Source organism: Pristiophorus japonicus, chromosome 12, assembly GCF_044704955.1.
Source record: "Pristiophorus japonicus isolate sPriJap1 chromosome 12, sPriJap1.hap1, whole genome shotgun sequence".
NCBI lineage: Eukaryota > Metazoa > Chordata > Chondrichthyes > Pristiophoridae > Pristiophorus > Pristiophorus japonicus.
In genome coordinates, this window is record NC_091988.1 from 182,423,863 (window position 1) to 182,712,220 (window position 288,358).

Genomic DNA, 288,358 nt, shown 5'->3' on the forward strand with positions numbered 1-288,358 from the left:
AACTCACTCAGCCCAATGTCCAATCTAATTTTGAACTTCCCTTCATGTCTTTATCTCCACTGCTTTACCTTATTCAAAACTTTTATCACACTTTGAGTAAAGATATTTAAGAATTTAAAGAAATTGTGAGTAAAGAAATGGCCTGACTTACCTTGAAGGAATATTATGGGTTCAGCACATCTATCCAGTATAATACTTTATACACCTCACTGGTGTTCTCCTTAACATTCCCTCTGGACTGTAGCTGCCTCAGATTCTCTATTCTTCATCGCTCTTCCCTTTACATTTTTGACAATTCTTGTTCATCTTCTTTGAACTCTCTCAAGCCCATGTATATCCTTTTTGGGGCATGTTGACCAGGACTAGGATATGATGCTGCAAGTAAGGTCGAACCAGTACATGATAAAGCCTCAACCTAGTCTCTGTAGATTTAAGGGGTGATTTTAACCCTGCCTGCACGGCAGAAATCAGGTGGGCGAGCAGTTAAAATGGGCTGGGGGACAGACCCGCTGACGTCCCGCTCCCTTCCTGCAATCTTCAATTTTAACCTGCAGAAATCAGCAGGGTCCTTTAATATGCAATTCGAGGCAATTCGAGCTCCGATGACATCAACAGGGCTCAATTTGTATTTAACTGGTGGCCTGAGCGGGGAAACCATTGTACATTTCCCGGGAAGAAGGGTTCGGATTAGAAGAGGCCCAACGAGGTAAGTCTTTCAACTTCTTTAACTTCCCTTGTGGGACCAAGATGCGCAGAATGCTGCTCCAGGCCTTACAAGGAAAGTTTAGGCCTCCCCTGCCCCAGGCTTCCCCTTCCTTCTCGATCACAAGACCCTCCCAAATACCCCTCCCCGTGATTTACCCTGGTGCCTGGTTCATTTGGTCCCGGCTGGTGGGCTCCTTCCATCTGATATTCCCCTCCTGCTTCCTGCTGGGCAACTGAGTGAGGGGCATGCAGGTGAGGCCCGGGAGTTAAAATGGCTCTGGGAGTTCAATTCATACTGCCGAGGTCACAGGGGTTTGTCATTTGCCTCGGCTCCCGCCCGCCTGACTGATTACCGCCCCGAGTTAAAATCGGACCGTTATACTTTATACTCTGCTGTACTGGCTATGTTTCGCAACATTCTATTTGCTTTTTAAAAAATTTGCTTCTTGACATTGAAAATGATCAGTGTGTGGAACCTAGTGAGTGTGAGAGTGGAGAGAAAGGGGTGGATTCACCTAAACCATTACAGACATTGGGCTCAGTTTTCCCTGGTCATTTGCGCCATTTTTATGGCGCGCGCCGTTTTTTTGGGCCTATTTATTTTTTTCAAAGTTTTCCCCTGTGATCTGCGCCGGCGTTACTGACTTAGTTACGATTATTCTAGGCCAGTTTTTTTTTTAAAGTCATGTCAGCGCTGGTTTTTACAATTGTTCGCCGTTTGGCCAACATTTTTTTCTCTTAGGTCGGCGTATCTGGCCACGTCCGAAAAACCTTCTGGTGAGTTAAGAAACTCAGTGCACATTCACAAATCTGCGCTGAAAGACGCCATTATTTTTAAATTGAAGGTTTTAGAGTGGGTCAAGAACACTGTCAAAATCAAAAATAAAGTTCAACTTTTGTTTACTTGTTAACGTAGAAGTGTAAATTTGTTGGATTTCAGAAATTCTCTCATTTTTTAAACTCACTCACACGCCACCAGCGAACGTCTTGAAGCAGGGCTGGAGGGTCGTAGTTTGGCCGGCAGAATCGGCCCCGCGCCTGGACACAGGGGCTCGGCTACAAAACAAGCCATAGGGGGGTGGGGAGGAGAGAGAGAGAGAGCGAGGTGCCAATCGGAAGGCTTGGAACCGGGAGGGGGGCGGGAGAGAGAGAAGTCACAAGACTCCAAATTAGTAAAGGCAGGGGGGCTGGGAGGCGGGGGAGAGGAGAGAGAGAGAGAGAGAGAGAGAGAGAGAGGGGTGCCGATCAGAAGGCTTGGAGCCCAGGGAGGGGGAGGGAGAGAGAGAAGTCACAACACTCCAATTAAGGGGGGGGTGGGAAAGAGAGGAGGAGTCACAAGACCTTTGGGTGTGCTCCATCCATACAGACCTGGAGAGATACAACTGTGAACCTGTGCTGCCTGCTTTCCTACCGTTTTGAGCTCCTTTCAAAGGTTAAATTTAAGTATGGGGGCAATACTTGTCATGTTTGTAACTACAATGTAACACCACTGTATTACTGTATACATTGAACTCAGATGCACACCTTGACTACAGGGGGTGAACTTGTGGGAGACACTCCTTACCTGATCACACAGGTATATAAAGGGAGGTTCCACGCAGGGTCATCACTTCTGGAGTCCTGTAATAAAGCGTTAAGGTCATAGAGTGGCCTTGTCCCTGGAATGTGCCTCATGTGGTTTCATGCTGTAGAGTAAGGATTTTACATTGGCGATGAGAAACGGGAATTCACGACCCACGAGAATGGCTACCGGTAGCACAGAGGAACGGTACTGTGTTGGGGAAGACTGGGACGATTTTGTCGAGAGGCTTCAGCAAAGCTTCGTTACGAAAGAATGGCTGGGGGATGCAGCGGCCGACAAGTGACGGACTCAGCTCCTGACCAGCTGCGGGCCAAAGACTTACGCGCTCATGAAGGACTTACTGGCACCCGAAAAGCCGTCGGACAAAACCTTTAAAGAGTTCAGCAAATTAATCAGGGAGCACCTCAAACCGGCGAGCAGCATACACATGGCTCGACACAGATTCTATATCCACCTACGTCGTGAAGGAGAGAGCATACCGGACTTTGTAGCGGACCTCCAGCGTTTGGCCAGCCTCTGTAAGTTCACAGACGCCTGCAGTGGGGAGATGCTAAGGGACTTCTTTATCGAGGGTATCGGTCATGCGGGAATTTTTCGCAAGTTCATTGAGACCAAGGACTTGACCTTGGAAGCGGCAGCGTTGTTAGCTCAGACTTTCATGGCGGGGGAGGAAGAGACGAAAATGATTTACGCGCGCAATTCTGCCTCTAACACAGCGATGGATCAGGGAGTCAACATCATAAATGCTACTCAGAGCCCCGCAGGCAGGCAGGGGCAGTCCGACATTTACCAAGCAGCAATAGATCCCAGATCAGGATCTCAACAGAGACAATGGCAGGCTGAATGGACGTTCACGCCATCACAGTGGACAATGCGGCCCAGGATGGGGCCATTGACACCCACTAATAGGGCACTTAAAAGCAGTCAAAGGGACAGTCAGCATGGAATTCCTGGCCATAGTCTCTTTGTCCCCAACAATGGAAACTTTAACTCATGTTGGAGGCGTGGGGGGAAACACTCAGCCAGATCTTGCAGATTCCAACATTTTGTCTGCAGGAACTGCAATCTCAGTGGCCATTTAGCTCGAATGTGTAGAAAACCTGCAACCAGACTGATATATGAGACAGAGGGACCAGAAGAGGGTTCTGTGAGGCAGGATGACTGTTGGGGCAAATCAATGGACGCCGAGGTTCAGCGGGTCCATGCGGCGAATATTCACAGTTCATACACCGAAACACCACCAATGATGATGAGGGTTTTGTTGAACAGTATCCCAGTATGCATGGAGCTGGACACTGGGGCCAGCCAGTCACTCATGAGCGTTCAGCAATTCGAGAAGCAATGGCCACTCAAAGCCAGTAGACCCAAATTAGAACGTATTGAGACACAATTACGGACTTACACCAAGGAAATCATTCCGGTGCTAGGCAGTGCAATGATGGCTGTCACACACAATGGGTCAGTGAACCGCACTGTTGGGGAGGAGCTGGTTAGCCGAGATGAACTGGAAATGGGGGATTGTTCACGCAATGTCCTCGGTGGAGCGAAGTTCGTGCTCACAAGTCCTACAAAAATTTGAGTCATTATTTCAACCGGGCATCGGGACTTTCAAAGGCACTAAAGTTGTGATACACATCACCCTGGACGCCAGGCCAGTGCACCACAAAGCCAGAGTGGTGCCATATGTGATGCGGGAAAAAATTGAGAGCGAATTGGACCGGCTGTTGCGAGAGGACATCATCTCGCCTGTTGAATTCAGCGACTAGGCGAGTCCCATCTTTCTCGTTCTAAAAGCGGATGGCTCTGTCAGGTTCTGTGGCGACTACAAGGCCACCATCAATCGGGTGTCCCTACAAGACCAATATTCGCTCCCAAGAGTGGAGGACCTCTTCACCACGCTGGCAGGCGGCAAGCTGTTCACCAAGTTGGACCTCACTTCAGCCTACATGACCCAGGAACTGGCCGACGAATCCAAACTACTGACCACCATCACCACGCACAAGGGACTGTTTGCGTATAACAGGTGCCCGTTTGGCATTCGATCAGCGGCCGCGATTTTTCAACGTAAAATGGAAAGCCTATTTAAATCCATTCTGGGAACGATCATATTCTAGGACGACATCCTCATCACGTGTCGAGATACCGAGGAACACCGCCACAACCTGGAGGAGGTGCTACGCCGACTGGACCGGGTAGGCCTGCGACTCGAAGTCTAAATGTGTGTTTTTAGCTCCTGAGGTTGAGTTTCTGCACAGGAGGGTTGCTGCAGATGGGATTCGACCCACCGAATCCAAAACAGAGGCAATTTGACGAGTACCCAGGCCCTGCAACACATCGGAGCTGCGTTCATTCCTGGGACTGTTGAACTATTTCGGTAACTTTCTGCCGCACTTAAGCACGTTGTTGGAGCCGCTACACGTGCTCCTGCGTAAGGGTTGCGATTGGTTTTGGGGGGACTGTCAGGAACGGGCTTTTGATCGGGTGCGAAACCTACTTTGTTCAAACAAATTGTTGACCCTGTACGACCCCTGTAAACGTTTAGTTCTGACATGTGATGCATCGTCCTATGGGGTTGGGTGCGTGTTGCAGCAGGGCAATGCTGAGGGTCAGCTGCAACCTGTGGCTTATGCCTCCAGGTCGCTCTCTCAAGCAGAACGGGGATATGGCATGGTCGAGAAGGAAGCGCTTGCATGTGTCTATGGTGTAAAAAAAATGCATCAGTACCTCTTCGGTAGGAAATTTGAATTAGAGACGGACCACAAGCCATTCACATTCCTGTTTTCAGACAGCAAGGCTGTCAATGCCAACGCATCAGCTCGCATACAGCGGTGGGCCCTCACGCTAGCTGCTTATGACTACTCCATCTGAAAACTGCGCTCTCGCACTCAGCAGGCTCCCACTGGCCACCACTGAGGGGGCAGCTGAGCAAAGCGCTGAGATGGTCATGGCTGTCGATGCCTTTGACACTGCAGGCTCCCCCATCACAGCCCGCCAGATCAAAATCTGGACAAACAGAGATCCCCTCCTATCCTTGATTAAGAAATGTGTCCTAATTGGCGATTGGGCGCCCGCACACGGCGCATGCCCTGAGGTCAGACCATTCCACAGGGGGATGGATGAGCTCTCCATCCAAGCCGACTCCTACTATGGGGCAGCCGGGTAGTCATGCCCTAGAAGGGCAGGGAGGCATTCATCAGGGAACTCCACAGCGAGCACCCAGGCATTGTGATGATGAAGGCCATTGCTCGGTCACATGTTTGGTGACCTGGCATCGATTCAGACCTAGAACACTGTATTCGCAGGTGCACGACCTGTGCCCAGCTGGGTAATGCCCCCAGGGAGGCCCCGCTCAACCCGTGGCCCTGACCCACCAAGCCATGGTCACGAATTCATGTTGACTACGCGGGCCCGTTCATGGGGAAGATGTTCCTCATTGTAGTAGATGCGTACTCGAAATGGATCGAGTGCATCATCCTGAATTCATGCACGTCATCCACCACCGTGGAAAGCCTACATGCGATCTTTGCAACCCATGGCTTGCCGGACATCCTAGTTAGTGACAATGGCCCGTGTTTCATGAGCCATGAATTCCGGGAGTTTATGTCGGGCAATGACATCAACCACGTCAGGGGGGACTGCGCCGTTCAAGCCGGCCTCCAATGGCCAGGCAGAACGGGCAGTCCAAATCATTTAGCAAGGTATGCTCAGGATTCAAGGACCCGCCCTACAATGCCGCCTATCGCGCCTCCTGTTGGCCTATAGATCCCGCCCGCACTCGCTCACGGGGGTCCCGTGATCGCATGAAACGGACACTCAAAACTCGGTTGTCTCTCATCCACCCAGTCCTGACCGACATAATTGAGGGCAAGCGCAAGTCACAAAACGAGTACCCTGATCATAATTCAAGGGGGAGATGTATAGAAATAAATGATCCTGTATTCGTCCTCAATCACGCCATGCGGCCCAAATGGCTTGAGGGCACTGTAATTGACAAAGAGGGGAATAGGATCATCGTGGTAAAACTCAACAATGGCTAGAAAGGCCGTAAGCATCTGGACCAAGTAAAAAAAAAAGGTTCAACAGGGACACGGAGGAACCTGAAGAAGACCATGAGATGAAGCTCACACTACCACCAGCGAACATGCAACAAGAGCAAGCGGAAGAATGCACAGTCCCTGAGGTCAGCCCAGACAGGCCGGAATCACCACAGGTGACAGATACTCACGTCAGTGTCCAACAACCAGAACCCCAACTGCGGCGCTCCACGAGGGAACGTAGACCACCTGAAAGACTGAACCTATGATCCCAGTAAGACTTTGGTGGGGGGGAGGGAAGGTGATGTCATGTTTGTAACTACAATGTAACACTCAACTCAGATGCACACCTTGACCACAGGGGGTGAACTTGTGGGAGACACTCCTTACCTGATCACATAGGTATATAAAGGGAGGTCCCACGCAGGGTCATCACTTCTGGAGTCCTGTAATAAAGAGCTAAGGTCACAGAGTGCCTTGTCCCTGGAATGTGCCTCATGTGGTTTCATGCTGTAGAGTAAGGACTTTACAATGCTGACAATGTCATACCTTGTGCTAGCCTTCTGCATCATATAGGAGACAATTAATTCGACTTCATCGCATCAGGAACATCAGAGCCCATAGGGTGCTGGGCAGGAGGCCTTATCCTCCTCGGGTATGTCAAGACAGGTGTTCGTACCTCCACCTGAGTGATGCAGACTGTGTCAGAAGGCTGCGTTTCCGCAATTAAGTTGTAAGTGAGATCTGTGAGTTGATGAAAGCAGACCTGAAACCTGGAAGCATCAGGAGGACTGCTTTGTCAGTTGAAGTGAAGGTTACAGTCGCACTTTCATTCTATACCTCCGGATCGTTTCAAGCTACAACTGGGGATGTGTGAACCATCTCTCAACATGCAACACATGTCTCCATTCGCCAGGTCACGACTGCACTGTATGTGCATAGGAATGACTTCATAAAGTTCCCCATGACAACCCAAGCAATCCATCACAGGGCTGTGGGCTTCTCCAGGATTGCTGGCTTCCCAAAGATACAGATCTGCATTGACTGTACCCACATCACCTTGCGAGCACCTTTGAAGGATTCCGAGATGTACAGGAACAGAAAAGGTTTCCACTCCATTAATGTGCAGCATGTGTGTGACAACATGCACCATGTCAGTCGATGCAAGATACCCTGGCAGCACCCATGATGTGTTCATCCTACGTGACAGTGTTATAGCTGCCATGTTTCAGCAGTAGCCAGAAGGGCAGAGCTGGCTACTGGGAGACAAAGGGTACGCCTTGCCACCTGGCTCATGACGCCCCTACGCGTAACGTGGACGGAAGCTGACCGGGAATACAACATATCGCACATTGCGATGCGCAGCATCATTGAGAGAACCATTGGCATCTTGAAATAGCATTTTTGATGCCTGGACCATTCCGGAGGCTATTGCTGTACTCCCCTGAGATTGTCGTTCAGTTCACTGTTGTGTGCTGCATGCTGCATAAATTAGTCATCATGAGGTAGCAGCAGCTGGTAGTGGAAGATCCACCTGAGGTGAGAGTGGATGAAGGATGGAGGATGGATGATGGAGGATGATGATGATGATGAGGAGGAGGATGAGGAGGACGAGGAGGAGGAGGAGGAGGAGGAGGAGGACGACGACAGACGGCAAGTTGGAGGGCCCGGCTTTGGGCTCTTCAGCGACTGGTGTGGGGATCGGAGTGGGAGTGACAGTTGATTTTGTCAATGGACGCGGGGTCTGGGCATATTCCCTTATTGCAGCAGCTAACTCCAACATGCCGTCCCTCATGTCCCCTGACAGTGTCTCAACGACCTGCAACATTCCCTCCCTCATGGTCAGTGACGTGGTTTGTACTACCTCTGACATTCCCTTCCTCATGCCCACTCTTCCCTCACTGATGGTCCCGGATAGCGTTGCCATTTCTCAGGTCATTGCTGTTACTTCGCCCGACAGTCCCGCTACCTCATCACTCACCCCACTGATGGCGTCCAGGAGTGATCGGGTAAGGTCAATGCTCTCCACACTCAATGACATCATCTGAACCACATCTGTTAGATCCTGCACCTCAGGAGAGCAGGGTTGAGCTCTCCTTCCCCTCCTCCCCACGGGTGTGGCTCACACTCCAACACTGGGACGCGCAGCGTGGGATGCTGCACCACACCACTGGGACCCGCAACCTTGGAATGTGTGAAACCATGGAATGTTCCACCAACACTCAAACCACTAGTCACGGAAGGGGCTGTCACCTGCATGAGCGGCACCTCAATATAACAGTGGGAGCTTCATCCAGCTCCATCTCCTCCCCCTCACTCCCATGTTCTTGGTCTGGGGGGTTGGATTGGAAGGTGTTCTCCTCTTCAGGCTCATCCTTGTTTGAATCTTCTGCATTGTCAGGGTTGGCCTCAAGTTCTGCACAAGATAACAGAACAGTCAAATGGTTAGCAGCAGAGGAGGGGGCAGGGTGGGTGGCATGAGTAGGCTCACACATCGCAGGCCAGGCAGCAGGCTGATTTGAAGGGCCATGATGAATTTGCAGGACTTACCCTCTCCCTCGAGTGTGGGCCCAGCTTGTGCAGTGATGGTTGCTTTTTTCCAGGCAGGACCCATCAAAGCAGTGATCCTCTCTTCCAAGGGTATCAGTGGCTGCAGATTTGCCGGGCCGCCTCCTGTTTGAGTTCTTTCCCTCTTATTATGTGCCACCTTCCTCTGCAAACATGAAAATGCAACTTTTTAGAGAGGGTGTCTTTCTGCTGGGTGGGACATATTCAGATGATCACATTTACAATTGCAATTGGAATTCCATTGAATAAATGAAAATATTACTTACACTAACTACTTGACTAAGGTCCTGCCACTTCTTTTTACACTGGCCTCCAGATCTCATGGTGGTCACCACTGCGCAGTAATTGTCTGCAAGTTGGTTCCAGCGTTTCTTCATTTCTTTGGGTGGAACTTTTATGTGACCTCTGCTGGTGTCCAGTTCCTGCCATCTGTTCTCAATCACAGTAACTAGTGCCTCCACTTCATCCTGTAAGAAATTCTTGGTCCTTGCACTGCGTTGCATCTTGTACTGCTCCAGCTGCGATTTTTCCAATGCTCTCTCACAGCACTCCTTCTCACACACACAACTGGCTCTTTAAAAATGTCCGATTGCCGAGCTGTACTGAGCATGGGCGTCCATTGGAACGACGTCAAAAAAGTAACTTTTTTTCCGGGCATGCGCAGAAGGTGCGGCTTTGTTTTTCAGCGCTAACGGCGGGCTCCACCCCCCGAGGTGATTGGACACGCTGCGCGGCGCCAAATTCGAATTATACATCGGGGAAACTTTGGCAAAATATTTCTGGTGCATTTCTGGCCTAGAAAAATGGGCTTAACTCTGGCAATACGGCGGAAAACGGGCTTGGGGAAAATTGAGTCCATTATCGATCATGCTGTGTTTAGTTTCAAATCGTACTTAGAAATTGAAGTTAATCTGAGGTATGTGAATGGAAGATTACATAGCCAATTCCACTTGTTCTATCTGAAGAAGAGAGAATACTGGGTCCAACTTGTTATTTTCTATGAAAGCCCTGAAATCTCACTATAATATGCACATTGTGAGGCCGAGAAGGCTTATTTTTCAGCAATCAGACTTGCCACTAAAAATTAACTTTTTAAGAATTCATTCTGGGGATGTGGGCATCGCTGATAAGGACAGCATTTATTGCCCCTCTCTAATTGCCCTCAACAAGGTGGTGGTGAGCCGCCTTATACAACTGAGTGGCTTGCTAGGCCATTTCAGAAGGAAGTTAAGAGTCAAATGTGGGTCTGGAGTCACATATAGACCAGACTGGGTTAGGATGGCAGATTTCCTTCCCTAAATGCCATTCGTGAACCAGATGGGGTTTTACAACAATTCGGTAGTTTCATGGTCACAATTACTGATACTAGCTTTTTAATTTCAGATTTATTTAATTTACCGAATTTAAATTCCCCCAGCTGCCGTGGTGGGATTTGAATGCACGTCTCTGGATCATCAGTCTGGGAATTACTAGTCCCGTAAAATAACCACTATACTACCGTACCCTTAACCCGTTTTAAAATAATTCTGCTCCATGTGCGAATGCTGGTTGTGAGACAAGCTATTCAAAGGAATGCATGGGAAGATCCAAATAATCTAAAGGGCTGGATATTCCCCTTTGTGCTCCGGGTGTCACCCCGGAGCGGCGTGAACGGTGGCGACGAGGCCTCCAGCACACCGCCGCGATCCTCCGATCAGGTTTTGCGGCGGCGCTGAGCTACACCGCCAGGAAGAGCTGTGCCGGGTGTGCAATGCCCCTGGTTGTAACACCTGCACGAGTTTGAGCTCCTGCCCGACCCGTCCGCCCGCAATGACCGCCAGGGAAATCAGGGCCCAGATACCCAAACCTACGTACCAAGACTCAAACTATTCACGGCTGGTAACTTTCCTGCCCCGTCTCCATTTTCGCCCCGAAAATAGTAAAGCCTAAAATCCAGCCCAAGGTCTCAGCAAATGTTGAATCAGGGTAACACCATTACAAAAAGATACTGGGTCCATTGCTGATCAACCCATTGTAAAATGCATAATTACAGAATACTGAGCCATCTCAAGTGTAATGGAGCTTTTATTTAGCCATATAATACTCAGAAATAGTACAAAGTTCCATATAAAACTTAGCCACCAAATCCTGTTGCATATACTGTTATTCTGGTGTTCCTGCTCTTCCCTGTAAAGGATTTGCTTTTTAGCTCTTTTTACTCCATTGCTTTGCAGGAGTTTCCATTATTATTCTTCATGACAGTGTCATCAGCTCCAGCCCATTTTATATGCAAGATTAACGGAATGCCCACATCTTTTTGGATTGTTTTGATCATATGTGATCGCCACATTTTCCAACATTCATACAACAAGTGATACTAGCCTACACTAATTTAAATCTTCATACAAAACATATGGGAGACAAAGTTGCTGCTTGGAGTAAATAGGTCGCATCAGTGGCGAGGTGTGCGCTGCAAAGAGATTTTGAAATGCAGTGAGATTACAAGCAGATACAATATATGTATTTTTAATCGTCCTTATCCTTGGCACCATGTTTCAGAATGCGGGTGAATTCCACATAGTTGAAATTGCTTTTCTTGTCAATTGGCGCTTCTCGGAAAAGTTCATCGACTTCCTCATCTGTGAACCTGTCTCCCATAGTGGTCAGCAGCTCACGCAGGTGGTCTTCATGGATGAAACCTACAGGAAATTGAACTTGTTTATATATTGTAGTTTTAATTTTTGTTCAGCTTTTGGATGCCACAGCCTGCTTAATTACAATGAAATAGATCGCTTGCTTCAGTTTGAAAAACTTGGTCTCAATTCAGGCTAGACTTTCGCCTTTATTTTCGGTGGTTTTCTCGGCGGTACAGCTGTTTGTTGATGAAAAACCACCCGGCGAAAGTTTCTTCTTTAATTTTTTTAAAAAGAGTTCCGCCCACATTTTGAAAAGACCGCCGGGCAGCAAACTGCCCACGTGCATCTGCGTGCACCGCCGAGAAAACCGCCAGGATCTAAGTTTTGCCTTAACGGGAACCCATACACACTGCCGAGGAAACCGCCCTCGAAAAGCTGCCGGAAACAGGGCAGTAGGTGAGTACCCTGCAAAGAAAGATAAGTTAAGGGTTTTTAAAAATTATTTTTTAAATTCTAAAACGGTGATTATGTTAAAAAGTGTCTTGAGAATGTTTTCTAACTTTTTATTTTTTGTTTAAGTGAAAAAATATTTTTTGAGTTTTCCCACTTCCCTAGGCCAGCCTTGGACTAAATTTCGGTAAGAACCGCCTGTTTCACTTAGTTTCGCCTTTAACCGCCGAGAAACCGGTGAGAATATTGGTGCAAGATCCATTTTCTCACCGGGCGATATTTTTTACCTTTATTACAGAAATTTTCACCAGCGTTAGTTGCAGAATGTTAGCGGTGTTTCTGGGCGGTAATCGGGCGGTGAGGGGCTTTAGGGAAAGTCTCGCCAAATATCTCCAAGTTCCGACATTACAACAGTGACTGCACTTCATTGGCTGTAAAACGTTTGGGATGTCTGGTGGTCATGAAAGGCGCTATATTAATGTCTTTTTTAGAGAGTGTTGTAGCATAGCACTAGATTGGCCCAGAAACTGTGGTCGGAGGCTTCCCGCGGGAGGATGCCTCCGACCTGAAAAATGTTTATGAATCTAACTGATGGTCGTGGAGGTTTGGAGATTTCTGGTCCTGGCTATCTACGCGAAGGCCTTCGTAGACGCACACGTATCCCTGGAGCGTAAGGGTTTTGTACGCATCAATGGGATCACGTGGGCCGCCCAACCTATCAGAGTAGGGGGATCCCCATTCAAAGTTATGGTGATTCTGTATATACGGAACCACCATAAGTATGAATGGGAATACCCCCAAAAACTCAGAAACACGGAAAATAACTTTTAAAAAAACCATTACATATTTCAAAATAATAAAAATAGAATTATTCATTATTTAAAACACAAATTTAATTTTTTGAAAAGTAAGTGTACATACTTTAAAGGGCCTAAAAAGAAACTTACTTATAAACAGGATTTTAAATGTTTAACTTATTTTAAAAAAAGTCTTTTTCTGTACTATAAAAGTCTTGCGCTGATAAAAGCAGGCCTTACGCCAACTCTCTGCCCACGGAGGCCCTTTAGTTTCAGATGCGTGCGATCGGTCAACAGAATTTTTGACAGATTGCAAGTGCTGGGTTTAGGCGCATGTGCTTCGCATACCGAAACCCGGAACTCTCAGGGACCCCCAAGGGCGCATGTGCACCTCGGACACGCCCATGGGGCTCGCGATTTCAGGCCCATTATGTTTACTTCCGCAGACAGCAACACTTCCTGCAATACAGGCACCTGTTAATCTTCGGGCCACACAATCAATTGAAGGTAGATTTTGAAAAAGTACAGATTCTATGACCAGAGAGAGGGAGAGAGAGATAAAAGAAAAAGAAAAGAAAGACGTGCATTTATATAGCGCATTTCACGACCACCGGACGTCACAAAGCGCTTTACAGCCAACAAGGTATTTTTGGAGTGCAATCACTGTTGTAATGTGGGAAATGCGGCAGCCAATTTGCGCACAGCAAGCTTCCACAAACAGCAATGTGATAATGACCAGATAATCTGTTTTTATTATGTTGATTGAGGAATAAATATTGGCCAAGATACCGGGGATAACTCCCCTGCTCTTCTTTGAAATAGCGCCATGGGATCTTTTACATCCACCTGAAAGTTTAACATCTCATCCAAAAGACGGCACCTCCGACAGTGCAGCACTCCTTCAGTACTGCACTGGAGTGTCAGCCTAGATTTATGTGCTCAAATTTTCAGAAGGCATTTGATAAGGTGCCAGACAAGAGGTTATTAAACAAAATTAGGGCTCATGGGATTGGGGGTAATATACTAGTATAGATTGAGGATGGGTCAATAGACAGGAAACATAGAGTAGGAATAAACGGATCATTTTCGGGTTGGGTGATTTTAACTAGTGGGGCATCGCAACGATCAGTGCTTGGGCCTCAGCTATTCACAATCTATATTAATGATTTGGATGAGGAGACCAAAAGTAATATTATCCAAGTTTGCTGATGATACAAAGCTAGGTGGGAATGTAAGTTGTAAGGAGGATGCAAAGAGGCTTCAAGGGAATATAGACAGGCTAAGTGAGATAGCAGGAACATGACAAATGGAATATAATGTGGAGAAATATGAAGTTCTCCACTTTGGTAGGAAAAATAGAAAAGCAGAGTATTTTTTTTTAAATGGTGAGGGATTAAGAAATGTTGATGTTCAGAGGGACCTGGATGTCCTTGTACATGAATCACTGAAAGTTAACATGCAGGTACAGCAAGCAATTAAGAAAGCAAATGGTATGTTGGCCTTTACTACAAGAGGATTTGAGTACAAGAGTAAAGATGTCTTGCTGCAATTATATAGAGCCCTGGTGAGACCGCGCTTGGAGTATTGTGTACAGTTTTGGTCTCCTTAACTAAGGAAGGATATACTTGCCATAGAGGGAGTGCAACGAAGGTTCACAGACTGATTTCTAGGATGGGTCCTGTGAGGAGGGATTGAGTATACTAGGCCTATGTTCTCTAGCGTTTAGAAGAATGCGAGGTGATCTCATTGAAACACACACATTTCACAGGGATTAACAGGGTAGACGCAGGGAGGATGTTTCCCTTGACTGGGGAGTCCAGAGCCAGGGGTCACAGTCTCAGAATAAGGGGTCGGCCATTTAGGACTGAGGCAAGGAGAAATTTCTTCACAGAGGGTGGTGAATCTTTGGAATTCTCTAGCTCCAGAGGGCTGTGGAGGCTCAGTCGTTGAGTATATTCAAGACGGAGACTGATGGATTTTTGGATATTAAGGGTATCAAGGGATGTGTGGATAGTGCAGAAAAGTGGAGTTGAGTTAGAAGATCAGCCATAATCATTGAATGGCAGAGCAGGCTCGAGGAGCCGAATGGCCTACTCCTGCTCCTATTTCTTATGTTCAAACCCGAGACCTTCTTGTTCTATATGAATCAGCTGTTCACTGCAAAAAGTCAGTGAACCATTGGAAGAGCAACCAATTTAACTTTTTATCCTAAGGCTAGATGGAAACTTGCCATATTGTGGATACTACTTTATCTAAATTAGCCTATCAAAGGTGTAGGATTTACTAGTAACATCCTGTAAAAAAAAAAGCTCCTTTCCTGCATTGCACACTTCAAAAAAGTACTTCATTTCTGGAAAATGCTTTGGGATGTCCTGAGGCAGTGAAAGAAGCGATATAACTTCTTCATTTCACATCGCGTGAAACATCTTTTCTATTAAAACTCCTTTCTCCTGTCACGTGATCAGCCATTATGCCTCAGCTGTATTAATAGACCACTCCCTCGTCACGCCTGACGATGTGACCATAGTTCTGAGCTGTATGAATGTACTGCTCCCTCTTCCTCCATGTGACTGTGGTTTACAGCTGTATTGATACAGAGCTCCTCCTTCCAACTGAACATTACCACAAACAGGTGATAGGAAGCAACAGCAGAACGGGATGATACATGTTTAAGTGTGCAGAAAACGGGAGGCTGTATAGCACAGCATTTGAGATCAAATGGAAGTATAAGCTGGGGATACACCACTGCAGTTTGATAATATCATCCAAACCATTACAATAATTTATTGAAAAAGTTAGAATGGTTTGGAGGATAGCAAAACTTTCACAAATTAGATTTGTTTTACGCATTTTTACTGAGCTAGTGATTTTCAAATATTGTTGATGGAGGACCCCTTGAATATGTTGACATACTCCAAGGAACTCCATTAGCATGTTACCCAATGAAAATTAATGCTATGATTTGCAGAAACCATTCCATTAGTAAATAATGAACCCAATCAATAAATACAGAGAAATATGGAAATCTGATGGATCAGATCAGTCAAAATTTGGTGGTCGGAGGGCCCGATTAGATCCTACTTATGACTCCCATAGCGTCCAGGGACCCAATTCATACATTTTTCATTCCGATAAAAAGTCTTAGAAGCAGGGTAAGCAACAGTGTAAAGTAATACAAAGTTTTTTGTACAATTCAGTCGTTACATGTAATTTGTGAATCCAGGAGCACAGTTCAGGAGATTTACGTATACAAAGGATCACAAAGGATACCAAATGGAGTTAAACATTACCGGTTCAATTCAGTGGGTTCTCAGAGAATTATCTCTCCACTGCACAGCTTTGTAAATAAGTAACTTGATTGCCAGTTCAAGGCCACAGTAATCATAGCCTCTTTTATCTAGTAAAGTAGTCTTTGAAACCAACTCCAACGGGAAATATATAGGCCCCAATATTTGCGGGGGTGCAGAGGAGGCCAAGAGTGGCTGAAGAATCCAGCAAGGTCGGAAATGCAGAGGTCCTGTCGAACTAAATGGCAGGACCTAATTATCATTTGTTGTACTGTTTCATGCCTGTCAGCTGGCCAAATTGACAGCCTGGCCAGTGGATGGACTCACCCATGGGGACAGTCCTGGCATTCGGGGGGGGCGAAGGTCAGTGATCGGGTCTGGAGGGGGAAGGTCCAAAAATGAGGCGTGGCGGGGGTGGGGTGGGGAGGGCGAGGCCGGGGTGGGGGGGGGCGGGGTGCGGAGTTCGGCAAATGGGGCTCCTGCTCCTCCTGGCCCACAAGGAGTGCTGAAAAAGGCACTTACCCTGTGGATCTGGCAGCTCCCTATCACTGTTGAGTTTGCCAAGCCCTGGGAAATCCGTGCGGCAGTAGCCAATTTTAAATTTGGACATCAATTGCACCATGGGAGCCCGATTTGAATATGCTTATAAACTGTCCTGCCTTTCCATAGCGGGATACTCGGATGCTCCGATATTCGCCGTGCACAAAAGGACGTGGATGCGTGCGCGGTGTGTTGGGGACGCTTTCCCCCTGCCCTCGACTCTGTCCCGCCTATCGTGGGGGGTTAATATCGAGGCCTTTTCCTGCAGCGACTTTCCAACATTTAGTCACCATTGCAATCATGCATTTCCGGTAAATTATACCCATATGTCTTATTCACTAGGAGTAGCAGAACTCAGGGATGAAATTAATTGGAGTATTCTCGAACTGAAGTGAAGCAGCTTTTAAAACTGTGAACAGTTATTCCTACACCTACTGGTTGTTAGAGCAGTTGCAGCTAAACAGAACCTGAGCAATTGTTGGTATCAGCTGAGCTTGAGAACTGGAGAATTTAGCGTGGGTCATAATGTAATATGAGTCAGATGTTATACAGCTGAACAGACTTAAAATACAACCTGAACATTAATCAAATTATGTGCAATCTGCTGTCGGCCCAGTGATGCTCGCTAATCCAAATCTATTAGAACTGCTGGCAGCAATGGCCTTCTTTTTCTTTATGCTTTTAGAATAGATTCTAGAGATTACTGACTCTTATTAAAAGCAGTTTACCTGTTCCTTCTTCATCAAAGCAAGCAAAGGCATTTCGAATGACATCTTCTGGATCTGTGCCATTTAGTTTCTCACCAAACATGGTCAGGAACATAGTGAAATTAATGGGGCCAGGAGCTTCATTCATCATCCCTTCGAGGTACTCATCCGTCGGGTTCTTTCCTGTTCACAAGGGTTCAAAGTTGAAAGTGAGCTGCCTGCATTGTTTCATAGAAGGTCCTGTACAGTAGAAGATAGCTGACTCTGTAGTGACGGAGAGGCTTTACAGCATTTGTGGAGGAAAATGTGCAGCTTAATGTAGCAAAACAGACTTTTATACAGGCATCATTTTCAAAAATTAAACATTTGAGGAAACAATATATTTGTATCATGTGTTTGTGTGTTACTACATTTCGTTGAGGTAGTTGTGCGTGACAGCAGAACAAACACATTTGGCCTACGCATTTGACAACTGTTTCATACCATTGAGCTTTTGATATGTGTTGTACAAACAAGCGCAAGCAGAATTTTAAACAAAATTTACGAGTTATTTTTTATGCAATTAGGAATTGGGGAACCGAAAGAACTTTAAAAAAATATTTTAAGATGAAGTAATTGACTCATAAAAATGAAGGCCACAATTCCCATGAAAGTGTTGCACATTTTAGTAGATATTTTATGGCTTTACATACCGAGGGAAGCCAGCATATCATGCAGATCTTCCTTGTCAATGAAGCCATCACGGTTTTGGTCTATCATGTTGAAAGCCTCTTTGAACTCCTGGATCTGAGACTGATCAAACATTGCGAACACATTGGAAGTCGCACGTTGAGGACGCTTCTTTGCTGTCTTTGCCTTTGCTCTTTTGCTGGACATGTTGATATCTTAGTGGCCTGGAAAATAAAGAGGCAACAAGTTAAAAGCTATACTTAAAAAAAAATGCACCACAAATAGTAGACAGGCTACAAGACACTTCAGATTCATGTTTGAGCATGTCTGGAGCCATCTGACTGGCAGAAGAGAATAGATTTGTGATTGCCAGCAAGTCACTGAACACATAAAGGAGTGAAACACGTTCATATTTTTTCCCTGGAAGGTAATTATTAAGATTAATCTCTTAATTAGGGAACTGCTCCAAAACCCACAACATGGATATTAAAGTCAGAGCATTATGAAATACCATATAGTTTTTTTTATTTCCCGCAGAAACGGAAGATTTTGCGGAAGGTAATGAGACCAGTTCACGTTCAATTTATTGTTAAGCTCTTCAGTTACCAGAGGAATGTTCACACTTTTTAAAATCACACCCCTTTTTCAGCTAAATGGGACACTGATTGTCAAGCTGAATATTTTAGAAAGTAAAATTGGAGATAAGCACAGAACCACAAAATATTTGTAGTATATTTCTTGTAATAAAAAAATATTTTTGTTGTCATCTTTGTCCCAGTTTTACTGAAGTGCAGATGTGATATTCCAAACAAAAAGCTAATTTATCTTCTGGCATTTTATGAGCATGATTACAATGTGGATGAGTAAAAGTTAACTATTATGATGACTTAAGTGACATTATTGGAACATTGCATACTGTACTTTTATAAGATAATTACATTGAAATGAGCCGTCTTTCTGCCTATTTCATTACCAGAATTTGTGTAGAGTGTTATAATAATTAGCAGTTTCTCAAATTCCATACCCGTAGGTGGGCTATTCCTCTATAATCAGCTTCCCTTAGACTTTAATACTCACAGGAGACACATTCAGTCTTGTACTTGTACTTGTGCTTCCTGGATGGCTGAGAACTAAAGTCTATGAGCCATACCCCCTGGCGAGGTTCCAGATTTGATCCCCAGGCTTTGCTTTGTTAGCTGATCTCAAAGGCCCATCAACTGGCTGCAGCACCCTTGGGTGAGGGAGGGGAAGATTCTCCAGTGCTTCCAGATAGTTGGGCTCGTACCTGCTGGCACTGCACCAGCTGAGGACAGGTTGACTCTAAAGCCTCTCCGCCACAGTCAAGTAGCTTGCCATCAAAGAGCATGTCTCAATGACTTGGGCGAGATACTGATAGGTAGGAAGTCCAGAACCAGGGGTCACAGTCTAAGGATAAGGGGTAAGCCATTTAGGACCAAGATGAGGAGAAACTTCTTCACTCAGAGAGTTGTGAGCATGTGGAATTCTCCACCACAGAAAAGTTGTTGAGGCCAGTTCGTTAGATATATTCAAAAGGAAGTTAGATGTGGCCCTTACGGCTAAAGGGATCAAGGGGTATGGAGAGAAAGCAGGAATGGGGTACTGAAGTTGCATGATCAGCCATGATCATATTGAATGGTGGTGCAGGCTTGAAGGGCCGAATGGCCTAATGCTGCACCTATTTTCTATGTTTCTATGTGATCACTGCCCATGGAATCATCATATATCACTAAAGGAGTTTAACACCTTCAGAAGAGGAAAGAAAATTAAAACATTAGAAGGGGGGGAAATAAGCAACATTTATTACAAAGGGATTAGTGTCCAATTTCCTGTCAAATTTGCAGAAATTTATGTCTAGTTAATAAAGTTCAGTCACTTTTTTTTCTCGTGGATTTGATCTGTCAAGGAAATATTTAAATAGTTTTTAAATAGCAACCCACAGGAAATAGAACAGTTCCATACACTTCACATTTTTGGCTCTGTTTTTAATTAGATGCTGTTTGAAAGCACAGGAAAGGAGCAGGACTCGTGCTGCATTAAGCCAACGTGTCCTTCACTGCCTTTGTGTTATTTGTTGCCACGCTCTTCAAACAGATTTCTAACAGCGATTATGGAGGGAAACCATTTCACTTTATGCTGATCTGCAATGTTACTGCAATCCTCCCCACTCCACTCCCCAGGCAAAGAAGGAAGAATTCTTCTCCCAGTTTTTTTTTCCCACTTCTGGTTCTGAAAATAGTGACTGGTACCGAGATGTGGTCCCATGGCTCACTTGCAATCCCTTGCACACGAGTCTGGACTGAGTGTTGGTAGACTATCCGATGAGATGCCACATCCGGCTCAGCTTGATCCTGCCCTTTATATGTACATTTCGAGTAGGAGGCAATCAAGATAGGAAGCCCTGGTCCATTTTATTTCACTCTAGATTCGGGATGGTGCGGTTGGTCTAGTGCCCCGCCACCACTGTGCCACGGACGAGGGATAGAACATGGGACTGCCTGGTCGGTGTAGGCCAGTGCAGTCAGGGAACTGACAAATATCGCTTTTAATACATCTCAAGTCAGTTATAGGTACTTTGTTGCTGTCAGATTTCTATATTCAAGTAATGGGAAAAATATTTGTGATTTTCCTTTAAGCTGTTCAAAACGTAAAAGCAGAACATTCATTTTGAATGTCAGGTTAGGCAGCAGTTCTGGAGCCTGACTGGGTATGAGGTCCATTTTTAATCATACTCAATTGCACATTTCATCAACAGTAATTTGTTTCAAATGAAATTGCCGGGATTATTTATTACAGCATTAGTTTCACTGCAATTCTACAGCTGTCTCACATTACAAGAGACTTGGAAAGAGTGGCTTATTCCTTATCATGAAGAATCAAACATCAATCAGCTATCTCTGAGCCAAAGTGAAAGAAAGAAGCTCTTGTTCTATTTTTTTTTATCTTCATCGCTCCAAATCGAAGCAATCCATTACAAATGCAAAAAAAGTGAAATAAAAATTAACTAACGTATTTAGAAGCACCCAGACTGAACAAATGGAATTTCCAAAGTCATATTAGCAATGACTTATTTAGTTCGCCAACTTAAATTGAGTATCGTTTTTTGCAACAGAAAACAATTGCTTAATTTATAGCTGGAGTGTACCGGTACTTTCTCTAAACTTGGTATAAACAGACCCTGATGCTCTCCTGATGGCTTAGTGGGCACATGCACCACATGATGTGGTAGTCAGATGTTCAACCCAGATTTAATGCCTGGTCTGCCTTGGTCTTAATGGGGATGGCATAGGAATGCTTCAATTAGCCTCAATGCCCCTTGGCTAGGGAGGAGAAAAAATAAATCCAATCAAAATTGGGCACAGTTCCTGCTCCAGATTGTGGTCCACTGAGCTCTCCTGGAAGTGTACATGTGTAGAAATCAGGTGAAGACAGAATCAGGCCTGGGTGTGATGCACCCTGTGATTGAATAACCTGCTGACTCTCATTGTCTAGTCTCACATGTGAAGTACGACCAGCTGAGCAGGTTCCAGAGGGCACTAGGCGTTCATGAAAACACACCCCAAAGGGAGTCGAGGGTTATTGGGGAGCGGGCAGGAAAGTGGAGCTGAGTCCATTATCAGATCAGCCATGATCTTATTGAATGGCGGAGCAGGCTCGAGGGGCCAAATGGCCTACTCCTGCTCCTATTTCTTATGTTCTTATGAGGCCGATTTTCAGCAGCCCTCCGATCGCTGACGCTGACTGCCGCCCACTCCTGCCAACATTCCTCCTGCAAATCCGCCCAGTGCCACTTTGGAGGTGGCCTAGAGCAGGTGGGAGGGGAGAGTCGCCGGGGACCCTCCGCTGACGTCAGCAGACGGTCGAGTGGCGCAACTGAGCTCCCGCCTGCCGAGCTCCCAGATTTCTGTGGACAGGAGTCAACGGCAGAACGGGGGTGGACCGCTGACTGCAGGCTGGTCTGTCCCCGACGGTAAGTATGAAGAACCTGAAAAAAAGGTAAGTGAACATTTAAAAAAACATATTTCAGCAGCGACTTACCTGGATGGGGCCCCCTGAAGGTCTTTGGATAGTTTTTGTATTTTTTATTTGTGATTTTTTTTTTTCCAGGTCTTCGACCCTCCGTGGGCCCAACTCAATCCTCGGCGGCACTTGGGCGGCAAGCGCCTCTGCCGCCGAGAATGCTACCTCTCGCCGGCTGCCCCTCAGATTGGCTGCGTATGTCTTCGAGGGACCTTCCAGGGACCTCGGCCATCAATATCCCACCCAAAGTACGTCTGGTACCTTGGCGGTAATCGGTGGCACTTGAGCCGGCCGACGGAGGCCTTGATGAAAATCGGCCCCTATGTTCTTAAGGTGTCAGTGCCTTGAGGGGAGAAACATTACTCTAAAAAAATGATCTGGTTATTTTGTGCACACTCTATGCAAAGTCATCGTGAGGATACGTTGGATGCATAACTCACCAGGAATGACTAGAGTTTCGCAAGCTACTAATCCTACTGCAAAATAATATACTCAAGTGGTTTGTGATTATTTCAAATAGCGGCTTACTGTGATCACAATATTCTGTACAACTGTAAGTATCCAAGCTGGAAACTACTTTGTAATTGTCCCCGAGCCAAATGTAAACATTTTTCATGAAAGATTATGTGATGTTCTTAATCTATTTCATCCTATCAGTCACAAGAGACAGCACGTGCTGTAGATGACAATGCAAATTGCGATGTTTTCAAACCAAAATCTTTTTGTTGCATGTTTCCACTTGTAATTATACATGTCTCTTTTCCTCAAACAAGTGTGAACTACAGTGTACTCTTTGTTGCCTTTATGTTTTGATATTTAAATCACAATTCTGCTAAGATCCCAATCACATGGTTAAAGGTGAAAATATTCTACTGCCCAAACTTGCTTTTTCTAAAGGTAACATTTAGGCCCAGAAATGACACTTGACATTGGAGCCAAGAAACAATGGACGAGAAATTAGAAAAAGGGCGCGCAGGGAGCCTGGCTTGCGCAACACGTGCCTGTTTTTTTTATGACGCTGGCTCATTTATGCCGGCAGCTCATTATCTCAAGTCAGGCGTGCGCTTGTTTGGTGTGTAGGGGTGGGGTGGGGGCGGGAAAACGGGCCTCTCTGACCTCTTTAAAGGCAGCCAGCACCTCATAAAGGGGAGGTGTACTGTGGCTGCAGACAGCAGGGAAACATTGCAAGGTATAAAAACAGAAAATTCTGGAAATACTCAGCAGGTCAGGCCAGGTCATGACCTTTCATCATCGACCTGAAACATTGCCTCCGTTTCTCTCTCCACAGACGCTGCCTGACCTGCTGCGTATTTCCAGCATTTTCTGCTTTTATTTCAGATTTCCTGCATCCGCAGCATTTTGCTTTTGTGTTGCAAGATCTAATTTGGTTGCAAGAGATCCAGAGAGGACACCCAAGTTCTCAGATGCAGTGTTGGAGACCCTGGTCCAAGCGATGGACAGGAAGATGGAAAGTCTTCCCGAAAGCACCTCTGGCACCAGTGGGATGGAGTGTCTGAGGAGGTCACTATGAGGAGCGTGGCTCCGAGGACATGGCTTCAATGCCAGAAAAAGTTTAATGACCTCAGCACAGTGGTCACGGTAAGAATTTTACCTCTCACCTCAAATATTTTTCTCACACCTCTACAACCTTCAGCCTCACTACTTACAACGCTCCCCTACTTTACTTCCATTCACTCTCCGACAATCACTGAACCACATATCACTCCATCGCCTTCTCCTCCAACCCTCAACTTCCTACTCTCATCACTATTGCAACTCTTACTTCTCCACACCTTAAAGAAAGAAAGATTTGGCTTTATATAGCGCCTTTGGATGTCTCAAAGCGCTTTACAGCCAACGAAGTACTTTTGTAGTGTAGTCACTGTTGTAATGTGGGAAACGCGGCAGCCAATTTGCACACAGAAAGCTCCTGCAAACAGCAATATGATAATGACCAGATAATCTGTTTTTGTTATGTTGATTGAGGGATAAATTTTGGGCAGGACACCGGGCATAACTCCTCTGCTCTTCTTCGAAACCACTAGAGAGTCCACTGGAGAGGTCCTCGGTTTCACGTCTCATCTGAAAGGTGACACCTCCAACAGTGCAGCACTCCCTCAGCACTGCACCAGCGTGTCAGCCTAGATTTTTGTGCTCAGGTCCCTGGTGTGGGACCTGAACTCACAACCTTCTGACTCAGAGGTGAGAGCGCAACCCACTGAGCCACAGCTGACACAAACCATCTGCACTATTCCACCGTGACCGGCACATTCTCAAAACAATTCACAAGACTGTCACTAGCATCACTCCCTTCTTTCTTGCAGCATTCAGGCAGGAGGCCGAACTCTCCTGTACATCCTTTCCCCAGTGGAGGAGGATGTGCTGGACGTCAGGGGAAGGGTGCGAGTCATGCCCTTGGCAAGTGGCAATGAGATTTATAATGGCGGCATGGCTCTCGTAGGTCAGCTGTGCATCTGTGCCCAGGTTCCTGACAGGAGTCGGGAGCCATGTATGGAGGGGATATTCCTTATCACAAAGTAGCCAGCCTATGGCCCGACAGCTTAGTTGGAATAAAAGCGGCACAGAAGACTGGCACAAGATGAATGAATCATGACTGCTGCGAGGAAACCAGGCATAGACTTGCATGATGCGCTGCCTGTGGTCGCAAACAGGCTGCATGTTCAGGGAGTGAAATCCCTTTTTATTGAGTAAGATGTTGGGCTGGTGAGGGGCAGCATCCAAGGCAATGTGAGCGCAATCTATGGCATCTCCTGCAATGCGGGCAAAGCCGAGTGCTCTCCTTTCCTGCTGTGCTTTGTCCATGGGAAATGTGAGATATATGTTCCTCCTGGATTAGAGAGCCTTGGCCACCTCCCTGATACCGCGGCGCACAGCAAACTGCAATATGTCACGGTGACCGTGACAACTGCAGGCAGTGCTGTCCGTGCCCTGGTTTGGGGGCTCCAGTTGTGGCTGCAGCAGGTGACATAAGTCCGAGACTGCCTCCTTGGTGAAGTGAAGATGCCTTCTACATTGTTCCTCGATGAAACCGACGTATGAGAAGTGCTCCTTGAAGACCTGCTGTGAGTATGGCCCCCTGCATTGTGCCCTCCTCCTCTTTCTCACTCCCTTCCCAGCTGATCTTGCTCTCTCCTGTCATCTTCGATGCTTCCCCCTCATCCGCCAGCTCCGAAGGCAGACATACCAGACCACCCATGAATGGAATAAAATTCTTTCCAAAGCAGACAAAAATAGCACAAAGTTGTTCCCAGGTGTCAGAATTAACTTGTGGAATGCACCAACTATCCAAAAAATGGCCCAGAAGTTAACCAGCAACCTAAGAGGGCAAAGCAGCAATTAACCTCTATGGAGTGGATGAACACTTTCATTGGCACTCATGCAGGGTCCTTGCTGACTGTTGGCACCACGATTTGCTGGGCGTGTTTCTCACGTGACGAGTCAGGCACAGGACCAATTTCGCGAAAGCTTCCGACAACTACCATGGGAACCTCATTTTAATATTATAGTGAGGCTTTCAAATACTTCCGGCATGCTCCCTCCTGAGCAGTCCGAACCAATTTGATGGGCAGCGCATTCCTGGCGCGGGATGGACGCACGACGCGGCTCGCCATACTGAACCCTGCGGAGCCCGTTTAACGGCTGTAAAGCTGGGGCAGCACAATCGAATTTCTAGGCCACTTTATTTCAGATTGTGTATTAAACATAAAGGAGTAGAAATTCGCCTTGGACGGAACGCAAAGCGAGCGGTATCAAACTGGCCCCCGTTATACTCCCCGCCCGACATTCAGTCTCGTTGTCCTCAATAGAATCAAATATCAGGCGGGGCGTATGCTGGGCGGCCCAAACGACAGCACATAGGCCCATGGATGAATTTTTACCCCAATGTTTGTCCATCTGGAATGTTGAAATTGCTGAAGCCCTTCTCGGTAGTTGTGGGAAGGAACATTTTGTCCACTGTGAGTGTCTACTGCTTGTTAGCTGTTTGCGAAGTATCAATTAGTGGGACATGTAGCTGAATTGTGTTCACTTTGTGTTTCTCTGCAAGTCAGAGTTGGGGATGCATCCATTCAGGTTGTTGAAAGAGCTGATAAGCAAAATAGCGAGTCAGCTCCAGCCATGGTTTGTTTTGCTTGAATGCTTCCGTACCAGCAGCAAAAATCAATTGAGTCGTTGACAGCTGGATTCTTTGGGTGAGCAGAATATCACCCCATCCATATACAAACATCGCATCAGGAAGTTTACTTTCTTCAAAACGTCTTCCAGATTGTCAGACTGTGCAAGTATTAGGTCCTACAGAAAATATTTTAACCCCTTGTGGATTATTTCAATCATCAGCGACACAGCAAAGTAAAAAAAATTGTAAATGTCTATGCAGTCCTTCTGGCTGGTCCCAAAAACTAATTTATGTTTTCTTAATATCTATACCATCAGTAACCTGCTGTATCTTTTTGCTTCTATGTTATTATCTGACTATTAGTTTTAGCCTGAACGTAATGATCTAACTATGGATTTCATTGCCTTTGTAGTAGGCAGGAAAACATGGAGGACATGCTACGTGGTCGACAGTGTGACATACTATAGAGAAGGGATTATTGTTAGTCTCATGGCTCCAAATCCCATTTACAGTATGCAGGTTTTGGTGCACAGGAATGAAGACTCTCTTCAGCTGCTTATGCAAATTGGCTAGCATTACGAACGGGAAATTGTGTAGTGCCCCGCGAGGTGGGACTTCCTGCGCCAGTCGCAGAAGTCCCGCCCTGCTCGCGAAATTGGGGTTAGCACCCCCAAGAGCAAAAGAACATGCTCCACTTCCTCTCTGGGACGCCAACGGGGCAAGAGCGAAGTAAGCGGGGCGCAGCGTTACTCGCTGGGCCATGTAGAGTTGCTACGTAGGAAGGTCCCCTTCATTAATGGGGAGCGCCAAGCTGCAGACTCTGTGGGGACCCAGCTGGACCACCGGGGAGCGGGGTGCCGAGCCATCAGCTCGGCAGTCAAGCAGAGCGCCAGGCTGCCAGATCACAGCACGGACCCCGCATTCAAGGAGGCAACGGGTCACGACAAGTAAGTCGGCCGATTTGTTTATTCACGCGCATGCCAACTCCCCTTTAACTAGCGTCCTGTGAGCGGCCGGCCGCCAACTACGTGCCCCCCTGAAGTTGTCGCTGGCATCACCCAGTGCAGCTTCAGGGGGCGAGACCAAATTTTTGCTCCGGGGCAAAAACATCGTCATCGCCGCTGCAGCAGAGCAGGGTGCTACCGGTTACCCGCGGAATTTAGCGGGAGCTGTTAGCGGTGCCGCGCCCAGGTGAGAAGTCGTTTGCGCCCCGTTAGCTCCTCTGGGGCACTAACGGGAGGAGCAAACGACCCCAATTTCTCCCCCTGCAATTCAGGTTTTCTCACAATATGTGTAACCTGTGTTCATTGTGAATGGGCAGTGTTCTGTGAGTATAGGACAATGTGCTTGCATAGCGTGTCTGAATCCCTAGCTGACTGTCTTCAAGCTCACTTAAGCTGACCACTGAAGTGCATATAGTGCTTTGAAAGCAGAAGGCACAGAGTCCATGAAAAATGTCTCATCTGCACTGTTTGTACACATTATAAAGATCTAATCTAGCATTGCAAGAGACTGACTACCAAGTGTTCAGAGCAGACAATTGTTCTGTCAAGAAATCCATCTAACTTGCTGATGACAACACAAATCTGAGTGGAAAACTCCTCCATACTACCCAGGCAATTTTTGTCAGAGACATATGACTGATGGGTATGTTGCTGTGATGAATTATCCTCCTGCTAAAAGTGGGCCTGACGGGGTCGGATGTCCAAAGCTGCACTGCTTAGCTCATCACCACGTGAAGCCTTTGCCCCTCAACGCAAGGCTTTTTATTTCTAACACTATTACTTCATTACCTGTGCACAGTGTATCACTTTGTGACATCTTCTCAATATCACTACCAACAGCCTCTGGGTGTGTGTGCATCTCAATATAAATGCTTGTCGGATATGATTTGGCAATAGCCTCACCAGAGGAAAGTCCCACTATAGCATTGTTATGTTCTGGCATTGCTAAGTGGAGAAAAGAACTCTTTAAAATTATGAAAGGCTTTGATAGAGTGGATACAGAGAGAATGTTTCTACTCGTGAGAAAGAGCTTAACTAGAGTCCCTCAATATAAGATAGTCGCCAAGAAATCCAATAAGGAATTCAGAAGAAACTTCTTTACCCAGAGAGTGGTGAGAATGTGGAACTCACTACCACAGGAAGTAGTTGACGCGAATAGCATAGATGCATTTAAGGGGAGGTTGATAAGCATATGAGGGAGAAGGGAATAGAGGGTTATGTTGATAGATATGTATGAGGAAAGATGAGGGGAGACTCGAGTGGAGCATAAACGCTGGAATGGACTGATTGGGCCGAATGGCCTATTTCTGTGTCGTATATTCTATGTAATCCTGTGTGAGAATGAATACATATGCATGTTTGTGTAAATGGTTGCAGCTTGTATAATGCTTGCAGTAATCACCACTGGTGCTCAGGGTATGTATGTCCTGATATGTTTCCATTTGCAGGCGTAGCTTATTATAGACTGTCCACTACTCTCCAATATAGAAAAGGTGTAATGTAGATTAAAAAAGAAAAACTTGCATTTATATAGTACCTTTCACGACCACCAGACGTCTCAAAGCGCTTTACAACCAATGAAGTACTTTTGGCGTGTAGTCACTGTTGTACTGTGGGAAACGCGGCAGCTAAATTGCGCTCAGCAAACTCCCACAAACAGCAATGTGATAATGACCAGATATTCTGTTTTTTGTTATGTTGATTGAAGGATAAATATTGGGCAGAACACTGGGGATAATTCCCCTGCTCTTCTTTGAAGTAGTGCCGTGGGATCTTTTATGTCTACCTGAGAAGGCAGATGCGGCCTCGCTTTAACGCCTCATCTGAAAGACGGCACCTCCGACAGTGCAGCACTCCCTCAGCACTGCACTGGAGTGTCAGCCTAGATTTATGTGCTCAAGTTCCAGGAGTGGGACTTGAAGCCAGGGATGACAGAATATAATTATGATGAAAGCGTTGGAAAAAATGCAACTGTATTTAGTGGAGCAGAGAAGATTAAAGAGAGATTTTGTAGATATATAGGAAATTATGAACATATTTGAGAAAGTAAATAGTGAAAGATTGTATCCACTGATCAATGAATTGGTGATAAGGGATAATATAATCAGGATTAGTACTGGAAGTATAAAGGGAGTACATTGGAAGAAATGGTTTCAGCAGTGGCCCAGTTGGTAGCACTCTTGTCTTGGAGTCAGAAGGCTGTGGGCTTAATTCCCATTCCAGAGACTTGAGCACACAGTCCGGGCTGGCACTTCAGTGCAGTACTGAGGAAGGTGGCGTCTTTCGGGTGAGATGTTAAGAACAAGGCCCCATCTGCCATCTTATGTGATTGTGAGATCAAAGATCCCATGGAACTATTTTGAAGAAGATCAGGGGAGTTCTCCCTGGTGTCCTGGGCCAATATTTATCTTTCAACCAACATCACTAAAAAACAAACTGTCTGGTCATTATCAAATTGCTGTTTGTGGGACCTTGCCATGTGCGATTTTTCTGCGACGTTTCCTACATTACAACAGTGAATACACTACAGAGTACTTTATTGGCTGTAAAGTGCTTACGGACATCTGGAGGTCATGAAAGGTGCTATATAAATGTAAGGTTTTTTATTTTTTTCATGTATATAATTTGCACAATTTCGGTTTTCTCACAACCCTTATTATGTTTGCAGCAATATGCTGTTTCCGATGGTAGACATTGCATACTATGATCAGGAACTTCTACACATGTTCGTGCTGTGAACGTTAGTATGAACCACAGGGTTAATACTTGTTGTTTCACTGAATTATTTTAGACTGGAGGTTGCATGAGCTGCTCACCATGTGATCCTACATTACAACAATGACTACACATGAAAAATGGCTCTAAAGCGCGTTGGAATGGCTTGAGGTGTGAAAGGCACTATATAAATGCAAGTCTTTCTTTTTTCATTCTTGTCCTCGCTAAAAGACAGAGAATACCAGGTCATATCGTTCAGGATAAAACCAATAATCAACTTCATATACAAGACTTACATTTACACAGAAATCAAAGCAACACAGCAGAATAGTTAGCAATATAGATGCTTAATTTTCACACTACTTCAAAGTACAGTAAACTCTCGTTTACCCGGATATGAATGTAACGGAAAGCCCGCCGTAATGGAATTTAAAATATTGCAAGATTCGGCAATTTAACTGTCACACACGTGAATATCTCGCTCACTTCAACTATCGCAAACGTGGACAGGTTGCTCAATTACACATAAATTGACGCAGGTGTGGACCTGTTGCTCCCTTTTCAACTGTCACACACATTGAAAGCAGTTCATTTCAATGCATCAGTCTGTCAAGTGTACTTGTTGAAAACACCCTGAAATCAAACAATTTAAAATGCCTTCTGACAGCACGAAAAGCAAATGCAGCATTTGGAAATGAAAAGTATTGAACATTCAGCAGAAATTAGAAATTATAAAAAAATCTGAAGCTGGCAGAAGTTGTGGCCCAATGTCATATTTGAAGACAGTGCTTCTGATGACAAAGAATTTGAAGGTTTTCACGTACGGGCTAATAAAAAACAGGCTGTAAAAGAAATCGTGGAGATTGTCAGCAGTGCACACAAAACAAACGCACTTAAATCCTTAGCAGAAGATGACATTGCTAAGTGGATAGATGTTGATATCGAAACAGATGTAAAACAAACTTATACTGACGAGGAACTTATCAGCATAGTCACCAATAAAGACAAATCTGATGAAGAGATGAGCGATTCAGACAATGGAACTGAAGAAAAACAAAAAACGACTTGGACACGTGCTAAAGAAGCAATGAAATATGTTGTTGTTTTTTTTGAGGAGAATTCTCACTTTACTTCTCACGAGGTTCTGCAAACTCATATCATCCATAACATTTTAATTAAGAAGAAAATGAATTCATTTAAACATGCAGATATAAGATCTCTATTTTAAAAAACAATCTCAAATGTCAACGCAGAAAAAGGAGCATCTGCTGACGAAGAAACATTGCCAGAAGTAGCAATTGAAGAAGAAGCAATGGCAGAATAAGCAAATTTAATAGAATAAAATAATAAAATAACATGTCCTGCACATATTTTCTATGTTTCTATGATTCTATGAACTAAATATTTTGTTTCATAAGAACATAAGAATATAAGAATTAGGAACAGGAGTAGGCCATCGAGCCCCTCGAGCCTGCTCCGCCATTCAACAAGATCATGGCTGATCTGGCCGTGAACTCAGCTCCACTTACCCGCCCGCTCCCCGTAACCCTTAATTCCCTTATTGGTTAAAAATCTATCTATCTGTGATTTGAATACATTCAATGAGCTAGCCTCAACTGCTTCCTTGAGCAGAGAATTCCACAGATTCACAACCCTCTGGGAGAAGAAATTCCTTCTCAACTCGGTTTTAAATTGGCTCCCCCGTATTTTGAGGCTGTGCCCCCTAGTTCTAGTCTCCCCGACCAGTGGAAACAACCTCTCTGCCTCGATCTTGTCTATCCCTTTCATTATTTTAAATGTTTCTATAAGATCACCCCTCATCCTTCTGAACTCCAATGAGTAAAGACCGAATCTATTATCATAAGGTAACCCTCTCATCTCCGGAATCAGCCTAGTGAATCGTCTCTGTACCCCCTCCAAAGCTAGTATATCCTTCCTTAAGTAAGGTGACCAAAACTGCATGCAGTACTCCAGGTGTGGCCTCACCAATACCTTGCAGCAGGACCTCCTGCTTTTGTACTCCATCCCTCTCGCAATGAAGGCCAAGATTCCATTCACCTTCCTGATTACCTGCTGCACCTGCAAACTAACTTTTTGGGATTCATGCACAAGGACCCCCAGGTCCCTCTGCACCGCAGCATGTTATAATTTCTCCCTATTCAAATAACATTCTCTTTTACTGTTTTTTTTTCCCAAGGTGGATGACCTCACATTTTCCGACATTGTATTCCATCTGCAAAACCTTAGCCCACTCGCTTAACCTATCTAAATCTCTTTGCAGTCTCTCTGTGTCCTCTACACAACCTGCTTTCCCACTAATCTTGGTGTCACCTGCAAATTTTGTTACACTACACTCTGTCCCCTCTTCCAGGTCATCTATGTATATTGTAAACAGTTGTGGTCCCAGCACCGATCCCTGTGGCACACCACTCACCACCGATTTCCAACCTGAAAAGGACCCATTTATCCCGACTCTCTGCTTTCTGTTAGCCAGCCAATTCTCGATCCATGCTAATACATTTCCTCTGACTCCGCGTACCTTTATCTTCTGCAGTAACCTTTTGTGTGGCACCTTATCGAATGCATTTTGGAAATATAAATACACCACATTCATCGGTACACCTCTATCCACCATGCTCGTTATATCCTCAAAGAATTCCAGTAAATTAGTTAAACATGATTTCCCCTTCATGAATCCATGTTGCGTATGCTTGATTGCACTATTCCTATCTCGATGTCCCGCTATTTCTTCCTTAATGATAGTTTCAAGCATTTTCCCCACTACAGATGTTAAACTAACCGGCCTATAGTTACCTGCCTTTTGTCTGCCCCCTTTTTTTTTTTAAACAGAGGTGTTACATTAGCTGCTTTCCAATCCACTGGTACCTCCCCAGAGTCCAGAGAATTTTGGTAGATTATAACGAATGCATCTGCTATAACTTCCGCCATCTCTTTTAATACCCTGGGATGCATTTCATCCAGACCAGGGGACTTGTCTACCTTGAGTCCCATTAGCCTGTCCAGCACTACCCCCCTAGTGATAGTGATTATCTCAAGGTCCTCCCTTCCCACATTCCCGTGACCAGCAATTTTTGGCATGGTTTTTGCGTCTTCCACTGTGAAGACCGAAGCAAATTAATTGTTTAAGGTCTCAGCCATTTCCACATTTCCCATTATTAAATCCCCCTTCTCATCTTCTAAGGGACCAACATTTACTTTAGCCACCCTTTTCCGTTTTATATATCGGTAAAAGCTTTTACTATCTGTTTTTATGTTTTGCGCAAGTTTACTTTCGTAATCTATCTTTCCTTTCTTTATTGCTTTCTTAGTCATTCTTTGCTGTCGTTTAATATTTTCCCAATCTTCTAGTTTCCCACTAACCTTGGCCACCTTATACGCATTGGTTTATAATTTGATACTCTCCTTTATTTCCTTGGTTATCCACGGCTGGTTATCCCTTCTCTTACCGCCCTTTTTCACTGGAATATATTTTTGTTGAGCACTATGAAAGGGCTCCTTAAAAGTCCTCCACTGTTCCTCAATTGTGCCACCGTTTAGTCTGTGTTTCCAGTCTACTTTAGCCAACTCTGCCCTCATCCCACTGTAGTCCCCTTTGTTTAAGCATAGTATGCTCGTTTGAGACACTACTTCCTCACCCTCAATCTGTATTACAAATTCAACCATACTGTGATCACTCATTCCGAGAGGATCTTTTACTAGGAAATCGTTTATTATTCCTGTCTCATTACACAGGACCAGATCTAAGATAGCTTGCTCACTTGTAGGTTCTGTAACATACTGTTCTAAGAAACAATCCCATATGCATTCTATGAATTCCTTCTCAAGGCTACCCCGTGCGATTTGATTTGACCAATCGATATGTAGGTTAAAATCCCCCATGATTACTGCCGTTCCTTTTTCACATGCCTCCATTATTCCCTTGATTATTGTCCGCCCCACCGTGAAGTTATTATTTGGGGGCCTATAAACTACGCCCACCAGTGACTTTTTTCCCTTACTATCTCTAATCTCCACCCACAATGATTCAACATTTTGTTCATTAGAGCCAATATCATCTCTCACAACTGCCCTGATATCATCCTTTATTAACAAAGCTACCTCACCTCCTTTCCCTTCTTGTCTATCTTTCCGAATTGTCAGATACCCCTGTATGTTTAATTCCCAGTCTTGGCCACTCTGCAACCACGTTTCTGTAATGGCCACCAAATCATACCCATTTGTAATGATTTGTGCCGTCAACTCATTTACTTTATTTCGAATGCTGCGTGCGTTTAGGTAGAGTGTTTTAATACTAGTTTTTAAACCATGATTTTTAGTTTTGACCCCTCCTGCAGCCCCTTTATATTCATACATATTATTCCTTCCTATCACCTTGTGGTTTACACTTACCCCAGTGCTACTCTGCTCTGTTGCCTCCTGCCTTTTGCATTCTTTCTTGGGATCCTGTTCATCTGAGCTCTCGCCCACTCTAACTAGCTCAGAGCCCTCTCCTGGGTTCCGAATACTCCTTGCATTGAGGCACCGAGCTTTCATGCTTGCCTTTTTATTACACTTTGACCCTTTAGAATTTTGCTGTACACTGGCCCTTTTTGTTTTTTGCCTTGGGTTTCTCTGCCCTCCACTTTTACTCATCTTTCTGTCTTTTGCTTTTGTCTCCATTTTGTTTCTCTCTGTCTCCCTGCATTGGCTCCCATCCCCCTGCCATATTAGTTTAACTCCCCCCAACAGCACTAGCAAACACTCCCCCTAGGACATTGGTTCTGGTCCTGCCCAGGTGCAGACCGTCCGGTTTGTACTGGTCCCACCTCCCCCAGAACAGGTTCCAATACCCCAGGAATTTGAATCCCTCCCTGCTGCACCACTGCTCAAGCCACGTATTCATCTGAGCTATCCTGCGATTCCTACTCTGACTAGCTCATGGCATTGGTAGCAATCCCGAGATTACTACTTTTGAGGTTCTATGTGTTAATTTAGCTCCTAGCTCCTTAAATTCGTCTCGTAGGACCTCATCCCTTTTTTTACCTATATCGTTGGTACCAATGTGCACCACAACAACTGGCTGTTCACCCTCCCTTTTCAGAATGTCCTGCATCCGCTCCGAGACATCCTTGACCCTTGCACCAGGGAGGCAATATACCATCCTGGAGTCTTGGTTGCGGCCGCAGAAACGCCTATCTATTCCCCTTACCATTGAATCCCCTATCACTATTGCTCTCCCACTCTTTTTCCTGCCCTCCTGTGCAGCAGAGCCAGCCATGGTGCCATGAACTTGGCTGCTACTGCCCTCCCCTGATGAGTCATCCCCCTCAACAGTACTCAAAGCGGTGTATCTGTTTTGCAGGGGGATGACCGCAGGGGACCCCTGCACTACCTTCCTTGCGCTGCTCTTCCTGCTGGTTTTCCACTCCCTATCTGGCTGTGGACCCTTCACCTGCGGTAAGACCAACTCGCTACACGTGCTACCCATGTTATTCTCAGCATCGTGGATGCTCCAGAGTAAATCCACCTTCAGCTCCAATTCCGCAACGCGGACCGTCAGGATCTGGAGGCGGATACACTTCCCGCACACGTAGTCGTCAGGGACACCGGAAGTGTCCCTGAGTTCCCACATGGTACAGGAGGAGCATATCACGTGACCGAGCTCTCCTGCCATGACTTAACCCTTAGATACACTTAAATTGGCAACAACAATGCTAAAGTTTACTCTTCTATAAAGTTATAGAAGAGAACAAAGAAAAACTACTCACCAGTCAATCATTTATTAAACATTTATTTTTAATTTCAAAAAATTAATGAATCAATTTTCATTTATTTTATTATGTTCATGTTCAAATAACATGAACTAAATCTTCATTTTATTTATTCGACCGTATAAATTTAGCATTTGTCAATTATTTGTTTTATATTTCGAAAAGTTATGAACCAATTTTCAATCTGAATAGCTCATTGGAAAAGTGGATCAAGATCTATACGATACGATATATAAAATATTTCGTGGGTGGTTTTATCACCTTCAAATATTAACTTTAAAATGTAAACTCATCCTGTCGGAAAATTCGTTTACCCGGAGTTGCCGAATCCCCAAACAAACCGGAGTAAACAACGAGAGTTTACTGTATTTCAAAAATAACAAAATGTCTGAAATCTTAGAACTCTTTCTGGAATGTTTTTAACTGAGCCCAGTGTTGATGATAGAGGGTTCTTCGCTCCCTAGAGCCCCATCTCACCGTTATGACATGGAAAACACACAATTGACTGCAGGGAACTACAGAATAGGGAAAGTCAGATATACTTAAAATTCTCTGTGCAGGCGTTTGACACTCCAGGCCAAAGAAGCTTGTTCAGACTAAGCATGTAAATATGCTTTTAATCAAGTTTAGTTTTCAAGCCGTTTATGTATGAACTGTCAAGTTACAGCATTTCGAAAGATCTTGTCTTTTTAGGCCTGCCTTGCATATCTCAAAGAGAGTTTCTAAAAACAACTCACAGTGATTGTACTGTATCTACAAACTTGGATTTCAACCAGCATTTCAAAGCAAAGATTACAGATGTAACTGACTTCTTGACTGACCCCTTTTCCTCAGCAGACCAACTGGTTAGACAATCCTCACAGTAATCTACATATCCTCAGATAGAGGCGTTTATTAATGGACCTCCATCACTGCCCCCACCCCACAGCCGATGCTTAACACACACACACAGAATTATTTTCAGCTAACAGAGTTTAAATTTACAATATAATGGTCTATGGAAAAGGTTTCAGGGTTATTAGCATGACCAAAGCCACTGTCTTCGGTCCCCGCCTCAAACTCCATTCCTTAGCCACTGACTCCATCCCTTTCCCTGGCAACTGCCTGAGTCACTGAGCCAGACTGTGGATGTAACTAGTAGAGTGGACAAGGGAGAACCAATGTCTGCTCTTGTTGATAAGAGGCTCCCGAGGTATGGAAAATGGTCCATGTTGTCCAGAGCCACGCCGTGGATCTTGATGACTTGGGGTGAGTGCTGTGTGGTGAGGACTGGCTGGTGGAGGATCTTTGTCTTACGGATGTTTAGTCTAAGGCCCATGCTTTCGTACGCCTCAGTAAATGCATTGACTATGACTTGGAGTTCAACCTCAGGATGTGCACAGATGCAGGCGTCGTCCGCGTACTGTAGCTCGACAACAGACGGTGTCTAGTATTGTTATGCAGACATTATCCTCTTTATTTCAAATGAGTTAGCACCTCTGCTAAAAATACCAAAGGAATGTCTGATGAATAGCTAGGGGATTTGAGTATAGGAGCAGGGAGGTCTTTCTGCAGTTGTACAGGGCCTTGGTGAGGCCTCACCTGGAATATTGTGTTCAGTTTTGTTCTCCTAATCTGAGGAAGGACATTCTTGCTATTGAGGGAATGCAGTGAAGGTTCACCAGACTGATTCCCGGGATGGCTGGACTGACACATGAGGAGAAACTGGATCAACTGGGCCTTTATACACTGGAGTTTCGAAGGATGAGAGGGGATCTCATAGAAACTTACAAGATTCTGACGGGACTGGACAGGTTAGATGCAGGAAGAATGTTCCCGATGATGGGAAAGTCCAGAACCAGGGGACATAGTCTAAGGATAAGGGGTAAGCCATTTAGGACTGAGATGAGGAGAAACTTCTTCACTCGAGAGAGTTGTTAACCTGTGGAATTCTCTACCGCAGAGAGTTGTTGATGCCAGTTCATTGGATATATTCAAGAGGGAGTTAGATGTGGCCCATACGGCTAAAGGGATCAAGGGATATGGAGAGAAAGCAGGAAAGGGGTACTGAGGGAATGATCAGCCATGATCTTATTGAATGGTGGTGCAGGCTTGAAGGGCCGAATGGCCTACTCCTGCACCTATTTTCTATGTTTCTATGTTTACAACTGGTGTTATTTTTAATCTCGAGACAAGCTTCCGATCACATATCCATGCCATCATAAAGACCATCTATTTCCACCTCAGTAACATCGCCCGATTCCGTGCTTGTCTCAGCTCATCTGCTGCTGAAATCCTTATCCATGCCTTTGTTACCTCTAGACTTGACTATTCCATGCTCTCATGGTTGGCCTCCCACATTCTACCTCCATAAACTTGAAGTCATCCAAAACTCTGCTACCCGTGTCCTCACCCATCAGCTGTGAGGTCCCCGTGAGCTTGCTGACCTACTTTGACTCCTGGTTAAGCAACTCTTTGATTTTAAAATTCTCACCCTTGTTTTTTTAAATTGCTCCATAGCCTCACCCCTCCCTAGCTCTGTAATCTCCTCCAGCCCTACAACTCTCCAAGATATCTGCGCTCTCCAAATTCTGGCCACTTGAGCATCCCTGATTTCAATCTCTTCACCGCCGTGCCTTCAGCTGTCAAAGCCCTAAGCTCTGGAATTCCCTCCCTAAACCTCTCTGCCTCTCTACCTCTCTTTCCTCCTTTAAGACGCTCCTTAAAACCTACCTCTTTCATCTGCCCTAATATCTCCTTATGTAGCTCGGTGTCAAATTTTGTTTTATAATGTTTTATAATAGTGAAGTGCGTTGGGACGTATGTTAAAGATGATATATAAATACAAATTGTTGTGTTTGTTGTTGTTGAGGGAATAACATAAACACTTGAAGAAAAAATGTGAAAAGGTCCAAGGAAAGAGCAGAGAAATGGAAAGAGAATAGCTAGTTCTATTTGTAGCGGAGCTAAAACTAGCACATTCATTATGGGCCAGATTGTCTCCTTCCCTGATTCTTAATAGCATATATCAACCATACTTACCTGCTTATTTTTGTTTCGAAAATGTATAAGCAAAACCCATTTATTTGCATGAAATATTCCATCATTCCTCATTTGAATATTTCTATTGCATTGTCTGTACCTTAAACCAAAATCAATCTAAAACCTAAGAGAATGGAAAGCAAAATATAAATGCATTCTCTTAACAAATAATCTTCACAATACAGATATTAGTCCCTCAGATTGCAGATATTTAATGGACTCCCTAGCTTACAACAGTGACTACACGCCAAAAGTACTTCATTGGTTGAGACGTCCAATGGTCGTGAAAGGCACGATGGTAATTTTTTTTTTCCCCTGTTAATTTTTGAATAAACGTCTTCAGTTCTGATCATTTGTACTGAAATAGGAAGTGCTGCATTTTGGAATTCCCATTCCGTTATGCCTAATCTACAGTTAAGTGCAAATACAGCTCAGAATCCACCTTTATGATGAGCATTGCTGAATGACAATGAACATCTCCAACAGAAGGAAGTAGCAGGAATTCAGTGGGTATTAAAAACAATAAAACCTTTCTGTGGTCATTTTAGCTGCTTGATTTATTTTCTAAATTCCCCAAGAGTTTGACCCTTACCAGACCTATGCCCAGATATAATCAATCTGTACATATAATTATTACACTGTGGGTAAGAGTTAATTAATGAAGCCCCAGAAAGCATTCCTAAAACAGTTTCTCCAATTGTAGCTTAGTTTTTAAGCTCTGGGACTGTCTGCCTGAGAAACTGCAACTGTGGCCCTTTCCAATTAAGACTGTTGTTCTAGTTAATAGAGTACAGTACTTCCATTAATATATCTAAATCTTCAAATCTAGAAAAGCAGCTCACACTAAATAAACCACAGTTTCCTATCATAAGCCGTTTCTGTTGCCCATGCCCAAGCTCGCACCAATTCCCGCTCACCCATCACCCCTGTGCTCGCTGACCTACATTGACTCCCTGTTAAGCAGCGACTCGATTTAAAAATGATCATCCTTGTTTTCAAATCCCTCTATGGCCTCGCTGTAATCTCCTCCAGCCCCAAAACCGTCCGAGACATCTAGGCTCGTCTAAATCTGGTCTCTTGAGCAATCCTGATTTTAATCGTTCCACCATTGGTGGCCGTGCCTTCTGTTGTCTAGACCCTAAACTCTGGAATTCCCTCCCTAAACCTCTCCGCCTCTCTTTCCTCCTTGAGGATGCTCCTTAAAACCTACCTCTTTGACCAACATTTTGGTCATCTGCCCTAATATCTCCTTACGTGGCTCGGTGTCAAATTCTGTTTTATAACGCTATTGGGATGTTTTATTACATTAAAGGCACTATATAAATACAAGTTGTTGTTTCCTCATATCAAATCCAGCCTCCAAGGTGCAACACAATTGGATGCAAATACCCATGTGTCATTACAATCCCCCTGTGAATTCATATTCATCTCATAAATACCTACATTACCTCCATAAACATCAACTATATTGTTAAAGATTTATTTTTACATTCAATGGGCTGGATTTTCGGATTTTGGGGTGAAAACGCAAGCGATAAGTGAAAATTAACATTTTCGTTGCGCTAACGATTTATGGCCTAACTTTAGGCCTTTGGGTCTGCTCACAAAGGGAGGCGTTGCACAAGTGTTCTCAATGTAAAAACACGATCCCCATCACCTTTAGTGCGGGGCCAGGAGCGCTGCGAGAGGGGCCTTGGGAGGGGGAAAATAAAATTCCCCAAAACATTCCAAAAGCATTTGCAAGACCATTTAACTAATCGCTGCAAAAAAATTAAAACATTAAAACTTTAACTTACCTTTTTTGCAGGTTTTCTGACTTACCGCTGCAGCAGGGCTGCACCGACAGATCAAACCTGTCGGGGTTCGGGTGCGGCCCATGGGTCGGGAGAGTGTCGAGACTCGATCGTAGACGCAGTTGGAATCATTCCACGTTGGTGCACCTCTCCCCGGCGATATTTGGAAGCGCCGCCACAAACAGGCACCCGTGGATCCCGCCCAGGCTTTGCAACCGGGTTTTCACCGCGGAGGGTCACATTGCGGCAAAAACCCGGTCGCAAACCTCTCTCAAATCCAGCCCAATCACGATGATAGCTGGTGTTTTTAGGCTGCAACAACAACTTGTATTTATATAGCGCCTCTAACATAGTAAAACATCCCAAGGTGCTTCACAGGAGTATTATAAGATTTTAAAAAAAATATTGACACCGAGCCAGATAAGAAGAAATTACAGCAGATGAAAGGCGTAAGTTTTAAGGAGCATCTTGAAGGAGGAAAGAGAGGTAGCGAGGCGGAGAGGTTTATGGAGGGAGTTCCAGAGCTTAGGGCTTAAGCAGCTGAAGGCATGGCCACCAATGGTTGAGCAGTTATAATCAGGGATTCTCAAGTCTCTGCTACCCAAATCTTTTATCACTGAAATGGGATTGCATTGTATAAATCATAGTCTTTCTCACTTATATCAAGATAATGCTGTATTAAATATCAGAAGATACACAATTTCATTAAGTTTTACCAGTATCAGCTTTAACTGTGCATGAACCTTAAAGCACTGCACGATGATCTCACCAATACAAAAGTTCAGACCTCACTGAAATCCTCGGGTTATTCAAACCAAGGGATTAATCATTTTTATCCCACACCAATTTTTTCTCCCCTGACTAACTCTTATAAGGGCATTTTCTACACAGATGTACCTCACCCAAATAGCCATTCTTCATCTGTGAACATGGACAGTGTCAGCAACCTATTTGACCACTGAAGGCATCATTGCCAAAGCTGATTCTGTCCTCACTTGATCTGTGCCCGCTTCCAGCATTTGTCAGTGGATAATGATCAGGAATGGGAATGCTAGACATTGTTCCCCTCCATAATTCAATAGCAGCACCCTTCCCGCCATCCAGGCTGAGCTGAACTAACTTGGGACTTTCATGGTCTGTATAGCTGAGTTGCTCAGTAGATAAACTAAATATGCAGACAAATTATGGAAATGAGTAAAATGAGTAAAAAACATAGAATAATAATCCTGAGGTATATCAACTACCCCGATATTAATTGGTCAGAAGAGGTAGGTAAAAGGGTTAAGGAGTTCCTACAATATGTACAAGACTCCTTTCTAATCCAATATGTAAAAAGCCTCAAAAGGGAGGATTCGCTATTGGATCTAGTAATGGGGAATGAACTAGAGCAGATAAGAAAGTAAAAGTAGGGGAACATCGAGGCAATATTGACCATAATGTAATGGCCCTGAAATTCCGATGTCCTGGGTCCGTACGAAGTTTCTACGGACCCGGGAAGGCATCGGAAAAGCTGGGTTTCAGCGCGCAATGCGCATGCGCTGAAAACCAGCATTTCCGGTCTGTCAAGTTTCTGGCTTGACAGATCTTCTGCAGATTGGGAGCGAGGACACTTGCAGGGCAAGATTTCCGTTATTTACGAATACCTTGCCCTGCAAATGTTCTTTAAAATCTTGTGCCTGAAAAGGCAGGCGTATAGCCTACTTTTACAGGTGCAAGTGTTTAAAAATACACAGAAACATTTTAAAATAAACTTATAAAAACACATTTTATTTTTAAAAACCCTCCCCACTACGGTAAGGTTATTTTAAGGCATAATTAAAAAACCTTTTTAAAAAGTCGGGAAAATATTTTTTTTTATAAGAACTTTAATTTAAATGAATGTTAAATATGTAGTTTATTTTCTATTTTTTATTGTGTTTTGGGTGTTTGGGGGGGGGGGGGGGTTCTCATTCATAGTAATAGGAGTTCCGGACTCCTATTACTATGAATGAGAATCTATACTTCACCTGATTGGCTGCTCTCTCCAGCTCCCAGCCTGCACACGTCCCCACGTGCACGCGCTGCGACACGCAGTCATGAGAGGCCTCAGGTTCGGAAGTTCCAACGGGCACAGCAGCAACAGGTAAGTGCGCATCATTTTGCTCTTTTTTTGTCATTTGCCCGCGGAAAGAGCTTGAACAGAATTTCAGGGCCAATACGTTTAAGATGATAATTGAGAAGGACATAAGTATGATGAGAACCAGGGTAATAGATTGGAGAAAATGTGATTTTGAGGGGCTGAGAATAGAACTTGGGAGAATAAAATGGGTGACCATATTGGCAAAAAACGATGTAGAACAGCAATGGTGTTCAACAGAGTGCAGGAACAATATATTCTGCTAAAAGGAAAGAACAAACTAAACACTAATGAGATTCCATGGATGAATAATGCCATAAGGGAACCATTGAGGGTAAGGAAAAAGGCATACGTTAAGTACATGGACAGCAGAGGAGTATATGATAAGGAACAATATGAAAAGATTAGGAGAGAAGTACCCCATAATAGACCGATGAACAAGATCAGAGAATGCAGAGTCAGGGGACAAGTAGCAGAATGGGTAGCCAGCTGGCTTCAATACAGAAAGCAGAGAGTAGGAGTAAAAGGTAGCTATTCAATGGCAGAAGGTGGGTAGTGGTGTTCCACAAGGATTAGTGCTGGGACCACTGTTGTTCACAATTTATATTAACGGTTCAGAATTTGGAATCAAAAACACAAGTTCTAAATCTGCGGATGACACCAAATTGGGGGTGACAGTCAATACATTTTGGTAGGAAGATTAAGGAGGTCACTTATTACTTGGAGGATGCGAGTCTAGGTGGGGAAGAGGAACAACGGGATCTCGGAGTACCAATATGCAAATCACTAAAAGTTGCGACGCAGGTTAGCAAGGCCATAAAAAAGCAAACCATGCACTAGGGTTTATTTCTAGAGATAAAGAATTGAAAAGTAGGGAAGTTATGCTAAACCTAAGTCGAACCTTAGTTAAACCAAAAGGATATAGAGCCACTGGAGAGTGTGTAGAGAAGATTGACAAGGATGATACCAGAAATGCGAGGGTATACTTATCAGGAAAGAATGAACAGAGCATCTTAATGGAGGAAGTAGAGGTAGCGGAACAGAGATGTTTAGGGAGGGAATTCCAGAGCCTAAGACCTTAGCAGCTGAAGGCACGGCCACCAATGGTGGAGCGATTAAAATCATGGATGCTCAAGAGGCCAGAATTAGAGGAACGCAGATATCGTGGGGGATGTAGGGCTAAAGGAGATTACAAAGATAGGGAGGGCTGAGGCCATTGAGCGATCAGAACTTTTTAATCCGTGTGTTTAAAGGAACACTTACACCATTATGTACTAGAAATGATTTAAAGCAACTTCATAATCAACAGCCCCCCATTTTTGTTTACATTCTGCTGCTATGAGAATAAACCTCAATTATTTTTTCACCACAGCTTCCTACCATTCTAGCTGTGTAGTTTATTAAATGAATCCATTCATACACCACAGACCATTCATACTGTATTCATCCAGATGGCTGAGTCGTTAATAAAGAAGGTAAAACCCTGCAGTCCTAAAGCTTAGAATAACGGTATCTTACCATAGATGAGTTTGTAATAGCCGTTATAACTGCCACAGATATGATGAAAGTGGTTTATTTACTATTTATTGTAAATGTTCTAATGTGTATTGTCTCTGAAGCAATCAGCTCCATCTCACGCTTTAATTAACTGTTTGTACCCAGTTCTGACATACTTCCGATTACAACATTCAACCATAGCAAGAAACATCAAGTGCCAAATGGATAATTATGGGATATGTATTATAGAGCCAATTAAAAACAATAATAAATACTTATCTTACTGATTTTAATTTTGTGTCATCACAAAATGTGGTAAATTTGAACTGATACATGAACAACAACAATAATTTGCATTTATATAATTGTGCAACCACCAATGGTGAGACAAAAGAGAGGGAGATGCATAAGAGTCCTGAGTCGGAGGAACACAGAGTTCTCAAGGGGTTATAGTGCTGGAGGAGGTTACAGAGATAGGGATAGGTGGGGCTATGAAGGGATTTGAACATATCAGAATATTAAATTGGAGGCTTTGGGAGACCAGGAGCCAATGTAGGTCAGTGAGCACTGGGTTAGGAGTTTTGTGTGAGCTGAAGTGTATAGAGGGTGGAGAATGGGAGGCCAGCAAAGAGAGCATAGAATTAGTCGGGTCTGTAGGTGACAAAGTCATGGATGAAGGTTTCAGCTGCAGACGGGCTGAGGGTGATGTTATGGAAGTGGAAGTTGGTGCTTTTTGATATAGAGAGGATATCAGGTCAGAACCTTAGCATAGGGTCAAATAGGACACCAAAGTTGCAAACAATCAGCTAAAATCTGAGACAGTGGCCTGGGAGGGGAATGGAATCATTGTCAAGGATACGAAGTTTGTAGCAGGGGCCAAATATTCAAAAAATATTTATCCAAGGGAGATTCAAGCTTAGGACAGTGGTGCTTAGAAACAGAAGTTTGAAAATTTGAATCTGTAGAATGTGTATATATAATTCATATGGATAGAGGCAATGATCACAATGAGATTCTCCAAACCAAGTCATTGTATCCTATTGTTTTTTAAATATTCTTGACTTTTAGATTTTCTTATGCCATGCACCAGTTCCTTACCATGGATTCAGACAGCACTCTTCCTCATGATTATCATGGAACTGTCTGAGGCTGAACCAGACTGTTTGCAACCTTGTATTTACCCTCAAAATGAGCTTCTGACCACATATCCACGCCATCACTAAGGCCACCTATTTCCTCCTCCGTAACATCGCCCATCTCCGCCCCTGCCTCAGTTCACCTGCTGCCGAAACCCTGATCTATGCCTTTGTTATCTCTAGACTTGATTATTCCAACGCATTGCTGGCCGACCTTCCATCTTGAACCCTCCTCAAACTTAAGGTTATCCAAAACTCTGCTGTCCGTATCCTAACTCGCACCAGGTCCCACTCACCCATCACCAATGTTCCCGTTAAGCCACGCAGTGGTCTGGAGGCCCTGCGCAGGCTGCTTGTCAACTTTTAAATGGAAAAAAAACGTGCCTGCGCAATAATTTCAATGGGTCGCGCAGACTGTTAAAGGGGCCGCTCACCCCCCAAAAATTAGCGGGAACATTGCTCATTACTCCTATGCTCGCTGTTGAACAACACCTCAATTTTAAAATTCTCCTCTTTGTTTTCAAATTCCTCCATGGCTTTGCCCCTCCCTATCTCTGTAATGTTTTCCAGCCCTACCACTCCCCGAGTTATCTGCTCTCCTCCAATTCTGGCCTCTTGTGCACCCCTGGTTTTAAATGCTCCATTATTGGTGGCCGTGCCTTCAGTTGCCTAGGCCCTAAGCTCTGGAATTCCCTCCCTAAACCTCTCCACCGCTCTTTCCTCCTTTCGGACACTCCTTAAAACTCTTTGACCAAGCCTGTCTTAATATCTCCTTATGTGGTTCGGTGTCATATTTTGTTTGACAACATTCCTGAGAAGCGCTTTGGAATGTTACTACGTTAAAGGCACTATATAAATACAAATTGTTGTTGAATACTCTATCGACTACAAGGACATACAGAGTATTCGATGGTCATTCAATGTAGAATCTACCTCCACTGGGAACAGCCTGACAATGGAGGCCTACCCAAGATAGTTCAACAGATTGTAATTTACCATGCAGGGAATTCTAAGCATGAAGCTATGTTTTACCATTCCAATGTATAGTGCACTATGCTACCAGCAGTCCTATTGAGCCATTAAATCAAAACTAAGAACTTATGGATTATTAAACCTAAACTGTGAAACTACACAAGCATGTCCACATTGGTTGGATTTAAAAGAACGTACATTTAGGTTAATTACAAAAAGAGTAACCACATCTAATTGGTTTTAAGATCTGAATGTCAGCCCAAACTAACCTCTATATCACACACACACACACACACACACATATATATATACAACCATTCCATCTATTATTTAATATACAAAATTCACCTACTTACCTTCTAACCTTCTAACCAATTAGATTAATACTTTATCATGTAAATTAGTACCTGCTTATGGCAAAATCTAATCTAATTTCAGCTGCTTTTATATTGTTTCTGTGCTGTCGGCTGCCAACATACAGGTGAACAGCTGGCAGATAAACACTCCAGATTTTTTACTGGGTCTACCTGATTGCTTGCTGCCAGTCTTCCTGGGGCCCGTGAATGCACTGTTCTGACAGCAGCTGAACAAGTCGGGTAGTAATGTCATCACATTTCTGGACTGGCTGGTTCTTTATAGTCACGTCACATAATGTCAAGATGCCATTACTTCATTCATTTGGAAGTGCCCCAACTGTTACAGCCTGTCTGTGCAAGCACAAAATACCATTGCAGCTAGTTTACAGGAAAACAAGTTGCACTATTTGGGCGTATATGTGGATGAAGAATGCACCTGTAGCCTGCAATATAAAAATAACTATAATCTGCCAAAGTACAGCTTTGATCAATGGAAATCAGTGTCTCAAAGTATTTAAATCTCTGTCTACACTCTGCATCTCTTAATTGAACTTCTTTGAACACACCAAAATCCTTTATTTTTTCTCTCCAGCTCCTCCCTCCCCCATCTCCTCAGGCCACATATCAAATTTAGCAAAGAAAACAAGCAACCAATCTCATTCCATATAGTCTGGGAAGTGAGCAAGGATAAATCGTGCATGCCTCTCCTTTTGATTCACCACCTTCCCTGTCAAGAGTCTTAAGGGCTCATTGAGATGGAGAGTGACATAGTTAATTCAGAGACTAGGGTCCTGAACTTAAGGAAAGGTAACTTCGATGGTATGAGACGTGAATTGGCTAGGATAGACTGGCAAATGATACTTAAAGGGTTGACGGTGGATAGGCAATGGCAGACATTTAAAGATCACATGGATGAACTTCAACAATTGTACATCCCTGTCTGGAGTAAAAATAAAACGGGGAAGGCAAGGTGGCTCAACCGTGGCTAACAAGGGAAATTAGGGATAGTGTTAAATCCAAGGAAGAGGCATATAAATTGGCCAGAAAAAGCAACAAACCTGAGGACTGGGAGAAATTTAGAATTCAGCAGAGGAGGACAAAGGGTTTAATTAGGAGGGGGAAAATAGAGTATGAGAGGAAGCTTGCAGGGAACATAAAAACTGACTGCAAAAGCTTCTATAGATATGTGAAGAGGGGAACAAAGAAATGGCAGACCAATTGAACAAATACTTTGGTTCTGTCTTCACTAAGGAAGACATAAGTAACCTTCTGGAAATACTAGGGGTTCGAGGGTCTAGCGAGAAGGAGGAACTGAAGGGAATCCTTATTAGTCAGGAATTGTGTTAGGGAAATTGATGGGATTGAAGGCCAATAAATCCCCAGGGTCTGATAGGCTGCATCCTAGAGTACTTAAGGAAGTTGCCCTAGAAATAGTGGATGCATTGGTGATCATTTTCCAACATTCTATTGACTCTGGATCAGTTCCTATGGACTGGAGGGTAGCTAATGTAACACCACTTTTTAAAAAAGGAGGGAGAGAGAAAACAGGGAATTATCGACCAGTTAGCCTGACATCGGTGGTGGGGAAAATGTTGGAATCAATTATTAAAGATGAAATAGCAAAGCATTTGGAAAGCAGTGACAGGATCAGTCCAAGTCAGCATGGATCTATGAAAGGGAAATCATGCTTGACAAATCTTCGAGAATTTTTTGAGGATGTAACTAGTAGAGTGGACAAGGGAGAACCGGTGGATGTGGTGTATTTGGACTTTCAAAAGACCATTGACAAGGTCCCACACAAGAGATTCGTGTGCAAAATTAAAGCACATGGTATTGGGGGTAATGTATTGACATGGATAGAGAACTGGTTGGCAGACAGGAAGCAGAGAGTCGGAATAAATGGGCCCTTTTCAGAATGGCAGACAGTGATTAGTGAGGTGCCTCAGGGCTCAGTGCTGGGACCCCAGCTATTTACAATATACATTAATGAAGGAATTGAACGTAATATCTCCACGTTTGCAGATGACACTAAGCTGGGTGGCGGTGTGAGCTGTGAAGAGGATGCTAAAAGGCTGCAGGGTGAATTGGACAGGTTAAGTGAGTGGGCAAATGCAGTATAATGTGGATAAATGTGAGGTTATCCACTTTGGTGGCAAAAACAGGAAGGCAGAATATTATCTGAATGGTGACAGATTAGGAAAAGGGGAGGTGCAACAAGACCTGGGTGTCATGGTACATCAGTCATTGAAAGTTGGCAAGCAGGTACAGCAGGCGGTGAAGAAGGCAAATGGCATGTTGGCCTTCATAGCTAGAGGATTTGAGTATAGGAGCAGGGAGGTCTTACTGCAATTGTACAGGGCCTTGGTGAGGCCACACCTGGAATATTGTGTTCAGTTTTTGTCATGTATCTCACATTACTGTATATAACTCTATCTTACCATGCTATACATGACTGTAACTGGATATGACCTGTAACAATAAGCATACCTTACCACCAGGGGTGCACTTGCAGGAGACACTCCATACCTGTCCCACTGAGGTATATAAAGAGAGGTCTCAGGCAAGTGCAGCACTGGAGAGCTGGAATTAAAGGTGTAGGTCCTGAGTGACCTTGACTTCAGCATGTGTCTCGTGTAAGTCAGTACATTAGAGTCAGGACTTAACAGTTTTGATCTCCTAATCTGAGGAAGGAGGTTCTTGCTATTGAGGGAGTGCAGCGAAGGTTGACCAGACTGATTCCCGAGATGGCAGGACTGACATATGAGGAGAGACTGGATCGACTGGACTTGTACTCACTAGAGCTTAGAAGAATGAAAGGGGATCTCATAGAAACATATAAAATTCTGATGGGATTGGACAGGTTAGAAGCAGGAAGAATGTTTCTGATGCTGGGGAAGTCCAGAACCAGGGATCACAGTCGAAGGATAAGGGGTAAGCCATTTAGGACCGAGATGAGGAGAAACCTCTTCACTTAGAGAGTTGTTGAGTGAAACAGCTTCACTCAGAACCTGTGGAATTTTCGACCGCAGAGAGTTGTTGAGGCCAGCTCGTTAGATATATTCAAAAGGGAGTTAGATATGGCCCTTACGCCTAAAGGGATCAAGGGGTATGGAGAGAAAGCAGGAAAGGGTTACCAAGATTGAATGATCAGCCGTGATCTTATTGAATGGTGGTGCAGGCTCGAAGGGCCGAATGGCCGACTCCTGCACCTAATTTCTTTGTTTCTATGTTTCTATTGGTGGCTTCCCACAGCAGCGCAGCTGAAATCTGGAACACAGTGGAATGGGGAAAAAATCAAACCTGTGCCTTTCATACCATTGCATTGCACTTTGGTTCTTGAATGCATTATGTCACCCTAAAAGCATTTTGTCCAATTCATCTTGAAGAAATAGATTTCAGCCTTTTATGGAAAAGTATGTATTTACTTGTATTGTAGGCTTAATCAGAAAATACAGCAAATGAATATAGCGCCTGGAGACGTTTCACTATGTTAAAGGCGCTATATAAATACAAGTTATTGTTATTGATGTGTTTAGTACCTGTACTAAATTTCAGGACAGTGACTTGCTGGTTTTTGCAATTCATAAATGATCATGACGCTCAATTAGCTGATTTCTTTTATAGGAAAACTGTCATAGCAAATACAGTTCCATCATCAGAGAGGATGCACTGAGTGTACAGATCTGCCCAGTATTTATTTTACAAGTAAATTCCTTCACTTTCTGGTGATTAGGTTGGAGTAATATTTAAGATTGCATAAAATGTGGTACAACAATAACTTGCATTCATATAGCCCCTTGAACATTGTAAAAAGTCACAAGGCATTTCACAGAGCGTTATCAAACAACATTTGACACTGAGCCACATAAGGAGGTATTAGAACAAATGACCAAAAAACTTGGTCAAAGAGGTAGGGTTTGAGGAGCGTCTTCAAGGAGGAGAGAGTGGCAGAGAGGCGGTGAGATTTAAGGAGGGAATTCTAGCGCTTAGGCAGCTGACGACACGGCCGGCAATGGTGGCGCGATGAAAAACGGGGATACACAAAAGGCCAGATTTGAAGGAGTGCAGAGATCTCAAATGGTTGTAGGGATGGAGGAGATTACAGAAATAGGGAGGGGCAAGACCATGGAAAGATTTGAAAACAAGGATGAGAATTTTAAATTTGAGCCGTTGCCGGACTGGGAGCCAATGTAGGTCAGCGAGCACAGGAGTGATGGGGGAATGCGACTTGGCGCGAATTAGGATAGGGGTAGCAGAGTTATGGATGTGCTCAAATTTATAGAGGGTGAAATGTGGGAGGCTGGCCAGGAGTGCATTGGAATAATCAAGTCTAGAGGTAACAAAGGCATGGATGAAGGTTTAAGCAGTAGATGAGCTGAGGCAGGGTCGGAGACAGGTGACATTACAGAGGTGGAAGTAGGCAGTCTTGGTGATAGAAAGGATACGGGTTCGTACATGTAAGGTTTTAAATCTGATTTTCCCAAAAATAAGTATCAGTGGTACAAATACAAAAAGCATCCAACACTGAAATTGATTTGAAAGCAAAAGGTTCTGACAGTTCCCCAATGGCTCAGTTGGGAAATACACCATCCAGTTTGAAACTGAACTCATACAGATCAGGTTTAAGGTTTGACCTGCGATCTATGCTGGTCAATTTTGACAGAAATTGAGGAAAGGACAAGGGAAATGAAGCCATCAGATCCAATTAAAATAAAGTGCCCTATGCTGAGAATGCACGGACATCAGGGTTGGGCTGGGCTAGGCTAAAGTGCCTCTTTTGATCAGATATCCTGCTGACACTCACTGTCTAGTCTCACAGATTGAGAACTGTTGAGTGGGTAAAGTGCTTGAATGTGGCAGGCATCTGTGAAATTGCACCTCAGCAGAAGTGAGCGCCTTCAAAGAGAAAAAGATTTGGGAGTTGGGGTGAAAAAAAAGTGTGGCACAACATCTTTTGACTTTCTATTTATATATGGAATCTTTTAAATTGCAGAACATTGCAGCTTTAATTGCGATAAGACAGTATCATATCTATACAAGTGAAGAGCAAACTCGTATGGATTATATGAACCCTGACCACTTTTGTTTATACTTAATATAAAGTTAGTATTTCCTTTTATGGCATCTTCCCTTCCTGGGCCCCATACATGCTAGCATTGTAAATGGTTCCCTCTTCTCAGGCACTTCCTTTTCAAAACCTCTGTCATCGCCCCTCTCCTCAAAAACCCCACTTTGGACTCTTGTCCTTTCTAACTACTGTCCCTTTTCTCTCCAAAGTCCTTGACTATGTTGTTTCCTCCCAGCATTTTGCCCATGTATCCTGGAATTCCTTGTTTGAATCCCTAGGCAATCTTTAGCTGACTGCTTCTTCTTCTTCTTCTTCTTAGGCAGACCCTCGGAGTCGAGGATGACTTGCTTCCTCGCTAATATGAGCTCTCAGGTGACTGATGAGTCCAATGCGAGACCTACATTCTCTGTCACAGGTGGGGGCAGACGGTGGTTGGAGGGACGGGTGGATGGGGTGTTTAGGTTGTCGTGCGCTCCTTCCGCTGTTGGCGCTTGGCTTCCGTGTGCTCCCGGCAAAGAGACTCGAGGTGTTTGGTGCCTTCCCAGCTGCTTCTCCTCCATTTTGAGCGGTCTTGGGCCAGGGATTCCCAGGCGCCGGTGGGGATGTTGCACTTTTTCAAGGAGGCTTTGAGGGTGTACTTGAAGTGTTTCTTCTGCCCAACTGGTGCTCGCTTGCCGTATCGGAGCTCTGAGTAGAGCGCTTGTTTTTGGAGTGTAGTATCAGGCATGTGGACGATGTGGCCCGTCCATCAGAGCTGATTGAGTGTGGTCAAAGCTTCGATGCTGGGGATGTTAGCCTGAGCGAGAACACTTAAGTTGGTGCACCTATCCTGCCAATAGATTTGCAGGATCTTGTGGAGGCAGTGTTAGTAGCTGAATGCTAACAATATTTAATCAAAAGTCTTATTCTGTAGAAAGCCTGCTAAAGTGTTTTTCTTATACCCTCTATGCCGATTTCCAATCCTTTCACAGCACCAAAACAGCCCCAAGCGAAGTCACAAACATTCTCTGTGACTGTGACCATCGACCTCTATGCAGCCTTCAACACAGTGGATCACACCATCCTCCTCCAACACATCCCTTCCAATGTCCATCTTGCTGGAATCCCTGCTGGTTCCACTCTTACCTATCTGATGGTAGCCAGCACATCTCTAGGAATGGCTACTGTTCCCACCTGGCATGGATACCTCAGGAGTCCCCAACAATCCATCCTCAGCCTCCTTTGTCTCAAGTACATGCAACCCTCAGACACGTGGGACAGCTTTCGCCTGTTTACCTTTGATCACCAGCTCCACCTCTCCACCACTGTTCTTGACCTACCATTTCCATTGTATTATCAATAACAAAACAATTTGTACTTATATAGCGCCTTTAACATAGTAAAACGTCCAAAGCGTTTCACAGGAGTATTATAAGACAAAAAATTTGATACCGAGCCACAGAAGGAGAAATGAAGGCAGGTCAAAGATTGGTCAAAGAGGTAGTGTTTAAGGGGCGTGTTGAAGGAGAAGAAAGAGGTGGAGAGATGGACATGTTTAGGCAGGGAGTTCCAGAGCTTGGGGCCTAGGCAACAGAAGGTACGGCCACCAATGGTTGATCGATTATAATCAGGAATGCTCAAGAGGGCAGAATTAGACGAGCACAGACATCTTGGGGGGGGGGGTTGTGGGGATGGAGGAGATTACAGAGATAGGGAGGGGCGAGGCCATGGAGGGATTTGAAAATAAGGATGAGAATTTTGAAATCGAGGCGTTGCTTAACCGGGAGCCAATGTAGGTCAGCGGGCACAGGGGTGATGGGTGAGGGGGACTTGGTGTGAGTTAGGACACGGGCAGTCGAGTTTTGGATCACCTCACGTTTACGTAGGGTAGAATGTGGGAAGCCAGCCAGGCATGCATTGAAATAGTCAAGTCTAGAGGTAACAAAGGCATGGATGAGGGTTTCAGCAGCGGATGAATTGAGGCAAGGGTGGAAACGGATGATGTTACGGAGGAGAAATAGGCAGTCTTAGTTATGCTTGTCCAACAGCCTGTTTTGATGAGCCACAATTTACTCCAGCTATTGTCTTCGGTCCATCACCACCCCGCTCCCCCAACATAATCAGCATATCCTCATCACCAACCTATCCATTCCCAGTCACTGTTTCAGGCTGAGCTCGACCGTCCGTAACCTTGGTGTCCTGTTCAACCCTGAGATGAGTTTCCAATCTTATATACTCTCCATCACCCACTTCTATCTCCTTAATATCGTCCACCTCCACCTCAGCTGATCCACTGCCAAACCCACATTCATACATTTGTCACCTCCAGACTTACTTTCATGCTCATTTGGCTGGCTTTTCATCCTCCACCTTCTGTAAACAGCACTTAATTCAAAAGCTCTGCTGCCTGCACCCTACGTCACACCATATTCAACTTTCCCTTCACTTTGTTTCCTTTCTGTTTGGACCTCAACACGTCAAAGTTTAAATCCCACCAAGGTCTTGCCCCTGTAAGCTTCTCTAGCCCTACAATCCCTCTCCAAACTCACGGTTTCTGTAACTCTAACCTCTGGTGCAACCACCTCCTCTTGCCCCGGCATTACCAGTTGTGCTTTCAGCGTGCAATTCCGTCACTAAAGCCATCTTCCTTTCCAACTCCCTCTACTCCTTTAAGACACTCCTTAAAATCCACCTCTTTGACCATGCTTTTGGTCGCCCCCTCGTAATCGATCTTTTTACTTAGTGTCCGCTTTTCCTCACACGTCTGTGAAGCACTTTGGGACTGCTTCTCTCTTAGAAGCACTATACAAATGCAAGTTGTTGTTATTATTTTGACAGGCATTTGAAACCAAATCCCTACTCCATTTTGTTGAGCTACTAGCCTCCTCTGAACCTTTGCTGAGATCACCATGTAGGAATAAAATACAATATTTTTTTATCAGATCCAGGAAAGTTTTTACATTTTTTAGCCACTTTAAAATCTAGTTTAGCCAGTTTGCAAATTGTTCCAAGACAAATTTACCCAAAAGTTCACAGATCATTTAACAAGCTAACCACTCTTTGCAATGAAGTCTTTATGCTACTCGGAAGCTCAGGAATGCAAGCAACAGTCTCTGGCTTTAAACTGAATACCAGACCAGTGCCTCAAGATAACACTACTGTAATCATTGTCAAATGTGCTGATTTCCCCCCCAAAAGAATGCAGTGATTACTCAGCACACAGAGCAGGCTCATGGAATCACACACCAAGGTTTTCCAATATTTAAACAGTAGAGGTTGACAACACGTTAAAAGCAATTAATACCCATTAGATTTTGTTTCATTATTTTAAAAAATACTTCTGCAGCCTTCAACGGGGGAAAAAAACCAATAAGCATTTTCTAAACAAAGCGTTTCCTCTGGTAATCATTTCTAGCATGATCAGAAATGGACCTCGTAAAACGCGTAAACAATTTTGCTCTTAAGGAGACCTTCCTGCTGTGCTTATGTTGTCAACATATGGAGCAGAGGAAATCTTAGCAGCTTACACAGTGAAAAGTGGATGATAACAATCAGAAGCTTTGATCTGAATGAATGTACAGTTTACATCAACTAACAATGAAATCTGGAAAGATCCTAAAACTCCTCAGTCATTTGTGTGTTTATACTTTGGGAAAACTGTTTACTGCTTTAGCCCATGCATCTGTAAAGTTTGAATCAACGATCTAACATTGTAGAAAAAGCATTTTGTATGACTAATCCCATTTTATTTCTTTATCTATATATATATATCCTTGCTGCTGTGTGCTTTCATAAGGCTGAGTTGTTCTGTCAAGTTAACTTTGGTATTGCTTCATCTAAAGAAGCATTTTTGTTAAACTGACACAAGAAAACTTTGCAGCTTCTAAAGTTAAACATTACCCCCCATTTACTATAACGACAAGAACATTCTAAGTGTTGATAATTTACAACTATATGAGTAGACACTATGTATTTAAATACTTCTTACCTGTATTCAAAAAAGATGAGAAATATAGAATTTTCTTCAAGTCTAGAGCTATGCCAGTAAGTATTTGCTCTCCCAAAGCTGATGTACAAGTCATGTGTTCACACCATCCAATGTCTAGTGACAGCTGTTTTAAGTTCCCTCCCCTCCCATTCCAGGCATTTGTCCATACAAGGCAATAAAATGCAGACTGGATTGCTGCCAAATAGCTTGTTGTACAATGGATTTTGGCATATTAGCACAAGAAAATCCACACAAACAGATAAGATGCCTTATATAGTTGAAACTATCCAGTGAAGCCAAACCAGCACTTGTAATGCAGAAATGTACCACAGAGACAGTTATGTTTCACAGACTAATATAACCAAAACACCTTGTTTGCTTTAAAAGGGTATGGTATGATTGTGTTAGTTTTATTCATTCTTGCTTGTATTTTTTTAGTAAAGCTGTGGATTGGTATGTTCTAACAAAATTATCAAAGTCATTATTTCTACCTTAATGGTTATTTAACAGTCATTTCATTTTATTAGCAAGTCACAGTTGAGTCCAGGACTCTTTTTTTTCAATTATACATTGCATTTGAGGCAAGCAATTTGTTTAAAATGACAAACAAGTGTTGAATTATTGTCAGGTTTGATGTCGCTATAATTCCAATATAAGTAGGATGACCAAGTGAAACTAAGTTATGCTGGATGATGGACATTTGTGTACCGATTCTCACATCTACTTTGAACTGAGTTGAGACTTCCCATGCTCGGTTCATTTAGAACTCTGAGGTCTATTGGAGAGAGAAAGTTTCCAGCATACCAGCTTGGGCAGAATTCAAACATTGGTCCCAACAGTGAGGGTCCAGCTCCCCTTCGCCATGATTCCACACATGTACCCAATACCTTGTTAAAAATATGAGTGGCAAAAAACATTTGTTTTTCCATTTAAAAAAAAAACCCGAAGTGAATTCAAAATATGAGATGGATTATTAGACCATCATCAGAGGCAGTCCCTCGACATCGAGGAAGACTTGCTTCCACTCTAAAAGTCAGTTCTCAGGTGACTGAACAGTCCAATACGGGAATTACAGTCTCTGTCACAGATGGGACAGACAGTGGTTGAGGGAAAGGGTGGGTGGGGAGTCTGGTTTGCCGCACGCTCCTTCCGCTGCCTGCGCTTGGTTTCTGCATGCTCTCAACGATGAGACTTGAGGTGCTCAGCGCCCTCCCGGATGCTCTTCCTCCACTTGGGGCGGTCTTTGGCCAGGGACTCCCAGGTGTCGGTGGGGATGTTGCACTTTATCAAGGAGGCTTTGAGGGAGTCCTTGAAACATTTCCTCTGCCCACCTGGGGCTCGTTTGCTGTGTAGGAGTTCCGAGTAGAGCGTTTGCTTTGGGAGTCTAGTGTCGGGCATACAAACAATGTGGCCTGCCCAACGGAGCTGATCGAGTGTGGTCAGTGCTTCGAGGCTGGGGATGTTGGCCTGATCGGGAACACTGATGTTGGTGCATCTGTCCTTCCAGAGGATTTGCAGGATCTTGCAGAGACATCGCTGATGGTATTTCTCCAGCGATTTGAGGTGTCGAAAGTATATGGTCCACGTCTCTGAGCCATACAGGAAGGCGGATGTCACTACAGCCTTATAGACAAGCTTGGTGCCAGATTTGAGGGCCTAATCTTCGAACACTCTCTTCCTCAGGTGGCTGAAGGCAGCGCTGGCACACTGGAGGCGGTGTTGAATCTTGTCGTCGATGTCTGCCCTTGCTGATAATAGGCTCCCGAGGTATGAGAAGTGGTCCACGTTGTCCAGGGCCCGCTGTGGATCTTGATGACTGGGGGGCAGTGCTGTGTGGCGGGGTCAGATTGGTGGAGGACCTTTGTCTTATGGATGTTTAGTGTAAGGCCCGTGCTTTTGTACGCCTCAGTGAAGATGTTGCTGATGACTTGGAGTTCAGCCTCTGAATGTGCGCAGACGCAAGCATCGTCCGCGTACAGTAGTTTGACGACAGAGGATGGGATGGTCTTTGGATTATTAGACACTGAACCTCTGACTGCTGGAATGTTGGACTGCGAATTTCTGGCTGAATGCTGAAAAGCCAAACTTACTTCCCTTCACCTGAAAAAAATGGAAATCTAAAACATGGCGGTGTACTTGTGAATATATTTACAATTGAAATGTCGGTCAAAACATTTAAAAAAGTTATTTGTTCTGTGTGTGAGAGATAAGTGAATTTGTTGGTGCAATGCATTAATACACTGCCCTCTCACCTCTGGACCTGTTGTGGAATTCCATCGAGAGTGAGGGATGGAAATATCCCCTCCAAGATGATGTGTGGGTGCTAAGTAAAACAAAACTGCGAGCAGCTTCAAGTAGCCATGCATCTGTTCTCCAGTTGTCACATTGTCAGTTTGCCTGTCTGCACAGTCGTTTTCTCGACATGCCTGCTTTCTTATTGGTGAGGAAATTTATAATTAAAATAAAGCAAGAAAAAGCAAGAAAAAAATGAAATTCGTAAACTCTGTAGGTCTGCTGTGTACATGGTCAAATGCAGCCAGGCAAATATGTTTTTGTCTCCCTACTTATTCATTTCTATGTTTCTATGTTTCTATGGGACTACCCTGCAATATGAATATGGCAGTTTCAGAAGTAAGACGCAGCACATTTGGATTTGAATTCATGGTATGAGAGAGGTCAATGTATGGTTGATGATAGAGATGGGAATGCAGGGTGGATTCCTCTGAGCTTGGGGTTAAGCACTGCGTTGATGCAGAATACAAGGAGTTTCTCTTTCTATGTGAATCATGTTGAATTTGACCAGTGTCAGCTTAATGGTAATATTGGGTCCAAAAAATGGGAACATGTTTAACTTCCCACCATTGACATCTATCAACTCTTAATTGTGGACATTCAGAATAATCATAGCTCACCTAAAAACTGCATGCTGTTTATATTCACTAATGGGAACACAGTCACCGGATATTTCATGGCATTTTGCCTCTCCCATTTCCCTTACAAACAGGATGAGTCCACAGATGAAAGCAAATTAAATAACCCCCAATTCAGGCAACTGAGAGTGTGTGATATTCAAAGCTTTTGTAACTTTTTTTACTTGAGATTCAAAAATGTTGGCAGTACTTGTATTGTAATTCTTAATCTTTGGACTGAAAATGAGAAGTTATGTCCAGAATTATGTCTTCAGCGTATGTTCTGATTGCGAGGGCCATCAATAAGATAATTCATTCAGCAGTGACGCTTCCATTTCTTGGTGTCAAAGCTGATCGGGTTATATATGTGCCCATATCAATCTTGACTCTTTCAGATTTAGATTGGCAGAAGAAAAAGTTTTGCAGCCAGTTTTTAACTAATCAAGAAACTTCTTTGCCCAGAGAGTGGTGAGAATGTGGAACTCACTGCCACGGGGAGTGGTTGAAGTGAATCATATTGATGCATTTAAGGAGAATCTAGGTAAGCATACATGGGAGAAGGAACAGACTCTAAGTTGATAGAGTTAGTGGAGGAACGATGGGAGGAAGCTTGAGTGGGCATGGACTGGTTGGGCTGAGTGGCCTGTTTCTGTGCTGTATATCCTATGTATATAATCAAAGGTCAATTTTGATTATGCGGATTCCATCTTGGTAGGTGTCTTTATATTTGTGTCAGTGGGCTGCTTGCGCCACTGGTTTCCAAGTTCCAGATTGAGTTGGCCATTTAGGACTGAGATGAGGAGAAACTTCCACAGAGGATGGTGAATCTTTTGGAATTCTCTACCCCAGAGGGCTGTGAATGCTCAGTCTTTGAGTATATAGACAGAGATCAATAGATTTTTGAATATTAAGGGAATCAAGGGATATGGGGATAGTGCAGGAAGGTGGAGTTGAGCTAGAAGATCAGCCATGATCTTATTGAATGGCGGAGCAGGCTCGAGGGGCCGAATGGCCTACTTCTGCTCCAAATTCTTAAGTTCTTAAGTTGACACTTGGCCGGTGTAAACTTTCTGAATTTGCTATGGCCGGCATCCAAATAGAGAAAATAATTGGGAGAGGAATGAAATAAAAATGAAATTGTGTTTACTTTTATTGTATAGGGTTAATAATACAATAGTAAAGCTAATAACTGAGGAGTTTGATTTATTATAATATATTAATTTGTTTCAAATTCACTCTTGTGAACTGAAAAGTTAAAAAAAATGCCAGTTCAGGGAACATGAATTTCCCTGAAGCTATCTTAAGTCAATGGTTTAAATTGAAAAAGTATATATAAATAAAGTGACACTGTTGGAATATGATTCCATTTAAGGTCTGGAAATAATCTGAAAAACATGACAGCAAAGTATTGGTATCAGTTTAAGTGCACCTTGAGATTTGGCCCTTTCTTGATATCAAATGATTACACATTCAAGCCTCCCTTCACTGAATAAACTGAGGTTTATATTAAAATCATCCAATTCCTCTCTCAATCTCATTACCTTGTGAAAGTCAGGCAAGGTGTTAAGAAACTGAAATATGTGCCCCTTAATATGACATTCCCAAAAGCCAGTGTAACGTTGTCTGATCTGGTTCAAGTTCGTAAGTTCATAAATGAACAGGTTCCCGGAGCCTAGAAACAGATCTGTACACACACACACACACAGTGGTAAAGTACACCTTACCGAACTGAGACCGACTTACTGAATGGATCAATTCAGGATACACAGTCTGCTATCTGCTGGAAATTCAGGGAGTTCCTGTTCAAAGATTTCCTCTGTGGGAACAACCGGCAACAACTTTGCCTCCACTGATCAGCACCGAGAACCAAATTGCCTTCTCAATCTTTTTGTTATAATCCACAATCTTTCAGTCAGCCGTAGGTTAGAGTATGATGGACTCATTTAGTACGATGAATAATTGAAAAGGAACTATGTTTCCACCCTTCCGGCAGCATCAGAGCAGAAACAGTCAGCTGCCATCTAGGTCAGCTTGCTGTCTGCTTAACTTAAAATGTAACCAGTGCATCCAGCTGCATGTGTGTTTTGATATTGCAATAATAGTGATTTAACATGTTTTTAATAAAAGCGCTCTTGGATTAGCTCATTTGCAATATCTTTGTAAAGCTGACAAACTGCAGCCAGTTTGTGTTTAGTAATGGGGAATGTGTACAGTATGTGCAATACACACTTGATATGGCAAATGAATGTGTTATTTCCACAATTAATCACATCAGATTGCTACGACCAAGATCACTTCATTTTTGAATATTTGATCAATACGTTTCAGATTAAGTTTAACGAACTATGCGGATTGTGTTATGTCTTTAGATGCTCTGATAATGACTCCACGAGGCAAAGTATTGCACTTGAGCTGTAGTGACCTTAGTCTGTTTAATATAACTCCAGAGTGAGGATGCCACATGGTAGTCTCCCTTTTATACCTGGGTACCTGTGGTGTACAGGTGACTCCTGGGCCTCCACCAGTTGCACCCTCTGGTGGTGCCAGCATAGTGTATACAGTGTGAATGGTACTTTTAGTAAACAAGTCTCCATCTTATGCAACTAAACAGTGACTACACAGAGAATATATCTATAGTATACATATATAACATCACTCTCCCCCAAGTCTTTTGTGCCAATACCTTTGCACTATGTGCTCTGGCTTAGCTCTCCCCAGACTTAAGTGCCAATAGCCCTTGCACCTTGGCTGTGCTTTGGCTTGGTTCTTTCCCTGTTAACCCCCAAGTCCTTATTGCCACAACGTTGGATGGTGTTCAGGCAGCCTGGTGGTGGTGCATTGCCCGGTGCTGGCAGTGGGAACCCGGTTGACTTGAGTTGCCCGCTCTCGGGGCCTTTGCCATTGCTCCTAGCGTCGAGCATGTTCACAGATGCCTGTGACCTCCCTGTTCTCTCCTTGCGCCCTGGGTTGCTGCTGCTCCCAGAGGAGCAGTCATCTAGCAGTGCACAGGAAACTGCTAACTCGCATGCCTGGGCATTATTTGGTTTGGGATCCTGGCTGGTCCCGGTCCCAATTGAGAGAAACGCCACGGGTGACCTCTCGCTCCTGGATGACCCCTCCCTCCTGGGCGTAGCCTTGGCAGCGATGGGGTCTGGGGGCTGCGCCTTAGCACAGTTTTCTCTTTCAGGCTCGTGGCAGTTGGTGCCATCGGGTGCCTGAGAGGTGGCAGGGTATTGATACCAGTGCCGTTGCCCTCCTGAGATCGCTTGCTCTCGTTTGTCTATTTTGGCTGCTTTTGGCCACAGTCCATGGTGCATCACCCTGGTCCCAGGGGCGCAGACTACAGCATCAGGTAGCCCGCTGGAGCTGTGTGCTTCCGATGGATGTTTGCCCGCTACATAATCAGAATACAGTTGAAATCCAGCATTGCACAACATTTCAAAAAAAGCAGCAAACCTGAGGACTGGGAGAATTTTGTAATGCAGCAGAGGAGGACAAAGGGTTTACTTAGGAGGGGGAAAATAGAGTATGAGAGGAAGCTTGCTGGGAACATAAAAACTGACTGCAAAAGCTTCTATAGATATGTGAAGAGAAAAAGATTAGTGAAAACAAATGTAGGTCCCTTGCTGTCAGATTCAGGTGAATTTATAATGGGAAACAAAGAAATGGCAGACCAGTTAAACAAATGCTTTGGTTCTGTCTTCACGAAGTAAGACACAAATAACCTTCCGGAAATACTAGGGGATCGCAGGTCGAGTGAGAAGGAGGAACTGAAGGAAATCCTTATTAGGCGGGAAATTGTGTAGGGAAATTGATGGAATTGAAGGCCGATAAATCATCGGAGCCTGATAGTCTGCATCCCAGAGTACTTAAGGAAGTAGCCCGAGAAATAGTGGATGCATTGGTGATCATTTTCCAACAGTCTTTCGACTCTGGATCGGTTCCTATAGACTGGAGGGTAGCTAATGTAACACCACTTTTTAAGAAAGGAGGGAGAGAGAAAACGGGTAATTATAGACCGGTTAGCCTGACATCAGTAGTGCGGAAAATGTTGGAATCAGTTATTAAAGATGAAATAGCAGCACTTTTGGAAAGCAGTGACGGGATCGGTCCAAGTCAGCATGGATTTATGAAAGGGAAATCCTGCTTGGCAAATCTTCTAGAATTTTTGAGGGTGTAACTGGTAAAGTTGACAAGGGAGAACCAGTGGATGTGGTGTATTTGGACTTCCAAAAGGGTTTTGACAAGGTCCCACACAAGTGATTGGTGTGCAAAATTAAAGCACATGGTATTGGGGGTAAGGTACTGACGTGGATAGAGAACTGGTTGGCAGACAGGAAGCAGAGAGTCGGGATAAACAGGTCCTTTTCAGAATGACAGGCAGTGACTAGTGAGATGCCGCAGGGCTTAGTGCTGGGACCCCAGCTCTTTACAATATACATTAATGATTTGGATGAGGGAATTGAGTGTAATATCTCCAAGTTTGCAGATGACACTAAGCTGGGTGGCGGTGTGAGCTGTGAGGAGGATGCTAAGAGGCTGCAGGGTGACTTGGACAGGTTAGGTGAATGGGCAAATGCATGGCAGATGCAGTATAATGTGGATAAATGTGAGGTTATCCACTTTGGGGGCAAAAACGCGAAGGCAGAATATTATCTGAATGGCGGCAGATTAGGAAAAGGGGAGGTGCAACGAGACCTGGGAATCATGGTTCATCAGTCATTGAAAGTTGGCATGCAGGTACAGCAGGCGGTGAAGAAGGCAAATGGTATGTTGGCCTTCATAGCTAGCGGATTCGAGTATAGGAGCAGGGAGGTCTTACTGCAGTTGTACAGGACCTTGGTAAGGCCTCACTTGGAATATTGTGTTCAGTTTTGGTCTCCTAATCTGAGGAAGGACGTTCTTGCTATTGAGGGAGTGCAGCGAAGGTTCACCAGACTGATTCCCGGGATGGCAGGACTGACATATGAAGAGAGATTGGATCGACTGGGCCTGTATTCACTGGAGTTTAGAAGGATGAGAGGGGATCTCATAGAAACGTATAAAATTCTTACGGGACTGGACAGGTTAGATGCAGGAAGAATGTTCCCAATGTTGGGGAAGTCCAGAACCAGGGATCGCAGTCTAAGGATAAGGGGTAAGCCATTTAGAACTGAGATGAGGAGAAACTTCTTCGCTCAGAGAGTTGTTAACCTGTGGAATTCCCTACCGCAGAGAGTTGTTGATGCCAGTTCTGATACGTCCTTACTATACAGTATAAATGCTCACAAGGCCCATGCTTGAGAGAAGGTCAGTCTGTGACCTGTCCTTTATTCCATAGCACTCAAGTGCAGGAAGTGGGTGGAGCTTCGCCTTTTATACCTGAAGGTCAAGGTTAGGAGTGTCTCCCACAAGTTCATCACCTAGTGGTCAGCGTTCTCACAGTGTACAATTTAGGTCAGATTATACATGGATTACAATGCTGGTTGAATACATGACATCACCTCCCCCCCCCAAAGTCTTATTGGGATCACAGGTTGAGTCTCTCTGGTGGTTTATGCTCCCTTGTAGAGCGTCTGAGTTGGGGCTCCGGTTGTTGGGCGCTGGCCTGAGTGTCTGCTGTTTGCGGTGCCTCAGGCCTGTCCGGACTGCCCACCGTGACTGGGCTCTCCTCCATTTGGTTCCTGTGTTTGGTCACCTGTGGTGGAGTGAACTCTACATCGTGTTCTTCCTCTGCTTCTTCTATGGGGTTGCTGAACCTCCTTTTTGTTTGATCCACATGTTTGCGGCAGATTTGTCCATTGTTAAGTTTAACTACCAGAATCCTATTTCCCTCTTTGGCAACCACAGTGCCTGCGAGCCATTTGGGATCTGCAGCGTACCACAAAGCCCTAGCAGTGCCGTACGTGATGGGGGAAAAGATAGAAGGCGAATTAGACCGCCTGCTGAGGGAAGGCATCATCTCGCCAGTCGAATTCAGTGACTGGGCGAGCCCGATTGTGCCGGTGCTCAAGGCGGATGGGTCGGTCAGGATATGTGGCGATTACAAGGCCACCATCAATCGGGTGTCACTCCAAGACCAGAACCCGCTACCGAGAGCGGAGGACCTCTTTGCGACACTATCCGGTGGCAAACTTTTTTCAAAATTGGACCTGACCTCAGCTTACATGACCCAGGAGCTGGCGAGTGAGTCGAAGAAGCTGACCACCATCACGACACACAAGGGGTTGCTTGAGTACAACAGATGTCCGTTCGGGATTCGCTCGGCCGCCGCGATCTTCCAACGAAATATGGAAAGCCTCCTCAAGTCGATTCCAGGCACGGTGGTTTTTCAGGACGACATCCTCATTACGGGTTACGATACTGAAGAACACCTCCACAACCTGGAGGAACTGCTACGCAGACTGGACCGGGTAGGGCTGCGACTGAAAAAGGCGAAGTGTGTCTTCCTAGCTCCAGAGGTAGAATTCCTGGGGATGAGGGTAGCAGCAGACAGGATCAGCCCTACTGCGTCCAAGAAGGAAGCGATCCAGAGAGCACCCAGACCCCGTAACACGATGGAGCTGCGTTCATTCCTGGGGCTCCTGAACTATTTTGGTAACTTTCTTCCCAAATTGAGCACGCTGCTAGAGCCGCTACACGTGCTCCTACGCAAAGGTCGCGAATGGGTCTGGGGGGACAGCCAGGAAAGGGCTTTTAATAGAGCACGCAATTTGTTATATTCCAACAATCTGTTAACGCTATATGACCCATGTAAGAAACTTGTGTTAACATGCGATGCGTCGTCCTATGGTGTCGGGTGTGTGTTGCAGCATGTCAATGCCAAGGGTCAGTTACAGCCGGTAGCTTATGCCTCCAGAAGTCTGTCCCAGGCAGAAAGGGGCTACGGGATGGTAGAAAAGGAGGCGCTCGCATGTGTATAAGCGGTAAAGAAAATGCACCAGTACCTGTTTGGCAGGAAATTTGAGCTGGAGACAGATCACAAACCCCTAACTTCCCTTTTGGCCGACAACAAGGCCATAAATGCAAATGCATCGGCCCGCATACAGAGGTGGGCACTCACGTTAGCCGCCTATGACTACACAATTCGGCACAGACCGGGCACCGAAAACTGCACCGATGCACTCAGCAGGCTCCCACTGGCCACCACTGAGGGGGCTACCGAGCATGCTGCTGAGATGGTCATGGCTGTTGAAGCTTTCGGAAGCGAAGGCTCACCCGTGACAGCCCGTCAGATTAAAGTCTGGACAAATAGAGACCCGCTATTGTCTCTAGTCAAGAAATGTGTCCTGAATGGGGACTGGGCAGCCACGTACAGGGCATGCCCTGAGAAATTTAAACCATTTCACAGGCGCAAGGATGAACTCTCGATTCAGGCCGATTGCCTACTGTGGGGAAACCGCGTAGTCATGCCCCAGATGGGCAGAGAGGTGTTCATCAGAGAACTCCACAATGAGCACCCGGGCATTGTCACGATGAAGGCAATTGCCAGGTCACACGTTTGGTGGCCAGGGATAGACGCAGATCTGGAACTTTGTGTTCGCAGGTGGGCAATGCACCCAGGGAAGCCCCCCTTAGACCCTGGCCATGGCCCGCGAAGCCTTGGTCATGCATCCATGTGGACTACGCAGGTCCTTTCATGGGAAAAATGTTTTTGGTTGTAGTAGACACCCACTCCAAATGGATCGAGTGTGACATTTTAAATTCAAGCACATCCTCTGCCACGGTAAAAAGTCTACGGGCAATGTTCGCCGCCCACGGTCTACCAGACATCTTGGTCAGCGACAATGGCCCATGCTTCACAAGCACTGAATTCCAGGACTTCATGGCAGGCAATGGAATTAACCATGTTAGAACAGCACTGTTCAAGCCAGCCTCAAACGGCCAGGCAGAACGAGCAGTGCAGATAATCAAACAGGGGATGCTCAGAATCCAAGGGGGTTCCCTACAATGCCGCTTATCACGCCTCCTGTTGGCCTACAGATCCCATCCTCGTCGCCACTGATACGTCCTTACTATACAGTATAAATACACACGAGGACCATGCTTGAGAGAAGGTCAGTCTGTGACCTGTCCTTTATTCCATAGCACTCAAGTGCAGGAAGTGGGTGGAGCTTCCCCTTTTATATCTGAAGGTCTAGGTTAGGAGTGTCTCCCACAAGTTCACCACCTAGTGGTCAGTGTTCAACTTAGGTCAGATTATACATGGGTTACAATGCTGGTTGAATACATGACAAGTTCATTGGATATATTCAAGAGGCCCTTATGGCTAAAGGGATCAAGAGGTATGGAGAGAAATCAGGGGAGGGGTACTGAGGGAATGATCAGCCATGATCTTATTGAATGGTGTTGCAGGCTCGAAGGGCCGAATGGCCTACTCCTGCACCTATTTTCTATGTTTCTATGTTTCATTGCTCATTGTAGATAAACTGTAGCTCCGATCGCAATTGCCCGACTTTTCTTTGTTTATTACATGTATAAAACTCTGATCATCAATTACAAGCTTTACATTTAGCTCACAGTTGTTATTACATTGTGTGAGAATGTGGGACTGTCCCTTTAAGTGTGGTGGGTTGCTGGTTTCCTTTAAGAGAGCCTTGCTATCTTTACCCCAATCCTCTTCTTCGCTTGGTACCACTTGTTGCTCCATCAGCGCTACACCTCGTGGTCTGGCCGCCGTCTTTCTTCCATCCATTATGTCGGCTGCTGCGATCCTCTTCTCCCTGGGTTCTGCTAGCTAAGCTGGGAAGTCGCCTTTGGGTCCGATTTTCTCCCTCTGGAGTCCTGCCACTGGAGCCCGGAAGCTACGTTCGGGTCGTCTCAACTGGATCATTTCTGCGCAGTCGTGCTGAGCGGTCTGTGCCTCGTATACTGTGCTGGTCTACTCTCTGGTGCCGGATCCAACATCAGGTGGGGGCTTGCTTTGCCTCTGAGCACGGGAGACGTCGATCGCTGGAGGGGCGAAATCTTCCCAATGTTGGGCAAGTCCAGAACCAGGGGTCACAGACTAAGGATAAGGGGTAAGCCATTTAGGACCGAGATGAGGAGAACCTTCTTCACCCAGAGAGTGGTGAACCTGTGGAATTCTCTACCACAGGAAGTTGTTGAGGCCAATTCACTAAATATATTCAAAAAGGAGTTAGATCTACTCCTTACTACTAGGGGGATCAAGGGGTATAGCGAGAAAGCAGGAGTGGGGTAATAAAGTTGCATGTTCAGCCATGAACTCATTGAGTGGTGGTGCAGGCTCGAAGGGCCGAATGACCTACTCCTGCACCTATTTTCTATGTTTCTATGTTTCTTCCATGCTCCAATGGATCTTCTCCATCCACCTTCTTCCAAGTAGCGTTGGGTCCATCACCTGCAACAATCCACAGTGGTAACTTGTGCACCATGCCATCATGGAGTACCTTAACACTTCCACCACCAACGACTGGGATGAGTTCACTGGCGTAGGATGAGCAGCTTTGCTTGAACCGGGACCAACTTGGGTCGTTCAATTTGATTGTCTCATAGCCTCTCAAAGGCTTCTTGATTCATTATTGACTGGCTAGATCCCGTGTCCACCTCCATGAAGACTGGAGCGCCGTTTATCTTGACTTCCATTCTCAACGGGGAACATTCTGTGGTGCAGGTAAACATTCCATATACCTCATCGTGGGGCTGAGCTGCCTTTCTGACCGCCTCTTCATAATCCACGCTGGATTCATGGCCCTCTGCAGACTCTTCATCAACATGGTGAGTCCTATTTCTTTTACACATTCACTGGAGGTGGCCCTTTGTGCTGCACCCTTTGCACACATAGTCCTTAAAACGGCACTGGTGAGCCCAGTGTTTTCCTCTGCAACGCCAGCATGGTGCTAACCGATTAGCTCCCCCCTCGATGGAGTCTGAGTTAAGGGACTTTGGGGCCTGTTCTCTCTCCCCTGAGGAGATTCACGTTCTACAGTCCAGCCTCTAAAAGGTGCCATTCTGTGTACAGTACTTGCCGGGTTTGAGTCCTGAGGATGAGTCATTCGTCTAGAGCCGCAGGTCGAGGTCATGAATGCCTGGCTCACGGTGATGGCCTTCTGCAGTGTGACTGTGGTATCCACAGATAGTAGCCTGTGAAGAAGCCCCTTGTGGCCGATTCCGATGAAAAAGATATCCCGCAGTGCTTTGGTGAGGTGTTCGCCGAAATCACACAGTGCCGCCAGCCTCCTGAGGTCTGCAGCATATTACGAGATTTCCGTCGGTGGGTGTAAAACCGGTGTCTGGCTGTGAGGATGCTCTCTTTGGGTTTGAGTTGTTCTTGGATCAGCATTACAAGCTCCTCGTACGTCTTGGTCGTTGTCTTCGCTGGTGCCAGCAAGTCCCTGACGAGGCCATAGACGGTGGGCCCACAACTGGTGAGCAGGATAGCTCTGCGCTTATCAGCCAGCGTGGCCGATCATCATCTGCCAGGCCGTTTGCTGTGAAGATTTGGTCGAGCCTCTCCACAAAGGCGTCCCAATCATCCCCATCGGCAAACTGCTGCGACGTACCAAAGTTAGCTATTTTTGCGTGAAAGTCCGTAATCTCGTCGCCAATTGTTATGTCTTTAGATGCTCTGATAATGACTCCACGAGGCAAAGAATTGCACTTGAACAGTAGTGACCTTAGTCCGTTTAATATAACTCTAGAGTGAGGATACCACATGGTGGACTCCCTTTTATAACTGGGTACCTGTGATGGCAATCCGAGAGGCGGGAGTTCGTGGTCGAGAGGCCTATAAAGGCCCAGAGGCATTGAGAGGTGGCGGCAGTCCGAGAGGCGGGAGTTCGTTGGTGAGGCCTATAAAGCCCCAGCGGCAGAGAGAGGTGGCAGCACTCCGACTGGCGGGAGTTCGTGGTCGAGAGGCCTATAAAGGCCCAGTGGCAGCGAGAGGCGGCGGCAGTCCGAGAGGCGGGAGTTCGTGGTCGAGAGGCCTATAAAGGCCCAGTGGCAGCGAGAGGTGGCGGCAGTCCGAGTGGCGGGAGTTCGTTGGTGAGGCCAGCTGGTGCAGCTTCAGCGGGGAGGCAAAAAAATAGAAAGAAATTGAAAGGTGACGTTTCCCTTTATCCACCCTCTTCCCCCCAGCCTCTCTCACTCTTCCCCCAGCCTCTCTCACTTGCGGCCCCAAGGCCCTCCGAATCCCCCCCCCCCCCCTGGCCGCCCACTGCCGCCCGGGACTCGTGGCTCATGGGACGCTAGCTGCCCGGTCGGAGGCTCGCAGCTCAGCAGGAGGCCCAGTCGGCTGGAGGATCAGCAACCCGCCGCCATCGGGCACAGGCCAGCCAGTTGGTTGGGGGGTGGGGGGTGGGGGGACGAGAGTCGGAGCCTGAGGCCCTGCTTCTGGCACCACGTGGGTTTGGCCGGGACGGGGGAGCGGGTGGGGGGCAGAGCTTAACAGAGGGCAGGGCTTGTCGCCTGTCGGTCAAAAAGTGCAGTGTGGACGGGGCTAGACAGACGCCTGTCTGTCAAAAAAAGTGCAGTACAAATAGTTAGTCCCATAAAAGGAAGAAATACTTGCATTTATATAGCGCCTTTCACGACCACTGAACACCTCAAAGCGCTTTACAGCCAATCATGTACTTCGGGAGTGTAGTCACTGTTGTAATGTGAGAAATGTGGCAGCCAATTTGCGCACAGCAAACTCCAACATGTAGCAATGTGATAATGACCAGATGATCTGGGTTTTTTTTGTTCTGTTGATTGAGGGATATATATTGGCCAGGACAATAAATGCAACTCTTTTGAGTTTACCTGAAAATAAACATAAACATTAAACCGTGCCACCCGCCTGGGTGACACAGCAGACATTTTCAAGGCCCCCTTTTTTTTTCCCTTTTTTTGGGTTTTTTTTGGGGCGCTAAAATCAAATTTTTTCCAGTGCCCCCTACAAAAGGGGAGGGGGACACTAAAAGCACCGGCAATTAAAACAAATTAAACTTTAAAACGTAAAATCAAATTAAAATTTGGTTGCCGGGCGTGATGATGCACTCCAGTCCCTCCGGTGCCCACCTCTCGAGGACAATAAATGCAAGTCTTACTTTTGTCTTTCATGTGCAAGCAGTTGTTTATCTAATTTACACAGTGCATTTAATTTACTTCTCCCTCTCCCCCCACTCTGCAAAGCTCTTGTTGTATTATTTAACTTGGTTGGCTCCAGCTGTAAGATGTGTCCAGGAGTGACAGAGCAGGGTGTGACGCTGAGCCAACGTGATGACGTCGCCGTGGCGCCGTTGACGCATACGCGTTGAGCTTGGTGCCGCTGACGCATGCGCGCTGATGCCGGTGTGGTGGTGCTGGAGGAATGTTATTTTGAGCTCGGTTCCCCCGCCCCCCCCCCCCCCCCCCCTTTCCCGGCGGCGGACTTTGGGCTCCTGTCGGTCGCAGGACACTCACTCACACCTTCTGTTTCCCCGGTGGCGGCCAGAAGCGCGCCGTCCAGGGAACTTTCCTCGCCGAGGTGTCGCTTGCTTGGCGGTAAGTGCGGCAACTTGGTGTCCTTGTGTTTTTTTTTACCCTCCCCAGATGTCAATAGGCACAAAGTGCAGCAACATGGAGCCGGCCAGAGTGCAGGCCTGGGGAAAGGGAGGAGGTGGAGAAGGAGGGCTTTCTGTTCTCTTGTGACCAACAATCTTCCATGGGTTCCTGGATAACCCCTGGGCACTTCATGTTGTGCCAGGTAGCTGGAGTGCTGGCTTGGTGACTTGAGTGCCAGTGGTGCCCAGGTAATGATATTGGCGCTGGTCACTTGGCTGGTCAATGTGATGATACAGATGTTTGTGGCCTGGGCGCTGATCTTGGCATTAGTGGTGGCACAAGTGGGTTGGCATGTTCAGGGAGGAAGGTTGTCGCCCAGGGACTTGGTGGCGTGATGGGCAGTCATGGTCCAGGGTCCCGGTGATCTTCTGGTTTGGTGCTTGTGGCTGTGTTTGATGCTTTTTGTTGTAATTTGTTCCTGGGATGTGGGTGAATTTGGCAATGCTGCATATGTTGCCTATCCATAGTTGCCTGGAGTTGGGTTTTCTCCTTGAACTGTTTGTCGTCCTTGTACTTCTGGTGCCCCCACAATGGTGTCAGGTAGGGAATTCCATGTAATTGACCAAGTGACAATGAAGGAACGGTGATATATGTCTGAATTGGGATAGAGTGAGACCTGGAGAGGAATTTGGAGTCACGGGTAGAAGGAGCTGTTGAAGTTCCTGCACTGCTTCCTGTAGATCATACGTACTATAATCACAGTGCACTAGTGGTGGTGAGGGTTGGTATTGAATTCAGTGTCGCAGAAACTGATCAAGAAAACTACTTTGACCTACATGGTGTTGAGCTCTGCAGTACTGTTATAGCTGCACCCATCAGTTGCGTGATGAGTCCGTCATACTCTTGACTTGACCCTTATTGATGGCGGAGAGGCTTTGAGGTGTTAGCAGTTTGTGCTACTCATTGTAGAGTACCCAGCCATTGCCCTTCTCTTGTGGCCATGGTGTTGATATATCTGGTCCAATTAAGCTTCCAGTCAATGGTGAGCCCCAAGGTGTTGATGGGGGACCTGGCAATGGTGGTGTAGTCGAAGTTTACGGGAAGATGGTTGGGTTTTCTTTTGTTCACGTTGGCACATAAGTGCTGAGTACTGACCATAAACGTTACCTGCCACTTATCAGCCCAAGCCTGGATGTTATTCAGGTCCTGCTGTAAGCTGGCATGGCCTGCTTCATGACGTGGTGATGGATAAAGTAGTAGTCTAGTGCATTTGCGTGATGATGAGGACACTTATTTCTGTGTCAGTCAGTGCATTTTCAAAGTTGCTATCTTTAAGCTGTACAGACTTTGATCCTACGTTACAGAAGGGAAAGTTGGCTGGGTTTCCTGATTTTAATTGCTATGCAGTGATCGCTACTGGGTGAAGATGAGATCAGTTTTGGTTGTGATGCCCATGCGGTCAAATAGCCTGACAACAGTCACTCTCAAGCCTTATTTGTGAATAATAGCTTCTTAAATGGGTACTGTACTTTAGTATGAATAATAATTTACATTTATATAGCACTTTTAATATGGAAAACATCCCAAGGTGCATAACAAATATAATCTTTGAAAAATTGACACTAATAAAAAGAAAGACTTGCATTTATAAAGCGCCTTTCACGACCACCGGACGTCTCAAAGCGTTTTACAGCCAATGAAGTTCTTTTGGAGGGTAGTCACTGTTGTAATGTGGGACACTGAGCCCAAGAAGGAGTTACTAGGAGGGGTGACTAAAAACTTGGTCAAAGAAGTAGATTTTAAGGAGAGTTTTGAAGAAGAGAGGTGGAGACAAAATGGGAGGGAATTCCAGAGCTTGTGGTCTAGCCGGCCGAAAACACAGCTGCCAATTGTAGGTTGTTTGTTTTTCACTCTACTTTGATTCTTAGACCTCGGAACTTATAGTGGGAAAGGACAACACATGGCACAAAATTTAGGCTTAACCAGCATCAGTTTTATTACGCAACAAAAAACGACTAGAACTACAGGACTCGACTGCTGAGAGAAATTGACTTAAGACATACAATCACCATTGCTGTCTGTAGCTATTGTAGATTGTGGTCTTTGGTTCTGTGACCGGTTGGTTCTTCTGTCCGTTCTCTGCAGTGCTGTTCCTTTCGTGTCCTTCTCTCTCTGTTTATCCTTCTTCGTTGTTCTTCCTCCTGCTTCTGTGTCTTCCTTTCCGTGCCTGCTTGTGTTTCTGTGTTCGTATATTTATATCCATAGTATGAATAAGTTTCCCGCTGGGCAGGGGTCCGATTAATGCGTCTGGATCCATGTGGTGATTTGTTTAATTGGCTGTGGTGATGAGTTTGAATGGCTACTAATTTGCACACGGAGTCGACAGTGAAAAAGATAACTCCTGAATGCCCTGTTATCCAAAAATGTGCATTTCGTTGGGTCCTTTGTAGTCCTGGTTTCTTGCAGACTTGTGGGGCCCAAGTTTTCACACGATAAAAAACGGGCGCCCCTCCGAGCTGGGCACCTGTTTTTCGCGCCTAAAACGGCGCCAGAAAAAAAACTCGCGATTCTGGAGAGCCCTGCAGCTCCTTGTCTGTTTGGTGTGGCGCCCAGGGGGGCGGAGCCTACACTCGCATCGATTTTGTAAGTGGGAGGGGGCGGGTACTATTTAAATTAGTTTTTTTCCTGCCGGCAACGCTGCGCGTGCGCGTTGGAGCGTTCGCGCAGTGTGAAGGAAACATTGGCACTCGGCCATTTTTGTAGTTCTTTGTAGCTGTTTAATTTTTGAATTTTTTTTAATAAAAGCACATTGTCATCAGCACTGAGGCTTCCTGCAGCCTTCTCACTGTCTCTCTCCACTCCCCCCCCCGCTGCGTTCGGGCGGGCGGGCCCGCACTCCCTCCCTCCCGCCGTCGGGAACGAAAGAACGAACTTGTGAGGCTGGCTGAAGCACTTTCACACAGGTAGGAAGATGGTTTATTTAATCTTTTCTTTGCTTATAAATGTTTATTCAGGTTGGATTTATTTGTTTTAATATTTGTAGAAGTATAAATAAGGATTTATTCTAGAATTTAATGACTTCCCTTCTCCCTCCCTCCCCCCCTCCCCCCCACCTCGTTCTGAACGCCTAATTTGTAACTTGCGCCTGATTTTTTAATGTGTAGACAAGGTTTTTTCAGTTCTACAAAAATCTTCACTTGCTCCATTCTAAGTTAGTTTGGAGTACGTTTTCACTGTGGAAACTTTGAAATCAGACACGCCCCCTTTTGAAGAAAAAATTCTGTTCCAAAGTGGAACTGTTCTACCTGACTAGAACTGCAGAAAAAAAAAGTGGAGAATTGCGATTTCTAAGATAGTCCGTTCTCCACCAGTTGCTCCTAAAAATCAGGCGCAAATCATGTGGAAACTTGGGCCCTTATAGTGGAAGCAAGTCTTCCTCGATTCTGAGGGATTGCCTATGATGATGATGATTAACCCTTTCCCTTTGCACAATATTAGATCTAAAATAGCCTGCTCCCTCGTTAGTTTTCTAGATCAGTATGTTGAGGAACCATTATGTATCCATTCCATGAATTCATCCTCCACATTATTTCTGCACATTTGGTTTGCCCAGTCTATATGTAGATTAAAGTCCCCCATGATTACCATGTTACCCTTGTTACATACACCTCTAATTTCCTGATTTGTACTCTGCTCTACATTACAAAAACTGTTTGGGGCCTATAAACAATTCCTACCAATGTTTTCTGCTACTTGCTGTTTCTTAGCTCCACCCAAAATTATTCCACTACTTGATTTTCAGAGCTAAGATCCTTTTTCTCTACTGTCTTTATCCCATCCTTTATTATCAGAACTATCCCTCCTCCTTTTCCAATTTGCCGATCTCATATAAAAGTTAAGTATCCTGGGATATTTAGTTCCCAAACTTGGTTACTTTGCAACCACGTCTCCTTAATGGCTGTTAGCGCAGATAGAAATAAATAGGTTTGATCTATTAAGTCATCTATTTTGTTGCAAATGCTTTAGCTTTGACTCTTTCTATTTTTCCCTGATATCACTTTTAGTCACTGATGCCCTATTCCCTTTGTTACTCGCTCTGTCTCTCCTGTTTATTTTTGTATTCAAAACCCTGCTCTAGAGCCTTGACATTTCTCTTGCTACTTTAAAATTTATTCTTTCCTGAATCCTCCCTCCCACAAAAAAGTACATACATTACTTTTTTAGGAACCATGCCAGTGATTCTTTTGGCCTAAAGAAGAGCTAAGTGGAAAAACTAAATAGCTCTTTAGATTTATTATTGCTGCTAAACACAACATTTTATAACTTAGTCTTTGGAAAGTGTAATGTCCAATTTTGGTTTTCAATTTAAAATCAGAATCATTTGATAAAAGAACGTAAATATTTTTGAGAAGTGATTCTGCAGTGTTTCTATATTTTTTGGTAAAATATTGTGATTGACTGGTTATCCTCTCCTTTCAGCCTCTATCATAAGACCATTCCTTTCCGCAGCTAATTTAAGGTTCCCTCTGTACATGTTCTCATGTGCATCTTGACTGTTGTTGACTTAAGCCCCCTACTCCCATAATCCCTTTTAGGCCATCGTGACGTCCTCTGCTCTCTTCTCCTTTTCCTTTAGCCCAGTCATGCCACCTTTGAACTCCCCTTCTCCGCTACCGTGTCTTTTCTGATCCTTCCACCCATCACTGGTCCCAGCCTATCTTATTTCCTCCTGTTGTACCAGGCTTAAATCCTTTTTGAACAAGTCCATGTCTTCCTGTGAGCATTGCTTGGCTATCTTTGGTGTGCCCACCAAGGCACCTGTATCTGGTACTCCCAGAGCAGTAATCCCAACTGCCTCACCATCTGCTCCTGGCTAACACCTTGCCCAGCTTGTTCCTTGGGGGTTAATTTTACTAATCTCCTCCCCATGACTGCTTATTTCTTTCACTTCTGTCCTCTCTAACCCCACCAGAGGATCATTGCATCTCTTCATACTGCCCAACGGAATCTTTACTTTCTCACAATCCGAGCTATTGATATTCATTACCTCATTTTTTTTTTTTTTTTTTTAAATTCATGTCCAATCGTTATCCAATCGTTACAATTCTTTGTCAAACGCCAGAGGTCACCCTGCACCAGTCAAGGATCACTCTGCGCCAATGCTCTTAGCCAAAAGGCCTAGAGCCACTGCACCGTTCCTGGAAGTACTGCAATACCAGGTTCGTGCCATGGAGGTGGATGGGTCAGGTCCCCCACACACCTCCGTGGAGGTGGATGGGTCACCAATCCCACCCACCTCCTGTTTTGCCTCATTGTGGCTGAATCTATTGACACCTGGTACTAATAAAGACACTGAAATGTCTTAATCTGGCACTCCACTATTTATCCCGCCTTAACTAATGGAGTGTCATGTCTTGGCACTTCCCCATTCTCCTTTAAGCACCTCGCCCTATTCCATTCCTTCTACCTCTTACTCAAATTCCTCATCAGTTTCTGCTTTCCGGCTACCTCACTGAGTTGGCCTTCCTTCTCTCCTCTTAGTCTCTGTGATTCTGACCTACATTAATCTCTACTAACTCTCTGCTTCTCTGTCCTCTTACCATCATTCAGTCATACCTTTGTATAAATGCCTACCTCCCTCATATCCTTTGTACCCCCCTTAACCTCATTGTCTTTTGTGACTTTTCCCCTCTGACAAGATTGGCCCAGAATTTGCGGTTAGTGGCGGAGTGACGGTGCTTGCGACTGACCTCGAAGAAAACTGCTCACAAAGATCTAACGATCTCTGTGGTGTGAATTTGAGCTGTCCTGAACTTTGTTTGAATCTGGCGCCAAATCAAACAAATCCTAACCATCTAGCAACAGTGATGTCATCAAGCTGGTTAAGCAGCCAATCACATAGAAGAATTCTCACAGGCAGCAAACCAGGAAGTAAAATGCACAGATTCTAATTTACTTTTTTATAAATTTTACAGAGCACGAAATAAAGAATCGGACATACATGCATGATTAAGATAGAAGCTGAAATATAAACAAATGTTTAAAAAAAAATTATTAAAAACTTGATTATTAATCACATTAATAAAAAATTTGATGATCCACAAATATAAAATTAATTTTTCAGGGCCAGAACGGATGTTCAGTAATCAGTATGTCATTAAAAACCCAGTTGCATCTCTTTCAACAAGGCTAAAAGTGATGTTTTTTTTTAAAATCAACGATAAATGCTGACCGTTTCATCATTATCATATGCAGAATCCGGGCCAATAATATCTCTGACCACTTACCCATGCCCCTTATCGGCCGCATCACAATTCTACTTCCTCGCTGTCCTCCTGTGGGGGGGAAAACACATTCCTCGCCTGGTAAACCACTTTGTTGCCTCTACCTTTTTAATGCCTTGTCCCACTCCTTAAATTTCCCTTCAAACAGCCCTCATCTTCGTGCTCTTAGGAGTGCAAACCTGAGCATTACTGGCCTTAGGCATACATCGTTGGAATTGGCATGGCCATAACGAGCACTATTGTGCCTTGCTATCTTCTGCATACTGTTCTTGGGAGGCAATCTGAGGCTTTTTATCCAAGACTAACCATCTGCCCAAGCACCTTTCCCACCTGCTCCACCCTCACTTCGAATACCAAGTGCTAAGAGCTCCTGTATTTCTTTCTGAATTAGAGATGCCAGTGAAGCCCAGAATCTGCCACAATTCTGTTTGCCCTGATTATATTGGCATGTGTTAGTTGGCACTGGCATGGAATCATCTAAGCTGGGGCTTATTTTAAGCGTGTACTTATTCATTGTGCACAAAATGGTCAGGGTGCTTTAGATTTTTGATATAATCTGTCCTCTAAAATGCAGTTCAGCCATAACAGTTTGTGCAATGCTCTGTGACGCAAGGTATTTTGAAAATCCCCAGCACCTGAGCCTATCGCAAAGTTTAACTAATGTATTGTGTAAAAAAAAACTTAAAGTATCTTTCTGTAATCATTTGGCACTGGCATAGAATTGCTATTATTGTGAATCATTCCATAAAAATTTGAAAAACATAGCACTCCTGCTGTTTCACCAGAGTTGCTGTTTTGTACATGATAGACTGCAGTTACACGTTCCCACCCATCTGCAACTTAACCTAATTTCCGAGGAAGAATGCGGTACGGTGACAGACACGACAGATTCAGCCGCAGGTGTGCCACACCATCTGATCCAGAGTACATGGGACCAGCTGGATTCATTCCCAAAATGAATTGTAAAGGGAAAATCTACCGAGGAATAGGAATACATTACCCGTTTCATAAAGACTGCATTAAGCATTTTAAGAAACAGACTTGAGAATCACTTCAATCCTCCAGCCAAATGCATATTCTTCATAGCTGAGCATATACAAAGGGAATATTGCAACGATCAAGGTGGACAAGACACTGCTTATTAAAGAACTTGCATTTATGCTGAGATGTCAAAGCTGCTTTTAATCATAGAAACTTATATTGGTCTTTGGCCACTAGCTACTGTTGTGTAGTTCCTGCACAAAATGAAGCCACATGGAAATAAATCGTCTAGATTTAAAAAAAAAAACTAGTGGCGAGGAAGACCTGTTCATTGCTGTGTTTTCCTCAGGCCACTGAACTGGTCTTCCTGACACTCCAGTGCAGTGTTGAGGGAGTGTTGGAGGGGCAGTACTGAGGGAGTCCTGTCTTTCAGATGAGACGTTGAACCGAGATCCCATCTCTTACGTGGATCTAAAAAGATCCCATGGCACTCTTTTGACGAAGAGCAGGGGAGTTATGCTTGGTACCCTGGCCAATATTTATCCCCCAATTAACATCGCTAAAAACACATTAACTGGTCATTATCACATTGCTGTTTGTGGGAGCTTGCTGTGTGGAAATTGGCTGCCGAGTTTCCTACATTACACCAGTGACTAAACTCCCAAAATTACTTAAGTGGCTGTAAAGCGCTTTGGGACGTCTGGTGGTCGTGAAAGACTCGAAATAAATGCAAGTCGTTTTTGCTTCAGAACTAGCTGCTCGCTTTGGTGTTGATGTCATGAAGCAGCATATCATGACTTCACTGTGCACGCCACTGTTCTCGCTAGTGATGTTGTGATGTTGTGATGATGATTATAGCATCACTGCTCCACGCATGCTCGCTGTCAAAAGTCTCATGGGCAGTCTGGACATGTGTGTGATGGTGGCTCTCCATCGCACAGCTGGTTTACCCAAGCTACACTTGGCAGCAGCACACTCTTGTGCTTCACTCTTTGCCCAGTCAGGACAGTGCTCTGTAGGTGCATGCTTGTACAGAGATGCACTCCTGGCTAGTTAACTCTTAATGTTATGTGAGAATGACTTGTAAGTCTGCTTCCTTCTAACATTATAAAGATTTAGCATGAAGGTTAAAAAGAGACAATGGCCCATAAATTGCGGCTTCTCAGGGTGCGTACGATGTGTGCATGCGCCCAAAGAGGCCCCGCAAGGTTCTAGGATTAAGTGCGTGAAGTGCATGTGCCTAAACCTGGCGCTTGAGATCTGTCAAAATTTCTTTCTTCACCTCCCCGAGAGAAGGGCCTTCGCGGGCGGAGATTTGGCCTATTCGCCCAACTCTTGCCCAACAAATGTCCTTCAAACTCTTACAGCGTAAGAGTTTAAAAAGATAGAAAAAATAAATTTTATTATTTTTATATTTTAAAAACCCTGCCCATGAAGGTAAGTTTATGTTTTAACACTATTAAAACATAAAGAAAAAAATTCCCAAAAATATATTTTTTTATAATACATTGAATTTAATTTAATTTCTATTACTTTAAAAAAAGTGGTCTTTGTATTTGTGTGTTTTTTTTTGTTTTTAGGGATATTCGCATTGATAATATGGGAGCTCGGAGCTCCCATTACTATGAATGAGAATACAACATTGTGATTGGTGGTCCATTGGTGGGATGCGTGGGCCTCTGCGCTGAGTTGCACATCCGGAGCGCAAGTGTTTGTTTCCCCGGGAGCACCAGATACCTTTGTTAAAAATTTGTCGGGATGCCTCCAACTGCAATTTTTGGCCCATTCATCATCATCATAGGCAGTCCTTCGGAATCGAGGAAGACTTGCTTCCACTCTTAAAATGAGTCCTTAGGTGGCTGAACAGACCAATATGAGAACCACAGTCCCTGTCACAGGTGGGACAGATAGTCATTGAGGGAAGAGGTGGGTGGGACTGGTTTGCCGCACGCTCTTTCCGCTGCCTGTGCTTGATTTCTGCATGCTCTCGGCAATGAGACTCGAGGTGCTCAGCGCCCTCCCGGATGCATTTCCTCCACTTGGGGCGGTCTTTGGCCAGGAACTCCCAGGTGTCAGTGGGGATGTTGCACTTTTTCCAGGGAGTATTTGAGGGTGTCCCTGTAATGTTTCCTCTGCCCACCTTTGGCTTGTTTGCCGTGAAGGAGTTCCAAGTAGAGCGCTTGCTTTGGGAGTCTCGTGTCTGGCATGCGAACGATGTGGTCTGCCCAGTGGAGCTGATCAAGTGCACAATTAAATGATTTTTCACAAAACTGTATCTAGACAAATTTATATTATAAATTGTATTGATACTTTTGCCAAAATAAATTGCAATAAAATAATACGGATCAAGTCAAGTTATGAAAAAAATCTTACTGAAAAATTGTTATAAACCTCAAACAATAGAATGCAGAGTCAAATCAAATCATAGGCAGTCCCTCGAAATCGAGGAAGACTTGCTTCCACTCTTGAGAGTGAGTTCTCGGGTGGCTGAACAGTCCAATGCGGGGATTACAGTCTCTGTGGTTGTAGGAAAGGGTGGATGGGAAGCCTAGTTTGCCGCACGCTGTCTACGTTGATTTCTGCATGCTCTCGGCGACGAGTCTTGAGATGCTCAGTGCCCTCCCGGATGCTCTGCCTCCATTTTGGGCAGTCTTGGCCCAGGGATTCCCAGGTGCCAGTGGGGATGTTGCACTTTATCAAGGAGGCTTTAAGGGTGTCCTTGAAACATTTCCTCTGCCCATCTGGAGCTCGCTTGCCATGCAGGAGTTCCGAGTAGAGCGCTAGCTTAGGGAGTCTTGTGTCAGGCATGCGGACGATGTGGCCCGCCCAAAAGAGCTGATCCAGCGTGGTCAGTGCATCGATGTTGGCCTGAGCGAGATCACTGACTTTGGTGTGTCTGTCCTCCCAATGGATTTGCAGGATCGTGCAGAGGTAGCGTTGGTGGTACTTCTCCAGCGATTTGAGGTGTCTGCTGTATATAGTCCACGTCTCTGAGCCATATAGGAGGGTGGGTATCACTACTGCTCTGTGGACCATAAGCTTGGTGCCAGATTTGACGTCCTGGTCTTCAAACACACTCTTCCTCAGGCGACTGAAGGCTGCGCTGGCACATTGGAGGCAGTGTTCGAATGCATGACCTTATCTCTCTCATCTGGACAGAGGAGCATGCCAGGAGATCTGAGGTGCCATAATTGTGACCATCTTCAAAAAAGGGGACAAGTCCGACTGCAGTAACTACAGAGGAATCTCCCGGCTATCGGCCACTGGGAAAGTCATTGCAAGAATCCTCAATTGTCTTCTCCCCGTGGCTGAAGAGCTTCTCCCAGAGTTGCAATCCGGATTTTGTCCACTTAAGGGTACAACGGACATGACCTTCACCGCGCAATAACTACGAGAAATGCAGGGAACACATCAATGCAGAGTACCTGTACTTCACCTTGCGTCAAGAAAGGAGAGGATCAGTGATGTATTTTTGTTCTGATGAATTTACCCCAGCATTGTTCTGAGCTGTTGCAGCTTGCAAGAGAACTTCAGTTATTGGCAACAGTTTTGCGGCAGGGGTTTCTATAGCATTTAGATAAGTATTGGTTGGATTTGCTGAAAGGAGTGTTACTGTCATAGCAAAGGAAAAATGCATGGGTTACAGTCCTTGAAATAATATAAAGAAACAACTGCAGATGCTGGAAATCTGAAACCCACAGAAAATGCTGGAAACTCACTGCCGTGACACCAGATTCAGATTGCATTTACATTATAACCACATCATCATAGCCAGCACAGGAGGAGGCCATTCCACTCATCATGCCTGTGCTGACTCTTTGAAAGAGCTATCCAATTAGTCACGCTCCTACACAGCGTTGGTCTGAAGCAAAACCTTTGTTTTGCATCAACTCCACAGTTGTAATGCAAATTTAAGTCTTGGTTGCAATATGAAGTCTTCAAAAGGCACTTGAGGCAAGGAAAGTCAGTTGCAGATTTTAAAGAAAGAACCAGCAAGGTGTCACAAATGGGTATGATTTATGTATATCCTTCTTACAAATGGGGCAGTTATCTTGTTATCCGGTGGAATGGAAAGTGCAGAATTGCATCTTTTACAGCTCTGCTTACTTGTAGTTGATTAGAAAGTGTTTTGATTCCCCCCACAAAGATGACTGTGGTTCTGCAGATGGCACTCTTTCATGTTTTTTCAGTTGTTAAACTTTCCTTCTAATGATGTCAAACCCATAAGTGGTAATAGTGCAGAACAGCACCATCTATTGGAAGCAGAATAAAATCAAGTATAAAGTAGTTTAAGTTGTTTAAGTATTATATTGGAACTTAAATCTAATTCATGCATTGGAATGGTTTTGACTCCCCTTTTTTTGTTCTTTGTCTGTAATGTTGCTTACCCCTGTCTGTACCTTGTCGGCAGGTACTGCTGAAATTTTAATCCGTGCATTTTCTCACCTCCAGATTTAGCTTTTATCAATGTCCTCCACATTCATCTCCCAAGCAGCACTGTGCATAAGTTCTGCTCACTTGCCACCGTTGTTGGTGTCAGCAGTGACTCAGTTGGTAGCACTCTCGCCTCTGAGTCCATGGGCCAGAAATTCGGCAGGTGTTACCGCCATGGCGGGATGGAAAGAGTGATTTTTATTTTTGGACTCATTTATTTGTACTGCCAAAATGGCCAACGTGCTCCACCCTTTGTTTCTGATTGGTCCCCTTGGAGGATAAGCCACACCCTGGAGTTTCACAGGAATGTGTCACTGGGACCGCCTATCCCAAGGTCTCACTGACTGCAAATTGTAACTCGATCCACTGTGACTTCCTGAAGTGACAGAGGACAGAGCTCCCCAGATAACAGCAAGGGCCAGCCAAACTGCCTTATCCCAGACCAAGTACATCCCTCCCCCCCCCCCCCCCCCACCCCCCCCCTCCACACCATAGATGGGGCATTGTGTACGGATTGTTAACAGGTTTATTGGATATGAAATGAATAGTAACAATGTCATGACTTCTGGATATTATCCACTCCAATGTCTCTTGTAGGGGGTTGGAAGAACGTGATTCGTTTTCCCTGAGTTCCCCCTCTTCCCTCTGATTTCCCTCCCCTCCCCTCTGATTTCCCCCCCGCCCCTCTCTCTCTCTCTCTCTCTCTGTCTCTGTCTCTCTCTCTCTTTGTTTCTATCTCTATATATCCTTCCCCCCCCCCAGCCTCACTCTCTTCTCTCTTTCCCCCCCCCCCATCCCCATCAACCTCTCTTTGCGCCGGCAGTAAAAAAAAACGTTTTCATGACGTCATTCGGCTTTGGCCTTGTGGCTGACGTCAAACTGAGACATTGCTCTCACGCAAGATGAAAGCATCATGGATGCTCCCTGGAAACTGGGCATTTACTGCCATGATGCGCTGAGTATGGTCGCAAACGATCTGTACGTTCAGGGAGTGGAATCCCTTTTGGCTTTGGTAAACCTCTGGCTCCTCTAAAGGTGCCCGCAGGCGATGTGCGTACAGTCAATGGCACACTGAACCTTGGGAAAGCCAGCAATTCATGCAAAACCCATAGCCCTCTCATTTTGTGCCTCCTTGGTCATTGGGAACTTTATAAAGTCCATCCTGTGTGCGCACAGTGCAGTAGTCACCTGGCGAATGCAGCTATGTGCAGTGAACTGCGAGATGCAGCATATGTCCGCTGCTGATGCCTGAAAGGAACCGGAGGCACAAAAGGCAAAAGTGCCGCTGTCATCTTCCCCTCGACAGGCAGTGCAGTCATGTTGTAGGTTTCAGCAGACCGGCTTTGCCAAATCAACCTCCGAAGAGACGGCATACGGAGTTCAACCCTGGGAGTGCATTGCTACACACGACTTGGACCCTAAATATATTCAAAAGGGAGTTAGATGAAGTCCTTACTACTCGGGGGATCAAGGGGTATGGCGTGAAAGCAGGAAGTGGGTACTGAAGTTTCATGTTCAGCCATGAACTCATTGAATGGCGGTGCAGGCTAGAAGGGCTGAATGGCCTGCTCCTGCACCTATTTTCTATGTTTCTATGTTTCTATGTTTCTATGACCCGCTGCCTCGTATGGGACCAAGCCTGTAAATGTGGCTTCCTCTGAGGAACTTGTGGCCGCAGCGAAAAGACGTGTTGACGGCATTGCCCCCTCCACCCCCCCTGCAACAACTTCATGATGTTGTTCCTCCTGTGGAGGATCCTCAGTGCAACCCTCATCTTCCTCCTCGACCCACACAAGATGGGCTCTGAGGTGGAGGCTTGCATAGGATGATGTACGCCTCAGGATCCTCATCTGCAAAATAGAAAACAACAGACGCGTGGTTAGCAGCAGGAGAGGGGGCAGGGTGACATGAGTAAGGTCACATAGCGCAGGCTTATTTGAAGGACCACCACTACTGCATTATATGTCGTCGAGAGACACTGCATCACATTACCTGAACCCGAGTCCAGAGACACTGCATCACATGACTCCAACCCAGCCCAGAGATTTTGCAGGACTTGCCCTCGATTCTATACATGGGCTCAGCACCCGCTCCCAGAGGCACCAATGAAGCCAGCCACTCGCTCCTCCAGGTCTGTTAAAGGATGTGTATTGGGCGGACCACCGCCTGTCTGTCACTGCTCGCGCCGGTTGTGCGACAACTTTTCCTGGAAAAATGACAATAGGAATAGTTACCAGAGGGCCCTTCAGCTCTTGTGGTACAGACAGATAGCACTTATACCATACTGTGTGTACTTATTACAGTCCTCTGTGTTTAATGGCCCTGGTAGTTGCACGTGGTTCATGGGGAAGACATCAAAGTGCAGAAACATCTTTTTAAGATTTCAAAAAGCAGATTTAATAATGTGTAATGATTATTCACGGCAAATAAGGTGCAACACTAAGCCTACCTACAGCAACATGTGTCAGATTTACAATTTAAGTAATCAAAGAGCGCATGAATAAAAATATTACTATCTCTCACGATACTGCAATGGTTATTCCACCTTTTCCTGCATTGCTGGTGGTCCCTGGGAATGTTGTTAACTGAGGAGACCTTCTCAGCAGCAGAGGTCCAAAATCTCCTTGCAACAGGGGTGGGTGGGGCGGGGGGTTTACTTCATCGACTCCTATTAAACTCCCCCTATCTACTCACAATTGCTGTGATCATTGGCATCGGAACTACATTTCCTGGCCCTCTGCCTGCTTGAATCAACCTGCTGCATCTTCTCCTGTCTGTGAAAAATGGCAGATTGAGAGCTGGGTGTACTACGCATGCACGGGCACACCCTGACCAGAATCGTGAGGAAACAAAAATCGGAAGAAAAAAATTGCCGCAAAAAAATCAATTGTGCATGCGCCGGTCCATTTTTTTTCCAGATCACTGAATTCGGCTCTGGCTCACAAATCCAGTCGTGCAAGGCTGGATTTTACCGCTATTGCTGGTCACCGTTTGGCAAATTTTGTGGCCTTCAGCCATAGCGGTATTCCGGCGCTAAAAAAAAAATCAAAATCCTCGATTATCACCCAAAAACCGGTCATAGCGCTACTTTTCGAATTTCTAGCCCCATAGGTTGTGGGTTAAGGTCCCACTCAAGAGACTTGAGCACAAACATCCCTGCTGACTCGGAGGTGCCATCTTTCGGATGAGACGTTAAACCAAGGCCCTGTCCTGGCTAATATTTATCTCGCGATCAACATCACTAAAACAGATTATCTAGTCATTATCACATTGCTGTTTGTGGGAGCTTACTGTGTCACGTTTCCTACATTACAGTAGTGACTACACTTGAGAACTTCATTGCGTGTAAAGCACTTGGGGACGTCTGGTGATCATGAAACATGCTATATCAATGCAAGTCTTTTTCTTTTTTTCTTTGAAACCCACTGGCTCCCTAATCCCCAAAACACTGATTTGCGCAATCCCGTGTGCTCTTCTGAATCTGGGCTTTATTGAAAGAATCGCAAGGCTATCAGTAACTAGATCACAAGGTAGGTTCAGGTGAAGAAAGTCCTGTGGCCCATTTGATCTCATTCCTCCACAGTACCAGTTACTCAAACGTAGTCAAAATCTAAAAGCTAAATTTTTTACATCTTTTTCCTACATTAAAACAGTGACTACACTCCAAAAGTACTTCATTAGCTGCAAAGCGCTTTGAGACATCTGGTGGTCGTAAAAGACGCTATATAAATCAAAGTCTTTTATTTGAACATAGGAAGAGGGTTTGGCAGTGATTTTCAGATAAAAGAGAAAAAAGAAAAATAACCAAATATGGAAAGGGATCTCATCCTTAGGACGTGCCAAAATACTGTAAGTGCAGTCATTCTTGTTACATGGGCAAACGCAGCAGCCAATTTGTGTACAGATTAAAAAAATATCAATTTTTAAAATTTAAATACTGATGGGATTTGTATTGAAAGAAATGCTACCTACAACAGTGACTATACTCCAAAAGTACTTTATTGGCTGTAAAGCACTTTGAGACGCCCGGTGGCGATATAAATCCAAGTCTTCTACACTAGGTATTTTTGTTTGAAAGTACCCTGCAGCTCATTCCTAATTCTGAAAATTCTCGATCGAGTCTATAGCACAGAAACAATTGGCCTGTGTTGGTGTTTATGCTCCGCACGGTCTCCTCCCACCCCTCTTCATCTAACCCTATCAGCATATGCTTCTATTCCCCCCCCTCCCCCCTTAAATGTATCTGTTATTTGCCTCAACTACCACATTCTTAACACTCTTTGGGTAAAGAAGTTTCTCCTGAATTCCCTATTGGATTCATTAGTGACTATCTTATATTTTTGACCTCTAGTTTTGGATTCCCCCCGCCACCACACTCTCATGCACGTGATCGACCCCTTCTTCATTGTTGCCTCAATCCATCTGGATTCTGTTTCTATCTTAATGTTAGTTATGTCCCTTTTTTCTACTGCCATTGCATTGTGTCTAATTAGTACAGTTACCCCACCCCCGACTTCCTTCCCTTTCCAAATACATTGGGCCGAATGTTGCGGTCAGAGGCGTATCTCCAGAGTACACTGTCCACGAAAAGAATGCCCACCTACCTGATGGCGGGTCTCCTGCGAAAGCATGCGGTCTGACACTGCGAATAGGAGGGCAGCGTAATGGCCCACAGATCCCAGGGACGCAGCCTGTGCAGAAGCATTGTTGGGATCACATGGGCCTGGACCTCCAATCAGAAAACAGATTATCTTTCATTCATTTAAATTACGACATTTCTTCATAAGAACATAAGAAATAGGAACAGGAGTAGGCCACACGGCCCCTCGAGTCTGCTCCACCATTCAATAAGACCAATGCTGATCTGATCATGGACTCGGGTCCACTTCCCTACCCACTTCCCATAACTCCTTATCGTTTAAGAAACTGTCTATTTCTGTCTTAAATTTATTCAATATCCCAGCTTCCACAGCTCTCTGAGGCAGTGAATTCCACAGATTTACAACCCTCTGAGAAGAAATTTCTCCTCATCTCTGTTTTAAATGGGCGGCCCCTTATTCTAAGATCATGCCCTCTAGTTCTAGTCTCCCCCATCAGTGGAAACATCCTCTTTGCATTCACTTTGTTAAGCCCCCTCATAATCTTACATGTTTCGATAAAATCACCTCTCATTCTTCTGAATTCCAATGAGTAAAGGCCTAACCTACTCAACCTTTCCTCATTAGTCAACCTTTCCTCATAAGTCAACCTCCTCATCCCCGGAATCAACCTAGTGAACCTTCTCTGAACTGCCTCCAAAGCAAGTATATCCTTTTGTAAATATGGAAACCAAAACTGCACGCAGTATTCCAGGTGTGACCTCACCAATACCTTATATAGCTAGCAAGACTTCCCTGCTTTTATACTTCAACCCTTTTGCAATAAAGGCCAAGATACCATTGGCCTTCCTGATCACTTGCTGTACCTGCATACTATCCTTTTGTGTTTCATGCACAAGTAACCCCAGCCTTTAAAATAAAGAGTTTTCTTCTATCGTGGGAATCCAATTTATTACTCATAATTCCCACTTGTAAACAAATACTGTCTGCTGTGCAGAAAGTTATGAAATATTTTTTTAAAACCTGCATCTTTAGCGTACACTAGCATTGTTTCTCATTAAAGCTTTTAAGTCATTTAATTAATAAAAAGCATGTTTTTCATCTCCTGGTATCCTCATAAGCTGCAGAAACAGGCTCTGTGCCTGTTTCCACCAGTCGTAGAATTTCTGTGCGTAATTGCTGGGCAGTTGTTGAGCAAATAGCCCAACTCTGCGCCGGCAATTAGGTTTCCGGATGCAGAGCAGATGGCCTGTCAATGCGTACGTTGACAGACCGCAAATCCATGCGCTTAAATCCTGAACTTGCGGTGGATTTCAAAGGCGGTGTCGTGTACTCCGAGTATGCCGTCATACCAACAACAACTTGTATTTATATAGCGCCTTTAACGTAGTGAAACGTCCCAAGGCACTTCACAGGAGTATTATAAGATAAAAAATTTGAGACCAAGCCACATATGTAGAAATTAACGCTGGTGAGGTAGGTTTTAAGGAGTGCCTTGAAGGAGGGATTAGGCAGGGAGTTCCAGAACTTTGGCCGTGGCAATAGAAGGCACTGCCACCAATGGTTGAGCGATTATAATCGGGGATCGTTAAAGAGGGCAGAATTAAAGGAGCGCAGACATCTCTGGATACCCACCGCAAAATCTAGGCCATTATATCCTGCAATATTTAATTGCTAGTTCTGTTCTTTTGTAGCCATGTTTCAGTTATCTCTACTACATCTGGCTCCTCGCTCTGTATTATTGCCTCCAGTTACCTCATTTTGTTTGAAAACTGTACAGGCAATTTAATTTCATTTAATTAATTGTTCCTCATTATTTTATAATCTGTATTTGTTTCCTGATTGTTTATCTGGCTTTCACTCCTTTCTTTGATGTGAGTAGTACTCTCATCTCCTACTTCTTCAGAGTTATGTTATTTCCACCAGATCCTCCCCCCACCCCACCCCACCCCCCATTTTACTAGTTTAAAGATCAGCTCCAGTTTCTGGTCAAGGGTTTATTATGGTAAATAGCTGCTTTTGGGGAACTTTATAGGATACTGTAATTGACCCATTGCACAATCTTTAAAATAACTAGCAAAGTTACAGCTATAAAGAGTGGGGTTTTCTTTTAAATGTATATTTTTTTAAAATCCTGAATGTGAATTGTACAGGGAAAACAAATTATGTTTGTAACTGAACCAGTTCTGACGCCTTTGCACTGTGTACAAAATAGCCGTCACTTAAAACTCATTTTAAAGCCTTTATTATCACCACTGTCTGAAAAGTGCATACTAATGCATTTTGTATTCAAAGCCAATTTTGAAACAAATGGAAAAATTCTGAGTGGACAATTGGTGAACTATTGCACAGGTCTGTACACGAATGATGCCAGTCACAGATGTTGATGGTTGTCATTTAATGGTGTATTGTAAAATACTTGGTTGTGAGTTGGAATGGACTCTCTATTGCTAACCGTGCTTAGAAAATATAGCAATATTGTACTGAGATTTAATTGCTTTAACCCTGCTGTAAAGTAGCTATTTGTGAGAAAATCCGACAATACTGTAGATGCTATATATACAGTTGTGAAATGTTGCGCTGAGCAAATCATTTTGAAAGTGAATGTGTCATTAAGCTGAAAGCATATGTGTTTAAAAGGAAGTCCATTTGGTTGGGCAGGGAAGGGAGGAGGGGGGGTCTTCCTGTGCACTGTCAGTCAGGGAAAGTTAGTTTACAATGTGTTTGGCACGTCCGATCCAGTGCAGTTTGTGGATGGTGCTGCACAGGATGTAGTAGAATGGAGCTTGTTCGGCAGATTAGTGGGTTGGTGGTAGAAATGGTCGTCGTTTTTGAGGTAGCATGACCCTTGTATCAGAAGATGCTGAATTTCCGGTTGTGATCAGTAACTGAAAGTAATGTCTGAAGAAAGAAATTATCCTGTTAAACAGTTTGTTCAACATCGATTTTCTTCAGTGACAAGAAACAATCTACTTGTGCCATTGTCGCCTTCCATTTGGGTAAGTCAACCTTTTTGATGTCTTGCAAGAAACTGAATTCATTTACTTTGGCAAATATTTTGTGTTTTCTACATTGTAAAGTAGTCCAGATCATTGTTCATCTAATTCTACAAGCTTAAAAAGCAAAATTTTAGAGTCATTTGATGTCGTTGTCACACGGCATTTAAGGAGCATTTAAAAACTATTTCTGCAAAAGAATATTTTTATTCATGGATAAAGCAGAATTCAATACTGAATGATCTGACGATTTCTTTTTGTGCAAAAGCAAAAAACTGCAGATGCTGGAAATCTGAAATAAAACCTAAAAATGCTGGAAATACTCAGCAGGTCAGACAGCATCTGTGGAGCGAGAAAGAGTTATCGTTTCAGCTCTGACCCTTTGTCAGAACTGACATGACCTGAGAATGGTGTTTGTCGTTGTTTAATGCCGAATGTTAAAGTGACCTAATATATGCACAGAGGATGTTTTAATAGTCCCTATTCTTTTATGAGATGCATTTCCTCTCTATTCTTGAAAATCCCACAGAGATTGGGTTTAAAAGGGGAGGACAAATACAGCCCAAAAGCTATTTTAATAATTTAGATCTCTAGCTTGGTGAGTTTAAAGTTGTAAACACTGCAATCTTACATTCCAGTAAAGGTAAAGGCCCTTTTTGACCTGCAGAATGAAGAATTGAAATCTGGAGTTTGCATTTGTTCTTGGAAATGTTATGATGCAACATAAATATTTTTTTAAATGTGTAATTGAAGTTCCAGTAAGTCACAGGGCCAGGAATTTAAATAATTCCTTGCAACAGTTAGTGCAAAATATTTTTGGGGCATAGTTGGAGCTTCAGAATGGCTTTGGGACTTTTGAAGCTGTTCACCGTGCCAAAATGGTCAGAGTGAATCTGCCTGAAGAATTATTGTTTCCCAGTTTATTATTGAATTAACCAAATGTAAGGGCTGTTGTTGAAATTTTCAGAGGTGTAGCATGCTGGTCTAAATTCCTGAAATGGGTATAATGCATAATTCAACATTTTAAATCCAGTCCCTCTGAATAAAATCCACAGAGCCATTCTGTAGTACATATTCAGACAGACAAAAATATATAAATAACCAAATCTTTAGACAACAGAAGGAGCTATATCAATACTCGAATGGTTAACCTATCAGGGTTTTCCTCCTTCTATTTGAATGTCCTACACATGCATCGACTTCTATCACCGTTTCCCTGGAACTCTGACCCCAAACACCTGTGCCTTTTGTAATTCTCTCTCTGCCTTTCAAAGCCGCCTTAAAACCCATCTCTTCAACAAAGCCTTTGGCTTAACAGTTACGCAAAAAAAAAAATGACGTCGATGCCTTTTTTCTGTGCATTACCTTTGGATGCTTTTAGATGTTAAACGCTATAAATGTACGTTGCTGTAGTTTTCATTGTAAAAGAAAATAAGATTCTCTCCGTTTTTCTGTAAGGGAGGTGACATTTCACTTGTGCAGTTGGCACATTTGGACTTAATGGCTTCCTTTGAATGCAAGACAGACCACTCCCATCTGCAATCTGACATTCCACAGTTATCAATAATAGCAGTGATTACTCTTCCCTCTTAACTACAGTGAACTTTGATCTTGTCAGTCAGATCTAGTTCCTTAAAATGTAAAGAGATTTTAAAATTTATCTTCTCTCCCTTTAAAAAAAATTCTCTACCCTTTCTCTTCTCTCTCATTCATTCTATTAGTTACCTGACTGAAACGCAGGAAATACTTTCAAGTCCACGGCCACTAGAAGGTGCAGGAAACTGGCTTGGATTGCGTTATCTTCCATTTTTTACCTTGCATTCCTTCCCTCTGTGTAACAGTATTTTACCATTAAATGGCCATACTGAGCAGCAGTGAATTCTGTGGAATTCAGTTATTCCATGGTGGGCCACCTCGATAAACAGAAAATAAACAGGAAAAGGAAAAACTGAGTGAAAAGGGGGAACAGAAAAACCTTAGTATTTGGTAACATTTTCCAGTTCTGATGAAAGGTCATCGACCTGAAACGTTAACTCAGTTTCTCTCCACAGATGCTGCTTGACCTGCTGAGTATTTCCAGCATTTTCTGTTTTTATCTTGGCATTTAAGGGTCTGAATTAGTTTGTAACATTATAATCAGGCTGACTTGACCTTGGTATTGAAAATAATGCATCACTTGTCAGTTGACTGTGTTGATATCTGACTGCAGTAATTCAGTTACTGCTTCACTTTCAAATGGGGAATTAGCCACTTTGTGGAAGATGATGTCGTGAATAGCAAGGACATCTGCTTCCCTGACATCCAGACGTCATTGCTAAAGACTAGGAACAGAGTGGGACCAAGCACAATTCCCCAGGGCACCCTGTGTAGATTTTAGCTTAAAATTATGAATCTGTAGGACTTTCTGGGATGGTCATTGAGGATCCTCCGTAGTTCCAGAGACACACGCAATCAGGGTGCAAGGCAAATAGGCGGCCAAAAAGATTGGAGAATATTGGGTGTAAGTGAGTTCAATACACTCAACTATCGATCCCCTCGCCTGAATACATCTCCTCCTGGACCAGAAATCTGGACTGTTCATCTGTGTTGAATCACTTGCTCACCCTAGTAGAATGTGTTTGCACTGGTACCCAGTTGAGAAAAGCCAGCTGACTCTGCTTGGGGGTGACCTGAAGGTTGGGGGTGGAAGGAGGCTGCCTGCCAAGAAAGAGCGGAGATGCACCATAGACACAAGTTGCACAACAAAGCCAGAGTCCACTTCCTCCACCTCCTCCGGAAGCTGCCCCTCTTTCCTCTTCCTCCTTTCCCCTCCCCATCTCCTCCACAACGTAGGGTAAGAAGACCGGGTCACTGTCCTGGAGCATTGAGAAATAGAGAAAGATTAAGCTTGCAATTTTGAGTGTGTGAAATAATTGAAGGAGCGACTGGTCTACATTTTTCAGAGTATTTTTGCTGATGGGTTCATGATTATCTTGTCCCACCTCAGGCACTTGAGTGTGGTGATCACAGTGGGCAAAGAAGAAAGGTAGAGCATGGTGAGTGTCTTGCCTTCCCTGTCTCAGCCAGGTCATTGATTTTTTTTCTGCACTGCTCCACCGTTCGAGGCACAATGGATGTGGCACTCTGCCTCTGCTACCTCCGTCCGTGCCTGTTTTCTGACTGCACGTGAGGGCTGGGATGTGAGCCTCAGCGTCAGTGTACAGGTCTTCGTCAGTAATATTGAAAGCCCTCTTCCTGGCAACCTTTCTGTGATTCAGTCATCCATGAGAAGGGCAAATCTTGAGATTATTGAGATTCTCTACAGAGCAATTTAAATGAATTAATTTAGAAGTCTTAAGTTTCTTTATTGGATGCAAAATGTACTGGAATAAATGGCAAAGTATCAACAAACTCCCAAGCTTGTTTTGTAGTAAATATATATTGAAGTTGTGAGATGAAAAGTGGTAAAGGCACATTAGATTAGGTCTGATGTAGTATAATGTATTTATAGGTTAAAGTATGATTGCCAAGAAGTTGGTTGAAAAATCATTCTGATTATAGAGAGCCGTATGCTGTTTTATCTTGCATCTCCCGAGCCTCTGGAAAAAAAAACACTTTTTATTCTTCTTTTATAATCATGGAAACTTACAGCCCATTCAGCCCATCGTGCTTGTGCTGTCTCATTGAAAGAGCGGCCATGCTTAGTCCCAGATCCCTGCTTTTTGTCCGTAACTCTTAAGTTCCTCATCTTCAAGTAACTGTCCAACTCCCTTTTGAAATTATTTACGGTATTAGCTTCCACCACCTTTTCAGTTAAAGCGTTTCAGATCTCGACAAATCTCTGAGCAAAAAAAAATTCTCCTCACCTCCCCTCTAGATCTTTTGCTAATGATTAAAAATTATGACCTCTGGTTATTGAGGCACTTGCCAGAGGGAATAGTTTTTTTCCATCTACTTTATCAAAATCTCTCTTGAAAAGCTCTATTTGGTCTCCTCTCAACCTTCTCTGTTCCAAGGAGAACAGTTCTAACTTTTCCAACCTCTCCTCATAACTGAAGTCCATCGTTCGTGGTAAACCCCCTCTGCACACTTTCTAAGGCTTTTACATCTTTCCTGAAATGTGGTACCCAGAATTGTCCACAATTCTCCAGCTGAGGCCTAACCAGTGATTTATAAAGTTCCAGCATAATCACTTTGCCTTTATATTCTATACTTTTTTTTATAAACCCAAGTAACCCATATGTTTTTTTAACCACTTTATCAACTTTCCCTGCCACTTTTAAGTATTTATGTATATGGACACCAAGGTGTCTCTGCTCATCTACACTTTTCAAAATTGTGCTACTTATAGTATACTGTCTTTCCATTGTAGTCCTCCCAAAAACGGTCAACATTGAGGAGGACGGCAACAAATTACAAGACATTAATAAACTTGCTGAATGGGCATATAATTGACAAATTAATTTCAACATAGATAAGTCTGAGGTGTTACATTTTAAGAAAAATAAGGAGGCCGCATGTTACTTGGCAAATAAGAATCTAAATGACAGGAGCAAAGGGATCTGCCAAAACTGCTCACTATTCCATGGTTTGGAAATGATCCTTTTTAGGAAACCAATAGGATTTCGGAAGGTTTAGGGCGCGCGAGTTTTCAGTCTGTGTGTCTACTTGTATACAGTCCATCCGATCATCCTGGTGGAGGCGCAATTACAGGCAACTCTCAATTATCCGCACACGGATGCAACGGGAAACCGTTGTAACGGCATTTAAAATTCCGTGTGTGTGATGTTACTTTGAAACTCTGATGTTCCTTTCGAATGTTGCCTGGTGAGCCTTGCTTTTGAGCGCTCTGCCTTGCCTCCGCTCCGGCTGCTGCTCACACACAGGTCCACTGCCTCTGTCGAGCCTGCACTTGCCGCACTGCTTTTAAGCGCTCTGCCTTGCCTCCGCTCCCGCTCGCACACGGGTCCACTGCCTCTCAATTCATTAAAATGCCATGAACAGTTACAGGAAGTAATCAACAAGCCAAATGGTTTTTAGATCTAGAGGATTAGAATTCAAGGATTAGAAGATACGCTACAGCTATTGGTTAGAGCACACCTGCAGTACTGTAAGCATTAACTGTAATGTCAACTCACTCTAACGGAGAAATCGTTTACCTGGCATAGCCCAATTCCCGAGGGACCCGGATAATCGAGAGTTGTCTGTAGTTAGAATGACATGTGAAGTTTAAATATAAGCAGAAGTTAAAGAGGTGGTGGACGGCCGCCTCCTCGTAGCAGATGTAATGTACAAAAATTCCCCTCTAAGGCTAATTAACGTGTATGCCTCGCCTCTCAGAAGCGAGCGGCTGGCCCTCTTCCAGCAGCTCCCACTGCTACTGGCGACGTCCAGGTCGGTTATTCTGGGCGGTGACTTCAACTGCATCATCGATGCGGCTGGACGATCCAGCAGTGCCGACAGCAAACTGGACGCCACATCCAAACTTCTGATGGACGCGGCAAAAGATGCCAAGCTGTGCGACGTTTTCAGCAACCCTGCAGACGGAGCACCGCGCAGATACACCTGGTCGAGACCAGACTGGTCCGTCCGTTCCAGAATAGACTTCCTGTTTGTGTCCCACACGCTCAAGGTCAGATCCACCGACATCTTCTCTGACCACTGCCTCCTACTGGCCGACTGTCGCCCACAGGAAAACCAGAAAGTTGGCAGAGGGATATGGAAGCTGAATGTGAAACTGTTGACTCCGGAAAACGTGGAGGAACTCTAGAGGGATTACAAAGGTTGGAGAAACCGTAAAACCCCTCTGCGATTCCCTCATGCACTGGTGGGAAACAATCAAGACAAACATCAAGAGGTTCTTCATCCTCAAAGGTGTTCAGGAGGCGAGAGGGAGACAGAGGGAATTGTCCCAACTCCAGAAGAGCATGCAAAACCTGCTCCTGTTGCAGTCGATGGGGGTCGATGTCGCGGAGGAACTCGAAGAGGTGAAGGGCCAGCAAGCCTCGCTCTTTGCCTCAGAGTCCTCCAAAATCACCTTCCGCTCCAGAGTTCGCTCCGTCGAGCAGGATGAGACATGTTTGCGCTTTTTCTTCCAAAAGGTACACAGGGGGAGCTCTGTGATCACCAGCCTAAAGGAAGAAGACGGTTCTGTGATGTTTTCGCATCCTGACACGCTGAGGATCAGCAAATCCTTCTATGCCGGGCTGTATGACGTCAAGCCCACAGACCGCGCGGCCTCCCAGTTGTTCCTGTCGTCTATCACGGAGGTCCTAAACGACAGCGAGCGGGAGACTCTGGACGAGATGACAAAGGCCGTCTGGTCCCTTGCGACGAGTAAAACTCCCGGAAGCGATGGCTTGCCGGTCGAGTTGTATTCGGCTCTGGGACTGGATGGGCCCAGACCTGCTGGAAGTGTACGAGGGTATGCTTCTGGCTGGCAGTATGTCAGAATCAATGAGGAAAGGCATCATCAACCTCATCTACAAGCAGAAGGGGGAGAGGGAGGAAATCAAAAACTGGCGGCCCATTTCGCTGCTCAACGTGGACTACAAGATCCTGTCAAAGGTCATCGCCAACAGGGTCAAGTCTGCTCTTGAGCTGGTGATCCACCCGGACCAGACCTGCGCTGTCCCCCGCAGGAAGATCTCTGATAGCCTGGCGCTACTTGGATACGATTGCCTACGTGCAGGACAGGAGGGTGGACACCTGCTTAATCAGCTTAGACCAGGAGAAGGCCTTTGACAGGATATCGCACACGTACCTGATGGACGTGCTCTCCAAAATGGGGTTTGGGGAGGGTATCCGCAATTGGATCCAGCTGCTCTACAGAGACATCAGCAGCGCAGTTCTAATCAACGGGTGGGAAACTGAAAGCTTTCCGATCAGATCTGGAGTCGGGTAAGGCTGCCCTCTCTCGTCTCTCTTGTTTAGATGTTGTATCGAGCCCTTTGCCGAGTCCATCAGGAAGGATGCGGGCATTAGAGGGGTGACGATCCCAGGCAGCGGAGGCGCTCGGGTCAAGACCTCCCTGTACGTGGACGACGTGGCCATCTTTTGCTCGGATCCGCAGTCGGTCCACAATCTGCGACCAGTTTGAACTGGCCTCGGGAGCGAAGGTCAATCGCAGAAAAAGCGAGGCCATGTTCTTCGGCAACTGGGCCAACCGATCCTTTATTCCCTTCACCGTGAAGCCAGATTACCTGAAGGTGTTGGGAATATGGTTCGGAGCGGACAGGGCGTGCGCCAAAAACTGGGAAGAGCGTATCGCCAAGGTGAAGAAAAAACTGGGATGGTGGAAGCTGCGCTTCCTCTCCATGGCAAGAAAGAATCTGGTCATCAGGAGTGAGGTGCTCTCGGGGTTGCTACACGTGGCACAGGTCTGGCCCATCCCTCGCTCCTGTGCCGTGGCAGTCACCCGGGCCGTCTTCCACTTTGTCTGGAGGTCCAAAATGGAACGTGTCCGCAGAGACACAATGCACAAATCTCTGGACAGTGGAGGAAAGGATGTTCCGAATGTGGCCCTCATCCTGATGGCCACCTTTGTGTGCAGCTGCATCAAGCTGTGCACAGACCCCCGGTATGCAAACACCAAGTGTCACTACGTGCTGAGGTTCTACCTGTCTCCGGCGTTGCGAAGGATGGGCCTGGCCACGCTGCCGCGAAACGATACCACCAGCTGGACCATGCCTGTCCACCTGTCCTTCGTGGAAAAGTTTTTCACAAAAATCCGCTTTGACCACAAGGCCATAAAACAGTGGTCAGCACGTAACGTCCTGGACGCCCTACGAAAGAAGGAGAGGGTGGACCCTGTCGGGTGGTTCCCTGAGCGGACTGTCGAACTTGTTTGGCAGAACGTCTTATCGCCAGAGCTGTCACACAAGCACCAAGACGTAGCTTGGTTGACGGTGAGGAGGGCCTTACCTGTCAGAGCGCTCATGCACAGCCGACGTCTCAGCAACACGGCACGGTGCCCCCGAGTCGGCTGTGGGGCGGATGAGACTATCACCCATCTCCTTCAGGATTGTGCCTTCGCAAGGCAGATTTGGAAAGAGATGCAGTGGTTGCTGTCGAGGTTCATCCCATGCAGCTCCGTAACACAGGTCTCTGTGCTCTATGGGCTGTTCCCAGGGACACACACCGAGATAGACATCACCTGCTGCTGGAGGGCCATCAACTCGGTCAAAGACACTCTTTGGTCTTGCCGAAATTTGCTGGTCTTCCAGAGCAAGGAGATGTCCACGTCTGCGTGTTGCAGACTGGCGCAATCCAAGATCCAGGATTACGTGCTGAGGGATGCACTTAAAATTGGTGCAGTCGCCGCAAAGGCACGGTGGGGAAGGGCCACAGTTTAAAGCCCTTCTGCCACGGTAAACCCGGGGGCAGGAATCAGTAAAAAAAAACTCCCCTCGGGCTGTACTTGCAACTTCTTTTTCGTGTACATGGAGCACCATGATCTGTCAACACCAATGTAGTGCCATGTACAATGTAAGGTCTGTTTCGTAATGCACGTTGAAAAGAAAAAAAATTAAATGTACCGTCACCCATTCCGTGTACTGTATAGTGACACATGTACTGTAATTTGTTGAATGTACTACAAGGTATCCCGTATTGTACCGAATTGTACTTGAACTGAAAAGCAAGGAAATGTATCGAACGGAACTGCCGTCAGCACCCAAATGTAGTGTATGGGATTGCTGACCGCAGCTAAACGTACTGAACGGCTTTTGAATGTACTGCACAAATTTTTATACGAATAAAGTATATTTTGAAATTAAAAAAAATAAGCAGATTTTACAATTGTACTCTATTTTGAAGCATTGCTATTCTAGGTTTGCTGAGCTTTGCCCTTTTAATCAGTACACTGTTTATGGTTTTGTTTTCCAAGACATTGTTGTTGCACCAGTTATTCAGCAGCTTATTTGACTGGATAATTGCTCTTAGAATATATTCTGCATGATATCAGGTGATGAATCATAGAAACTGAAAGATTTAACTGGTATATAATAATCCAGAATTCCCCTTCACTCTGTTACCTGACTGTATGTGAAGTAGCAATCAGTCATTTGAAGACTTGAAAGAGAATTGTTGAAGTCGTTTCTTTATTGGATGCAAAGCTTAAATATAAACGGCGCCTGAAAAAAAACACGGTATTCTCGAGCTCCTTGGAGCTCGATTTCTGCTTGGCGCGGCGCACAGGGGGCGGAGCCTATCACTCGCGCCGATTTTGTAAGTAGGAGGGGGCGGGTGCAATTTAAATGAGGCTTCTAGGTGCCGGCAACCCTGCGGGTGCGCGTTGGAGCGTTCGCGCACGCGCAGTCTGAAGTAAACATTGGCACTCGGCCATTTTTAAAAGTGCTGCAGAAAAAGTGAAGATTTGTTTCTTGGACCCCTGCAAAGGCTTGCATTTTAATTTTCTTGATATTTCTGTGTGAGGGACTGCTTTTAGCAGCACTGCTGAATAAATCACCTGCTGAAATCAGTGAGTTCAGCTTTTCACTGCTAAACTTGCAGAACCGGTGCCTGCAAATTAAGGACTGTGTTTGAAGAAATAAAAGTGCCAATTCAACTTTGCAATGGATCAACTTCCACCAAGAACAAAGAATTTCTTGCATGAGGAAGCAAACCATTGCATAATATGTGGTGCACCCATTCTGCAAATTTAAATATAAAGATGTCGCTGTGGCTGCCTCTCCCTGTCCAAATGGCCTCAGTCAGTCCCCCTCACAGCTCGAAGGCTGCTGCTGCTCCCGGCCAGCCACTGACGCCGCTGCAATCCCATGGCCGAATGGCCTCAAGTCCATCCGGGTGCTGCATCTTCGCGAGGAATGAAGGCCTGCCTCAAGCACCAAGGCTGCTTGTTGCCTGCCCCTGCCGTCGAGACCGACGCCACACCGCTGCCTCAAGTGCTGCTTGCTGCCTGCCCCCGAGACCGACGCCACACCGCTGCCTGAAAGGCCTGCCCTGAAGCACTTTCACACAGGTGGGAACATGGTTTATTTAATCTTTTCTTTGCTTATAAATTTTTATTCAGGTTGGATTTATTTGTATAATATTTGTATAAGTATAACTAAGGATTGATTGTAGAATTTAATGACTTCCCTTCCTCCCCCCTCCTCCACCCCCCCCCCCCCCCCAACTCGTTCCCGACGCCTAATTTGTAACCTGCGCCTGGTTTTTTCAAGCGTACAAAAATCTTCACTTGCTCCATTCTAAGTTAGTTTGGACTGCGTTTTCACTGGAAACTTTCAAATCAGGCGTCAGTGGCCGGACACGCCCCCTTTTGGAAAAAAAAATTCAGTTCCAAAGTGAAACTTTCTACCTGACTAGAACTGCAGAAAACTGAATGTGGAGAATTCCGATTTCTAAGATACTCCGTTCTACACCAGTTGCTCCTAAAAATCAGGTGCGAATCATGTGGAAACTTGGGCCATGATTCGCATCTGATTTTTAGGAGCAACTGGTGGAGAACGGACTATTTTAGAAATCGCAATTCTCCACATTTTTCTGCAGTTTTAGTCAGGTAGAACAGTTCTACTTTAGAACAGAATTTTTTCTTCAAAAGGGGGCGTGTCCGGTCACTGACACCTGATTTGAAAGTTTCCACAATGAAAATGTACTCCAAACTAAAGTAGAATGGAGCCAGTGAAGATTTTTGTAGAACTGAAAAAACCTGTTCTACGGATTAAAAAATCAGGTGTAGGTTACAAATTAGGCGTCCAGAACGAGGTGGTGGTGAGGGGGGGGTGGAGGGAACTCATTAAATTCGACAATAAATCCTTATTTATACTTCTACAAATATTCTACAAATAAATCCAACCTGAATAAACATTTATAAGCCAAGAAAAGATTAAATAAACCATCTTCCTACCTGTGTGAAAGTGCTTCAGCCAGGGAGAATTCTGCAGCTATTCGTGCCGCTGAGCGAGAGGGGAGGGGGGAGGGGGGGAGAAAGGGAAGAAAGCCGTTCGTGTCGCTGAGCGGGAGGGGATAGGGGGGGGGGAGAAAGCCGTTCGTGTCGCTGAGAGAGAGACAGACAGACAGACGGAGTCTGGTCGGCGGGGGGGGGGGGGGGGGGGAGAGCAGGAGCTGGCCGTGGGAGGAGCCTCATTCACGCAGCCCCAGTGAGGCCATTGGGCCAGGGCTAGGGGCTGCGTGCTTCGGGCCCCTCCCACACAGTTCGGCGCCTGGAGCTACTGCACTTGCGTGCCGACTGTAGCGCGCATGTGCAGAGGTCCCGGCACTGTTTTCAGCGCCGGGACCTGGCTCCGCCCCCCCACAGCTCGTGCTGGCTGCGCCGAGGGCCAGAGGACCTGTAAGTAGGTGGAGAATACCGAGGATTTTTTAGGCGCGAAAAACGGGCGCCCAGCTCGGAGGGGCGCCCGTTTTTTTTCTTGTGGAAACTTGGACCCAATATATTGAAGTTGCAGCAGTGCTACTCTGTAAAAAGAAAATGTGAACAGGAGCTTTCTTAAGTGAGTTGAAAAATAGTAATGGCAAGCTTAGATTAAACAATCTGTGTTTACCTTTCCTGGAGCTTGCTTGGAGAGTCACAAGAGGAATCTCCTATAGTCGTTGCTGAATTGACTGCCGGTTTTTTCCTCTTTTGTCCCCCACCAGGAGGCTGTGTTGCCCAGGGTTGGTGGACAGTGTGCGACCTTTAACAGGAGGGGGCAGGATTAAAGGTCTCGATGGTCTTTTCGTTGTTTGTTTGTAACAAATAGTCTGAATACAGTGTTTAAAAGTTTTGATTTTTTTTTTAATGCTAACTTGACAGAAAACCAACATATCCAGCATAAGCTAAATGAGTTTGGTATAGGTAATGGTAGAATCACTGATCTAGGCAAAAAGATCAAGTCCAAGCCTACACTTTTGAGAGAGGCTGATGCCTTCAACTGAAACTGTTACTAAAGGAATTAAAATATATAAAACCAATTCTATGGATCAATTTTAAAATGTTACTGTGGAATATGTAATATTTTTTTGATTTAAAAAAAAATGTTTATACCTTTATTGTGTATATTAGAAACCTCAGTTACTGAAGTAAAATGGCAGTGGAATTTTGTTTTTCCGAAAGCAAACCCGGGAGCCCTTTGCCAAATTGCATTATCTAGATAATATGCACTAACTATAAAAGCGGAGCTATTGTTTTTCACCAAGTGTGACACCTTTTGTCATTGAAAAGTGCCAAGTACAAGAGTAAAATTTATGCAGCTACTTTATTACGAGTTTTCATTGAAGCATAGTGAATTTAGTACATAATAGATAAGTAGAGACATTAAATACAGAAGCATGTGGAGACGATTTATCTGTACAAGATGTTAGTTGGAGTAGTGTGTGCAGTTTTGAACACCTCGCTTATAGAAAGGTGCAACTTAGATTTTCTTGGATAATACCAGGATGAGAGGCTTGAAAAGCGAGGTCTGTATTTACTCAAGTAAAGGAATTTAAAGGAGATATCTAAATAAAAGTGCTCAAATTTCTAAGAAAGTAAATAGTAAAAAAAAAATTTGCATTTACCTTTCACGACTATCGGACATCTCAAAATGCTTTACAACCAATGAAGTACTTTTGGAGTGTAGTCACTGTTGTATTGTGAATATTGTGTTATGTTGTGAATGATTATGTCCACTATTGGGAGTAAAACATTATGATTGGAACTAAAAGCATAAAGGGCCCAATATTCCACATTGCCTTTTTTTGGCGCTATTTAAGATTAACGGCCGATTTTTTTTCAGTCGAAGTAGCGGCAAAAAAAAATCGAAGTTTTGCCATTTTTCTCTTTGAATTTGGCAGCGTGCAGAAAGACCTTAGCTTCTGTGGGTGGAGCTAATTGATAGTGCCGAAAAACTGTGCACATGCCCAAGCATTTAGGTTTCCAGGGTAAAGTGTAATTGTACAGCTTTACTCTGTAGCTAACCTGTGCTGATTATTCCCGTTCCGACCGCTGAGAAAGCCAGCATTTTCTGCCCCTATCCCCAGCCAAAAGGAACCTTCGCTGCCGCCCCTATCCCCGGCCGAATGGCCTCGCTATTGCCCTTATCCCCGGCTGAATGGTCCCCACTGCTGCCCCTATCCCCGACCGAATGGCCCCGCTGCTGCTGAAAGAACAAAGAGCAAGGAAATAACTGCAGACAATGAAAAACAAGAAGAATGATCTGACTGCCCTGCAGAAAGTATCTTATCAAGAAAGATGGGTTAATGGTAAAAGCCAGCTTATACTTTTTTCTCATCAGAAGAGTTCAAGGTTGTTTTACAGTTCAACTTTCATTGCTTGCACCACTAGTTTGGCTATTTTATTTTGTCCCTTTCCCGAGCCAACTGGCCATACAGCCTTTCATTTGAAAATGAGTACCTGAGAGGCCCTATCCTTGGCTCGAAAGATCCCTCTGCTGCCGCCCCTCTTCCCGTCTTGGCTTCCACCTCCCCCCCCCCACACCCCCGGCTTCTTTGGAAGCCCAGCACTGAGCTCCTGTGTCCGGCCGAGGGAGATAAACAAGATGGCGTCTGTAACGGCGATTTCGATTGGACTCCGATTTGGTACAGTGAGGTTTTTCAAGGCGGTCCCCAGTGCCATTTTTGAAAAAAATCCTTATTGGCGAAACTCGCAAAAACGTGTAAAAATGGCGTTATGGGTGGGTTTGACCCTGAGTGACGTCATAAAAATCTTAACTAAAAAAATCGGCCATTATCTGTTAAGGACTATGTTATACCCTTGGCGAAACTAAGTTAGCTCCAAAAAAAACATTGTTAGAACTAAATGGTGGCGAACTATGGGCTGTTAAAGAGAGGTAAGATTTTTTTTTTGTCACACAAAGGGTTATAAAACTATAGAGTGCATTATTGCAAGTGACTGTAGAAGCAGGGCCAATCACAGCATTTAAGATGGAATTTGATAAACACTTGAAGAGAAAAAAATATTACAAGGTGCAGGGAAATGGGATGAAAGTTGATAACTGCAATGTAGAACTGATATTGGCACAAGCATGCTGGGCTGAAATGACCTCTACCTGTGTTGGAATTTCCGTGATTTTATGATTTTAAATCTGACTCATTATTGACTAATTTATGATTGGTTGATGGGAGGAATAATCCTGTCCCATTGAAGAAGGGTAATTCTCTGAAGAGATAAATGGCATTTAAACCTCGAATACAATAGTTTATCGCAAATCTGTTAAAAGGATGAAGAAAATGATAAAGCATGCTAAAGTATACAAAATTCAAAGACATTTTTAATGTTCACTTATCATGCAGGAAGGATTATGTTTTTTTTTCCCCCACAGAGTATAATTTGAATATGCAGAATTGCTGAATTGTGACCTATTTTTAATATACCATTTAATTCATTAACCAAAAAGTAGAGCGTACTGTTCAGAGAATTCTGTCATATAGGCCCCAAGTTTCCACATGATTTGCTCCTGATTTTTAGGAGCAACTGGTGTAGAACGGTGTATCTTAGAAATCGGAATTCTCCACATTTAGTTTTCTGCAGTTCTAGTCAGGTAGAACAGTTTCACTTTGGAACTGAATTTTTTTTTCAAAAGGGGGCATGTCCGGCCACTGACTCCTCATTTGAAAGTTTCCACAGTGAAAACGTACTCCAAACTAACTTAGAATGGAGCAAGTGAAGATTTTTGTATGCTTGAAAAAACCTTGTTTACACTTTAAAAAATCAGGCGCAGGTTACAAATTAGGCGTAGGGAACAAGGTGGTGGGGTGGGAGGGGGGTAAGGGAAGTCATTAAATTCTACAATCAATCCTTAGTTATACTTATACAAATATTATACAAATAAATCCAACCTGAATAAAAATTTATAAGCAAAGAAACGATTAAATAAACCGTGTTCCTACCTGTGTGAAAGTGCTTCAGGCAGGCCTTTCAGGGAGCAGTGTTTCGGCGGCAGGGGCAGGCAGCAAGCAGCCTTCGAGCTGAGCTGAGCTGCAGTGCTTGAGGCAGGCCTTCATTCCCCGCGAAGATGCAGCACCCGGATGGACTTGAGGCCATTCGGCCATGGGATTGCAGCGGCATCAGTGGCTGGTCGGGAGCAGCAGCAGCCTTCGAGCTATGAGGGGGACTGACTGAGGCCATTTGGACAGGGAGAGGCAGCCACATCGACATCTTTATATTTAAATTTGCAGAATGGGTGCACCACATATTATGCAATGGTTTGCTCCCTCATGCAGGAAATTCTTTGTTCTTGGATGTTGATCCATTGCAAAGTTGAATTGGCACTTTTATTTCTTCAAACACACAGTCCTTAATTTGCAGGCACCGGTTCTGCAAGTTTAGCAGTGAAAAGCTGAACTCACTGATTTCAGCAGGCGATTTATTCAGCAGTGCTGCTAAAAGCACTCCCTCACACACAGAAATATCAAAAAAATTAAAATACAAGCCTTTGCAGGGGTCCAAGAAACAAATCTTCACTTTTTCTGCAGCACTTTAAAAAATGGCCGAGTGCCAATGTTTACTTCAGACTGCACGTGCGCGAACGTTCCAACGCGCACGCGCAGGGTTGCCGGCACCAAAAAGCCTAATTTAAATTGTACCCGCCCCCTCCTACTTACAAAATCGGCGCGAGTGGTAGGCTCCGCCCCCTGTGCGCCGCGCCAAGCAGACATCGAGCTCAAAGGAGCTCGAGAATACCGCGGTTTTTTTCCGGCGCGAAAAACAGGCGCCCAGCTCTGAGGTGCGCCTTTTTCGCCGCGTGTGGAAACTTGGGGCCACAGTTTCTAATTTTCTTTCAATTTTATTGCAGTCCCAAACCATGAATTATGTGGGGCAGTTGGCTGAGCAGGTGTTTGTTACGGTGAAGGAGCTGTACAAAGGACTGAATCCAGCTACCTTGACGGGATGTATCGATGTCATAGTAGTGAGGCAGCGGGATGGCACATACCATTGTTCACCTTTTCATGTCCGTTTTGGCAAGCTTGGAGTATTGCGATCGAAAGAGAAGGTGGTAAGTTCTCTTTTATATAAGCTCCATTTATTGAACTAATCTACACAACCTGTTTAATAAGCCCCGGTTCTTGACCTAAACACTCTCAAAATATTTTTTTCTATTTCACATTCCACAAAAAAAAAGTCATCTAGGCCACACCTGGAATACTGCGTACAGTTTCATTTTCCAGATTTAAGAAAGGATGGAAACATAGAAAGATAGAAAATAGTTGCAGGAGTAGGCCATTCGGCCCTTCGAGCCTGCACCACCATTCAATATGATCATGGCTGATCAGCCAACTTCAGTACCTCATTCCTGCTTTCTCTCCATACCGCTTGATCCCTTTAGCTGTAAGGGCCACATCTAACTCTCTTTTGAATATATCTAACGAACTGGCCTCAACAACTTTCTGTGGTAGAGAATTTTACAGGTTCACAATTCTCTTGAGTGAAGAAGTTTCTCCTCATCTCGGTCCTAAATGGCTTACCACTTATCCGTAGACTGTGACCCCTGGTTCTGGACTTCCCCAACATAGGGAACATTCTTCCTGCATCTAACCTATCCAATCCCATCAGAATTTTATATGTTTCGATGAAATCCCCCCCCCATTCTTTTATATTCCAGTGAATATAAGCCTAGTCGATTGTATCTTTCTTCCTGCCATCCCGGGAATCAGTCTGGTGAACCTTCGCTGCACTCCCTCAATAGCAAGAATGTTCTTCCTCAGATTAGGAGACCAAAACTGTACACAATATTCAAGATGTGGTCTCACCCAAGGCCCTGTCCAACTCCCTGCTCCTACTCAAATCCTCTCGCTATGAAGGCCAACATGCCATTTGCCGCCTTCACCGCCTGCTGTACCTGCATGCCAACTTTCAATGACTGATGTACCAGGTCTCGTTGCACCTCCCCTTTTCCTAATCTGTCACCATTCAGATAATCTGCTTTCCTGTTTTTGCCACCAAAGTGGGTAACCTCACATTTATCTACATTATATTGCATCTACCATGCATTTGCCCACTCACCTAACCTGTCCAAGTCACCCTGCAGCGCCTCAGCATCCTCCTCACAGCTCACACTGCCCCCCCAGCTTAGTGTCATACTTGCTTTGGAGGCAGTTCAGAGAAGGTTCACTAGGTTGATTCCAGAGTTGAGGGAATTGACTTATGAGGAAAGGTTGAGGAGGTTGGGAGTTGTACTCATTGGAATTCAGAAGAATGAGTGATGATCTTATCGAAACGTATAAGATTATGAAGGGGCTTGACAAGGTGGCTGTAGAGAGAATGTTTCGATTGATTGGGGAGACTAGAACCAGGAGGCATAATCTTAGAATAAAGGGCCAGCTATTTAAAACGGAGATGAGGAGGAATTTCTTCTCTGCGGATTGTAAATCTGTGGAATTCACTGCCTCAGAAAGCTGTAGAAGCTGGGTCATTGAATAAATTTAAGACAGAGATAGACAGCTTCTTAACCGATAAGGGAATAAGGGGTTATGGGGAGCGGGCAGCGAAGTGGACCTGAGTCCATGATCGGATCAGCCATGATCGTATTAAATGGTGGAGCAGGCTCGAGGGGAAGTATGGCTTACTCCTGCTCCTATTTCTTATGTTCTTACAATAGTCTAAATAAGAACATAAGAAATGGGAGCGGAAGTAGGCAAGTATATCTTTTCTTAAATATGGAAACCAAAATTAAACACAGTATTCCAGGTGTGGCCTCACCAATACCCTGTATAACTGCAGCAAGAATTCCCTGCTTTTATACTCCATTCCCTTTGCAATAAAGGCCTTGATTCCATTGGCCTTCCTGATCACTTGATGCACCTGCATACTATTCTTTTGTGTTTCATGCACCAATTGTGTGGCAGAAAATGTTGGGAATTTTCTTAAAGCTCGAAGCACATTACATGTTTTTTTAAATCATTGCTTTGCATGTTTAGTATTTTGTGAAGCAATTTTTTGTCAAATTTGCATTTAATGCTGTATTGGATAGTGGTAGGTATGGATTTTGTGCTGCGAGGGGAGGTATGCGGTTTGGAACAGAAGTGAGTTAATGAGGGAATAACTGATTTAAGGTTATTCTTCTGAATCCGTATTGTGATTGAAAACAAACGAAGTTTGTGACATTATTCCATTGCAGTTGAACATTGACCACATAATGAGCATAAACTAGGATTCAGTATTGGTGTACAGAAAGATCCTACAAATCCCCTGGGAGGATAGAAACATAGAAAATAGGTGCAGGAGTAGGCCATTCGGCCCTTCTAGCCTGCACCGCCATTCAATGAGTTCATGGCTGAACATTCAACTTCAGTACCCCATTCCTGCTTTCTCGCCATACCCCTTGATCCCCCTAGTAGTAAGGACCTCATCTAACTCCTTTTTAAATATATTTAGTGAATTGGCCTCAACAACTTTCTGTGGTAGAGAATTCCACAGGTTCACCACTCTCTGGGTGAAGAAGTTCCTCCGCATCTCGGTCCTAAATGGCTTACCCCTTATCCTTAGACTGTGACCTCTGGTTCTGGACTTCCCCAACATTGGGAACATTCTTCCTGCATCTAACCTGTCTAACCCCGTCAGAATTTTAAATGTTTCTATGAGGTCCCCTCTCATTCTTCTGAACTCCAGTGAATACAAGCCCAGTTGATCCAGTCTTTCTTGATAGGTCAGTCCCGCCATCCCGGGAATCAGTCTGGTGAACCTTCGCTGCATTCCCTCAATAGCAAGAATGTCCTTCCTCAGGTTAGGAGACCAAAACTGTACACAATACTCCAGGTGTGGCCTCACCAATGCCCTGTACAACTGTAGCAACACCTCCCTGCCCCTGTACTCAAATCCCCTTGCTATGAGGCCAACATGCCATTTGCTTTCTTAACCGCCTGCTGCACCTGCATGCCAACCTTCAATGACTGATGTACCATGACACCCAGGTCTCTTTGCACCTCCCCTTTTCCTAATCTGTCACCATTCAGATAATAGTCTGTCTCTCTGTTTTTACCACCAAAGTGGATAATCTCACATTTATCCACATTATACGTCATCTGCCATGCATTTGCCCACTCACCTAACCTATCCAAGTCGCTCTGCAGCCTCACAGCATCCTCCTCGCAGCTCACACTGCCACCCAACTTAGTGTCATCCGCAAATTTGGAGATACTACATTTAATCCCCTCATCTAAATCATTAATGTACAGTGTAAACAGCTGGGGCCCCAGCACAGAACCTTGCGGTACCCCACTAGTCACTGCCTGCCATTCTGAAAAGTACCCATTTACTCCTACTCTTTGCTTCCTGTCTGACAACCAGTTCTCAATCCATGTCAGTACACTACCCCCAATCCCATGTGCTCTAACTTTGCACATCAATCTCTTGTGTGGGACCTTGTCGAACGCCTTCTGAAAGTCCAAATATACCACATCAACTGGTTCTCCCTTGTCCACTCTACTGGAAACATCCTCAAAAAATTCCAGAAGATTTGTCAAGCATGATTTCCCTTTCACAAATCCATGCTGACTTGGACCTATCATGTCACCTCTTTCCAAATGCACTGCTATGACATCCTTAATAATTGATTCCATCATTTTACCCACTACCGATATCAGGCTGACCGGTCTATAATTCCCTGTTTTCTCTCTCCCTCCTTTTTTAAAAAGTGGGGTTACATTGGCTACCCTCCACTCCATAGGAACTGATCCAGAGTCAATGGAATGTTGGAAAATGACTGTCAACGCATCCACTATTTCCAAGGCCACCTCCTTAAGTACTCTGGGATGCAGTCCATCAGGCCCTGGGGATTTATCGGCCTTCAATCCCATCAATTTCCCCAACACAATTTCCCGGCTAATAAGGATTTCCCTCAGTTCCTCCTCCTTACTAGACTCCCCGACCCCTTTTATAACCGGAAGGTTGTTCGTGTCCTCCTTCGTGAATACCGAACCAAAGTACTTGTTCAATTGCTCCGCCATTTCTTTGTTCCCCATTATGACTTCCCCTGATTCTCAATAGACGCACCAACATTAGCGTCCTCGACCAGGCCAACATCCCCAGCATTTAAGCACTGACCACACTTGGGGCCCTAGTTTCGGGCCGCGCCTAGAACGGCGCAGCCCCGACCTGGACACCCGTTTTTCGCACCACAATGTGCACCTTAAAAAAAACTTAGTTTCTCCGGCTCCCTGCAAGCCCTCTGGAGTCGGGCGCGGCGCAGCACGTTGTGTAGGGGGCGGAGCTAGGTCCCTGCGCTGAAAACAGTGCCGGGACCTCTGCACATGTGCGGTACAGTGGGCGCGCATGTGCAGTAGCTCCAGGCGCCCAAAACTGTGTGGGAGGGGTCCAAAGCACGCAGCCCCTAGCCCTGGCCGAATGGCCTCACTGGGGCTGCGTGCATAAGGCTGCCTCCCACGCCCAGCCCCTGCTTCCTCCCGACCAGACTCGACTCCCGCTCCCCACCGGACCCGACACCGACACTGACCTGACTCCCGCTCCCCCCCCCACCGCCCACGGACCCGACCCGACCCCCCCCCGGACTGGACCCGACCCGCGCTTCCCCCCCCCCCCCCCCCCCAATCCCCCCCCCGACCCTGACCTGCGCTCCCCCAAACCCAACCCGCGCTCCTGACCCCGGACCCCAGACCTGTCCCAACCCAACGCCACCTACCTGTAAATCTGGTGCTGGGGACGGGCCCTACCCAAAGTCTTGGGCCCGGCCCGTTCAGCCTCCCTCCCCCTTCTCCGTTTGCTCCCCCTCCCCCTTCTCCGTTTGCTCCCCCTCCCCCTTCTCCGTTTGCTCCCCCTCCCCCTTCTCCGTTTGCTCCCCCTCCCCCTTCTCCGTTTGCTCCCCCTCCCCTTCTCCGTTTGCTCCCCCTCCCCCTTCTCCGTTTGCTCCCCCTCCCCCTTCTCCGTTTGCTCCCCCTCCCCCTTCTCCGTTTGCTCCCCCTCCCCTTCTCCGTTTGCTCCCCCTCCCCCTTCTCCGTTTGCTCCCCCTCCCCCTTCTCCGTTTGCTCCCCCTCCCCCTTCTCCGTTTGCTCCCCCTCCCCCTTCTCCGTTTGCTCCCCCTCCCCCTTCTCCGTTTGCTCCCCCTCCCCCTTCTCCGTTTGCTCCCCCTCCCCCTTCTCCGTTTGCTCCCCCTCCCCCTTCTCCGTTTGCTCCCCCTCCCCCTTCTCCGTTTGCTCCCCCTCCCCCTTCTCCGTTTGCTCCCCCTCCCCCTTCTCCGTTTGCTCCCCCTCCCCCTTCTCCGTTTGCTCCCCCTCCCCCTTCTCCGTTTGCTCCCCCTCCCCCTTCTCCGTTTGCTCCCCCTCCCCCTTCTCCGTTTGCTCCCCCTCCCCCTTCTCCGTTTGCTCCCCCTCCCCCTTCTCCGTTTGCTCCCCCTCCCCCTTCTCCGTTTGCTCCCCCTCCCCCTTCTCCGTTTGCTCCCCCTCCCCCTTCTCCGTTTGCTCCCCCTCCCCCTTCTCCGTTTGCTCCCCCTCCCCCTTCTCCGTTTGCTCCCCCTCCCCCTTCTCCGTTTGCTCCCCCTCCCCCTTCTCCGTTTGCTCCCCCTCCCCCTTCTCCGTTTGCTCCCCCTCCCCCTTCTCCGTTTGCTCCCCCTCCCCCTTCTCCGTTTGCTCCCCCTCCCCCTTCTCCGTTTGCTCCCCCTCCCCCTTCTCCGTTTGCTCCCCCTCCCCCTTCTCCGTTTGCTCCCCCTCCCCCTTCTCCGTTTGCTCCCCCTCCCCCTTCTCCGTTTGCTCCCCCTCCCCCTTCTCCGTTTGCTCCCCCTCCCCCTTCTCCGTTTGCTCCCCCTCCCCCTTCTCCGTTTGCTCCCCCTCCCCCTCCACCTTCTCCGTTTGCTCCCCCTCCCCCTCCACCTTCTCCGTTTGCTCCCCCTCCCCCTCCCCCTTCTCCGTTTGCTCCCCCTCCCCCTCCACCTTCTCCGTTTGCTCCCCCTCCCCCTCCACCTTCTCCGTTTGCTCCCCCTCCCCCTCCACCTTCTCCGTTTGCTCCCCCTCCCCCTCCACCTTCTCCGTTTTCCTCCCCCCTCCCCTCGCTGTCAGAAACACAGACCGAGAGAGAGACACACTGGGGGGGCGGGGGAGGGCATCCCAGCATGCTGTTGGAGGGCTCTCGGTGCTGCAGTTGGTAAGTAGAAAATGTTTTTTTATTGATTTAAAAAAAAATTATTTCTTATTAATTTTTTTTTATGTTTTTATCATTTATTATTGATGATGGCTCTTTATTTGTAAAACTGACGTGTTTAATGTTTGTAAACTTCCCTTTAAACCCCCCCCCATTCCCTACGCCTGATTTTCTAAAGTGTAGACAAGGTTTTTTCGAGCGTACAAAAATCTTCACTTACTCTATTCCAAGTTAGTTTGGAGTAAGTTTTCACTGCCTAAACTTTGAAAACAGACGCAAGTGGCCAGACACGCCCCCTTTTGAAAAAGAAAATTCTGTTCCAAAGTGAAACTGTTCTAACTGACTAGAACTGGAGCAAACTAAATGCCGAGAATTTGAATTTCTAAGATACTCCGTTCTACACCAGTTGCTCCAAAAAATCAGGAGCAACTGAGGCCGAAACTTGGCCCCTTGATCAGCTCCACTGGGCAGACCACATAGTTCGCATGTCAGACACGAGACTCCCAAAGCAAGCGCTCTACTCGGAACTCCTTCAAGGCAAAAGAGCCAAAGGTGGGCAGCGGAAATGTTACAAGGACACCCTCAAAGCCTCCCTGATAAAGTTCAACATCCCCACTGACACCTGGGAGTCCCTGGCCAAAGACTGCCCGAAGTGGAGGAAGTGCATCCGGGAGGGCCCTGAGCACCTCGAGTCTCTTTGCCAAGAGCATGCAGAAATCAAATCCAGGCAGCGGAAAGAGCATGCGGCAAACCGGTCCCACCCATTCTTACCCTCAACGACTATCTGTCCCACCTGTGACAGAGACTATGGGCCCAAGTTTCCACAAGAAAAAAAACGGGCGCCCCTCCGAGCTGGGCGCCCGTTTTTCGCGCCTAAAACGGCGCCTAAAAAAATCCTCGGTATTCTCCACCTACTTACAGGTCCTCTGGCCCGGGGCGGAGCCAGGTCCCTGCGCTGAAAACAGTGCCGGGACCTCTGCACATGCGCGCTACAGTCGGCACGCAAGTGCAGTAGCTCCAGGCACCGAACTGTGTGGGCGGGGCCCGAAGCACGCAGCCCCTAGCCCTGGCCCAATGGCCTCACTGGGGCTGCGTGAATGAGTCTCCTCCCATGGCCAGCTCCTGCTCCCCGCCCGACCAGACCCGACACTCGCTCCCCCGCCCCGACCAGAGACCCGCTCTCCCGCCCCCCCCCCCCCCGACCAGACACCCGTTCCCCCCGACCCGACACCCGCTCCCCCCCGCCCCGACCCGACCCGAGACCTGCTCCCCCCACCCCCCGACCCGACCCGAGACCCGACACTTGCTCCCCCGACACCCGCTCTCCCCCGCCGAGACCCGCGCTCCTGTTCCCCGACCCGACCCGACCCGACCCCCTCCCCCCCCTGCTCTCTCTCTCTCTCTCTCTCTCCCTCTCCCTCTCTCTCCCTCCCTCCCTCTCTCTCTCTCTCTCCCTCCCTCCCTCTCTCTCTCTCTCCCCCTCCCGCTCAGCAGCACGAACGGCTGCAGAATTCTCCCTGGCTGAAGCACTTTCACACAGGTAGGAAGATGGTTTATTTAATCTTTTCTTGGCTTATAAATGTTTATTCAGGTTGGATTTATTTGTATAATATTTGTAGAAGTATAAATAAGGATTTATTGTCGAATTTAATGAGTTCCCTCCCCCCCCACCTCGTTCTGGACGCCTAATTTGTAACCTGCGCCTGATTTTTTAATGTGTAGAACAGGTTTTTTCAGTTCTACAAAAATCTTCACTGGCTCCATTCTACTTTAGTTTGGAGTACATTTTCACTGTGGAAACTTTCAAATCAGGCGTCAGTGGCCGGACACGCCCCCTTTTGAAGAAAAAATTCTGTTCTAAACTAGAACTGTTCTACCTGACTAGAACTGCAGAAAAAAAAATGTGGAGAATTGCGATTTCTAAAATAGTCCGTTCTCCACCAGTTGCTCCTAAAAATCAGGCGTGAAACTTGGGCCCTATGGTTCTTGTATTGGACTGTTCAGCCACCTGAGAACTCATGTTAAGTGTTGGAAGCAAGTCTTCTTCGATTCCGAGTGACTGCCTATGATGATGACAGTAATTCATCCACATGAACACCAGTGTGTGTAAATTTCCCATTTTAATAAAGCTACAATGCTGCATTCTGGAGAACAGAAACACCTTTTACAATGTTCTTACCTAGCCTAATGAGTAGGTTACAGTCAATGAGATACATCATTGAGTGACCATGAACTCGTGAAACTCATCATGCATTCATTGGCAAATCTGAGGAATGGCTCCCATTTGGGCTGGAGATTTGTGCCCTTGACTCATTGAATGGCGGTGCAGGCTCGAAGGGCCGAATGGCCTACTCCTGCACCCATTTTCTATGTTTCTTTGTTTCTGTTGTAACATTTAGTGAATATAATGAGAGTGACCATAAACCATTGAAAATGAATCGTCTTGTGCTGATGAAATTCATTTTTATTACTGTATCCGATATTGAAGCACACACATGCACTCTCAAATGTCCTTTGAACTGAAACATACAAATCAGTTGAGTGATAATGAAGCACATGACTTTTAATGTAAATTTGCCTTTTGCCAGGTAAGACTTTTGACTAGCAGTGAAACAAGGAAGTGCTGGTTATGTACAATATTTCTGTTTTATTTCAGGTTGACATTGAAATCAATGGAGAACCAGTCGAGCTGCAGATGAAACTAGGACACAATGGAGAAGCCTTTTTTGTGGAAGAAACTGAGAAAAATGAGGTATGCTGCTGATTTAGAAATAAGTCAGATGATTATCGCAGTGGATTAGACTTTGAACATTCATTTTTCCGACATGGGTTCACAATAAACTAATGCAGTGAAGGTTTTCAGTGTTAGCTGTAAGAGTCCTACATGAAGATCATGGCTGATCTTCGACCTCAACTCCACCTTCCTGCACTATCCCCATATCTCTTAATTCTCTTAGTTCCCAAAAATCTATCGATCTCTGTCTTGAATATATTCAACAACTGAGCATCCACAGCTATATGGGGTAGAGAATTCCGAAGATTCACAACCCTTTGAGTGAAGAAATCTCTCCTCGTCTCAGTCCTAAATGGCCGACCCCTTATTCTGAGACTGTGACACCGTGTTCTAGATTTCCCAGCCAGGGAAACATTTTCTCAGCATTAGCCCTGTCAAGCTCCTTAAGAATTTTATATGTTTCAATTTGATCACCTCTCATTCTTCTAAACTCAAGGGGATATAGACCTAGTCTACTCAATCTCTCTCATAGGGCAATCCCCTCATCCCAGGAACCAGTCTAGTGAACCTTCGTTGCACTCCCTCTAAGGCAAGTATGTCTTTCCTTAGGTAAGGAGACCAGAACTGTACACAGTAGTCCAAGTGTGGCCTCGCCAATGCCCAGTGTAATTGTAGTAAGACTTCTTTCCTCTCATACTGTAATCCCTTTGTAACAAAAGCCAACATACTATTTACTTTCCTAATTGCTTGCTGTACTGCATGTTAATTTTCTGTGATTCATGTACAAGGACACACAGGTTCCTCTGAATGCAAACATTTCCCAGTCTCACCATTCAACAATATTCTGCTTTTTGTTTTTCTTACCAAAGTGGATAACTTCACACTTGCCCACATTGTATTCCATTTGTCATGTTGTTGCCCACTCAGTCAGCCTATCTATAATCTCTCTGCAGCTTCTTTGTGACCTCCTCACAACTTTTCTACCTAACTTTGTATGATCAGCAAACTTGGATATGTTACACTCAGACCCTTCATCTAAGTCATTAATATAGATTCTAAATAGCTGAGGCTCAAGCACTGATCCTCACAGTACCCCGCTAGTTCTAGCCTGCCAACCTGAAAAAAATCCAGTTTATTCCTATTCTGTTTTCTGTCCATTAACCAGAAGAAATAGTTACTCTGTATCTCCCTATTAAATCCTTCTAATATTTTAAACACTTCGATCAGATTACCCTCAATCTTATATGAATTTAATGTAGAGAAATGTGAAATAATCCACTTTGGTGGGAAAAGTAGAAAAGCAGAGTTTTTTTAAATGGTGAGAGATTGGGAAATGTTGGTGTTCAGAGGGACCTGGGTGTCCTTGTACACAAATCCCTGAAAGTTAACATGCAGATACAGCAAGCAATTAAGAAAACAAATGGTATGTTGGCCTTCATTACAAAAGGATTTGAGTACAAGAGTAAAGGGGGCCTGAAATTCAGGTCAGCCCAAAACAGGTCGCACCTATCACTCGTGTTTTTTTCGCCACTGTTGATTTTTTGGAGTGGGCCAGAAGCCGGTCATAATGGGGGCGGAAGTGCGGCAGTGAGCACTCTAGAGGGGCGAAAGTTGAGGTGGGACTGAGTCTCCGCCGCTGCCAGTCATCAGCCTGGTGCTGATGATGTCATAACGCGTGTGCGTCACCATGTCTCTCCCCTTCACGTAAATGGGAGAGCCTTCGCCATTTTAAAACTTGGGTACACTGGGCCACCAGGAGGGTTTCGGCCAGGCCAGCAGCCTGGCACCCCAAAGGGGGCATAATTGTCGGCCCGACAAAAAATAACATGGCGGCTGAAGCAGTGCGCTCTCCCCTTAAATGAGCTCCGCGCAGTCATGTCTCCCACACTGAAAACACAGTGCACTGACAAAAAAGCTGTCGGGGGCACAGCGTAGCGGGACGAAGATTTTTGCAGGTGAATTTATATGGGGGTGTGGGAGATCAGTGGTGTGCACTTTGATTTTGCACTTAGGAGGGGCCGGCAGCAGCGGGACGAAGTGGGGATCGCTGGAAAAACCCTTGAGATGAATTTTGTTGGCGGCGGCCATTCGACCGCAAATCGACGGCCACTGGACTCCGCCACTTGGCTGCCACTTTCCGGTGGTAAGAGGCCTTTTCGGGAGTCTGAATGTCGGCCCCAAGATGTCTTACTGCAATTATATAGGGCCCTGGTGAGACCACACCTGGAGTATTGTGTACAGTTTTGATCATCTTACCAAAGGAAGGATATACTTGCCATAGAGGGAGTGCAACAAAGGTTCACCAGACTAATTCCTGGATGGCGAGATTGTCTTATGAGGAGAGATTGAGTAGACTAGGCTGATATTCTCTAGAGTTTAAAAGAACGAGAGGTGACCTCATTGAAACATACAAAATTCTTACAGGGCTGACTGGTTAGATGCAGGAAGATTTTTCCCCTGGCTGGGGAGTCTGGAACCAGGGGCCATTTACGACTGAGATAAGGAGAAATTTCTTTGAGGTGAATCTTTGGAATTCTCTACGCTGTGGCGGCTCAGTCATTGGAGTATATTCAAGACAGATCGATAGATTTTTTGATATAAGGGAATTAAAGGATATGGGGGTAGTGCAGGAAAGTGGAGTTGAGGAAGAAGATCAGCTGTGATCTTATTGAATGCTGGTGCAGGCTTGAGGGGCCGAATGGCCTCTTCCTGCTCCTAATTCTTATGTTCTTCTATACTCAAGGGAATACAAGCCACGTTTATACATCTATCCTCACAATTTAACCCTCTAAGCCCCGGTGTCATTTTGGTGAATGCATTGCACTCCCTCTAAGGCCAGTGTATTCTTCCTGAGGTGTGGTGTTCAAAACTGAATGCAGTGCTCTAGATGGGATGTGACCAAGGCTCTATAAAACTTAAACATAACTTCCTCCCCATTGTATTCTAGGCTTGAGATAAAGATGAACATTTCATTAGCCTTTTTGATTTTTCTGTACCTGTGTACCAGCTTTTAATGATTTGCATACTCCTAAATATCTCCTACATTTTGTAGTTTCTCACCATTTAGAAAATACTCTGATTTGTCTTTCTTGGATCCACAGTAGATGACCTCACACTTGCCCACACTGAACGCCAGTTGCCATAGTTTTGCCGACTCACTTAATCAATCTATGTCCCTTTACAAATTCCTGCTCCCATCAGCACTATTTACTGACCCTCCTAACTTCATATAATTTGTAAACTTTGATCTACAACCCTCTGTTCCTTCCTCCAAGCCGTTAAGAAATATAATAGAGTTGAGGCCCCAGAACAGATACCTGGGAACACCACTTTCACCTCCCGCCAATCAGAGTGCATAACCTTTATCCCCACTCTGTCTCCTGCTTCCCAACCAATTTCCAAACCAAGTCAAAAGGCTACCTCCAATTCTGTACGCTCTCATTTTTGCTAATAATCTCTTGTTTGAACCTTCTGCAAGTCGATTATAGATAATAGACATCTATATACAAAGAGCACAGATAGATGGGTGAAGTGGGCAGAAATTTAAAGCAGAGAAGTGTGAAGTGATGTGTTTTGGTTGGAAGAATGAGGAGAGGCAATACAAGCTAAATGGTACAATCATAAGAGGGTGTAGGAACAGAGAAACTTGGAGGTGTATGTGCTCAAATCTTTGAAGGTGGCAGGACAAGTTAAGGAGGCTGTTTATAAAAACAAATCAAGCTCAATCTTTGGCTTTATAAACAGAGACAGAGTATAAAAGCGAAGAAGTTATGCTAAGCCTTTATAAAATACTGTTTAGGCCCCAACTGGAGTATTGTGTCCAATTGTGGGTACTACACATTAGAAAGGATTTCAAGACCTTAGAGAGGGTGCAGAAGAGATTTACCAGAATGGTACTAGGGATGAGGGACTTCAGTTATATGGAGAGACTGGAGAAGCTGGGGTGTTCTCCTCTGAGCAGAGAAGATTAAGCGGAGATTTGATAGAAGTATTCAAAATCATTAATGGTTTTGATTGAGTAAATAAGGAGAAACTATTTCCAGTGGCAGAGATGTAACCAGAGGCACAGATTTGAGGTAATTGGCAAAAGAGCTAGAGGTGAGATGAGGGAAAAAAATTTACGCAACGATTTGTTATGATCTGGAATGTACTGCCTGAAAGGGCGGTGGAAGCAAATTCAATAGCAACCTTCAAAGGGGAGTTGGATAAATACTTGCAGGGGGAAAATTTGCAGGGCTATGGGCTGTGTTCACTTTAAGACTGCGCAGCCGGCTTTCTGACTTTTCAATGCAAAAACCGTGCATGTGCGGTACTTTGGCCCGCGTGGCCCCAGGGAACATTGGCTATGGGGTAAGAGCAGGGATAGATCTTCAAAAGAGCCGGCACTGGCACAGTGGGCCAAATAGCCTCCTATGCTGTATCATTCTATGATTCTATATCATCCATAGGTACTCCCTTATCTATCTTATTGATGATCTCCTCAAAAAAAATTCAACTTGCATGTCTCTGATCAACTCATATTTGTTCAAGTGCTCTATCTCTTATGACAGATTCTAGTAGATTCCCCACAGCTGATGTTAAACTGACAGGCCTTTAGTAATCTGGTTTCTCTCTCCCACCGTTCTTACATAAAGGAGTGCTATTAGTAAATAACAGCAGAATTCCTGAATCAAGAAAACTTTGAAAGAATGGGCCCAAGTTTCGGCCTCAGTTGCTCCTGATTTTTTGGAGCAACTGGTGTAGAACGGAGTATCTTCGAAATTCAAATTCTCGGCATTTAGTTTGCTCCAGTTCTAGTCAGTTAGAACAGTTTCACTTTGGAACAGAATTTTCTTTTCAAAAGGGGGCGTGTCTGGCCACTTACGCCTGTTTTCAAAGTTTCGGCAGTGAAAACTTACTCCATACTAACTTAGAATGGAGTAAGTGAAGATTTTTGTACGCTGGAAAAAACCTTGTCTACACTTTAGAAAATCAGGTGTAGGTTACAAATCAGACGTTGGGAATGGGGGGTGGGGGGGGGGGTGGTTTAAAGGGAAGTTTACAAACATTAAACACTTCAGTTTTACAAATAGAGTCATCATCAATAATGATCAAAACATCAATAAATCAACCAATAAATCAATCAAAAAAAATTAATAAGAAATAATTTTTTTTTTAAATCAATAAATAAAACATTTTCTACTTACTGACTGCAGCACTGGGAGCCCTCCAACAGCGTGCTGGGATACCCCCCCCCCCCCCCCCCCCCCCCACCAGTGTGTCTCTGTCAGTGTCTCTATCTCTCTGTCTGTCTGTGTGTGTCTCTCACTCTCTGTCAGTGTTTGTGTTTCTGACAGCGAGGGGTGGGGGGAGGAGAAGGGGGGGAGAGAGGAAGGGGGAGGAGAGGGGGAAAGGACAAGGGGGAGGGAGGCTGAATGGGCAGGGCCCGTCCCCAGCACCAGATTTACAGGTAAGTGGCGTTGGGTCGGTGGGGGGAGGTCGGGAGAACGGGTCGGGGGGTGGGGGGGAGGATGATTGGGGGAGGATGGGGGTGGGGGGGGAAGGTCGGTTCGGGTCGGGGGGGGAGGGAGAGGGAGGTCAGGTCGGGTGGGGGAGCGCGGTCGGGTCCAGTCCGGGGGGTCGGGGGGCGGGGGGGAGTCGAGTCGGGTCGGGAGGAAGCAGGAGCTGGGTGTGGGAGGCAGCCTTATGCACGCAGCCCCAGTGAGGCCATTCGGCCAGGGCTAGGGGCTGCGTGCTTCGGGCCCCTCCCACACAGTTTCGGACGCCTGGAGCTATTGCACATGCGCGCCCACTGTAGCGCGCATGTGCAGAGGTCCCGGCACTGTTTTCAGCGCAGGGACCTGGCTCCGCTCCCTACAGCTCGTGCTGCGCAGTGCCCGGCTCAAGAGGACCAGCAGGGAGCCGGAGAATCTGGAAGTTTTTTTTTAGGCGCACTTTGTGGCGCAAAAAACGGGCGTCCAGATCGGGGCTGCGCCGTTCTAGGCGCGGCCCAAAACTTGGGCCCATTATAACTAATGCTTCTGCAATTTCCTCACCTACTTCTTTTAATACCCTGGGGTAGAAACCATCAGGTCCTGGAGCTTTATCGACTTTAACCCCATTATTTTCTCCATTACCATTATAAAGTTCTTCATAAATGAAAAGGAAACATCAGACCGGAAATTGCAACCTCTCCGGGTGTGTACGAAGAGGCCTCACATGTTCTGGGTTTAGGTGTGCACTGCGCGTGCGCCTAATCCCAGCACTTGGGATCTGTCATAATTTCTTTTGACAGCTCGCACCCATCCCCTGGCGAAGGGCCTTCGCGGGCAGAGATTGGGCTATTTGCCCAATTCTGCCCAGCGAATGGCCTGCTTCTACCAGCATAAGAGTTTTAAAAGATAGAAAAAATAATTTTTATATTTAAAAAATCATGTCCATTAAGATAAGTTTATTTTTAACACTATTAAAACATTTCAAAAAAATCTAAAACATTTAACTTAATTCAATTTCTAGTAATTTTTAATTTATGTATTGTTTTTTATTTGTTTTTGGTTATATTCCCATTCATAGTAACTCTGAGCTCTGTACATACGGAACTCACCATTATTATTAATAGGAATATTACATTTTCATTAGTGGTCCATGCGCATACACTCCTGGGATGCATGGGCCGCTGGGCTGTGCATCTAGGCCTCGGAACACAAGTGTCCGGGACCACCAGGTACTTTCATTAAAAACATTTTGGTCAGAGGCATCCGCCCGCGGGAAGCCTCCGACTGCAATTCCTGGCCAAATAATGAAGTGGCAACTGAGGTTTAAGCTTGGTGAAGGTGCCAATTTTGCTACTCGTTTTATTTTTTTTTCCACAGGGCGTTGTTCCCACACATTTAACAACATCACCAATTCCTGTTGAAGGAGCTTATTTTACAAAAGAACCAGATTTGGCTAGTCCTGAATTCATTGAGAATCAGAGTTTACCAAGTCCATTTAATGGCCCAGAAATTGATAACACTGTAAATAACACTTCAGCCAAAAAGAAAAGACGTCGAAGGAGGAAGCACAAACCAGAGAATTCAAAGAAAGATGACCAGGAGTCCTCTTCAGATGAGCAAGATGTACCTGAGATGGACATTAGTTCAGAAGAACAGCTGCGATGCGTAGCTATGGAGTAAGTTACTTCTCAACTTTTAGAAGCATATACATTAACATTGTTTTTCATGCATGGCTATTAGTTGCTTGTTACTGTCTCACTGACCAATCTATCTCTGTTTACCTTATAAGACTTTAGAAATCTTCAGGTTTACAATCAGGTCACTCCTTAACCTTCTCCGCTCCAGTGAAAAAAGCCCAACTTTTCAAATCTCTCTCCATAAATGCCCGCCCTGATATCTGTAACATCCTAGTAAATATGTGTTGTACCTTTTCTATTGCTTTTATTTTCATCCTATAAAATGTTGCCCAAGTCTGTACACAGTACTCCATTTGTGGCTTAACTTAAGGTCTTGTGCAAGGCAAAGAAAAAAAAAACAAGGTCACCATTACTTCCTTGTATCTCTGTACAAAACCTAAGATTCTGTTTCCTATTTTATGGCCTCGCCTACCTCTGATGCAACTTTAATGAATGTTAAACCTGCACACCAAGGTTATTGTACTCCATTTAAAAAGTTACCACAAAATCTCACCATTGATGGTGTTGCCACTCCTTTCCCTATTCATCCAAAATTTGTTCGTTCACATTTTTCCACTGCTTGTGCCACCGACCTGCCCATCCTGCCCAACTGTGCCCTCCTCCAGTCTTTCATATACCTCGTCACAGTTTGTCATCACCTTTTCTTACCTTTTATTTTCCTGCAGTGCCTTGAAATTTAATTTTTACACTGACTTCACTTCCACTTTCCCCTTTGTGACTACAGAACCAACCTAAACTTGTGTATGCATGATCCATCTGGATTTTTTCTGGAGGCGCATTCCATGTGGGGTGGGAGGGGGCGGGGAGGTCTCAAGTGGGGTCTGTTTTGAGGCTGGGAAATCCAGAAGAACGGGTTTCCTCAATGTCCTGTGGCTATTAACTGCAGGGTGACTTTAAACTTTTATTTCTGTCAATTTCCCGCCCACAGGCAGCCTGATTGACAGGCTTAGAGGCCTGTTGAGTGTTTAAGCCTGCAGCACAAAGCCGCAGCCGAGGAGAGCCGGTATGTCTAGTGATTGGGGGTGGGGGGTGGCGCACTTACCTCAGGATTCAGCCCCACTTGCCTCGTTTCATCTGTTGGGTTTCCCAAGGCCTGGGAAACCCAGCCAAAATGAGTTTTAAAAATAGAATGAATTAAAAAAAAAAAAGGGCCGATAGCCTCATTATAATACTTAATTGAGCAAATCGGTTCCCACGAGAGGATTGGTTCCGCTTCTGTTAAAATCAGAATTGGGAGGGGTGGGGGGGGGGGGGGTGGCATCGAGGTAGGTTGGGCTCCTGTTTCAGATTTTTAGCATTTTGCCCTCTGATCCGACCTCAACAGTTTTTGGGAGTCTTGAGTTTACCTCTGCTGTGATTAATGTTGCCATACCATTCAGTTACCATTTGCCTGTGGTCCCATTGGGTTTTATATGTATTTTGCTTTTATATCTTATTTTGCTTTATGTTTACCTCATCAGAATTTGTTAATTAAAAATACTGTCAGTCATAAAATGTCAATTTGTCGCTTTTAGAAAACCTGGGGCCAAAATTATCCCTTTCCTTAATGCCTCTTGACACTGGAAAGCGGCGGCCATGCTGCGGTGTGCAATGACCATCGACTTTTCGTGTAATGGCCGCCATTATCAAAATTCCGCTCCCGTGTTATCATGGCAGTAACACCGCTAACCCCCACCGCTCCACTACTGCTGATCCGTGCTAAGTGTGTCATCACAGTGCGTTAACCCCCACCGCTCCACTACTGCTGATCCGTGCTAAGTGTGTCATCACAGTGCGTATCGCTGATCTAACCCCCACCGCACCACTACTGCTGATCCGTGCTAAGTGTGTCATCACAGTGCGTACCGCTGATCTACCCCCCCCCACCCGGACGGCGAAATTTTGCCGTGAAAATCTTCGGCCTGCCCAACGGTGCCAAAACAAGCCTTTCTCTGGTGGTCCAGTGAGACTGAGGGTTCTGCAATAGTGGCGTGGCTCCCCTTAAGGGGATGATCTACTGGGGGTCACTACACTCTCACCCCCCCACTTCCGCCCCTCTGCTGCACTCACCGCCCCAACCTCTGTCCCCCATTAAGTGCGACTTCTGGATCTAACTGGAAAAAAAACAAGGAGCAGAATTTCGCTCAAGAGGTCACCTCAACCACTGCGGCAGTGAAAACACTCAAAACAGGTTGCATTCGCCCTGTTTCAGGCAATGGGCAATTTCGGCCTCCCTGTTTTTAATAATGATGGAGTTCACTAATTTTTCTCTCTTTTCCCCCTTCACTTACTTGTACATTCTCCACTCAATACATGCCAGCAACGCACATTTTTTTTTTCCTTTTGTACCCAACACAATTTAGTCACGCTTATCCCAAGTCACACAAAAACAGCCAAAATCTCATCATCATATCATAGGCAGTCCCTTGGAATCGAGGAAGACTTGCTTCCACTCGAATAGTGAGTTCTCAATTGGCTGTACCGTCCAATGTGGGAATTATAGTCTCTGTCACAGGTGAGGCAGACAGTGGTTGAAGGAAAGGGTGGGTGGGGAGCCTGGTTTGCCGCACGCTCCTTCCGCTGTCTGCGCTTGATTGCTGCGTGCTCTTGGTGACAAGACTCGAGGTGCTCAGCACCCTCCCGGATGCTCGTCCTCCATTTTGGGTGGTCTTGGGCCAGGGATTCCCAGGTGCCGAAATCTATTCTAGTTATGGCAGCTTTCCCAAGTTAATGAGTTGACCATAATCCAGTGTAAAATGATCTTTCATCCCTTCCCAAGCCCAATCATCTTTTTATGACAAACATTTTTTATGACAAACATATATCATACAACAAATACAAAATCTTACTGCACACACAGCCTTTGAACAATTCATATTTTGTCTAAAGGGACGGTGTTTGCGCATTGGAGAAGAAATTGCTTTACAAGTTCAAGCAGTAATGGGGCAGAGTAACTTAACTATTCAGTCATGATTCGATAACTAGTTAGCTTTTAATTTCATATGTACAGCTGAAAAGATTCTAAATATCATTCTGAGTATGGATATTTTATTGTAAACTTATTTATAAATTCTATTGTAGCCATTAGTTTTTGTGTCTGTAAAAACTTAAGTACTTGGGTGACATAAAACCCATTAAGGATGCACTTGAACCACAGCTGCCATTCTTATGCCAGTTGCTGTAGTTTGGGTTCTAGCCAGGTAGAATCTCTTTACACTTGTTGGCTCCTGCTTGGCTGGAACATAACTGTCCTGTTAAGGAGAGAAGCTACGTGCAAGCCTGGATTGATACGTGCACAGAGCTGTCTCCCAAAAAGTAGAATTTCAGATGTTGAGAGTGGGGAGAGGAGAATCTCTTTTTTTACATAACTGTCCTGTTAAGGAGAGAAGCTACGTGCAAGCTTCGTGCATGCATGTGATGAGTGACTTTGCAATTCAGTGCCTGTGATTACGTCGGTAAACACAGTTATTGTGCCTACAGCATGATCCCACACATAGCAATGCCATGAATGACAAGTTAGTTGTTTTTCTACTGATGTTAGCTGAGGAAGCAATGTTGCCTAGGATATTGGGAAACTCCCAGCTCTTTGAATAATGCCATCAATTTTTTTAATGTCAAATTTTATAAAGAAGAAAAGTTTATTTCACTTGCCTAACTAAAACTTTATCTGTACAATACATGAAAGTGAATGTTCCAATCATCATTCCTTCTTTCCTGCAGCAGTGAAATGTGCCATTTCTTTTCTGAACTACCTGATGAAGATTCAAGCATCTTCCATCCACGGGAAATCTATCCATATTCAGATGGTGAATGGTCTTCTGTTGAGAGGTATAATTATTGAAGTTAAAGTTTTTTAAGTTTGTTATCTTTGTTGCAGTAATGTTATGACAATTATATAACAACATTTATTTTTTTAGCCATTCCTATGACCGATTTTCATCACCAAAAAGTGACTCTGAATTGGTTGTAAAGTCGCACGAAGGATCCTTTATGGGAACAGAGTCTCGGATGCAGTGGGCTTGGGGAGGTTTTCCACAGGTACAGTATCTATTGATAACTTTGTCAAATATTTGTACTACTTCATAATCTCAGTTCAAGGCAGTTTGTAAAATGTTTCTGCATCTGTATAAAAATCCAGTCATTGCTCTGGAGCCTGAAATTTACAAGTAGTTCCGTGCTCTATGATTAACCTCCGCAATTTATGAGGACTATTTCGAACAGAGGTCTTGAGGGTTAGCAGCTAAACCTCACAAACATGGTGCAGATCGAAGACTATAGATAAACAACACCAAGGAAGACTTGCTAGTTGATGATTTTTTTTATTATCCATTTTTCTCTGAGCTTTGAGTGTTTTTAAATTGGCTAATTATGTTAGCATAAATGTTTTCAAATCCTGTCCAATAATCTAACTTCACTCTTTAGAAAGTTTTAGATTTCCGAACACTTTATAATGTAGATCACTGACAGTATATTTCCAGCAAAAGGGTTTTATCTTTACTGATGACATATTGAGTTGTATTGATTTAGTGTAAAACATTTTTAATACTTATAAAGCATTTCTCTTATTTTTGTTTCGCAAATGTTAAAAGTTGTTCACTGCTATTTCAATGCGTTTATAGTGAAAAATGTTCCAAATCACAACTTAATAGCTATGTGAAGAAATGGCTTTCGTCTTACAGGTCAGTAAAATGGAAAAGTCTGAGCAGCCAAGAGTAGTTACCATTACTCCTTCTGAGCATACACATTTCCGAGTCATCATGGACAGTGCAACAGATGTAACTGATTGCGATTCCTCTGAAATCAACAATACCATAACCGTTTTCAAGCCTCAGCCTCGAACCCAAAGAAGTCCTGCATTGCTTGAAACCTCCATAGAACAGACTGCTCCATCCGCAACACAGCCAACTTTTCTGCAAGACACCTCTTGGTCGGAACAAACAGATGTTGTGATGGAGACTTTAGGAACAAATATTGCAACCCAGACAGCACTATCGGAAATTACTGAAACGTGTACAGCAGAAGAGCAGGATGTTGAAGTCTTTCAGTCCACTGCTCAGCCAGAAACTGAGCCAGAAAATGAAAGCCTACCTACTTTAGAAAGCAGTAATGATCCAGCGCAGCAGACACCGTGCCTAGATGCCAGTGTAAAAACAGAAGAAACAGATAAAAAGAAAGGTAAATACAAACATAACTTTTTGCTGTGGCATTTATAGGTTTTTTAATAAGTTATGGATCCCTTTTCTAGAAATATATGCTCGTGTACAGTTTATACATTGTCCCTATCACTAAAAATGCAGAAAGCATATTAGTGATTCATATCATTTATTTTGAGGAGCATAATATATTTAGAGCTATATTACATTCACAGTTATAATATTGATGTTTGATTTTGCTGTAATGATAAAATACTACCACAAATAAAAACAAAAATATTTCACTGTCAACATTTATGCAAGATCGTGAATAACCTAATAAAGGTGCATCATTTTTCAACAGCTCTAACAGCAGCAACTTGCATTTATATAGAAACTTTAATGTAGAAAACATCCCAGAAGCATATTCAAAATTTGACACTTTGAGCCAAAGAAGGAGGTATTCGAAGGTTGACTAAAAGCTTGGTTTAAGAGGTACGTTTTAAGGAGGGTCTTCAAGGAGGAGAGAGAGCCGATGAGGTTTAGGGAGGGAATTCCAGAGCTTGGGGCCGAGGCAGGTGAAGACACAACCATCAGCGGTGGGCGTAGGGAGTGGGGATTCTCAGGAGGCCAGAGTTGAAGGAACATAAAGTTCTCGGAGAGCTGGAGGAGTTTTAAAATTGTGCTGAAAATTAAGTTTTTGTCGTTGTAGTTCAAACAGTACTTTAAAATAGCTAGAATTAAAATGGAAGCTGTCTTCCTTGCCAAACTTGATAATGGAGACTGAAGTTTAGTTGTCAGTGAGACTCTGCCCAGGTGGTTTGTAAACTTAAAACAAAAGCAAAATACTGCGGATGCTGTACTCTGAAATAATAAACAAAGTGCTGGCGATCTCAGCAGGTCAATCAGCATCTGTGGAGAGAAACAGAGTTGACGTTTCAGGTCTGTGACTAAACGTTAACGCTGTTTCTCTCTACAGATGCTGCCTGACCTGCCGAGATTTCCAGCACTTTCTGTTTTTATTTTAGTTTGTAAACTTGTCAGGGTACAAAGTCTTTGACCTTAAGTGCTAATTAAATTATACGTGACAAAAATTTGAGCCAACATGCAAAACCTGGATGAGGTGTGAGAGCTGCTTTTGAGCAATTGTCCAATTGTGTTGTAGAAGTTTTGGAATCTTATCAAAAGCTCTCGCATTCCTTGATTCTCACTGGAGATCTGACCTTGTGGGAGGCGTGGAAATTTGCATAACCCACATACCAACATTGGATATGTTTTGTCTGATAGTTATGTTGATTATCCAGGAGTGTAAGATGTACATTCTAAAAAGAATATTTCAACCCTTGTGGAGTGAATAGTGTACTCTCTGAATCTTGTGTCTCTCTGCTTCTGTATTATTCTACATGTAAATTAATCTGACTGTTAGTTTTAGCTTGTACACATTGGTGTGACAGCTTGGTATCTTCCACCTTTTTTGAGAAAAAAAAGGAGCACGGACTGGACATTCCAAGTGATCTCCCTAATTGATACCATGATTTACAGGTAATTATTAATTCAGTGGCACATTACCCCACACGCTGCATGTGCAAGAGAGCAGGTTTTGGTTCATAAGTCTGCATAAGGAAGCGGTGTTTCTGCGTGAACACAAAGTGTTGGGAGAAAGCCTGAACTGCTACGACGCTTTCCTGTCTTAATATGCATTTTTTTTGCTTTGTTTTAAAACACACTTTCTCCCTTTGCATGAAAATCTGTATCACAGAACTTTGCAGCCACATTTGCTCAAGTGGAGGTAAACAAGGACTTTGGACCCAAATTTGGCCCACCCGTTTTTTCGGTGCACTCACATGAGATGCGCCAACTTCCTAGGATAAAAATGCCGCTAAAAAGTTGTTCCCGGATTCTGGCCGCTCTGTCGCCTCTCCTGGGGCTTGGCGCAGCGTGGCAATTCAATTAGGGGGCGGAGCTAGGGCCCTGCACTTGAGTGCTGGCAGTTCAATGCATGCGCACTGGAGGTTTCGCGCATGCGCAGTAGCTCCTCTGCAGCGTGGGACCCGATGTCCTGCCCCTATCCCAGACCGAGTGGCTTCCCGTACCAGCCAGCTCGCTGGCTTCCCGGGCCGAGGAAGGACTTGAGTTTTATTTTTTATTTATTATTGATGATTGTGCTTTGTTTAGTGAGGAGAGTTTTGATTGGGGGGGGGGGGAGGAGGAGGAGGAGGAGGAGGAGGAGGAGGAGGATTATTATTATTATACTGGGGGGGGGAGGTGAGAACTGTGTAGCCAGTAATTTTAATGAGCTTACTCAAGACTGTCCTTAATCCTTAATACTTTCCTACACAAGAACATAAGAATTACGAGCAGGAGGTACTTCTATTTTTTAATTTGGATATTTTGAAAAAATTATGTAAATATGTTTTGTCTCTTTACTTCTTTTATTTTTGTAGTTTAAGCTTCCATGAATGCTTCTGTTGTATAGTAAATTAACTTTGCGATGTTTCATATGTCCTGAATAGCTGTTTGATCCTATTCACATTCTTTAGTCAAGTCATTAAATATCTACCTGCGCTGATTTCTTAACTCTGCAAGGGTTTTCTGTGCGGCCACAAGTGGCCACATACGCTGGCCTAAGTTAGTTTGGAGCAACTATTAGCTGTGCAAATGGCCAAAATGGGCGGAGGTGGCTGGTAACGCCCCCTTTTGAACGAAACGAAACAAAACTAAAAAAATCCTTACACTGGCGCAAATTGAATGTGCAAAATGGGGATTTTTAAGATACTCCAGAAAAATCAAGTTGCTCCCAAAAAAAGAGCAGCTCCTGGCCAAATTTGGGCCCATAGACTGGTTGGGATGGCTGTCCTGGTTTTATAGTGTAACTTCTATGTAACTGATGGCAGTTGACCCAGTATCAATTGGAACCTTCCAAGTAGCAATGCAACAATGAAAATGAGGTAAGACTGTATAGTGAGAGCTGGGAAGAGCTTCTCTGATGGCCTTGTAAGCAAAGGTACCAGGTTTGATTTTTGGTCTGTGCTGAATTAGGTGGTTTCAGCTACAATTGGCCTCATCTTCCATGGGCTTGGGAAGAGAATTCCTACTTCTAACCGCTATCCAGTGACCCTTGCTGGAAGGTGTGTGGACATTGGGTGAGAACAGAATTGGGTAAGGGTATAAGGCATTCCACAGCCAAACAGCCTGTCACACTCACTGTTCAGACTGATGCATGCTGACTGATCAAATTACCAGAAAGCTGCTGGCACTTGTACAACCATAACCCAGCGAGAGCTGGCGCATTCAAGAGAGGGGAGCGGAAATGGGACAAGGGATGGATGGAAAAACTAGGCGTGTGTTGTGCATTGTAAAATCATTATTGGTTTATCATTGTTCAAATTACTCCGTTTTCTGATTTCAGCTTAAACTACTATAAATTCTCTTGCATACAAAGTATGCAAAATATGTGTGAATTAAAAAAAAATCAATTTTTTGAGTTTCATGATATAAACTTTAATTTCATTGGTGCCCTTAGGCACAACACTTCTTCACAGAGCAGTTGACCAGCTAGATGCCAAGTTGTTGGAGTCTTGTGTGTATCTGTCAAACACGAGTTATAGATACAGGATAATCATTTAAGTGAAAGAAAGCAAACCAGTCAATGTTCCTCGTTCTTGCAATTTACTGATTCTTGTCGATCTTTGCTACAGTTAGAAGGAAGTAGCTACAATTGCATAGATTCCTATAGGGAGGACTTGAGCAGCGGCCTTAACTGTTCCTCCTATCATTTTAGAGTTTCATAAAAGGCTTGGCTGTACCTAAAGAAAGAAAGACTTGCATTTATATGGCGCCTTTCACGACCACCAAAGGTCTGTGTTTTACAGCCAATGAAATACTTTTTGAAGTGTAGTCACTGCAAAATAAGATTCAAAATTGTAATGACTAAATTCCAAAAGAAAAAATTTGAAAATATATCATATTGAAAATCATATTTAGAAATATGTTCAAAGTTGTTTGACAAAATCAAGATTCAGAAGACTGTAAATGGTTCAAGTTTCATGCCACATTTTAGATTGTCATCCAGACCTCCCAAATGTGCAACATACTCCCAACCATTATTTATTCAGTCATGTAAAATGGTAATTTTTTTCGGCAGACAATATTGGATCTCCTGCGGTGCTCTTTATGGATACTTTGCAGGTCTGGAGTATGGTTGTAATGATTGGTTATTAACCTGGCCTAACCCTATTGATGTACAAACCATGATGATAGGCTGATAATGGACTCAGCCGACCTGAAGAGGGTATTTAAGAGATACCTGTAGTAGTTTTATTTAGCAATATGACACATCGGGGAGAAATAAAGAACCCACAATAAAGGCTGTAACTTTGGACGTATTATGTTGCCACTTTTGCATCGCAGTAAAGCAGATGATAAACGATGGTAAGGTACTGATCGGGAATGGTGCAGTGTTAGACCACCCCTTATGCCACTTGGTTTTGACACCATATTGAATGTAACTAGTATGGTTAGGGTCACTTAACTGTGGGACTTTTCACTATGTTAAAGGTACTTATAAATGTACGTACTTTTTGAGAGTGCTGTACGCAGCCACAAATTCAAAAAGCTTTTATTTGGTCTGTCCTTTTGTGCTGTTACTCAATAGCAGCTTCATGTTATCATCAAATAATTGGCTGTCTCCTCTCCACCAGTAGCAGCCACTCTTTCAGCCACTCTTTCAGCCATTATACACCAGCCCTGTGGAACCCCCTCCCCTCAGCATTTACACTTTGTTACCTCTTCCTAACTTCAAAAGCATTCTAAGACCCAACTCTTGGACAGTGCTTTAGCGCTCTTTCCTTCCTCCCTCCTGCTCAAAATCCATTAATTGTCCACCCGGAGACATCCTTCTGTATGTGAAGAGTACTACAGATATGTACGTTTATTTCATTTTAATTTTCTTTCCCCTGTTTGTAGGCATCCTTGTGTTACGTGCCATTTTGTAACAGACAAATGCAGCTAGGTAATCTTCCCCCAGTTCCTTGAGAAGCACGAGTTGGCTTGCAATCTCTTAGCCCCCACCCCGCCCAAGCAGGAAACTCCTTTCAGTGGACAGGTTGAAATCTGTGTTTTAAGAATAAAAGATACAACTATCTGTCTTACTACTTTGAGGTGCAGTATGCTCATATGTTGTCTCATCAGAAACCATCAAAATAGTTTTATATAAATGTTGGGTAGAATATTGGCATGGTACTGTAGCTCAATAGGTTATCTCCACTCCTTTTAATTTTGAACTAGAACTGACCAGACTTCTAGTTATATATTCAATAAGATTTTCAAGTTAATCTGGTGCAGAGTAAGAAGTGGTGAAAGATAACAGAATATTATTGTTGGCAAACAGTGCAGTAATACTGCACAGTACATTATGCCCTGGTTTATTTTAATGAGACATAGGAAGTAAGAAAAGCAAGCATGTTTCCTGACTGTTTTCTGACTATACATTCTGACCCCAGTACAGATCTTGGGGCATATTCCTCTGTCTTTATGTGTCTTGTGCATTCCTTTCAACTTCTGTTGTGAACTAGCAGCCTGTAATTGAGGGTGGATATTGGATACACTTGCATGATTGCATCGACCAATATGTGTCTCGGCCTTCCTGTTGACTCCATTCTTATCCCTGTCTTTCTCTTTCCCACCCCCATCGATCTCATTTACAAAATGCTTCAGAGATCCTGATTGTATCAGCCCACTTATTTTCTTTGTCCGAGTCAACAAATTTGGAAGGAAAACTGCAGGTAGAAGATTTAATTTCCTTCAGAAGTTTCTTGGTTTTTTGGGAATCTTAATTTTATTCACTTATCATTTTCATTCCTGAACTCTGTCTATAATTGCAACTCCTGTTTCTGGAAATTGGTAATAAGACACAGATTGAAGTCTTGGGTAATATGCCAATAGTTGAGACGGTGGCTTCAGCTGAGACCCTGTCAACTACAAACAAATGAAGTTATGAGGTACGGTACTCCTAGGATCCTAACTTGGAGCAGAAAGCTGAACCCGTTCAGTAAGTCTGCACTCAAACTGTTCAGAGTTCTTGGTTGGAATGAAGACTGATACCACATGAACTGACTGCACTCAAATAAAATAGCTCTTTGCATTTGGTAGATCCTTTTTAAGATGACTTTAAAAATGGAGTTTGGGACAAAGTAATGAGTTTTGAATTGATGTAATTTATTCATTATTTTAAACGAGTCCCAGAAAGTTTCTATCTGTATATACGAGCAGATAAATAGGCAGCTGTTGTATTTCAAACTTCAATACTGAAGATTATCCAATTTCAATGTTCTAAACTGACATGTGTAACTATTTTTCAAGCAAATACATGTTGGATTCTGAGACTGGATTACAACAATCATGAAATAAAAACAGAAAATGCTGGAAATGCTCATCAGGTCAGGCAGCATCTGTGGAGAGAGAAATAGTTAACGTTTCAGTTCAATAAGCTTTTGTCAGAATTACTGCTTTTCATATTTCTTTTTTTTTTTAAGTGTCAGATGCAAAGAATATAAGTGAATGCTAATATTACATTCTTTGTGTTCTGGGATAGGTGGACCTAAAAGAAGCCAACATCTGGGTCCTTGTGATATCTATTTGGATGACCTACAAAAGTTGGATCCTAATATTGCGGCTCTGTATTTCCCAAAGAGGTACTGTGATCAAAATGTACAGATAAAAGGATTCAGCAGTCCGATAATAGCAGTATATTCATTTACTCTGTTACTTTTATCCTTAAAGGCAGCTCTGCACAGGAATTTTTTATTTGATGATCATTTGACTGTGGCATGCTTTCTTATGTTTAATGTTGTAGGGACAGAAGGTATTTTTGGAAGGTAAAATTTACTTGTGCGTAGTTCTTTCCAAATGTGTTGACTAAAACAAAATGATACTGATATGGCGTTGTGTAATCTGATTACTTGGGGCTACTCTGATTGGCAGTGTGTTGTGTAAAGAACAATAGGATGAGCTATGAGGTCCTAAACATGGAGGGAAAATTCCAGTTGGAGGTTTCCTTTGGACGAATGCCTCCGACCCGAAAATATTTTGCGAAAATACCTGGTGGTTATGGAGGCGCCTTCGATTCCGGTCGGAGGCTTTTATTCCATGCGTGGTGTACGAGGAGCGGACTTCCTTGTACATATGAAAATGCTAGAGTCACGTGGGCCTGAACCGCCAATCGCCATGCAGTATTCTCATTGATACTAATGGAAACTCCGTTTTTATGAGAAAACCCTCCTAATACAAGAAACACAAAATAAATAAAAAAAACACCTTGTACATTTAAAATTAATTGAAATTAAAGTTAATTAAATGTTTTAGAAAAATAAAATATTTTTTGGAAGTTTTTGCAATGTATTTTAACAGGGTTTGAAATAAACTTGCCTTAATGGACAGGGTTTTTAAACATAAAAATATATGATTAAATTAAATTTTTATATGTTTTAAAACTCTTACGCTGGTAAAAGTAAGCTAAACGCCTGCTTTTACCAGGCGTAAAAGTTAGAAGGACATGAGATGGGCAAATAGCCCAATCTCTCCTGCGTGAATGTCCTCCTCCCGGGGATACGGAAGATCTGTCTAGAGAAATCTTGACAGATCGGAAAAGCTGGTTTTCGGCACATGCGAACCGCGCCTCAAAAACCGGCTTTTGCGAAGCCTCGCTGGGACCGTGCGCACTGAGGCCAGAATTTTCGGCACAATGTGTTAAACGTCAGGCCCCAGTTTCTTACTGGTGGTTGTAATAAGAGGCTAAGAGGAAATGGATTAAAGCAGGCTAAAGAGAGAGGGCAGATTCAAGAGGAGATCAAATGTAGAGGACAACAGGTATAAAAATAAGTGGAAAAATGTGAAGTATGAAACTCAAAGGGTTGGAATCTATGGCAGTCAGGAGTAACCCCGGATGGTTAGAAGAAACTGAAAGGCGATGTCCTAGAATTTGTGGTGTTACTAAACTACCCACAGTAGATTTTAGATTTTGAAAAATTGAACCTAATTTGTTTTTGGACAAATTAATTTTAATGCATATACTTTTGATTTATAGGGCTCAATTTTGGCCAGGAGTAGTTCTGTTTTTTTTTTGGAGTGACTGGTTTTTCTGCCGTAACTTAAAAATCCCCATTTTGCACATTCAATTTGCACCAGTGTAAGTGAGTTACAATTTTTTTTAGTTTAGTTTTTTTTTCTCAAAAGGGGGCGTTACCAGCCACCTATGGCAGTTCTGGCCATTTAGGCAACTTTGGCCAGCTAATAGTTACTCCAAATCTACTTAGGCCAGGGTATCAGGCCACTTCAGAAAATCCTTGCGGAGAGTTAAGAAATCAGCGCAGGTAGGTACATCGGAGGCCTGGGATAGGGGTGGGAGGCCAGCAGAACTGATGGTGCTCCTGCCTGGATGATTTCTATCAGTTCTCCTGTGAGTTTCAAAAGATTAAAATTTAATTTGGTCACTAATAAAGAAACTTAATGACTAAAGAATTTGAATAGGATCAAACCGCTATACAGGACATCATATGACAAACTTTGCAAAGTTAATTTACTATACAACAGAAGCATTCATGGCAGCTTAAACTACAAAAATAAAAGAAGTAAAAGATAGTTGAATTAAATTGCCCTAATCACTCAACTAAGTTGAGCAACTATTTGTTTGCAATGATTATACTGGATCGATGGCACCAGGAGGCCACTTGGCCAGGGCTAGGAGCGGGTGGGCAGGAGAACTGAGAAATTATCCAGACAGGAGCCCTTTCAGTTCTCCTGCCCACCCGCTCCTAGCCCTGGCCGAGTGGCTGCCTGGTGCCATCGATCCAGTATAATCATTGCAAACAAATAGTTGCTCGATGCCTCCCGATGCGATTTCTAAGAGTTGGATGTTGGAGGAGATGGAATATCACTTCTCAGTTCCCACTGCCCTGGTGGGTGGGGGGGAACAACAGGAACAGGAAAAAAAAAAGAGGCTGGTTATAGCAGTGTCAGATGCAGAGATATGGCTATCTACATACTGAACATCAACTCAAGTGCAGAAACTGTAAGGCGCAGCTAACTCAACCAGAGACAGGAGAATGCGTTAATAAAAAAATTTTTTAAAATCCACTCACTCTCAGACTGTGAGGCAAGGACCAGGATACAGAACGGCATTCAGAGCTGCTCCAAACAATGGCACCGTTTAAAGAGATTAAAAGGTGGTGGGGGGAGGGGAAGAGGAGGGGGACTTAAGCTTATTCGAATCATCGCTGGTTGAGCGAGTGCAGGGGCTGTTCTGTGGGGTCATGGCGAGTTGAGACTGAGTGGCGTGGCCTCGATTGCTCTTGTTAATCGCTAGTGGTGAGACCCAACACTTACCGCGTTATTGATCGCACCGGGAGGCCACTCGGCCAGGGCTAGGAACGGGTGGGCAGGAAAACTGATGGTGCTCCTGCCTGGATGATTTCTATCAGTTCCCCTGCCCAGCTGTTCCGAGCCCTGGCCGAGTGGCCTCCCAGTGCGATTTCTAGATGATTAAAGCTTCAAATCAACTACCCGTACTCACGGCATCGGGTCCCCCACACAGCGGCTGCAGCAAGACACGGAGAGGCTGGGGGCGAGGAGCTACTGCGCATGCGTGGACACTCCACTGCACATGTGCAGACGTCCCAGCACTGTTTTCGGCGCAGGACGCTGGCTCTACCCCCGACTCGACTGGCCATGCTGCGCGACCACAGGGAGGAGGCCGGACAGCGGCCAAAGTGGGGAGGAATTTTTTCGCCGCACTTCTGAACGGAGAAAAGCGGCGCATCTCCAGTAAGTGCGCCGAAAAAAGAGGTGGGGCAAAATTGAGCCCATAGTGTGGTGACAATTTAGTCGACCAGATCGGCATTGGCCTCTTGGTTTTCTAAATTGCCACCTGCTAAGGTCATTAGATTTATTTTGAAGAACTAATTGGCTCAAAAATGGAGAACTTAAAAAAGACACAAAAAGAGAGAAAGCAATACTGACATAGTTTGAGTGTGAATGAAGTACAGAGAGAAATAGAGTGGGAGAATTTATTGAGTCTGCAGTTGGAAGTTGCAAATGATGAAAATCGTCTTGTTGTTTCATCAAATTTCATATAGTTATTGTGTCTTGTATATATTCCTTTTCCGTAAATTATTATTTTTGAATGCACAAGTGGTACAATAAAGACTGGAGAAAAATGCAAAATAAAAACTATCAGTTAAAAATGTTTGAAGTGGCGAGGGGCATAGAATCATGTGATGGCACAGAAGGCGGCCATTCGGCCAGTCGAGCCTGCGCCGGCTCTCTGCAAGAGCACTTCAGCTAGTCCCACTCCCCTGCCCTTTCCCCGTAGTCCTGCAACTGTTTTTCCTCCAGATACTTATCCAATTGCCTTTTGAATGTCACGTTTGAGTATTCCTCCTCCACCCTTTCAGGCAGTGCATTCCCGATCCTAACCACTTGCTGCGTAAAAACATTTTTCCTAATGTCGCCTTTGGTTCCTCTGCCAATCACCTTAAATCTATCTCCTCTGGTTCTCGGCCCTTCCACTAATGGGAACAGTTTCTCTATCTATTCTGTCCAGACCCCTCATGATTTTGAACACCTGTGTCAAGACTCCTCTCAACCTTCTCTGCTGTAAGAAGAACAACCCCAGCTTCTCTCGTCTATACATGTAACTGAAGTTCCTCATCCCTGGAATAATTCTCGTAAATCTTTTCTGCACCCTCCCAAAGGCCTTCCTAAAGTGCGGTGCCCAGAATTGGACACAGTACCCCAGTTGAGGCTGAACCAGTGTTTTATAAAGGTGGTTCATAACTTCCTTTTGTACTTGGGGAGCAGGCAGGGAAGTGAAGCTGAATCCATGATCAGATCAGCCATGATCTTATTGAATGGCGGAGCAGGCTCGAGGGACCATGTGGCCTACTTCTGTTTCTATTTCTTATGTTCTTTATGTTCTTATGTACTCTATGCCTCCTATTTATTAAGCCCATTATCCCATTTCTTTTTTAGTTAGGAATTGTACAAGCTGTAGCCATTCAGTAGTCTTGGGGTTAGCATTGTGTAGTCTGGAAAGTCCTCGTGAAATGAGCAGCCATCCTCCACTGCTCCACAGCTGCACACAGTCCCCACAATGGGTTTAAGTCTGCACATTTTTCTACAGTCACTGACGGCTGCAATATCTCAGTTAAAGATGTCCTCAATCTTTTTGCAGTCTCTGAGACTGAAATTGCACCCCTCTTTTAGGTCCATCGGTAATGGGGCGGTAAGGCCTTTCTGACCGGGGGCAGGCGGATGGGCCGACTCATCTGAAATTGCTCCCGAGCCAGGGGCGATGGAAACGAGATTCCGCTCTGCCCCGTCGGGCACGCACCGACCCCAAACCGCCCGACGGCGAACCCTTTCTGCCCCGCGGGAGTGGAGCGGTTGCCGGTCGGTGCCCCTGACCGCTTTTCCCGGCGGGAAGCTGCCAGTGGCTGGGCGGCATGTCTGCCCTTAAAGGGAAGGGCGCTTCACCATGGCCGCCATTTTATTTTAATTGTCGGTCGACTCTGAAATCAGCCCGACAATGGCGGCCATGGGTTCAGTTATGGCAGCCTGGTACCCCTTCTTGGGTGCCGGACCGCTGGCCCAGCCGAAGCCCTCCCTGGTGGCCCAGTGAGCGCCACTAAACTGTCTGCGGAGCTCGCAGCGACCCTCCCCTTTAACTAACGCCTGCCTTCCGCCCCGCTCCCGACGCACTTTCGCTCCTCAGCCGTCCCAAACACCACCGCATCAAATTTCAAAAGTTTAAGAGGCCAAAATCCCCCTCTCCTCCCCAAGGATTTGGGCGGAGAATATTCATTTAATAAGAATGATCTACCCCGTTTGGGGTGGGGGGCAATTTCTAGCCTTCTATCTCTTGAAAGCCTGGAAATTGTTGGAGGCAGATCATTTTTAAACATGTTAAAAAGAGTTGGAGCAAGAACCAGTCCCTGAAGGAGTTTGTTCTTCTATATCCTCCACGTGCTCAGCTTATTGCATAACATCACCTGAAATTTTCTGTCTTGACGCATCATCTCCGTGGCCATAACACCCCATCGAGGTAATATCATTAACATCTTGACCAGTAAGCCAGTGTGTCAGACAATATCATATGCTGCTGTCGTCAAGAAATACAGCCCCTGTATTCTCCTTCTGTTAGAAACCATTTTATAAATAGGTGGTAAGAGCAAGAACTTGATAACAAGTGCTTTTGTATCATCTGCAGCCTGTCTGGTTCCCCTTCAGAAACTAGACTAATCTGGGCATAATTCTTTGTCGAATTAGCAACTCCATTGGTTTTTAACCACATTTCAGAGGTGATATAGGGCAGTAACTAGCTGGTAGGGAATGGTTCTTCCCTGGTTTTGGTATAGGTATCACCCTAGCTTTCTGTCGTATCTTGGGCATCTTGCACGCTTGGATGGCATGGGATATAAAGATTTCCATCCATTTTATGCTCTTCTTTCTAAAGTGTAGTAGCATTTCTGGTGAAATCTTGTCAAGGCTGCAAGCTTTTCCTGGCCTCTCCACTTCCTCAGTGGAGAATGGCTGAAAGATGTCTTCCTCACTCTGAAGTGAGACCAATTGGCATCTGCGCCACTTCCACTTTACTGATTCTTCAAAGATCTCGTCCCAGTTGGCGTTTGCCATGTTATTCAGGTATGTGGTGATGGTGTTCAGGGATATCTTACACTGACCTATGGGTGGTAGTTTGTGTTCCGCTCCAAACTTCCTTATGAGAGACCATGCTTTTCTGCTAATCCTGGTCATGTCCATATCTGATGTAGTTTCTTCCTAACATTGCAACAGGCATCGAGACTGTCAATAAAGTGGTTTGCTATCTTCCACGTCACCAGATTCCACAAACTGGGGTAGAATTTGGCCAGTACAGATTTCTGCCGCACTCACCAGAGGTTGCGCCGCTTTTGTCTGCCTTGAAGTGCTCCAAAAATCTTCAGGCCGAGTTTGGCCGCTCCCCAGCCTCTCCTAGCGTGGCCACTGGATTCGGGGGCGGAGCCAGATCCCGGCGCTGAAAACAGTGCTGGGACGCGCGCACATTCTAACGCGCATGTGCAGTAGCTCCTCGCCCCCAGAATCTGAGTGTGCGCTGCAGGCTGTGTGGGAGGGACCGAAGCGCGCTGCCCCTATTCCTGGCCGAATGGTCTCCCTCATCGGCGGCCCGCTGCTTTCCGGGCTGTGTTTTGGTAGGACTTCTATTTTTTATTTGTTATTGATTGATTGATTGCTTATTACTTTGGTCATGGTGCTTTAGGTGCACGGTTCCTTCTATTTTTTATTAATTCATTGCTTATTACTTTTTGTGCTTTGTTTAGTGCTTTGTAAGTCTTGGTGCTAGGTGCAGGTCCTCTCAGCTTCCTTGTATTTTTTATTATTGAATGCTTATTTTTGTGCTTTGTTTAGTGCTTGGTGCTTTAGAATGTACTTACCTGCGCTGCTTTCTTAACTCTCCGCAAGGGTTTTCTGTGCGGGCCACAAGTGGCCACATACGCTGGCCTAAGTTAGTTTGGAGCAACTATTAGCTGTCCAACTGGCTTAAATGGCCAAAACAGGCTGGTAACGCCCCCTTTTGGGGAAAAAAAAATGAAACTTAAAAAAAATCCTAACTAACTCACTTACACTGGCGTAAATTAAATGGGCACAATGGGGATTTTTAATATACTCCAGAAAAATCTAGTTGCCCCCAAAAAAACAGCCACTCCTGGCCAAATTTGGGCCCATTGTTTCAGAAGTTCTGCACATTCCCGATCTAAACAAGGTATATAAACTTTTTGACAGCCGTGTGGGAAGGATTTAGTGGCTGCTTTGAAGATTGCTTTGAGGAAGTGAGGGTAAGTGTTTTTTTACAGGAGTATTATGTGGTATGCACACTATATACATGTCAGTCAGCTCTCAAGTATTTTTGCCAGTCTGTTTTTCTGTAGTTCCACCTTAACCTTGGGATGGTAGTTGTTACGGAATCATCACACTTATCCAAGTAAGAATGATGCGGTGATGTTTGAGAAATCTGGTAACGTGGTCCCTCCCCCCCCCCCCCCCCCGCCACTGCTGACCTGATCAGCTGAGGTCAAGAAAGTAGCCCTGCCTCCACCATGCATAAAAGAATGTGCCTGGCTGTTTAAGATCATGTGAGATATAGATTATTTATAGAAGCCCAGGCTACAAGATCCAGTCCATGTCTGTCAGATTCTCTAGCTGCAGGAGATGTGTTAGTTGTTGAAGGCCCCAACATAAATGGATGGATTTTGAAGCTTTGGTAAAGGTGGGCATTTCAGGCTTCATCAAGAGATTTATAAACTTCAGCAATTTTAAATTGGCCGACCTTTACAATGTCAAAGTGAAACAAAGTACAGCCTGAAGTTGTTAAGGTCTCCACGTTAACAGTAAAATACATCACATAAGTAGCTCTTCCATGTTTTCCATGAAGATTTGAACGAGCAATGTCACAGCCTCTTATTGTAAGCATACTGGCAAAGAAGGATTCTACATGTGTTTCTTGGAGATGGATATCAACTTTGAGGTTCTCTATTACTGAGCGCTTTGTAGCTGACAGCCCTTCGACACTTAGTTGGAGAATGAAAAGTGAAGAACCAACGCAAGTTAATCTAATACCACTATAACTGGGATCTGGGTTGTCCAGGTTTGGTCTGCTGTTTGCTGCTTTGGTTTCCCTTGAAAGGTAATCACAGGATGGATGGCGAGATATTGCACCCCATTTATAATATGGTGGCTCTCATCTTTTGCCTTTTCCATGACGTTGATGCCACAGACATAGGATGCAAGTAATCAAATTGCCATACTCTAAGCATTACCATGAGAAGCTTTGTGTTTCAATTTGCTGATTGATGTGTAATTTGTAATTTCAGCAAAATAACTATATTGAATTTAATTATTTTGTTTGCTACTGGACTTAATTACTGCTGCTTCCTTTTCAGTGAGCAGGATTTGGGTTCCAAGCAGTTGAATGAACCTGGTACACATTCAGAATCCCAATCTCCACAATCAGTCGGAAGTGCAGCTGCAGATAGTGGCACGGAATATCTGTCTGATTCAGCTAGCGAACTGCCCGATGTAAATCTCTCTCTGTGTGGTGGTCTCACTGATAACAATGAGATTTCCCAAGGTACAGTGAACTGTAGTACAGTGGCTTAAATTATCATTATCCAACATTTATTTGATCACTAATTTCTGTAGCCTGTATTTGGAGAATTCCAATATTATTTTGGATTGCGCTGGATGCGATAACCGTTCTGCCTGGTTATTAATCACTCAGAATTATGGCCCTAAGTTTCCACATGATTTGCTCCTGATTTTTAGGAGCAACTGGTGTAGAACGGAGTATCTTAGAAATCGGAATTCTCCACATTTGGTTTGCTCCAGTTCTAGTCAGTTAGAACAGTTTCACTTTGGAACAGAATTTTTTTTCAAAAGGGGGCGTGTCCGGCCACTTACGCCTGATTTCAAAGTTTCGTGAGTGAAAACTTACTCCAAACTAACTTAGAATGGAGTAAGTGAAGATTTTTGTACGCTCGAAAAAACCTTGTCTACACTTTAGAAAATCAGGCGTAGGTTACAAATTAGGCGTAGGGAACGAAGTGGGGGGGGAAGGGAAGTCATTAAATTCTACAATCAATCCTTAGTTATACTTATACAAATATTATACAAATAAATCCAACCTGAATAAAAATTTATAAGCAAAGAAAAGATTAAATAAACTATGTTCCTACCTGTGTGAAAGTGCTTCAGGCAGGCCTTTCATGTTGGAGACAGGCAGCGGTGTGGCGTCAGTGTCTCGATGGCAGCGGCAGCAAGCTTCGAGCTGAGCTGCAGTGCTTGAGGCAGGCCTTCATTCTCTTCGTGGCTGGCCGCGAAGAAGCAGCACCGGACAGACCCAAGGCCATTCGGCCATGAGATATCAGCGGCATCAGTGGCTGGCCGGCAGCCGAAGAATCAACGCAGGATACACGCAGCTCTTTATGGTGCTTGAGGCCATTCGGCCACGCTTTAGGGGCGGCGTCAGTGGCTCGACGGCAGTCGAAGATACAGCAGCAGCCTTCGAGCTGTGAGGGGGACTGAGGCCATTTGGACAGGGAGAGGCAGCCACATCGACAATTTTATATTTAAATTTGCAGAATGGGTGCTGCATTGTCAACACCACGTATTATGCAATGGTTTGCCATCTTTGTTCTTGGTGGACGTTGATCCATTGCAAAGTTGAATTGGCACTCTTATTTCTCCAAACACACAGCCCTTAATTTGCATGCACCAATGCAGCACCGGTGCTGCAAGTTTAGCAGTGAAAAGCTGAACTCACTGATTTCAGCAGGTGATTTATTCAGCAGTGCTGCTAAAAGCACTCCCTCACACACAGAAATATCAAAAAAATTAAATTACAAGCCTTTGCAGGGGTCCAAGAAACAAATCTTCACTTTTTCTGCAGTATTTTTAAAAATGGCCGAGTGCCAATGTTTGTGTGAGACTGCGCGCACGCTCCCACGCGCATGCGCAGGGTTGCCGGCTCCACGAAGGCTAATTTTAATTGTACCCGCCCCCTGCTACTTAGAAAATCGGCGCGAGTGTTAGGCTCCGCCCCCTGCTGCGAAGAGCGCGCTGCGCCAAGCAGACATCGAGCTCCTATCGGACTTTTTTTTAGACGCAGATTTTGGCGCGAAAAACAGGCGCCCAGCTCGGAGGTGCGCCGTTTTCGCCGCGGGACGAAACTTGGGGCCATTGTTTTTATTTTCATTTCTCTTTTAAAAATGTTTTTGTTGTCTTCTGCATGTCGGTACTTAAATATTGTTTGTGTTGCCTTTAGCTAACATGATGTGTGAACTGTTACTTCAAATCAATATTTTTGAATTTTGATTGATTGCTTTATTTAAGTACCTACACTTTTTTTTAAAAAAAAAGTGCAAATATAAATGTGTTTTGCATTGGTGCAATTCTTTTTTCATCTGAAATTTATACAAAAGTCTTCTAAACTGTCGGGTTTGAAAGCTTTCTCCCTTCATTAACTGGTGTAGAACTGCAGCAGGAGATGCGCCGATGATTCGGCAGTGCTTATGACTTGGTCCACAACTTTTCTTTGTCATTTGTAGGGGAAAAAATTTAAAGATCGGGCCAAGAGAAAGCTCATTTTGCCACAAACATAGTTGACCTTTATTAATTAAACAGAATATTTAATTGAAAAAACTAATTACAGTATACAAACTCATTTGCGGTTTCAGTCTGTAAAATATATACTTAAAAATATATATACATTTACTTCACAAAGGTACTGTGCATTCAATGTTCAACTGTTCCCAGAGAGTGTATAAAGTCACCTAGCATCAATGAATCATTCAACACAGAAGGAGGCCATTCAGCCCGTCACACCTGTGCTGGCTCTCCAAAAGAGCAGTGGTGCTTAGTCCCAAGGATTTGGATTTTGTCCGTAATCCTGAAAGTTCCTCATCTTCAAGTACCTGTCCAGCTCCCTTTTAAAATTATTTCTGGAATCAGCTTCCACCATTTTTTTCAGGGTAGAGCGTTCCAGATCCCGACAAAATTTCTCCTCATCTCCCCTCCACCTAAGCACAATTTAAATTTGAATGTGAGAATGGAATGTTTTGCCACCAATATATTTACTGACAGGAGGGCAACAATAAATGGGCAAGCATCACCAAAAGAACAAATCATAAAGATTTTTTTCCGTTTCTTGAAACAATGTTGGTTGACATTTTTTGCACGATGTGTATATTATCTGCTCAATTGGTCAAGTGACTAGTCATTTAGCTTTGTGTTTTCTGTTAAGAATGTGAGCTGTCGATGTCAAATTCTTTGCATGCATGATGGTCTTTCTCAGCTGAGACTCTTGAAATGATTGTTTATTAACACTTTATTAACTGTGCCACAGAGAAATTTGTGCAGCACATGGTCACATACCAGGAGCTGGTTGAAAATCCTGGAATTATTGATGATCCAAATTTGGTTATTGGAATCAATAAAAAGTAAGTTCATAAACTCCACAACAATACTGTTATACTGAGTGTTTGAGGCAGCTATTTGTATGATGATACAGCCGCTTAAATTTCTGTTTTCACAAGATGATAGTTCGCAATCTGGCATAAAATGTTGAATTCTCAAATGTGTGAAAATTGGTTAAAATGATCAATATGAAAATTTTATATAAGCACATTGTGTTTATCCTGATTTAATATTGATGAAATAAAAATTTAAAAACCTCTTCAAGTTGTGAAAATCAGAAAAGAAAACAGAAAATGCTGGCAATAAACAGAGAGTCAATCAATTGTTGAGAGAAAAGAAAGATTATACTTAAAACATTAACCTGTCTTTGCAGGTGCTGAGTGACCTGCTGTATATTTCCAGCACTTCCTGCTTTTGTTTTAGTAATAGTACACCTATTCTGATTGATGCAGGTGTTTTTTTATCAACAACTTTCTTTGTTCCATCCTGATTTATTCACTCCCATGTATTGCATTTCTCTAATATTTAATTATGTTCTGAAGATTCTTAATTTTTTGCATACTTCACTTAATTAATTGTATATCTGTATGTGGATTTTGGACTATTTCTGGGTAACACTAAATGGAAGCCAGCAAACCCATAAACATGCATCACGACATGTAGCATTCTGAACACAATGTTCAGCATTATGCTCTGAACACAATAATCACAAGGTGCTGATAATCTAATTCTGATTTCCAAATTGTCGACACAAAAAAGCTTGATTTCTTAAAATGGTTGTTTAGTTATGTAAATAATTCAAAATGGCAGTTTCCTGTTGGAATATGCTTTTTCTGCCTCCAGCACGTGTTCCTTAAACCTCTGCCTCCAATTCCAGATCTTGCTGAGAGAGTGTTAGTTTAATGTCATAAAAAAATAGCCTCATCAACTGTAGCTTAGATGTGAACTAGCATTTAGAATTGTTTTCCTAACTACGTAGACTGGGAAAACTTTGTCTGGCAGGAAGTGGATGACTTGCTTTATGTAGGGCATTATCAAATTAAAATGTCTGAAGTGTTTCACACTATGACTTAATTTGAAGTGGAATGATAGCAAAATTTGTCCTTGTTCATAAAGAATATAGTTGTCATATTTTTAATGGTGAAACTGGCAATGACATTATTGAAAATTGGAGGTTATAGCAGTAAATTAATATTATAAAATTAGATTTCTTAATACTGGTATAAACCTTTGGATTTTTTAATAGGTATTACAACTGGGCAGTCGCTGCTCCCATGATTCTCTGCATTCAAGCTTTTCAGAAGAACTTGCCCAAGGTACACATTATACATTTGGCAAGGTGTTCTGGTTCAGCAAAGTGGTTGTGCATAATAATATACTTAGAAATTACAAGGTGAATTATATTTTTTTCCAATAATCATTGGTCACGGTTCTACTTATTGGTTGTAATGTTTCTGAACTGTAAAAGCACATATCCTATTTTCCCGTGCACTGTCTCCCAAGTAAAACAATTGTTTCGTGTCCCTCTACTGAAGACAGTGACCATTGCTAAAATATGGTTCTTTGGTTGTCAGTAACTCTTCAACATCCTGCTGAATTGGCTACTGTGTGTGTGTGAGTTTAGATGGCGAGGATTGGTGGGCGATTTGATTGTGGCATGTATTGCAGTCTCTCCTTCCCTCACCTGGTGTTCACATCTGCAGTGCCAACAGTGGCCTCTAGCGAGTGATCAAGAACAATGACTGATTTTTCTCTTTTTCCCTCTCCCCTTCTTTACTCGAACAGTGAGGCCAGTTATACCATTACTGTTACATTGGATGAGATCAGCAAATTCAGCATAGATCAGAGGCTTTCTTGTTCTGAATAACTCAGCAATGAAGCACATGATAAATTCTTTTAAAAGGGCTGAATTTTCGGCTTTGCTGATTTTGGGGTGGTAATGGCAGTGGGGCGGTAAAGTTAGCACCTCAGTCATCAAAATTGGGTAGCTGGGCCCTGAGTATGGGGCGGAGCGCTAAGGGAGGCACGAGTGCAGCTGAGCATGCGAAAATCCCAAGCTAAACAGTCGGCCCGGGAGCACTCTGAGAACACCCTGGGGAGAAACAAACCCAACAAAAACATTCCCAATACGTAGCCCACACCACCACAACATAAATTGCAAAAAAAATTAAAAGAATAAACAATCACACTTACCTGAGGCCGGCATTACTTACCTCACGGCAGCCAGTATAGTATTTGTACAGGCGGTTTGGTCCCAGCAACTGCGAGGTGTACGGGTCGGGCGGGACTCAAAAGGTGAGCCGGTGTCGCAAACACAGGCGTTGCACACCAGCTCAACTCTTCCGGGCGGTAGTGCTCCGCGGCCCTGCAGAATCGGCCCAGAAAGCCCCGGCGGGGCGCTGGAAGCTGACTGCCCGCCCAGAAGAATGCACCGCCGCCATTGCTGCCCCCCCCCCCCCCCGGGTGCAAATCACTGGAAAATCTGCCCCTATATGGCTGAATAATACATCATTGTGCATTTACCCATTGAGCAAAGAGTTAGCTCAATACAACTTTAAGGCAGAAGGAAATTGTGTAATTGTCTGAGCTTTCTTTCTTTACCGCCTCTCCTTTGTGAACCCTGTTCCAATATTTTAAACAAGAAACTACAGAAATTTGGAAACAAACAGAAATTTGGAAACAAACAGAAAATGCTGGAAGCACTCAGCAGGTCAGGCAGTATCTAGCAAGATCTAGTTGATGTTTCAGGTGTGGACTGGTCAGATATTTTTAATGCGGATGAACAATAAAACCAAGTGTTGTCTAGTATTGTTGCTGTCTATTTTATAAACCATTGAGTATTTCATAGTGTGTCTTCAGACGCAATGCTCAAGGTAGCTGGTGACACTTTTGGAAAAACATGTCTTTTCCTTGAGAAAATGACCCTAACTTGTATATAAATGTGCTCTTAAATAGCACATGTAGTAACATCTCAAATTATTTCAAATTAAAATGTACTCCGCTCAATGGTAGTAGTTCTTGTTCTAATAACATATTGAGGTGTCATCAGATTAGGATAATCTGTATTTAGGGAGAAGAAATATAGTGCATTGATTTTGGGGGATTCATTATTACATTTTTACTATTTGATCCTAAAGTGAATGTTCCTATTTATTTTAGGCTACTATAGATAAGTTGGTAAAGGAAAAGATGCCAAAAAAGACTGGTGGGTGGTGGTTCTCCTGGCGCAGAAAAAACTCTGCAGTAAAAGAGGTATGCTATCTTTTTTCTGTTTCTTTGTTTTACCATTTTTAATTAAGTAGTAAATGAAGCAAGAACAAACCGGATCGAAACAACACCTTTAATGTAGGGGCACTAGTGAGTGGTATATGAGAATCTGCTTGTTAATCTGTTTGTAGTTACATAACATTTATGCAATATTTACATTGATTCTGAGCCAGTACACATCATTTGGGCAGCTAATAGTGACAAATGGAGACTAGATTTCAGTTCATTTCAGAATGAATCTGACCTTTACAATTGTAAACACACTGTAAGAAACGAGATGCAGAGCAAAAGAGATCTTTTGTATAAAAATGTGGTACATGTTTGGATTGCATTTTTGATGCATTTAAGGTAGATTGATTGATTCAGCCAGGCATGGCCTTTGTAATAGTTTTGCTATTGCACAGCTGTGCTAGTATAGCACTTTGACACACTGTCTTTTATTTTTAGCCAGAATCCAGCATCAAAAAAGGTGAAAATCAGAATGAAACCAGTGAAACTAAACAAATTGGCTTACTCGAGGGTTGCAGGTAATATTCAAGCATCAACTTTTCTTTTTACAACCTTGACAAAAGTTAAGGTTGTTAGCTATATGTGGAACTGATTTTTTGTTGTGTTTAAAATAAACCTGACCATGTAACATTTACCAAATCATTTGTTAAATACCAATGATCACAAAATATATTGGAGTTTAAAAGAATGAGAGGGGATCTCATAGAAACATATAAAATTCTGACGGGATTGGACAGGTTAGATGCAGGAAGAATGATCCCGATGTTGGGGAAGTCCACAACCAGGGGTCACAGTGTAAAGGTAAAGGGTAAGCCATTTAGGACCGAGATGAGGAGAAACTTCTTCACCCAGAGAATTGTGAACCTGTGGAATTCTCTACCACAAAGTTGTTGAGGCCAGTTCATTAGATATATTCAAAAGGGAGTTAGATGTGGCCCTTACGTCTAAAGGGATCAAGGAGTATGGAGAGAAAGCAGGAATGGGGTACTGAAGTTGCATGATCAGCCATGATCATATTGAATGGTGGTGCAGGCTCGAAGGGCCAAATGGCCTACTCCTGCACCTATTTTCTATATTTCTGTTATGTCAAACAGGAAGCAACATCCAGCTTTTACAGTACAGTATATAGAAAAAAAATCACACGTGTAAAAGTGGCATGAGCAACTTTTAAGAAAAGAATTGTTCTGCGGGTTATTATCTATTCCTACTTGCCCTGAAAAGATGGTCCTGGGTCTACTCCTTAAACTGCTGCATTCTTTTTGCTAATAGTGCTTCTATCATGGTGTTTGGGAGGGAATTCCAGGATTTTGATCTTGTGTCAAGAATAGCAGTTAACGTCCATTTTAAGATAGTGCGTGGCTTTGAGTGAAATGGTGTTCCCATAATGCTGCTCCTGTCCTCCTTGGTGTTGGAGAATAAGGGGCTGAGAGGTGCTACTGAAGTAGGTTTGGCGAGTTGCTGCAGTGCATCCTGTAAATAGTACTTGCTGCAGCCACAGTATGCTCATGGTAGAGAAGGTGGATATTGACTACTGTGGCAGGTGCTCTCATCGTGCAGCTACACCTATCCAGTTGATGTGAGTATTGTTAATGGTGGAGAGGCTTTGAGGAGTCGTGAGGTGAGCCACTTCTGGCAGACCAACTGTGCAGGATGACCAATTGGTAAAAACTAATTTACAGCAGTGTATAAATTGCATCTAAAAACTGCATGTGGATTTCATGGTGTCTGGGCAGGTTCAGGGTCAATGATTAAGAATAGTCAATTTAAAGTACGGACATAAGACAAGTTGGAAACGATATGCAGCAGTATTTTGATCCTGATATATTTTTTTAATAGAATAGCTGAATGGACCTCAGCTGGTTCTCAACTTTTCACCATATTTATTAATGACTTGGATGAAGGAATAGAGAGTTGTCTATCCAAGTTTGCAGATGACGCGAAGTTAGGATGCAAAGTAAATTGTGTGGATGGAAACAGGAAGTTGCCTTGGCCTTGGAAAGGGGTACAGCACAGATTCACCAGAATGTTACCAGGATTTAATTTATAAGCACAAATTACGGAAACTTGGCTAATATTCTCATGAGTTTAGAAGGTTGAACTAATTGAGGTGTTTAAAATGATAAAAGGATTTGATAGGGAAGATAGAGAGAAACAAGTTCCTCTGGTGGGGGAATCCAGAGCAAGAGGGCATCATCTTAAAATTAGACCTAGGCTCTTTAGGAGTAAAATTTGGAACTCCCCCAAAAGGCGATGGATGCTGGGTTAATTGACATTTTGAAAACATGAGATCGATAAATATTTTAGGAAGGGTATCAAGGATATGGAACAAAGGCTGGTAAAGGGAGTTGAACTACAGATCAGCCATGATCTAATTGAATGGTGGGACAGGTTCGAGGGGCTGTTTAATCTCTCAATAGCCAGAAAATCCATTGTAATTTTTGTACACGTCAGAACTCTCATAGAGCTATATAAGGTATTGGTGAGGTCACACCTGGAATACTGCATGCAGTTTTAGTTTCCATATTTACGAAAGGATATACTTGCTTTGAAGGCAGTTTAGAGAAGGTTCACTAGCTTGATTCTGGGGATGAGGGTGTTGACTTATGAGGAAAGGTTGAGTAGGTTGGGCCTCTACTCATTGGAATTCAGAAGAATGAGAGGTGATCTTATCGAAACACATAAAATTATGAGGGGGCTTGACAAGGTGGATGCAAAGGATGTTTCCACTGATGGGAGAGACTTGAGCTAGAGGGCATGACCTTAGAATAAGGGGCTGCCCATTTAAAACAGAGATGAGGAGAAATTTCTTCTCTCAGAGGGTTGTAAATCTCTGGAATTCGCTGCCTCAGAGAGCTGTGGAAGCTGGGACATTGAATAAATTTAAGACAGAAATAGACAGTTTCTTAAACGATAAGGAAATTAAGGGGTTATGGGGAGCAGGCGGGGAAGTGGAACTGAGTCCACGATCAGATCAGCCATGATCTTATTGAATGGCGGAGCAGGCACGAGGGGCCGTATGGTCTACTCCTGTTCGTATTATGTTCTTATAACAACTTTTACATCTTTGAGCAATTCCCTGTAGTTTTCCTTCAACTACAAAATTATCAAATTTAGTCGTCCTATTTCTGTTCATGCAGACTAGTGTTTTGTATTTTGATATATGTGCTACTGACAACAAGTGTTTTGTTCATTTTCAATATACAATGGCCTGGAAATTGCAGTCGGAGGCTTGCCACCCGCGTCTGCCTCCGAACCGCAAGAAAAGTACGCACTTACCTGCTGCCTCTGGAGCTTCAGACTCTGGCAGTCCTGGGTCTGCAGGTGTACACCTGCGTAAAGGCCCACGCATCACAGGGGCGAATGCGGTTCATAAGCGTCCCTGAGGTCACGTGGGCCAGGCTAACCAATGACAAAGGGGGATTCCTATTCTGCTTATGGGGATTCCATTTACATAAAGACAATTTCACAACACTGAAATAAAAATAAATAATCACAATTTCAAAATTAGTTAAAATACCATTTAATTAAACATTTAAAACAAAATGTTAATTTTTTGAACAACAAAATTAAATCTTTTTATCCAGGACAAAATTGACCTAAGCTAATTTTAAAAGTAAGTGGTTAAATCATTAAAATATATTTTAACATTTATTTAAACCCATACGCTGGTAAAAGAAGGCCTTGCGCATGCTTTTACCAGGTGCAAGAGTTCTTGGGTATTTGTTGGGCAAATAGTACAACTTTGCACCAGCGAAAGGCGATTCCCAGCGGAAACTTGACGATTGCAATTTCTGGGTTTTCACGCATGCTCATCGTAAACCCAGAACTTGCGGAGCCCTTACAACAGTGTACGCTATCATAGGCCCCGCAAATCTCGGCCAATGTGTAATTTATGTAGTGCACGTACTAATTTATACTTTATTTTTCAATGTACCTTCTAATCAATTGTAATATGTAATGAAGAAACCTGGGTATGACTGCATTAATATGTCAAATGTTTGAGTACATTTTTAACACTTTATTTATTTATGGAATAGGCGTAAGGAAGAGTTAACTTCGAGTGATGATGACTTCAGTACCATCAAGGACCGTCTAAAGCCAGGTTCTAAATGTCGAGATTCACCTTGTCAGAGCAGTCCGGCTACGTACAAAAAATCCCTGAGACTATCCACAGAAAAACTAGTAAGCTAATAGTTCTTGAATCTCTGCTTCAACCATATTATGACTTAAATCATGAAATCAATTATTGATCCGTTTTCATATTTAACACTTGCTGTACCTGGAAAGTTTACATGGATAAGTTACTGGTTGGGGTGAATAAAGAAAGAACTGACATTTAGAGCATACATTTCACAACTTTAGGACATCCCAAAGTGCTTCACAGCCAATTATATACTTTTGAAATGTAGTCACTTGTAATTTTGATAATAGCGGCAGCCAATTTGTGCACAGCAAGATTGCACTAACAGCAATGAGATAAATGATCAGACAACTGTTGTAGTGATGCTAGTTGAGGGATCTATACTGGTAAGGATACTGGGAGAACTCCCCCGCTGCTCTTCAAATAGTGGGATAAGATCTTTTGCATCCTGCGGCGAGGCTAACGGCGCTCAACATTATTATGGAGTATATTGGACAGCAACATCCGGAGTACGCACATGTGCAGTTAAATGCGGAAATCCGGACATTGCGGATACTTATCCAACTCCCTTTTGAAAGATAAAATTGAGTCTGCCTCCACCACCCTTTCAGGCAGTTAATTCAAGATCTTAACCATTCACTGCGTAAAATAGTTTTTTCTTACATTGCCTTTGGTTCTTTTGCCACTCATCTTAAATCTGTGTCATCTGGTTCTTGACACTTCTGTCAATGGGAACAGTTTCTCTCCATCTACTCTGTTCAGATCCCTCATGATTTTGAACACCGCGATCAAATCCACTCTCAGTCTCCTCTGTTCCAAGGAGAACAACCCCAGTTTCTCCAGTCTATCGATGTGACTGAAGTCCCTCATTTCTGCACCCTCTCTAAGGCATTCACATCCTTCCTAAAGTGCGGTGCCCAGAATTGGACACACTATTTCAGTTGGCGCCGAACCAGTGTTTTATACAGGTTCATCATCATTTCCACATTTTTGTACTCTATGTTAGAAATTCACCAACTTTGCGACCGGGTTTTTCGTGGTTTTTCGAGATATTTCACCAAATTTGGCGAAAAAACGGTCGGCAAGAATTTCGAGCACCTTTTTGTGGCGGTGCTTTTCACATACCGCTGAGGAGAGGAGCGCTGCCGTGCAAGACCTGAAATAGGGTTTTCGCCCGAAATTTGGCGCTCTCCACACCTGTATTCTGCGCCCAGAATACCGACAGGGAAAAACCTGCGTCACAGCCCTGCCAGCAGCGGTAAGTACGAAGACCTGCAAAAAAAGGTAAGTTAAAGTTTTTATTTTTTAATTATTTTTCAGCGATTTAGTATGTAAAGGTTTTGTGAATGTTTTAATTTTTCTTTTTCCAATTTTTTTTTTTTGTTGGTGTTTATCACCCCTCCCAAGGCCCCTCTCGCAGCGCTATCTGCCTCGGACTAAAGTTGCCGAAATTCGCAGTTTGTGTCCCTTGTGCAACGCCAATTTTTACTGTTGCGCAAATTAAAGGCTGAATGTCCGGTCTACTCACGGTAGCAAAGCGAAAACGGTAATTTTGGCGAAATAATGCAGTTTTCGAACTGAATTTCTAGCCCTGCTGGCTTGCAATTCGGCGACTTTGTGACTGTTTTTTTGCCGATATTTCACCATATTTGGCGAAAAGCCGGTCGGCGGGAATCTTGGTGATGTTTTGCGATGGTGGTTTTCAAGTACCGCTGGGGGATGAGTGCCACCGTGCGAGACCCGAAATAGCGTTTCCGCCAAAAAGTTGGCTCTCTGCGCACCTGTATTTTGCATGAAAAAGGCATACCGCCGGGGAAAAAGCTGCGTTGCAGCCTTGGGAGCAGCGGTAAGTATGAAGACCTGCAAAAAACGCAAGTTAAAATTTTTATTAATTCTTTTTCAGCGATTCGATGGATAAGTGTGAATGTTTTGTGAATTTTTGTTTTTTTTTCTAAATTTTTTGGGGGTGTTTTTCGCCCCTCCCAAGCAGCGCTATCGGCCTCGGACTAAAGTTGCTGAAATTCACGGTTTGCGCCGCGAGTCCTCATGCAAATCCGATTGTTACCGCTGCATAAATTAAAGCTTGAATTTCCGGCCTGCAGGCGGTAGCGAAAGTGGTATTTAATCCCGTTTATTCCGGAAAACCGAATTTCTAGCCCTGCATGTCTCCATGAGGATTCTGCAGTATGATTGATTGAAGTGTCTTGCTTTCCCTGCTCACAGATCCACTGTAGATCTCAGTGGAAATGGTACTTGTCCACCATTCTAATTTTATATTGTTACAGGCAGATCTCCTGTAGCATTGTTTACGCTTGTCTGTAGCCTGGCGCATGGTTGTAGTGCTAACCAGAATGCCCCTTGCTCAAATGGAGTCATTGGAGTTACTTATAAACTGCTGAGGTCAATCAGAATTGTAAGGGCTTGTGAATTTGAGGTTCCAGGTCAATGACTGGCTATCTCTTCACTCCGCCTCGTCCCTGAAGATGATATTTAAAAATATAGATGGGTATGAAACTTGTGCATCTGTTTAACACGGAGTTCCCAATGTTCTAAGTATCTTGAAAAGTGTAATGTGGGCAAGGTGCCCTTCTTTATGATTGACGATAATGCAATTCAGGCAGCTGACCCTTCATTGTTTGGAGTGAGCCAGCAGTATTTACTTTTTACAGTGTTGAATTATTCTTAATACATGTTTGTTTCTTTATGCCTTTCAGAGAAGTCTGAATCTGAAAGATGGCCCAAATAATGCAGTGTTCAGTGTTACAACTCAATATCAGGGAACCTGCCGATGTGAAGGTACCATTTACCTCTGGAACTGGGATGATAAGGTTATTATATCCGATATTGATGGGACAATAACAAAGTAAGTGTGCCTGTACCTATGGTTACTTTTGCTGAAGTATGTGTTCATTGAACTAAATTTATAACTTCCTAGGAATCCACATCTAATTTTATAATTGAATATCATATTTTTCTTTTGATGGTATTGTGAATTAAGCCTGCCCCTTTCTATGCTAGGAATAAGGATGAACAATTCTTGAACTATATTCCAATATTTGCATCATGGAATTAGGCACTTATTTGTACCAATTGAGAATATAGTGAAGCCCACATAAATGCACAGTTTGTTTTCATTGCACACTTCTTCGGAATCCAGATTCTTTTGTCTTTTACGAGATGTTAAGTATTCTGGTTAACTGCACACTGGCTGAAAGCATATGCTGTATAAGTGCACAGTTTTTCATAGCTTTTGATGGATCATTCACTGAACTAAATTTACAGATTCAAATTGTATCAGCCCAGTGTCTACTGAAGAGAAAATAACTCATATCTGCATTACTTTGTATTAAAATAAGAGTCTACCCGAAGTATTGATAACTCTGTTTAAAAGTGCATAGAGATCCATCAATTGTGATACTTCTGAGCAATTGCTTGAGAAATTAGTACTCAGTCTGTTTTAAGAGTAGACCATTGCCTGGATTTCGCGGACTGCGGCCATCGAACATGCACTTGCCCACTGACTTTCTGTGGATTTTGAACTGCGTCTTGTGGTATTAGAAATCCGAACTAGCGCAGCGCCCTCTACAGGGGATCTGGGGCCTGTATAAACAGATCAAGCAGTGGTGTGTCTCCTCAATCAATCAGATTGAAGAATCTTTATTAAGACCAGCAGAGTCTAAACCAGCAAATGTCAGAATATTTAATTCAATGCCAAATCATGTGCAGAAAGCAAAATAAAGCGAGGGAAAGATAGGATTAAGGGAGAGAGGTAAAATAAACCAAGAAAAAATAAAGATTAAAATGTTTTAAAATTAAAAAAAAAAACTCCAAGAATTAAAATCTGAAGGAATGAGTCTCCACACTTTAAAAAATACATTTTCAGTTCCAGAGAGGTTGATTGGCAGTAATTGAGACTTATCACCAATGATCCCTTTAATATTTCGTGGGGTGCGCGGCCCCTTTAAGGCTCCATTCATAGTTTTGTGCATGCGTTGGAAAGACCAGTCCCGGGCTGTGTGGGACCGGCAGAGAGCTGGACAGCTTAGAGGGAATACTGCTTATCATGCTGTTAAATATTCACTGACACTTGAATGAACAAGCCCTAACTTTTGCTGATATGTTTTGTGGGTATCTAGTGGGCACCTACCACAAATCCACACCCTTCCATGTATGTGTGTGTTGAGTCTCTCGGCGAGATACTGTCAGAGCAAAGCTTGCAGAGGAGCAGAGCAACTCGGACAGCAAGTTTCTGATTTCCACGTTTAACTACGCATGCGGACACCAGAAGTTGCTGTCCGATTTACTCTGTAATAATGGCGAGCGCCGATAGCCTCGCTATTGTTCTTACCGGGCTTATGTTAAATTCAAAAGTATTTTTACATTGGTATTTATTTAGTTTAGATTCTACCTGTGTCTGTGAGCAGGCTTCCTGTGTTTTCACTGCTAAAACGTTTATCCCTCTTTAAACTGCAATTAGTCAAGCTATTCTTCAAGATCTGTTAATTTCATAGCTGAGATGCACTCCTGGTCGTGTCGCTTTTCTTTTTTCTTTCTCTCCATGTCACAATGCCCAAGCCAGGTAATCTGACTGATAGAAACATAGAAAATAGATGCAGGAGTAGGCCCTTCGAGCCTGCACCGCCATTCAATGAGTCCATGGCTGAACATGCAACTTCAGTACCCTATTCCTGCTTTCTCGCCATACCCCTTGATCCCCCTAGTAGTAAGGACTACATCTAACTCCTTTTGAATGCTCGTTTGTTGTTTTAATTGAGTTGTTCTGCTTTTTTTAAATTGAGAACCGAATGTTGTCCTGAATGAATGGAACAACTCGCTTTATCAGAAGGAGTCTCTGACAGCTCCTGCTTTTTTGCAGTGTTAAACTTTTCCAATTTATTTAAAGAAAATAAGGAGCATTGGTTAACTGTGCTTCCTTTATGTAAATTTTGCACCTCGGTCTGCACCCTCAATTTAAATTCTCATGAATTGTAGACATTCATCCAGTGAAACCTTGATTTGATCACTTTGATTTAATGCAAGATTTCAATTGAACATCAACGCCAGAAGTTCTGTTGGCAAAAACAAAGTGTCATTTTAAGAAGGCTTCACAGTAAATTATTAATCCAACAGCAGGTGGTTATTCCATTTTTTTTTTTTACCACCAGTTACTGAACTACATTGGTACCCACTAGCTTTTGCCCAGTGATTTGAAAAGTCTGAAATGCACATTCCTGTAAAATGCAGCTTGCAGCAGGTAACTATCAGGACACAGTCTCTTGCAGCCAGCACGTGGTGTGCTTCAGTGCACTTTGTCGTGGAATAATGACTCCCTATACAGTAAGTTCTTCAGTTCAGCTGTGCCGGAGGCAAAGAAGCAGCAGATTAGAGGCTATAGGCAATTTTTCCACAGAATTGGAGCAGCGTAGCCCAATTCTGCTTACAGACGCTAGTGTTGAGCATTTAAAAAGTGGCCTTGATGCCCAGGGAGCAAGCCAGGCCCACATTTCTGGCTGAGCGGTGGTGCACAGTGCAAGGAAGAAGATTGGAGCACAGAAATATACAAAGTAACCTAGTCAAACAAAAAAAATCAAGTCAGTTCTTTGGTAAAAAAGGCTCGATTTTCCTACAAACAGCAAGGAATGATCCAGCTGCTGTTGGAAACAATCTTTTTTTAACTTGTGTGTAAAATAGCACAAAATCCCCGCTTGACCAGCTTAGAGAGAATTTTACCTCCGTTTCCATCGAGACAATTTGTGCTTTGATCCACTTATGTTATGAACTCGGATGCCGTTGAACCATGTTTCCATGAAATACTGAATGTACATGTTTGATACCAATGATTCTATTGTGTGTTTCCAGATCCGATGCTTTAGGCCATATTCTGCCACAGCTGGGAAAGGATTGGACCCATCAGGGCATTGCAAAACTCTACCATAAAATACACCAGTATGTATTTACATCTGTTCAACATCATTCAACAGAAAATTGTAAATTATAAATCACCACTTTTGTTGACCCTTTAAATTTTTCCCACTAAACAGCAGTTCTTGCTGAGGTATAGCTTCAGAGCCGGTGTTGGCCCTCCTGTGCCGTTCAAGTTAATGTTGATGGGTTAGTGCTCAAATGTTTGAGCTTCCGACCCCATATCCTCCGCTTCACCAAGGCACCTAATTCGGCCTCTATAACATTGTCGGTCTCTGTCCCTGCCTCAATCCATCTGCTGCTGAAACCCTCATCCATGTCTTCGTTACCTTCAGTCTCAACTACTGCAAAGCTCTCCTGGCCAGTCTCTCATCTTCCACTCTCTGTAAACTTGAGCTCATTCAAAACTCTGCTGCCAGCATTCTAACTCGTGCCAAGTCTCGTTCACCCACATCCCTCCATGGCCTCACCATCTCTGTAACCTCCTTCAGCCCTACAACCCTCCAAGGTCTCTGTGCTCCTCCTATTCTGGCCTTTTGCGCATCCCCAATTTCCTTCGCTCCATATTTGGTGGCTGTGCCTTCAGCTGCCTTAGCTCTAAGCTCTGGAATTCATAGAAACATAGAAAATAGGTGCAGCAGTCGGCCATTCGGCCCTTCGAGCCTGGACCTATTCAATAAGATCATGGCTGATCATTCCCTCAGTACCCCTTTCCTGCTTTCTCTCCATACCCCTTGATCCCCTTAGCTATATCTAACTCCCTCTTGAATATATCCAATGAACTGGCATCAACAACTCTCTGCAGCAGGGAATTCCACAGGTTAACAACTCTCTGAGTGAAGAAGTTTCTCCTCATCTCAGTCCTAAATGGCTTACCCTTTATCTTTAGACTATGTCCCCTGGTTCTGGACTTCCCCAACATCGGGAACATTCTTCCCGCATTTAACCTGTATAGTCCTGTCAGAATCTTATGCGTTTCTATGAGATCCCCTCTCATCCTTCTAAACTCCAGTGAATAAAGGCCCAGTTGATCCAGTCTCTCCTCATATGACAGTCCAGTCATCCCTGGAATTAGTCTGGTGAACCTTTGCTGCACTCCCTCAATAGTAAGAATGTCCTTCCTCAGATTAGGAGACCAAAACTGTACACAATATTCCAGGTGAGGCCTCACCAAGGCCCCTGTACAACTGCAGTAAGACCTCCCTGCTCCCATACTCCAATCCCCTAGCTATGAAGGCCAACATACCATTTGCCTTCTTCACCGCCTGCTGTACCTGCATGCCAACTTTCAATGACTGATGTACCATGACACCCAGGTCTTTTTGCACCTCCCCTTTTCCTAATCTGCCGCCATTCAGATAATATTCTGCCTTCGTGTTTTTGCCCCCAAAATGGATAACCTCACATTTATCCACATTATACTGCATCTGCCATACATTTGCCCAATCACCTAACCTGTCCAAATCACCCTGCAGCCTCTTAGCGACCCCTTCCTCCCCAAACCTCTCTCCCTCACTACTTCTCCTTTTAAGTCACTCCTAAAAACGTACTACTTTGACCAAGCTTTTGATTACCTGTCTGTCCTAATAACTCCTTATGCAGCAGCCAGGCTTGGGGGGGTGGGGGATGTAAAATGGAATGGGGGACTTGCCCACTTCGTTCCTGTCCCAATCTGGGCGGCTGCAGTTTTAAATTTCATGCAACAAGGACACCTGCCCACGCTGGTTGGGCCCTCATTAAATATGCAGATTGGGTTCCCTTGATGTCATTGGAGCCTGATGTGTTATTTTAACCTGAGACTAGAGCAGGGGAGCTGTGCTGGCTTCCACACCAGGCAAAACCTGCTGGGAACAGCATCCAGAGCCAGAACAGGCCCAGAAAGGAAAATCAGTTTCCTAACATGGCAACTTACATGATTTATGACATTAAATAGTACCCCAATTGCTATTTTAGGTAAGGACTGGTCAGTGCACAGTGACAAAATTTGTTGTAAACTCAAATTGGTTTAAAAAAAAAAAATCAATCATCCTACCAAACTGTAGGAGGTCTGGTAACTACAGATGTTAATTTAGTTCATTCGCTGACAGCGTTAAGATGGCATCCAAGTGTAGTTGAATGAAAGTGAAGATTGAGAATCATTTTGTGCGTAATGTGTAATATTTAGATTCCACCACCAGATGGTGCTGCAGTATTGTTTCAAATGATGAGAAAGTTTCAATTTAAAACTTTATTTTATGCATAGCTTCTGCTAACTAGGTTTCAGAATGGTTTGTGTGCTGCATTTTGCAGTATGCATTCCTGACACATTTAACTGCTGATAATTTTGATCAATAATTTGGCTACTGGATGTTTTATTTTGAAGTTAGTTTAGTTCTCAAAATATAGAACCATCAACATATCTTGTTTCGTAAAGGTAAGGGGCTGGATTTTCAATTTGCTCAGTCAATGGGCATAAAATTTAGTTTAGAATGTCTATAAACACATTTTTTAAGGACCATTAGTAAATGGTCTGTTAATACTGTTAATTCAGAGTTGTTTTCCTGTGTGAAAAAAATAATTATCCAGTAATTAGATTTATGCAATTGGAATAAAATAGCAATGGAAGCTGTGAAATTCAAATTCAAATTATCTAGTAGTTTAACTTAAGCAACTGAAGTGACAGCATAGGCTGTGGTTGATTTATCTTTGAGATGGTTTCTAATTTAGTTTACTGAGGTAATACAGTCATTTCTTCAAAATATAATATTGTCTGTTTGGATTGCAATTTGACATTAGAAACATAGAAACATAGAAAATAGGTGCAGGAGTAGGCCATTCGGCCCTTCGAGCCTGCACCACCATTCGATAAGATCATGGCTGATCATTCACCTCAGTACCCCTTTCCTGCTTTCTCTCCATACCCTTTGATCCCTTTAGCCATAAGGGCCATATCTAACTCCCTCTTGAATATATCTAACGAACTGGCATCAACAACTCTCTGTGGTAGAGAATTCCACAGGTTCACCACTCTCTGAGTGAAGAAGTTTCTCCTCATCTCGGTCCTAAATGGCTTACCCCTTATCCTTAGACTGTGACCCCTGGTTCTGGATTTCCCCAACATCGGGAACATTCTTCCTGCATCTAACCTGTCCAATCCCGTCAGAATGTTATATGTTTCTATGAGATCCCCTCTCATTCTTCTAAACTCCAGTGAATACAGGCCCAGTCAATCCAGTCTCTCCTCATATGTCAGTTCTGCCATCCCTGGAATCAGTCTAGTGAACCTTCGCTGCGCTGCACTCAATAGCAAGAACGTCCTTCCTCAGATTAGGAGACCAAAACTGAACACAATATTCCAGGTGAGGCCTCACCAAGGCCCTGTACAATTGCAGTAAGACCTCCCTGCTCCTATACTCAAATCCCCTAGCTATGAAGCCCAACATGCCATTTGCCGCCTTCGCCGCTTGCTGTACCTGCATGCCAACTTTCAATGACTGATGTACCATGATACCCAGGTCTCGTTGCACCCCCCCCTTTTCCTAATCTGTCACCATTCAGATAATATTCTGCCTTTACGTTTTTGCCACCAAAGTGGATAACCTCACATTTATCCACGTTATACTTCATCTGCCATCCATTTGCCCACTCACCTAACCTGTCCAAGTCACCCTGCAGCCTCTTAGCATTCTCCCCGCAGCTCACACCACCACCCAGCTTAGTGTCATCTGCAAACTTGGAGATCTTACACTCAATTCCTTTATCTAAATCATTGAACATAAGCATTTGGAGCAGGAGTAGGCCATACGACCCTTCGAGGCTGCTCCACCATTTCAATGAGATCGTGGTTGATCTTTGACCTCAACTCCACTTTCCCGCCCGATCCCCATATCCCTTGATTCCCCTAGAGTCCATGTATGATGCTGATCTATAATTTACACTGCTTATTTTTAATATATTTGCTATTTTAAGGGATATGTGAAGTGAATTTAAACTATTTTACCCCTGTAAATTTCAATAGGTAACACGTGTGGTTTGAAATCTTCAAACCTGAACAGTATTTGGTGCAAGGCCATGCTGATATAGGCACAGAAACTATTGCAATGAATCATTTGTCATAAAACTATTTGATAAATGTTTATAGGAAACCTGTTTCCATTCATTTTTCTTTTGTTGATGTGAGGTTGTGCTTTTGCACTGGTCCTACATGAGGGAGAAATCTTGTCCCAGCAGTATCTCCATTTTTTCACCTGTGGACAACATTTTTAGTTCCCAATTTCTTGTGCTCATGGAACAGTAAGTTAGATTTCTGCTACTTTATGTGCAAGCAATTCAGTGAGCTGCAGTGAGTTATTTCCTGTCAAGGATCACCACAAGGGCCTTTTTACAGACTGTAACCTCACAGATTGTGAATTTTACAGTTATTTCTAGGGAAAAAAATTGAAAAGTAAGTGGAACTGATATAAGCTCGAAGCACTGAATGCTGCCATGTTGTGTCCATCAAATACTCCATTCCCCCCTTCTCCTCATCTAGGGACACAATCTTTCAAGAGTTCTGCGTGTTTGTCAAAGTAATGAAAGCTCATCCTATGTTATGTAAGCATTGTGACAAATGTTTCTGCTTAGAAGACAAGTGAGGTTTGTTAGTGCAATATCAACATCACTCAATTCTAGGCCAGTCAACACCGCCCATCAATTAACCCCTACCAGTGGCCAATTTTGTATCAGCTTTCTGTTGTGGAATAGCTGAGTTTCAACTGATTTGAAATTTCCAAAATTCATTCCACATGGCATTTTGTAGAGAGAGCGATGACTTTCATTCTATCACTGTCGGTGGAGTTGACTTTCATTTTATCACTCAAGCTGGAGCTGATCTTCATACTGAGGTGGAAAGGTAGCGTGCTGATACTCCATAGCGTTGTCTTATCTAATGTATCCATCCTTGAATTGAATGAAATATGTAGCATTGAACAGTACAGGACAGAAGCACCATTAAGCCAATCCAGTCTGCACAGATGTTTTTCCTCTGAGTCAAATTCCACTTTTGTGTTAAAACTTTCACAAAATGATCAGCAGCCACAGAAGCCACCAGAAAGTTCCTGAAGTTCAAAGCAGCAAACGTTTGTTACCAGTGAAAATTTCTTATCCTTCTTTACCATTCCCTTTGTCTTTGCAGGGTTCCATATGTAATGTTTTTAGTGAGTTGGTTGACAGTGTAGTGTCGTGTACAGCTCTCATTGTCAAAAATGTGGAGTTTTTTTAATACTGATTTTCTATATGGTGGATTAATCAATCCAAATGTCTATATCCTGAAGCTTAATATGCTGATAAACTTACTCTTCTTTCATATGGTAGTAGCAGAATAAATCAAATGTCAATATCCAAGTTGGATATCTAGACCAAAGCTTCCGGTGTAACAGTGTGGGGATATCTTGTAGGCTGCCTGAGAATTCCCTCTGAGGGCAGTGCTCAGTGATGTGCTCCAGGGTCTGATTAGGAGCCCCACAGTCGCATGATGGGGATACGTTATTCTTCCACCTATGGAGAAGGTGGCAGCATCTACCATGACCAGTTCTGAGGCAGTTGATGGTTGTCCGCTGTTTGCGAGGAAGGTTTGATCCTACAGGTTGTACTGTGGGGTCCTCTATAAAGAATCCATTCCGTCTATCGCAGTTCTTCCAAGCATTTCGCCATCGGTCATCAAGGCTGAGGGGAGATCGCTGAAGGGCTTCGGCGATGGTCAAAAATGGCCTTCTAGATCTGAGACGGGTTGATGGTAGGTTGTTCAAGTCGGCATGGATCGGCATGTCTTTGCTGGTGTAGTAGTTGTATTCTCTGGAGACTGCATATTTGCGGCATAGGTGTGGTGGCACGATGTTTGCAAGTACGGGGAGCCAAGGTGTTGGTGTCGATAAAAGTTTAACGGTGATAATTCTCTCAATAGAATTCAGCTGGACATCAACAGTAAACTTACTGAAATCATGCCTTTTTATTCAGAGTCTATTCCACAGAAAATAAATTGTAGTTATGGCAATTATGCAAGACCCAGGTGAAGAATACCATTATCATTGACATTATTTGACTTTTTGTGCAGGAATGGCTATAAATTTCTTTACTGCTCTGCCCGTGCAATCGGAATGGCAGATATAACCAGAGGATACTTGCACTGGGTTAATGACAGAGGTACTGTACTTCCACGAGGACCCCTCCTGCTGGCTCCCAGTAGCTTGTTTTCAGCATTACATAGGTAATGATGATTCTTTTCAGTATTAATATATTTCATGAATAGCAAAGTTGCCATCATTTATCTACACCTGCAAATCTAATTGTGTTTTAAGCATTATTTAAGCTTCATAGCGCAGACACATTTAAAAGGAAAATAGCTCTTTTTAAAATAAACTAATCATTAAATAACAACACTGGCTGACTGAGTTGTTTGATAACTTGGGATCTCCACATGGTTGTAGCATCATGCTACTAACTTTTATTTGTAGGTAGTAAAACTAGTTTTTCCTTTTTTTGCCCTTTCAGAAATGCAATTATCAATGTTTAAAAAATAATCGAATGGAAAAACTGTACAAAAATTGCAATACTTGCATCCTTTTGATTTTTGCCCAGCAATAATTTTACATCTTATTGACTACGCTACTGGGAATTCCAGTGATTTGCTTTTTCCAATGTCTTTTAATTCCAAATAATCTGTTATTCTATAATAAATAAGAATAGAAAATGCTGGAAATACTCAGCAGGCCTGGCAGCATCTGTGGAGAGAGAAACAGAGTTAACGTTTCGGGTCAGTCACCTTTGTCAGAACTGGAAAATGTTAGAGATGTAAGATTTTAAGCAAGTGCAGGGGCAGGGAAAGGGGGGAGGGGAGCAAAGAACAAAAGGGGAGGTCTGTGATAGGGTGGAAGGCAGGAGAGATTAAGTGACAAAAGGTAAGATTGTACAAAGCAAAAGTAGATGGTAATGGGACAAGTAAAGAAATAAAAGATGGGTCTAGAAGAGGTGTAAATGGGAATGGTAGACTCATCAAAGCAGCCATGTGAAAAAGTAGAGGCAGAGGTTGTGGTCTGCTTCCCAGAGGATCCCTCTATAGAGAAATAGGGGCAGAGGTTATTCTGTAACTCCACTTCATCTCGCATGTATATAGTAGGGCTTAAATAGGGCCGCATAGCGCCTGTTTTTCAGGTGCTACGTGGCCTCCTACCTCAAAATGGCAGGCAGGTAATGCGTGCGCACATCCGATTGGAAGTGCGTCGCCCACCATATTGGATAAGGACAAACGAGGTGTCCTTTACCCATGCTTGAAGCAGGCATTAAGCTGTTTGCATATGCAAATATGGGTCCTAATGCCTGCTCCAAGTCCTTGCTATAACATTAATTCCACACTGGCTGCCTCAGGAAAACCAACCCTATATCGCCTACATTTCAAACAAAAGGTAAGTACTTAACACAATCACCATCCGATTGGCGCCGTTCCCAGTAGTAAGATCACTGACCTCAAGGTCCCCCGAGCCCTGATCATGCTGCCCTGATCCCTGATCTTCCTCTCCCCCCACTGCGATCCCAACCCACAGCAAAACTGCTCATTTGGTTTGTATGCAGCTTATTACAGCACGTTACAGAAAGTGTTCCCTAATTAATGCCTTCTGGAATAATGGCCCTGAAATTCCAGTTGGAGGCTTCCCACGGGCAATTGCCTCCGACCTGAAACATTTCTACGAATTTACCTGGTGGTCCCAGAGGAGCGTGGGATTCCGGGTGGGGAGGCCTTCTCTTCACGCGCTATAAAGCACGCTCCCGTCCTCCAGGTTCCCACGCAGACGGTGCAGTCATATGTGACTGCTCAACCAATCAGGTACAGTTTTCACAATTAATAGCAATGGGAGCTCCGTATGTATGAGTCCTCATTACTATTAATTGAGAAAAAAAAAACAAACACTAACATCGAATAAAAAAACCACACCTCACATAATTAAAATTAATTGAAATTAAAGTTACTATCTTAGAGAAATTTTTTTTCCCCGAGTTTTAAAAAAAATTATCGTTTAAAATAAATTTAACGTAGTGGGCAGGGTTTTTAAAAATAAATGTGTATCTTTAATTTTATTTTTTTTGTTTAAAGTGTGTTTTAAGACTCTTACGCCTGTAAATGTAGGCTATGCGTCTGCCTTTATCAGGCGCAAGAGTTGAGGACATTTGCTGGGCAAGATATGGGTAAATACCGCAATCTTGCCCTTGCAAATGTCCTCACTCCCGGTATACAGATGATCTGTCGAGCTGGAGCTTGTCAGATCGGAAAAGCTGGTTTTCAGCACAGGCGCATTGTGTGCTGAAAACTGGCTTTGGCGATGCCTTCCCGGATCCATGCACACTCCGTACACACTGTGCACACTCCGTACGGACTCGGGGAGGCTGGAATTTCTAGGTCAATGTTTTTGAAAATGTAGTGGTGGATCATTTTACTTGGTACAGTCTACTTCATACACATTTATTGGGAAAATAGAAAAAATCTTTTGCAGTAATACAGCTTGATAAAATGCCCAAAACTTCTTTTGTTTTAGGGAAGTAATTGAGAAGAAACCAGAAGTGTTCAAAATTCATTGCTTGAATGACATCCGGAATCTATTTAATCCGCATAGGTGTCCATTTTATGCTGCTTTTGGAAACAGGACTAATGTAAGTGAAGTGTCTTTTGAAGTAAGAGCTGGATGCATAAGCAAGCAATCTTGTAATTAAATACCGTTTTAATCCTATTTCTGCCATTTTCTGTGCCCATCTGCCCCATACATATACCACTCATCACAGTAAAAGCTTCTGGAGACAGGCTGTGCAGGTTATCCTTGCTGTGGATTTCTCAGAGGACATTGGTGTCCTGTGATCAGCTGACAGGAAATGCTTGCAGCCATAGGGAATGGACAGTGTTGGTTATTCCATCAAGGTGGAATGTTCATACCGTGCTTGCTAAGAGTTGATAAAACATCACAATTGAAGCCAGCAAATTTCATGCGCCAGGCAAGTCTGAGGCTTGGATTTGTATCATTTTAACAGTACAGTTGGCACCGTTTTTGCTAACCTGCTTGGCCAGTGTGATTCAAAAGCTGATTTCTGAAAGCTTTTCTTTGTGACTGAAGGATCATGAATAAAGCTAAAATTCTTGGAATTTCTTTAAATCTGCTGTCATTTCTTGAAACGTTTGCAGTGAATTCTTTTGTTGATATTTAATTGCAGGATGCCTATGCATATAAAGAAGTCCGAGTCAAAGAAAGCAGAATTTTCATTGTGAATCCCAAAGGAGAATTAATTCAGGAACAAACCAAGAGCAACAAGTCATCGTAAGTAGCCAACAGTGCCCCCCCAAAAAATCAGCTCATTAACAGTAAGTGAGGATAATTCTCAAATTGCTTTTTGATGGTCATTTCAGCTATTTAAAAGTAAATAGCAACTACAGTGAAATGCACAATCTTGGGATTGTACCTAAATGAATTGGGTCCACCTCTCGGGAGCCCCTGGAGAGGGAGCATGCAATGCCTGCCCGTATTCTTCAGGCCTTTTGTGACCGGTGGGCACTGCAGTTTCTTTCAGTCTATTTCTGACACTGGTACAACCCAATTAAGAGTGTTGAAGTAGTAGTGAGCTCTGCTGGTGCAAAATATATTTCTTTGGGATTCTGGGGTATTATTACCCCTGTCCCTAGAGAAATTTTGATTTTTGAATGTTTTCCAGCATTTTGAAGTCGGGACCAGGAGTAGGCCATTCAGCCCCTCCAGTCTGTTCCACCATTGAGTTAGATCATAGCTGTTCTGGATTCTCCCACTAGAGGAAATATTTTGTCTATCTATCCTATCTAATCTTTTTATTATTTGAAAGACCTTGATTAGATCACCCCTTAACCTTCTAAACACGTGTGTGACACTGTGATACAGAATTTGAAACCAAAGGCTGTGGCTACTTCATGTTATGGGTTTCTTCCCTTCTCTCAGTAACTACTGTGAAGGTAGTGAGCTTTCTATGTGCAGCAAATAATTGGTAGATAGACTAGATAGAAAAAGAGCATTCAGATAGAAATCTAATTGGAGGTAAGACAGCTACAGTAGAAGTGTGAGATGGTAGTTTGTTTGTCATAGTGCTCCACATGATTTTCGTATTCACAATTTGAATGTTGATGGTGTGGTGAGTTAATTTTGTGTTTCCAACGCAATGATTCCACCATAGGCATGTAAACTGCTTGAAAATGATCATAGTTTCTCTGCATTTCATGCTTATCTTGTGATTAAGGATGGTGTTTGTAAAATATTTATTTTATGTTATGGTTAAAGGCCTCTGCTCTAAGCATAATAATTACATTTTTGCATATAATCCTGGGGATGAAGCCATTATTTTTGTATTGTCTGCAATCAAAATGCACATTTAACATCTAGGAGCTGTGATGAAGTTACTACATTCAAGGAATACCTCAGGATACTCTTGCAATTACTTTATCTTCAAGTTGTTTGTTTGACAAGTATAGCTCTCGGTTTAATGTTTTTTTTTTAAAAGAAAGTGACAAACTGCTCATATCATTTCAAAACCTGCCTCCTGGCTCTCCGTACTCCCTGCTTCACACTGCTTTTAACCTTGCAATGGTTTTGAGGGGCATGGAGAGAAGAAAATTTGGAAGCTGAGGGTAAATAATTGAAAACAATTGAAACAGTAGTTAAATCACAACACACTTCTGAAACATCGAGCATGTGCAGAAGAGGTGAATCGGAATGGATCTTGGAGTGACTTCAGCCCGCAGGTGATCTCCAAACCCCCATTAGAGCCGAGGCTAGATACTGGTGATCGTTCTCATTTTGGTACAGGTTGAGCGTCCGAAATTCGGAGTGTTCCGGAATCCGGACACCAGGGTCGCCTGGAAAGCGGAAAATGTTCTGAAATTCAGACCCCTCCCCCCGCCTCAGGGCCCGACTTCGCCCCAACCCCGGATTCCCCCCGGCTCCCCCTCCTCCCCCCCCCCCCCCCCTCTCCCTTACCTCAGCGAGCCAACTGTGGCTGCCCGACCCCACCTACCTTGGTCCAGGCAAAGACGTTCCAAAATCCAGAAATATCCGGAAAGGCCTCTGTCCCAAGGTTTCCGGATTTCGGACGCTCAACCTGTAAAACGGCAAGTAAAAAGTCTCTTTTAAACATGAAAAGAAAAGATTTTTTGTTGCCGAGACATCTGTCCACCTAAAAGTGTTTCAGCAGAAATATGCCATCATGAGTTCCGTCCAGATTTTGTTTTTTATAATCTAAGTAAGATGTTTGTAGCTTCTGAATTCAAATTCTCAAATTACCATGGGATTTGAACTCCGAGGCCTCTGGATTATTAGTCCAGCAGCAGAACCACTATGCTGCCATCCAGACTTGTTAGCAGGGTGCTCAACTGCACCATGACTAATTCACGGTGATCGACCTCTCAGCCAACCCTGCTGTTGAGTTTCGGAATGTTGCGCTTAGCAGCACTGATGGTACAACTTGGTGCTACACAGTGCCTCTATAAGTCACAGACCCCAGAGCTATTTGTAGTCTAACATTGTGACAATTACAATGGCATGTTCAGAATTCTGGGCTGTTTCTGGCCTACCTTAGTGTTTGACTGCATGATTAGAATTAGAATTGTCACGTAGAACTGGAAAGGAAATTGGAGTAAGTGGTTCACTTGCCAATATGGCATAGATTGATTTCATTTGTTACTTACTCGGTCTTTCATAGCATGGTTTTCTGTGTCTCGAGGGTGGCATTGTGACGTGTTTTATATGTTATTGATGTACGGTGTAGAAGAATGTTTTGCAGTTCTTTATCAAAATGTTCTTTTTTCCCCTCTCAGGTATCCACGGTTGGGGGAGTTAGTGGAACATGTATTTCCACTAATAGCACAAGAAAGAAGCTCAGCTTTTCTTTACCCTGAATACAGCCATTTTTCATATTGGCGAGAACCACTTCCTAAACTTGATCTGGATGAGCTCGATGAACTTAAAATCACGAAAGAATAATGATAAGACATTGCAAGAACTGCGACCAACATGTCGGCATATCAGTGCCTTCAGTTGTATTATAGCACATTGTGATCTGTAACTTCTGATTTGAAGCCCAATGATGTGGAGAATCTATAACCTGGTTAACAGTTGAAATGCTAGTTGTGAGTATTAATCCAAGTGAACTCGTGGGGTTTCAGTAGGTACCGCTAGTGACCAGTGTTGCATTACTGTTTCCCCATCTAGCTGCAATCGACAAGTTCAGATTACAGGCAAAGCACTTTACACGCTGACTGTTTTAGGAAGACTAAGATACAAATGAAGGTACATCACAGACTACAAATACCGCTTGTTGGTTCTCTGATCAGGCACTGCTAAGGTATGGTTGATTAGAGATTCTGAATTGACTTTGGAAAGCCATTGTGCTTATGGCACAGCACTTTCATCTCTGTGGGAGAATTCCCATGTTTTATTGTATTCCCGATGAGGATACAGATGACAATAATCTCTTATTTCCTAATTTATAGAATTTCCAGACCCCATCAAGGTGGAAATTGGATGTATTTCTAATGCACAGCACTTGTTTCTGGGCAGCTAACTTCATTGCTCCAGGTGTCACTCTAGCAGGCCACTCTAGTGCACTGGAGACTTTCTGTGATGCATGAGAGTCTGGATAAGTTGCAACAAAGAAGCTGCCTTATATGGATGTGAGTGAGAAGGGCTCAGCAAAATGATACAAGGCACAGATGAAAAATACTAGAAAAGGGTTATCTACCATACAAATCAAGCACTGCAATACTGGGGAGGGACTTTGACTTATTTTTTTGGTGGAACTGAATAGGAGCCAGGAAACGGAGAGAGGGAGGTGAAGTGAGTAACTGGAGGACTTGTCAGAGAGGAAAAGGGAGCTGGAGTCGAGGTCATTAGAGGCCTGGCCATGGGCAGGGAGAGAAAGCTGGAGTGAGGTAGTTAGAGACCTCAAAACCAGAAATGTAGCTGGAAGCCAGGCCAGAATGGGAGTTTGAGTGAGAAAACCGTAATGCCTAGCCACAGATGGGAATCTGGAGGTATTTCCCTGTGGCAGACGTGTAGCGCAGAGAGGGAAATTCATAGAAAAGAAAGCAAAGCAACAGCGGAGGGAAACCAAAAAAACATAGCATAAAAGATGCTCATGTCTTGCTCACCTTTTTCAATAGTTTTGCAGGGCCTACCGAGGATTTGGCTCCTCTTGATGAGCCTCTTTTAAGTGCAGAATAAATGTGAGAAATTTAAAGCTGCACAGTGTGATGGCACATTTAATAAAAAAAACTTTTTTCTTCATTCTTTTTTGGAACTGTAGCAAGTAGAGCGAGGCCCTGAAAACCACATGGCGAGGAGGGACATGTTAAATTTACTATTCCAATTTATCTGGGCAGTCTGTGAGAACCTTTGCCAATGTGTACTCTGGTTTTAGAAAATTCAGCATAAACTAAGATCTCTGTTCAGTTTGCCTTTTTTCTAAATTCGCCATTTATAGCAAATCCAAATTCAGCCAGCTGTTGGTTTGTTCCCGTTTGCTGTTATAAATAAAACACTGCACTTCCCTAACTGGAGCTGCAACAGCAGAGAACGACATCCATGACAAGCTTCACTTCAGTGCATTTTTACCCTAGAAGATTTACTCTGGTGTGGAAGTAATGGTGAAATTAAGTGCCAATTGATCCTGTAGTGCAAATGAGCAGAGTAAGCCGTAAAGACGAAATGTATAGCAATTTAGGTTAAAATGTTTAATGAACAGCTGATCCATAATTTGTGAGATATACAATTGATTACAGTGGGATTCCAGTCCAAAGACTCTTTGATAGAAATGCTACTGCGATGTGTAAGGCAGGTTGGTATATTAAGCTAAAAGGTACACAACTGCTAAACATAAAGCTTGTGAATTAAAATCCTTGAACTAACGAGCATCAGTTGAGTTGACCGCTTGGATGAGCTATGAGATGGAGTCTTGTATGAAAAGGAAGAATTTAATTTTGAGAACAACAAAAAAACAAATCCTGTTTCTCCTGCTCAAATCATGACCTCCCCTTTGGCTTAGTTTACAGCTAGTGACCGTGCAGACATTAAGACCATATTCAGTCCTTGTTGGAGCTCGGATGATGCTGAGACGTCTAAGAGGGAAGTAGTAAATCTTACGACTGCAAAGTTGCATTGCATTACGGTATAGTTATTACATAGTATGAGGTTTTAAAGACTGGTATTTTTTTCCCCTGATATTCCACTCTATATAAATGCAAATCTTTGTGAGGTTGCATTTTGATCTGAATGTAGGAATTGTACTGTTACCACTCAGCAAGCACTGATTGGACATCAATACAACAGACCATTTGAAATGTATGTTCTTTCTGTGAAAGTTCAAACATTTGCAAAGAATGACTTTTTAGCTCATTTTTCTATTTTAACTATGCTGCACGTGTTCCCTGTGTGAAATGAGCTGATTTTTTAAGGGTTTGCTTTTTTTAGTAAAGCACAAATTGCACAGCAGATGTTCACTTGATGTAACACTCCTGCTCTGGATCAGGGTCAAATCACAGTGTAGCATAGAAAGCAAATGCTTACAAGTAGCCGCTTTCCTAATTGGCCTGGAAAATATTTGGCTTCTTGAAGAGTAATGCAAGATATTTATTAAACTCTGTGGGAGTTTTTTTTGCAGTTATGAATGTTGGTTAAAATAGACACAATCTTAAGTGGTAAGTATCCTACATGCTCAATTTTCATACTGGTGATCCAAAGGAAGTTTGTTGTTCCAGGGCGTGTTCAAATAAGTCTCAAGTGCAAAGCCAGAAAATAACTCCATAATCAACCTGTAATATGGTGTGGAAAAGGTAGCAGAATTTCCAAATGTATTTGGTTTACTACATTGAAGTTGCTATAATTTATATATAATTGTAAAAGTGAATGTGTTTCAAAGACTGCTGTTGAATATTTCTTAAACATAACTAGAGTAATTAAAGAAATTAACTTAATGAGTGATGGGATGTCTGACGTGTTATTTCTATAGTAAAATGTCAATGTTTGCTCCTCGGTCTAATACTCTTAAGTAACATAGCCAAGGAATAAAACATGAATATTTATATTTGGCTTATCAAGGAGTTTAACACTGGAGAAACGAGCATTGTCTGCTTTTGACCGTGACAACATCAAGGACTCTCAGTGTATGTCTAAACTGGGCCAGATTCAGAGCAAAGATCTGTCCACTGTGTCCCCAAAATATCCTTTAACCTCAACCTTACAAAGTCCCTACTGCATCAAACTAAAGTTTAACAAAGTTTAAACGGGAATTCAAGATATTATAAAAATCATTTTTTTTACAAGGTAAAACTTTTATAGGACCTTTCCTTAATTTCAAACATCTCTGGGGACACTTGGTTTGTCCTGAACTGTTGCAGAGCCAATCTACCCCATGCATAATTCTGACCATATCTTTACTTGTTTTGCAATCGATGGCATCAGTTCTATTTCTGGTCAAAACACCAGACTCCTCATGGAGCTTTTAGTAGAACTTAGTTGCTCCGTGGTCATTCCCTAATTTCCTAAATCATGCAAATCGACTGAGAGTAGGTAGCTATGTTTGTGGTGATTCCAATAAACCCGGGTGTAATTTACAGATTATCTCACTGTTGAGTGGTGCTTCCTTTGCAGAAAGACGAAACCAGTCAGAGACTATCTGGCATATAAAACAACTAGGCCTTTGGATTGTGTGGTTGACACGTTAGTGTTTTTCAAATGCTGTTATACAAGTCCGTGGATAGGAAACCTACTGGCAACAAGGCATATCAAACAGGCCAGAACTTAACCTGTTCTCTTTGGACACATGCCAGGTATGTTAATACCAGATTACTGTCTTGGCACAGCATGCAATAGAAAAACAGAGTGTGTCCGTGAATGCCCTAGGCAGGAACAATGTACACTTTCACAGTGGACCTTTCAGCATCAGTCAGTAGATGGACTGTTGTACATTTGATAGCCATCTTTTCATACAAGAAGCTGGATGTATTTTGTTGCCACCTTTCAGAACAGGAAGTTGGAATCAGTTTTGTTGCTAGACTGCCCTGCTGCATCATTCAAAGAAGTCTTTCTTTCCTAACTAGGTAATGTTACTCAGTTCATTCCTGACCCCTCACTGGTTTAGCCACAGTTGTGCTGCATGTTTTGTGTGGCTGCAGCTCCTAAATCACTTTGTAGCAATGCTAAATATGCAACTGCCCCATCAGCATTAGAGTTGGCAAAAGATGGCAAGTCCAAAACCACAATGGTTGCACCTGAGAACTAGACTCAGAGGTCAGTGTACATCTTACACATGTTCACCATCTACTTCCAAACAACTAACTTCAAGGTTTCTTATCCCTGCTTTTTACATAACCTAGAATGCAATTTACATATTTCTTCCCAAACACTGGCTCCAAAAGAATCCTTTCCCAGCATTGCTATGCAAAAATTTACAATAAAAATCCCCAAGAATATTCCATCCCATGAAAAGTACTTAATTTCCTTATTTTTTATTACCAGAACAGAGACACGCTGATGTAATTGCAGAGCACTTTTTACAGATAATTGTCATTTGTTGATGATCGAAATCTAAAGTTGCCGAGACCAATATATCCTGCCTGCAATACCACCCCAGAAGCAATCGTATAACTTATGATAAAGCATGGACTGAAGCTGTAACCTTCCTTGTCTTGGGTTCTGTATTGTACTATAAGATGCTTTTACTCACTAAACTATCAAGAGCGCTCATGCATGTAGGAAGTTTAAATACTAGAAAATTGATTCCATTAGAAAGTGTACTCAGCTTAATTTCAAACCATATGTTTATTGCAAACATTAAATTAAACAGTAGAAAATGTGTATTTAATTTACAGAAAATAGCACCATAACTTGCATGTTACAAGTTTATTTCCATATGTTCAAAGATGTACACTAATATACAAAACAAGAGGACTTCAAGTTCATATGTATGTTGAACAATTCTTCAATATCTGTTACAAAACATGACTGAATTGCAATGTAATGCTAGCATTTATTACTAAAGAAGATATACTTTTTCTCATTTTAATACATTTTTGGACAAATAACATTTTAAATTACTGCAAATGTTCTGGCAGTTTGATACTTTATCTTGGATAACTGTTGCCTTCCCCAAAATAGAGTCACCCGATCAAATATTTGGTAGGTTGTTTCTGCCTGTTCAAAGTTTGCAATTGAAAGTTTTTTTTCTTAACCCAGCTAATTTTAGTTAAATACTCTCATCCACAACATAGTCCTCGACCTTTCACAACAATTCATGAACATTTTAAATCAACATTGAAGATCTAATTTTTAGTGTCTGCCACAGAATTGTTACTGAATTTTACAGATCCAATAAAGCACTAGTTTAAAAATGTTTTGCTAGTGCAACAAATATTTATAGACCCATAACATTCAAATCTTGGACGCACGAGGAGTTGGCAACTGGTTAAAAATGTATCAGCCATGATCTTATTAAATGGCGGAGCAGGCTCGAGGGGTCAATTGGCCTACTCCTTCTATTTCTTATGTATGTAAAGACTATTCACCTTGATCAAATGACGAGTATCATTTCATTGTTAAAGACAACTGAACCAGTGGACGGACCATGGTTAATAAACTAGCTGAAATGTTGTAAATCTTGAACATGCTTACATACAGATGCATCACACATTCATGAACGCACGCTCTCATTTCTCAAAATTTGATGGATGTTTGCGAGTGCTGAGCCTATGTAATTGCTTTTCATCTCTGTACATATGCTGTTTGAATCTTTGGATATTTAAATGAGTGGAAAAAATGCAATGGCAAATGCACACAAGATTTCATGCATTGTTTCATGCAAAGACATTAATGTTGGCACAGATTATGTACATTAGCCAGTATTTAGGATGAAGGTCAAGTGACAGATTTTCATAGCAAAGAATTAATTTAAAGTTTACCTTTTTTTAAAAAAAAAGAAATAACACTGGCATCTGTATGGATGTTTTGGGCTACCTGAGTCAACATTTTTTGCTGTTATGAATAAAAAAAACAGTTCTGGTTTTATCAGCGAATGTAATGTACTGGCTATTGATACCTCCTGTCCTGATAAACAGACTAGTGAGCAGTGATGGTGCCAGTATAATACAGATCATCTAACCAATGCAGGATATTTTTGAGCTCCAAATGTTGAGATTTGCTCCAGCGCTTGTCTTGCGTCAGGTTGTACTTGATGCTGTTCAATATCGTGCATTTTATTATTTTATGAGGCACTTCCTTTGAGGAAAAACATTCTTGCGGTTAAATGGCCGCTGATTGGAACATTTCTTTTAAGATCCCGTATAAAATCCTCAACCTTTTAACCCTTTGAGCACTGGGACTTTAAGCTTTTAAAGTACGTGTCTTTTTTGCATGAAATATATAAAACTGGAAATTTCTGAAAATAAGTACTATAAAATAGAATTATATATATGTACAAAAGCAAGGAACATTCCTTAAATTGGTGTTCCTAGAATTTAAAAAATGGTATCGTCAATATTTTGCAGAAATATTACTGTAGTTCTCAAAGGGTTAATACAAGCATATCATAGTCAGTGACCTAAAGTCCTTGTTTTCTGAAGATGTAACCATATTTAACTTAAATAGGCAGCAAATCCGTTTGCATTTTGCTTAGTGGTCCTTGATTTAACAATATAGATTGGCTACGGACCATTTTTGGTTCTAGTGTGGTTCAGTCTGCCAAATGTTACATTTGAAATGAATATTTCCAATTAGTTCACTGTTAGATCTACAGGAAGCATTTTTAATCAGATGATGGCCAATTCCTTCGGTTCTAGCTGCTCTTGTCATTACCTGGGTTTTGTCAACTGTGCACTGGTGATTCGTTCAACAGAACACCATTGAATGTAGAGTACAGCTCCTCTGTTCCTGCGTAAGCCAATTTTCCTGACATGACGACAACACTCACTTCGTCACCAGTTTTCAGACCAAGAATTAGGCTGAACACAGCAAGACCACCTCCAGGATGATTCTCAATTTTATCCAAAGCAATTTCTAAGAGTTCAGTCCTGTAGCCAGCTGTGTCCACTTGTGCAACGCTCACGTTGGATACAGTCAGCACAGCCTCAATGCGCTCATTTCTCTGCGGAGTCAGTACAGCACTAATGAGATACTGACCACTGTAAGGAATGGTAAATATACCTGCAAAACAAATTAATTATAAACCTTTAGAACCCCTCAAGCATGCAGCAGTGGAAAAACCTTTGAAAGAGAATCAAATGCAACAACAACTTGAATTTACATAGCGTCTTTAACATAGTAAAATGTCCCAAGGCGCTTTACAGGAGTGTTAGAAAACAAAATTTGGCACTGAGCTATATAAAGAGATTAGGATAGGAGGTAGGGTTTAAGGAGCGTCTTAAAGCAGGAAAGGGAGGCGGAGAGGTTTAGGGAGGGAATTCCAGAACTTAGGGCCGAGGCAGTAGCAGGCACAGCTGCCAATAGTGGGGTGATGGAAAGCAGGGATGTGCAAGTGGCCAGAATTACCGAGATAGGTGGGGGCGAGGCCATAGAGCGATTTGAACACTAGGATGAGAATTTTAAATTTGTGGTGTTGCTGGACCAATACTCATTAAGAGAATATTTTAGTACCTCATAAATGGTGCACTGATCATAGTCACTAGATTTATTTTTTCCATTTGCAGAAAGCCACTTGTCAGGAATCACTTGGGAGGCATTAGATGAGTGGATGAAAAGTTTGTAGCTGCTTGGTTGGTAAAGAACAACTTGTCACCAAATATATTACTGAGTTATTGGCCCTGAAATTGCTTTGTGTATGAAGGCACACTCTGAGTACGCCATCATATTCCCTTTGAAATGCCCCCAAGTTCAGGATTTTCACATGAGCTTGTGAGAAACCCGGAACTTGCAGCCTGTCAACATTCGCAAAATTTGACACTGAGCCGTATAAAGAGATTAGGACAGGAGGTGGGTTTTAAGGAGCATTTTAAAGCAGAAAAGCGAGGTTTAGGGAAGGAATGCCAGAGGTAGGTGCCCCGAGACAGCAATCGATGGTGCACTATTTGACCAGCGGGATTGTGTACGGAAGTATTGTGGTTGATGGAAGTATTATGGTTGATGCAGGCTTGTTTGCATCAGGGTAAAGGGATATCTAAGGTTTTAATTAATCATTGTCATATCCTAAATTATGCATGTACTATATTAAATAAGTTTATGCAGATATTGGCCCAGATTACACTTATAATGAATAACATGATCAAAAAAATAAAAAATGTTGAGGTTGGTGAAATGAAAGTAATTATGAATAAAATTCCAATTTTGTACATTGTATAGTTATTCGATTTGGGAATTCCATTGCATCTCATTAGGGGATTCCCTTCATAAATGATTGAAATGGAATTCTGCTTATTGATTGGAGGACTGGGCCCACGTGATTCCCCGGGACACTTCCACACCACCTGTGTCGCTGGGATCCGTGGACCATTCCTCTGCCTCGAGGCCTGAGACACAACTTTTCACAGCCTGGCCGCCAGCAGGTACTTTTTAGTAATTCTTTAGCAGGTTGGAAGTGCACTCTGGAGGTAAGCCTCCGGCCACAATTTATAGCTTATTAATTCCAACTAGACATTTCATCATGCCTGTTATTCAAATCAATCACTTGTCAGGCAATAAAAGCGATTGCAACTCAAAACAAGTTGTACTGTATTATTTTGGCAACACAACAACAATTAAGAGGAGATTATAGACCAGGAAATAAAATCTTGCCGGGAAAGGAAGCAATATAGTAATGGTTATGGGTCACCATAGCAAAAGGATGGAATCAATGGGGAATTGTTTGAGCAGATAAGAAATGAAATAGCATGATGAATTGCAATTACCTGGAACTGTATTGGGTTGAAGATGGAGAGCATCCAGAAGAAGGAGGTAAATTCATGGAGCTTAATGCATAGCAGATGTTTCCCTGTCCTCTGCTTGAGGCAATGACATGAAATAAAATTCCCCTCTGCACAGAGACTGAAGTGGTTCAGTATTATTTACCTGCACAGAACTTCCCCAGTGATCTCAGAAGTTAATGGGAGCCAAAGTAAAATTTTTTAAACTTTTGTAAAATTGCACATGCACAAGCCACTGCTTTTTCCAGATGGGCAGTTCCAAAATTACTTCTCAAAAGAACTATTAACTTTGGCTTCCATAACTCTCCCAATGGTTTGGGTATTGGTGAATGATACTGACTGACGCCTCTCCACTCCCTGAGCAGAGCTAATGTGCTTTGGTCACTCAGCATAGCAACAACCATGGTTCTTACTGCCCCTTCTAACTCGCCAGTTGATATAAAAATTACCTCCACATAGAAATGAGGATGGTTTTACTGCTGCAAGGTTGGAAGTAGAATCAGTAAATCCAGGCACTTCAAAATAAGTGAGGTATCACTGATCACTAGCAGAACAGATTATTAATGTGAAAGTCTTGCATTTTTATAGTGCCTTTCATGACCACTGGACATCCCAAAGCGCTTTACATCCAATTAAGTACTTTTCAGAGTGTACACACTTGTAATGTAGGTAACGTGGCTGACAATTTGCGCACAGCAAGCTCCCACAGACAGCAATGTGATGATGACCAGATAATCTGCTTTTGTTATGTTGATTGAGGGATAAATATTGGCCAGGACACCGGGGATTACTCCCCTGCTCTTCGAAATAGTGCCATAGGATCTTTTACATCCACCTGAGAGGGCAGACGGGACCTCGGTTTAACATCTCATCTGAAAAATGAATACGTGGCTGGAGAGATGGTGCAGGCAGGAGGGCTTTAGTTTCCTGAGGCATTGGGACCGCTTCTGAGGGAGGTGGGACCGGTACAAGCCGGACGGGTTGCACCTCAACAGAGCCGGGACCAATATCCTTGGGGGGGGGGGGGGGGGGTTTGCTAGTGCTGTTGGGGAAAGTTTAAACTAGCTTGGCAGGGGAATGGGAACCTGAAAATAGATTCAATAGGGAGGGGAGAAAAGCAGGAATAAAGAAAGTGAGTTTGAAGGCGAGAGGAAAAAAGTGTAAAAAAACAAACTTAAAGGCACTTTGTCTAAATGCACGTAGCATTCATAACAAAATAGATACAAATGGATATGATCTGATAGCCATTACAGAGACGTGGTTGCAAGGTGACCAGGACTGGGAATTAAATATTCAGGGGTATTTGACAATCCGGAAGGACAGACAGAAAGGAAAAGGAGGTGGGGTAGCTCTATTGATAAAAGGTGGAATCACTGCAATAGTGAGAAAGGATATTGGTTCAAATGATCAGGATGTTGAAACAGTTTGGGTGGAGATAAGGAATAATAAGGGGAAAGAGTCACTGGTGGGCATAGTCTATAGGCCCCCTAACAGTAGCAACTCTGTTGGTTGGAGTATAAACCAGGAAATAGTGGGGGCTTGTAAAAAGGGAACAGTAATAATCATGGGTGATTTTAACCTCCATATTGATTGGACAAATCAAATTGGTCAGGGTAGCCTTGAGGAAGAGTTCATAGAGTGCAGAAGGGATGGGTTCCTTGAACAGTATGCAACTGAAACAACCAGGAGGTAGGCTATCTTGGATCTGGTCCTGTGTAACGAGACAGAATTAATAAACAATCTCCTAATAAAGCATCCCCTTGGAATGAGTGAATGGTTGAATTTCAAATTCAAATGGAGGAGAGAAAGTTGGATCTCAAACCAGCGTACTAAGCTTAAATAAAGGAGTCTATGAAGATATGAGGGCAGAGTTGGCTAAAGTGGACTGGGAAAATAGATTAAAGTGTAGGATGGTGGCGTACATTTAAGGAGATATTTCATAACTCTTAGAGAAATATATTCCAGTGAGGAGAAAAGGGTGTAAAAGAAAAGATCGCCATCCGTTGCTAACTGAAGAAATAAAGGATGGCATCCAATTTAAAAACAAGGGCATATAAAGTGGCCAAAACTAGCGGGAGGACAGAAGATTGGGAAGTTTTTAAAAGCAAGCAAAGAATGACTAAAAAAATGATTAAGAAAGGGATGATACGACTATGAAAGTAAACTAGCACGAAATATAAAAACAGATAGCAAGAGTTTCTATAAGTATATAAGGAAAAGAGTGGCTAAAGTAAATGTTGGTCCCTTAGAGGATGAGAACAGGGAATTAATAATGGGGAGCATGGTGATGGCAGAAACTCTGAACAAGTATTTTGTATCAGTCTTCATGGTAGAGGACACAAACAATATCCCAACAGTGGATAGTCAAGGGGCTATAGAGGGGGAGGAACTTAACACAATCACAATCACTAAGGAGGTGGTACACAGTAAGATAATTAATGGGACTAAAGATGGATAAATCCCCTGGACCTGATGGCTTGCATCCTAGGGTCTTGAAAGAAGTAGCGGCAGGGATTGTGGATGCATTGGTTGTAATTTACCAAAATTCCCTAGATTCTGGGGGGTCCCAGCAGATTGGAAAACTGCAAATGTAACACCCCTATTTAAAAAAAGGAGGCAGACAAAAAGCAGGACACTATAGACCAGTTAGCCTAACATCTGTGGTTGGGAAAATGTTGGAGTCCATTATTCAAGAAGCAGTAGCAGGACATTTGGAAAAGCATAATTCGGTCAGGCAGAGTCAACATGGATTTATGAAGGGGAAGTCATGTTTGACAAATTTGCTGGAATTCTTTGAGGATGTAACGAACAGGGTGGATAAAGGGGAACCAATGGATGTGGTGTATTTGGACTTCCAGAAGGCATTTGACAAGGTGCCACATAAAAGGTTACTGCACAAGATAAAAGTTCATGGGGTTGGGGGTAATATATTAGCATAGATAGAGAATTGACTAATTAACAGAAAACAGAGTCGGGATAAATGGTTCATTCTCTGGTTGGCAATCAGTAACTGGTAGGGTGCAGCAGGGTTCAGTGCTAGGATCCTAACTATTTACAATCTATATTAATGACTTGGAAGAAGGGACTGAGTGTAACATAGCCAAGTTTGCTGACGATACAAAGATGGGAGGAAAAGCAATGTGAGGAGGACACACAAAATGTGCAAAAGGACATAGCCAGGCGAAGTGAGTGGGCAAAAATTTGGCAGATGGAGTATAATAATGGAAAGTGTGAGGTCATGCACTTTGGCAGAAAAAATCAAAGAGCAAGTTATTATTTAAATGAAGAAAAATTGCAACGTGCTGCAGTACAGCGGGACCTGGGGGTACTTGTGCATGAAACACAAAAGGTTAGTATGCAGGTACAGCAAGTGATCAGGAAGGCCAATGGAATCTTGGCCTTTATTGCAAAGGGGATGGAGTATAAAAGCAGGGAAGTCTCATTACAGTTGTACAAGGTATTGGTGAGACCACACCTGGAATACAGCATGCAGTTTTGGTTTCCATATTTATGAAAGGATATACTTGCTTTGGAGGCAGTTTAGAGAAGGTTCGCTGGGTTGATTCTGGAGATGAGGGAGTTGACTGAGAGGAAATGTTGAGGAGGTTGGGCCTCTACTCATTAGAATTCAGAAGAATGAGAGGTGATCTTATCGAAACGTGTAAGATTATGAGGGCTTGATAAGGTAGATGCAGGGAGGATGTTTCCACTGATGGGGGAGACGAGAACTAGGGGGCATAATCTTAGAATAAGGAGCCACCCATTTAAAACCGAGATGAGGAATTTCTTCTCTACGAGGGTTGTAAATTTGTTGAATTCGCTGCCTCAGAAAGCTGTGGAAGCTGGGACATTGAATAAATTTAAGACAGTTTCTTAACCGATAAGGGGTTATGGGAAGCGGGCAGGGAAGTGGACCTGAGTTCATGATTGGATCAGCCATGATCATATTAAATGGCAGAGCAGGCTTGAGGGGCCGTATGGCATACTCCTGCTCCTATTTCTTATGTTCTTTTAGTAATACGTTTAGTGTATTTACATCGATGCAAATGAGAAAAGTTGCCACACCTAATTAATTATTCAATTGTGAGCCAGAGATGGTAGGTAATCTGGAGGTAGGGAAGGGCTTGAGTTCCAGAAATCTTTGTAGCAGATTTCTGCTTAAATTTATATATTTACCTGCGTGGCTTGCAAAGTTTCAGCCCTGCCCTCCTACCTATGCGAACTGGAGAAGACGGCGTTTACATTGTGGTTTGGGAACTGCAGGTTAGGTATCTACTGTGGCAGCACCAGTGTAACCATTGAGTTTGTGGGTCTCATTGAATGCACCACTTTCCCTGTATATTTGAACTGTGGAACTCTTTGAAGGTTCTTAAATACTAACCTTGGTCACCTAACCAGTTACAGCTTGATTTTTCTCATCTGACTACTCTTTTCAACTGTTGTCTACTGCACTGCAGACTGATATTATTACACAAGGCTGACTGAATCATTAAATTTTAAAGATGAAAAAGGAATTGATTTTTTTCAGTTGCAATTTGCTGTACAGAAATGGGAGCATGCCACACTTTCAAGTAGGTAGCAAGTAGGAAAAAAAATCATTGGCAAATGAATAAGGTGGCTGGGGAGAGGCAGCGCAGAATGCTCGAAATGGGTCATGTGTGTAATTTCTCCAGACGTTAAGTTTCTGATCCCAGCTGTGCTCACAAGGAGGAATGGATAATTGGAGGGTGTGCTGTCCCAGTCCCCACTCCTTGTTGCCTGTCAAAGAGCAGCAAATGGCCATGACATGGGAGCAGGTCGCTGTGGATTGATATGCAGCATGCACAATCTTCCAAAAGGCAAGTCGTATTTCAGCAATTTGCTTTACAGAAATGGTTTGTTTCTGTGACCTGCGAAAGTGGCTTACACTGTTCTGAAATGATGAAAAGCATTGTGCAAATAAAACAGATACGAGTGTGCCAGACAACATCATACCTGTGTGGGGATCATAATGACTTCCATCATTGATGAGAACTTTGTTGAATCTTACAACACCATTATTGGCAGTGAAGGGTTTTTCAGTCAGACCCACAGAAAATGCGACACGTTTTGCAAAGGCATCGTTTCCTGGAAGTAAAATTTGTAATAAATGAACACATTTAAAAAAAAAATACAATATGCAGTGCAATGGAAAAACTTGGAATTGGTTGATTTTTTTAAAATCCACATGAAGACCAATGACATAACTCGTTACTAAACATTGACAGCAGTGTTCAATAATGGAAAACATTCATGCATATTGAATCTATTTAGTGAAAGCGGTCTTGGGATAAGTAAAAGCTGCTGATTTTTATCAAGGAAAAAAAAGCTGTCCAGCTGGTCACTGCCAGTGCAGGAAATGTTTGTGATGGAAAGAATCTGTTCAAGGCACTTCCTACTTTGGGAACGGTAAACAATTCTGTTAAATGATTTTAACTTTTTTGAATTTTATGCTTTTCTTAATTGGATATAAACCAATACTATAATAAGTGATCTGTGGATTATCTGCAGTAGAAATTCAGATCAGATGTGCATTATTAAGTTGAATAATATAGTCCAATGTTCTAAAATTAATGTGGATGTGTAATTAGAGCAAAATTAACTCAAATAAAGGTCTATGGGATGTGAACACTGTCCTTCAACCCTGTGAGGTAAAATGAACCGAGCATGAACAATTGGAATGTACACCTCTTGAATAGAGCAGTTAAATTTAGACCATTCTCAACTCCAGGTGGAAATAAGTATATGGCACAAAACTGAAGTGAAACTTGGCACAATTATCAAGGAAAATATTTCCCAGCTCCGTTATTATCCACATTAAACTCGAATACGTGCAGAGAATTCAAAAGCTAGAACGAAGTTCAAAAGGAAACACCTCTGATGCATTCAATATGGTTCCTACACAAGTGCTGCTGTTGATCTATTGTCCACTGATCCTCTTGTGCAGCTCTCTGAATATGGCTGGGTTTCCTGCGTCTGCACTTGCCAGCCCACGATTTTCCTTCCATTCACTGTAACGGATAATATTTTGGCCTGGTGACTGCAGAAGCAGAAAACCATGGCCAGAATGCCATTTCTAATTAAGAAAACAGTACACTGGTAAGCTACTGAATACAAAATCTTGCCAACTGGGAGGGTACTATAGTTTTGAAGATTTTTGTGCCTCCTTCTCCCAACAGTCTCAAACTTATCCCTGTGATCAGACATTTGTTTCTGATCTGAAAACTACCCTTTTTATACCATGCCTCAGTGGCAGTGCATTCGCAAGGGGTCATGAACACCTCACTTGCTGTAATCTGCTCATTTAATGTAGTCTTGCACCATGCTATTCCATTCTTTTTGAAATGGTGTATATTATACAGCAAATATTAAGCCTAAAGCAATGAATAACTTTATTTACGCACATAGCCAACTGAAGCACAATAACAGATGTCAAATGAATGTTTGTAAACAGAATGACAAAGTTGGAAATGGATTAATTGCCTTGATAAGAGATTCTTCAGTTCATGTATTTCTGCCAATAGATGAACAAAGTTGCTGCTTCTGTACTCTTGAGTTCAGCCTCGTTTTAACAACTGTTTCAAAACTTCGGAGTTTAATGCCTTATGCGTAAAATATAACTCCTTGTTTATTCTTATGAGTGCATGGGATGCATCCAATTAAAAATAGGACATGTACATTAAAAACAAAGAGATATAGAATAACTCTCATTTACATAGTGCCTTTTAAAGTGGAAAATGTCCCTAGCTGCCTCACAGAGGTGCAATGAGACACAAAGGGATGGCAAGCCAAAGAACAGATATTAGGAGGGGCGACCCTATGAAGGGATTGAAATGGGATATTCCGCATATCAACTGTTGCATATCAACAATTCACACATCTACATTGAAAACACAATGGAACAAAGCAATCTTTTTGAATCTAAGGAATCATCTGCTAATTAAATCATAAACCGATTTGATCTGTAGCTCAAATAAACAAGCTGCTGTTTTATTCAAAGAAACTAGCAATTCAGGTTTGCCCACAGGGATAGCAAATACTGAATGGCAGAGGCATAAGACCAGCTCCTCCAAGTGCCATAAATTCAAAATATAAAAAGTAGGGCAGAGTTTTTTTTTGTAGCTGAATTATATTTGACTACATATGGAACACACTTAAAAATGTCCTGTGTCTTTATGAAAAGGGGGCTTTCAACTCTGTCCTTTAGATCTTTTCTACAATTTTGTAATTCCCATTAGCTGGGAATACGAATATGAGCAGGTGCACCCTAACAGTATATTTAATGACTTGCTGTGAAACTAGTTTACCCTTTCCAGTTCACTTGCCTTCTGATATTCAATATTAATAAGATTATAAATGTTTTCAGTGGCAGCATGCAGCAGTCCTGCTAACTGCTGGTCATTCCTGACTGGCACATTAAAAATATTTGTATTGAGAGATACAAATTTAACACTGACAATTGACTGAAATATACTGTTATTGGAACATCAACTAAGGCAATCCAGGGGATTGCTTGTTAAATACACCAAGAACTTGCATTTATATAGTGCCTTTAACGTCGTAAAATGGCCCAAGACACGTCACAGGAGCGATTATCAAACAAAATCTGACAGCAAGCCACATAAGGAGATACTCGGACTTGTGACTAAAAGCTTGGTCAAAGAAGTAGATTTTAAGGAGTGTCTTGAAGGCGGAGAGAAGTAGAAAGGCAGAGAGGTTTAGGGAGAGATTTCCAGAACTTACGGCTTAGGCAACTGATGACACGGCCACCAATGGTGGAGCGATGGAAATCGGGAATGTATAAGAGGCCAGTACCGGAGGATTGCAGAGATCTTGGATGGGTGGAGGGTTGGAGGAGGTTGCAGAGATAGGGAGGGGCGAGGCCTTGGAAGTATTTGAATAAAAGGAAGAAAATTTTAAAATCGAGGTGTTGCCAGACCGAGAGCCAATGTCGATCAGCAATCACAGGAGTGATGGGTAAATGGGACTTGGTGCGAGTTAGGATATGGACAGCAGAATTTTGGATCACATGTTTATAGAGGAGGCAAGGTGAGCATTGGAATAGTCTAGTCTCGAGGTAACAGAGACATTGGTGAGAGTTTCAGCATTAGATGAGCTCAGGCAGGGACAGAGACAGGTGCTATTATGGAGGTAAAAGTAGGTGATCTTGATGATGGAGAGGCTATGGGGTCATAAACTCAGCTCAGAGTCAGCTGGGGCCCTAAAATTCTGAACGGTCTGGTTCAGCCTCAGACAGTGGCCAGGGAGAGCGATGAAGTCAGTGGCTCAGGAATGGAGTTTGTGGCAAGAACTGAAGACAATGGCTTCGGTCTTCCCAATATTTAATTGGAGGAAATTTCTGCTCACCCAATATTGGATGTCGGATAAGCAGCGTGACAAATCAGAAACAGTGGAGGGATCGAGAGGTGGAGGTGAGGTAGAGCTGTGTGTCATCAGGCAGGCAGTCCCTCGGAATCGAGGAAGACTTGCTTCCACTCTTAAAATTAGTTATTAGGTGGTTGAACAGTCCAATATGAGAACCACAGTCCCTGTCACAGATGGGACAGATAGTCGTTGAGGGAAAGGGTGGGTGGGACAGATTTGTCACATGCTCTTTCCGCTGCCTGTGCTTGATTTCTGCATGCTCTCGGCGGTGAGACTCGAGGTGCTCAGCGCCCTCCCGGATGCACTTCCTTCACTTAGGGCGGTCTTTGGCCAGGGACTCCCAGGTGTCAGTGGGGATGTTGCACTTTATCAGGGATGCTTTGAGGGTGTCCTTGTAACGTTTCCTCTGCCCACCTTTGGCTCGTTTGCCGTGAAGGAGTTCCAACTAGAGCGTTTGCTTTGGGAGTCTCGTGTCTGGCATGCGAAATATGTGGCCTGCCCAGCAGAGCTGATCAAGTGTGGTCAGTGCTTCGATGCTGGGGATGTTGGCCAGGACGAGGATGCTAATGTTGGTGCGTCTGTCCTCCCAGGGGATTTGAAGGATCTTGCGGAGACATCGTTGGTGGTATTTCTCCAGCGAATTGATGTGTCTACTACACATGGTCCATGTCTCTGAGCCATACAGGAGGGCGGGTATTACTACAGCCCTATAGGCCATGAGCTTGGTGGCAGATTTGAGGGCCTGGTCTTCAAACACTCTTTTCCTCAGGCGGCCGAAGGCTGCACTGGTGCACTGGAGGCGGTGTTGGATCTCGTCGTCGATGCTTGCTCTTGTTGATAGGAGGCTCCTGATATGGGAAATAGTCCACGCTGTCCAGGGCTGCGCCGTGGATCTTGATGACTGGGGGGCAATGCTGTGCGGCGAGGACAGGCTGATAGAGGACCTTTATCTTACAGATGTTTAGCGTAAGGCCCATGCTTTTGTACGCCTCAGCAAATACGTCCTGGAGTTCAGCCTCTGTATGTGCGCAGACGCAGGCATCGTCCGCGTACTGTAGCTTGACGGCAGAAGTGGGGTGGTCTTGGACCTGGCCTGGAGACGACGAAGGTTGAACAGGTTCCCACTGGTGCTGTAGTTTAGTTCCACACCAGCGGGATCGAGAGGTGGAGGTGAGGTAGAGCTGTGTGTCGTCAACGTACATGTGGAATCTGATACTGTGTTTTCAGATGATGTCGCCAAGGGACAGCATGTAGATGAGAAATAGGGGCCAAGGATAAATCCTTGGGGTTCCCCAGAAGTAACTGTACGAGAGCGGAAGAGAAGCCGTTGCAGGTGATTCTCTGGCTGTGACTGGTGGAGAGGAATGGAACCAACCGAGTGTGGTCCCACGCAGCTGGACAATGGAGGAGATGCACTGGAGGATGATGGTATGGTCAACTGTGTTAAAGGCTGCAAATAGGTCGAAAAGAATGAGGAGGGATGGTTTACCATGGTCCCAGTCACATAGGGGGCAGAACCCTGATTGGAGGGGATCAAACATGGAGTTGTGGGAAAGATGGATTCTGATTTGGGAGCGGAAAGGGAAGTTGGAAATGGTGCGGTGGTTTGCTAGGACAGAGGGGTCAAGGGTAGGTTTTTTCTGAGAGAGGTGCGGATGGCAGATTTGAGAGGGAGGAGACAGCACCTAAGATGAGGGAACAGTTAACAATATCAGCTAACATGAGGACCAGGAAGGTGGGGGGGTTGGGTGGCCAACAGTTTGGTGGGAATAGGGTTGATGGAGCAGGAGGTGGGTCTCATGGATAGGATGTGGTCAGAGAGGAGATGAAGGAGAAACTAGGAAAAGATGCAAGTTCATGGCTAGGGCAGGGGAGTAGCTTGGTGGGTGAAGGGAAGCGGCAGAGGCAGCTGAACGGCTGGTCTCAATCCTTGTGACAAGAAGTCCATGAGCTCCTTGGACTTGTTGGGAGATGTGGGTGGAAGGGGCAGAGGAGAGGGGTTTAAGATGATGGTTTGTAGTGAAGAGAAGCCTATCTTTACATTCCATGATGATCCTGGTGTAAACAGTTTTGGCAGAGTAGAGCTGGATCCGATAGTGCTTTATGTGGTTCAGCCAGATGCGGCAATGAATGGCTAAGCTAATTGTCTACCATAAATGTTCAAGTCTTTTTGGACTTAAGGGAACGGATATGGTGGCTGTACCTGGGGGAATGACCAGGGTGAGAGAGAGTAAGGGTTTTACTGGGAATGAGAGCATCAAAGGTGGAAGTAAGGGTCTGATTGAGCAGATCGGTAACTGCAGAAATGCCGTGGTGACTGAAGGGCCAAAGGATAGAGAGCTGGGAATTTGAAAGTGCCTTGGGTAATTTACTCTGAAAATTAATAAAAACTGACGAATGATTCTAAAATTTGGGAATTTTTCTGCAAATGTGGAACCTTAATCTTTTATGATGATTGCACTACAGATTGAACCTCCCTTATCCTGAACTCCCTTATCCAGAACCACCCCTCGTCCAGAAACATTCCCGGCCACCCGGTGACTCCCGCGCAGAACTCCGACATGAACAAATTGAAGTCCTTCCTTGCTGCCGACTCCCGCAATTGCTGGCCTGACCCCGTGAACCACCGCCCCCTCCCCCTCCACGATCTCTCTGCCGTACTCCCAGCCCCAAACCAGCCAGTCCCGATATCCCCTTGCTCAGTACCTGTACCATCCAATTTAACGTGACCAGAAAAATCCCGTATCCAGAACAGGCCAGGTTCCGAGAGTTCTGGGTAAGGGAGGTTCAACCTGTACCTGTATTTTTAATATTTATCAAAATAATTGGTACCAGCTGTTTAAAAATATTTTTCTCATTATTAGCAATTTTACCTGATGATCCGAGAGGGCCTATGGGTCCTTGTAGATCTGAAATTTAAATAACACAATTAGATATTTGAACTCTGACATTGTACTTAGAGTTTGGAATTTAATTCCATCCATTTTTATATTGCCATTTTTCATTTAAAAAATGAATTTTGCCTAGATGTCGAAGTAATTTATTTTGACATAATATAAAAAGACGAATATTGAGAACTGTCATTGGCTAGCTATTGTACAGATAAACTTGAATTACTGCTTGTATATGAAATTAAGGCAGTATTGTGCGTGCGTCTGTTTAATTGTTAACCAGATAATGCAAAATATGTCACTTGGTGATCCCAGAAGTCCAGGTGAACCATCTGAACCAGAAACACCAGACAATCCGGGGGCAGCGGGCAGATTTAGTTGTGCCAAAATTATTTTTCCTTTAATAAAGGAATATTGGCCCTGAATTTGCGGTCGGAAATGCCTCTGATCCACAAATAAAATGCCCGCGTACCTGATGGTCTGGGAGTACGGAGATTTACGGTCCTGGGGCTCTCCGGATACCCGCGGGTAGAGGCCCACGTATCTCGGGCGCACGCGGTTCACAAGCGCCCCTGGGATCACGTGAGCCGGCCCAACCAATGACAGGAGGGGATCCCCATTCATGCTTATGGGGATTCCGTAATTCCGTACATACGGAATCCCCATAAGCATGAATGAGAATATCCAAAAAAATACTTGTACATGTCAAATAAATGTTAAAAAAAAATCACATTTAAAATGAATTAAAATGGCTTTTAATTAACTATTTAAAACAAAAATTTACTTTTTGAAAAATAAATTTACATGTTTTCAAGGGTCTAAAAATAAACTTACCTTATTGCACAGGTTTTTAAATGTCTAAATTATTGATAACATTTTATTTTTCTGCTTTTTCAAAACTCTTACGCTGGTAAAAGCAGGCCTCACGCCTGCTGTTCACAGTGAGAATTTCACAGCCATTCGTTGGGCAAATAGCCCAACTCTCCATCCGCGGATGCTCTTTTCTTGACAGATCGCAAGTGCCGGGTTTTAGCGCATGCTTAAACCTGGAACATGCGCAGCCCCTACGGGCGGGTACGCACCCACAGGGCCGCAAATTAATTTTCTACTGTAATCCAAAAAGGAATTAATCTTGCTAACTGTCTGGGCTTTTAAAAAAATGCCTATGACCCTTATCCTAATGGACATGACCTATTTTTAACACCAAGCTCCATGTCTATAAAATATGTGCTAGTTCCACATTACTACCTTTGGTATGTATAGCGTAGTTTCATGTGCTGGCTATCACATTTACTGTGGTAGTGACGTGGATCAGTTAAAGGGAGCCTCTGACATCGAAACCAGCCAAATTCTGATCACAACAGATTGTCCAATGATTTAATACCATTTAGATGTTCTTTCCTGACCTTAAATACTCTTTAAAAATCATTGCCAATATACAGTACTGGATTAAGGAATTGGACAAATATTCAATATAAGATAAGAATGGATTCTTAAAACCACCAGCTAATTCTCTGTTTATCCTTTATAAATAAGTTAAACCAAAATCAGTTGTCTATTCCTGTTGAAATAACAAAGTTAACCGGTAAAAGAGTTTGACGTTGGCCCGGAATGTGCATTCCTGATAAAGGTGAACTGTCAGCCCTCGCCGTTATTTCATCTTTGAAACTGACTGCAACTTCAGGATTTAGCACATGCACAGCCTAATGCGGAAATCCTGAAGTTGTGGTCAGTCCATAAAAATGTTCTTATTTTCCTCCTTTCCTCCCTCAGCCCCTGCACCGAGTGACTTCTCATCCTCGATGATTTCAACCTCCATCTCACTTCATCATGCTCTCTCTCTCCTCTGAGTTCACTAGCTTCCTCTCTTCCCTTAATCTCTCCCTCTATGTAAACTCCCCAACTCATATTCACGGTCAACCCCTCGACCTTGCCATCTCTCGCGGTCTCGCTATTCTCATTGAGTTAATCGCAGATAAGGCCATCAGTGACCACTTCCTCGTATCACTCTCCAACCAGATCCCCCTTCCACCTCCCCACCCCCCCCCGCCAACCCTACTTCCTTCTGTGTCCGCCCCGGGATAAAATTCTCTCCCGACTCTCTTACAGCTGCACTTATGAACTCCCAACTGTCCAGCCTTTGGCCCTCCATTCACCATGACAGTTCAACAGCTACCGATCTGCTCAGTCACACCCTCACCATCACTTTTGATGCCCTAGTCCCTGTTAAAACAATTACTCTCTCTCACCCTGGCCATTCCCCCGGTACAGCCTGATCTTCGCTTCCTTAAGTCCAAGGGACGCAGACTCGAACGAATATGGCGGACAACTGGTTTAGCCAGAGCTGGCTGGACCACATAAATCATTATCAGGACCTGCTCTCCAACTTCCTTTTCTGGCTCCCATGTTAGCTGACATTGCCAACGGTTCTCTCTCCTCTCCTTCAAATCTGCTGCCATAACTCCTCAAAAAACCAACCCTCGACCCCTCCGTTCTTGCCGTCCCATCTCCAACCTCCTTTTCCTCTCCAAATTCCTTGATCGTGTTGTCGCCTCCTAAATCCATGCCCATCTGTCCCGCAGCTCCATGTTTGAATTCCTCCAATCCGGTTTCCACGCCTGCCACAGTACTGAAACGGCTCTTATCAAAGCCACAAATTACATCCTTTGTGACTGTGACAAAGGCAAACTATCCCTCCTCGTCCTTTTCGGCCTGTCTACAGCCTTTGACACAGTTGACCACTCTATCCTTCTCTAACGTCTCTCCACCATCATCCAGTTGGTTCCATTCGTATCTATCTAATTGTAGCCAGAGAATCAACTGCCATGGCTTCTCTTCCCGCTCCCGCATCGTTACCTCTGGTGTCCCCCAAGGATCTATCATTGGCCCTCTCCTATTTCTCATTGGCATCATCATCCGAAAATACAGCATCAGTTTTCACATGTACGCTGATGACACCCAGCTCTACCTTACTACCATTTCTCTCGACCCCTCCACGGTCTCTAAATTGTTAGACTGCTTGTGCGACATCCAGTTCTGGATCAGCAGAAATGTTTTCCAATTGAATATTGGGTAGACCGAAGCCATTGTTTTCGGTCTCCACCACAAACTCCGTTCCCTAGCCACTGACTCCATCCCTCTCCCCAACTTCTGTCTGAGGCTGAACCACACTGTTCACAACCTTGGTGTCATATTTGACCCTGAAATGAGCTTTCAACCACACATCCGCAGCATAACTAACACCACCTATTTCCACCTCCGTAACATAAGAACATAAGAAATAGGAGCAGGAGTAGGCCACACGGCCCCTCGAGCCTGCTCTGTCATTTAATACGATCATGGCTGATCCGATTATGGACTCAGGTCCACTTCCTTGCCCGCTATCCATAACCCCTTATCGGTTAAGAAACTGTCAATCATCAGTTTTAAATGGGCGGCCCCTTATTCTAAGATCATGCCCTCTAGTTCTCGTCACTCCTATCAGTGGAAACATCCTCTCTGCATCCACCTTGTCAAGTCCCCTCATAATCTTATACGTTTCGATAAGATCACCTCTCATTCTTCTGAACTCCAATGAGTAGAGGCCCGACCTACTCAACCTTTCCTCATAAGTCAACCCCTTCATCTCCGGAATCAACTTAGTGAATCTTCTCTGAACTGCTTCCAAAGCAAGTATATCTTTTCTTAAATATGGAAACCAAAACTGCATGCAGTATTCCAGGTGTGGCCTCACCAATACCCTGTATAACTGCAGCCAAACTTCCCTGCTTTTATACTCCATCCCCTTTGCAATAAAGGCCAAGATTTCATTGGCCTTCCTGATCACTTGCTGTACCTGCATACTAACCTTTTGTGTTTCATGCACCAGGACCCCCAGGTCCCGCTGTACTGCAGCACTTTGCAATTTTTCTCCAGTTAAATACATCGTCCGTCTCCGTCCTTGCCTCAGCTCCTCAGCTGCTGAAGCCCTCATCCATCCCTTTGTTACCTCTAGACTTGACTATTCCAATGCACGCCTGGCTGGCCTCCCACATTCTATCCTACCCTACGTAAACTAGAGGTGATCCAAAACTCGGCTGTCCGTGTCCTAACTCGCACCAAGTCCTGCTCACCCATCACCCTTGTGCTCGCTGACCTCTATTGGCTCCCGGTTAAGCAATGCCTCCATTTCAAAATTCTAATCCTAGTTTCGCTGCTGACCGCAAATTATGGGCCGTTATCTTTCACTAAATATTCAAAATAAATATTCAACTAACTGGAATATTAGTTGAATTCCAAAGAGCCGGCACAGACACGATGGGCCGAATGGCTGCCCGTGCCCTACGATTCTATGAAATTTCAAAGCTTTAGTTATATTTAAACAGACTAGATCGTGTAGAGGAGACAACACTGTTTTTATGCATTGAGTTGTGTGAAATACCTGGTTCTACCTTAAAAACCACACAGTAAACCAACAGCAATTTACTCCAGAAATATAATTATCTTTTACAACTGCAATCTATTAAAGAACTGCCTTGTGGGAATGATTGCTATATATTCCTTAGTAACACTTAAAATAATAGACGGTACTATTTGTTACAATCATCTCTGTCTTTAGCGGTACGAATAAATTGTGAGGTAATTACAATAAGCATGATAAACGGTCACCAGTAAATTACAAGACAAATTCAATTCAGCAGTTCTGATGATATCCTAAAGAGGTTCAATCTGTTGTGTGAACAAAAGAAGAATCCCTAAGATTAGATAACCACCTTTAATTCATTGCCACACACTTGATCTTTATACCTGTAAGAGATTTTTTGTTTCAAAAAGCCGTTACATTATTTTACAGCAGGTTTAATAGAAATTGCACGATGGACTGCAAAGTGCAATAAAGATGAACAAATTACTACACTCTGTAATTCAATTAAAGGCTTCAGATGACATCACAAACTGTAAGGCAAAGTGGTTTTAGTGGTTTGCAAATAATTAGTCCCCTAAGTGTGTGCGTGTCTCATTTTAGACATCAATCATTTTTAAAAGAGCATAATTTTATGGCAGTGTGACAAATATTCAGCTGGCACATTAAAGCCTCGAATATTACTGTTGATTGTGATATTAGCCAACTCAGAATGAGCAGCATACTGTGTCAGCTGTGGCTCACTTGCCTCTGAGTCAGAAGGTTGTGGGTTCAAGTCCCACTCCAGGGACTTGAGCACAAAAATCTAGGCTGATGTTCCAGTGCCGAGGGAGTGCTGCACTGTCGGAGGAGCCATCTTTCGGATGGGACGTTAAACCAAGGCCCCGTCTGCTCTCTCTGGTGGACGTAAAAGATCCCATGGCGCTATTTCGAAGAAGAGCAGGGGAGTTATCTCTGGTGTCTTGGTCAATATTTATTCCTCAATCAACATAATAAAAACAGATTATCTGGCCATTATCACATTGCTTTTTGTGGGAGCTTGCTGTGCGCAAATTGCCTGCCGCGTTTCCCACATTACAACAGTGACTACACTCTAAAAGTACTTCATTGGTTGCAAAGCGCTTTAAGACATCTGGTGGTCGTGAAAGATGCAATATAAATGCAAGTCTTTCTTTTGTACCATATAAGGACCCATATTAAAACAGTTTACCTATTCAAAAACTGCAACAACAGACACTAAATCACTCCTTTCTTTAAATGTAGAACTCCAATTTAACACCGTCATATATCAAGTCCTTTAGTTACAAAACAGGTCCAGGTCTCACATTTTAGGTACAATACAGAAATTAACTTGTAACACACTTCTTGGTATTCAGTTGCAATCGGTGATTGCAGTCGGATTATAGATGTTAAAATACCATTAACTACTTGGCACCGTCTAAGTACTGCTGCTGATACCAAAAGTCCCATTCATGTCTTAAGCCTTCACCCGCCCTCCTCTCATCCTTGTCCCTCATCCAAAGTGGGATGCTTCACTTTATTTTTTGAATAGAATAGTTAATACAATTGTTTCCTGTAGGTACAATCATACTGTAGTTTTGTGCAGGCCCTAAATTACTGGGTGACCTTTGTGTGACTGGCACCAGACGTTACACAACGACCCTAATGCTAATGAGTGGCTTTTGCTCACTTGAGTTGAGTTAAGGTTCTTTTAATTCTCAAAAATATTTCAGCAATTTATTTTGTGGTCTCACTTTTTTTAGGTTATAAGTTTTTGTAATTTTAGAACTAAGCTTTAATATTCAGACAGACCTCATGCACTCAAAGGTTAGTCCTAAACATTGGGGGGCAGATTTTGGTCTGGGCACAGAGGTGTAAGTGCATGAACACGCAATGATTGCTCAGTACAATAGCAGATCTGAAGGGGGATTGGTGACCCATCCACCTCCACGGAGGTGTGTGGGGGACCTGACCCATCCACCTCCATGGCACGAACCTGGTATTGCAGTACTTCCAGGAACGGTGCAGTGGCTCTAGGCCTTTTGGCTAAGAGCATTGGCGCAGAGTGATCCTTGACTGGTGCAGGGTGACCTCTGGCGTTTGACAAAGAATTGTAACGATTGGATAACGATTGGACATGAATTAAAAAAAAAAAAAAAAATAGCAGATCTGAATAAGATGCTGAAAATTCCAAGTGTCTCAATATTAGTGTAATAAAGCTTCTATTGTTAGGGAAGAGAGAAATCTGAGCACTTGCATATAAGCAGAGTTGGCTGAATCTAAATCCACATTTTTAATGCTGCAGTACAGAGGGATCTGGGTGTCCTCGTACATGAAACATAAAAAATTAGCATGCAGGTACAGCAAGTAATTAGGAAGGTAAATGGAATGTTTGCCTTTATTGCAAGGGGGATAGAGGTAGGGAAGTCCTGCTACAACTGTACAGGGCGTTGTTAAGACCACACCTGGAGTACTGTGTACAGTTTTGGTCTCCTTATTTAAGGAGCGATATTCTTGCATTGGAGGTAGTTCAGAGAAGGTTCACGAGATGAGGAAGAATTTCTTCTCTCAGAGGGTTGTGAATCTTTGGAATTCTCTATCTCGGAGAGCTGTGGAGGCTGAGTCATTAAACATATTCAAGGCTGAGATAGACAGATTCTTGAACTATAGAGGAGTCAAGGGTTATGGGGAACAGGCAGGAAAGTGGAGTTGAGACCAAGATCAGATTAGCCATGATCTTATTGAATGGAAGAGCAGGCTCGAGGGACCGTATGGTCTATTCCTGCTCCTATTTCTTATGTTCTTAACATTAGTTTTCATAGTACTGAATCACAGCTTTGAATTCAAATCACAATGGCCCAGAATTTGCGGTCGAGGTGAAGGAGAACCGGCAGCGCTCGCTGTCATTACGTCTTTGAAACTAACCGCAGCTTTGGAGTTTGGCGCAGGCACATGGGGAAACCCTGAAGGTGAGGTCTGTCAATGACAGCTCCGAAACTGGCTGCGCTGTGCACCCCATTGTCATTGCCTTTGTTCTGTTACTTGAGAGCTGCAGTTTCTGGTCTCAAAACTTGAAACCGTAGGAGTCAGAAGGTTGTGGGTTCAAACCCCACTGCAGGACCTGAATACAGAATCTAGGCTGAAAATCAGTACAGTATTAGTAGTTGCACTATCGGAGTTGCTGTCTTTTGGATAAGATGGAAACCAAAGCCCCCTCTGACTGTTAACGAGGACATTAACAATCCTAGGGCTCCGTTCAAAGAAGTTCAGGGTATTCTGCTGTCCTGACCAACATTCCTCCCTCACCCAACAAAACCAAAACATATTAACTGGCCATTTATCCAATTTACTGTTTGTTGACCTTGCTGTTTACAAATTGGCTGCATTGTTTAACTACAAAACAACAGTGATGGCATATAAAAAGTAATAAATTGTTTGTAAAGCATTGTGAGCGTCCTGATGATGTGAAAGGTGCTAAATAAATTCAAGTTCTCTTCATTGGATTGTGGCATTTGGTTGAAATGGAGCAGATTTGAAAACAAATAAATGTGAAGTTGCCCAGTTCAGAAAGAACTTTGGAATCTGTCCTGGGGACTTTGCCATATATTTCCAGTGATCACTCAAAATAAAACGTTCTTTTAATCTTTACAAGCTAAACAGTAGTGCTATTCACTGCTTTTAAATGGAGTCCCAGCTAGAACAGTTCAACAGCCAAGCTTTTATATCACACCAACAAACCTCAATCTTCTCATTAAAATGATGTGAATGTGGCGAGACTATACATTGCAGATGTGCTGAAAATAGAGCACAATTTGCTTTCCAGAAAGACTTATGAATGGAGACCAGGTGGCAGTCACAAGGTTAATTGTGGCTTGTCAAATAAACAATATGTACCAGAAAGCAATAAAGCACGTGTTTCCGGAGTCAGTACAGTAGTGTCCTGCATAATCATTTGCTTTCAGATTAAAAATGCATTTTCTTAAATTAATTAGATTTCCTGTGGAAAGCCAGTAATTGTTATTTAGAAAAACACAGATGGAGTAATTACAAGTCTGCTTATCTACAAAATTGTGTAGAAAATCAACATGTTGGTCAGACTGCATCTCTGGGTGTCATCTGTGTAAACCATCCATTAGAATGAATGAAAATCATCACAAACAGGCTACATAATAGACTAAAATTGCAATCATAATACAAATTTATGGAATTATTAATTAGATGATCTCAAACCAAGTTATTATTTTCAAAATAAACATTGTTGATCAGAAAAAGATGTTCAAAGACCTTGATGACATGTTGTTCATAGTCCCCTGATTCTATTCCACAGAACAGTTTTAAAAGTCTCCGATTTATCCTTTCTCCTTATGAAAGCTCTGACTTATGCTGGGATATAATTCCAATGGCCGCAGCAACCTTCCTTGTCCAATCGAACAGTTCTCCATGTATCAGCTTAGAGGGTGAACGTGAGCGACATGACCATTGAGAGTATCACAGCAAGGTCTTGGTCTCACCTAGCCCGCCGTCCACACACACGCACTTTCTAGCAAGATCACTGAATATCAATATGCAGTAGGAACCCTGCCTGATTTCCCTCTGATTTCCCCTCTGAGACCAGAGGCACCTATTGTAAGGCCCCTACTGCCACCTTGGTTGAAACTCAGTGCAAATACTTCAGCTTCCCGATCCATATGGTTCAGTTCCACATTGGGTGAAAAATTTGAGCCTCGTGAGTTAATACTAAAAAATATGAGAGCAAAATATTTCTTCACCCTATCACCCCCCCCCCCCTCCCATCTCCCATCAATTAGTCATCTTTATATATCTAGAGGGTACTTCTTAATCAAAAATCCATTTTCTCACTATTTTCATAAAACTTCTTTTTTTTAGTTGCAGTTTTGTCTTTACTACAAGGTGTGCTTTAAAATCTCACATAAAAGATGAACTGCTTGTAGCTGAACTATTGTATGCTGTCATCTAAAGGAGGAACAGCATGCTGAGGTACCCTGTATATTAAAAGCAGAAACAAAGTGGGCAGGCAGCCACACACATTTGATGGAATCTGAGATCCGGTATTCATTTTAAATGGAAATTAAAGATTGAATCTTCAGATTGGTGATCAAGACCACAAGGGAAACTTCTAAACCTCAGCCCAGTGGAAGCGTCGTGTTACCCCGTTGTTTCTTCAATATGCAAATATCAAATAACAGTTTATACAGTAAAGATGCTGGTCAGACTGAAATACTAATCAAGCTTTAGAGATTAAAGGAATTTTGAATGAAAAATGGCCGATCAAGTTTTGCTAGATGATTCAAGTATGAAGGAGTTCGAACCTTAAAGAGCAGTTCATTTACACGCACTTAAAACTGAATCATCGCCAGCATTTTCATCAATAATGGTTACTGACATGCTGAATATTCCTTCCCAGTAATGCTCGACTCTGAAGTACTCCCCTTTCAATTTGAAATGAGCAGATTGAACAATTTCCTGTTACATTCTTTTTTTTTAAGCCTATTTGCGTTGCCTTTGAACAATTTATGTTGGAGAAAGAAGCATTTCCTCTGCCAGCCACTGACAAATGGAGGCATTGTGTCCCGAGGACGACTCAATGATTGGAGCCATAAGGTGTAACTCAAGATGTAGCTCTTTTAGTTGGTGAGAAGTGAAAAAATGCACTCACCTTGACAAGGAAGCATAAATGTCAGGCAGCCGTAGGATTTCAACTTGTTATAAATGCAAGTTCTTTTTTGTCTTTCTTTATCTTCCGGTTGAGGGTCATACACTTGAGCTAGCAAAATTAGTTCCTACCCTATCCCTATCCACAGCAGCAGCCCGTAGAGTGACATGTTAACATAAATATATTGTGGCCTGGTTAAGGCTAAAATTGATGAATATTAATTACCATTTTTCCCACTTGTATCATTTTTGCAACAACTTGAAGAAAAATCTTTTAAGACTGGCCTAGAAATTTGTCTGGGACGGTGCCGCAGAATGGCCGCTATCGGATTGGCCGCCCGTTATACGCAGCGTCTGATAGTCAGTTCCATTTACTGCCAAATTGGATACATCCTGCACTGGCTATGTGGTGCCCACCTTTTTCTCTTACAAGATGGTTCGGCCCCCTTTAATTCTTTATCCTGCTTGTTCTTTTTGTTTGTAATATTGTTGTTATCCTGCAAAATTCTCCAATGTAATAACTTTTCGTATCTGTGGAACTGCCCAATGCAATATATTGCACGTCCCCATTAATTCCACAGCTTCCCTTTGAATAATACACAATCACCTAGTTTCAGGAGTGTCTGCGGATTCTGTCGTCCTAGGTTGAATAGGATTACACCATAGAGCTTCAGGTCATCAGATGTAAAGTTTAAACCCATATTCCAATTAAGTTGCGAACATCTTAAGTTGCTGATACAACAGATCTTGGGTGTTCTGATTTCTGATACACCAGTGAGGCAACAAACATCCCGACCTTCCCAAACGCCCCGACCTTCCCAAACGCCCCGACCTTCCCAAACGCCCCGACCTTCCCAAACGCCCCGACCCTCCCAAACGCCCCGACCCCAAACACCCCAACCTTCCCAAACACCCCGACCCTCCCAAACGCCCCGACCCCAAACACCCCGACCCCAAACACCCCGACCTTCCCAAACACCCTGACCCCAAACATCCCGACCCCAAACACCCCGACCTTCCCAAACAACCAGGCTGTCAAAATTCAAAAGGGACAAACCAATGAATAAGAAACATAAGTACAAATGGGACGGAGTTGCTTGAACTTTGAGAACTAGATTGTCAGGGCTTGGAGACCACATATGGCCCATGGCCAGAGTTAGGGTTTGGACACCGCTGAGAGTTGTTGAGTTTTTCTGTGTTATACAGTTCTTACACTACAGCCTATTCAACATCATGGTACAAGTGTGATTGGGGTGGGAAATGTATGGCACACTGTACTCAAGGTAGTACCAGTGGGCCAGTGTGAAGTATTTCTGCTCCCCAACTCCACCTAACAGCATGTTGAAGATCATTGTGTGGAGATCTATCAACGTGTTGGAATGTCTTGCTGCACAGTCAACACTGTCTGCCACGCTTCAATTTTTAAAAAACGCACTAATTCTTTTTTCTTTTCCTTTTTTTCCTGCTAGCTATATAGAAGTGCACAAAATACTACTTAGTTTGTTCTAGCTTGTTGCAGCATTATAAAATTAGAAAAATCTTACACGGCTATGCTGTAAGAAGTGTTATCTAAATATGCTGTGAAAAAGCATTCCAACAGCTCGTGTGGTTTATGTAGGCCCAGCCTCTGTACTGGGCAACAAATAGGCACTACCAGGAGATTCCAACATTCCTATTTTTGGTGTGTTAGTGAGTTGACTATTTGAAGTTTGCGATATTTGGAATTGCTGTCATTTTGTGTTTATTATGTACAACCTGTGTCAGCAAAATCCTGTCAATTCTTTAAATAATGTCTGTGTCAAAATATAATTGAATGCTTTTCTTGAAGTAAATGATGTGCGAGGTGGGGCTGCAGTATTTCTTTACAAATGAGCTATTAACTTTGTGCCATTTTATATCTACAACAGAAATGAGAAATGTTCCCCTTTCTGTGAAGTAAATCACATTCCAAAGTTATTGAAATGATTGGAGTCTCCTGTTGTTGGTGCTTAAATAGTTCACATACACTAAATTTAAATTTCGCTTGACACAACAAAAAGTGTTTAGTTTTACAGTAACCCATGATCGCTGTCCAAAATGTGACATGATTTATTGTAATTTAGCATTCAGTAATGGGATGTTGATGGTTTGTGCAGCATCTGCATCATTTCAATAGTCTTCAGAAAATCACTCGTACATGTTGAACTGAAGGTAATTGACAGTTCCAAATAGACACAAAACAATATTTGGATTTCTGTTCTTACGGACAGAAGCTTTTATACATTGAGAATATTTGTTTTGCTCCTCCCCCCCAAATATTAATGTTTTTTTTGACTTAACTTGAGATACTGGGACTATTTCTTCACTGGAGCAGAGACGGCAAAGAGAAGGTTAAAGAGATATTTAAAATTATGAAGGATTTTGATAATGGGGAAAGACTATTTCCTTTGGTGAGGGAGTTGGTGACTGGGAGTAATCAATTTAAAATGTCAACGGAGAGTGAGGAGAGAGATTAGGAGAAATATCTTTACACAGAGACTTGTTCGGGTGTAGCAGGGAGTAGTTGAGGCAAAGACCATTTGCATCTTTTAAGGGAAAAGTGAATGAACATTTTTGAATCAGAGAAAGACGCAAGGCTATGTGGAGAGAGTAGAGCAATGGGATTTGTTTGGAACTGGTCTAGCAAACAGCCGGCACATCATGATTGGCTGAACATCCTCATTCTATGCTGTAAACATCTACGTTTCTATGTTGTCTTAAGTAGGCATGTGAATTTGGCAGACTAATACCACAACACATCCCACATGTTTGCTTTTGAAAAGATGATACTACACATAGTGTATTCCTTTTCTTTCTTCCATTTGCTAAGTGTTGCACTGTTTTTTAAAATACAATTTAACCAGACAATGCCACTGGATTATAATGACATTTTTCACCCTCAAATTCAGCTGTGCAATTTAAATAAAAATGGTTCAATTTAAGTGCCCAGTAATTTCACTGTCAGGAGAATTACACATGAAAATCAAAACTAATGCCTCATCTGTGAAATAAACACGAGGTGCAGGAGTATGGAGCCTCACGCCATTTTGCTTTGGAGTTAGCTTGAGTCTTAACACCTTATCTACACGACACAAGTTTAGCGTTGGAGCAAAGATTAACCGCTTCGCACCACTGCTATTTTACCTTTAAAGTAACTCTCCAGGATAAGGGTTCCTCATTAAGCATTCATAAGACCATAAGAAATAGGAACAGGAGTTGGCCACATGGTCCGTCAAGCCTGCTCGCCATTCAATGAGATCACAGCTGATCTTCTATCTCAACTCCACTTTCCCGCACTAGCCCCATATCCCTTTATTCGCTAAAATCTATCGATCGCATTCTTGAGTATACTCAATGACTCAACATCCACAGCCCTCTGGGGTAGAGAATTCCAAAGATTCACAATTGTCTGAGTGAAGAAATTTCTCCTCATCTCAGTCCTAAATGGTCTACCCTTCCTCCTGAGACTATGACCCCTGGTTCTAGACTCTCATTCATAGAGGAAAAAATCTCTCTCGCCAGCCCCCCACCACCTCAAAATGCTGGAGAAGTACGACCAGTGCTGCCTCCGCAAGATCCTGCAAATCCATTGGCTGGCAGGATAGATGCACCAACGTCAGTGTTCTCGCTCAGGCCAACATCCCCAGCATCGAAGCACTGACCACGCTCGACCAGCTCTGTTGGGCAGGCCACACTGTCCGCATGCCTGACACGAGACTCCCAAAGCAAGCGCTCAACTCGGAGCTCCGACACGGCAAGCGAGCCCCAGGTGGGCAGAGGAAATGCTTCAAGGACACCCTCAAAGACTCCTTGATAAAGTGCAGCATCCCCACTGACATCTGGGAATCCCTGGCCCAAAACTGCCCAAAGTAGAGGAAGAGCATCCGGGAGGGCGCTGAGCACCTCGAGTCTCATCGCCGAGAGCGTGCAGAATCAGGAGAGTGCGGCGAACCAGACTCCCCACCCACCCTTTCCTTCAACCACTGTCTGCCCCACCTGTGACAGAGACTGTAGGTCCTGCATTGAACTCTTCAGTCACCTGAGAACTCACTTTTAGAGTGGAAGCAACCTTGACTCCGAGGGACTGCCTATGATGATGATGCCCACCCTCAGTTCAACTTTTTAACAAAGTTAAGATTTTGTTCTGAAAACTCATGTAAATTGTTATGCATTGCAAACCAAATTCTTTTAAGTGGAATTAAGGCCACAGTCAAGTTACAGGATTCGACAGACGATCAAACTGAATTTCACCGTTGCGATTTATGATGCTGTCTAAACCCTAATCACTAGATTACTGCCTTATAATTGATTTACAGCATAAATGCTGTGTGTAATGAATAATTGTTTCTTGATATTTTTTCACTACATTGTGCACTCTTATTTCATAATAAAGTTAGTAAGAATATTGGGATTTATTCCAAATTCCTACAATGGATTATACAAGGTTAATTGGATATTCTACATCCTATTTGTAAATCTTGTATTAATAGCTGTGGTGAAGGTACAGTATTCATGATGCTTACCATCTAATGTCTGATCTCCAATGCCTGTAATCCTGGTATTGCATTCACGAACTGAATCTTTTAGACCAATGATGTCTTGACTGTGTAGCACAAGGGTTCCATTCATTTGGTCTAAGTAATTCCACAGATCACCAGCATGATTATCCAAACCATCTTTAATAAAATCCAGACTGCGAGATACTGCATCTAGTTTACTGCACAGACTCTCCATCTCGGCTACCCGTCGGTCGACTTGTGACACTTCCTTCTGGATATCTCGAGCATTGTGCTTGCAGTTATGGAGATCTGACATTATCCTGTGGTTGATTCGCAGCAGATCATCTTTGAGTTCGTGGACACGTTTGTCACTAAACATGAGTTGGGAACCTTGGCTGTTCACGATCTGTTGGATCAGATGGACTTCATCTGTAATTTTGCGCTCATGTTCATCCCAGGTTGAATTGGCAAATGCAAATTCGTCAGCATATTTTCTGACAGAATCTTTGATCCCTTTTAGTGTTCTGTTAACAGCGTTGATGTTGATCTTTAGTAAAGTGATTTCTCCCTGCACTGCACTGGTTTCCTCATCCTCTTTAATTTTTCTATGTATTTCAAACATAGAGTAATTCAGTTTATTGAGTAGACCAGAGTTCTTATCTAGTTTTGTCACAATATCTTGGCAGTTTTTCTGACAATCATCAATATCTGTTCTGAGAGTTTCGATGTCACCAATAATTGAGGTACAACCTGCAGTGCACAGATTCTCCAGAGCTATCAGTCTTCCCTCTAGATTATCGAGACCTTCATTAGTTTGCTTTTTAATGGTGGCAAGCTCTGTTTCCAGCATTGGGATTACTTCTCCCTCTAGGTTGGCAGGTACAGTTACATTGCTTAACTCCTCAACGATGATACTAACCCGGCCCTCGATGACCTTCAGCTTATCGTGCAGGAGAGTCTTCATACCATCCAGTTCAGTTCCAAAATGTCCCTTCATGTTGTTTTCTATGGTCAGACAATTTTCTTCAAAGTTCCTCTCCGTTGCGTTGATTTTAGCCTCAATGTCGTCCAGCCTACTATCATAAACATTTTCTACATGAATAGTGGCGAATTGTGGCAGCTCACTCTCAAACCGGGTTGTTAATGATCTTTGATAGTCCGAGATTTCTTTAAGGTTCTGTTCCAGGGCATTAATTCTTTCTGTCAGGTACTTAACAGTGTCACAGCAATTTTCAGTTACAGCCAATCCATCAATTTGAGTTTGTAAGTTATTAATCTCCTTTTTTAAGTCAGATTCTTTCCCATCTATCGTTTCTTGAAGTATTTGGTTTATGCTCTTCTGCTCCTCACACTGCTGTTGGACCAGCTTTACCTGATAATCACAGACAGTTTGTACATCTGTGAATTTGTTTTCAAAGCCATCGAGTAGATCTGCTCTGAACTTGGTGAGTTTGTTATCGATGTAACTATCCAGGAAATCCACAGTTGCCAAAGGTGAAGGTGGGCGACTGGCCTCCAGAAGTTGCCTGAGTTGGCCATCGTGGCCAATCACCATCCCATGAACTTCGTCAAGCAAGTCACTCTTTGTTTTCAAGACATCCTTAACCTCCGTCACTTTGGCCAACAAGTCTCCCATTGCTGGTGGATATGCTGGCTCTCCTTTGCCCAAGTTTTCTAGGCCATCAGTTATATATCCAAAGCCGACTGCAGCATCTGGGTATTTCAGATTATTCAGCAATGATACAATCATTTTATTGGTGTCTTCCTGAATTGATAGCCTGAGACTGTCACTTATCCCACTCACCATGGTTTGGAGTCTCTCAAATGATTGTGAGAAACGTCGCATTTCATCTTCCAAACGGTCTATTCGTTCTCCATATATATCCGGAGCCTTGGGACCTAGGAAGGAAGAATATTGCAAAATTAATGGATTATACAAATAAAGTCTAAATAGTTGTACCTCTATTTCATATTCACTCTTGGTAAAGTCCTTAATAAAAGGACCTGTGGTTTATATGCCATGTTCCATAAGGTCAGGTCTTATACTCTAAACCAAGCTAAGCGACATAAAAGAATACTTTTGTAAGTATCAAGCTGATTTCACATGATGTTTCTCACAAGTGATCTGGAAAACAACTGTGTTGAGCTGCTAACCTGGGCTGTCCGTTTAAGGACAGTATTGAGCTGTGAAGGGATTCAGGGAGGCCCTGAGGTCAGTCAATTACTGTTGGTTGAGGAAGGATTTTAGATTAGCAGCGGCTTTTAAATTTTCAGCTCCGAGTCAGAAAGTCCCTTTTTCCTTTAGCTTTATATTTTTGACACATTAAAGAGTGATGTCTGGTCTCAAAAACTTTGATATAAATAGATACTCCAGGGTAAGACCATAAATTAGTTGGGATCTTTTATAATAATGGAACCAAATCAGAAAGTATCTGTTTTACATAGCTGTTTTTACAAAAAAAAAATCACAAGTATTCCTTGTAACAGCTTAACCTGGCAGTAGACAACATCCCTTTTACATTCTAAACTTATAATCAGACATTAGGGGGTGAAATTGCCCCGCACCCTTATTGGTGATGGTAATCATCGGGGGCCGGGACTTTTAGTGCCCGGCATGGATTCCCGCCCATGATGCTGAATTGGCTTCCCGCCCCTCAAAAGGAAGCAGAGTGTAATCTACTGCGCTCCACTTCCTTTGGGGGCGGGTCCCGGGGCGCTACTGGGGCGAAAAGCGCTGATGTGCTTCAATGCCCCTCCCATTCACAACACGCGAAGCTGGCGTTGACATCTGCCCGTGCCAGCCAATTTTCCCCGCGGGGCGTCAAGGGATCGGCGCGGGACTGTGAGGGGTGCCACGCACAGCGATGACGTCATCGCCGGTTGGACGGCAGCTCGGGCAGCTAACCGTGGCAGCGCCTCCACAACACCCCGGGCAATTTCCTGGGAGATGGTAGCCCCCTCTCCCTTGGGCGAAAACTGTCTTGTGCCCCGTTAGCGACCCTCTGAGGCGCTATTGGAGCTATAAAAAGGGGAAATTTCGGCCCCAGAACTTTAGCTCTGGTTATTTGGACATGGAAATCAAACCATGGAGTCGAAAAATCTGGCAATGGAATTGTAAAAATCTTGTTACTACAGGGCAGATTCTTCCACAAATAGGTTTACACACATGGCCTTCACAGCAATGAATATATTATTGATTTGAACTTTTAGGTGGCTTGTATGTAGTGCTTAATGCTTCACAATTGTGAGATCCCCACATTACCACAACAAAACTACAAGTAAAACCATTTTTCTATAAAAGATGTAGCTGTTAAAGGTTTTAACCCGGAAAGAACCAAGTGGGTGAAATTACTCTTGGGAAGTAGTACAAAATGAGCGATGGTGAATTGGCAGCCTGTCTTACATGCCACCTGTTTATTTTTCCAAGTCAATCGAAACAAAATGTGTAAAATGGGTCGTTATTGCGCATTCTGCATGACCAATGTCACCGCTCAATTCTCCATTATTGCTTCCTAAATGTGTTTAAGTGCTGCAAAACAAAAATCAAATGGAATCAAATCAGATCGATAGGATCAGATTGTTTCTTCATTGAAACTGATGAAGAACTTGGGATACATAAACGAATAGTCATTCTTTCTTAATGTTCTATCCAATGAAAGCAGAATTATCCACGCTTTTTGTTTTATTGGATTCTTTCGTGCATAATGTGTTTCCTGTGCTACACATAATAGCCCGGAATTTCCATAAAATGTGCACATAAACGACGGCGTAAATATGGCATCATGCTGATTTGCAGTTCAAAAGGTCGAGGAAACTTGGGCGTGTGGCTTAAGCATGTTTTTACACTGTGCTTGAGTTTCCTCAATCTTTTGCACTGAATCAGCAAAATCTCTGCCGAAACCCTCTGTCATTCATTAACGCTGCTCTGCCTCATCACGCAAAAGATCAAAGAATCCAAACTACCTTCATTTATGTCAATTTATATCTATCTTTTTAACAGCAGCAGGATTTAAAGTAATTCTTGTGTGATGATTTTTTTAGACTTTTTTTTTCAATTTCTCGTCACTAAGACCTGCACTATATTTTCTGTCTTTGTGAATGCATTTTTATGGCATCAGAATGAATTACATAAAAAATTGAAAAGCTTTCGCGATTATATTTTCTTAGACATATTAATTAATTTGCCTAATGTACATAAAGGATGGTTTGATAACTAAAAGCTTTAATTTTCATTCATAAAGAAGGACTTAAAGAAAGAATATAACACCTTTCTCAAGCCCCAATTACCACAGATTTCCGTTTGGTTTATGCTGTATTTTTATATTCCAACTTATTCTAAATGAGATTCATAGGAAATTTCACAAGTGAATTTTAGCATGGATTTTGACTGAACCTGCCTGTTATGCCATTGTAGGAAATTACAGGCCAACGTTTAAATGAATGTGCCCATTAATTTGTACATATCTCATCCTGTGGCTACTAGATCTGTAAACCTTGGGATTTTGATTCAGGATTTACCCACCACTGAGCAATCAACACTAAAAAGAGCCCTTTTCAAACCTTGAAGCTCTCCAGAAATCAAATTAATAAATAAGATATATAAATAGAAAGTGTGTAACCAGAGCCAACTCAACTGGATTGTCCATGGTTGTAGTTTGGACATTCCTGAATTGAAGAATCAAATCTCAGTTGCTTACTTTATATACTTACAAGGGTGTCTTGCTTTAGGAGTGCTGCACTGTCAGAGGGGCAGTACTGAGGGAGTGCTGCACTGTCGGAGGGGCAGTACTGAGGGAGTGCTGCACTGTCGGAGGGGCAGTACTGAGGGAGTGCTGCACTGTCGGAGGGGCAGTACTGAGGGAGCGCTGCACTTTCAAAGGGGCAGTACTGAGGGAGCGCTGCACTGTTGGAAGGGCAGTACTGAGGGAGTGCTGCACTGTCGGAGGGGCAGTACTGAGGGAGTGCTGCACTGTCGGAGGGGCAGTACTGAGGGAGTGCTGCACTGTCGGAGGGGCAGTACTGAGGGAGCGCTGCACTTTCAAAGGGGCAGTACTGAGGGAGCGCTGCACTGTTGGAAGGGCAGTACTGAGGGAGTGCTGCACTGTCGGAGGGGCTGTCCTTCAGATGAGACGTTAAACTGAGGCCGCCCAATTTGATATCTCCGGTGGATGTAATAGATCCCACGGCCACTATTAGAAGAAGAGCAAGGGAGTTCTCCCTGGTGTCCTGGGCCAATATTTATCCCTCAACCAACATTATTAAAAAACAGATAATCTGATAATTTATCTTATTGCTGTTTGTGGGAGCTTGTTGTGTGCAAATTGGCTGCCGCGTCTCCTACATTACAACAGTGACTACACTTCAAAACTTCTTCATTAGTTGCCAAGCGCTTCGAGACATCCTGAGGTTATGAAAAGCATTGGATAAATGGGAGTCTTTCTGTATAAATAGGAGTGTTTTTAAGATTATTGCAAATTAATGAAAAAATGTTACTTCACAGTAAGAAAAGGTCAGATTGTTCTGGCACCATACCAGTTTCAACTAGCCTCAGGGCCCGAACATATTTATAAAACACTCTACCTCCATCAAACACCGCGACAAAAATCCCTGATGAAATTAAAACTTACCATAATAACCTTTTCTGGGTCCAGGGTGTGATGGTACAAGTTCAGGCAGCCCAGTCGGACCTTCCTGGCATAAATCACCAGAATATCCTGGACAACATCTCCATTCTAACTCTGTAACAGTCTTGTATCCAATTTTATATTTAGGTTTGAAAAAAGACCGATACCTGTGTTAAAAAAATGATTATTTTTCGATCAATATAGTTATTTACAGTCTGAAAGTTAAGCAAAATTGTTAAAAGAAGCCATGTACTTTTGAATATGGCAGTAGTTTATAATGGTGTGGCACATGCACAAAAGTAACTCGGTTCTGATTACTTAATTCCGTCATTTATTGTTTACTTTGATTTTTTAACAGTACGAAGCTTTGCTGGCTGAGGCAAGGCTGTAGATATGTAAGATGTCACAGTACTTTTCTTTTCCTTTCTGGAACCTGGGCTTGATAGAGTCAAGGTTAAGAAGGTTTCTTTTTCTGAGTGTACTTAAGGCTGAGATAGATTAATATTTGGGCTCTAGGGGAATCAAGGGATAGAGAGATCGGGCAGGAAAGCGGAGTTGAGGTCGAAGATCTGCCATGATCTTATTGAATGCAAGCTTGAGGAGCCAAATAGTCTATTCCTGCTCCTCATTCCTATGTTATGAGAGTTTGGAGCCATGTGGTCTCAATGGGATATATAAAAGCTATTCCTGGGTTCAAACTGGCAGGTTCTTTAATTCAGTCAGCCCACTATCCTCAATACCATAGTACCATACAGATAGAGAGAGCTATTTATTAGTCCTGAATTGTCCTTTTTGCTACTCTTTAAGCTGCTGCCTTGTTGTTTTCCATGTTTTCTTTTTGCAGTTTTCAAAATTAACTGCCTGGATACATATTGTAACAAAGCACTTTGTTGCTGACGTGCAGAAGGGAATGATTGGTTGATGCCCTTTCACTTGCAAGAGTATCTTGGGCCTGAGTGTCCTTAATCGACTTTGAACATCACTCCGTATTTTCAAATATTGTTATTAAATCTAAATGAAATGACACCTGGGAAGTAGATTTCAGCATTGGATCGAAGTTCAAAGTCATACAGGTTACTTAGCTGTCTACAAATTGATTCTGACAGCTGAAAATAGCCATTTAAATCAAGCAATATGTTTTTCATTAAAATTAAGCATATACCGTGCTAGTAACAGAACACACCAAATGGAACAGATGAGAGCCAGGTTATGTTACAACACGGGACCTGCACCTGACTTTCCATGTTGCTTCTGATTGAGTACCTTCTTTTTAATATTTATTCAAAATCAAAATTGACTGTTTTAACCTTCAAAATACAGTGTGCAGTCTAGTATTTATGTAACGTATATTTGCACGTCGAAATATTGTTCTTAATACAATAGATCTGTGCCACTCTTTTGTTAATCATTTCAACTTCGGTCATAGAAAACAAAGATATTTTGAGTTATTTTTCCAGCAGTTAGAGATTAAGCAGTAAGTGATTCTGTTGAAGCGACACATTTATAAATTGTACTATAGGACTTTTTAATAATGGTATATTTTATGTTAGTGAGACCTTGCATTGAATAACAGTGGTTGAATCTGGAGGTGTTTTGAAGCTAAGATGGGAGCTTGCTTTGCGCAAATTGGCTGCCATGTTTCCCGCATTACAACAGTGACTTAATTGGCTGTAAAGCACTTTGACATGTCCAGTGGTCGTGAAAGGCGCTATATAAATGTAAGTCTTTCTTTCTTGAGGTAGTCTAGCCTTTTGGACATATATATGATTTTCACATTGTTAAATATACTACCTGTATCTCACTCTCAGGGAGTTTTACAATCCAATCAAATCTCACATTTTCATTTCAACTCAGTTTTAAGTGAAACCACAGTAAGAAAGCATTCGCATTTATATAGTGCCTTTCACACCCTCATGATGCCAAAATGCACTTTACAACCAATGAATTACTTTTGAAGTTCAATCACCGTTATTGTATGTGAAAATACAGCAGCCAATTTGCGCAAATTGTCAGTAAATCAGTGACCTGTTAACCAGATTTTGGTAGTGTTGGATGCGGGAGTAATGACCTGAAAAGAACTCTCTGATTTTCTTCATATAGTGTCCTGGGACCTTTTATATCCATCTGAACTGGCAGACAGGACTTGCCTTTAATTCAGCACGGCCTTGAAGGGACAGCCTAACTAGTAGCTGGTGTCTGGAATAGCTAATGTTTTTTTATTGCCTCCAATAATTCTTCAAAGTCAATCAGCCCATTGGTACATCTCTGTGGTAAAATCTTTGGGACGGTTTGTGGAAATGAAATAAGTAGTTACTTTGGATGCTCTTGTGTTGATGCTGAGCTTCAAGGTGACACAATTTCTTGGAAAGGTTACCAACAGTCTAATGCTGTGGTCACTGTTCTGCTCAGATGATTATTTTTAAAGACAGAATGGAGTCCCAATGCAATCTTGTTGCTATGATAATCCAAACATTCCAAGTCAGCCAGTAGTTTAAATAAAACAGGCAATAAAATCAGAAATGCTGCGTTGCAAATAGATATCTCTTCACAATGATCTGTTTATGCTTAACTGACGTAGGGCTGAATTATAATCATTTCCCTGTGGCTGGTTATCAGTCAGAGAAGCCTGCTTCTGATGACCTATTGTTTTCTTTAAGTTTGTATATTCTCTCTCTGCTAGCTCCATGCCGACTTTAGGCCAGAAGGCTGTTGACTGACCTGCTCCCAGTGCTGTGCCAATAAAGAAATGTCCAAAAGTGACCAGAAGATGACTTGTCACCGGATTTTCCCTTCTCTCGTTCAAATTCTGCTCTCTACTCAACAACAACAAATTGTATTTATATAGCGCCTTTAACATAGTAAAATGTCCCAAGGTGCTTCACAGGAGTGTTATAAGACAAAACAAATAAATTTGACACCGAGCCACATAAGAAGAAATTAGGGCAGCTGACTAAAAGCTTGGTCAAAGAGGTAGGTTTTAAGGTGCGCCTTAAAAGGAAGAAAGAGAGGTAGAGAGACGGAGAAGTTTAGGGAGTTCCAGAGCTTAGGGCCCAGGCAGCAGAAGGCTCGGCCACCAATGGTTGAGCAGTTATAATCTGGGATGTTCAAGAGGGCAGAATTAGATGAGCGCAGAGCGCAGCTTTACTCAAGATGTAAAAATATTCCATTCCTTATTTAATCAGATTTAAAGATATTTAACTTCAGATAATATTTCATTTTGACAGCAAAGAGTGATCCAAGAACCACACAGTTTGTGTAGTTACACCATTGACACTTCTCTCTGCTGCCAGTTACTGCGTTTACTGGAATCCGGGCTGAATAGTGGTGGTCCACAGAATAACTGCACCAAACACACATTATCAATAATCAACTTTTGCCCCTAAAAATAAAAAACTGCAAAAATAAAATGTATTAAAATGTAAATATAAGGAACAAAGTTTTTACCCCCATGAGCAGGCTACCCTGGCTGATACTAAGACATGGAAAAACGATTATAAGCTACTATAACTTTGATTGATACGATCGCCATGGTAGATGCTATTCTTCGGTATGAATAGAAATATGAAATTACTCCTATCAGGACATGTTACTGCATTGTTGATGGCATCTGACATGACTAATTCTTTGTTTTCATTATAGTTTAAGTCAGAAAGGCCTTTGAACTAGAAAACACATTGTACAAATTTCTACTGCAGCAGATGTAACATCTGCAGCACAATTTTCACTGGTAGCTAACCTGCTTTTGAACAGCAGCTGCCCTTCATTCTTTGGGGTTCCTGGTAGCATCTGCACTGAGTTTTTGGAAGAAGTTATTCTAGTAACAGAACCTGGCCAAAACGATGACCTAATATGAAACAACTTCCCAAGCACACATTTGTTTCTAATGCGGTGAATTTAATTCAGCAGTTGCTCTGATACCTGGCAGATCTTCAATTGCTTTGCTCCTGGTGCCAGTGTAAGGTCTCCAGCATAAGCACTATTGCTGACTTTCAACTGGAAATTGTGCCTTTGACAGATTGGAAGGACACCAATATGATGGCAAGGTCGCCATACTGGTATCCTTTATCATTTATAGACAGGCATGTGAAGATAAAAGCTCCCTCTTGTATCAAACCATCAAATCATGGAATCTTGCAGCACTGAAGGAGGACATTCGGCCCATCATGTCTGTGCCAGCTCTTTGAAAGTCATCCAATAATCCCAATCACCTCCCTTCCTTTCCCCCGAGCCCTGCAATTTTTTCTTTTTCCAGAATGTAGCCAATTCCCTTTTGAATATTACTATTAAATCTGCTTCCACCACCCTTTCAGGCAATGCATTCCAGAACATAACATAAAAGTTGCACGAAAAAATTCTCATCATCACCCCTCTGATTCTTTTGCCAACTATCTTGAATCTGTGTCCTCTGGTTACAGACCCACCCACCAATCGGGATAGTTTCTCCTTATTTACTCGAATGAAAACCTGCCACAATTTTGAACATTGTTTTTTAAAATTTTCTCTATGAGGAAAACAATCCCAGCTTCTCTAGTCTCTCTGCCATGTATTCAATTAAACAACACCATTAGATAACTCCACTTTAACTCAACGAAAAGAATGCTTTGACTATAGTGGATTTTAAATGATTCTGTGCCAAGTTGTGCCATTTACCCTTTCAAGTTCGGTCTTGAGTGGAGTATTTGTTAAATTCAATCTGTAAGATGCTACCAATTGAATTTAATGAAATTTAAACAGGGTCATTGTGGTACTAAATCAGATTAATGCCATGAAAGATGTCATAGAATCATAGAAGTTTACAGCACAGAAGGAGGCCAGTTCGGCCCATCGTGTCCGCGCTGGCCAACAAGAGGCTATCCAGCCTAATCTCACTTTCCAGCTCTAGGTCCGTAGCCCTGCAGGTTATAGCACTTTAGGTGCACATCCAAATACTTTTTAAATGTGATGAGGGTTTCTGCCTCTACCACCCTTTCAAGCAGTGAGTTCCAGACCCCCACCACCCTCTGCGTGAAGAAACCCCTCTGCTAAGGGAAATAGGCCCTTTCTATCCATTATAGCTAGGCCCCTCATAATTTTATACACCTCAATGAGGTCTCCTCTCAGCCTCCTCTGTTCCAAGGAAAACAAACACAGCCTATCTAATCAGTCCTCATAGCTAAGATGCTCCACTCCTGGCAACATCCTTGCAAATCTCCTCTGTACTCTCCAGTGCAATCACGTCCTTTCTGTAATGCGGTGACCAGAACTACATGCAGTACTCCAGCTGTGCCTAACCAGTGTATTAGACAGTTCAAGCATAACCCACCTGCACTTATATTCTATGCCTCAGCTAATAAAGGCAAGCATTCCGTATGCCTTTTAACCGCCTTATCCAACTGGCCTGCTACCTTCAGGGATCTGTGGACATGCACTCCCAGGTCCCTTTGTTCCTCTACACTTCTCAATGTCTTACCATTTAATGTGTATTCCCTTTCCTTGTTAGCCCTCCCCAAATGCACCTCACACTTCTCTGGATGAAATTCCATTTACCACTGTTCTGCCCACCTGACCAGTTGATTGATATCTTCCTGCAGTTCACAGCTTTCTTCTTCATTATCAACCACACAGCCAATTTTAGTGTCATCTGCAAACTTCTTAATCATATTCCTTATATTCAAGTATAGATCATTGATGTATACCACAAAAAGCAAGGGACCTAGTACCGAGCCCTGCGGAACCTAGTACTGAGCCCTGCTGAACCCCACTGGAAACATTCTTCCAGTCACAAAAACACCCATCAATCAGTACCCTTTGCTTCCTGCCTCTGAGCCAATTTTGGATCCAACTTGCCACTTTGCCCTAGATCCCATGGGCTTTTACTTTCGTGACCAGTCTGCCATGTGGGAACTTATCGAAAGCTTTGCTAAATTCCATATACACTACATCATACACACTGCCCTCATCGACCCTCCTGGTTACCTCCTCGAAAAATTCAAATCAAGTTAGTCAGACACAACCTTCCCTTAACAAATCCGTGCTGACTGTCCCTGATTAATCTGTGTCTTTCTAAATGTAGATTTATCCTGTCCTTCAGGATTTTCCCCAATAATTTTCCCACAACTGAGATTAGGCTGACTGGCCTGTAATTACTCGGTCTGTCCCTTTCTCCCTTCTTAAACAAAGGTACCACATTAGCAGTCCTCCAGTCCTCTTGCAACACACCTGAAGCTAGAGACGATTGGAGGATTGGATGGTCAAAGCCTCTGCTATTTCCTCTTTTGCTTCGCTTAACAGCCTGGGATACATTTCATCCGGGCCTGGGGACATATCCACTTTCAAAACTGCTAAACCCCTTAATACCTTCTCTCTCACTATGTTTATTTCATCTAATATTACACACTACTCCTCAATAGCAGTGTCTGCATCGCCCCTCTCTTTTGTGAAAACAGACAGAAAGTATTCATTAAGAACCATACCCACATTTGCCTCCACACACAGATTACCCTCATGGTCTTTAATAGGCCCTACCCCTTCTTTTGTTATCCTCTGTCAAAGGTATTTTCCAATGAAAAATATCTGGCATCTTTTGAGTGTGGGTGCTGGACATGAGGACGTGTGATGGTCCTTTCCTTGCCACTAGAGGGCACAACAGCGCCACTGTTCAGAAAGTTCCTCTCGGTTTACTCAATTATAACTGACCCGAAGCAGTGCAGTTTCTCGGTTCATAAGCTTATTTCAGTTTATTTTTGCCAGTTTAGGGCAACTATCTCAAATATTTACATCAACGTCCGTAAAAATTTCAGCTATTTAAAATAGTGCAATGTATTAATTTCCACAGAATGCGAAAACACTGAATAATATTAAGCCAGGAACATTCAACCATCACGTTTTAATCAGCTCAACCCATTCGGCGCAATCTCCCATTGAACGCTGCACAAAAGCATTCATTTTAAGCTTGTGCTCTTTTGTGCACGTGAAGCGATCCTAGGTTTATTTTTAAACCATGGAAATCACTTGTGAAGTTGAATTTAAAGGCGGCGTGCACTTTAAAAAGTCAGCCAATATGCAATGGTTCCCCTCCACTGCACACCTAAATGAATTGACCTGAATTGAAACATGTCCCTGATTTTCCTGATGGGTGGATGGATGGAGGGTCCCGTCAAAATAAATTTGCATGGTACGTTCTACTGTGACAGGGTCTTAAAAAGTCTATTGTGTTCAGACCAGCACTGGACTGGAAACAAATATACAGAAAGCCCAGCTGTAATTGCAAATTAGCAGCCTATTTCCTGTCGGGCTCCTCCTGTGTAACTGAATGCGGTGTGGGTGCAGCGTTTGAGGTCCTGGGACTTACATAACCACTCGCGGACACTTCAGTTGGCCCCAAGCACACTGGTGATACTCGGCTTTTACATAGGTGTCTGTCCCGTCCTGCATCGTGCAAGTGATATTCTTTTTCACAATATAGGCGCAATAGTTCCTTTAAAAGAAAAAAATATATACAAATCATAAGTACTTTATTTTTGCACTGGACCATTTTTACAAGAGAACACTGCATTTAACTGGGTGCCAGTTAACTTTGTACCTTGCAGAAATTAAATTCCCATTAACAAACAGAATATATAACAGTGACCAACTGAGGGGTTGTCACAAGCAAACCCAGTAAACTTATTTCTCCAAATGTCGACCCTTAAAATGTTTTTTTTTAAATCGAGAACTATTTTTTTACTGGAGATAGGAATTGAAAAGCTTTGCCAGTTTTCAGAAAAGCTGGGGAAAAAATCCTAAGCACATTTGTCTTAACTCTCGTATGTTTTCGTCGCGTTTAGGTTTTTTTTGTTGCAAAGAACACGTCCATTTGAAGCTACAGGAACATATGTGGAGGCTTAAAATTTGCAGAGGGGTTTGGAATAATAAACTGAGCAGAATAAAAAGCAACTCACTTGTGGCGTCCGGTGACCCGACCTGCTCCTTTCAGACTGGGGCTGGTTCCTGAGGTGAAGAGGTTGTAGCGGTAAGAGGGGTAAAAATTGCCCTTGGCATCGATGAGCGTGAGGATGGTGAGCACCAGGAGAGCAGACAGGAGCACAGGGGCAGAGCCCGCGGAGCTCTCCAGCATGGTGACTGCTTTCGGTGTTGCTCTGCCTGATCTCCAAACCCCCTCTCCTTGCCTGGCACACAAGGTGCAAGAAAGTGACCGTCCAGTTCACCAAAAAAAAAACACCCTGGAGAGGAGGGGTGGGGAACGGCGGAGGGGGGGGGGGGGGGAAGAGGGTGAAGGGGAGGGAAACGAAATCAAGTGTCTTCTCCCCCCCTGGTGAGAGGCGAGACGCCGGGATCAGAGAGCTGAGATGTGGGAGGCTGGTGGTCAAGAGGCGATTGATGAGTCCATTGGCTCCGGCTCCGGCTCTATATGTCACCGCCGATCGACCTCTATCTCCACCTCCACCTCCGGCACCAGCCGACTCCGGCAAGTGGGCGTCTCGCTGATATTAGCATAGCGCCAGCCCCCTCCCCGCTCCAACCGGCAGCGCTGCCAATGAGGGAGCAGCCAGCCACCCTCTCCCTTCTCCCTCTCTCTCTCCCTCCTCCTCCCACCTTCCACAGACACCAGACCCTCGCCCAGCAGCTCGCACTACCGTTCGGGCACAAGCCAATCTTTTGATCTGTAATGATCACAGGTTCATTTCCAGCGCGGCTCCCGAGTGTTCAGATCAGGGGGAAAACGCCTTCTCTTGCACCATGCGTCCAGTTGCGCCGCCCTCTTCGCAAACCCTGCGACTCTCCGGGGCAAAGGACCTTGTCATTTCCCGGGCGATTATTAAAGAGAGAGAAACCGCAGGCAAACGTGTTTGCAGAAATATTCAGCAAAACAGTGCAATTTGTTTTCGCAAGAAATAAACAGCCTGCTCACCACCCCCCCACCCCCCTCGCTCAAGATGTTTGTGAAGATGTTATTCCGAGATGGGTTTTTTTCATGCAAGGACCTCGGGTGGTGAAAGATGTGTGTGTGTGGTGTGTGTGTGTGTGTTATATTGAAGGGTTTCTAATGACCTTGGATGCAGATTTTCTGGCGAGAGAAAAAGATAGAAAGTGATTTTCTTCCACGCGGGTTTTGATGTCACGCCAGTACTCGTGGATTGTAAAAAAAAAATCAATAAATTAATGACTTGTCATTCAAAGTGTCGAGAGTGCAGCGGTTGGGGGTGAGTGTGCAGCCCCAGAGGGCGGACAGGTCAGGGAATGTGCCCAGTCACAGCGCCACTGAGCAGCAAGGACAACCACTGCACAGCGCTGACCAATTCCTCACTCCCCACCCCAACTTCAGTTCTGGTGCGGATAGGGACCTCAAACGTGTGGCACTAGGGAGTTGATGGACGATAAAATGATTGGGGCTTTTACGTGGAAGCGAAGGGAGCTTGAATTTCCCTCCACATTAAAGCCCCAGGCTGTAGTTAGAAAAGGAATAATGTGAATCAAAAACATTGGGGCTGTTGCAATACACAAATTGTTCGAACGCTGTGAGATGTTCCTCTGGTTGTCCCAATTAAAATCTGCAACCTGCTCTCGGACATTCACTGCCTTCATTCCTGGCTACAATTCACTTGGAACAAGTTTGGATTTGTTTATGTTTTATCCTCTAAAATGGGGAGAGGCTGCAATAAATCAACACGAGCTGAAGGAACTCTGCCAATCTGTCTGGTAATTGCTTGCCTTCTCTAGCAAAATAGGCACAGCACTCGCTGCCTTTGCCCAGCCGTTAGACGGGGAAACGTTTCATACCCAGCTCTGTCTATTTTTGGATTTTGTGCAATTTTGGTGAAACTTGAGTATTGCGCTCGGTGATTGCATGATTAATGAATGGAAGTCAAATTTTATAAGTTGCAGACGTTGGGTGGGTAGAAAGGCATCTCTGAACATTAAACCAGGAAATCTGCCATGTGAGTATAAATCAAACCCCACCGCTTCATCTTCACGTTGTCAGGTCAGCTCAGCTGTACCTACATTAAAGTGGCCCTCTGCCTATTACTGACCCCTGCAATCTCAATACAAAACAACGCAAATCAATTTTTACTTTCTGTATTAAAAGAGTTGATTAACCCAGGGGCTGGAATCAGTATAAAACTCACCTCAGGCTGTACTTGCAAACTTTTTGTATACATAGAGCACCATGATCTGAAAAAAAACCTATGCAGTGCCATGTATAATGCAAGTTCTGTTTAGTAATGTATGTTGCAAAGAAATGTAACTGTACCCTCACCCATTCCGTGTACCGTATAGTGCCACTAGTAAAGTAATTTGATGCCTGTATTACAATGTATCCTGGATTGTACTGAAATGTACCTCTAAATGTAAAGCAAGCAAATGAATTGAACGGAACTGCTGTTAGCATCCAAATGTATTTCATCGAATTGCTGACCACATCCAAATGTACTGAACTGTCTTCCAATGTATTGTGCAAATTTTTTATATGAATAAAGTATATTTTGAAATAAAAAAAAAAAATTGCAAGCAGGCATTGATTTGTCCAACAGGTGGAGTTTATTCTCCAAAATTGGGAAGTGAGCGTCACTAGCAAGGCCTACATTTATTTTCCATCCCTTGAGAAGGTGAGCTGCCATCTTGAACCGCCGCAGTCCGTGTGGTGAAAGTACTCCTACAGTGCTGTTATGTAGTGAGTTATTACTTTAGGTAGTCAGTTCCAGAAATTTGACCCAGTGCTGACAAAGGAACGGTGATATATACCCAAGTCAGGATGGTGTGTGACTTTGAGGGGAACTTGGAGGTGGTGGTGTTCCCATGTCCTTCTGGGTGGTAGAGGTTGTGGGGTTGGGAGGTGCTGTCGAAGAAGTGTTGAAATGAACCTTTATAGAAATCACTTTGGATAATGGATGTCCATGGGGAATAAGTACATTCACCCAGAATCTTTTTATTAAACAACTGATGTAACACCACACTTACAATTTGCATTCTCAATCTTGTGATGGTGCACGTGATCCACAACCTCGACCAAGCATCAAAGATATTGTTTCCCTGAAATTTCATAACAAAATGAAAATTAATGAAACAATCCTTGAGCTTCTAAGGAAGAGTGTTCAGGGTTATTTGGTAGATAGCACCTTACCCATAATGCTGGTGATGCAAACAAAGCACTTAAGTTTTGCTATTTGCATCCATAAAATTGATTAAAATATACCAACATGGCTGTTTGTGTCTATAACTATCAACGGTAATTCTCATTACTTGCACATCGTCACTTCATGATCAAACCTTGTCCTGTGCATGTAGCAATCACATGCCATATGCCAACTTTCCAAGAGGACGTTGTCACCTTGGTGTGACGCCTGGATTTTCCCTTGAAGTGGAAAGTGCAAACAAGCATCCACCGAACTGTCCCAAAAATAAAAAGGGCTTTAGGGCGGTGGAAATGTTCTGAAATGAAAAATGATCAATAACTCATGGGAGTCTCGTGTTTCATGGTTGGTGTTTAAGGCTGCGGTTAGACTGCAGCTACCGATCTTGCAGCTGGCAGCTGTGAATTTATACTGTCTGGCTGTGAATCTGACTCCCCTGGCCAAAAGAGAGCTCAGTGTTTGTGGTTCTACATAGACATGCAGAAATCTGCTCCGAGTTGGTACATGTAAACATTTTGAAAGTGAGAGGACATGAGATAATTTTCCTGACGGGGCCTTGCAGTGCCCCAATCTGTAGTCAGTTCAGGGCTTACCTCTTAATTTATGCTGTCACTCTGCACAATGAAGGTTCCAATATAACTGCACTCCAACAAAATTAATTGTGCTTTATTAGCACGGTGTTTTTTCCTCTCTAAAAATCAATGTCCAGAGTTGATTTATATTCAGAAGGTCAATGTGCATTCCTCTGAGAAAGTGCCAAACTCAGTTACTACAGATGTGCAATAAAGGTTCATCAAATTCTTTAGAACAGCCAGGTTTTACATAGCCCAAACCAGATGTCCAATTTGTGACTTACACTGATGTACATCAAGTTGACAGCAGCATAACTCCTGCAAGCACTGCGAGAATGTAAGAGCCAAAGAATACACTTCCCTAGGAAGTTGCAGTTTCTGCTGTACGTCATGGCTGAATGGTTGTACGAGCTGGTGTATGATTAAAGCTGCACGACTCCACTTTTTCAGTTTGTACTTCCACAAATATAAGGACAAGGAGCATTTGAAAATAACTGTGAAAATTATTGACCCAAGATTTGTGGTTGGAGGCTTCTGACGGGCGGATGCCTCCAACCTGCAAAAAAACTACGAATTTACCTGGTGGTCCTGGAGGTTCAGAGACTTGTGCTCCTGGGCAACTACGCAAAGGCCTGTGGAGAGGTCCACGTATCACTGGGTTGCAGGCGGTTCACAAACACCCCTGGGATCACGTGAGCTCACCCAAACAATCAAAGAAGGGAATCCCCATTCATACTTTTGGGGTTTCCGTTTGTACAGAACTCCCACAAGTATGAATGGGAATCACTTAAAAAATACATGAACACTTGAAATAAATGTTTAAAAAACATTACATATTTAAAATTAATTAAAATGCAATTTCATTAAATATTTTAAGCAAAAGTTAAATTTTTTAGGAAAATTATGGGGGAAAATTCCGGTCAGAGATTTCCTTCTTTTGAATGCCTCCGACCTGAAAAAAATCTACGAAAGTACCTGGTGGTCCCAGAGGAACGTAGGATCCCGGTCGGAGGCCTAGATTCGCTGTGCAGTGCATGGGAAGATGTCTTTCAGGTACGTATGTTCAAGCTGGAGTCATGTGGGCCTGGTCCACCAATCACTATGCAGTATTCTCATTGATAAAAATGGGAGCTGTGTTTGTACGGACTCCCATTACTATCAATGAGAAAAAACCCTAAAACACCGAAACACAGCATAATAAATAAAACACCTCACATATTTAAAATTAATTAAAATGAAATGTAATTAAATGTTTTAGGAAAAAAAATATTTTTTGGAATGTTTTTAATGTGTTTTAATAATGTTAAAATAAATTTACCTTAATGGACAAAGATTTAAATATAAAAATGAGTGTTTAAATTACATTTTTATATGTTTTAAAACTCTTATGCTGGTAAAAGTAAGCTATGCGCCTGCTTTTACCAGGCGTAAAAGTTTGAAGAACATTCGCTGGGCATGAGTTGGGCAAGTATCCCAATCTTTCCTGCGTGGATGTCCTTCTCCCGGGGACGCGGAGGATCTGTCTAGAGAAATCTTGACAGATCAGAAAAGCCGGTTTTCGGCGCATGCGCATCGCGCCCTGAAAACCAGCTTTTGCGAGGCTTCGCTGGGTCCCTGCACACTTCGCACCCGGCGAGGCCGGTATTTTCAGCCCTATATGTTTTAACGGCGCTAAAAATAAATTTACCTTAATGGACGGGGCTTTTAATGTACAAATGAGTGATAACATTTTATTTGTCTATTTTTTAAAACTCTTACGGTGGTAAAAGCAGGCCTTATGTCTGCTTTTAGCAGGCATAAGAATTTTAAGGGCATTCGCTGGGCAGAAGTTGGGAAAATAGCTCAACTCTCTGCCCGCAGGGGCCCTTTCCTTTCGGATGCATGCAATCTATCAAGAGGATTCTTGACAGATCACAAGTTCCGGGTTACAGTGCATGTGCAGTGCACGCCTAAACCTGGACCTTGCGTGGCCCTTACAGGCATGTATGCACCTTGTACGCACCCATAGGGGCCACAAATTCAGCTCCATTGTCTTTGTAGAAGCTAATGGCCACATCAGAATAATTGCCACAACAATTATTAACTCTGCTACCATCCCGTATCTATCGGGTGGGCTGAGTTAAAATAGTACCCTTTCGTTTCTCTCATTTTTCCTTACAAATAAAGCTTCTAGTTCCTGGTATCATATCTGTGAATCTCTTCTACACTCTTTCCATAGCCTTGATGATCTTCATAAAGTAATTCCCTCCCCTCCCCCCCCAAAAAAACTGGACACAGTCCATAAGCAAAACAGGATGGTGGTTTACTATTGTTTTCCAGTGCCAGTTTCCTTTCCTCTCCTGGAAGCATCGACTCCTTGATGAAGTACAGATTCACAAATGCCTTTTGGTACCCTGCCCAAGTGGCAGTCTTTCATGTGTGAGCGTAGACAGTGTGTGTATTCAGGCCATTCATAGAATAGCCCAATTCTTTCCTTGCCATGCAAGGTTCCAGCATGGGATTACTGGATAGTGATCATGTTTGGAAACCCTGCTGACTTTCTCCTCTTTAACCTGGGGCCGCTGGGATCAGTTATAATGCCCAGGTGAGATCAAATAACTCCTTGGACCTTCCCGGTCAGCACGGCTTACTTACTCGCAGTCTAAGCCATCAGGAAGCATTTGTTTAACTCCTTTGAAATCTTATACTTTCAACTCCTTCCCCCACTTTATAACTGCAATTATTTGGGGAATTTAAATAATATCGTTTACCAGGAGAATGACCCAAGTATGCTAGCCACAAAGTGTTGCTTGTTTCATATTTACTGTTTCATTAAGTCAAGTCCTTACACAACCCCTCAGTTCTTTCATTGTTAACCATACCAGACTCCAGCAGGGCACACATTCAAGCTGCAAGAGGCTCCTACTTACACCTTGCAGATATTGCGTATGTAGAAAGAGCATTAGTTTGTGTTCTGGAACATCGATACCATTGGGACACAACGCATGAGGCAAATACACTCACTTAAAGTAATAAACATGACTTCAATTTAACAATGCCCAGAGATTTCTCCTACTGATAGTTCAGAATAAGGTATTAGCACAACAAAAGATGTGCTTCCAAGACAGTTGAGTAGGTAGAGAGGGCAATGTTGGTAAAGCTGTATTGGTCCATTGCATTGTGCACATGTGCATAAGGACTGTTGGTACAATGTACATCATAAATGATGGGCTCTGTTATACATTTGTTTCTTTGACTCTCTTTTGGTCCATTTTTGGGTTCAGTGGCTCAGACCAGTCCCACAGTTGAACCTTCACTTCCCATGTCCAGAGAATGCTGGCACTTGCTCTGATATCTCGGTAACGTTGTAGGGGTCAAATAGAGAACCCTCTTTACTTTGCTATTTCTTTCTTAAAGTTTACATAGGAACAAGAGTCGGCCATTCAGCCCCTCGAACCCGTTCCACCATTCACTTAGATCATGGCTGATCTGTACATCAACTCCATTTACCCGCCTTTGCGCCATATCTCTTGTTAACCTTATCCAATGATCTCAGTCTTGTCCCAGCACCCACAGCCTTTTGGGGAGCTAGTGTCAGACTCCCACTATACTTTGCAAGAAAAAGTGCTTCCAGATTTCACTCCGAGCTCTAAGCTTAAGATTATGCCATCTTGTTCTGAATTTCCCCCCCCCCCCCAACCCCCGTCCCCCCCACCAGAGGAAATAGTTTTCCTGCATCTACCCTATCAAATTGCTTTATCATTTTAAACAACTTGATTAGATCCACCTTCAACCTTTTAAAATCAAGGGAATACAATCCAAAGTTACGCAACCTCTCCTCATAATTTAACTCTTTGAGCCATGGTATCATTCTAATGGACCTGTGCTGCACTCCCTCCAAGGCCAATATATCGTTTCTGAGGTTTGGTGCCGAAAGATGAACAGAGTATGGAATCTGACCACGGCTCTGTACAACTGAAGCATCACTTCCTCACTTTTAAATTCCAACCCCTTTGACATAAAGGCCAACTAACTGTTAGCCTTTTTGATTACTTTTTGAAGCTGTGTACTAGTTCAAATGATCTGCATACACGGACACCTAAATCCCTTTGCTCTGCAGCATCAGTCCCCGTCCTTACCTTATGCCTACTGCTACTGATATTTTTATCCATGCCTTTGATACTTTCTAACTCAGTGGGGCTAATTTTAAGCTAACCCGCCCATTGGGAAACTGTTGGGATCGGGAGTAACACTGGAAGTCAAAGGAGAGCAATGTTGGGCGGGGAGCAAAGGCAGCATTCCACCGGATCCCGAGGGTTTCCCTCTCGGCGAGTTGGGTTAAAATCGTCACCGGTGAGGCCGATTTTCATCTTTGGCATACATCAGGCAGGTGATGGGCAGAATGATCCCAATGTTGTAGCAAGAGACTCAAATGATTAAGTCACTGAATTGGTGAGCTTCTCGCATGTTGTGAGGAAATCTGGAGGCCGTCCACACAGCGCGGGACTCCAGCAAGGAATTCAAGGGGAAGATTGGGCGGATTGGGGGGTGACAAAGAGCATTATTGAAAGGGGGAGGATTAACAGCGAGGTTAGAGGGAGCAGCGTGCGGTGGCACGGTCCCGGCCTGCAAGACCATCAGCAAGCCTGGGCCATCAGAGGGAGCAGCGTGCGGCGGCATACCACTGCAAGAGGGCAACGGCTGCAAAGTCAGGTCGCTGATTGCAGTGCGGGCAGGCACAGCAGGAAGGGCGAAGGAGCAGCAAGAGTCCGTAAAGGGAAGTGACCGGGGCCCAGGAGAGGCATGAGTCTGGGGCCCAGAAGGGGCAAGAGCCCAGGGGCAGCACGGGCCAGCCCACACTGCGATATGTGTGTGCACTAGGTCCGTGCAGCAGAGCTGGTCTCCAGTCATCGTGGTTAATCCTTGCCACTGGACCAAGACCTAGCTCTGTCAAGCCCGTGCGGTGGCTGGTGTGCAACGGCCACCACACGTTAAAAAAATCCAAGCACAGGCATCTTCCACCCTCCAAGATGTAGTTCGGGAATATTAGGTCCTTTATTGAAACACCTGTGAACTCATCTCTTTTTGGCGTAGAAGCAAGTCATCCTCGCTTCGAGGGACTGCCTATGACAGGGAGTTTAATTATACGCACCATACTGTCTAAAATGTGCCAAATAAATTATATTTCATTGTTCCCAGACTTGATTCTGGTGATCCCTTTAAGGGATATTGATTCTGGTCATTTCTCCCTCTGTGTAGTGGACAGTTCCAGCCTCCAGTGGGCGCCATGCTTAACTACATCAAAATGGCATTGGGTTTTTAATGACATCATAGGATCCCAATTTTCCTGTTTCCAGCAAGTGCTCTGACCGCCTAAATCAAAGCCTGTTTGAATAGGACTCACATGGGAAGTCGGTAGTAACTTTAGTTTTGTCATTGTAGTCTCACTACCTCACCAATCCTGTTGATAAATGGGCTGGTAGTGAGACCAAAATTGGGACCTATACTTCAAAGTTCTCAAGGCTGGCCTCCCAAGCTCAGTCCTTCACAGACTGAGTCTCCCAGTCTCTCCTCGGCCCATGTTCTCACCACTCTCTTTGTTCTTTATCTCCCAATCCATCAATTTCAAAATGCTTGTCCTCATCAGTGAGACCCTCCATGATCTTGCCCCTTCCTATCCTTTGTTTGGTTCTTCTAACTGTGGCCTTCTTTGTATTCTCCCTCCTTCTGTTCCATCCTTGGCAACAGAGCATTGTCTCAGCCACACACTGGAATGCTCTCCCTAAACCCATCTGCATTGCTACTTTTCTCCTCTGCTTCAAAACCTATAATTTTGGTTACCACAGGCAACCCTGCTCTCACCATTGCTTGGTGTTCGGTTATGTTCAAGTTTGTAAGCAATTTGAAATGTTTAATTATTGTTACCGATGGTATAACAATGCAAATTATTGTTGTTGTTGATGAAGACTAAGTATAATGTATGTTTAATTCTCATTCACACCTTAGCCTTCGAAAATGAAAATGGCTATACTGTCAAAGCGTAGGCTTGCCTTCAAAAATAAAAAGTGGGTATACTCAAGTCATCCTCTTCGACACTCTTTGGTAGACTTTTCTGGATGACAAAGTTAAGGAGCACGCAGCAGAGAATAGAAACATAGAAACATAGAAACATAGAAAGTAAGTAGTAATCATGGAAACACGATGGGGTTGTACTCTAATACCTCCTCCCACCTGATCCATGCAGGGATCTGAAGTACTGCTTTAAGATGCCTACTGTATGCACTGTAATGATCCTGTTGACTGCATATACTTCACTGTACCTTTGGTTGTTTGCTGCTCTTGGATGTTGCAATGGTGTACTAAGTCAGCACTGAAGATGGTAGCTTCTGTCTCTTAAGAGCCACCCTTCCAGATTACCTTTTTCTTCAAATAGCTCAGACGCAGAGAATTGTCTTAAAATGAAAGAATCATGACTGCTGCCTGACTATCTGCACATTGTTGGAATGGAAAGCCCTTGTTATTCATGAAGCCTATAGTGTTGTGTATTAGGGTCTAGATCTCCACATGGGAGCTGTTAATAATGCCTTGGACTTTGTGGAATTGTGCAATGCAGAAAATTACAGTGCCCTCGCATTGTGTTGCTTGCTTGCCATGGGGAAAGTGATGGGAATATTTGTACAGGTGAACAACTTATTAGAGATTTGCTTGAAACTTCTTTGCAGGTTAATTGATGTGGCCTGAGGCTAAAGGTTACGTGCTTTGAGAGGTCCGCTGGTCGTGAAAGGCGCTATATAAATCCAAGTCTTTCTTGAATTTTTGGTGACCTTGACTTCACAACCAGTCCCATCCCTGTGGTGAAGCTTGCCTGTAATTCAGATTCCAGCAGATGGCACAATTCACTGATGAGGCAATTTCCCTTGGATGTTCCCTTGTAGGTGTGTCTCAGTGTGTAGACACAGCTGTATTGGTAAGGATGGGTGCAACACTCCACTTCTGGTGCAAACAAACCATTGTTTCATCTTTTCACTCCATTAAAAAAAACACAGAGTGCAACCACATTTAGAATTTTAATCGTAGCAATCAAAAATATTGCTTCCAAAAATATTGTAAACTGAAAGAAACACTAAAAAATGCAGCCAGAAATATCACGAAAGCTGCACTCAAAAATACAGAATTAAAGTCCACAAATCCCCCAAAAATGCTCTTGTGAAAACCCAGCAGGTTTTCCTTTCAGAACTTAATTGATGAAAGACCACAACGTGCTTCACCTTCACAACCACAGCACAGCTGAGCGCACAGCACATTTTCCATAAGAGAAATAGAGAAAACATGCCTTCGAGATGCCTGAGTCTGACAAATTTATTGGGAAGCCAAGGTGAAAGGTCAAGATCAATAATGCAAGACATCTGCAAGATTAAAAAGAGTAAAAATGATGAGGTATGTCAAGCTTAGATTTAAAATGAAGGCTGAAGGGGACAAGGAGATGCACAATTTTGAAGTCCTAGGAAAGAATGAGCTGGAGCAGAAGACTAGGTAGTGAGTTTTGATTTAAACGCAGCGAGGAAAAGGAATACATCCAGTGATATATTTGCTGTTTTGAGGGAAGAAGAGAGAAAAAAATAATTTGAGTACTAAACAAGTTGTTGTACTGATAAACTATCAATAAAAGAAAGATTATGGGAAAAGTCAGTAGGAGAAGTTAAGGAGATGAGAGAAGGATTGCTTATCAGACAACAAGTATTTTCTTGAATCCTATTTGGGAGTGCAATAGAGTGCTGGAATGACTTCCACAGAATGCAAGCCTTGGATTAGCTTTGATTTTGTAAGACATTACATAGTTAGCAGTCTAACAATAGTCTTCAGCACTCTGTCACTGGTCAAGTAATGCTAGCAATGCATTGCTGCCATTGCTATACATTGTTACATTTGTATTAATATCAAATTATAGGAAGTGAGCATAACATGAATTAATATAATGCTGAATTTGTGTAGAAAGCTTGACCTTCCTTGTTTAATTAAGAGTTTAACCATTGAGTTTCTGAGCATTGGGTATTTTCCATGTCCTTTTAGTGCCACAAGGGATTTATGAGGTCAGGGGATTGCCATAGAGCACACGATTGACTGTGTTCTTGTAATCATACGGTGCCTTTCATGACAGTTACACAGCAAACATCAAAACATTCCTGGCTACGAAATATCACAGGTGAAAACTATAAGAATAACTAACAATGTACAGTAGCCTTTTAACAGAATACAATACAATAATTACAGCTTTCTCATCATAAGAATCAGTGTGAGAAAAGTTTCAATGTATAATCACTTCTTCTCATAACAATAGTGATGATATGACTATGAATTTATGTTTAGAATCAAGCAGTACTATTTTCCCTGTTACATGAAGCAATAGGGTTCACATCTGTACATTCTTCAAGGGTGCCCATGGAAGTATGTCATTATGCCAACAATAATGCAACTTCAGTATTCAACCTTGGAGTTTGGAAAATGTACATTTCGGGCAATTCAAATCTGAAGCCATATTTATCAGCAGTGTTGGACTAACTCCAGTGAACTAATACTGCATTAACACAGGGGCATCAGCTAGTGCCTAGTGGCGAACATGAAAGATCAAATGCAGATTTTGGGCTCACTCTGGTCTTTCTGGCAACAACACCAGAGCCCATGAACATAGGACCACGGTTTTGTTACATTAATACCGTGAGGTGTTTACATTAGAATTTTCCTTCCAAGTGAGATGGGTTTGCGCCAAAGTGGTGCTTTGGTTGTAAAATAGGACTTTTGAATCAAAGGAAGATAACGAGATGGATAGAAAATATTGAGGTCAACTGAACCTTGCACGGGACAGGAGGGAAGAAAACCACAAAGGATAAAACATTTTAAAATTAAACTGTGGGTAAAATGAAAAATATTAAACCTGGATGCAAAATCTTGATTTAATGTTGTCATCCACTTTTTATTTTCTATATCAGGAATTCATCTGTCACCAGCAAGGTTAAGTAATTATGGTGTGGCAATCATTTTGATTAGTTCACCTACTTTTCAAATGAAAAATAACAGAGAAGGATTATTAATAATAGTGTATAAATAAACTGAAAGTCTCTCATTTTGTCATAATGTTGGAAAGGGTACAAGAAATGATTGAAAGAATCTTGTGGAACTAAGCTATAAATTAAAGAGTAAAAGCAATCTATCACCGGTTTGTTGCACCAGCAATGTTTCAATAAATGGAACTTACATGCGAAACACAGATTAAATAGTACCTTTCATGATAATTCCAAAATTTTAAACTACCGGGATTTCTTGATTAGTGCTTTATGATGAACTTTGGAGTAAAATATTATTTTTACAAAGCATAATACTGTACTTTAAAAAATTTCCCAATAGCACACTATTGAATTATATTATTCTATGTACCTAACACTGAAAAACATTTTAGCAATAGCATATATATTTCTATCATCTTTCGCATGACACGTTAAACCGAGGCCCCGTCTGCCCTCTCAGATGGATGAGAAAGATCCCATGGCATTATTTCGAAGAAGAGCAGGGGAGTTACCCCGGTGTTCTGGCCAATACTTATCCCTCAATCAACATCACTAAAACAGCTTATCTGGACAAAATCACATTACTGCCTGTGGGAGCTTGCTGTGCGCAAATTGGCTGCCAGCGTTCCCCACATTACAACAGTGACTATGCGCCAAAAGTACTTAATTATCTCTAAAAGCGCTTTGAGATGTCTGGTGGTCGTGAAAGATGCCATATAAATGTAAGTCTTTCTTTTTATATTTACAACCTACTTGTTTACATTTTGGCACAGGTGAAGCAGTATTATTATTGTCATTGTAAACTAGGAAACTGAGATAGGAATCTATTGGGGAAAAAATGGAAATTACTTTAAGAATCAAAGTGGGACTTCTGTTGGTTTTACACTGGCTGTTATGCCGTATTCTGGAAATTCCATGGTTCAGCAATCAAATAGTACAATTCTATACATTCTCTTCAGCTGCCATTAAACTCACTGGGGAGAAAGCTGGTTTTACAACATCTGAGAATGGACCTTTAAGTGAGAAAAAGAGGGAAGTAACTACCGTGATCATTTCTAGTTACATAATTTCAGCTTTAATGTCACGGTACTTTTCTCCCACTTGTGGGTCCAAAGGCTCAAAGGTCGATGCTTGTCTCTTTTGGAATAGGCCATTTCAGCAGTACTCCGTATCAACTGCTCGTCACCAACAAATTCTAACTGGAATTATAAGAAAGATCCATTTTAGAGGAGACTGCGACTGAGTTTTTCCACAGACTGAATTCTTAACAGATAGACACCACATTAGTAAATGGGTGCTATCCAATGAATATAACTCACTTGGATTTCCAGAACTCATTTGATAAAGTTCTGTAAATATGGCTTTCAACCTTACCCTTTAGGCAGGAAAATTACCCTCTCACTATGTTGATTGGATTTGTTTGTTTTCAGCTCATGCACACAGTAATACACAGACATTAATGTTGTAAATCTGCTGAAACATTAGGGATAGCTCTATTACTATTACTTTCTCTACATTACAACAATGACTACTCTTTAAAAAAGTACGTCATTGGGTGTAAAGCGTTTGAGATGGCCTGAGGTCGTGAAGACCCTATAGAAATGCAAATTCTTTCTTCTTTCCTTTACATCTATGCAAAAATGGATAAATATGTTAGGCCTATCAAATGTTCCTGTTCCTACAAATTATATTCATATTAATGTAATGTCAACCCTATATCGTTCTTCCTTCGACATTGAAGAAGACAGCCAAAATATCATCTCATTTTCTGCAGTGAGTTATTTGATGACTGATGGGACTGCTTTTGCTTGAATGAGTGTCCACAGAGTGAACAGTGGATCGCGGATACATCAAATTGTGGATCTTGAGTGTTCAGGCATTCAGTGGAGTTGACATTCAGTGTCAACAATGTGATGGACCTCATAGTAGGAGTTGCCTTCATGGTTGGCTTTTTGCCATGCTTTCTTATCTTGAGCAAGTTATTCCCACTATGGAGCTCCATTTTGCACTGTATCAGAGTTGCACTGAAGCAATCTTTATACCTCTTTTGCTGCCCACAAAATGCACCATAAAAATCTTCTTCGGATTCATTCATCAGATATTCGCACTACGTGACCTAACCAGTGTAGCTGTGCCTTCATGATCAGAACATCCATGCTTGGCATGTCAAGAACTTTGTCAGGGATCTTGTCTTGCCATCTGATCTTCATTAGTCAACTCAGACACCTTAGGTGAAAGTGATTCAGTTCCATAATGTGGCATGCATATGCTGTTCAAGTTTCACAGGCATAAATCAGGGTTGTCAGAATGTATACTTTGAACTTGGTCAGCCTCTTGTCCCAGATGCGCTCATAAAGTTTGCCAAAAGCTAAGCTGACTTTAGTGATTCTGCAGGATGCTTCTGTATTGATATTATATAGGATTAAATAGGATATACGACACAGAAATAGGCCATTCAGCCCAACCAGTCCATGCCGGCGTTTATGCTCCACTCGAGCCTTCTCCCATCTTTCCTCACCTAAATCTATCAGCATAACCCAATATTCCCATCTCTCTCATGTTACGTATGCAACACTTTGTAACCAGCATTCTACCACCACCAGAGAGCGCATCTGTTGGAGTCCCAAGGGATCCCAGAATCCCTTGGGAGCACTGCATATAAGAAGGCCTCCCATGCTGTGCCAGCACTCTGGAGTCAGAATAAAGAGACTAAGGTCACACTTACTCAAGTCTACAGTACTCAGTCACATTGCTTTATTTGAGACAAAGCAACTGGTGACGAGTAATAGATAATGAACTATCACGCGAAAATGCAGAGAACTGTTGGCATCCTGGAGAAATTCTCAGAAGGTGATGATTGGGAAGCCTTCGTGGAGCGACTTGACCAATACTTTGCGGCCAATGAGCTGGAAAGGAATGAGAACGCTGTCAAACGAAGGGCGATCCTCCTCACCGTCTGCGGGGCAACAACCTATGGCCTCATGAAGAATCTTCTTGCTCCGGTGAAACCAACAACCAAATCGTATGAAGAACTGTGTACGCTGGTCCGGGAACACCTAAATCCGAAGGAGAGCGTTCTGATGGCAAGGTATCGATTTTATACATGTCAATGGTCTGAAGGCCAGGAAGTGGCGAACTACGTCACCGAACTAAGGCGCCTTGGAGGACATTGCGAATTCAATGGACTCCTGGAGCAAATGCTAAGAGACTTTTTTGTGCTTGACATTGGCCATGAGGTTATCCTTCGCAAACTATTGACTGCTGTAACACCGAACCTGAGCAAAGCGATAGCCCAGGCATTTATGTCCACCAGCGATAACACCAAACAAATTTTGCAGCATAAAGATGCATCGGCAAGTACTGTACACAAAATATGTCGTTTTCAGGCAGGAATGCAGCTGCACGACCTCAGATGACTTAGAGTCCGCCATCAAGTATGAATGCGAGGCAATTAACACCTTGTTGGCGCTGCGGAGGTAATCACCGAACCCATCAATGCTGCTTCAAACACTGTGGATGCAAAGGCTGTGGAACAATGAGACACCTCCAGTGAATATGCAGACGAACTGCAAACCCTGCAAACCACCACGTTGCAGAGGAAGACCGATCCATGGCGGATCAAACTGAACTAGAGACTCGAACCGAGGAGGCAGAAGTGTATGGGGTAACACCTTCACCACAAAATGTCCACCGATCATGTTAAAAGTTGAACTGAACGCAATTCCAATATCCATGAAATTGGACACGGGTGCGAGTCAGTCTATCATGAGCAAAAAGGCCTTCGAGAGGCTGTGGTGTAAAAAGGCACAAAGGCCCAAGCTGAGCCCTATTCATACCAAGCTGACAACTTACACTAAAGAGCTGATCCCTGTAATTGGCAGCGCAGCTGTAAAAGTCTCCTATGATGGAGCGGTGCATGAAGTACCATTATGGATTGTACCAGGAGATGGCCCCACACTGTTCGGCAGAAGCTGGCTGGGAAAAATCTGCTGTAACTGGGACGACATCCGAGCGCTTTTGTCCGTCGGCGACGCCTCATGTGCCCAGGTTTTGAGCACGTTCCCGTCGTTGTTTGAGCCAGGCATCGGAAATTTCTCTGGGGCGAAGGAGCAGATCCACTTGGTTCCCGGTACACGACCCATTCACCACAAGGCATATGCAGTGCCATACATGATGCGAGAGAAAGTGGAGATCGAGCTGGACAGGCTGCAACGAGAGGGCATCATCACGTCGGTTGAGTTCAACGAGTGGGCCAGTCCGATTGTTCCGGTTCTCAAGGGTGATGGCATGGTCAGAATTTGTGGGGACTATAAAGTAACGATTAACCGTTTTTTGCTGCAGGACCAGTACCCGCTACCCAAGGCAGATGATCTATTTGCGACATTGGCAGGAGGGAAGACGTTCACCAAGTTGGACCTGACCTCGGCCTACATGACGCAGGAGCTGGCGGAATCTTCGAAAGGCCTCACCTGCATCAACACACACAAAGGTCTGTTCATCTACAATCGATGTCCAGTTGGGATTTGATCGGCCGCGGCTATTTTTCAAAGGAACATGGAGAGTCTGCTAAAGTCGGTTCCGCGCACCGTGGTTTTCCAGGATGACATATTGATCACAGGTCGGGACACCATCGAACACTTGCAGAACCTGGAAGAGGTTCTAAGTCGACTAGATCGTGTGGGACTCAGGTTGAAACGCTTGAAGTGTGTTTTCCTGGCGCCAGAGGTCGAGTTCTTAGGGAGAAGAATCGCGGCAGATGGCATCAGACCCACCGACGCCAAGACGGAGGCCATCAAGAACGCGCCGAGACCACAGAACATGATGGAGCTGCGGTCGTTCCTGGGACTCCTCAATTATTTTGGTAATTTCCTACCCGGGTTAAGCACCTTGCTAGAACCTCTACATGTTTTGCTACGCAAGGGAGATGACTGGGTATGGGGGAAATCACAAGAGACTGCTTTTGAGAAAGCCAGAAATCTGTTATGTTCCAACAAACTGCTTGTTCTGTAGGACCCATGTAAACGTTTAGTGCTAGCTTGCGATGTGCCTTTGTACGGGGTCGGGTGTGTGTTACAACAAGAAAATTAATCGGGAACATTGCAACCGGTCGCTTATGCATCCAGGAGTTTGTCCAAGGCCGAAAGGGCCTGCAGCTTGATTGAAAAAGAAGCTCTGGCATGCGTTTACGGGGTGAAAAAAATGCACCAGTATTTGTTTGGGCTTAAGTTCGAGTTAGAAACTGACCATAATCTGCTCATGTCGCTATTCTCAGAGAGCAAAGGTATTTATACCAATGCCTCTGCTCGCAACCAAAGATGGGCGCTCACGCTGTCTGCATATAACTATGTAATTCGCCACAGGCCAGGCACAGAGAACTGCGCTGATGCTCTCAGTCAGCTACCATTGCCCACCACCTGGGTGGAATGGCACAGCCTGCAGACTTGCCCTTGGTGATGGATGCACTTGAAAGCGAAAAGTCAACCGTTACGGCCCGCCAGATCAGGACCTGGACCAGCCAGGATCCTTTACTGTCCCTTGTAAACAATTGTATCCTCCACGGGAGCTGGTCCAGTGTCCCAGCGGAGATGCATGAAGAGATCAAGCCGTTTCAGCAGTGCAAAGATGAAATGTCCATACAGGCGGACTATCTTTTGTGGGGTAATCACGTGGTTTTGCCTAAGAAAGGCAGGGAAACATTCATACGCGACCTACACAGTATCCACCCAGGCATAGTAATGATGAAAGCTATAGCCAGATCCCATGTGTGGTGGCCCGGCATCGACTCAGATTTGGAGTCTTGTGTGTGCCAATGCAACATTTGCTCACACAGGGAGGCATCGCTAAGTTTGTGGTCATGGCCCTCCAAACCGTGGTCTAAGATCCACGTTGACTTCGCTGGCCCGTTTCTAGGCAAAATGATTTTGGTTGTTGTGGATGCTTATTCAAAATGGATTGAGTGTGTAATAATGTCTGTAAGCACGTCCACTGCCACCTTCGAAAGCCTACGAGCCATGTTTGCCACGCACGGCCTGCCTGATGTCCTTGTCAGCGACAATGGGCCGTGCTTCACCCGCGCTGAATTCAAGGAATTCATGACCCGCAATGGCATCAAGCACGTCACATCTGCCCCGTTCAAGCCCATATCTAATGGCCAGGCAGACGGGCAGTCCAAACCATCAAGCAAAGCTTGAAACGCGTGTCGGAAGGTTCCTTGCAGACCCACCTGTCCCGAGTCCTGCTCAGCTACCGCACCAGACCCCACTCACTCACCGGGATTCCCCCTGCCGAACTGCTCATGAAAAGGGCACTTAAAACAAGGCTCTCTGTAGTCCACCCTGACCTCCATGATCATGTCGAGAGCAAGCGGCATCAACAAAGCATGCACCATGATCGCGCAAATTTGTCACGCGATATTGAAGTCAATGACCCTGTATTTGTACTCAACTATGGACATGGTCCCAAATGGCTTGCTGGCACTGTCGTAGCCAAAGAAGGGAGTAGGGTGTTTGAGGTCAAACTTGCAAATGGACTAACTTGCAGAAAGCATTTGGACCAAACCAAACTGCGATTCACAGACAGCCACGAGCAACCTGAAGAGGACACCACCAACTTCGACCCTCCAATACACACATAAGTGACAACCAACATCACAGCAAGGTCAGCTGTGCAGCAGCCCAGCGAAGGCCCAGCCAACTCACCTGCACCTGTGTTTGTACCGAGACGATCGACTAGGGAGTGGAAAACCCCGGATCGTCTCACCCTGTAAAAAAGTGTACTATTGACTTTTGGAGGGGTTGGATGTTATGTATGCAACACCTTGCCACCAGAGGGCGCATCTGTTGGAGTACCAAGGGATCCCAGCATCCCTTGGGAGCACTGCATATAAGCAGGTCTCCCATGCTGTGCCAAAACTCTGGAGTCAGAATAAAGAGATTAAGGTCACGCTTACTCAAGTCTACAGTACTCAGTCACATTGCTTTATTTGAGACATAACACCTCATACACTTGTCCAGCCACCCCTTACATACATCTATATTATTCGCTTCAACCACTCCCGGTGGTAGCGAATTTCACTTTCGCACCACTTTTTGGGGAAAGAACTTTCTTCTGAATTCCCTATTGGATTTCTTGATGACCATCTTATATTGATGGCCTCCAGTTATGCTCTTCCCCACAAATGGAAACATTCTCTCTCTATCCACTCTATCAAAACCTTTCAGAATTTTAAAGACCTCTATTAGGTCACCCCTCAGCCTTCTTTTTTCAAGAGAAAAGAGACCCAGCCTGTTCAACCCTTTCTGATATGTATACCCTCGCATTTCTGGTATCATCCTTGTAAATCTTCTCTGCACCCTCTCCAGTGCCTCTATCCTTTTTACAATATGGTGACCAGAATTGTACACAGTACTCCAAGTGTGGTCTAACCAAGGTTCAATACAGCTTTAGCATAGCTTCCCTTCTTTTCAGTTCTATAACCCTCGAAGGGGAGGCCTTTTGTGCTGCCGGCCGCCATTTCCTTTTTGTTGGCCGAATCTTCCGTTGGCCCGACATTGGCGGTCCTCGCGATGACCAGCCTGTTAAATAGCTCCGTTATGAGTGCCAGTTTGCTGGCCCAGTCGATCGCATCCCTGGTGGCCAAGTGGTGGCCACTAAAGGGTCTGCAGAGAGCGCAGCGGCCTTCCCCTTTAAATGAAGGGGAGGGGCATTGTAGCGCGTTAGCGTTATGCAGAGAATTCGCATAGCGCCACACTCCCGCCCCAGGAGCGCCCTTCCAAGGATGCCGAACACCGGAGACAGCACTCCGCTTCCTTGGAGGGGCAAACGTGCCGAATTCTGCGTTGGGACGGTAAACTTCCGGGCCGGGCGATAAAAGTGGGACGATTTTGGCCTTTTAAACTTTTGATAGGATTTTCCAGAGACCTTCTCTACTGACAACATCAAATGCCATTGTCAGGTCTACAAAGACACAGTAGAGGTCTACATTTTTCTCTCTACATTTTTCTTGGAGCTGTCTGGCTGCAAAGATCATATCAGTTGTTCCTCTTCTCTTTCTGAACCCACATTTACTGAAGAAGAAAGAGATGGAGCATCACTCTTGAAAGCATCTTTCCAGAAATGCCAACTAAAGAGATTCTCCGGTGATTAGTTTAACCTGTAAGATAAATCCACCTTACCTGCATCCTGCCAAACCCCACTGCTATCTCTGTGATCAGACCGCCCCTCCCCCTCGAGCCACGATCCCACCCCCGAGCCATGATCTCCAAATACCCCCCTGGTCGGTCTTTCTGAACCTTCTTCCCCCCTCTACGCTCCGCGGCTGTGGCTTCCCATCTTCTCAGGAAGCCCTTCCGATCTCAGCCCCTTGACCTTTCCGATCCCATCCTTCCCTCCTCTCCGCTCCCAGGTTGTGGCCTGGTGCCGAAGGCTTACCACCCGACAGCCAGCCAGCCTCTCAATCTGTCAGGCTGCGGCCGGGGAATGGGACAAAAAATTGAATGTCAGGACCTGAGGGAAACCCGTTCTTCCCGGTTTCCCAACCTCAAAATAGCACCACCCCACTGCCACTTCTTCCCCATTGTGCTAATATCTGGGCCTTTTGGAATATGAGAAACCTACTACCCTATCTTATGAAATATATTAGCTACGCTGTTTAGCAGGTGAAAGTTACAGGCAAGGAAAACTGCTCAGCCTAATAAAAGCTGTAAATAAGGTGAAATAAGATGAATACAGAGAACACTGCCAATTTTGGCTGGATTGTCTAATAGTAGAGGGAAAGTGGATAAAGACATAGAAGTTCCAACTTCTTGTAGCTGTCCGATGTGCATTTCTTTGACAGTTTGTTTCAAGACGCTCCTTCAAACCTATCTCTTTGACCAAGCTTTTGGTCACCTGCCCTAATTTCTCCTTATGTGGCACGGTGTCAAATTTTTTGTCTCATAATACTCCCATGAAGCGCCTTGGGACATTTCAGTACATTAAAAGTGAAATATAAATACAAGTTGTTATTGTTATTGGTACATTTCAGTGGTTATCTGACTGAACACTGCCAAATTATCTCAATAATAGTCCCCTCCTTCGTTAGGGCCATTGTGAATGTAGCATTCTGATTTGACCAGGGTTCCTCCATTGTCCACCAACAATTACTTAAATAAACAAATAACGAGGCAAATTGACCCTTTGTTTATTGAACAGGTGGACATGTTTCACACTGCAGCAAACCTGTATTACCTGATCAATGTTGGCAGATTGAGGGCACCTTCATTGGTCATAAATAATCAAGGTATAACAACTGGAGTTACAGTAAGAGTGATGAGCTTTCTAATGCAATCAACACTTTTGCAAGGGATAATTCTGGCAGTCAATATATAATACTGGTTCAGCACTTTACTTACTTAAACTATTTATGGAGATGTCTGCAGAATAGATGACGCTATTGTCTTGGCAGAGGAGCTCAATGGTGAATATTGGAAGCAAATGGGGAAATGATTAGAAACACAAAGTGGAAAGTGTTGGAACCATCATTTTGAATTTGTCTAATATTAAGCTTCTTTGATGTTTGATTTCAGCAAGAATATTAAATATTGAATGAACTTTGACTTTTCATTGTCTGTTCTCAGCAGCTGAAAGTGATAGTCCGGGATGTCTGAGGACAATCCTGATGGAGAAATAATGGAATTGCCAGAGTCCATAAAAAAAACAAGTTATCCTTCAGACTGCCAAGTTGGACCTGATCTTCCTTGGAATTGGAGATGAGTTGGCTTGCTTGAAAATGAGGGAATGTTTAGACAAGAGAGTAGTAGAGGTTCCACAGTGCATAAGTAAGCTGCTGACAGTGCAGGGCTTAGTGGAGGGAAAGGAATTAATGTTGCACATCATCTCGCCTTCCCAGCACTCTCTCCAATAGCAATATAAATTTGTTAGCACAAGCATCTCCAGATCAGCACCTGTTGGTAAAATTCAGTGGCTGAATGGACAGTGTCCCCCCAAAAAAAATATTTTAAAAAAACACAAAAAGCCCCCCCAAAAAAACAAAAAATATAAAAAAAGAGGGCAGTTAAAAGTGTCTGGATTGTCCCCCAGATCGGGGGGGCAATTGATCTAATGTTTATTTTGTTCCCCCAAAAGAGTTGAATGGACAGTGTCAAACCACCATTAGAACAGTCCTGATGTTTGGCAGGACTCTTTATTGGGGCTGATGTGAATGCAGAAAATCCGCAATATTGACATTAGAAATTTGAACAATCGTTAAATAAATACTCCCAAAGAATTCTAGCAAGATGAAATGATCCTTTGTTTTGTTTGTTTCAATCAACATAACAAAAAACAGTTTATCTGGTCATTATCATATTGCTGTTTGTGGGAGCTTGCTTGTGCACAAATGGACCAGGGAGTTAACATTGTAAACGCGACTCAGAACCCCGCAGGCAGGCAAGGGCAATTCGACACCACCCAGGCAGCAACAGACTCTAGAGTGGGTCCTCAACAGAGACAATGGCAGGTTGAACGGACATTTACGCCACCACGGTGGACAATGCGTCCCGGGATGGGGCCATTGACACCCATTAACAGAGTGCTCAAGAGTAATCAAAGAGACAATCAGAGAGGAATGCCTGGTAACAGACCTTTTGTTCACAACGATCTCAGCTCATGCTGGAGGTGCGGGGGCAGACATGCTGCAAAAACCTGCAGGTTTCAACAATTTATCTGTAGAAATTGTAACTTCAGTGGACATTTAGCCAGAATGTGCAGGAAGCCTGCAGCGAGGCTAATTTATGAGGCAGATGAATCAGAAGAGGATTCTGCAAGGCAGGTTGATGCTTGGGACAAAGCAATGGACGCTGAAGTTTAGCGGGTTCATGTGGCAAACATCCACAGCTCATATACCAAAACGCCACCTATGATGATGAAAGTCCTATTAAACGGCATCCCGGTATGCATGGAGCTGGACACAGGGGCTAGCCAGTCACTTATGAGTGTCCAACAATTCGAGAAACGATAGCCACTCAGAGCTAGCAGACCCAAACCAGAACACATTGACACGCAATTACGGATGTACACAAAGAGATCATCCCAGTGCTAGGCAGTGCAATGTTGGTGGTCACACATAATGGATCAGAGAACCGGCTGCCACTCTGGATTGTCCCGGGAAATGGTCCCACGCTTTTGGGGAGGAGCTGGCTAGCCGAGATGAACTGGAAATAGGGGAATGTGCATGCCATTTCATCTGTGGAGCGAAGTTCATGCTCATAGGTCCTACAGAAATTTGAGTCACTATTTCAACCTGGTGTCGAGACTTTCAAAGGTGCCAAAGTAGTGATACGCATCACCCCGGATGCCAGACCAGTGCATCACAAAGCCAGAGCTGTGCTGTATGTGATGCGGGAGAAAATTGAGAGTGAGTTGGACAGGTTGCTAAGAGAGGGCATAATTACACCCGTTGAATTCAGCGACTGGGCAAGCCCCATCGTCCCTGTTCTAAAAACGGATGGCTCGGTCAGGATCTGTGGCGACTACAAGGCCACTATCAACCGAGTGTCACTACAAGACCAATACCCGCTTCCGAGAGCGGAGGATCTTTTTGCCACGCTGGCAAGCTGTTCACCAAGTTGGACCTCACTTCAGCCTACATGACCCAGGAACTGGCCGAAGAATCCAAGCTACTGACCACCATCACCACGCACAAGGGGCTGTTTGTCGACAACAGGTGTCCGTTTGGCATTCGATGAGCGGCTGCTATCTTCCAAAGGAACATGGAAAGCCTGCTCAAAGCCATCCCTGGAACAATCGTATTTCAGGACGACATCCTTATCACGGGTCGAGACACCGAGGAACACCTCCACAATCTGGAGGAGGTGCTACGCCGACTGGACCGGGTAAGCCTGTGACTCAAGAAGTCCAAGTGTGTGTTTTTGGCCCCAGAGGTTGAGTTTTTGGGCAGGAGGGTTGCCGCAGATGGGATCCGGTCTACCGAATCCAAAACGGAGGCGATTCGTCGTGCACCCAGGCCCGACACCACGTTAGAGTTGCGTTCATTTCTAGGACTCTTGAACTATTTCGGGAACTTTCTGCTGAACTTAAGCACATTGTTGGAGCCGCTACATGTGCTCCTTCGTAAGGGTTGTGATTGGTTTTGGGGGGACTGTCAGGAACGGGCTTTCAATCGGGCGCGGAACCTGCTTTGTTCTAATAAGCTGTTGACTCTGTACAACCCCTGTAAGAAATTGGTTTTGACATATGATGCATCATCCTATGGGGTTGGGTGCATGTTGCAGCAGAGTAATGATGAGGGCCAACTCCAACCTGTGGCTTATGCCTCCAGGTCGCTCTCCCAAGCAGAACGGGGATATGGGATGGTTGAAAAGGAAGCACTCGCATGTGTCTATGGGGTGAAAAAGATGTACCTATACCTTTTTGGCAGAAGGTTTGAGTTAGAAACGGACCACAAGCCATTAACGTCCCTGTTGTCAGACAGCAAAGCTGTCAATGCCAATGCGTCAGCTCGCATACAGCGATGGGCTCTCACGCTCGCTGCGTATGACTACACCATACGGCACTGACCAGGCACAGAAAATTGCACTGACACGCTTAGCAGGCTCCCACTGGCCACCACTGAGGGGGCAGTGGAGCAAAGCGCTGAGATGGTCATGGCCGTTGAAGCCTTTGACAGCGCAGGCTCCCCCATCACAGCCCGCCAGATCAAAATCTGGACCAACAGAGATCCCCTCCTATCCTTGATTAAGAAATGTGTCCTGACTGGGGATTGGGCGCCCGCACATGAAGCGTGCCCCGAGGAGGTCAGACCGTTTCACAGACGGATGGACGAGCTCTCCATCCAAGCCGACTGCCTACTATGGGGCAGCCAGGTAGTAATGCCCCAGAAGGGAAGGGAAGCATTCATCAGGGAACTCCACAGCGAGCACCCAGGCATCGTGCTAATGAAGGCCATTGCCCGGTCACATATATGGTGGCCGGGAATTGACTCAGACCTGGAACACTGTGTTCGCAGGTGCACGACGTATGCCCAGCTGGGTAATGCCCCCAGGGAAGCCCCGCTCAGCCCGTGGCCCTGGCCCACCAGGCCATGGTCACGTATTCATGTAGACTACACGGGCCCGTTCATGGGAAAAATTTTCCTTTTTGGGTCGAGTGCATCATATTGAATTCGTGCACGACATCCACCACTGTGGAGAGTCTGCGTGCGGTCTTTGTGACCCATGGCTTGCCGGATATCCTGGTTAGCGACAATGACCCGTGTTTCACTAGCTATGAATTCTGGGAGTTCATGTCGGGTAATGGCATCAAACATGTCAGGACGGCACCGTTCAAGCTGGCTTCCAATGGCCAGGTGGAACGTGCGGTCCAAATCATAAAATAGGGCATGCTCCGATTCAAGGACCCTCCCTTCAATGCCGCCTATCGCGCCTCCTGCTGGCCTATAGGTCCCGACCGCATTCGCTCACGGGAGTCCTGCCCGCGGAACTACTCATGAAATGTACACTTAAAACTCGGATGTCCCTCATTCATCCTGTCCTGTCAGACATTGTTGAGGGCAAGCGCCAGTCCCAAAATGAGTGCCATGACCGTAACTCAAAGGGGAGATGTATAGAAATCGATGACCCTGTATTTGTTCTTAATCACGCTTTGGCACCCAAGTGGCTTGAGGGTACTGTAATTGGCAAAGAGGGGAATAGGGTCATAGTGGTCAGACTTAACAATGGACAGATATGCCGCAAGCATCTGGACCAAGTAAAAAAAATGTTCAGCATGGACACTGAGGAACCTGAGGAAGATCATGGGATGGCTGGACTGACATATGAGGAGAGACTGGATCAACTGGGCCTGTATTTACTGGAATTTAGAAGGATGAGAGGGAATCTCATAGAAACATATAAAATTCTGACGGGACTGGACAGATTAGATGCAGGAAGAATGTTCCCGATGTTGGGGAAGTCCAGAACCAGGGGACACAGTCTAAGGATAAGGGGTAAGCCATTTAGGACTGAGATGAGGAGAAACTTCTTCACTCAGAGAGTTGTTAACCTGTTACCGCAGAGAGTTGTTGATGCCAGTTCATTGGATATATTCAAGAGGGAGTTAGATATGGCCCTTATGGCTAAAGGGATCAAAGGGTATGGAGAGAAAGCAGGAAAGGGGTACTGAGGTGAATGATCAGCCATGATCTTATTGAATGGTGGTGCAGGCTCGAAGGGCCGAATGGCCTACTCCTGCACCTATTTTCTATGTTTCTATATTTCTATGAATCTGGCGCAGCCGTTCATGCCGTAAGGACCCTGTGAATGATATGGGTTATGGTCGTGACCTGACTCAACAATGGAGCTCCAAAAAGGGAGCAATTGAAACTATAGAGTCTCACTCCTGCAGGTAGTAAATTGTTCCTCGAGGCTTTGTAAATTTCAAACTTTCAATTTTTAATTTTTTTTCTTACTTTTCCTTTTTGTCTCTCTCATAATCCAATTATTATTTCCTGCTCTTTCTGTTTCTAATTTGACCATAATTCACCCTATTTCCTTCTCCGCCGCTCATTTTCTTTCTCCAGACTTAAGTCTCATTAGTTAAGGAGATAGACTGTTGGACCTGAGATTTAGGAGATCCAATGTGCCCCATTATCAATTTGCATTTCCAGCAATTTGCGGTGCAAAAATAATACAACCTGAGGGTGAAGTAAAAAATCTTATTCATGGTGTTCAACGTAAGATGCCTTGCAACAGCAATTTCTGGACCAACACAACTTGTAGTGCAGAAGACATTTTGTTATCTTACCTGTCAATGTTTCTTTTTGGTCCTGTAACTCTTGCATCTTTGTATGGAACCACAGTCTGGGCAGTAACCAGACTGGTGGGATTTGCACAAACATTACACAGCATCACAAACTGCTTTGAAGTAAATGAGTATGGAATTCATACTGCTGTTTAGGATTATAACAAGGTTCGAATTGTTAATACCAGAAAAGTCTGTCTGTTTCATAACCAACAGAAAACAGCCTCCCAGAGAACAAAGCTGCCTTTTACATGGAAAACCCAAAGCTGAAAATCTAATTGGTTCTCATTTCTTTTGCATGATATCTCATTATTTTGTGAGTTGCCCATACAGAAGTTTTGTAAGATAATGGAAGCTGGCTGAATAGTAACTAAAAGGAGTTTGACTGCCAGTATAGTCCAGAATGGATAAGAAATGATTGGAAAAAGTGCCTCCAGGCTTGATTCCTGCAGCAATAGAAAAATAGATCTTGTACTATTGACTGCAGACACTAGACGAAAAGGACAAATGACTTCCAGATGAATGCTGGATGTAGAAAGTGTTCCAGTGGACCAAGGACTGATCTACTAACAAATTACTAACCTGCTAGGCTTGGTTCAGCTGCCAGTGTGAATGATTTATCATAGATGTGTGTTGGTGCATTTTAACACACAGTTATTAGCTCACACATGATACCTAATAAGATATTCAGTGAAATCCTAGAAATGGTTATCATTGAGTTATAAAAGAAAGATTTTCATTTATATAGCACCTTTTCCAATGCGCTTTACAGCCAATGAGATACTTTTGAAGTGTAATCACTGTTATAATATAGGAAAGGTGGCAGCCAATTTGCACACATCAAACTTGCACAAACAGCAATGTAATAATGACCTGATAATTTGTTTTAGTGATGTTGATTGAGGGATAAATATTGGCTTGGACACCGGGGATAACTTCCCTGCTCTTCTTTGAAATAGTGCTGTAGGATCTTTTACGTCCACCTGAGAGAGCAGACAGGGTTTAATGTCTCATCCAAAAGATGGCACCTGCAACTGCACTGGAATATCAACCTAGATTTTTGTGCTTAAGACTTGCACCCACAACCTTCTGACTCAGAAACAGGGGAACTACCAACTGAACCACAGCTGACAACTATTTAGTTTGATGGTGCAGTATCTGAAAATTCTGTCAGTTTGACCTACTTTTCCAACAGAATCTGACTTTTATATCCTCTCTTATGACTGAATGAAGAAGCAATCTTTGGGCTTATTTTTCCCCGAGCCCGTTTTCTGGCGTATTGCCAGAGTTGCGCCGCTTAATTAGGTAAATAAATGCGGCAGAATAAAATTTCCGATGTTTGGGCTGTAATCTGCAGTTTCGCACTGTGGCCAGTCGCCTTGGGGGTTGGAGCCTGTGGTCTGCGCTGGAAAAAGGAGCTGGGCCTTCTGCGCATGCACAGGGGTGGGGGGGGGGGGAAATGACATTCTTGACATCGCTGAAATGGCCGCGCATGCGCATAGAGTTCAGAGAAAAGCGAATGGCAGGCAGTGTTGGCTTGTGGATGGCAGCCGTGAGAGGTGGCAACAGGGAATGGACAGTCAGCATCAGGCCACAGGACTCATTTTAGGTCCTTCAAGACTGCTCAGCGGTAAGTAAGTAACATCACCACCTAGTTTGGAGACTGGGCTTAAAGGACTCAAGTCAGAGGTAGGTAAAATGAATAGGGAGCGTAATTATGACAGAAAGCAGGCATGACGAGAATTTCAATCACAGAAAAGCATTACAGGAAATAAGGCTGACAGTTTAGTGGAAGAGAGAGGGAGAATATGAGATAGAATAGAACAAATTTGAGAGAGGAATGGCATCACGATTACAATACCAGGCAACTGATGCATCTCAAGAGACTGAATTCATAACAATCATCCAATACCATCAAAGATCAGTGATGCAAACCTAACGCAGCAACTGAAGTATTTCCTTGTGGTCTAAAGAGTTTCACTGCAAATGGAAGCAACCGTGATGTCCTGCTATGCAAGAACAATTCTACTGTCTGTAAACTCTCCATTTTACTGGGGGATTGAACTTCGAGCTTGCTCCCTCCTCCGCCGAGCCTCTCCGATCCCGAATGCAGTGCGTGCCTTCCTGGCCTGTGGCCCCCGAGTGCATGCCTTCCCATTCTATGGCTCCTGAGTGCGTGCTGGTCGGTTTCCTCCCTCCCCCGCCGAGCCTCTCCGGTAGCGAGTGAGTGCTGGTCCTGGTCCGCTCCGCTTCCTGCCCCTAGCCCAGGCTGAATGGCCTCCGATGTACTTACCTGCACCCATTTCTTTAACTCTCCGCAAGGGTTTTCTCGAGAGGCCATATGCTGGCCTAAGTAGAAATGGAGTAACTATCAGCTGCCAAAGTTGCCTAAATGGCCAAAATTGGCGTAGCTGGCTGGTTACGGCCCTTTTTGAGGAAAAGAAAATTACCAAAAAAACATAACTGAATGAGTTACACTGGTGCAAATTGATTGGGGAAACTGGGGGTTTTTAAGTTAGGCCAGAAAAAGCAGCCTACTCAAAAATAATGGGGAAAATTGAGCCCTTTAAAACTGCATTAAACCAGTCAGAAGTTTGATTTCATTGTCTCTATTGTGAGAAAAACAAAACGTCTCGAAGAATTGTAGTGGAGGAACTGTTTGAGGTTTAATACCAGTAACATAATTTTCTTTTTAATAAAAAGTGGAAAGAAGTAAAAAGCGTTGGATGGAATTCTAAGATCATTTCAGTCAGGCTGTGAAAAGACATTAAAAAGAAAAAAGGTGGGTAAAACATCAAGAAAATGGATAGAACACAATGAAATAGGAATGGAAGAACTCAGCAAGAAAATGGGGGAATAGCTTTTGGAAGTTACTAAAGTTAGTGCTGTACCCAGTGTGTTGCTGGGCAGCTTGGCGCCACTTGTCTCTGGTGTTGTCTGACCAATATCACATTCATCAGTTGCTCCTCTTCCAAAATTTCACCTCTTCTAATGGGAATTCGATTATAGAATAGGAAACCGATTGTGTGATGTCCAAAATGGCAGGGAAGGAGGGGGAGAAATGGCAGTCTCATGGCAAATGGCATAGAGGTGGGATGGAAAGTGGTTGGCATTGAGTATAATCATGGAAATCCCACAAATATAGCTGCTGGGCGCTCTTATTTGACTTCCATCTTTTTTTTACCTTACCCGACAACCATGGATGCACGTTTTATTCTCAGCCATACTTTGTAGAAGGGGGTCACTGGATGCCAATCAAGAGCGGGATCTATGGCTGTTTTTGCCAAAAGCTCTGAAGCCAATTGTAGCACCATTACCACTGCTCTGCTGTCATCAACTAATCATCATCATAGGCAGTCTCTCGAAACGAGGATGACTTGCCCCCACATCAAAAAAGGATGAGTTCACAGGTGTTTCAATGAAGGACCTAATATTCCAGGTCCTGAACTACATCTTGAAGGCTGGAAGATGCCTGTGCGTGGATTTTTTTAACGTGTGGTGGCCGTTGCACACCAGCCACCACACGGGCTAGGCAGAGTTTGGTCTTGGTGCAGTGGCAAGGATTAACCGAGAGACTGGAGATCTGCTCTGTTGCATGGGTCTAGTGCGCACACATATCACAGTGTGGGATGGCCCATGCTGCCCCTGGGCTCTCGCCTCTTCTGGCCCCAAACGCGCACCTCTCCTGGGCCCTGATCATGTCCCTCTACAATCTCTCGCCGCTCCTTCGCCCTGACCTGCTGTACCTGCCCACGCTCCAATCACCGACCTGGACCTTGATGACGTCCCTCTTCGCTGCTGTCGCCCTCCTGCACCAGCTCGCACTGTACCTTGCAGTGGTATGCCACCATGCTGCCCATGGCCGCCGCCGCTCACCACTGCTTTTATGGCCCCGACCTGCTGCTGATGGTCTCTTGCAGGTCAACTAATATCAACTAACTTAAACACAGACTAGACCAAGCTCTGGCAAGCCCATGAGGTGGCTGGTGTGCAAAAAAATCCACAATATGCCTTCAATATGCAGTTCGGGACCTGGAATATTAGGTTCTTTGAAACACCTGTGAACTCATTGAACATATCCCTTTTTGGCGTGGTAGCAAGTCATCCTCGATTCGAGGGACTGCCTAACGAGAAAGAAGAATAACACAGACTGGGAACTGTACCTGAGATCTTCCTGATCTGCATAGCCCAGTTTCACACTGAGCAATGCATTGAAAAATGGGCTTTGTTACTGTTTGTATAACTTACAATAATAGATAATTATTTTGAAGAAGCCCCTATAAAATAAAAGGATGAAGATAACTGAGCCGAGCATTACAAATCAGACCAAAGTAAACCATATGGCTCAAACTGGATATGATATCACATTCTTCAGGGGAAGTTAATTTTAGGGATGTTTGATGCCAGTATTGCAGAACTGTTCTGCATTAAAGTAAATGAAATATATAACCCATAAAGATAAAAATCCACACAATTTATGGCATTGCACAGGCAAATATGTACAAAATAACAAACGAGGGGCCTACACCAATTTTTGATGCAATCTGTTGCAGCATTATTTAAGAACATTATTTAACACAAACTATATATTACAAATGAAGGTACCTGTGCAAAGCACAGTCAGAAATGCCAGATTGTCCACCCACTCTTTAGGTTAATAAATCACCTGATTATCCCAACCAAAAAGTACAAGGCATAGGGAGAGTCCGGAGATACACACTTACATAAATAACATAACCTATCTCTTTGACAAAGTTTTTGGTCACCTTTCTGAATCCCTCCCTTTCTGGGTCAACATCCATTTTTCTTCTGTCAGTGAATTGCCTTGGGATGTTCTTTATGTTAAAAACACTTTATAAATGTAAGTTGTTATACCATGAATTTGGCTTTTATTACAGTACAACAAAAACAAATGCCTTAAGGCTCGTCGACCTCACATGGTACTATAAAGAGGGAGTCAAGGGCAAGTGTACTCTTCAGGTGAATTGGGGTTCGAGGGCAGCGATAATTGGGCCTTACATTTAAAAGCATCTTTAACATAGAAAGAAAGCTCTCAAGGTGCTTCACAGAGGAGTACAAAATGGCCACCAAGCATAAGTGGGAATATTAGGCTTTGTTGCATATTCGGTTTTGAGAAAGTGTATGAAGGTAAGGAGAGACGAAGCAAGATTGAAGGATCTGAAGAGAGAACTGAGTTAGAATATTTGTGAATACAGCTGTTGGAGGATGACCTGTACATGTTTAAAATAAGAGGGTTGAAAGAGAATAAATATTGTTTAATGGTGCGTTTACACTGCGCACAGTAAACTGAGAGTAAAGTCCTTTCAAATTTGTTGAGACTATGGAGATTGTGTTTACACTGCAGTAAGCGAACAGCAGTTAGGGTTTCGCATCTCACTGCTGTGTGTGTTTCACTTTCAACTTCCGATTGTAAATGGGGAATCAGTCCACTGACCTGACTCTCTGTTTGTACACCATCTTCAGCATTGCAAAAACGAGGAAATCACACTATAAGAAACTACAGGATCTTTTATTTTCTAAAATATTGTCATTTTAATTCTTTTTCATAAGAAAACTATTTAAAAACGGACTCATGCTAGCACTGATTGTTATAAATTAGTGTGTAAATCCAAAATGTTTGACAGTAGTCTGGAAGTGACTTGCCTTGCATTTTCTTCTCCAATTTTCTGTCAGATTTTCTCTCTCTCTCACATTTGTCTTCAAAGTTGTGACTGATGTTGGGCTTAGACTTCGATCCCCCATTGCAAACTCTGTTCCCTAGCCACCGACTCCATTCCTCTTCCTAGCATCTGTCTGAGGCTGAACCAGACAGTTTGCATCCCTGGTGTCATATATGATCCTGAAATGAGCTTCTAATCACATACTCACGCCATAACTAAGATCGCCTATTTCCACCTCTCTAACATCGTCTGACTCTGCCCCTGCCTCAGCTCATCTCCTGCTGAAACCCTCATCCATGCCTTTGTTACCTTTAGATTTGATTACTCCAACGCACTCTTGGCTGGCCTCCCACGTTCTACCCTACTTAAACTTGAGATCATCCAATACTCTGCTGCCCATGTCCTAACACACCCCAAATCCCATTCACCCATCACCCCTGTGCTCACTGACCTACATTGGCTCCCGATCAAGCAGCGCCTCAATTTTAAAATTCTCATCTTCGTTTTCAAATCCCTCCATGGTCTTGCTCCTTCTTATCTCTGTAATCTTCTCCAGCCCCACAACCCCCTGCAATATCAGTGCTCCTCTAATTCTGGCCTCTTGAGCATCCTTGATTATAATCACTCAACCACTGACAGCCGTATCTCAACTTCCAAGGCTCCAAGCTCTGGAATTCCCTCCCTAAATCTCTCCGCCTCTCTATCCCTCTTTCCTCTTTTAAGACGCTCCTTAAAACCTACCCCTTTGACCAAGTCTGCCCTAATTTCTCTTTATGCGGCTCGATGTCAAATTTTGTTTTATAACACTCCTGTGAAAGCGTCTTGGGATGTCTCACTATGTTAAAAGCGCTATATAAATACAAGTTGTTGTTGTTGTTTGATTCTACAGACAGAAGCCCTCTGGTAACTCAACCAGGTGCCTATTCCACTTTTATATGGACCAGTGCTGTAAGTGTCAGTGAGCTGTTGGACCTTGGATTGTTTACCATAGACTGATTTTTCTCACCAGAGGCCTTGCACAAGTAATTCCTGCAGGGGCTACAGGTTAGTGCCCAGGATCCAGGTCCACTGCTAATTTTCCTCTTCATAGCCCAGGGTTGCTGAGCAATCCCCTTTCCCACTGCTACCCCAGAACAAAGCGTTAACTTAGCACAGAGTGGCACACCTAAGGTATATTTTACCCACTGGACCAGGAAGGATCAAATATAAAGGGTGATTCCAGGATCTGGAGTTCCTTCATTTTAAAGTATGGAAAATAATGGGTTGTGTGGCCGGGATAGTTTCCCTATGAGTGTCACTCCTTGCTAGAGCATTGGATCCTGTAATCACCCCTATAATGCATTAGATGTTAAATTGACAGTGTCATTTTTGGAATGAAATAAGCCCCACAGCCTTTTGAGAGTGTTCAATGAACGCTGATAGAGTTGATCTATTTTACAAATTTTCCTCATGTCTCAAATTCAAGAAACCTGAGTGAAGGTATACCTCAAATGTGTGGTTAGCATATTAACTTTGGAAAAATAACTGTGATTAAACACATTTATAAATGTTAAAAATTATTATATCCACATTTTAGTATAGCGTATGTTATATTCCGTTAAAATCTGGAAATAGAGTTTTTTATAAAGAATTATAATTGCTTTCTGCAATTGTTAGTCGTGGCCCCACTGGGCTGACAAAAGCTTCACTGTGCACTTACCTTCCCCCATACCAATCATTACATTGAAAGTGGTGTTTTTAACTTTCAAATGACAGTGATGTAATATACAGGTACAGTTTATTTTATCAGGTTAACCCAAAAATAAAATACTGATTTAATGTTCAGTGAATCTATCAATGTTTTATAAAACCTTGTGGTCCACACTTACGCGATTGGTTTAAAAAAATTAGTATGCACGTATACAGCTTCCTGACAACATCAGCCTTTTAATTTACAAGCCCATATGGGACGTCCCTGCACATTTCTGTATGAAATGAATTGCTAGAATGATGTCACTTGGCATTCAGGCAATTCACAGTGTAAATCAAACAAGGTGCAATTGTATACTGTACAAATATAGAACCCAATTAAAGTTTCTGAGAAACTTGGTAAAGCTCCTTCCAGACAAGCCTACTGAAAGGCAATATTAAATCATCCTTTATTTTGTTGCCTGTGCAAAGGCTTTGGTATGTAAGACGTGCCAAAGTTTAACTCAGCTATTTCTGTTTGTTGAAGTACATGATTAATATTGTGAAAAAAATAGACCACTATGAACAACAGTGTGTGCATATATATATTAAGCTTTACTGTGGTAGTGATTGTTTTCTATGAGGCAAAACTCAAAAACAAAAAAGCTCCTTCATGGTATGAACCATGTTGTAACCATGCCTGGGAGCACATTAAGGGGATTAAATCTCTCAGGATTTTATAACATATTGTTTCACTTTAACAAAAAAAAGTATGATTTAAAACTAAAAATGACAGTTAAACTAGCAGTGGGAACAAGAGAGAACAATTGAAATTCAAAATGAATGTTCCAAGTACATATACTGGGGATGGTAACCAATACAGGATTGGTATTGTTTCACTTCTAATCCAATATAATCCAATAATGGATAGCAGTTGTATCTACCTGCATAGTTATCTGATTGAATGGTAGCAATAGGGAGGTGCGGTCAGGGGGGTACAAAGTCCTGAGTTGATTTAAACCAGTTTTCACTTGAATCGTTGTGAAAATCATGAAAATGCCCACTTCAAACCAGTAAAGAACCATGTGCAAGTGTAGTTCTACCTTTAATACACAGGTAGGTTTCATCTCCTCTGCTGCTTTTAGCACACTGGTTAATACAGTTGCGCTGTTTAAAATAAACCTGTTCCCAAAAATAGGTCGTTTAAAAAAACAAGTAAAAGCAGGGGAATGTGCACTAAAAATTGCATATGGAGGAAATTAAATTTTCTATATGATATACAGGCTCCGATTTTGTCTTCCTTGTCTACATTTGTGAAAATGGTGGACAGCATGTCTGTGTGAGCTGATTGCCGAACTAAAGAAAGGTCACTATTGTAAAGTCCTGTCCCCTCAGTACAGATTCACACGAGGCATGTAGTGAAGTCAAGGTCACTCTGGACCTGCACCTTTATTTCACAGCTCTGGAATGCTGCACTTGCCTGAGACCTGTCCTTATATACCTGTCTCTTGCAAGTGCACCCCTGGTGGTAAGGTATGCTGGTGGTTACAAGTCATATCTTATTACAGTCATGTATAGCATGTTGGGATACAGTTATATATAATAATGTAAGATACATGACATCACCCTCCTGCAAGGTCTTATTGTCTTTATAGGTTCAGTCTCTCAGGTGGTCTACGCTCTCGCGTGGAGTGTCTGAGTTGTGGTTCAGTTGTTTGCCTTGGTGTCTGTTTTTCTTTGGGTGTGGTTGCTGGTATCTCGCCTGGGCTGTCTGTTTCGATTGGTGTGATTGTTATTGACTCGCCTGAGCTGTCTGTTGGGATTGCCCTTTCCTCAGGTTGTTCCCTCTGTCTGTCCACCAGGTGTGGTGCGAGTTCCACATTGTAGTCTGCCTCTGGTTCCGCAGTGTTGTTGGTAAATCTGCTTTTGACTTGGTCTACATGCTTCCGGCAGGTTTTGCCATTGTCCATTTGTACTACCAGTAGCCTGTTTCCTTCCTTGCCCGTTACTGTCCCTGCAAGCCATAGTTTAGTACAAACACTTTGTCCTCTATCTCATTCCATCTCCCCATCGAATTTCTGTCAGGGTACTCAGTCAGCTTACGACGCTTTGCCTCAACGATTTCGTGCATGTCTGGGAGGATTAATGAGAGCTTTGTTTTTAAAGTCCTTTTCATCAACAGTTGCGCAGGGGGGATCCCAGTCAGTGAGTGCGGACGAGATCTGTATGCCAGCAGCAGTCGCGACAGGCGACCCTGCAGCGTGGGACCTTGGATTTTAAGCATGCCTTGTTTAATGATTTGCACTGCTCTCTCCGCCTGGTCATTGGAGGCCGGCTTGAACGGTGCCGTCTTGACATGAGTTATGCCGTGGTCAATTATAAAGTCTTGGAATTCTGCACTGGTGAAGCACGGACCATTGTCACTGACCAATATGTCAGGGATTCCATGCATTGCAAACATGGTTGCGAGGCTCTCCACAGTGGTGGAGATTGTGCTGGAGTTTAAAATGGTGCATTCGATCCACTTTGAAAATGCATCTACAAGTATGCGGAACATTTTGCCCATGAATGGGCCCGCATAGTCTACGTGCACCCGCGACCACGGTTTGGTAGGCCAGGGCCAGGGGCTCAGTGGAGCCTCCCTGGGGGCATTGCTGAGTTGGGCACAAATGGTGCACCTTCGGATGCAGAGCTCCAAGTCCGCGTCAATACCAGGCCACCAGACGTGGGATCTGGCTATGGCCTTCATGAGAACGATCCCCAGGTGCTCGCAGTGGAGCTCCCGGACACATGCCTCTCTGCCTCGCAGAGGCATGACTACTCGGCTGCCCCACATCAGGCAGTTTGCTTGTAGTGATAGCTCATGCATGCGCCTGTGAAAGGGTTTTAATTCCTCAGGGCAGGCATCGCGAGCCTCTGCCCAGTCACCTGTTAGGACACATCTTTTTACTAAGGATAACGTGGAGTCGCTGGCCGTCCAGGCTCTGATTTGGCGAGCCGTCATGGGCGAACCTGTGGACTCAAAGGCATTGATTGCATGACTATCTCACAGTCCTGTTCGTCAGACCCTTCCATGGTCGCCAGGGGTAGCCTGCTGAGCGCGTTGGCACAGTTGTCTGTGCCTGGTCTGTGCCTTATGGTATAGTCGTAAGGTGTGCCCACCGTTGAATTCGCGCCAAGGTGTTGGCATTTATTGCCTTTCTCTTGGATAGGAGGGACGTGAGGGGCTTGTGGTCGGTTTCTAATGCGAACTTGGCCCCGAAAAGGTATTGGTGCATCTTTTTGACACCGTACACGCATGCGAGCGCCTCCTTCTCTACCATTCCGTACCCGCGCTCCGCCTGCGAAAGTGACCTGGAGGCATAAGCTATGGGTTGTAATTTGCCCGCACTATTGACATGTTGCAAAACGCACCCGACCCCATATGCTGACGCATCGCATGTGAGAACTAGCTTTTTACCTGGGTCAAAGAAAGTCAAAACACTGTTGGAACACAGAAGGTTGCGTGCCTTATTGAAGGCGCGTTCCTTGGCGTCCCCCCAAAACTATTCGCATCCCTTCCTAAGTAGCACGTGGAGAGGCTCCAGCAGCGTGCTTATGTTCTGCATAAAGTTCCCAAAGTAATTGAGTAGCCTGAGAAAGGCGTGGAGTTCTGAGACATTCCGGGGCCTGGGTGTCAGGCGAATTGATTCTGTTTTGGACTCTGTTGGGTGGATTCTATCAGCGGCAATCCTTCTGCCCAAAAATTCAACCTCGGGTGCGAGAAACAGGCACTTGGATTTCTTGACTTGTAGACCGACCCGATCCAACCACTTTAGTACTTCCTCCAAATTACGGAGATGGGAGTCGGTGTCCCTGCCTGTGATAAGTATGTCGTCTTGAAATACAACCGTCCCCGGGATGGACTTGAGAAGACTCTCCATGTTGCGCTGGAATATGGCAGCTGCCGACCTGATGCCGAATGGGCATCGATTGTACATGAAAAGGCCTCGATGTGTGTTGATGGTGGTGAGTAGATTGGATTCCTCGGTCAATTCTTGCGTCATATACGCAGATGTGAGGTCTAATTTTGAGAAAAGTTTACCTCCAGACAATGTGGCAAATAAGTCCTCCGCTCTGGGCAGCGGGTACTGGTCCTGTAGGGAGACTCTGTTTATGGTAGATTTGTAGTCCCCACAGATTCGTACGGATCCATCAGGCTTCATGACTGGGACGATGGGACTTGCCCAGTCGCTAAATTCCACAAGTGATATAATGCCTTCCCGCAGAAGCCTGTCTAGTTCATGTTCAATCTTTTCCCTCATCACATAGGGTACAGCTCTGGCCTTGTGATGGACCGGTCTAACATCCTGTGTGATGTAGATTTTGACTTTGGCCCCTTTGAAGGTGCCCACACCTGGCTGAAAGAGATGTTCAAATCGCTTTATAACTGTTGAGCAGGAGGTTCATTCCTCTAATGACATGGCATGGACATCATCCCATTTCCAGTTTAGTTTTGCCAGCCAGCTTCTCCCCAGCAGTGCTGGGGGGTCTCCGGGGACAATCCACAGAGGAAGTCGGTTCACTGTCCCTTTGTGTGTGACAGAGAGCATGGCGCTGCCGAGGACTGGTACAATTTCTTTGGTATAGGTCCTTAGTTTGGTGTCGACCCTTGTGAGTTTTGGTCTGTCTCTTTTATGTGGCCACAGTTGTTCAAATTGTTGAGCGCCCATGAGAGATTAACTCGCTCCTGTATCCAGCTCCATGTTGACAGATATCCCGTTGAGTAGGACCCTTATCAATATAGGAGGCGTCCTGTTGTAGGAGCAGCGGCCATTGATCGTGTTGACCCGCTGTACATCGGTGTCCCGGGTACTGTCCCCACCATCTTCTGGTCCGCTTTCCGACCCATCCGATTCGTATACCAGCTGAGTTACCGTTTTTTTGCACATGCGGGCCAAATGCTCTGTATATTCACAATTTCTGCAAACAGCCTGCTGAAATCGACATCCCTTTGACGAGTGCCCACCCCCACACCTCCAGCACAGACCTGTTCCATTGTTCAAAGAGTTCCCAAAGAATGAGCTGCATCTGGCTGATCTCTCTTGAACTTCTCTCAGTTTGTAGTTGATTGCTCGCATTGTGGGTTGATGAGGTGTGAACGGCCGTTCCTGTGGCCCTTGATGGCTTCTGCCTGCTGTCGGGAGCCTGTTCTCCCGGTTTTGTCTGTGTGTGGGGGTAGCAGCTTGTTTAGTGCTGTGAACTTCTTGTTCCGATATTTTGTTAGTTGTCGTACCTGCATTGTAAATCAACCTCGTTTCTTCTTCCCCTACCAAGAATGTCTGTGCAACCAGTGCTGCTGCCCCTAAGGTCAGGTTCTTGGTCTCTATGAGCTTTCAGAATATGCCTGCGTGGCCTATTCCGTCAATGAAAATGTCTCTCAGAATTTCTCTCCTCAGTTCATCGGAGAACTCACATAAACTAGCCAACCTCCGAAGTTCCGCCACAAAGTCGGGTATTCTCTGGCCCACACAGCATCTGTAGTTGTAGAACCTGTGTCTGGCCATGTGTAGGCTGCTCGCTGGCTTCAGGTGGTCTCTTACCAGTGTGCTCAATTCTTCAAATGACTTGCTTGCTGGTTTCTCGGGTGCCAACAGATCCTTCATTAAAGCATATGTTTTCGAGCCACAGCTGGTTAAGAGATGGGCTCTTCTCTTGTCTGCCTTATCGTCGCCTAACCAGTCTTTGGTTACAAAGCTTTGCTGGAGCCTTTCTATAAAGTCCTCCCAATTGTCTCCCGCATTGTACTTTTCATCTGATCCGTTGTTCGCCATTCTGTGGATTCTGTAATCCTGTAACTCGTCGCCACTGTAAAGTCCTGTCCCCTCAGTACAGATTCACATGAGGCATGTAGTGAAGTCAAGGTCACTCTGGACCTGCACCTTTTATTTCACAGCTCTGGAATGCTGCACTTGCCTGAGACCTGTCCTTATATACCTGTCTCTTGCAAGTGCACCCCTGGTGGTAAGGTATGCTGGTGGTTACAGGTCATATCTTATTACAGTCATGTATAGCATGTTAGGATACAGTTATATATAATAATGTAAGATACATGACAACTATGTCATCATGTAGGATGGTGATTGTCAGAGATGGAACATTGCAGGCAGTCTGCAGTGATATTGTTTCAGGAAAGGGGAAGAAAAATATAAATCCTGTAGTCTTAAAATTGAATAAAGTACTGTTGTCTTTCATAGTGACGTGTGTTGATTTTTTTTTAATGCCGGTCATGGTGTTTCTCTGCCCCCGGGGGTGGGGCTACTTTGTGTTGATTATGTAACTGCACCAGTAATGTGCCAGAAGTTACAAGGCATAATGGTATAATGAAAGTCAAAGCATTGTGGTGTCAGAAATTTATGGATTGTATCTTGGAATAAGAAACAACATAAGAAATAGAAGCAGCAGTGGGCCATATGGTCTGTTCTGCCCTTCAATAAGATCATGGCTGATCTACTACCCCTATTCCACTTTCCCGCCTGATCCCTATATCCCTTGATTCGCCAAAAATCTATCAATCTTAGTCTTCAATATACTTAACGACTTAACATTCCACAGCCCTCTAGGGTAGCAAATTCCAAAGATTCACCACCTTCTGAATGAAGAAATTTACCTCATCTCAGTCCTAAATGGCTGACCCCTTAGCCTATGACCCCTATTTCTAGACTCTCCAGCCAGGGGACACAGCGGCTGAGTAGTTCGGGTCATTTGCACCTCCCGCTTGGGGCACAGACGACTTTTTGCCCGGGCGCGGTGCCGCTAATAACTGCTGCTAAATTCTGCGGAAGTTTAGTGGCAGCGGTAACCTGATAGCGACCTTCTCCGCTGCGGCAGCAATGATAACGTCATCACTGTGCGCAGGACCCCATTAGTGCCCCGGATCCTACATTGAGTATCGCCCCCTGAAGCTGTCTTCAGTATATGTTATTTATGGGATATCAGTGTCAGTTATTTAGGCCCCAAGTTTCCACATGATTTGCTCCTGATTTTTAGGAGCAACTGGTGTAGAACGGAATATCTTAGAAATCGGAATTCTCCACATTTAGTTTGCTCCAGTTCTAGTCAGGTAGAACAGTTTCACTTTGGAACAGAATTTTCTTTTCAAAAGGGGGCGTGTCCAGCCACTGCCGCCTGATTTCAAAGTTTCTACAGTGAAAACGTACTCCAAACTAACTTAGAATGGAGTAAGTGAAGATTTTTGTACGCTTGAAAAAACCTTGTCTACACTTTAAAAAATCAGGCGCAGGTTACAAATTAGGCGTAGGGAACGAGGTGAGGGGAGGGGAGGGGGGGGAAGGGAAGTCATTAAATTCTACAAACAATCCTTAGTTATACTTATACAAATATTATGCAAATAAATCCAACCTGAACAAAAATTTATAAGCAAAGAAAAGATTAAATAAACCATGTTCCTACCTGTGTGAAAGTGCTTCAGGCAGGCCTTTCAGGCAGCGGTGTGGCATCAGTGTCTCGACGGCAGCGGCAGCAGCCTTCGAGCTGAGCTGCAGTGCTTGAGGCAGGCCTTTCATGTTGGAGACAGGCAGTGGTGTGGCGTCAGTGTCTCGTCTCGACGGCAGCGGCAGGCAGCAAGCAGCCTTCGAGCTGAGCTGCGGTGCTTGAGGCAGGCCTTCATTCCCCGTGAAGATGCAGCACCCGGACGGACTTGAGGCCATTCGGCCATGGGATTGCAGCGGCGTCAGTGGCTGGCCGGGAGCCGAAGAATGAACACAGGACACACGCAGCTGCAGATTTAAAATTCTTTAGGCCGTTCGGCCACGCTTATGGGGCGGCGTCAGTGGCTCGAAGGCAGCCGAAGAATCAGGAGCGGACGTGAGGCCATTCGGCCATGGGATTGCAGCGGTGTCAGTGGCTGGCCGGGAGCCGAAGAAAGAACAGCAGCAGCCTTCGAGCTGTGAGGGGGACTGACTGAGGCCATTTGGACAGGGAGAGGCAGCCACATCGACATCTTTATATTTAAATTTGCAGAATGGGTGCTGCATTGTCAACACCACATATTATGCAATGGTTTGCTTCCTCATCCAAGAAATTCTTTGCTCTTGGTGGACGTTGATCCATTGCAAAGTTGAATTGGCACTTTTATTTCTCCAAACACAGTGTCCTTAATTTGCAGGCACTGGTTCTGCAAGTTTAGCAGTGAAAAGCTGAACTCACTGATTTCAGCAGGTGATTTATTCAGCAGTGCTGCTAAAAGCACTCCCTCACACACAGAAATATCAAGAAAATTAAAATACAAGCCTTTGCAGGGGTCCAAGAAACAAATCTTCACTTTTTCTGCAATACTTTTAAAAATGGCCGAATGCCAATATTTACTTCAGACTGCACGTACGCGAATGCTCCAACGCGCACGCGCAGGGTTGCCGGCACCAAGAAGCCTCATTTCAATTATACCCGCCCCCTCCTACTTACAAAATCGGCGCGAGTGGTAGGCTCCGCCCCCTGTGCGCCGCGCCAAGCAGACATCGAGCTCCAAGGAGCTCGAGAATACCGCACATTTTGTCCGGCGCCATTTTCGGCGCGAAAAAAAACAGGCGCCCAGCTCTGAGGTGCGCCTTTTTCGCCGCGTGTGGAAACTTGGGGCCATTCAGGGTAACAGTGTATGCTATCGTGATCTTGAATAAAAACTCATATTTATGGAATTTACCTATCTTTTTCCAACAATTGCTTGATGTTATCCTGGTTTTTAAGCTAGAACCTAGAAAATCTGGGAAAAAAATAATTTTGAATTGGAAATCAGAATTGCTTATAATGACCCTTACTTCTATGTTTAAGCCTACGCAGTTATCACCAGAAATATTCTTGTAAGGCATTACATAAAATTATCCTCCATTACTGGCTACATGGCTGCAATGGAGGAGGGAATTCTACATAATCCTTACTGCACTTGTCTTCCTGCAATGTAATTTGTACTCGGGTGCTCAAATGTTGGCTGTGTTAGTAAAGAAAAAAACTTACATTAATGTAGTGCCCTATCACACCCTGGAAGCCCACAGTGCTTCACAACCAATGAATTACTTTTGAAGTGCAATCATCTTTGTTATGAATATAAACACTGATACGTCCTTACTATACAGTATAAATGTTTGAGAGAAGGTCAGTCTGTGACCTGTCCTTTATTCCATAGCACTCAAGTGATGGAAGTGGGTGGAGCTTCCCCTTTTATACCTGAAGGTCCAGGTTAGGAGTGTCTCCCACAAGTTCACCACCTAGTGGTCATTGTTCTCACAGTGTACAACTTAGGTCAGATTATACATGGGTTACAATGCTGGTTGAATACATGACAAAAACAGTTGCCAATTTGCACACAGGAAGATTCCACAAAGAGCAAATGAGATAAATTCCCAGTTGTTGTTTTTAAGAAGGAATGTTGGCCAGTGCACCAGAAGAATTCCCTGCTCTTCAAATAATGCCATGGGTTATTTTACATCCACCTGAACCACCCTGAACAGGCAAGCAAGATCTTAGTTTAATGGGTCATCTGAATGATGAAACTTCCAAAAATGCAACACAGCCTCAGTACTATACTGAGATGTCAATCTTGACTATGCACTCAACACACAACTTCTGACAGAGGCTAAAGTGCTGTCAATTGAGACAAACTGACAATTAAGGAGGACACAAATCAGTCGGCAGCAAATGTTAGAATTTACCATTATCATTACCATTACCATTATCACTGATATGTTGTACCATTGAATACCATTGTTCTGTCCCAACAATGGACTACACAGCAAATTCATGATCTCAGCTTGTTATTAAGAGAGGCACTTGCTGAGGCCTTCAAAATGGACATAAACACTTACTGAGAAAATGGGCCAGATTTTGCTATGAAATTAATGATGAGCCTAACCGCGCTCATCGTTAATTAAGCGTCAGTCGAACAGCAACTTCAGGCGAGCGCACGTGCAGTTAAACACACAAATCCAGAAGTTGAGGCGCTCCGCCCCTTTAACGGAAGGGGAGGGGCGTTGAAATGCATCAGCGCTACGTGGAGCAGCCGCGTAGTTGTGGCGGACGCGCTCGAATAGGGTCCCCAAACCCGCCCCAACAGGAAGTGGAGCGTGTGACATTGTGCTCCACTTCCTGTGAGGGGCGGTAACTGCAATTTCACAGCCGAGGCGGGACATCCATGCCAGCTGCAGGAAGTCTCACCCTGACTCGGTTACTGCCCCCAAACGGGCCGCTCGGGAACTTAAGTAGCATCTATTGCATTTTATGCATGTCATGCCTAGTTTTATAAAAGTAACAATGCTGCAGGCATCTCAACATTACATTTTGACACCTCCCGATCTGGCTGAAATTATTAGCAGATCAATTGACTTGATGAAAGTCAGACTGTAGTACAGTGTGAAATACAATTCTCAGCACAGCAAGCCAGTGAACATTGAATGATTGAAATGTACCTGATTTGACAGTGAATTCAATATTCTAGCTAACACTTCCTGGTTCAGATTCTGCGCTGCTCATTAACAATTCTTCAATCTGATTGGTTAAGGAGATACATAGTTGCTGCCCTGTCTATACAGGTTCCAGATGCCCTGCAGGTGCCAGTTTGGATGTCCTGCTCACAGCAAAGTCTATGGGCAAGTGGAAGTCTAACAAATGGTTGGTGCCATTCGTTCAGCGCTCACAGCACAATCCAACTCAATATTTTCTTCAACTAAACCAGCCTCCGTTTTTTAAGGATGTGCATATTGAATTATCTTGAGAAATTGATGAAAGTTTCACGATTTTCTCTGAAGTCCTCCAAGTGTTGAGAAATTGCTTGGATCCTAAATGATCACTAAAGGATCACTCTGCAATTCAGCATAAGAATTTATTTCACAATGATACTGAATCATGTTGTAGTGTTCTCACTCTTGAAAGTTTTCTGCCTGGTAGCTTTGCCTCTGATGTTTGAGCATCTGTGCTTGTGCATGTCATGTATCTCACATTACTGTATATAACTGTATCTTACCATGCTATACATGACTGTAACAGGATATGACCTGTAACAATAAGCATAACTTACCACCAGGGGTGCACTTGCAGGAGACACTCCATACCTGTCCCACTGAGGTATATAAAGGGAGGTCTCAGGCAAGTGCAGCACTGGAGAGCTGGAATTAAAGGTGTAGGTCCTGAGTGACCTTGACTTCAGCATGTGTCTCGTGTAAGTCAGTACATTAGAGTCAGGACTTAACAGTGCACACTCAAAATAATCTCACTGTCATTAACACATGTACTTTTATTGTATTCTTATAAGTTCTTGCTTTTGTTTCCTTCAATGAAAATATAATAAAATGCATATTTAAAAATCTCAATATTGATAACTGAAGCAGGATTGTTACAATGTCTCCCTTTCCTAAGTTTGATATCCACCATCATAGTTATAAAATACTTCTTACAAATCAATTGACAAGCTAGTGTTTCCCCTTTTTCTTTTCTTACAATTCGGGGCATTTTGAACATCTTGTCGGTCCTGGCATCATTCCGGTGAAGGAGGACTACCAGTTGGGTTTCCAAATTCTTTCAGGTTCAACTAAATCTTTTGATGATGTCTCCCTATATTTCTACAAATAGTCCCATGTCTGAGAAAATCCCCCATTTCTTCCCTCCAAGTCATACTTTGTTATTTGATTGAGGTGACGGACACAGAACCTGCTCTGAGGCGTACACCAATCATATACCCTCGTGACTGAATCAAGAGCAACCCATGGGGACTCTCCTCTGATTCATCTTTCCAAATTGACTGGAGGTGCCTGCACTCCGTTTGATACTATTTCCTGACATCACAGATAGAACTGAGAGCGAATCATGTTTGTAATTGCAGGAATGAAGCTCGATCTTATCAGTCAGCAGAATAGTCTACAGACTTGCTGTGTGACTTAAGAACATAAGAAATAGGAGCAGGAGTAGGCCATTCAATAAGGTCATGGCTGATCTTCCACCTCAACTCCACTTTCCTGCACTAGCCCCATATCCCTTGATTCCCTTAATATCCAACTGTTGGGGTAAAAAGAAGACTTCTCTTCCTCAAGGTGGAATCCCTGATATAAGGAATCGACACCTGCCTGTATTGTATAGTGACCACGGGATCTCGCAGATAAAACCTCGGTTAATCGGTTTTATTCGAACATGCTTGGGAAATATTCCGATGAACACTTCCCAGAGCAAAGGTTTTACAATTACAATTATACAGTTTTCCGAGGTGCGTGACCCTTCTACAAAACCATCGATTGGCCGACTGCTCAGACTGGCTCTGAGTGGTTTCCCCCCCCCACCTGTCCATCTCCCATGGCGTCAGCTTTCTGGAACGTGTTCAACTTTGCCTCAGTTTCTCATGACATGTTGATTGGCCTTGCTTCCCAGGGTATGCTATCTTTCTAGGCTGTGATTCTCCACTGCCCTTGTTATTCAGTACTGAGTATATGTTTTGATCTTCTATCAGTCTGTGCTAAGGGTCAATGCAGTGTTGGCTACTTAAGATGGTTCATTAACCATCAGCCATTGCTGCCTCCCTCTTCTTAACCCTATGTACGTGAGTGGATAAGCGTGCTTTACATAAGCGGTCAATATTACAATCCATACCGTAAGACAGAGGAACTCCCGATTCCTCAGAACCTTCTAATTCCCTTATGCCCCTTACACAACTGACTTCACTGCCCTATTGCAATTATATAGGGCCCAAGTTTGCCCCCCGCTTAGAACGGCACACCTCTGTGAGGTGTGCTGACTTTGTGGAAGAAAAACCACACCTGCTGGAATGTTGCAGGCCCTTGACGTAATGCAGCAGAAGCAGTAGGGAGGCGGAACCAGGTCCTGGTGCTGAAAACAGTGCCGGGACCTCTGCACATGCGCGCTAGAGTGTGCACGCATGTGCAGTAGTTCCTCGCAGCCCGAATCTCTGCGACGCTCTGCAGGCTGTGTGGAAGGGGCCCGAAGCACGCCGCCGCTAGCCCTGGCAGAATGGGCTCCCTCATCGGCGGCCAGATTAGCCACCAGAATATCTGTATTTGTAAGTAAAATTGAAATTATGTTGACATATTGCAAAGTACTTGAGGGTTGGCAATTAAGGTGTTTTATCAGCTAGCTGGCAGAAATCCTCTGGCACAGTTGCTGGAGTACGTAGTTCTTGAATGTGCATAATTTTGTCGAACATAAATGCTCAGTCCAAAATAAAACCCCAAAATCAAGCAAGTCATAATGTTGGGTTATAATATTTTCAGATAATTGATGAGAGTTAAAAATGGAATTGGAATAAAACTAATCTAATCATAAATATGTAAATCTATCTCAACGGCTTCACATTTAAGAAGAAAAGTTACATTGCTCTGGATAAATTAAATTCCCCTCCCCATGAACATTTTTTTTTAAAACATTACAAACCAAAAGCTGCATCCGCTCATATACAGCAAATATTTAAAAAAACAAAGCTTTATCGTTGGATCTTGGGAGAGGTAGTTTAAGCCAAATCCAACAGCAAAGCCTGTCAGACCGGAACTAAAGACCAAACAAGACAAACACAGAGATTTAGAGTATAAAATTCTAAAAAAATAAATAGTTTAAATGTCATATAAAACATTCTTGGAATCTTTTGATAAAGGTGCCTTTGTTGGTACAAGAATACCATATAAAAACATTCTGCAAAGAAATAAAACACACTGTGCTTCAGTGGATAGAATGAACCTGCTCATCAAAATGTCCTTCGGAAAACTCTTATTTACAGGACTTGCTATAATGTATTTGCTAATTTAGCAATCCATTTTTAATCTAGTTGTTTAATGCTTTGTAAGTCTTGGTGCTAGGTGCAGGTCCTCTCAGCTTCCTTGTATTTTCTATTTGTTATTGAATGCTTATTTTTGTGCTTTGTTTAGTGCTTGGTGCTTTAAATACATTTGTGCTTCTTTAATGTTGTTATGAAGGCATTTAGTGCTTTGCAAGGTCCTCTCACTTCCCTTCACTTCCCCCCCCCCCCACCGCCCCCACCCCCACCGCCCCATCTCTGGCTACCTGCGCTGATTTCTTAGCTCACCACAAGGTTTTTCTATGCGGACACAAGTGGCTACATATGCTGGCTTAAGTTAGTTTGGAGTAACTTTTAGCTGTCTAAACTTGCTTAAATGGTCAAAACAGGTGTAAGTGGCTGATAATGCCCCCTTTTAAAAAAAAAACAAAACTTAAAAAGAAACCTAACTAATTCACTTACACTGGAGCAAATGAAATGGGTAGAATTGCGATTTTTAAGATACTCCAAAAAAATCTAGTTGCTCCAGTTACAGCCTTTCTCCAATGCTTTGTCCATTCTTCCATTGCTATCACTTCTTCAGTACAGTAGTTTGTGCAACACACTGGTTATATGCAGCTAGAAGCATCCTACTGTGCTATACGGAGTTCACAGTCATCTCAGGATGCTCAGGTCAGACGCAGTTTCGCCATTACTTTGTTGAGAGCAGTTCCATTTTGTGGTTGTGGGATGATTTTTAATGCAGAGTTGCAGACTGCTTTGTCGCATTTTTGGCAGTAAGGTTGAATAGTTAAAGAATAAAATATTATTTTTTCCAACTATGAAGTATTGTGCAGGGAAAAAAAGTATGACATCAGAGACCGACACATCATATAGCTTGCCTTTCCCAGTGAAAGACTGAGCCAGTAAAGTAATTTGATGTTGTGATTGATTATCCCCTGTGAGGGTGGGACTTCTCCCTTGCTTCTAGAATGTTCCGTTGGTTTAAACTATTCCATCCCTGATTTTCTTTCCATTGTATCGCTGTTTCAAGAGAGGGTGATTTGTTGAGTAACTTAATAGTTGCCTCAGTGACGTTTTCACTTTCTTCTGGTTTTGCTCTCTGTTATCATTTGGATATTTTGCCTCTGGAAATGCATTCATTTATAAAGAAAGAAAGAATTTGATTTTATATGGTGCCTTTCATATCCTCAGGACCTCCAAAGTGCTTCACAACTTATGAAGTGTAGTTACTATTTTCATTTGGACAAACACAAGTTAATTTGCTCACAGCATTGTCCCGAAAACAGTAATGAGATAAATGACCAGCTAATCTGCTTCTGATGGTGTTGTTTGATGAATAAATGTGTAGTACTGTTTTGTGATTATGTCTGGGGGCCTTCTGCACTCTCTTTTTTGTTGTTGAATATAAATAGATACTTAAGTGTCAGCTAGTGGCTCAGTTGGTAGCACCTTTGCCTCAGAGTTCGAAGGTTGAGGGGTCAAGTCCCAATCCAGAGACTTGAGCACAAAAATCTAGGCTGACACTTCAGTGCAGTATTGAGGGAGTGCTGCACTGTTAGAAGTGTTGTCTTTCAGATGAGTCATTAAAGCATAAAAGGAGGTGCGAAGGCCTGGGAACAGCGTGGTGGTCCCGACCTGCGTGAGAACACCAGCGGCAGGTTGGGGCCATAAAAGGAGGTGCTGAGGCCTGGGAGCAGTGTGGAGGCAACTACAAGGTACAATACGAGCTGGTGCAGGAGAGCAACGGCAGCGAAGAGTGATGACAGCACGGTCCAGGTCGGTGATTGGAGCGTGGGCAGATGCAGCAGGAGCGGCGAGAGACTGTGGAGGGATGTGATCGGAGCCCAGGAGAGACGTGAGTTCGGGGCCAGGGGCCAAGGGGGAGCACGGGCCAGCCCACAATGTGATATGTGTGTGCACTAAGTCTGTGCAGCAGAGCAGATCTCCTGTTGTCTTGGTTAATCCTTGCCACTGGACCAAGACCTGGCTCTGTCAAGCCCGTGTGGTGGCTGGTGTCCAACGGCCACCACACGTTAAAAAATCCACGCGCAGGCATCTTTCACCCTTGTTGAAGTAGTTCAGGTTCTTCATTCGAAACTCCTGTGAACTCATCCTTTTTTTTTGGCGTGGAAGTGAGTCATCCTCGTTTCGAGAGACTGCCTATGATGATGATAAACCGAGGCCCCGTCTGCTCTCTCAGGTGGATGTAAAAGATCCCATGGCACTATTTCGAAGATGAGCAGGAGAATTAGCTCGATATCCTGGACAATGTATCAACATCACTAAAACAGATTGGGCCTGAAATTCATCGACATACCGCCCACTACTGCCCGCGTACCACCCAAAAATGCGATTTTGGTGAAAAAATACCTGCACACCGCCGACATAGCGCTCGGCGGAATAGTCATTATTGACATACCACTGAGCGGTATGCACACCGTCCGCTGTGCAGGACCGCCCGCATACCGCCCAAAAAGTCCAATTTTCATGGCATACTGCCGACATACCACCAAAGCTGCATACCGTCCTGGAAAAGGTAGTTTTATGCGATGTTAAGTGGGCGGGACAGAGCGATAGCGCTCTGAGCTGCCATTTTGAAATCGGGAACAGTCAGCTAAAGCAGCACCTCAGTATTTCTGAGGTGAACAGTGACTTCACAGTGCGATTTACAGTGGGAAAGGTATTTTTATTGGTATGGAGTAAATTATTAAGATCAAATGCATCTTAGTTATATTTTTTTCATTGAAAAATATTCTGGAGATTTACAAAGAATAGGGTCTGTACTATCTCAGCCTGTATTGCTGACTACCTGTCTAATGCAGGAGAAGGTTTATTGAGCAGAGTTATCAGGGTAATGGAGGAGGTCGCAGACTGATCAGGAGGAGGAAGAGGCCTTACCCGCAAAGGATTTTCAGGGAGAAGCGCTCATACTTGGACCTGACTGATCCACAGTGTGTTCGAAGGATGTGCTTCCGAAAAGATGTGATCAGTGAGATTTGCCAGCTCATTAAGGCAGACCTGCAGCTCAGTACCAGCAACATTACTGCACTCGCTGTCGAGATAAAGGTGACTGCGGCACTTTCCTTTTATGCGTGCGGCTCTTTTCAGACATCCGCTGGGGACATATGCTGTATTTCTCAGCATGCTACTCATCGCTGCATTCGACAGGTAACCGATGAACTGTATGCAAGCCGGATGGAATTTATAAACTTCCCAATGACCAGGGAGACACAGAGTGAGAGGGCTTTGGCATTTGCACGCATTGCCGACTTCCCCAAGGTGCAGGGTGCTATTGACTGTACCCATATTGCCCTGCGAGCACCATTACAGGAGGCGGAGGCGTACCGAAACCATAAGGGATTCCACTCCCTCAACGTGTAGCTCGTCTGCGACCATAATGGCAGTGAATGCCAGCTTTCCAAGGAGCATCCATGATGCGCACATCTTGCGTGAGAGCACTGTGTCTGACCTTTTGAACTCTGAGCCACAAGGTAAATGCTGGATGCTGGAGGACAAAGGGTACGACCTCGCCACTTGGCTCTTGACCGCCCCACCACCCCCCCCACCCCCCCCGCGGAGTCCTCAGACAGAAGCCAAGCAACGATATAATAAGAGCCATATAGCCACACGTAATATTATCAAGAAGACAATTGGAGTGCTAAAGCAGCGTTTTCGATGCTTGGACCACTTGGAAGGCAGGCTGCAATATCACTCTAAGCAGATTGCTCTGTTCACAGTGGTGTGCTGCATGTTGCATAATTTAGCAATCTTGCGGGGACAGGAATTGCCACAGGGGACTGTGGGACCACCTGAGGAGAGAGTGCAGGAGACGAAGGAGGAAGAAGAGGAAAATGAGGATGAGGAACTGCTTCCAGATAAATCCATTGCACCACACGCCCCCAATACTACAGCGGAGGGCATGCGGAGCGTATGCCACTGCAAAATTGTTACGTCATCAGCTCATAAATGAACGCTTTGCTTGAATGTGGAGAGCTGCGTTTTGGGACCCTGATTACTGTTACCCCAAAAGTTTGACACTGTACAAGAGTGCTTACGTTCAATTCAAACTTTTTTATGTAAACATTTCAAAAATATTACAATTTTCAAACTTTTTAAAACTTATTACTATAAAACAACTTTAACAACTTTAATAACAACTTTAACAAAACTTTAACAAATTGAACAAACTTTAAAAAAAAAATCAAACTTCAATTATTAAATGAACAAGTACAACAAAAGAGCCCTTACTGTTCTCGACCTCGACCAGGTGCTACATCACCCTTGGGACTATTCTCCCTTTTCTTACTCCCGCCTTTCTTTTCCCACTGCCTCTGAACCCGGACCTCCCCGTGGTGGTACCAAGCCGGCGTGCAGCAGTGTACCCTGAGTGTTGTTGCTGTTGTCGGGGGTGAGACATTACACGCAAAATGAATGGGGCCTCAGGAGAAGCTCGTGATCTGGAAGGCACGGCTTCAGGGCTGGAAGCTGTTGGCAGCTCCCCACCCTCAGGTGCTGTCAATCCGACTACGATGGCATGCGGGGATTCCGCACCATATTCCGATCCCGTCGATTGCCGCATGGCATCGACGGAGTCGGCGGTTTGCTCCATCGCGGTGATCAGACGCGACATATCCTCCGACTGCCACTCTGATAGAGCCGCGATGTTTGCGACTATCATAGCAATGGCCTTGAGCAGCTCTCGACCTATGTCGATGCTGGCCTGTGACAGGTGCACCATGTCCTGGTACAGGCCTATCTGTCTTGCAGCAACCTCCGTCGCTGCGGCAAAGACGCTGCAATACCGGGAGTGCGTTGCTGCACGCAGCTTGGTCCCGCAGAATCTGAGGAGGCATGGGGGAATCCCCTGAATATAGACTCGATGGTGGAGGATGTTCCAGCTGGCCCACATGGAGCTGGTGTATCCTCCTTCATCTCCACTCCCCACCTCCACCTCCACTGGCTCCAGGATCAGCGGCTCTTCCTCTTCCTCTTTGTCTTCATCATATTTGCCAGTGGTGAAGTCTGGAGAGGGATGGGTGACGCCAGAGTTGGAGGCAGTGGGTCTCTTGTCTGCTCTTTGCAGAGGTCTGGTCTGAATCCTCTGAGTCTGGAAGTACAAAACACCATTTAAAAATGCTTGGCACCAGGGGAGGGGTCAGGGTTACATGAATACATAGTACAGTGACTTATCGCAGTCTTACTTAAATGTCCACCACTGCTGCATTACTCATCATCATCATAGGCAGTCCCTCGGAATTAAGGAGGACTTGCTTCCACTCTTAGCATGAGTTCTTAGGTGGCTGTATAGTCCAATACGAGAACCACAGTCTCTGTCACAGGTGAGACAGACAGTGGTTGATGAGAAGGGTGGGCGGGGAGCCTGGTTTGCCGCACGCTCCTTCTGCTGCCTGCGCTTGATTTCTGCATGCTCTCAGTGACGATACTCGAGGAGCTCAGCGCCCTCCCGGATGCACTTACTCTACTTAGGTGTTAGTGGCGATGTCGCACTTTATCAGGGAGGCTTTGAGGGTGTCCTTGTAGTGTTTCCTCTGCCCGCCTTTGGCTCGTTTGCCGTGGACGAGTTCTGAGTAGAGCGCTTGCTTTGGGAGTCTCGTGTCTGGCATGCGAACTATGTGCCCTACCCAGCGGAGCTGATCAAGTGTGGTCAGTGCTTCAATGCTGGGGATGTTGGTCTGGTCGAGGACGCTCATATTTGTGCGTCTGTCCTCTCAGGGGATTTGCAGGATCTTGCAGAGACATCGCTGGTGGTATTTCTCCAACGACTTGAGGTGTCTACTGTACATGGTCCACATCTCTGAGCCATACAGGAGGGCGGGTATTACTACGCTCCTGTAGATGATGAGCTTGATGACAGTTTTGAGGGACTGGTCTTCAAACACTCTTTTCCTCAGGCGGCCGAAGGCTGCACTGGCGCACTGGAGGTGGTGTTGGATCTCGTCGTCAATGCCTGCTCTTGCTGATAGGAGGCTCTCGAGATAGGGGAAGTGGTCCACGTCGTCCAGGGCCACGCTGTGGATCTTGATGTCTGGGGGGGCAGTGCTGTGCGGTGAGGACAGGCTGGTGTAGGACCTTTGTCTTACTAATGTTTAGCGTAAGGCCCATGCTTTCATACGCCTCAGTAAATACATTTACATATCGCAGACAGACTATACATATATACATATACATCTGCATTGCGTTACATGCCCCCAACATTGCTGTACATCACATGAGCCCAACATTACAGTGCATTACATGAGGCCAACATTACAGTTACAGTTACATTACAGGACTGCAACACAGACCGGGGATTGTATTTAATTACCATCCTGTGTGGGTGGGTCAGCTCCAATGCCAGTGGTGGCACGGTTGCTATCCCCGACCAGCGACAGGGCACGGATCTCCATTTCTGTCAATGGCTCTTGGGTTGTGGGTCCTCCCCCCCATACGCCGCTGATCTGCTTCTATTACAGATGTCTGCTTCTGCAGAAAGTGAAGTAAATGAAAGTAAAAATCTTTAATCCATTTAACATTACTCACTCACTCACTCATTCACTCACTCACTCACTCACTCACTCACTCACTCACTCACTCACTCACTCACTCACTCACTCACTCACTCACTCACTCACTCACTCACTCACTCACTAGATTGAATCTCTTGTCATTGCCTGAAAGCATGAATACATCGCTGTAACCTGAAGATAAATAATATCCGTGTGACACTGAACCTACATTTACATGGGGGGGGGTGCATAAATAAAATCATTATTTACTCTTGCTACCCTCACCAGGACGTTCCACCTCTCACGTTTCCCCGGTGCGTCCCATTTTGTGGAGGATACAGCCTCCCCGATCTCGCCCCATATTCTGTTGTACTCCTTTGGGGCGGTGGGGGGGGAGGCTTTCCACGATCACACTTCATTAGTTCAGAGTACCTCTCTGTGATATTCTCGAAGGGCAGGTAACTTTGTTTCTTCGAAGATAGGCATCCTCAACCTCCCGTCCTTTTCGACGTTCCGGCACTTCGACTTTTTTTAACATTTCCGTAATATTTCTGTTATGATTTTTGCTTTGTAAAATATGTCCTATTATTGTTCAAACTATATAATTATTATTTGTTAAAATATGTTTTAACTCTGCAATCTGTTATTAAACCAACTGACCCTCGACGAGCTTGCTGCTCCTTCTCACTCTCTCTCCCTCGACTTCAACTCACTGCGCATGTCGAGGTGACCCCTGACCCCCGAAATCACGGGTAAAACGCTTCTGTGAAAAAAAACAGGGGAAAAAAATCGCACATGCGCAGTTCAATACTGCACCGTCCATCGAAAAGAAAGTAGATCTGGATCGGCTAAAATGTTACCAACAACCCGCTGCAGACCGCCAGCATACCGCCGAATAAAAATCGACCAAATTTGCGCTCTTCGGTCTTGGCGGTATGCCGGCGGTTTGAAATAAAGCACCGCCGGCATACTGCCGAGAAATGGGCGGACCTTGTGCAATGACCAATTTCGGGTCCACTACCTGGTCATTATCACATTGGATTTGTGGGAGCTTGCTGTGCACAAAAGCGGCTGCTGTGTTTCTTATATTACAACAGTAACTACTGTAAAGTCCTGGCCCCTCAGTACAGATTCACACGAGGCATGTAGTGAAGTCAAGGTCACTCTGGACCTGCACCTTTTATTTCACAGCTCTGGAATGCTGCACTTGCCTGAGACCTGTCCTTATATACCTGTCTCTTACAAGTGCACCCCTGGTGGTAAGGTATGCTGGTGGTTACAGGTCATATCTTATTACAGTCATATATAGCATGTTAGGATACAGTTATATATAATAATGTAAGATACATGACAACTACACTTCAAAAAGTATTTCATTGGCTGTAAAGTGCTTTGGGACGTCTGGTGGTCATGAAAGGTACCATATAATTACGAGTCTTTCTTTAAGGCAAGGAAAACAGCTGGGTTCAGAATCTAATTTCATTGAGTATTGTTCAGCATCCTTGGAAACAAAATACCAGGAGTAAATTATTAACAAATGAGTTGAAGATGTCAATATTTGTGGGCAATTTATTTAAAGAAATATTACATTGATGTTCTCATGAGTTTTGAAATCACATCAGTGTGCTGAACTGCAGCTAGGTGGCAGAGGAAGCAATCCATTCCACTCCCCGCTCCCCGCCCCCACACAAAACTGATCTTTCTAGACATAAAGGGGTAGAAATTGGTATGTGTACACCCATTTATCAGGTGTAAAACAAGTGCAAAGCATACCAATTTAGCAATCGGATGACCTGTGCCCAGTTTGCCCAGGCTAAATTCATGGAGGCCTTTGTTTAGGCAGTCCCTTATATCTGTAAATTAGGTGCCTAACACTTGCTGAAGATCCCCATCCAAAAATTAGCTGGCGATGAGTAGGGCAATTGTTGGGCCTGCCCCACTCCAGGCTTCTTCAGAGATTTCCCCAGCTGTCAACTTTAGGTAAGTTAAAACACTTTTTTGTTATGATATTCATCCTGTAGGTCTAGGAGGAGCACGAGTGCTCTCCTGACTCCACAGGAACCTAGATAGGTACACCCACCTCATCTGTAGCCAGCTCCAGTCCCTCCTCCCGAGACTTACCTGAGGACCGCTGCTGATGAAGCAGGCGGCATGACAACGAGGTCTTTGCTCAAGCGGGCTGCCTGTGGAGGTGCCAGTAGCTCAAGCTGAGCATGCTGATGAGGCCCAGGGACTATTTTCTATCAATCCTTGGGCCTCTCATTTCAGGCTTGCGCTGATCTGGGCCTGAAAACCAAACTAATTTCCAGGCCTAGGTGTATCAAATTCTGCCATGTACAATATTTACTTATACATCAAGTGGCATCTGCAAGATAAGATATATATTAAGCTATTTTGCAAGGAAATAAGAATGTGCTAAATGTTTGACATGCAACAGCTGTTTCCATGCGAAACAGCGAACATTTCCTAATTATCTAATTATTTTGTCCCTGCAGTAACAGCTGAAATAATGTTGACAGACCATTCATTATTTTAATGTCTGTGCAGAACAAATGATGCGGAAGAGTGCTACCTTATCTACTTTTGGTGTGTGCTATTTTTCCCATGTTTTGATTGAAGCTCATCCTGCTCATACATGGCGCCTGCTCTTGTCATGCACCACCAACCCCTATTCTGTCCCTCTTTTCTTACTGGAATGTTGCTCAAACAATAGGCTGTATTTGGATGGAGTTTTTAGGAACCTACTTTTTTCTATTGTATCGATTGTAACATACTGTATTCAAATCTAGTTGACCAATAACCTGTATAATCCTAAAAACAAGTGATGCTAAGTTGTACATGTTTGGAAATTAGATGACATGATTGTACATGGTTGTACCATGACATAGAATCAGCCTTAGCTGTGCCATTGGTAAAGATACAAAACAGCGGTTCAGTGCTCCCCACGTAAGGGGAAACGGATTCTCCATAAGTGACTCCATGCACACACTGGTTGGTTGAAGAGCAGTATAGACATAAACCTGGAGGCGTATGATGTACCAGGCCTTTGGTCAAGGAGGGAAAAATATTAATGAAAGAGAAATCTGGAAAACAAACATTTTAACATTGAATCGACCTGAAAATGACATGGGCCATTGCATGTATCATCATTACCCTTTGTTGAATGTTTGGTTTGGAGTGAGAATCAGTCAACCCAATCTCAAGAGTCATGTGCACAGTTGATATCAAATTTATGGGCCAAAAATCACGTTCAGAGACTTCTCGTGGACGCAAGCCTCCAACCACCAAATACAATGGGCACCTACCTGCAGTCCCTGCGTGCATGGAGAATTCCCTTTTGAACCGTCAGAGTCCTGGGCAGTGCATGACATCACGCCTCCCAGGAACGCTGCGCGTGCGAAGCCTGTGGCTTTGTTTGGAAATAGTATCACCCACAAGACCTGTCAAAACAGTTAACTTGAATGGACCACGCCCCCGATTTATTTTAACTCTACCGTCTTGTTGTACGGGGCTGCCATTACTATGAATGGGAATAACTCCAACAACAAAGAAAATGCTTTACATAAATTTAAAAGAAAACTCCTCACTTATTTTAAAATGAATAGAAATGGAATTAAATTAATTGTTTTAGAAAAAAATATATATTTTTGAAATTTAAAAAAATATGTTTGAATAGTAGTGTTAAAAATAAACTTGCCTTCGTGGGCAAGGTTTTTAATATAAAAATGAGTCATAAAGTTTATTTTTTCGTTTAAGAGTTTTAAGGATATTTGCTGGGCAAATAACCCAACTCTCCACCCAAGGAGGCCCTTTACTTCGTACAATCTGTCAAAAGACGCAAATGCCAGTTTAGGAACACACCTAAACCCAGAACTTGCAGGACCTCTTTGGGAGCGTGCGCACATTGTACGCACCCGGAGAGGCTGCAATTTACGGCCCAATATGTTGAAACCTTCAGAAGTAAACTATCTGTAATTTTGACATATTGTACAGATTTGTAAATAAATTTCTAGTAAGTTTGTACAGTACAATGAAAAAATCCACATGTAGTCCGATTATACAACTCCCTTACATTCATTGCACTTGGGGAATTAACAACATTGCTGATAGACTATGCTTCCAAAGTTTGCATATTTTTTTGGTGTCATATCTGTTGTTTTTTTTATCTGGCTTAGAATTCTCCAATTTTGAGCTGCAATAAAACCAACTCTCATTTGTAAAATTAAACAGGATCAGTATTCAACTGCATATCGTGAAATACATCATACTGAGCTCAGAATCAAAGACGCTGTGAAAACATCAGAATCATTTGTTCATTAGGTTCTGTCTCTCAATTAGTGAATAAAACCTGGTGTTAGGCCATTTCTTTTTTGTCAAACAGATGGGGAGTTTTAAATTGCCAAACCTCACACATGCTTTGGATTTGAGATTTCCTTATGAACTAAATTTTAAGGAATACATTTTTTTAATTAAAGTTACAGATCACTCTAGTTTTTTTTCAAATATTCCTGTGCTTCATTAGTATTGCCATGTACAGAGGATGTGAAACCCTTTACAAAATAGTGAACATAATTCATGTTCTGATTCAGGCATTATGCCCCTATTGCCTGGAATTCCCTTCCAAAACCTTTGCCTCTATTGCTCTGCTTCCCTTCAAAAGCCTCTGAAAAACTGATCTCTTCAACTGGGCTGTTGGATATCCTCCCAATCCTGCTTGCCTCCTGCCTTTATAAAACATTCTGAGATATTCGCTGCAGTAGGCAATATAGAAATGCAAGTGTCAACATAAAATTGTGGATAATTTAATGGATAAGGATTCACTCCAACAGCAGGAGATAATTGATACACAAATATAAATTTCACCGGTAGCCAAATACCATACACACATCTGATCAATTTCTATATTGAAGATATAGGCTCTATCAAAAAAGTCCTTTTATTCCTTCAGGTTATTATTCTGGTTGCTGCAAATGTTTGTAATCTTCATGCAAACTGTGATTTTCAAAGGACTATTCGAATTTTTGATGGTTTAATTTATCAGCTTTCCTTTAATATCAAACAGTAAGGCTTAACAACTCTGTTAAAATAGTGGAGGGAATAATTTCTACTGAATGCATTCAGTGTTCATTGACTGATATTTCACAGTGTAATTTCAGAGCCTAAATTATCCAGATTAGTCCAATACCTTGCCCATTTTAAGCAGTGTCCACCCCAAGTGCCCCATTCCTACTAAATCATAAGTAGTTAAATAAATACACATATTGGGCCCAAGTTTCCACTTGATTCGCGCCTGATTTTTAGGAGCAACTGGTGGAGAATGGCCTATTTTAGAAATCGCAATTCTCCACATTTTTTTTCTGCAGTTCTAGTCAGGTAGAACAGTTCTAGTTTAGAACAGAATTTTTTCTTCAAAAGGGGGCGTGTCCGGCCACTGACGCCTGATTTGAAAGTTTCCACAGTGAAAATGTACTCCAAACTAAAGTAGAATGGAGCCAGTGAAGATTTTTGTAGAACTGAAAAAACCTGTTCTACACATTAAAAAATCAGGCGCAGGTTACAAATTAGGCGTCCAGAACGAGGTGGGGGGGGAAGGGAGCTCATTTAATTCGACAATAAATCCTTATTTATACTTCTACAAATATTATACAAATAAATCCAACCTGAATAAACATTTATAAGCCAAGAAAAGATTAATTAAACCATCTTCCTACCTGTGTGAAAGTGCTTCAGCCAGGGAGAATTCTGCAGCCGTTCGTGCCGCTGAGCAGGAAGGGGAGAGAGAGAGAGAGAGGGGGGGGAGGAAGGGAGAGAGAGAGGGGAGGGAGAGAGAGGGGGAAGGGGGAGGGGGAGGAGGAGGGGGAGGGGGGGAGAGAGGGAGAGGGGGGAAGGGGGGGAGAGGGGGGGAGGGAGGGAGAGAGGGGGGAGGGAGGGAGGGAGGGAGAGAGGGGGGGAAGGGAGGGAGAGAGGGAGGGAGGGAGAGGGGGGAGGGAGGGAGAGGGAGAGAGAGGGAGGGAGAGAGGGAGGGAGGGGGAGGGAGAGGGGGAGGGAGGGGGAGGGAGAGGGAGAGGGAGGGAGAGGGGGAGGGAGGGAGGGAGAGGGGGAGAGGGGGAGGGAGGGAGGGAGGGAGAGGGGGGAGGGAGGGGGGAGAGGGGGGAGGGAGGGGGGAGGGGGGAGAGAGAGGGGAGGGAGAGGGGGAGGGAGGGGGGGAGGGGGGAGAGGGAGGGAGGGAGAGAGGGAGGGAGGGAGAGAGAGAGAGGGAGGGGGGAGAGGGGGAGAGGGAGGGAGGGAGAGAGGGATGGAGAGGGAGAGAGAGAGAGAGGGAGGGAGAGAGAGAGAGAGGGAGGGAGAGAGAGAGGGGAGGGGGGAGAAGGGGGGAGGAGGGGGGGGAAGGGGGGGAGGGGGGAGGGGGGAGTGGGGAGAGGGGGGGAGGGGAGGGGGAGGGGGGAGGGGGAGGGGGGAAGGAGAGAGCAGGGGGGGAGAGGAGAGAGCGGGGGGGGAGAGGAGAGAGCGGGGCGGGAGAGGGAGCGGGGGGGAGAGAGCGGGTGGGGGGAGAGAGCGGGGGGGGAAGAGAGTGGGGGGGAAGAGAGGGTGGGGAGGAAGAGAGAGGGGGGGTCGGGTCGGGGAACAGGAGCGCGGGTCGGGGAACAGGAGCGCGGGTCGGGTCGGGTCAGTCGGGGGGGGGGGAGCGGGTGTCGGGTCTTGGGGCGGGGCGGGGGGAGCGGGTGTCGGGTCTCGGGGCGGGCGGGGAGCGGGTGTCGGGTGTCGGGTTCTGGGGGGGGGGGCGTGTGTCGGGTCTCGGGTCGGGGCGGGGGGGGGGAGCGGGTGTCGGGTCTCGGGGCGGGGCGGGGGGGGGGAGCGGGTGTCGGGGCGGGTCTGGTCTGGTCGGCGGGGGTGGGGGGGGAGCGGGTGTCGGGTCGGGTCTGGTCGGCGGGGGGGGGCGGGAGCGAGTGTCGGGTCTGGTCGGGCGGGGAGCAGGAGCTGGCCGTGGGAGGAGCCTCATTCACGCAGCCCCAGTGAGGCCATTCGGCCAGGGCTAGGGGCTGCGTGCTTCGGGCCCCTCCCACACAGTTCGGCGCCTGGAGCTACTGCACTTGCGTGCCGACTGTAGCGCGCATGTGCAGAGGTCCCGGCACTGTTTTCAGCGCCGGGACCTGGCTCCGCCCCCCCCACAGCTCGTGCTGGCTGCGCCGAGGGCCAGAGGACCTGTAAGTAGGTGGAGAATACTGAGGATTCTTTTAGGCGCCGTTTTAGGCGCGAAAAACGGGCGCCCAGCTCGGAGGGGCGCCCGTTTTTTTTCTTGTGGAAACTTGGGCCCATAGTGTGGAAGCAGTTTCCTCATTATAACGTGAGCTATGTTGAAATAAATATTTTACTTCACATTACTTTAGAGAGAATTTTCTACAATGCTGTCATCTTTTTTCGTATGGTAGCAGCAAAGCAAATCAAATGTCAATATATAAGGGTCGGATATCCAGGCCGTGTAACAGCGTGGATATCTTATAGGCTTCCTGCGAATTTCCTCTGAAGGCAGTGATCAATGATGTGCTCCAGGGTCGGATTAGGAGCGCCACAGTGGCATGATGGGGAGGTTTTAATCTTCCACCTATCGACCATGACCAGTTCTGAGGTGGTTGATGATTGTCCACTGTTTGCGAGGAAGGTTTGATCCTTTAGGTTGTATTGTGGGGTCCTCTATAAGGAATCGATTCCGTATATCACAGTTCTTCCAAGCATTTCGCCATTGGTCATCAAGGCTGAGGGGAGATCACTGAAGGGCCTTGGCGACGGTCCAAAATGGCCTTCTAGATTTGAGATGGGTTGGTGGTAGGTTATTCAAGTCGGCCTGGATTGGCCTGTCTTTGCTGGTGTCGCGGTTGTATTCTCTGGAGACCTCATGTTCACGGCATAAGTGTGGTGCTGCGATGTTTACAAGCAGTAATGACAAGAAATTTCCAAATGTGTTAACAAAACTGATCAAATGGGCCATACACAATGATGGTCAACAATGGCTAAGATAAATAATTATCACTGGGTACGGACATTAATATCAAAGTTCTGTACAATTATCTTATAGAGGTACTTAAGAGTTAAATAATTATAGTTAATACCTTTCACCTGAACTCTGTTTATTGGCCCACAAGTGTAACAGTTGAAGAGAAAGGCTTTCCTTAACCTAGTAGACGGAGCATTTAAATACCTCAAAATGGAAAAAGAACCTTTAGGTTGTATTGTGGGGTTCTCTATAAGGAATCGATTCCATATATCACAGTGTGTTTACAATTAATCAAGATTATAAGTACAAAAATTTTTGAGCAAAAATGGTGGAAAGCGTGAAATTAATATATGTCCCTTTTGAATTGTTTAGCCAGAATGCTATGGCTGATGGAAAACTGATGGTATTACCCCCAGGTGCAATGAAATACACTGGATTTCTTCCAAATAGAGCATTGTCAGACAACAGGCGCTAGAAATAAATCTGCTGTTTACAATTTACAACTCCTCTTGATCCATCTTTTGTTTCTTTACTTGACCCATTACCACCGCCTTAGCTCTCCTGCTTTCCACCCTATCACAGACCTTCCCTTTCGTTCTTTCCTCCTCACTCCCCGCCCCCCCCCCCCACTTCCCTGCCTCTGTACTTGCTTAAAAATTGTTACATCTCATAACGTTTTCTAGTTCTGATGAATAATCATCGACCTGAAACGTTAACTCTGTTTCTCTTTCCACAGATGCTGCCTGACCTGCTGAATATTTCCAGCATTTTCTCTCTCTATTTTAGTTTTCCAAAATCCACAGTATTTTGCTTTTGTAGGGAATTGTGGAGTTCAGGACATTTGGTCAAAGTGAGTAAATAATTTAAATCTAAAGGGGGAAAACTGTGAGGAGTGTAGATTTATCTGCATGAGACTCAAACTCTCACCACTCTGGACTGGATTTGAACTTTATCCGAAGTAAGGGAAGGCAGGTGTTCCAACTGTCTGGCCTGGATTAACCCATGCATTTCTAAATGTTCAACTCATTTTATTTCAATTATGAATTCTAATAGTTTTCTCACCATTGACGTTACACTAACTGATTCAATTGGGGTCTCCGCTATCCCATCTGCTGTGTATTGAGGGTCCCCTGCAGCCAAGGGAATTGCTCAACAATTATTTCCCCATGGTTGAATACCCTTACTCAAAAATGAAGTATAACCAATTAAAAAGTGACAAGAATTAGACAAAAAGATCTATTTGTCCTTCTGAAATGATTAACTATTCAGACTAGCCGCCTTAGAGGAGGAGAAGGGAAAAAAAGCATTTGGAGCGAAATAGCCTGTATACCATAATACTATATACCTGTCTGAGAGATTTTCCAGAGGGCGGCCAGTTACATCTGGTTAGAATCATAGAATCATAGAATGGTTACAGCACAGAAGGAGGCCATTCGGCCCATCAAGTCCATGCCAGCTCTCTGCAAGAGCACTTCAGCTAGTCCCACTCTTATTGAACGGCGGAGCAGACCCGAGGGGCCAAATGTCCTACTCCTGCTCCTATGTCTTATGTTCTTATGTTCTCTGCTCCAAGGAGAACAACCCCAGCTTCTCCAGTCTATCCATGTGACTGAAGTCCCTCAATCCTGGAACCATTCTCATAAATCTTTTCTGCACCCTCTCGAGGAGCTTCACATCCTTCCTGAAGTGCAGTGTCCAGAATCCAGTTGAGGCCGAAGCAGTGTTCCTTGCTTTTGTACTCTATGCCTCTATTTATGAAGCCCAGGATCTCGTATGCTTTTTTAACCACTTTCTCAACCTGCCCTGCCATCTTCAATGAATTAGAAGCAGTTTACATGAGATGGGAGTATGAAATTGGCCTTGAAGTTTTAATAATCTCCATTAAAGCTAAATAAAGAATAAATCAAATCTTATTAGATGGTGTTGTATTGTGCTATGCAACGGGGTAGTAGGCTGAGGGTGTGTTTATAAGATATTACATCTGTGATGAGGTACTAATCTCAGTAGGAAGAGGCATTGAATGGAGGCTAGCCACAAGCCCAATAGATGAAGGAAAAAGACTGGGAATCCAAGCTAAACAACAGCATCTGGGAATAGGTTGCCTGGCTGTTTGTATGGTCAGGGTAATTTTGCTCAGTTGACATGAAACACATGATATATCATCAAATTCCTTCGCACATATTGTTCTGTATATCATAAGAGTTCCCCGAATTCACATTGTTACGCTTCCCAATCCGGTTCACGCAGCGCGCATTGCTATAGTTAGCAAATGAGAGATTTACGCAAGAGGTTCCATCTAATCTAATTAGATTCCACTTTATAGTACAGCCACGTTCATGGATCAGAGACAAAGAAGCTTCTGTAAAATGCATGTTGGAGTAAAAAAAATGTTTTCTCGTCAGATTGTATTGGGATGCCACAACTGATGATTTGTGCTCTTGTACAGAGTGCTGTTTCTCTCTTTCCTCGATTTTTATTGTTCTGGTGGATCTCCCCCGGCATTCCTTACTGCAAGTCGGGTAATAGGCTGTTTTATCTTGGGACAACTAAAATCTGTAGCTCTCTCTGCTTTGTTATTGGCTGCAGTCGTGATTTCCCCACACAAGTCCTGATCTTGGTCATGCTGACAGATAATTTTGCTCAGTTGACATAAAACACATGATATATCATCAAATTCCTTCGCACATATTGTTCTGTATATCATAAGAGTTCCCCGAATTCACATTGTTATGCTTCCCAATCCGGTTCACGCAGCGCGCATTGCTATAGTTAGCAAATAAGAGATTTACGCAAGAGGTTAAATCTAATCTAATTAGAGTGGGAGAGCGATAGTGATAGGGGATTCAATTGTAAAGGGAATAGATAGGCGTTTCTGTGGCCGCAACCGAGACTCCAGGATGGTATGTTGCCTCCCTGGTGCAAGGGTCAAGGATGTCTCGGAGCGGGTGCAGGACATTCTAAAAAGGGAGGAAGATCAGCCAGTTGTCGTGGTGCACATTGGTACCAACGGCATAGGTAAAAAAAGGGATGAGGTCCTACGAAACGAATTTAAGGAGCTAGAAGCTAAATTAAAAAGTAGGACCTCAAAAGTAGTAATCTCAGGATTGCTACCAGTGCCACGTGATAGTCAGAGTAGGAATCGCAGGATAGCGCAGATGAATACGTGGCTTGAGCAGTGGTGCAGCAGGGAGGGATTCAAATTCCTGGGGCATTGGAACCGGTTCTGGGGGAGGTGGGACCAGTACAAACCGGACGGTCTGCACCTGGGCAGGACCGGAACCAATGTCCTAGGGGGAGTGTTTGCTAGTGCTGTTGGGGAGGATTTAAACTAATATGGCAGGGGGATGGGAACCAATGCAGGGAGACAGAGGGAAACAAAAAGGAGGCAAAAGCAAAAGACAGAAAGGAGATGAGGAAAAGTGGAGGGCAGAGAAACCCAAGGCAAAGAACAAAAAGGGCCACTGTACAGCAAAATTCTAAAAGGACAAAGGGTGTTAAAAAAACAAGCCTGAAGGCTTTGTGTCTTAATGCAAGGAGTATCCGCAATAAGGGGGATGAATTAACTGTGCAAATAGATGTTAACAAATATGATGTGATTGGGATTACGGAGACGTGGCTCCAGGATGATCAGGGCTGGGAACTCAACATCCAGGGGTATTCAACATTCAGGAAAGATAGAATAAAAGGAAAAGGAGGTGGGGTAGCATTGCTGGTTAAGGAGGAAATTAAGGCAATAGTTCGGAAGGACATTAGCTTGAATGATGTGGAATCTATATGGGTAGAGCTGCAGAATAACAAAGGGCAAAAAACGTTAGTGGGAGTTGTGTACAGACCTCCAAACAGTAGTAGTGATGTTGGGGAGGGCATCAAACATGAAATTAGGGGTGCGTGCAATAAAGGTGCAGCAGTTATAATGGGTGACTTTAATATGCACATAGATTGGGTTAACCAAACTGGAAGCAATACGGTGGAGGAGGATTTCCTGGAGTGCATAAGGGATGGTTTTTTAGACCAATATGTCGAGGAACCAACTAGGGGGGAGGCCATCTTAGACTGGGTGTTGTGTAATGAGAGAGGATTAATTAGCAATCTCGTTGTGCGAGACCCCTTGGGGAAGAGTGACCATAATATGATGGAATTCTGCATTAGGATGGAGAATGAAACAGTTAATTCAGAGACCATGGTCCAGAACTTAAAGAAGGGTAACTTTGAAGGTATGAGGCGTGAATTGGCTAGGATAGATTGGCGAATGATACTGAAGGGGTTGAATGTGGATGGGCAATGGCAGACATTTAGAGACCGCATGGATGAACTACAACAATTGTACATTCCTGTCTGGCGTAAAAATAAAAAAGGGAAGGTGGCTCAACCGTGGCTATCAAGGGAAACCAGGGATAGTATTAAAGCCAAGGAAGTGGCATACAAATTGGCCAGAAATAGCAGCGAACCCGGGGACTGGGAGAAATTTAGAACTCAGCAGAGGAGGACAAAGGGTTTGATTAGGGCAGGGAAAATGGAGTACGAGAAGAAGCTTGCAGGGAACATTAAGACGGATTGCAAAAATTTCCATAGATATGTAAAGAGAAAAAGGTTAGTAAAGACAAACGTAGGTCCCCTGCAGTCAGAATCAGGGGAAGTCATAACGGGGAACAAAGAAATGGTGGACCAATTGAACAAGTACTTTGGTTCGGTATTCACGAAGGAGGACACAAACAACCTTCCGGATATAAAAGGGGTCGGAGGGTCTAGTAAGGAGGAGGAACTGAGGGAAATCCTTATTAGTCGGGAAATTGTGTTGGGGAAATTGATGGGATTGAAGGCCGATAAATCCCCACGGCCTGATGGACTGCATCCCAGAGTACTTAAGGAGGTGGCCTTGGAAATAGTGGATGCATTGACAGTCATTTTCCAACATTCCATTGACTCTGGATCAGTTCCTATGGAGTGGAGGGTAGCCAATGTAACCCCACTTTTTAAAAAAGGAGGGAGAGAGATAACAAGGAATTATAGACCGGTCAGCCTGACATCGGTAGTGGGTAAAATGATGGAATCAATTATTAAGGATGTCATAGCAGTGCATTTGGAAAGAGGTGATATGATAGATCCAAGTCAGCATGGATTTGTGAAAGGGAAATCATGCTTGACAAATCTTCTGGAATTTTTTGAGGATGTTTCCAGTAGAGTGGACAAGGGAGAACCAGTTGATGTGGTATATTTGGACTTTCAGAAGGCTTTCGACAAGGTCCCACACAAGAGATTAATGTGCAAAGTTAAAGCACATGGGATTGGGGGTAATGTGCTGACATGGATTGAAACTGGTTGTCAGACAGGAAGCAAAGAGTAGGAGTAAATGGGGACTTTTCAGAATGGCTGGCAGTGACTAGTGGGGTACCGCAAGGTACCAAAGTGGATAACCTCACATTTATCTACATTATATTGCATCTGCCATGCATTTGCCCATTCACCTAATCTGTCCAAGTCCCCCGCAGCCTCTTATCATCCTCCTCGCAGCTCGCACTGCCACCCAGCTTAGTGTCATCTGCAAACTTGGAGATATTACATTCAATTCCTTCGTCTAAATCATTAATGTATATTGTAAATAGCTGGGGTCCCAGCACTGAACCCTGCGGCACCCCATTCTTGCCTGCCATTCTGAAAAGGACCCGTTTATTCCCATTCTTTGCTTCCTGTTTGCCAACCAGTTCTCTATCCACTTCCATACATTAGCCCCAACACCATGTGCCTTAATTTTGTGCACTAATCTTTTGTGTGGGACCTTGTCAAAAGTCTTTTGAAAGTCCAAATACACCACATCCACTGGTTTTCCCTTGTCCACTCTATCAGTTATATCTCAAAAAATTCAGTCAGGCAGAGTCAGTATAGATTTACGAAGGGGAAATCATGTTTGACAAATTTGCTGGCATTCTTTGAGGAAGTAACGAACAGGGTGGATAAAGGGGAACCAGTGGATGTGGTGTATTTGGACTTCCAGAAGGCATTTGACAAGGTGCCACATAAAAGGTTACTGCACAAGATAAAAGTTCACAGGGTTGGGGGGTAATATATTAGCATGGATAGAGGATTGACTAATTAACAGAGAACAGAGAGTGGGGATAAATGGTTCATTCTCTGGTTGGCAACCAGTAATTAAGTTGGTGCCAAGAATGACTTGGAAGAAGGGACTGAGT

The 288,358-nt window shown here is 43.9% G+C and overlaps 3 protein-coding genes across 6 annotated transcripts; 1 reads left to right on the top strand and 2 right to left on the bottom strand.

Annotated features, from left to right (window-relative positions):
* Window positions 1–10,937: 10,937 nt before the first annotated feature.
* LOC139277584 (myosin regulatory light polypeptide 9) lies at window positions 10,938–60,219 on the bottom strand. Of its 2 annotated transcripts, none has more exons than XM_070896256.1 (4): window positions 60,196–60,219; window positions 17,978–18,178; window positions 17,307–17,468; window positions 10,938–11,567 (listed from the first exon to the last, which is right to left on the bottom strand). In XM_070896256.1, exons 2-4 carry the CDS (start codon window positions 18,159–18,161, stop codon window positions 11,395–11,397), a joined length of 519 nt encoding a protein of 172 aa, XP_070752357.1. In that variant the 5' UTR covers window positions 18,162–18,178; window positions 60,196–60,219; the 3' UTR covers window positions 10,938–11,394. The 2 variants fall into 2 exon arrangements, with proteins under 2 accessions (XP_070752357.1, XP_070752356.1); XM_070896255.1 differs by lacking the exon at window positions 60,196–60,219 and adding an exon at window positions 55,544–55,649.
* Window positions 60,220–70,799: 10,580 nt separating this feature from the next.
* Window positions 70,800–173,603, top strand: LOC139277585 (phosphatidate phosphatase LPIN2-like). Of its 3 annotated transcripts, XM_070896257.1 has the most exons (21): window positions 70,800–70,917; window positions 90,170–90,213; window positions 105,945–106,145; window positions 114,894–114,989; window positions 121,823–122,121; window positions 125,842–125,949; window positions 126,039–126,159; window positions 126,801–127,296; window positions 133,846–133,945; window positions 142,244–142,431; window positions 145,204–145,297; window positions 146,521–146,590; window positions 148,434–148,526; window positions 148,989–149,068; window positions 152,588–152,732; window positions 155,406–155,554; window positions 158,551–158,637; window positions 164,684–164,836; window positions 167,157–167,271; window positions 167,824–167,927; window positions 170,444–173,603. In XM_070896257.1, exons 3-21 carry the CDS (start codon window positions 105,954–105,956, stop codon window positions 170,607–170,609), a joined length of 2,856 nt encoding a protein of 951 aa, XP_070752358.1. In that variant the 5' UTR covers window positions 70,800–70,917; window positions 90,170–90,213; window positions 105,945–105,953; the 3' UTR covers window positions 170,610–173,603. The 3 variants fall into 3 exon arrangements, 2 of the variants coding, with proteins under 2 accessions (XP_070752358.1, XP_070752359.1); XM_070896258.1 differs by lacking the exon at window positions 90,170–90,213; XR_011596113.1 differs by lacking the exons at window positions 90,170–90,213; window positions 170,444–173,603 and adding an exon at window positions 167,401–167,607 and having other exon boundaries at window positions 70,833–70,917; window positions 167,824–167,903.
* Window positions 173,604–177,228: 3,625 nt separating this feature from the next.
* emilin3b (elastin microfibril interfacer 3b) lies at window positions 177,229–219,152 on the bottom strand. Its single transcript, XM_070895085.1, has 7 exons — window positions 218,957–219,152; window positions 218,368–218,493; window positions 211,041–211,204; window positions 205,438–207,312; window positions 190,807–190,842; window positions 184,505–184,636; window positions 177,229–177,818 (listed from the first exon to the last, which is right to left on the bottom strand). The coding sequence occupies exons 1-7, from the start codon at window positions 219,130–219,132 to the stop codon at window positions 177,481–177,483; spliced, it is 2,847 nt and encodes a 948-aa protein (XP_070751186.1). The 5' UTR covers window positions 219,133–219,152; the 3' UTR covers window positions 177,229–177,480.
* Between the last annotated feature and the right edge of the window lie 69,206 nt (window positions 219,153–288,358).

Coding starts and splice junctions, on each gene's coding strand:
- LOC139277584 (XM_070896256.1), bottom strand. CDS start 18,161: ATGTCCAGCAAAAGAGCAAAGGCAAAGACAGCAAAGAAGCGTCCTCAA. Junction 17,469..17,977: donor TGATATGCTGGCTTCCCTCG/GTATGTAAAGCC, acceptor CCTTGTGAACAG/GAAAGAACCCGACGGATGAG. Junction 11,568..17,306: donor CTTTGATGAAGAAGGAACAG/GTAAACTGCTTT, acceptor AATTTCCTGTAG/GTTTCATCCATGAAGACCAC.
- emilin3b (XM_070895085.1), bottom strand. CDS start 219,132: ATGCTGGAGAGCTCCGCGGGCTCTGCCCCTGTGCTCCTGTCTGCTCTC. Junction 207,313..211,040: donor ACCCAGAAAAGGTTATTATG/GTAAGTTTTAAT, acceptor CTTCCTTCCTAG/GTCCCAAGGCTCCGGATATA. Junction 184,637..190,806: donor AGGCCCTCTCGGATCATCAG/GTAAAATTGCTA, acceptor TTTTACTTCCAG/GAAACGATGCCTTTGCAAAA.
- LOC139277585 (XM_070896257.1), top strand. CDS start 105,954: ATGAATTATGTGGGGCAGTTGGCTGAGCAGGTGTTTGTTACGGTGAAG. Junction 125,950..126,038: donor GAATGGTCTTCTGTTGAGAG/GTATAATTATTG, acceptor TTATTTTTTTAG/CCATTCCTATGACCGATTTT. Junction 146,591..148,433: donor TTCAGAAGAACTTGCCCAAG/GTACACATTATA, acceptor TATTTATTTTAG/GCTACTATAGATAAGTTGGT.